The sequence below is a fragment of the Echeneis naucrates genome, chromosome 7 (assembly GCF_900963305.1).
Source record: "Echeneis naucrates chromosome 7, fEcheNa1.1, whole genome shotgun sequence".
In the NCBI taxonomy this organism is placed as follows: Eukaryota; Metazoa; Chordata; class Actinopteri; order Carangiformes; family Echeneidae; genus Echeneis; species Echeneis naucrates.
Window position 1 is genome coordinate 13,034,025 of NC_042517.1, and position 281,528 is coordinate 13,315,552.

The 281,528-nt window shown below is 41.5% G+C and overlaps 19 protein-coding genes and 1 long non-coding RNA gene across 34 annotated transcripts; 13 read left to right on the forward strand and 7 right to left on the reverse strand.

Moving 5' to 3' along the window:
- Window positions 1–10,567: 10,567 nt before the first annotated feature.
- Window positions 10,568–12,245, forward strand: tac3a (tachykinin precursor 3a). The gene is made up of 7 exons (XM_029507110.1): window positions 10,568–10,635; window positions 11,040–11,155; window positions 11,242–11,341; window positions 11,535–11,564; window positions 11,658–11,711; window positions 11,863–11,929; window positions 12,115–12,245. Exons 2-7 carry the CDS (start codon window positions 11,054–11,056, stop codon window positions 12,131–12,133), a joined length of 372 nt encoding a protein of 123 aa, XP_029362970.1. The 5' UTR covers window positions 10,568–10,635; window positions 11,040–11,053; the 3' UTR covers window positions 12,134–12,245.
- Window positions 12,246–12,768: 523 nt separating this feature from the next.
- Window positions 12,769–21,681, reverse strand: c1galt1la (core 1 synthase, glycoprotein-N-acetylgalactosamine 3-beta-galactosyltransferase 1, like a). Of its 4 annotated transcripts, none has more exons than XM_029506460.1 (5): window positions 17,463–17,609; window positions 17,051–17,153; window positions 16,349–16,603; window positions 15,126–15,790; window positions 12,769–13,546 (listed from the first exon to the last, which is right to left on the reverse strand). In XM_029506460.1, the coding sequence occupies exons 3-5, from the start codon at window positions 16,557–16,559 to the stop codon at window positions 13,202–13,204; spliced, it is 1,221 nt and encodes a 406-aa protein (XP_029362320.1). In that variant the 5' UTR covers window positions 16,560–16,603; window positions 17,051–17,153; window positions 17,463–17,609; the 3' UTR covers window positions 12,769–13,201. The 4 variants fall into 4 exon arrangements, with proteins under 4 accessions (XP_029362320.1, XP_029362322.1, XP_029362324.1 ...); XM_029506462.1 differs by having other exon boundaries at window positions 17,051–17,167; XM_029506464.1 differs by lacking the exons at window positions 17,051–17,153; window positions 17,463–17,609 and adding an exon at window positions 21,630–21,681.
- On the forward strand, window positions 21,024–29,656 carry b4galnt1a (beta-1,4-N-acetyl-galactosaminyl transferase 1a). The gene is made up of 11 exons (XM_029506459.1): window positions 21,024–21,128; window positions 22,851–23,065; window positions 23,175–23,357; window positions 24,229–24,335; window positions 24,439–24,476; window positions 24,550–24,730; window positions 25,351–25,443; window positions 25,551–25,738; window positions 25,946–26,086; window positions 28,529–28,766; window positions 28,883–29,656. Exons 1-11 carry the CDS (start codon window positions 21,060–21,062, stop codon window positions 29,092–29,094), a joined length of 1,665 nt encoding a protein of 554 aa, XP_029362319.1. The 5' UTR covers window positions 21,024–21,059; the 3' UTR covers window positions 29,095–29,656.
- A 4,956-nt stretch (window positions 29,657–34,612) lies between these two features.
- slc26a10 (solute carrier family 26 member 10) lies at window positions 34,613–40,616 on the reverse strand. Its single transcript, XM_029506695.1, has 18 exons — window positions 40,251–40,616; window positions 39,816–39,926; window positions 39,491–39,648; window positions 39,245–39,409; window positions 38,990–39,142; window positions 38,818–38,900; window positions 38,554–38,701; window positions 38,364–38,477; window positions 37,839–37,916; window positions 37,655–37,750; window positions 36,983–37,089; window positions 36,653–36,722; window positions 36,248–36,430; window positions 36,093–36,147; window positions 35,853–35,941; window positions 35,691–35,745; window positions 35,462–35,568; window positions 34,613–35,364 (listed from the first exon to the last, which is right to left on the reverse strand). Exons 1-18 carry the CDS (start codon window positions 40,513–40,515, stop codon window positions 35,326–35,328), a joined length of 2,076 nt encoding a protein of 691 aa, XP_029362555.1. The 5' UTR covers window positions 40,516–40,616; the 3' UTR covers window positions 34,613–35,325.
- A 20,059-nt stretch (window positions 40,617–60,675) lies between these two features.
- sp5l (Sp5 transcription factor-like) lies at window positions 60,676–62,108 on the forward strand. The gene is made up of 2 exons (XM_029507147.1): window positions 60,676–60,737; window positions 61,068–62,108. The coding sequence occupies exons 1-2, from the start codon at window positions 60,684–60,686 to the stop codon at window positions 62,106–62,108; spliced, it is 1,095 nt and encodes a 364-aa protein (XP_029363007.1). The 5' UTR covers window positions 60,676–60,683.
- A 1,586-nt stretch (window positions 62,109–63,694) lies between these two features.
- Window positions 63,695–109,410, reverse strand: arhgef25a (Rho guanine nucleotide exchange factor (GEF) 25a). 5 transcript variants are annotated; one of them, XM_029506949.1, is made up of 17 exons: window positions 108,636–109,410; window positions 107,407–107,545; window positions 79,012–79,334; window positions 78,441–78,551; window positions 75,086–75,210; window positions 74,261–74,327; window positions 73,747–73,850; window positions 73,494–73,563; window positions 70,579–70,668; window positions 69,892–69,984; window positions 69,421–69,471; window positions 69,225–69,302; window positions 68,904–69,095; window positions 68,455–68,635; window positions 67,518–67,747; window positions 67,201–67,335; window positions 63,695–65,976 (listed from the first exon to the last, which is right to left on the reverse strand). In XM_029506949.1, the coding sequence occupies exons 1-17, from the start codon at window positions 108,729–108,731 to the stop codon at window positions 65,857–65,859; spliced, it is 2,205 nt and encodes a 734-aa protein (XP_029362809.1). In that variant the 5' UTR covers window positions 108,732–109,410; the 3' UTR covers window positions 63,695–65,856. The 5 variants fall into 5 exon arrangements, with proteins under 5 accessions (XP_029362809.1, XP_029362808.1, XP_029362811.1 ...); XM_029506948.1 differs by having other exon boundaries at window positions 63,697–65,979; window positions 108,636–109,409; XM_029506951.1 differs by having other exon boundaries at window positions 63,698–65,979; window positions 79,027–79,334; window positions 108,636–108,731.
- An 8,386-nt stretch (window positions 109,411–117,796) lies between these two features.
- Window positions 117,797–119,767, forward strand: ankrd33aa (ankyrin repeat domain 33Aa). Its single transcript, XM_029505446.1, has 4 exons — window positions 117,797–118,054; window positions 118,141–118,270; window positions 118,370–118,510; window positions 118,950–119,767. Exons 1-4 carry the CDS (start codon window positions 117,797–117,799, stop codon window positions 119,765–119,767), a joined length of 1,347 nt encoding a protein of 448 aa, XP_029361306.1.
- Window positions 119,768–123,980: 4,213 nt separating this feature from the next.
- Window positions 123,981–133,614, forward strand: acvrl1 (activin A receptor like type 1). The gene is made up of 10 exons (XM_029506070.1): window positions 123,981–124,370; window positions 128,420–128,491; window positions 129,642–129,878; window positions 130,220–130,425; window positions 130,509–130,608; window positions 130,697–130,843; window positions 130,933–131,208; window positions 131,371–131,568; window positions 132,415–132,545; window positions 132,746–133,614. Exons 2-10 carry the CDS (start codon window positions 128,422–128,424, stop codon window positions 132,890–132,892), a joined length of 1,512 nt encoding a protein of 503 aa, XP_029361930.1. The 5' UTR covers window positions 123,981–124,370; window positions 128,420–128,421; the 3' UTR covers window positions 132,893–133,614.
- A 2,289-nt stretch (window positions 133,615–135,903) lies between these two features.
- On the forward strand, window positions 135,904–149,991 carry acvr1ba (activin A receptor type 1Ba). Its single transcript, XM_029506334.1, has 9 exons — window positions 135,904–136,081; window positions 144,806–145,042; window positions 145,147–145,407; window positions 145,687–145,917; window positions 146,095–146,262; window positions 146,398–146,554; window positions 147,029–147,153; window positions 147,235–147,365; window positions 147,723–149,991. Exons 1-9 carry the CDS (start codon window positions 136,018–136,020, stop codon window positions 147,846–147,848), a joined length of 1,500 nt encoding a protein of 499 aa, XP_029362194.1. The 5' UTR covers window positions 135,904–136,017; the 3' UTR covers window positions 147,849–149,991.
- Window positions 149,992–150,499: 508 nt separating this feature from the next.
- kmt2d (lysine (K)-specific methyltransferase 2D) lies at window positions 150,500–183,813 on the reverse strand. The gene is made up of 55 exons (XM_029505417.1): window positions 183,168–183,813; window positions 180,877–180,959; window positions 180,459–180,570; window positions 180,143–180,345; window positions 179,890–179,999; window positions 179,620–179,782; window positions 179,108–179,279; window positions 178,829–178,943; window positions 178,504–178,682; window positions 178,092–178,393; window positions 177,861–177,980; window positions 176,952–177,748; window positions 176,709–176,822; window positions 172,491–172,604; window positions 172,222–172,326; window positions 171,945–172,126; window positions 171,480–171,644; window positions 171,166–171,275; window positions 170,999–171,043; window positions 170,681–170,869; window positions 170,398–170,583; window positions 170,175–170,297; window positions 169,796–169,917; window positions 169,565–169,700; window positions 169,381–169,467; window positions 169,213–169,290; window positions 168,938–169,096; window positions 168,751–168,820; window positions 168,399–168,637; window positions 168,184–168,257; window positions 167,969–168,019; window positions 166,240–167,862; window positions 165,988–166,158; window positions 165,649–165,782; window positions 163,448–165,279; window positions 163,235–163,358; window positions 162,589–162,670; window positions 162,302–162,368; window positions 161,957–162,189; window positions 158,846–161,842; window positions 158,598–158,747; window positions 158,336–158,500; window positions 158,093–158,240; window positions 157,915–157,996; window positions 157,637–157,809; window positions 157,359–157,483; window positions 157,140–157,275; window positions 156,644–156,765; window positions 155,164–156,541; window positions 154,934–155,070; window positions 154,575–154,705; window positions 154,105–154,390; window positions 153,841–153,914; window positions 153,634–153,742; window positions 150,500–153,536 (listed from the first exon to the last, which is right to left on the reverse strand). Exons 2-55 carry the CDS (start codon window positions 180,923–180,925, stop codon window positions 153,444–153,446), a joined length of 15,243 nt encoding a protein of 5,080 aa, XP_029361277.1. The 5' UTR covers window positions 180,926–180,959; window positions 183,168–183,813; the 3' UTR covers window positions 150,500–153,443.
- Window positions 183,814–187,592: 3,779 nt separating this feature from the next.
- Window positions 187,593–192,208, reverse strand: dhh (desert hedgehog signaling molecule). Its single transcript, XM_029505877.1, has 3 exons — window positions 191,883–192,208; window positions 189,037–189,298; window positions 187,593–188,868 (listed from the first exon to the last, which is right to left on the reverse strand). Exons 1-3 carry the CDS (start codon window positions 192,189–192,191, stop codon window positions 188,057–188,059), a joined length of 1,383 nt encoding a protein of 460 aa, XP_029361737.1. The 5' UTR covers window positions 192,192–192,208; the 3' UTR covers window positions 187,593–188,056.
- Window positions 192,209–192,392: 184 nt separating this feature from the next.
- Window positions 192,393–209,928, reverse strand: lmbr1l (limb development membrane protein 1-like). 3 transcript variants are annotated; one of them, XM_029505874.1, is made up of 18 exons: window positions 209,783–209,928; window positions 206,207–206,291; window positions 204,641–204,674; window positions 204,150–204,289; window positions 203,543–203,646; window positions 203,292–203,415; window positions 203,127–203,195; window positions 202,947–203,011; window positions 201,365–201,437; window positions 201,184–201,270; window positions 200,964–201,040; window positions 200,786–200,863; window positions 200,595–200,668; window positions 200,016–200,106; window positions 199,854–199,920; window positions 199,267–199,428; window positions 198,696–198,720; window positions 192,393–192,610 (listed from the first exon to the last, which is right to left on the reverse strand). In XM_029505874.1, the coding sequence occupies exons 1-18, from the start codon at window positions 209,843–209,845 to the stop codon at window positions 192,418–192,420; spliced, it is 1,611 nt and encodes a 536-aa protein (XP_029361734.1). In that variant the 5' UTR covers window positions 209,846–209,928; the 3' UTR covers window positions 192,393–192,417. The 3 variants fall into 3 exon arrangements, with proteins under 3 accessions (XP_029361734.1, XP_029361735.1, XP_029361736.1); XM_029505875.1 differs by lacking the exon at window positions 192,393–192,610 and having other exon boundaries at window positions 196,931–198,720; XM_029505876.1 differs by lacking the exons at window positions 192,393–192,610; window positions 200,595–200,668 and having other exon boundaries at window positions 196,931–198,720; window positions 200,016–200,118; window positions 200,784–200,863.
- A 1,328-nt stretch (window positions 209,929–211,256) lies between these two features.
- On the forward strand, window positions 211,257–212,487 carry dnajc22 (DnaJ (Hsp40) homolog, subfamily C, member 22). Its single transcript, XM_029506333.1, has 3 exons — window positions 211,257–211,803; window positions 211,894–212,186; window positions 212,311–212,487. The coding sequence occupies exons 1-3, from the start codon at window positions 211,257–211,259 to the stop codon at window positions 212,485–212,487; spliced, it is 1,017 nt and encodes a 338-aa protein (XP_029362193.1).
- An 807-nt stretch (window positions 212,488–213,294) lies between these two features.
- On the forward strand, window positions 213,295–220,090 carry ikzf4 (IKAROS family zinc finger 4). Of its 3 annotated transcripts, none has more exons than XM_029506332.1 (8): window positions 213,295–213,372; window positions 214,997–215,051; window positions 215,150–215,257; window positions 215,356–215,658; window positions 215,768–215,935; window positions 216,668–216,820; window positions 216,974–217,105; window positions 217,335–220,090. In XM_029506332.1, the coding sequence occupies exons 2-8, from the start codon at window positions 215,012–215,014 to the stop codon at window positions 218,141–218,143; spliced, it is 1,713 nt and encodes a 570-aa protein (XP_029362192.1). In that variant the 5' UTR covers window positions 213,295–213,372; window positions 214,997–215,011; the 3' UTR covers window positions 218,144–220,090. The 3 variants fall into 3 exon arrangements, with proteins under 3 accessions (XP_029362192.1, XP_029362189.1, XP_029362190.1); XM_029506329.1 differs by lacking the exon at window positions 213,295–213,372 and adding an exon at window positions 214,731–214,876; XM_029506330.1 differs by lacking the exon at window positions 213,295–213,372 and adding an exon at window positions 214,731–214,876 and having other exon boundaries at window positions 215,768–215,851.
- Window positions 220,091–222,983: 2,893 nt separating this feature from the next.
- On the forward strand, window positions 222,984–242,162 carry wnt10b (wingless-type MMTV integration site family, member 10b). 4 transcript variants are annotated; one of them, XM_029506187.1, is made up of 8 exons: window positions 222,984–223,035; window positions 223,987–224,103; window positions 227,398–227,500; window positions 234,992–238,814; window positions 239,639–239,901; window positions 240,043–240,224; window positions 240,327–240,494; window positions 240,622–242,162. In XM_029506187.1, exons 4-8 carry the CDS (start codon window positions 238,741–238,743, stop codon window positions 241,120–241,122), a joined length of 1,188 nt encoding a protein of 395 aa, XP_029362047.1. In that variant the 5' UTR covers window positions 222,984–223,035; window positions 223,987–224,103; window positions 227,398–227,500; window positions 234,992–238,740; the 3' UTR covers window positions 241,123–242,162. The 4 variants fall into 4 exon arrangements, with proteins under 4 accessions (XP_029362047.1, XP_029362044.1, XP_029362046.1 ...); XM_029506184.1 differs by having other exon boundaries at window positions 240,043–240,494; XM_029506185.1 differs by having other exon boundaries at window positions 223,030–223,129; window positions 240,043–240,494.
- Window positions 230,783–235,863, reverse strand: wnt1 (wingless-type MMTV integration site family, member 1). Its single transcript, XM_029506188.1, has 5 exons — window positions 235,582–235,863; window positions 235,164–235,269; window positions 233,199–233,452; window positions 232,747–233,012; window positions 230,783–232,622 (listed from the first exon to the last, which is right to left on the reverse strand). Exons 2-5 carry the CDS (start codon window positions 235,262–235,264, stop codon window positions 232,131–232,133), a joined length of 1,113 nt encoding a protein of 370 aa, XP_029362048.1. The 5' UTR covers window positions 235,265–235,269; window positions 235,582–235,863; the 3' UTR covers window positions 230,783–232,130.
- Window positions 242,163–244,632: 2,470 nt separating the features above from the next.
- On the forward strand, window positions 244,633–249,061 carry arf3a (ADP-ribosylation factor 3a). Its single transcript, XM_029505776.1, has 5 exons — window positions 244,633–244,694; window positions 245,572–245,754; window positions 245,860–245,970; window positions 246,348–246,472; window positions 246,583–249,061. Exons 2-5 carry the CDS (start codon window positions 245,607–245,609, stop codon window positions 246,742–246,744), a joined length of 546 nt encoding a protein of 181 aa, XP_029361636.1. The 5' UTR covers window positions 244,633–244,694; window positions 245,572–245,606; the 3' UTR covers window positions 246,745–249,061.
- Window positions 249,062–251,636: 2,575 nt separating this feature from the next.
- On the forward strand, window positions 251,637–266,558 carry erbb3b (erb-b2 receptor tyrosine kinase 3b). Its single transcript, XM_029505845.1, has 28 exons — window positions 251,637–251,906; window positions 254,196–254,350; window positions 254,519–254,705; window positions 255,092–255,217; window positions 255,326–255,388; window positions 255,573–255,691; window positions 256,057–256,198; window positions 256,286–256,399; window positions 256,486–256,603; window positions 256,686–256,759; window positions 257,056–257,146; window positions 257,616–257,818; window positions 258,099–258,231; window positions 258,343–258,436; window positions 261,526–261,683; window positions 261,775–261,831; window positions 262,056–262,197; window positions 262,303–262,422; window positions 262,514–262,612; window positions 262,748–262,933; window positions 263,030–263,185; window positions 263,319–263,394; window positions 263,513–263,659; window positions 263,754–263,851; window positions 264,317–264,493; window positions 264,597–264,668; window positions 264,839–265,130; window positions 265,278–266,558. Exons 1-28 carry the CDS (start codon window positions 251,828–251,830, stop codon window positions 266,180–266,182), a joined length of 4,383 nt encoding a protein of 1,460 aa, XP_029361705.1. The 5' UTR covers window positions 251,637–251,827; the 3' UTR covers window positions 266,183–266,558.
- Window positions 266,559–267,269: 711 nt separating this feature from the next.
- pa2g4b (proliferation-associated 2G4, b) lies at window positions 267,270–274,117 on the forward strand. The gene is made up of 13 exons (XM_029506227.1): window positions 267,270–267,447; window positions 270,629–270,757; window positions 270,837–270,942; window positions 271,044–271,113; window positions 271,229–271,321; window positions 271,404–271,467; window positions 271,560–271,638; window positions 271,729–271,807; window positions 271,885–272,018; window positions 272,140–272,234; window positions 272,715–272,842; window positions 273,020–273,073; window positions 273,155–274,117. The coding sequence occupies exons 1-13, from the start codon at window positions 267,360–267,362 to the stop codon at window positions 273,212–273,214; spliced, it is 1,179 nt and encodes a 392-aa protein (XP_029362087.1). The 5' UTR covers window positions 267,270–267,359; the 3' UTR covers window positions 273,215–274,117.
- Window positions 274,118–275,101: 984 nt separating this feature from the next.
- On the forward strand, window positions 275,102–276,208 carry LOC115046582 (uncharacterized). The gene is made up of 4 exons (XR_003840937.1): window positions 275,102–275,138; window positions 275,231–275,258; window positions 275,488–275,510; window positions 275,894–276,208. It is a non-coding gene; the product is annotated as an uncharacterized LOC115046582 (long non-coding RNA).
- Window positions 276,209–281,528: the final 5,320 nt, after the last annotated feature.

The following is a 281,528-nucleotide window of genomic DNA, read 5'->3' on the forward strand; positions in this document are numbered from 1 at the left end:
CAAAGTGTACACACTGTACAGACAGAACAGCGGCAAGCATGTGATAACAATACAAGTTGTCAAATGCCTTTGGTAAATGCAGACTGGTGTGGAGAAGGATATCATCAGCATGAAGATATATCTGCCTAGGTGTAACAGTTGAGGCTAATCCAGGCGTGTGCCCTCCGGTCTGTCTTCACTAACAGAAGTTTGCAGGCTAAGGTATATGAATGAGAAGATAATTAGTCTTCACAGACACTCCAGGTGGAGAGAGATGATCCAGAAGTCTCTAATCTCATTTCTTCAACTGGTCACAAAATTGTGTTGAGACCAACAGTACCGCTTGATATTTTCATTTCAACGTGTTGTCCCTTTTCCGATGTTGCATGCCATTATCATTGAGTTTATTCGGGATATTATTGATCAATTACACGTCCTTGTCATCTCAAAAGAAAACTGTTTCCTTTCATTATATTTAAAGGGTTAGAATCTCCCTTTACTCAAATATGGATTTGTGTTTGTTTGTCTGTGTTGTCCACCAAAGTTACATTTGTGTTCTCTGCTCCCTACCACCTGACAAAAGGCAGCATCCAGCTGTGACAAACATTCATCAGCCCTCCCTTTCCTGTAGTATTTCTAAAAGAAGCATCAAGACACAGTGGAGGCATCTAAGGAAGGCATACGATAGCCGTCTCACTAATATCTTGTCCTCCTCAGGGAAATTAATTCACTTCTCAGCAATACATGTAATAACCAAACTCCCACTCAGGGTCACACAAAATAGCCAAAGTCCCTCAGGTAATATTTGAGAAACGCCTAACAACACTTTAGGCACAAAAGTGAAGATGGAGCCTCCTAATCTCATCATGAAGAGGTGTTGTTCTTACATCCTACAAACATCTCAGTAGGTGCGTGCCAGAGCTGAACAGCTGGATAGTTCAGTTGTGTGTACGTGACAGCTTGAGACAAAATCCACAATTGTGAGAGATCGGGCTGGAATACTTCATGCCTGAGTAGTAGATGGCCAAGGTAAATTACCCTTCTGCACTGATGCAGCAAAGGTTATGCAATGGGATCAAATTTAATCAACCATTCTATCATTGAGTGGAGATCAATATACTAAACATTACAGAGTAGTAAACATCACATAGATTTTTGTCCTTGCCCTTTTCTCCTTGTGTAAAGCACTACACCTGAATAAAGTTATTTATCAACTACTGCTTATTGTTTAACTAGCCTTAGCATTGAGTGCTTGTCTGAAATAATCACTGAAATCATTCTTTGCATTGTCTCCAGTGGAAAGAAAGTCAGAAAATATATGCTAACTAGTTCTGAATTTAAAAGTTCATATAAATTAAATTTGTGGAAAAAATTATATTGATTCAACGGCCTGCAAGATGTTTTACTCACAGAAGAAACTTTGACTAATAGCTAACCCAGACTCAATAATAGCATTTACAATACCCTGGGCATGCAACAACAGTGATATCCAGCCAGAATGTTCAATATTATCACCTGGATAATACTTGGACCTAAAGATAACCACACACACACACACACACACACACACACACACACACACACCTTTGACACCAAAGATAAACGTAAAACAGATACAGCACACTTTTTAAGACACATTCAGACTGCACAACCAGGAGTGAAAGGTTTTATACAAATGGCAACTGAAGACAACAGAGTACACAGAGGTACACAGCAGAGGAGCAGATGAATCCAGTCCTTCACATGGCCAACACAGAGACAGAGACGAACAACCACTCACACACAGACCTGCGGCCAATTTTGAGTTACCAATTAACTGAAACTTGAATGTCACTGGGAAACGTGCCAACTCCACACAGAAAGGCCCAAGGCCTGGGAACCAAACTCACAATCTTCTTCATATGAGGCAATAGCGCTAATCACTATGCCACCGAGCTGTCCGTCAGTACAGCAATATCGCATTTTATTGGGAAATATATTTTTTACCAATAAAGCATTGTAAAATGTATCGCTTTTACACACTGACCCTCTGCTAAGCTGTTGCCCAGCTGATAAACTACTACTACAGTAGAGCTCCTTGCTTATGTGATTACCCAAAAGGCACAGTGAGTCACAGATGTCCACCCATGAATGTTATATTTAAATCTCCCACAATACATCCAATGTAAACCCTGCAGCATAAAAAAAAAAAAACCTGGCAATAAAAATTATGGCAGTGTCAGTGTTAGACATGCAAAACAGTGATACTTAGTTTGATGGTGAGACCCTGAATGTAATGTGAAAGATAGTGTGTCACCTTTAATTACTTGACGAGTTACTGACGGAAGTCATTCAACAGTATCCTATTGTGACAATCACTCACTAATTACCTTTCTGTCCCCTGATGTCAATGTCTTGGTTTCATTAGTTCCAAAGGAATATCTCACTTTGACTCACTGTTATGAGATGTCACACTAAATATCATAATTGATTAACTGACAAGAACCTTTGAGATAAAGTATATAAAAATGGAAGAGAAAGAAAATGAAGGCGTGCAAGCCAGATTCAAATTTCCTGACGATATTTATTTGTATTTTTTAAATTTCCCAATAGGCTACTACAAATAAATTCCGCCAAATCAGTGTGCTGCATATCACCTTCTTTACATTGTATTCCTCTAACAGTTCCACTTGGGTGTTTTTAGTCTCTCTGGCTGATTGCAACACAGTTCAAGCTGAAGTTGGGCAGTAAGAAACTGGAAAAAATTTATATTCTCTTTTAGAAGAGGGCACCATGACACTTAATCATTGTTATTGATGCTCAATCTAAGGCCCCTGAAATTAACACTAACAGATCGTTGTTTTTCCCATGGAAAGTCACTATGTATGTTTTAAAAGCATTTGATCTTCTTATCTCCAGGAGGCAATGGGGAATAGAAGGAACAAATGAATAGCATTGAAATTGAATGGGTTTTTTTGTTTGTTGGCTTGTTGTTGTTTTTTTTTTTAGTTCAAAGATCCATGCAGAACTTGGCAAATAAAATAGCTGCAAAATGGTTCAAAGAACATTTTACTTTCCATTGGCTGTGCATGTCGTTGCAACGTGATGTTGACTGAGCTACTGCCCTTCCTGGCACAATGGTGAAAAAATATTATTTTATAGAGTGCAGTGTATAAGTGCAGGATTTACTGTCAATTATATTATGCACAACAGCATTGGTATCAAGTATGAAGCATATGAGTGCACAGCGAGGAGATAACCATGAACAGAGAAGAGGTCAAATCAAACACATTAGTGGGAAATTGGTGCAGGTATACCATAGGTATGTAAAGGGTTTAAATGTTAAAAAGCAGTTGATCTTTTCCGAGCAGACAACCTTGTATTTCCACGGACTGTGTTATCATGAGCAAATCCCAGTACAATTATTCGAATCAGGACATGGTGCTGTCAGATAAAAATCTCATTATATAGTTGTTGCAGATTTATAATGGATTATGAAGCATGTAATTACCAGATAGTGATGCATAATGAGTTTATAATATGCTCCCCATGCTTACAATAGATTTTAAGTCGCATCCCAGTATCTTATCAGTTTTTAACTATCTTGGTCATCCCTGATGTCCTCTGACTCAGTCAGTTGTTACAGTAAGTGAAGTGGAATAAAGGTGTATCCATCTGCTGTGTTGCTGACAACCCTCAATGAAGACAAACCTAAAATACAATCCATAATTTTACCCGGACTGAGCAATATGCCTTCATGTCTAGCATGACAGACATGGTGCCAGCTGTGTTTACCAGGACACTGTGCGTTATGAACGTAATCAGTTTACCAGCCTCTGCCAGCCTGTTATGGATGGCACTTGTCATTTACAGAGGAGAGCCTACGGCCATCAGTCATCTGTGTGCCAGAGTATGTGTCTGTGTGTTAAGGGGGTGAGGCTGGTGGGGCTTTTATTTTTCAATCTGTCGACCTGTGACTCTATCGAAGTCACCAAGGTCAAGTCTCATCACATATAACCACTGAATATAAATGTAATAAAAATCCTAATTCTGCTTTATACACTGATCTTCAGTTATTTATTTACTACAAAAAACACATGGTAGCGATAGCTACTCATACTGTACAGCATGGAAACTAAAGTGAAAACATGGCATTTCGTTGCTGTTAAAAGCTGCTTTAGCTTTAACTTTAAGGGAAACACAATGGTGCAGATGTGTCAGGTTTGATCAGTGGCTGACCCCTCATACCATGAAAACAATAACAGTTGTTTCTTGAAGGTGATGTAGCCAGAAAATTAGGTGAGAGCTCCATGAATAATGTGTTTCATTGACTTGGTCTCTTGTGAAAAAAGACAAAGTATACCACAAAAATACCAGCGGGCATCCATAACCAAGTTTTTTTATTGTTTCTGGAATTACTTCGTATGAAGGACTCACCTTTGATCCAGTCTTATCATTGTGGTGATCTAATATGTATCCTGCTTTGAAATTCAGGAATAATGAGCATACATTGAGTGTCAGCCAGTAATGATATATAACATGGCACAACCAGCCGTATTAGCAAAGGAAGAACCAAAACCAGATGAATCCAACACCCTCTGGAAATGACTGGGATAATTGCTATGGAGAAGATCTCAGATAAATGTTGCCAATTATATTTCCACCACTGTCATGGGATATTTTAAACATTGTCTCATTGGTATCACCACAGCTGATTAAAGCATGTGCAGTTTGCTTGGTATTTGAATGTTTTAATGTGTATTGGAGTTATTTACTTAAATGTTTACATCATCATTACTCCATCTATAAACACAGTATGACTGAAACATGAAACCATGTATGAGCAAAAAAAAAAAACTACTTATAACTCCGCTCCTAAAATCAAATGCTTAGTTTCAATCAGTGGAGGTATAATGTAACTGAACTATTTCATCGTTTCAAATTTCTGTCGCCGTGTCGCACTCTTTGATCTCATGATTCTGTAATTTCCCTTGACACAATTTTATGAGCAGGTGAAGCAAAAACGAATTAACCAGCAGAGTGGGGTCACTTCAGTCTAATATCAACCAGGAAGTAGCATTCAATGACGACTGCAGGCGCAATGACATTATTGAAGCTTTTGTTCTTGCCACAGTGATGCACTATAAACTATGTTGCATCTTCATAATCTACCCAGAAGTCGCAAACACCTCCACCATGGGTCCTACAAAAAATGTCAATAAGAGTTTGGTCTACTGCTCTCCAGATGGTTGTGACTGGGCCATAAGCACAAATATTTTGATGACTTATACTGCAAATTCCCAAGTATAATAACAAAGCTGGTTTGGCAGCTCAGAGGCCAGACTGACAAACAATACTGTAAACATATGCAGAGAGAAATGGTCAAGATGAAAGCCTCTACCAAAACACAAAAGCAAGGCTATAAAACCAAGGAGCAAATTACCAACAACTCATTCAAACTGAACAACAAAATAAGTATTTAAGACAAGGGACCTGGCTCCAATAAAAACCGTTTTTCTTGGGAGCCCTGCTTCGAATAATTGGTCATTATAGTTTATAAAGTTGAAAGCTCAGCAGTTTCATATTTCTTAAATAAACTTTAAACCAAGAAGTAACAGTCAACAGCAGTTCAGGACATACAGCTGGTTCTCCACTGATCGTATTGTTGGCAGCTCAATGCACAGATTAGTGTCCTTCACTAATAAGGATGCTAAAGCTAAACTGGGTCCCAATGATCAGACCAACACTTTGTAATATTGCTTGTTGTCACAAGTGTTTATGTGTGTGAATAAGAAGTATATCACCTTCCCTGCATCTGCCTTTCCTGACAACAGTCTCCATCAACTTCTCAACTAAACTACTTTTGAATTTTAGTTCAGGTTCAAATCAAACACCAGAATAAATGTAAAAGTAATCTAAGTGACTTTGACCTTGGTATGACTGTCGGTGTCAGAAGGGATGGGTTTTTGTTTTGTTTGTTTTTTTTTCATTGCCACCGCCAGCATTTTACGAACAACAAACAAAGAAAACTAAACTGTGTTAATAAGCATTGAATTGGTTAACTCCTCTCCAACACTTACCTGATTCAGTAGCCAGTGGTGCAACTGTCCTGTTGTCCTGTGGCCCAGCCTTCCTCCTGTCCTGTTGTCCTGTGGTCCAGGTGTCCTGTGGTTCTGTTGACCTGTGGTCTAGATGTCCAATTGTCTTGTGGTCCAGCCTTCCTCCTGTCCCGTTGTCCTCCTGTGTCTCCTCCTCAGTCCGTCTCTGGGTGTCCCTTCTCATTCACAGCTGCTGCTCAGAAACGAGTGACAAAGTTTGCTAACTTAGCTAACAGTTAGCTACCGGTGAGCTCACTTAACTAGCAGTTGGCCCACATGAGGTAAGGCTCCGTCAAACTTTAAAGTTAAAAGTTTCCAATTTTAGCAAACAGCTCACACACAGTAAAAATGTCTGGCGAGCTGATTTAACCAAAACATCCGCTGTCCTCACCAACAGCTCCTCAGACTCACAACCGGATTCACACAAAAAAAAAAAAACCGTCCCGGCGTCTCTTTTTTTTTTCGTAATTTATGCTAATTACTATAGCTTGTCAATAAACTGTTATTTCAGCTATCAAATATTGCAGAATTACTACATACCAAAAATCACATAATTCCTGTGCTTGGTAAATTTATATTTAATCAATTATATTAGTTGTTGTATCTCAGCTGTTTGTCCAATGGCTGGTTTTTGTGTGTCTCTGTTGCCTCTTGATCACAGAGTAGAATCCCACAACAGACCCATTTACAATAAACAGCATTCAAACTCAACCCAAAGACCGAACCATGAGTGTGAACAGAAGTAGTTGAAAAGGTAAGACAGGTTAGGCAGTAGGCAGGCCAATAAAGTGAACATGAAGTCATCATATTGTGCCATAGCAGAAAAATGTTAATATTCAACACCCCCCATCTAATATAAAACTCTGAATCTCTTAAGGAGATAAAAAAAAAAGCACATGAGCATCTGATTGCACCCATTTCAACAACTACAGTGCAAATTACACCCTGTGTATTGTGTCTGTGATAAATAAAATGCTAATGTTTTTTCTCGAGTATTCTTACTGCACAATGAGTAGAAAATAGGCAATACTGTTACCAGATGGACCATTGCAATCCCACAATCTAAAAAACCAGAGCTTCAAGAGCCTAAACAGTATTGGTGTCCTATTTTCTCGTGTAGGCGTAAGTGCAGCAAACTGTCCCCACCAAGAAAACCTTAAAGGGGACAAAAAACCTTTGACAAGGAGGAAACAAAAAAAATCTTATGAGAACTTTGTGGTAAATGAGTGCACAGTTTCGCATATCCACTGTGGTCTTGTGCAAATAGTCCTTCAAAGCATATCAACATCCGTGCCAGCCTTCAAATTAACATTTAGATAGAAGTGAGACTTTTGGACCTTCTGAGTCAGAGAAGAAGGAACAGTGGGAGGATGAACAAGAACTGCATCCATCAAAGTCATTTTGCATTCCTCAAAGGTGAAGTACAAGTAGTTTCTACGTTAACCCCCCTCACACACACGCACACACACGTTGGATGATTGCCCATTAATTCAATTATTGACAGGTGTGCCTCGTGATCTAACACTGAGAGGCCTGGAACCATCTTGATCTGCTTATTTTAGTCTTCAAGTCGCCACAAGCAAAAGCAAACAGCAGGGAAACAGTTTTCCTGTTGACTGTGTTCACACATACAGCATCCCCTTTGGCTTCATTGGCTACAGATTCCAAGCTGTCTAAACAAACATAACTGAGACCCTTCAATTTGTTGCACATCTCGGCAATCTCACTCTTGGCTTTCACTGCACGCCTTATTTCTCTGTCTCCCAATGTCATTACTTCTTTCAAATCATTTCTCCGGCGTAAAGGCTGCAGCATCACTGTCTTCTCCCAACTCCAGGGTGGAACTTCCATCTTCTCTCTCTTAGGCCAAGATAGCCTGCACCAATGGGTGACTGGCAGCTCATTTGGAGAGAAAGGAGAGGAATAATAGAGTGACTCTACTCTTGCCCATCCCTCACCAGATACACAATGATCAAGGAATAAGTTTGTATTTGTGTGTATTCATCTGGACCATCTAAAAAATTGAATTTGCAGATTGTTTTCATTTCACTTGGTCTCCTAGAGACTTTCATAACAGTTCCTCCTCTATATTTCTCAATTTATATAAGTTTATAAGTTCCACAGCAACATTATGTTGATCTATTGCACTTGTTGATCCATTAAGCCAAAACTAGTAAAACAGGATCAATGGGAAAAAATTACATAGTCAAACTGTTAGTAGCCTGTAGGTAGGAAGAATCAGGAGGCCAGTCAACATTTATGAGCTTTTTTTTTTTTTTTTTTCATGTATTCATTTCAAAAAGAATCTGAAAGTCGTAAACTGACTGATAGTCACATTGCTAAGTATTAAACCAAAATATGACAGAAACACGCTGCGTTGTACGCATTCATATCAAATTATTTCAGTGTGAGGCTGAGAGGTGTTTTTTTTTCTTTTGTCTTTTCCCATACTGGTCCATCTCCAGCCACTGTGGGATCCCTGCTGTTACTGAGCCAAGCATGAAGGTCCTGCTGACCTGTCAGGGCGATGCTGTCCAGTCATTTCCGCAACTGTCTGCAGCTCAGAGGGGAGCTCATACGTGGTCTCCATGCAATTGTTTTCATTGTGAGTCCAATGTCAAGAATGAATGATATCCAAATGCAATGCAGCAGACAGTGCATGTGAAATCATTCAGATGTCTACGGGGCATGTACCTGTGACTAGGAGGACTTCCATCTAGTCCCGCAGCGCATCAAAGCCAGTATCCATTTTCTTTCAGTTGGATAAGTCGCATCCATTGCTCTGGCATGTTGAGGATAAATAGCCCCTGGCTCTTTCCCTTTGTTCTCCATTAGTCCAAAAACAGGGCTCTTTGAATAACACACTCATCAATAATGTAAAAGTGCGATTAATGACAGCCCCTACTGTCAGATCACCCATCCAAAACACAATATACACCTCTCTTCACCCCCGCGCTGCAACATACGGGAGTAGGGCAAATATGGAAACGGGAAATCATTACTAAACACTGCACCATTAACCTTTGGTGAAATGCACCATTTGGATTTTTGCCTGGTGCTTTGTTGTTGGTGTCATTTGCTCTTTTATCAGGATGAAATCTCTTGAGGCCACTGCGAGCTGCAGCAGGTCCTCCTGCCTGCTTTACAGCTATGATCTCAAAGCTTGCTGGGCTGAAATATTCATGTTTATTCGCATTCGGCATGCGCGCCCAAACATCCACAACTTTATGACAATCTACACTTATGTGTAGATTACACATAAATGTAATTGCAAGTAATGATAGGTTTGATATGAGCACTAAATCTGAGTTATTTTCAACTGTTAGCACTGTAAGGGAAATATGATATGATACAAGTAGACATACAGGAAAAGGCTAACTAAATGTTATTTACCAGTCTATGTAGATTTTATTAGAAATGATATCTTTATTAAAATGTCAGAGCAATTAAATCTTACAATAGTGGTAGGAACTAAATGTATAAAATAGTATCACAGTAGTGGCTTATACATGTTGCAGGACAGACCCCACCTGTATGGCAGATTAACATACAGCAGCAGTCATGGCAACAAGTTCAAGTGACCAGATTCATGTGCTACTCATTGCGTCAGCACCCGTGTGAAAACGTGTCTGTCAAAGTGGCACCTCTGGATTTTAGCTATGACAACTCAGTGAGTCTGTCTGTTCACTAGCACTTAGAGCTTAACTTGTGGGCTGAAAAATAACAAAAAATAACAGTTTTTTGGGTTAAAAAAAAAACCCTCAGTGCTCCTGACTTTTGTCAAATGTTTTAAAATTTCCATTTAAATTATAGTATTTAATCCACACAGAATTGCCACACATTTTTTTGCTATTCCATTAACTAACCCAAACCTACTCAGATGCAGTTGGTAAAATGTTTATTGTTTCACATTTTGTGTATGAGTGAGAGCAGTCAATTGCCAACACAGACTGTCTAGCTGCATTCATCACCATCTTCTATAGTGACATACAGAGACAGCTGCTATCTACATAATGACTTCCTGAAAAGATTAGTATCTTGTCAGTGACCATGTCAACTGGTCAATGGAGTGGAAGGAACCTAAAAGAGGATGTGATCCTGATGGCAATGAGATGGGTGAATCAGAGCTTGAACCCAGAAGTTCAGGTTTTAATTGAAACTTTATGACAAATTACAGTTTAAATTAGTTACTTTGTCCCTTTATAGCTTAAGTTAAATTACATTGGCGCCTGCTCTTGAAGTAAAACCCAAATATGTCCAGGGATGTGTTTGAGTCCTCGTGACGTTGTCATTTTTTCGTTCTTTCTTTTATGATGTGTGTGCATGTGTGTGTGCATGTGTTTGGGGGGGGCTTTCAGCATCATGATTACCAATAAGTAGACTACGTGATATAAGACCTGGTAACCCACCTACGCTCCAGCTGCTGATTGGCGTTACGCAACTATTCAGTTATTATTTATTACCCCAACGGCTGGACTCCCCATTTATCCTCCCCGGATCTCACAGCAGGATCTACTCCGCACCAGGACGCACAGCTCAGCTCACTCTTCTACCAAATTACCTACTTCACAGAAATCAGGTAAATATAAATGTACTAAGTGCTTGCAAAGTGAAAAGTGTATTAATTTGATATATTTGGTATTCTCCAAAGCAGAAGCGTATTTAAGGTTTACCGAGACTTTTTTAGAGAAGGAGCACTTGCTTTGAGGATTGCAAGACATTAATGATGACACAGTAATGATTACTTGCAATTTCACGTTTCTTCTCTGGTTGTGTTCAAGGGCATTTAAACATGAGTTTACAGATTTTCTTAATCTTAATTAATTATATTGTAAAGCTTTAAATCTAAAATCGTGCGCTTTCCGCACCAATTACGCAGCGAGGTGAGCGCAACAGGTTCGAGACACGTCCTGATCAAAGTACCATTTATAAGCGATGCCCACAAAGAAGCAAGCTGATAAAAATGTGAACATCCTCGCACAGGTGGTGCTTCAAAGATGAGGAGAGGATTGCTCCTAGTGACTCTGTGCATCATCATGAAACTTCGGTGCAGCCTGTGCGGATGCGAGGAATCCGGATCGCGCAGATCAACTTCAGATGTAGGTTTCCTGCTGCGGAATGACAAAAACCAAATCCTGAAAATTATTTAAACGCGGTGTGATTTCTGTGCTTGTCTTAATTTCAGCAGACCGTAGGCTTGGATAACCTCAAACGGAACTTACTGAAGAGGTATAGCGATTTGGATTATGACAGCTTTGTTGGTCTGATGGGCAGAAGAGACGCCGGTGAGTCTCCCTTTCACATTCTCATTACATTGTTTGAATATGGAAGTGATTAAAAATATATCACATCTAAAAAGAATGGCATGATTTATTTTTTAAATGTCTCAGAATTATGACTTTGGTTCATGTTTGCTTGTGTTTTTTTTTACTGTATCTCCTGCAACCTCCTTTCCTCTTTTCTATTTTTTTTAATCAGATTCGAACCCTGTAGAGTCACCTCAAAAAAGTAAGAGCACTTTCTAATGATATTATGAATAGACTTCCTCCTTTGATATTGGTGGGAGAACAAAGCCTTTATTTTTCTCATTATTCTTATTAGGAGAAATGCATGACATTTTTGTTGGTCTTATGGGAAGGAGAAACTCAGAGCCTGGTAAGTGTGGAGATTTACAAGAGTCAGATATCCACAATACCCCCCTTGGTTCATATGGATGTCTAGTGGTTTGATTTGCACGTTCTCTCTAGTGCTCATCATTCAGACAATATATATTTCTGGGACTGTCTTGTATTGCCAGCTTTCACAGATAATGGTCCTTGGAAAAAGGAATATCCAGAGAGGAGAGGCATTTTTCTCAACAAGTGCCGACTGAGGTCAGTGTCTCTTATTATTCTTAGTAATAGAACATCACAAAATCTCTACCACATGAAAAATTAAAGTTAATGTGGCTACTAAAGGTTGAAACTACATTGAGCAAGAGATTTTCTTTAGATTTCTGCTGTTCAAGGTTTAATGTTTTGAAAACTGACTATGAATGTTTTTTATGTGTTTACTGCAGGTTTCTTCAGGGGCTGTAGAGTGAAATCTGCCTACATAGATGACAGAACACAAACAATGAAGAAAATTTCTGATGGATGTAATTAAATCATGATTCACACTGTAAAACTGCCTTCTGGCTTATGAAAGTGACCATAAACTATAGATTGTATTTGTTTTACCTTAAAACAAAACATCATTATAAGTAACAGATGATTATTTCTTTATTATGTTAATGTTTATTGAAAGTCCAAAATAAATGTAATTTTTATACATAATTAATTAATTTAAAACACTGGTGTATTTCCTCCCGCTATCAGTCAAGTCCAGACACACCTGCTAAAGTGTTGCGTTGTCATGTGTAATATAACTTGATGAGAAGAAGCCATTAGTTTTGTATAATATGGTGTTCATCAGAAGCTAGTGTATTCAAAAAGAGGTTTGAAGTGGGCATGTCTACATCAGAGCATCTCATATCTTTCAAAGGTAGCAAAAAAAGGAGAAAAAAAAAAAACATTCACATATCACAGCTCTTCTTACTGTTATTCACATACACAGCACTGACTGGACTCAAAGGGAAATTAAAGACAACATGCAAACAAGGACAAAGTTATTGGAAGAAAAAAAAAAAAAAAAAAGAAAACTGCCATTACATAAAAAAAAAAACAAAAAAAAAAAAACAAACCTATCATTATGATATCAAAAGCATGGAGCAAAAAAAAAAAAGTTCTCTCAGTTCTCCTTTGATGAAAATTAATGAAAATCAATAAAATGAAAAGATAAGCTTATTTCATCCACGTGCCACAGCACTTTTGGTCAGGTCAGGTGCTTGTGAGACAAATGAAAGTAATATTTTATGCGAATGCTCTTACAACAGCAAGTGCACATCTGTGAGAGCAACATGTTGAAGTTAAATACTCTTACACCACTGATGCTAAATCTAATAAGGCTCAATGAGCTGTTTATCTTGGTTGAAAATAGCTGAGCCATTCATAGTGCCCAATGAATCACACTGTTGTATTTTCAATCATCATCACTCATCACTGAGTGAAAGTAGCTGTCGTAGTGCTACCTAAGTACACGCATCCAGTTCCATCAGAAACACATAATCAACGCCTTCTGTCATGTGTGACTGCAGTCCTGTTGTCAGCGAGGTGTGAGCTTGGATTGTCTGTCTCTCCTTCTGCTTTCTCCTCTTTGGTTTGGTTGCTGCTGACTGAGAAGTTGGCCGTTGTGTGGTTCCTTCCATCAGTCACTTCTGGAGCTCCTTTAAACCCCACTGTCAGGGAGGTCTGCATGAGCGTGCCGGAGCTAGGACGCAGGTGTACGGATGGCTGGTAGCGTGGCCTGTAGCCATATGCTCTCAGGTGGTAAGCGTAATACTCCAGTATGTACATCAGTTCTGCATCCACATAATGGAATGAGACCGCCAGGTCCGAGCAGCACTGTGGACCCTGAGGAAGAATAATATGCAGACACATATGAGCAAACTTACAAATATGCACATGGTCTCACACACACAAAGTTACAAAATCTAAAAGAAAAATAAAAATAAAAAAACAGTAGCATACAAATAAAACATGACATTGTCCAAATGTGGTAAAATTTCAGCCCAAATAATTGTGAAGAAATTGAATTTGTCCAAATCAGGCAGCCTCCATGATTCAGCAAAAAAAAAAAAAAAAAAAAAAAAAAAAAAAAAAACGAGCAGCAGGCTCTGAATCCTACTGACATGAGACATGAGCAGCCTAAATGTTGGAGCTTAGTACTAATTTATTCTTAAAAAAATCTGAAAGCTATTCATTCTTTGATGTATCTGTTTAAGGATTGGGTTGGTATTAATCAACAAATCCCACTAAAAAAAACAAACAAACAAAAAAAAAAAAAAAACAACAACCCACAAATCTATGGTTTCATTTTTTAGACAGCTCAAAAAAAAAAAAAAGAAAGGAGAAAAAAAAAAAAAAAAAAAAAAAAACAGGAGTAAATGTTGATGTATCTGTTTAAAGGATTAGGTTTTTATTATTCAACAAATCCCACAAAAAAAAAAAAAAAAAAAAAAAAGGCAAGAGTGAATGCTGTATAACAAACTATTTTATGTGGTGTATACAATCTGCCTGCACCAACTACTACTTTCAACAGGACAGAGGGTTTTTTAGGTTTTTTTAAAAAGTTAAAAAAATAAAATACTGTGCGTGAGAGCAGCCCATAGTTGGCCTTGGTCTGTCTGTTTTTGTTCACAACAAGAAGAATGTAAAGTGTCACTCATTCAGCTCTGAAGCTCAGTAATGGGCCTGTGTCATTATAATTGCAGAGTACAATAAATATGTTGCATCCAGCAAACTGACCAATTTTCCTTTTGTTGACAGGATATTGTCTTCTCCATTCATCTTACTTTAAAATGAGCTAATTTTCTTTCAATTCACAATCTAGAGGTCAGATTCAAAATGCAAATGTGCCAGGTAATAAAATATTCATTTCTTTAGCTATTGTCCCTATGATGAGTGACTTACAGCAATGCCTACATGTTTACTTTATCAAAAGCAAAATAAAAAGCATGTTGCATTGCATGCATGTCCAACCGTGCACTTCAAAATGAAGGCATAATTTCCTCATCTTAAGTGTAGATGTACACTAATGACATTAAGGGATTTTCAACTCACAGGCTCACTCAACTGTGCTTTGTTCAGCCTAATTTGCACCTTTGTAATAATCCATGCCAAGAGTCTGTCTAATTGAAAAGTTATCCCAGAACAACCTTGTCTTTTTACTAAGAGTATGCTGTGAGGCACTTAAAGGCTTTTTGGCCACCTGTCTTTTCTTGCTAGCTCACAGTAGATAAAATATGACAAGGGAATTTGAAATGACAGTAAAAAAAAAGATCTGTCAAGAATAAATGGACTCTTAACTATTAGTCCAATACATTAGCCACTTTTAAGCATTTTTTGAGTACTAATATGATCTACTTGCTTTCAATTCCCCCCCGCCTCCCCAACTCAGATTGTTGTGCATTATGGAAATTAAAGTACTTGCCTCAACAATCGGGTAGTAACAATAGCTCCAGTACCAGAAACTTTTGGAGAACTTTCCAGTCAGATGGTGCTCTGGTACAAACGGATGGAAAGTTTCTCGATGCAAAGTATCTCTGGAGTCCCCAGCCAGAACACCCATCTTCTCCAAACACTGTCCCATGGCCAGGTCTTCTACTGGGGTGGTGTGTGTGCAAACTTTTGTACGAAAACCTTCCACAAATCTCTTCAGGGCCTCTTTACTAAGTACATATCCTGCCCCTCCACTCATGTACCCTTGCTTGGTGTAAGGTTTGAAACGTTTCCCAAAATATATGGGCTCCTCCGGAGTGTGGTTGGACAGAATCCATCGCAGGTTGTCCACCACTACATAAGTGTCATCATCCGCTTTTAGAAACCAGTCTGCATCATTTGCATGATGCTCGTATACATAATGGAAGGCTCGGATGGTCTTCCAATAGAGTTGGTCGCGGCCCTCCTTAGTGCCCAGTCCCACAGTTGGAAAATCTGGGTCCTCCACAGAGCTCATGAACACCACTATGTTGCAATGGCGAGTCCAGGTGGCCCTGACATGGCGGGCTTTATTCTGCAGGTTATACGGCCCCGTCATCACCCAACAGAGAACGCGTACCTTCTGATACAACACATTGGCCCCCAAGCTGTCTTCATCTAGAAGGACACGGCGAACAGTAGAACAAATTAAACTTCTTAAACTTAGCTTGTAGTGGAGCTCTTTAGAGCTAACATTTTACTGTCCTGAGTTGCATATGAGCAAGTGTGCAAATACATTTTTGGGACAGTTCCTTTTCTATTTGTTTGGATTACATTTTTGTCACAGCACCGCACATGTTCACACTACATATCGCTCAGATTTCAGATGTGAGTGGTTGGTTTCTCTGCAAGCCTCCGTCATCAACGGTTGGCCTCTATCCATTTGGCTGAAAGATTGATGCTTCTGGAAAGATGTGGTGCATCTGAGAGGCATTAAACCACAATGGCAGTCTTTAAGTATGATCCTGACTTTTCCTCATGCAATTGATGTCTACATTCTTGTGGAGTTTGAACTCTTGTACTACTTCTAGCTGATCCTCTTGTAGGTACTCTCAAATCTTTTATGCAAACAGAGCAAATGGGCAGTTTTAAATGTAAAATCAAGATATAAGTATATAAATGAAATATAAAATGCCATGCAAATATAATATAACATGCATATATTATCCAGAGCACCTGCATGGTGTGGGTGGCGCGAGCTGATGAGAGCAGCTCCCTCTTTCATCCATCCGATTGATCTCTCGTCCACTGTTGAGGCTTTTTCCTGGGCCTCTGACAACACAGGGTAGGTCCTCTCAAACCAAACCTGCTGCAGGAAGAAGTAGATGCTGCAGGCCCCCATTACGAAGCCCAGGGAGAAGGCCCATCTGGAGCTTGGGCTCTTCATTTTGACATCATCTCCAGCAATGTGTCCCAGTTACAGCACACCTACTGAGAGCCAGAACGCAATAGGACCAATTTGTTGTAGTGGAACCTAAAATATGCCTGTAAATTCCCTCGCTTACATTTCCATGTAAATTTTTTGTATTTAGTTTAAAAAAAAAAAAAAAAGTGCAAAATTGCAAAACGAACTGCTGTGTAGTGACTGATGCTCAACTCGGTATTATTTAGGTTTTCCAAGCCCTTTCATTGTTATTTCCACACCGTTGCTGCAGAAAAGTCCATAAATTTCTAATAATAGTTCTTGGTGTTCGCTTTCAATCATAAAAGGATATCATTATGAACATCGGCCGCCAACATTTGCTCCAAATATACACAGTTGCAAAAGCGATAATTGACTCACCCAGTAATTAAACGTCTAGACACGGCACAGTGGATGCTGCGACACAGAAACGAGCACCGAAACTGTGAGGAGAACTTCAAAGTGGGACGACTTACTGTCTGTGAAACAACGTGCTCCAGGAAAACGGTGCTGCTCGGCAGGTCACTGTTTGTGGGGAAGCTCCTCGGTTTGTCTTGATGACATCACCGGTCATGCCTCCTGGTTTCACACAGCTGACACGATGAATTAACCAAATACGCGCTATTCGATGCGAAGATGTCAGTTTTGAACACAGATGAGGTTAAAGAGCCCAAAGCCGGACAGAAATGTGAAAGATTAACCGAAAAAGCCACGCTGCTGTTACATTTACTCTCCGTGAGGATAAATGGAACCAGACGGCAAATCCAGTTACCCTGACGGAGGAATTAAATTCATTTAAGCCGAAAACACATGGCAGACTACTGTGGCGGCGATAAGGCCAAGCCGAATTAAATCTTTGCCAACACACCTTGTTGTATTTCTACACACCTGCGTCCTCCAGCAGCGGGGGGGGGGAGAAAAATCCAGTGACTGAGAACGGCTCAATTGTGTTTCACCTGCTGGTCATGTGGACCGATCGTTTCTTTTAAAGGTTTGTCGGCGGTCTGGTGTCCGAACCGGGTGATTGGTGAAATACTGCGCATTCTTCTGCAGCCAGGGGAAAGCTGCGAGCACGCGGCCTCTGATTGGCTGACGTGGTGGTGACGTCAACAGGAAGTCTTTTTTCACTTTGTTTGATATGGAAGAAGCCCAATCAGATAACAGTTTCATTAATACCGAACGAGTTCATTACGATTGTTGAAGTGTCATTTGAAAGATGAGCAGAAAGACTGTGTAGTGTTAGTCTGGCAAATACGACCACAACTTAAAAAAACAAACAAACAAAACAAAACAAAACAAAAAAAAAGCTCATGCTGTGCAGTGAAGTGTTGTTTCTTCAGGGCCTTAGACTGTCTGAGCAGCTGGAGCACAAACTCGTGATTAATTTTACCCACATTGTAACTGTATTACTTTGATATTAAATGGGTAGCATTTTCTACATTTCTATCCTCATTAAAACAAACAGATAAACAAACTATCTGCAAAAAACCTGGCACCTGTATGGTTTAAAGTAAATGACATTTGTACATTCATCATCAGCCATAATATCTGATATTTAAATCACATTTGTAATAAAATATTCTGCACAAGAATTTATTTCATATGTGGGAGACCTTTGAGAGGATGAAAAACATTTTGTGCTTTGTTCTACCTCCAGTATGCATTATCTCCAACACTAAGGTACTTGAGGGTTCTTCCCTCAAGCCACATGTGCATACTTACAGATTTAATATGTTCCTATCACACCTACTTTGTTAAGCTACTGTAGTTGGGAGACCTCACACTTACTTTGTCATGAAAATGCTAGTTTAAGGTCAGCTTGGACACAAATGATTGCAGCGCAGACGGATTTGAAAGCAATTTTTTTCTGCAAAATGAAGGGCAAGTAGAAGCAAGTAGAAGCCTGGACAGCAACAAAAGGTGCACTACTAAGTGAGGCTGCCCTTATTTGCTGTAGCCTAGTCAAACATGTAAATGATCTACATGTTTGCATGGGGATGGCCACTGGATGAGTCCAGGTTTAAGCCTTTAGTTTGACATATGTGTTTGGACTATCAGTATTATTCATAAAGCCCCAAGAGGGTGCAGTGGACTTTAAAATCTGGATAATACAGCAGCTTCTGTGTGATGTCCAAGCCCACAGTATGGCCTTAAGAGGAGTGGATGTGCTGCTCAGCTAACTTTGGACCTATGAGCAAAATGACACACCCTCAAGTTATTGCAGTCAAGTAGGCCCGCATCGGTGGAGTCAGTACAAGCCAGCCTCAGCTTGTAAAATTCCTTGCACCTCTATTGGAAAACAAACGATAGTGGTACAAATGCAGTGAAAATTAGATTAAAAGAATCAAAATCTTTCAATAGCATGCAAAGTGATTTTGTGTCATTTTAGGCATCGTGCTCAAATGATAGAATGGTCTAAATATTACATTTAGGATGAATTTGTAAACCTTCAAACTTTTGAATTATTTTGTACAGTGTATCCTATCGCTTTGTTATTTCCTAATTTCAAACCTTCATAAAACAATTTTCTGGGGTATTGTTCAGGCTAACTCTGACTGCAGTTTTGCAAGTCTCATTTGATTGTACTTAAAATCACCTCTAAAACCTCGAAGTGATTGTTCCATTTCCCCATTATAACATTATAATAAGCCCATATAATAATAAAAAAAACAAAAACAGAACAATCGCAACAAGAGCTGACTATGAAACAGGTTATGATAATGTGTTATTTAAGACCATTATTCTGAATAGTGTAAATTTGTTTACACTATCACTATCAACTACACTATCAAAAATAAGTCAAATTAATCAGATCCAGAATGAAGGGCTCAATTAAGTAGAAAATGTCTTTAAAGAGGCTAGTTGGTACTGGGTCTGATAGACAGGTTGATGGGTTAGATAATGAAACTATAGAAGTTAGTTCTGAGTAAAAATAAAAAGAAAAGAATAAAGAATAAGAAAAAAAAGAAGAATATACTTCTGCTTCAGTTGTATCTTACTGGTTGACCATTTGAAATATATCCAAGAGCACGGAGTGAAATGTGTTGTATAGGCCTCAATGGACTCACACAGACCTTTATGTTTATCTTTAGTTTTCACAGTGTCTTATGGTTCGTCACCTTGTCAGTGGAGGAAGAGAAATAAAGTTTGAAAACTAGACATCAGTACGAATCGTAGCCTTTTCTTGGACCAGTGCAATAACACCCTCCTTACCATCCCATCACAACTGCACCATATTTATTTTTACATCTGTATTCATTTTCTCTTGTATATATTATTTTTACCTAGTATATTGTTAGGTTTTTGTTATGCTTACGCTCTAATTACCTTTATTACACTTGCAATTGCAATTGTGCTCATAAAGAAATGTAAAGTCAGTGATTAAAGAGGGTTAAAAGAATAAGTTACACTGTGTGAAGACCAAACACAAAGAGGTAGGTCATGAATTAGAAAGGAAAAGTTCATCTGTTTTCCAGTGAGATACTCAATCCCAAAATGTTCTTCAAGTTGAGATTAGCGGTGCAAAACAGAAAACTGCAGATGGAGGAAAATATCACATAAAGGTTAAGAAAGTTCAGTGGTGTGAGACACAGGAGGAAGAATAGGGAGATAAGAAAGGATCTCATCTCACTGGATTGGACGTCGTCATGTGCCAAGAGGCTGGGACCAGCCTGTGCACCACCCGAGGGAAGGCCAACTTATCCTGTGTAACTTCTACTATGCATCTTTTTCTGGGAAGTTGGTCACAGACTAACAGCTAGGCTGAAAAGGTCCTTATACAAGCTTTTTAAAACTCTAATTACACATTTGAAAAATGTACATTTTTGCACAGCTGCTGACTTGTTTGTAATATTCTTCCATATACTACAAACAATAATAATAATAATAATAATAATAATAAATAAAAAATATATATATAAAATCCACCCCCCGTTTTTTTAGTAGTCTTCTTATGTGCCTTGAATCCACAGTATGTGCGTGTCTGTGTATGTGTGCTGCTGCTGCCAACGCTGTGAATTTCCCCATTGTGGCACAAATAAAGGCAACTCTAATCTAATCTAATGTGATCATATTGCTTAATGGCTTTTCAAAGGATTTTAAGAGGAAAAAAGTTCCAGTAAAACAAATTTTGAAAACTTCCGTCAGAGTCAGTCTGAACAATACCCCCATGAAAAATATCTTGGAAGGAAATCATTGGAACAGGCTTGAATATGAGGAAATAACAAAGCGATGGGATACACTGTACAGAATACATACATATTTTTATGTGCCTGGCTTTAACAAGTCATGACCATAAATCGCGTAATATTTAGACGATGTCATCATTTCAGTGTAATACTTGATGAAACCACGTCACTTGGCTTGTTGGAACGAGTTCTCTTCCTTTTATGTCGTTTTGACTGCCTTCAGCGCCACTACCGTGTGTTTTCCATTAGAGGCGCAAGAAATGTTATAACCTGAGACTGGCTTGGGGGGGCTTCACTAATGACGGCCAACTTGACTGCAGTTGAAGGTTCGAGAAATAAGAGGATTTCTTTCAAGGAGACAGCAGAAGTAAGGCAAGTCACCAGTCTTCTTCAGTCTATTTGTTAACTAGTAAGCAGAGTGCTTCCACCAAAGAGTTGTCTGTTTCCTCTGAGCTCCTCTGTGCGAACACCGCAGAGCTGTGTGCGTCATTTTGGAAGGCTGTAGGAATATGTGGGCGAAGAATTTTCTGGTTTAACAAGATCAACTTCGGTAGAAAGTTATGGACTTCTTTCAAAGTTTAATATCTGATTCCAATTCTCGACTTTTCTTTATGAATGAGTTGAATTAATATGTATATTGAAGCTGTCCGTTTCATGAATAGGCATTCAGCCATTAACGCAAGAAAAGAACCTCTAAATAACCTCTAAATAACAAATAATTAATGTTGTTTCTTGTAAAGTTTGTTTATCTTGACAGACAAACGTTAGGTCCAACAAATAGTTGAGCAAAGTAACAATGATCAAGTCTGGTTCTTACAATGAAATTACAAACATGACAACATTGAATGTAATATCACTTTGAAATTACCTTTGAGCTTGTAATTCAACTGAAAAGTGAAGCGTTCTTGCTTTTGGTCCAGTATCAGTAGCCACAATAAGTAACCTAGTAAGCAACAGTAAAGTTCCTTGAAGTTGAGATTAAGCTTTGCGGATTTCCATAGTAAGTCTACTCTCATTTAGGAAAAAGGACAAAACTGGAGGCTGAAATGAGTTTCATCTTGCTGGGCAATTTAAAAAAAAAAAGGAAGGAGCGTTGAGATGCATTTATCAGCTCAGGGACAGTGGCGCTCGTAGATATAAGATATAAGAGCAGAATTACTGAGGATTGTTGCAAGGTTTCGTTTAGCTGTGTGCTCCCCCACCTTCCTGTTCAGCCAAAGTAACTAAGAAATCTCAACTGTACCATGAAAACTAAGCAACCAGTATAGCAGAAAGCCCGTACACTGACAACTAACGTAGCTGCAGTTACATAGTACACTCTGTAGGATGAACATAACATTAAGTCAGTAGAATTTGAACATGGTAGCTCTTGTGAAGGGAAGATTTATAGCAGGACTGTGAACCTTCCTCAGATGAATGTAAATGGTTAAGTTGTGAATGTGGTCGCCATCTTGAGTCGATTAGCAGGATGTGGATGACAGAGAACGTCTCAATTGGTCCTTAAATTAGAAATAATCGAGAATGGAGAATAACCGCAAAATTTACAGACTGTTTGAGATGAAGGTCTATTCTTCACCTCCCCTCAACGTTTACAGTGACCAACATCTAATAAACATCTGAATTCAATGAAAGTTTTAGCTTGTTATAACAATCTTTATTCAAACACTCATAAATCAAAATTAAATTAGCAGTAGATGATCATTTATGAACAGATGTAGTGGTGTATTGCTGTTTCTCAAATTTCCAGTGTTTTAATTTGTGCACTGGCAGGATGATGTGACATACATTCTTGTTCTCATACCCCCAATTTGGTTAGTATTGACCTTTTCATGTTCTGAGGTCTAAGAATATCCTGTTATTTTAACATTTTAGTTTTTTAGCCTGCAGTGGAATGAGGCAGCTCCATTTGAATTTGAAGTCAGTGTTGACAAGCCGGAAAAGTCATGTAAATTTGTCCAGTCATATTTAGTTTTTAACATCCAAGTGAAGAACAATGCTTATGCCTTTGACATGTATAATTTATGTTTTTACTTATCCAGTGAGACCTAATTGTATGCCATTTTAACATTTGTATTGATCTTTATTATAGATGCGTAAAACTTCAAAGAAGTGTCTTGGACTGATTGTCGTCATCTTTGTTGGGCTGCTAGCCTTGTTTCATATTCAGTGCCCTTCGTTCAGCACTGAAGTTGATATACGGCCAAGACAGGAGGGGACGATGAAGAAAATCTTTGAAGGGAAAATTCGAGACATCGCAGGTGCCTACAGCGATGTACCCTATCATATAAAAGAGGAAGTAGCGAGGTGTGCTATCTATTTGTTTGGCCGTTATTTTGCCTAAATGCTGCTCTGAATATCTCTGTATTATCCTCATTAATTTGTTGCCTTTTTTTAAATGTTTTTGTCTTAACAGTCATTTGGCTCAAAATACGTGTGTATGTGTGGCTGATAAGGAGACTTTTAGACTTCCATTCGCCGATCTGATCAACCCACGTATTTGGGCCCACAATCTGGATAAAGCATTTTTAGAGTCCCATCCTGACCCCAAAGGTGTTAAACGTCACAGAGCTGAGGAGTACAGCAGCTTTCAGGGAAGGTACGGTTTTATTGGTGACAAATTCAAACTGTCAACATTGTTTCTTCATGATTTACGGGTTTAAGATCCCCATTGGTCATACTACACATCACTACACATTAACACAACACACCATACTGCATTACTGTGTACTACATTAGCTGCAAATTAAATTATACACCTAAGACAAACACACAGAAAATAGACACACGCCAACCAAAACTATAACTATACAAAATATCAGCGTCAGTGTCATCACAGAGCCAGTAATACTTGTGTAACACTTAACTGTCAGCTTGACCTTTGTAGGGAGTCTGTAGGAAATGAGGGTTGGTCATAAATGGAAGGTGTAGCCATAAAGGAGGAAGTATCAAGTGGGAATAGTTCTGTTTTTTTTTTTTTTTTTTTTACTGTTACTATGGATGTAATATTTCAACATACTGTGGTTGAGGTTTTTTTTAAAGGCCTTGCTCAAATGTTTTTTCTCTTACTAGTCTCCTTTACCAGTGTCTTGCTTCAGCTTTGATTGCCTGAATGCGTATTGCGTCGATAGTCACATGGAAGGATTCGCTATACTGCACTAAAACTGAGGGCAGAAAATCTTGGCTTACCATTTACCATGGCAGGGTGTTCCTCAAGTCACTATTACAACATATTTTCCTGATGGAAAATAGCTTTCTGGTCTCAAGCAACATTGGTGCTGAACAGGAAGAAGACAACTTTGTCAGACTCTTTAAGGAACTTGTATTTAGCTCTCTCACACACCCCTAATATTGAAATATATAATTGTATGATGCTAGTTTTGTTCTGTGAATATAAAAATTATGGTAAGGATAACACAGCGATGGAACAATACAGCAAGGCTTCTTGTCAATATGCTTTGTGTCTAAAGGTCCTTCAGTCCTGCCGATGTACTCATTGTAGCCGACGCCAACAGTCCTCTTCAGTATCCTACCCAGGGCGTGGAGGTTAGACCCCTCAAAACAATCATCATCCCTGGTAAAAGCATATTTAACATGAAATTACTTTAATTACTACCTCCTTTAATACTATTGGTTCATCTAATTTTAATATCCCTGATTATAATCCTCTTTGTTCACAGGTTTGGGTCTTAAAGAAGAAACAGGATCAAACCATACAGTAATTATTTCGTCTTTATTTTTTCACTGGGCTCGAAATGTACTCCTTTTAATACAAATGATTTTGCCTTCAGGTGTCTTTGACAGCAAAACTTGGGACTTTTGATGTTGCTGCCACAGTGGACCATGTCTCTGTCAAAGGAGAAGGAGAGAAGCACATAGTATTGTCAAGTCCACTTCTCTCTGCTCTGAACAGGCAACTGCAGTTTGTCACCTATAGTAACACGATTTTCCATCCAAAGACAGCAGATACAGGTAAAATTATTTTCTGGATACTCTCTTCAACCTAAAAAATTATCACGTTTACCTGTTCAGCTTCGACTCAAAATACCAAATATTACTACCTCATGGCTTCCTATTTGTTTAGCAAAGCTTACAGCACAATTTAATTGCTTCACTCAGCTTGGATGTGCAATACTTACAGAAAGTTCCAAAATGGTTACACTTTATGTAAATATAAAGTGCAGATAAGCATTACAGCGCCATGACAGACATGACTCGTGCCAAATAAATCTCCCACAAAAGACAGAAACCAAGTGAGAAAGTGTTCCAGTTCAGAACAACTCCTTCTGTAAAAATGAACATATTACCCTTTCAGTTATGTAAATACCTGTAACCATCAAAACAGGATCAACATGAATATGCAACCTTGAATAAGTGCAATAGTGCAGCCACTGTTCCCCTTCGTCACTTTTCTATTTATAGCCAGACATGTTATGCAAGCTAAGGGTGTTTGAGTTTTGATATCAGTGGCTCACAGCTCGCTCATATATTTTTGACAGGACGGATGCATGGTGTTAGTAAGGAAGGAATAGTGAGCAGTAGTTATGAACAGACACTTACTCTTTCTAACTGACGTTTATTTTGATCTGCAGTTGAGTTCTCGACAAAAAGTCACCAGTCATTTTTCACCATTAAAGTTGGACATGGAACAATCCCCACTCTTTACAACTCAGGAAATCAAAGAGGTTTGTGGTCAGCAGTCATAATAAGTTTAATTTGTTCACAGAGTCTAAATGCCTCATGAGAACACATTTGTTGTTTGTCTGTTTTTGTTTTTTTTTTCCCCATTTAGAGTACAATATTAGTGCTCTCGTTACCATCACCACCAAGACCTTTCTACGCTATGACAAACTCAAAGATCTCATTGACAGCATACGGCAGTATTATCCCACTGTCACCATCATGATAGCGGATGATAACGAACACCCTCAGCCAGTGACGGGGCCTAACATTGAGCATTACATCATGCCTTTTGGAAAGGTAAGGACTATGTCTCTATGGAGTTGTGATCAGTGTGTGCCACAGGGAGCTGTTCTGAAACATTATACAGTGAGATCATTTGTAGAGTATCAGCCATTTTGTCTTTGGATTTAAGAATTGTCTGTAAGACTTGGGTCCTACACATTCTTGTTCAAACAGGTGAATAATGGAAATAGCTTTTGACCTGTGTTGGCCGTCTGTATACAGGGTTGGTTTGCAGGAAGAAACCTGGTTGTGTCTCAAGTCACCACCAAGTATGTTCTCTGGGTGGATGATGACTTCATCTTCACTGCAAACACCAAATTGGAGAAGATGGTAGACATCTTAGAGAAGACTACTCTTGATCTGGTGAGATGCATGTACAGATACAATGCCATGTGTGTTACATACATCCAGGGTTTTAAATAAACACCCGACAACCCGCCAAATGTGGGTTAAAATTCATTTTGGCGAGTGTCGATAAAAACTTACTAGCCAGTTTGGCTGGGGATGCATGAGGCAGTCGTGTTGTCAGATATACTCCCCACCAGAGATACTCGTTGCGTGGCTGCGTGGCTTTAATTGGTGGGTTAGGGTGGTTTTTTTTTTTTTTTTTCAAATGTCCTACATAAATATTCAGTGAACACTGCACTACAAACATTTGCATCATACTTTTCCTTTCACTGACAAACCTGGCAACGCAGCATGCTAACGGCATTGTTTCCAACACCGTCACACTTGGTGACGTCACTGTAGCGCCGCTAGCCAGCGTGAGATGTGGGTGCAAAATTGATCGATTTCTAATTTTAAAAAGGGCACAAACCGGGTGGACAGACGCACAACCTTGTAACGAACAGTGAGGATATTAGAGTCTGAGGAAGCAGCAAACAAAGATCAACATGAAGATGCCGTAGAGGGGATGAGCAGTCAAACATCAGGTGTTCCGTGTAAAAGCCGTGTGGCTCTCCCCTTGACTTTGTGAGGATAGTGAGGATCACTGCTCTAGGCTGTTTTGTTCTCAGTCATTTGTACCTCTGGCAGTGATTCCTACATTTCCAATAAATACTGTGCCGTGATGCCACGTTATGACGTTTAATACGCCCATCAGCTGCGCAAATGCCGGTATTTCACGCTAACCAGCGCGAGAAACAGTGTTGTGCCACAGAGCCATCCCTTGTCCTGTTGTCAGTATTTGAAAAATGGTGGCAATGTATTTAATGCCTTTTAACTGCCCAAGCTTCACAAATTTGTCGTTGGCCAAGTACTTACGAACTTCCCTGTAATTGATCGACCAGGCCAATGCAGTGCAATGCATTTGTTTGTATAAGGCGCGTCTGTATTTCAGTCCACTTCCCTTTGCAGCTGCTGATAACAGCGGGGGTCCTTTGTTTGCAAAGTATCTGGAAAATGTGATTTTGTAGAGTATAGAAGGTTTGTGATCTAAAATGTGGTCAACATATTGTTATAGTGGTGAAAAGTGTTGCATGCTCTTGCTGTGCCTGTGTGGTTTTCCCCTGCCCACGCTAATTTCATTCATGCATGCAAAGACATCTCTTTAAGGTTGGTTGCTGACTGAATGTGAGCAGTTGTTTGTCTCTCTCTGTCTCTGTGTGTTGCCATGGACTGGAAAAGCAGTTTAAGATGAATGAATGAATGAATGCGATATAAAATTTACTGGTACATATGCATGTGTGGTAAGCACCAAAACAAGGAGGAAACTACAATAATGGAGGAAAGAGATTCAACCGGCCCTGTCCTTGCTTGTTTTAAAATTTTCCCATATTCGTTTTTCTTTTTTTTTTTTTTTTTTTTTTTTTGAGAATTCAGTTTTTAGCATTTTACGCAAATTTAACCATTAGACACTGTTTTATATAATGAAATATAGACAATTTCTTCAGTTATGCCTGAAAACTTTAATGCTTCCACACATTTAAGTAAAAACACAACAATAAAACAATGAAACATACGTTCCACAACTTTGGTGGAAATATCAAATTCACGATAAACTTTTGAATTTCTTCTCTCCCCATGCTCTTTGGTTTTCCACCAATTACTCGCATCTCCATTGAAGTACATGATAGTCAACCTCTTTGTGTTGATGTCAGTGAGTGATTTTTGTTTATCACTTAGCACTCAGACGGCTGCTTCACTGGTGGGGGGTGTGCATAATTAGTGATCCCCCCGGAGCGGATATGTTCCTTTTTATTCCGAACCCCCCCTCTCCCAAAAAACCTTTATGTAAAATGTCGGCCAGTTCTGTTATTCTGTGTTCATAATGAATTCTGTTTTTAATGTCTAATTCCGTGACTCCGTAATCGCGGATTTTATAGGGCCCTATTTACCGAATGCCCGGGAAGACCGAGCTTGACATGAGAAAGAAACACTTTTATTTTTGTAACTTAAGCAATATGTGATATTGCTTTTATGCAACAATTCCATCTAAGCATCTAATCTAAAAATGGTTAAAAGTTAATGAATGTGAAAAAGACACTTTAATGCCTCCATTTGTCACTCTGTTTTGCAAAGCTGGAGTAGATCCTGAGGATCCTTTGCACACCTATAGATTGAAGCAGAAATCATTATGAATCAAATCGTTTGGATGGAAAATCGATTTTGAATCGAATCATAGTCCCAAAAATCTGAATCAAATCGAATCATGATTGTAAAAGATTCCCACCCCTCCTGGTTAATACTGTTTATATTTAGAATTCAATATAATTTGAGTCAGCTTTTGTTGTCTTTTCCTCATTTGTATTACATTCTAAACACTCTTGTTTCTTGTGTATGTTTTTGCTGCCTTATTGGCCTCAGGTAGGTGGTGCGGTGAGAGAGGTGACAGGGTACACTGCAACTTATCGTCACACTATATCAGTGGAAGAGGGAGGGGAGCAGGGCGACTGTTTGCATATCAGGAAGGGCTCCTACCACGTGATTGAGGGATTTCCTAACTGCGTGGTAGCTGACGCTGTAATAAATTTCTTCATGGGGCGAACAGAGAAGGTGCGACATGTGGGCTTTAACCCCCGTCTGGCACGGAAAGGTCATCTGGGTGAGTCCAGTTTAAGCTGATATCTTTTGTTTTGACACTGCTGAGTTGTTTCTAATTGAAAAGGGAGAACAGATTCGGGGAAAATGTAGAAAAAACATTTTCTTTTCTTTCTGCAGAGTTTTTCATTGACGCATTGGGGTCCCTCCACATTGGCTCCTGTAGTGATGTCATTGTAAGCCATGCATCAAAGATAAAACTACCTTGGGGACAAACAGAAGACCAGAAGGCCTACAAGAAATTCCGTTACTCATCCTCCACTGCTGACAGTGCTGTTCACAATGAAGTCTTCTACTTCAAGAACAGGTTCAAGTGCATGACAAGTCAGTGAAACCAGTGTTCCCAACAATCTGTTTGTTGTCGTAATATCAGGAAAAAATGCAACATTAATTCCAAAACCAAGAATGTACTGTTCAGTATGATTTTTTTTTTTTTTTTTTTTGCTCGTTCGTTTGTTTGTTTGTTTGTTAACTGGCTGGACAATTATTTAAAAAAAAAAAAAAAAAACTGACCACAATTATTGCTATATAATGAAAATCCAAATGTGCTCATAGCCATTCAAACAGGAGATGTTTTAAGCTTACTTACAAATCAAATCAGATTTATTTGTCAAGTGCCAAATCATAACAAAGTTACATCAAGGCACTTTACATATAGAGCAGGTGTAGACTTGCTTATTAGGTGTAAAATATTTTAAGATGGTTGCAAACGACTCTGGTCTAAAGCTTTAGAACACCCCAATTTTTCCAGTTATTTATTGCAATTCAAGTTGTTCAAGTCCACTGATTAGCTTGAAATAGTACAAAGGTAAGAGCTGAAGTGCCAGAAGTTAAAAAAAAAAAAAAAAGTAAGGTTACCCAAAACTGCAAAAACATTTCAGAATTATACAAAAAGGCCTTTTTCAGGGAACATGAAATAGGTTAACAATTTAAAGCTGTTCAAGTCTGTTATACCCAAAGCCACAAATGAATCAGAGAATTAGTTTCTGAGAGCTAACAGCTTGCGTGACAGGTGGCTCACAGGAAAACAACTTCAAGCTGCAGCTAAATAGTGGCGGCAGTTAGCAAGTCTAAGTTTCAGTTTCTGAAGACTGGATGAAAGTATTATGGACTGATGAATCAAAATTTGAAATCTTCGGTTCATCACGCAGGATCTTTGTACGCTGTTGAGTACGTGAAAGAGATCCACAGTGTTTGGCATCAACTGTCAAACATGGAGTGAGACAGAGTGAGAGGCACCATGAAATACCCTCTGGCATGCGTTCAGCTGGTCAGGGTTTCATCCGACAGCAAGACAATGACCCGAACTACCTCAAGAAAAAAAGAACAAGATGGTAAACTTGAAAACATGGCGTGGCCAGCACAGTCTCCAGACTTAATATCTGATATTTGATTTCTGTTATAGAAAGAATTCCCAAAGTGTGTTCAGCTGTGTGTAAACTTGCCAAAGGTGGCTACTTTGAGTCAAAAGTTTGGAGTACGTTTTGGTCTACAAAATTGATTCCATGATTTCTTTTTTAACTCCCAATTTCTTATTTGTACTATGCTTCCGTTTCAGAGTGCAATGAGACATTAAACTAGGGCTGAAACGAGTCCTTTAATAATTCGAGTACCTCGATTACAAAAAAAATTATCGTGGAATTTTTTCTGCCTCGAGGAATCGTTAAATTTTTATAGAGCACAACGCGCTGACGTCACACACGCAAAGGAAGAAGGAGGAGGGGCCGGACGTGTTTGGTTTCAACAGCGGGAAATAGAGACAGTTGCGGGTCTGACGGACAGCGGGAGTCGCGAGGACTCTCGAGATCTCGCGAATTCATGCGTAATCGCACGACATAGCCGGATTTCATCCACTCCAATTACTCCTGCAATGGTGGAAATGGTGTTCTACCCCCCATCCTTTTTATGGGCGTTTTTATGAAAAGGATGTGACGTGTCATAGATTACTGTTACTGTGACTTTGGACCTATAGAATCAGCATCTCCTCTGACCTGTTGATTTCAGCTCTGTCCCCGCCCATTATGACGTCTTCAAGGTGTGATCCGCCGTGAACACGGAATATTTTATTCTGAAAATAAATTACTCCGTGTTTTATTTATGCCTGTGTCTATGAACAATCTTCTCTGTGCTAAATGGCCTTGAGTGTGCTCTGTCTCTATGGATCTCTATGTTTAACTTAACAAAATATGTTTTGGACTTTTTGGTAGAATACTCGATTACTAAAATATTCGTTAGCAGCTGCCATACATTAAACTGAATCATTTTCATTACAAAAACTGTAAAATTTGAGGTGTTCTAAAACTTTAAGCATTTGAACTTCAAGGAGCTGAAGTAACTGAATAAGCCTCCATTTTTTCAACACTGTATTTAAATTAAAAGTGACAACTCGTCAGTATAGGGCAGTGCAGTTTTGGTTCACAGGCCTGGGGCCTTTCTGTGTGTGTCTGCTTGAGTTTCCTCCCACCGTCCAAAGACATCATGTTGAGGTTAACTGGTGACTCTGGATTGTCTGTAGTTCTGAGTGTGAATGTGAGTGGTTGTTGGTCTCTGTCTGTGTCTGTGTGTTGGCCCTGTGATCGATTGACGAACTGTCCAGGGTGAACTGCGTCCAATATATAGAAGTGGTTGAAGATGAATTAACTCCACAATAGGTATATTTAAACAGCTGACACGCTTCAAGCTCATGTCATCCTTAGAATAAAAACTATTTGACTAATGCACTCATGGTTTGTTTTTCAGGGAGCATTTATCAATGTGTTGTGACATGCAGAAATTGTTTACATTGTGTGGTAAGCACATATTTTGTATACATACACTGGGAGGATTTTTAAGGTGGGAAAATCTAAACCATGCATATATATATATATATATATGCATGGTTATCAGCCTTTAGATTTTCCCACCTTAAAAATCTATCTATATATATATATATATATATATATATATATATATATATATATATTGCACAAGTAACACAATTTTACCATATATATATATATGGTAAAATTGTGTTACTTGTGCAATGTTGTAAGGTTAAACTTTGCTGTTCTGTTGTCCTATCTATGAATGTGAACCAGCTTATGGTCCTTGTGGTGCATAGTATTTGTTTTATGAATGCCATCCTGTGATCTCAGTAGTCCAGACCAAGAAATTCTAAGTGCTTTTTTAAAGATGAGATTATTGTATGAAAGCTTTATCATCATATGTCTTAAAACACACTAGTGCAATATATGCAAAATGGAAATTGGTGAGCTGCGAGGCAAGGACTGTTTTTTCTGTTCTTCTTTGGTCAGTGGGCACGAGACAATCACATAAATGATGACGATTGGCTGAGGTAGAGTAGCATTTCATGGTGAGCCAGTCAGAGGTTGAGGTGGGCGGGTGCTGTTTACAGAAACAGGAATGGCAAACCCAAATAATCCAAAAGTAGCCTTCTCTAAATGGAAGTATAGCCATTACTTTTTCCTCCAAGAGATTAAAGGAAATGCACATTATGTCCTGGACAAAAGTGCCTCTCCACGTCGATGTCAAGTCATTCAAACTCACTCAAACATCTTAGAATTGAACAGGCACATGTATTTTAAGTTCTGTTAAAGAGGGGGTGGAGGTGGGCTCCAAATTCAGACACATTTCAGCATTTAAACATTTACTTGAAAGTAATGTACTAGTTGCTTTCCGCAGCACCTAGTTGCTTTTATAATTTGTAACTGAGTAACTAGTAACTTTTTGGGAGTAGTAACTGTAACTGATGTTATTTTTAAAGTAACTTGCCCAACAGTTCTCTGACCTTTGCTTTTCTATGCTCAGTTTTTGCTCTGAAATGCTCACAGCACATAGCAATAGAAACTGTTATGTTCTGAGTAGTTAGTTTCATTGAATGTTCACATTTTTTGTAAATGTTTTATTAAAACTGCCTCATGCTGCTCTTATGGCAAGATTGTGTTTGTGTTGTTTGAAATATGCCCATAAATTGCTGTGAAGGCTGTTTGTGAATGACGCGTATGCCCAAAACAAAAGTTTCAGTGTCCTAGTTTGTATGCTGTATGTTTGTGAGTGTGATGACAGCCTCTCTCTTCTGATTTCTCCCTTCCATGCTACCTCCGTGAGAAGTGCAAATTGTTTCAGTTCATTATTAAGTTTCAGTTCGAGAGTTGTATCAATTTTTAGCAGTTCCAGTAAATAAAACCATTTGAAACCATTGAATAGTTGGATGTTTTTTCAGATTTTTCAGGTTTATCTGGTGCAGGTTAGTCAGCTTTATGCAGCTGGATAATTCTTCCTCCTGTCATCTCTCCCTATTTTCATCTCTGCTTCATGTTCTTGCTCAACACCTTGATAGGTGAATCACTTTTGGCAAAAACCTGCCATTCTACTAATCCTGTTTTGTCTCCTCCTGTACTCGCCCCCCACCCCTTCCTGGTTTTGCCCAAGGATTTTTCCTGTCATAGCAAATTTTATCTTGGCAGTGTTGCCCGTTTTTATTTAACTTGCAATGTTGCAATTAACTGCTAATCATCAACATTTGTCACTGCAAAGTCACACGACCCCAGAGTCACTAGAGACAGTTTCAACAGTATACCACACGATGGAGACAAATAACCAGATTACTATGTCATTGTCTCTTGAATTGTCTTCTCTTTTGTCATAATGTATAATTTTCATTACTAATGGAAATGATAGATTATTTTCCACCATATATAACCTCTTTCACCATCTCTACACAAAACTTAGTAACTATAGATAACATAAATTGCATGTTTTTTGGTTTTTTGTTTTTTTTTTTTTTGGCTCTTATGTCTCCATTCTTTAATTTTGGAAATAAGTCAGACAATAATTATAATCATATAAAACCCTTTTCTTCATTTGATCATATTTTAGTCAACCACTTCAGCTGTAACTGTAACTAGTGTACATGCTGTTAACACACTCTGTCGGCTTTGTTTGAAACCTCATCTATAACACATTTTTACAGGTTGATGAAAGCTTTGTCATGGGATTAGTGACCTTTCTTCAGTAAAATCTGTGTGTGTATGTGGATACATTTGTCGGTCTGCTGCTAAAATCTGGCTGTGTAAACATTTGGCCAGAGCCTTGTACCATGTTTTAATTGCAGTGGACTACTTCCTGCCAATTAGTGAAACACTCCTTTAGTTTTAAAGGGAAAACCCAAAGGGTACAGTGTCTTGAGGCCTCTTTGAAATATGCACTGGAAAAAAGATAATTTGGCTATCTAACATCAAGCAAGGAAATAATTAGTTTAGGGTTTTTTTTTCTTCTTCTTCTTCTTTTTTGTCCTGGTTTTGAACTCACACTTGATATAGTTTTATCAGGTCAAGGTAACATGTTCATCGTGAGGAGCAGTGTATGGGACATTTCTCACAGTGGGACTGCAGAGGGCAGCATGGTGATAAGGCAAGGCATTGCTTTTCATTAACGTGACTCAAAGCATCTGGTAAAACACATCTTAAAAACTTTTAAGATAAGATTTCCTTCCTCCGCTGTCTCTAGAGTGGCGATTTTAAAGTTGTATTTGATGTAATTGCAACGTAGCATTTTTTTTACGCCTGTCCAGCTTGCATGTTTCATGCAGAACATTTGACAAGTGGTCCGCCTCATTCCAGTTCTGCTCTTCGCTGTGGCAAAAAATGGTCTTTTGTAGACATTTGACTCAGGTCATCTTTTGTGTTTTTATCATATCTCAGAGCAGACTCAGGTCTGCAGCACCTCACCAGCTACAAAGATTGCTGTTCTTCTCTCTTCAAAATCTGACAAGGTAGCATACTTTACATTCCACACTTTCCACCTGAAGTATTCCTGTTTAATAACCACACTAATCCAAAAAACTGATGCTTCCTCATATGCAACAAGAATACATTTATTGTCACAACAGCCACGGATGTTACAGTTGTTGACGAAGACAAGAGTCATTCACAAAATATTTTGTGCGGTCTCTCTGCAGTTAAAAGAAAATTTTAAGGCGGTAGGAGACAGCATTTACAGTACTCAGTATCTCCACATTCAAGAACATATTTCAAAAGATATAAATATACAAAGCTTTTTTAACAAACTATTCAGTGCACCTTATCAGCATTCATCTGTATTGCAAACACAGAAACTAAATAAATATTACTATTGTAATGTTCCAGCATATATGACAGTAAGAACAATTGATATTTGTCATGTACAGCTTTATATTCAAAAGCCAAGAAATATATATTTGTTTCTTCTCATTTGCTTATGCTAAATATATAATTGGCTGTTGAATCTCAATTTGTGACTGTTGATGCTTTAAAGTGTGTTGGGAGTGAGTCCAGTATCTGTGAGAACACTGGTAACACTGTAATATAAGTATTTGAATTCATGACATAGTGCTACAACAGGCTGCTGTTTCTTTCAAACACAAGTATAAAAAAAAAATCAGCTCCAAATGTAGGACTGCAGCTTCACTGCTGAAAGACTTGGTCTCAGCTAATAATGCAAATGTAGAGTTCATAATGTCCTCAGCCCTTTTAGTTCCAGACACTTGGTTGAAAGGAAAATGATATCGCCACCGTCCTCATGCTTCATACCCAAACCATCATGGTGTTCTCTGGGGGTTTTTCCTATGACAGACAACCACGTGTGTCATCATTTGTTTGCAACAGTCTACATAATTAGACATCAAAGCACAATTCTAAAAATGTCTGCTTTTTAGCTTACCTTCTGCTGTTGAATATACATCACGGCGTCATGAACAGTAACGAAAATATGTTGTGGGTTCATGTAGTTCATCAGACCACTTGATGTTAGGATTTTTAAGACACTCTCTAAGGGGACAGAAGTCATTGATCAGTACTTGTTCCATGCACTCTACATAAAATAGTGTAAAAAAGAAAATAAAAATAGAAAAAAATAATACATAAGGGTCCTTTTGATATGTAGGTCTTACCATTGCAGTTTGCCAAATATACACACACTCCAACTTTCTGGCATTCCGTGCACATCTGTAAAAGACCCATAGCAACTGATTATGTTGAAGCAATAGACGAACAAAAATAAAGACGCCTACACAGCGAAGTGTACAGTGCCATGCTCGAGATGGCGGACTAACCTGTGTAAAGAGTCTTGCTCCAGCGACATCAACAAATATCACACTGCTGCAATCGATTAACACCGCCTGGACATCACTCACAGATGTTTCTGTGGAACAAAAGGAAATTTTAACTGTATTTTTATACAGTATATTTTACCTGAATATCTGTAAAAAAAAATTGAACTAATGTAAGCCAAGAAAAACACACAACTAAAAATGTTTGGATAATAATAGCAGTTTTTGGAAGTCATTACTTACCTGATTTAAAGAACTCATTTTCTGAGGAAAATGATGTGTTTGCTATGCCTCTTTCCTGAAAAAAGGGAAAAAATAAAATTAATGTTGAAATTAAATTGGATTTCATTTGAAATCTGTATATTTTTTGTCTCATTCAGTGATCGCAGTAATCTTACCACAGTGTTTATGGCAGCCTCCCTTTCCCGTTTCTCCAGGGCTTTCCTGGCCTTCTCCCAGCTGCGGATCTTCTCTGGTGTCAGGCCCAACAGCCTGCTCATCTCCTCTCTGAAGAAACCACGATTCCCGTAATAGATAGGCCCATTGTATGTCACTATCTTCACTCCAGGCACCTCATAGCACTGAGAAACAAACAAAACAAAACAGCATCTCTGAGCTTTATTCTGGGATATCTGAACGGCATTGCTGCTGAAATTATGATCATAGCTTGTTGGCTGAATAAGATATTAAGATTTCATGTGCCAGGAAAGTAAGTTAAAAGAGCTTGCTCTCAAAGTGCATTGTTTATATCCACATACTTCAATCACACCCAGAAAGATCAAGCAGCAGGAGTATCCTCTCACCTTGCTGTGGTTCTCCAGGGGTCTGTAAATTTCAGTGTTGCTCGCCCGGCCAAGTACCGAACAACCAGCCCTGTTAAATCATGGGGCATCAACTTTAAATCAAAGTGGCACATCATGATATATGATCTGCTGAGCCAGCAGACAGTAGGTGTAGGTGTAGAGCCTTTATAGTTCCTTTTACACACTTAAGCATCACAATTTTCTACAGATGAGCGTGATGCTACTTCATGTTTAACCTCGCTGAGCAGCACGGTATATTCTTACATTAGATTATCTAGCAAGAGTAGTTGATATATTGTCAATATTTTGCATAGGGAAGGAGAAATTGACCTTTGTGTGCGACAGATGACAGTCATCATCGAGAAAACCACTCCGATGGCGAGGCCGATGTCCACATTAAGGACCACGACAGAAAGCCAGGTCACCACCCAAACCATCTTCACAAAGACAAATTTTCACGTCAGAATACAGCAATTGAGGATACAAGCATGTCAACAAATACAGCCATGTATTATGTATTCCACCCAAACCGCAGGGAAATAGAATGGAGAATTTTCTGTTGTGCTAAGGTTGTGCTATAAATTCAGGGGCCTATCCCCATTGGCTTGTTTCTTTGAAATAATTTTCTAAGTGGACTTTGCAGGTAGGTATGTGTATCATCCATTTGTCATCAGGTAACTGATACAAACTATACGAAAACTATTTTTAATAAATTATTACAAGACTGAATTTGATCATTTTCCTGTTTATGTCATTTTAACCGCAATTTACAAACAGAAAATAATGTTGAAAACTCAGTATAACTCCAGAATTAAATAGGCTATAGGTTTTTATTTTTAAACCTAACTACAACCCAACCAGGATGGTATGAGCTAGTAGGTTACTGAAAAACACAATTAGCTAGGGAGCAAATTAGCCAACCTCCCCTAAATTATTCCAAATCATGGAGCTCAAAATGCACAGTATGCCCATAAGACTTATATTGCATATAAATGGTCTTACAAAATCAATCTTGCTGACTCGCCACAGCTCAGGTAAATCCTGGAACTGTAGAAACATCTGCCTGAGGCTGGTCACATTGATACACGCCAAGACTGCCTGAGGAGATCAACAGAGGTAGGTAGGTGAACTCTCCCCCTCTCTTTTTTCCCCCCATGTTTATAGAGATGTAAAAATGTAAACAAACCTTGGGCAGGAAGTAGAAGAGTGGTCCAATCAGCAGCAGGACAATCAGAACAACCAAACTGGTGAACAAGCCAGAGAGCTGCAGGGTTACACACAGGAACACACATCTCTTATAATGTGACCCATAGGTTTGCTCCTCATTTGGTACAGCTACATGGCATTAGCAAGTGAGAGCAGCACACACGCAAATCAACTGTTCAATATTCATTTCTTTTTGGTTTTATGTCATTTGAAATGATTTTTGCCAATTTTGGTGATATAAGTTACAGTCGCATGCTTAGTTGAATATTGGCATTAAAAGATAGATGTAGGAAGATGTAAATTTATGTGTGATGTTTGTGTTTATTTAAGATTTATTTAAATTTTTTTTTTTTTTTTTTTTTTCATTTGAGTCAGTCAGTTTGGAAGGTTCCAGTGATCAAAAGTATTTGATTTTGTTTCTTTGGATTATAGCCTTCCTGTTTCCAGTTGAACTTCTGCTTGGACCCTTTATACTCTCGCAGTAGCTTCATGTCATGCACATCACCTGTGTGTATCCTCCAGCACTCTCCAGTATATTAGTGGTGGCCAAAGTGGCTGAACTGGGGAAGCAGGTGAAGAAGGAGGACACCGTGTTGGAGATGCCATGAGCCAGCAGCTCCTGAAATCAAACGCAGATTTAATACGGTAAATTAACAGATTAGTGAGAAATGAACATGCTATAACTCACTTTTTACCTGATTGGGATGTATGGAATAGCCATGTTTATCTGCATAAATCATCGCCAGTGAGACCGACACAGCATAACCAACGAATGTTATGGCTACTGTGTCTCCTGCAATGTCAGGGAAAGTGTGAAAGGCCGGCATTCGTGGAATTGGAAATCTGAAAATGGGAAAATCAGAAGTCAAAGTGCTTGACGTGACTGAGCTTATTACTTTTTGGTTGTGAGAATGTTTGTTTTATTGTTTTGTTTTGTTTTTATTTCAAATCTATTTTACCCAGCTGGTATATGGCCAACTATTTCAATGTTGTAAGAAGAATCCAGCGAGGAGGCGTAAGCCACACCTGCAGCAACAATCACCTGAAGAATGAAGCATAAAACCATCATTCAGCTTCTGAATTGTGTTGTAATACGAAAGTATATTGCTTTCATAATTCTGCTTGACTAACTGTGAGGATCTCCACTGGGATGGGTGTTCTCAGGTGCTGCCGGTAGCGCATGTTAATCTCTTTAAATGGAACCAAGATAGCCAAACACACCAAGGAAATCAACAGCTCAGCCATGTTGGTGTGAGGGAGGTTCTCCATCACTGATGCTAAAGTCTAAAGACATGAGTCAGTGAGATGAGAGAAAACATAAGACTTCCCAAATAACAGAATACTGGATTCAAGCATCAGGCCTCATTGGGAAGCAGAGATGTTTACCTTGAAGAGGGAGAAGGTACCAGTGTGGCGAGGGAGCCGCAGCCCCAGCATGCTTTGCAGCTGTGAGATGGTAACATGGAGGGCAGCTGCGCTGGTGAAAGCCTTAACAATTGGCTCTGACAGATAAGTGGACAAGAAGCCCAGCTGAAGACCGCACATACAAAGCTGCGACGTAAGAAATTAACATAACATTATTATCAGCATCAGTATCTGTATCATTGTATCATTCTGTGTTTTCTGTCTCACCATAATGATTCCGGAAAGGAGTGCAATGGCTGAGGCCACTCCGATCCTCTGGGCCTCAAAATCAGCTGCTTCAGATGAACTAGAGTTCAGTTCAAGCGGAGTGGGAACCAGCTGCTCCACCACAGAGCCCGTCATCAGACTCACCACAGCAAAAGTACCTGATGACAGACCTACAGTCTCAATAACGTTGTACCTGAGGCTTGAACTTAAGTGAAAAAGTCCAAGCATGATATAATATAAGGCATCACCCAAGGCGTCACCGATCAACTCTCACTATGGTTTTCTTATGCAAACGACAGATGTTGTGTGCTTGCTGAAGTCTTACCTGTGGACACATGGCGACCTGTGCCAAAAAACATATAGAGGACCACAGGAAAGAAGGAGGTGTAAAGACCAAATATTGGTGCCACTGATGTGAGCAAAGCGAAAGCCATGCCTGTGTGAGGAGAGGCATCCAAAAGGAGATTTTCTCAGTAAATACGTGTTATTTGGGGGGTTTTCCATTAAAGATCATCAATCAACTTAAATGTTTTTTTGTATTTAACATTTATCTCTTTTGAACTTGCTGTAATATTTTATTACACACATTATTGTACTGATACTAATCAGTAGATTCTGAAACTGACGACAAACTATTCACGAATGAATAGAATTCTTCCTTAAATGATAAGGTTTTTTTTTCCTTTAAATCCACATAAGACTGCTCTCCTCTCTCTTTCTCTCGATGATGATGATGATGATGATGGTGGCATTAACTCACCTTGCGGAATGTGAAGAATACCGACCGTCAGTCCTGCGATTGTATCTCCTAAAAGCCATTTCTTGACCCTGTATCTGGGCAGCCAGCTTAAAATGGGGACTCTCTCCCTGAACAGGTGAAGGCAGGCTCGCTTTGAACACCTGAACCTCCCGGCCAGCTTTTCCCGGAGCCGCAGCCTCCCCTTGGCGCTGTCCCCGGAGCCGTAGGCCTGTTTGAATCTGTCCTCCGTGTAGATGTCCCTGTACACGGCCACCGAAGCGCTCATGTTGGCCCCGAGTCGGATGATGACAGTTCAGTCACTAAAGTTGTTGTCTATTGCAATACATATATAGCAGAGTCTGCCCTGACCTCAAGAGCCATTGCATTTTCCTGTCAGACCCTTAGCAGCCAATGACATGGCTTAAAACTCAGCCTTTTTTTTCTGGTTACAGTGTTTGACAACTTTTTTTTCCCCCCCACATCTTTGTCCTGCCTCAGAAATCATAAAGGTGTGCAGGGCCTCTGGGTCCTACTGCTAAAAGGGTTTTTTTTAGCAAGCAGAACATCAGATACACAATCTGCCTTTCCTTCACTCACTGCCCCTCCCTCCAAAAGCTCTCACACACATATACCATCTTTTGCACTAACAATGCCGGGTCCTCCCTTACACCCTGCCTCCTGAGAGCTATGCGGGAGGTAGAAGCTCAGAGGAGGCACAATTAAGTCATACAATGTATAGCACTGTGAAACGCCTACAGGGATCAAAGTCATATTGTCGGTGGGGATGAGGTGTAACCTCAAACCATGTCTGCTAGCGAAGAGTTCATTTCCGAGAAGGATGGATGTCTGTAATGGGTGGGAGTTTAAAGTGCGTCGCTATAAGAACCAGGGGTCTGCTACCCATGAGACCGCCTGTGAAACTCAATCACACATGGCAGCCTGGTTCATGGATCAAACTGCACCTTGACTCTGATCAGAGATTGTGTGAGATGAGTGAGATGTTGTCCTCTGTCAGACAGGAGTGAATACAAGGGGGCTTTGGATAAATACAAGATACGCCAGATAAAACTGGACCAACGTGTCTGCTGTTGATAGCATATTTAAAAAATACTGACCGGAACTCTGACCATCAGATCTGATCGCATTATAGATGGTCTTCTTGGAAGTGCGAGTGAACGTGAGGCAGAACGTAATCACGAGAGGCTGAGTCTGACTGTGGTGGAGCAGATGAAAAGGAATATTTATCTCTGGGTTCAGGCCAGATTTGGGTGCTGTGAATGAACCTCCCATTTTATGAATGCCCTCTCTCATCCCAATCGCCTACGTGAGGCAGTGCAGGCAATGCCACCATTTTCCATTGTTTTGCGGGACAACACCCAGGGATTGAATGGGCCTTTGGAATTTGGTTACAAGGGCAGAGCATTTAAAGGAGGAAATAAAAAAAAATATTAGTTTTATTAATTTATGAATTAAGATCAATGACGTGAAGCAGTGCTGCATTAGTGTAGATGTTCTACCTAAAAATGTCATCGACCATCCAGCTGGCTACGAAGAATACAAGCAGACAGTGAACAAGCTGCGCGAAGTTTAATTTGGCTACGTTTGAATTGTTTCTTTTGTATTTGTACATTTAAACTTGGTCTCTGCCTCTGCCTAAACCTGCAACCCTCTTTAATCAGCCAAGCAAACAATTTGGAAACCCACTGCCCAGCATACGTCACCTTAAGACGCTGTGATAGCGCAATCGTTCATTCATCTTCTACCGCTTTTCCGTTTCCGGGTGGTGGGGGGTGCTGGAGCCAGTCCCAACTCACGTCGGGCAAGGACGGGGGCCACCCTGGACAGGTGGCCAGTCCATCACAGGGCCAACACACAGAAACAGACAGAGACCAACAACCAGTCACACTCACACTCAGACCTACGGACAATTTAGAGTCACCAATGAAACCAAACATGATGTCTTTGGATGGTGGGAGACAACCGGAGTACCCGGAGGAAACCCATGCAGGCATGGCGCCTGGGAACCAAAGCCATGACCTTCTTGTTGTGAGGCAACAGCGCTGCCCTGCGATAGCTCTTATGTAACTATTGTGACAGTATTTACAGATCTAGCAGAGACAATGCTAACTCTCCTTAAGATGTGTTTTTGTGGTTGCCCAGTGAATTGAAATTCAATGTTCAGCCTCCATCTCTGTTTTGCTTTCCACCTATTTCTTGGAAAATGAAAAATGAATCTGATACATTTTTGCCAAAAGCAGAGGCGTCTTTTAAAAATTAGATTGATCCTGAAATTATGATGTAATTAAAGCACAACAAGCTAAAGGGGGCTAAAAGGTTTTGCAGCGTTTGACAATCACTGTTAAGTTCGTCACTATAATTACCTGTATTGTCATTATTAATATATTTTGGGTATGAAATCATTTGTATATTTATACAACATGAGGTCTCATCAGCCCAGATGAAGCCATAATTAGCAGAGGGGGATTTGGTAATCCCACATACGGCGACAATGCAGGAGACAGGTCAAGTGATTTAACCCTGATAAATGTCTCCAGTTCTTTCTAATGACTCTTGTTGATTCTAAATTTAACAAAAGAAAACTATTGCACATGTCGACCAAAATTAGGGCTGTGCTGTTGTTATTCCATACTTAGAGAAAAATGTGCACTAAATGTGTATCCCCAGTCAACAGGTGACAGGTTCAGTGTCGCCTTCAGAGATACAACGCTGGATGGACACTCTCCAAAGTGTGATGTGTTCTTGCTTCGATAATGCTTTTAACTAAATGAAATAAACAGACGTCCATGTACAGATTTGTTTTTGTTCCTGCGTCATATTCCTAGAATTTTTTGTGTCTCTGGTGGAGAAGAGGTACAGTGATATAAGGAACTTCCTCTAAATGGCAGGAATGTGGGCTATTGTGTTGATCAGCTCCAGAGGATTTATGAACATACCGACAGAGTGGTGTGTCTGCGGACTGTTTAAACAAGATATTAATCAGTGGTAAAAGGAACAATGTGTTGAATGGAAAAGGATATGGGGTGTTAAGCCCAAACTAGGCAAAAACTCTCCTGCTCCATCAAAACACAGACAGCTCTATGAATTCAAACAATGAAAATGTGAATACCTGAGTGGCACAACAAGCCACAAAGCCATCAATACAACCCATTCTGCACTCTATTAGACTGAGAGCAACAACAACACAGGCTGTCTGCCCTTTTTTACGGGCACAGAATGTGGTATGATCATTTTGTTCTGACAGACATGTATATTTAAAATGTGAACTCACATTATATAACGTCACATCTACTGTTTGAATGTGCAAAATGAGAGTATGATGAAAATTAAACTGTTCCCCTGCTCTGTTTTATGTGTTGCTGAAGAAAACGCTTGTAAAAACATACACTTCGTTGGCAACTGCAGTTACATTTGGCAGCATAACCTCATGATCCCACTTTGCTTGTTGCATTAGCATTAATCAAATTATAAAAATATCTCACCCCCCTGTCTCCTTCATGCTGAGTGTGTGTCCTGATCTTACAGGGTCTTTCTATTATTCTCAGCGAGGGAGAGGCTCCAGTCATTTTGTGGCCGATAGTTCCTGCCATTGTTCTTTATCTGCTTTATGGGATGCTTGTCCCGACCCCCCATGGCATGTCGCTTTGGAAATGACCTTGTCTATGAGATTTGAGTAGGCTGCCAAGCCTCTCGTTGTATCCCTGTCTCCTTACCTCTCCCATCCCTTTCCGTTTTCTGCTCCTCTTCATCCATTAGTGCCTGTCCAGGTATTTACAATGTTTGAACCCAAGAATCACGGCTCTCTGAAGATTTCTTCCTGTTAGTTCATACATTTTTTGTGACTGAACAAAGTTAAGAGCTGAGAAAAAGTGTATATTTTAGTTTTTATTTTGAGTCCAATGCTAATTCTTCTGTTCTTGGCTGCCTGTAATATGCAATGTCTTGATTTGTAATCTAATTATTTCTTGTCAAAGATCTGTGGAGAATTTCCTCCCCATGTTAATGCTTCTAATTCTCCTACGGCTAATGCCAAGCACAGTTGTAAAGCATCAAGTTTTTTTGGTTTCTTCCTCTTTTTTACCTTGCGTGAGTCCAATGTGCTTCGGAGTGAGTTCCTGATTTCCTGTTGATTCTTAATGAACGTCTCCTGACCTCCACCACACCTACGTTGGCCATGTCCATTCATCAGACATCTGGGTCATCCATCTCCTGGGCGGGTAAGGCAACACTCGCCTGCATTCAGGCTCCCCGAGGAACTGTATGTTTGCTCACAAAGCATCCTCCACAGTTAACTTCTTTTTTCTGAGGCTATAATTTAAAGGTGTAACCCATTTTAATCCAGATTAAGCACTGATGATGATCATGCAGCCTTTCCCCTCCGTTTTAACAGTGGGTGCAGTAGTTGCTTAGCTAGCTGCAGGTGAAGGGGGTGCAGTTTAAAGTGCATTATCTTTCCTGCTTTTCCATCTGGAGGACCAGTAACGCCAAAGCAGACAATAAAAGGTCAATTCTTGGCCTGAGCAGCCTCTCTGTCATCATGAGAGAACAAAAGGTGAGACCTGGACTCCCATCTCCTGTCCCCTTTCTAGATAATATGGTACCAAAGATGAACAAACAAAACGCTCCCTTTAATTTAGTGTCATCTGAGGCATTTCTGTCTGATTGGCCAAGTAACGTCCTTTGCTGCTTCACAATCTCATCTTTCCTCCAAAAAGAAAGAGAAAAAGAGAAAAATGGGGTGATAAAAGAGAAAAATGGGGTGATTGACGTAAAATGTGTGATTAGTTTTGTTCCTCTCAATTTTCGTCACTTACAGAATTGCAGTCAGATTTACTACACAGAGGAACACTTTTGACCCACTGAGGCCCTGGGTCGACTGGAGTCTGGTTATGGGATGTGTCACTTCCTAGCCCATGCCAAAGCATTGTGCAGCTCAAGTACACAACAGCGACACAGCCTTGAACCACATTGTAAGAGCCCCTGCTGCATTGTCTGCTTCATCTCAACACTTATGCCAACACTAGATTCACTTTCAGCTGTAAACAGTTATATCATTCAACACAATCAAGAGAGCGACAGCAAAAGCTGTACGCACACTGGAGAAGAATAGTTAGTCCCAGACGCCATGCATGCAAAATAGTGCTCTAGAAAACAGAAGAAAGCGCTCCATCTAAAAATCTCTGTATTGTGCTTAAAAAAGAGTCACAATTTTGGCCTGCCTTGAAAATGAAGCCAAATATAACTGATAATTTTACTTCCGACATGACTAATGCTAAATAAGAAAGTCTAAGTTAGACTCGAAGTTCTTTAACACAGATGCTAGTACTGCGGAAGATGGTGCTACATCATATTTGTTAGGTTTATGCACAAATAAATGAAAAACAGTTTTTATCCAAGGGCTGACCCTAACCCATCCATCACTGAGTCTATTGCTTTTGTACCCGTTTGCACCATGTGCAGGGCAAAACTTGTACTTGTCTACCTCTTTTTTTTAAGTTATTCTCATTTTACCTGTTATTCCTATTCCTCTTACATTTTATTCTGACAAGAAACCTCTAGACTCCTGAACTTTGAGCTAGTTCCTCAAGATTCAAGATTCCTTACTTGCTTAATTGTATACTCCTTACATATACAATAGAACTTACATGCTCTGAGCATTTTATTCAGCAAATTAAAGAAAGAAAGAGATGTCTTTAATGAGGAAGAAAAATCATTTCAGATGAGCAGAAATAATCCACAGATGGATAGAGCATAGAGCCGGATAATCGGACGGTGAAATCAGTTACATAGTGAGGGATTTGAGGGGAAAGGGATTTTGCTCTGATCTGCTGTAGTGACTCCTGTATTTTGTCTTGTGTGTTGAACTCTGATGGAGTGGGTCCTTGAGAGTCACCAGTGCAGCCAGGCTTACCTCACCGTGTTCAGTGCAGGTTTGCTGTGCTGATTGCTCAAAATGTTTACTCAATAGCCTTAAATACATAACCTCTATGTTTGATATATGCCTATATTCCAGCTGTGTTTATTTCTCATATCAGGCCATCTACTGCAGCCATCCAGGTTTGTTTTATTCAGCTTTTTAGCAAAATGAGAGTGTGGTATGATGAATAATAGTGAACATTTAAAAACAATAATCTCTTTGTAGGAGCAGTGTGCTGGTTATTCAGAATGATCCACAAACCTCCACATCATTTCTGACTCCAAAGTTTTTATGAGCCATACAAAGTGGTACCAAATGTTCACAGTTTTGAGAACTGAGCATTCAGCGAGTCTTCCACTCAACAGCGATCGTACAATCACAGCTCAGCAACGGCTGCCAGGCACAGCAGGTCTGTTGATGTGTTTTACAACAATATTAATACTTAAAATAGTGATGATATATTTCACCTCAGAGGCCAAGAAGCACCCAGCTACTCATAGTACATTTTGTGGGGTTATAAGCCCAGTTCATGTCAATTTGCAGCATTTAACAGCTGTTCCAGAAAGTCACAAGATTACTGTAGGCTTGGAAAGTAGCTCGTCCTCATTCAATTTTATCTCCTGGGAAAGGAGAAAGTTGAAGCACAGTAAACAAAATGTAAATCTTCTCAACTCTTTTTTTAGTCTTTTCCAAGCCTATGCATCTATGTCAGGATAAAATTTCTGATCGGTCCGACTGTAAAATTCACAAAATGCCAGGACTTGATGTTATTGGGAGATAAAAACTGATCCCAGAATTTGTCTCTGGTCAGGTGTGTTCCTGCTCCACACCCTTCATTTCAACAGATACAACATGGACCATGTGTCTGTGATTTATGCTGGAATCAGGTTACACATACAGATTATAATGATATTTCACATACCAAACTCATCTCCATGAGTGAATTGAAACACCTTAACACGGGCCATTTCAATTAAACTTAAAGAAGATATGACACTGGGGCATTTTCATAGTTTCATTAAACCTGAAAAATCTTCCAGAGGCCAAATGTTGGTCTAGATGAGTCATTGTTTTCTTTATTAAATTTAGAATCAGCAATAGTCATTATAAAGAGCAGTAAGATCCAGCTGCCATCTGTGGGTGCATTTCATTTTGACCTCCTTTATGAAGGACATATGATGCTGACACACTTGACTGCTGGGCTAAAGTCTTTTACTTCTCAGTGCACTTTGTGGACATGTGCCAAAGAAACTGATTACAGATTTCCTTCAAGAAATCATTTCACCATCTAATAAAGATTAAGACTAAAGAAGAAAAAGCGTTCCTCAAATAAAGTTTACCACAAAGAGGAAAAGGATGAAAAAATGAGCAAAACACATTTTTTTGCTGTTTTTATTTTTTTTTATCTTTCTCAAGTGTAAATTTCCTGACGTCAACCTGAGAGCTCTGTGAAGTGATTCACAGGGCTGCTGCATCATCTGACACCCTCTACTGCACGTATCACGCTGAGAGCGGCAGGGCGGAGGGTGGTCACTGCCTAATCACCTTCCTGCTACGGCATGCCATCACTCCAGCACACACATCTGAGCCCAGACAACAAAGGACGAACAAGAAAGACTTTATTACTGCACATTGTACTATAAATTACAACCGGTTTATACGAAGTTAATGTGCACACATTTTAAGGTGTAGTGTTCTTTTTAATTTGGGTCACATAAAAACATATGATTAATGAGCAGACAACTTTTATATGACAGTGCCACGTACGTGACAAAATGATAAGAAATCATACAATGTCAGATATTTTTCTTTTTTGAAAAACACAGAGACATGAGTTATGCCCCTGAGTTGCTGGGCTCTTCTGGTCCATTTTCACGCTTTTGTATACACAAAGAAATGTGCTTTGCTTTAATATTTTATGATGACACTATGAAAACATTGTTAGTCTCTAATGTTTCCTCTTCATTTTTCTCTCCTCTTCCATCATGTCCCCTCTGTATACCACCTTTCCTTTCCATTTTTCTGCTCTCCTCTCTCCTCCTTGTCTCTCCATCACCTTTCCCTTGCTCCCATCTATACTTACTCAGCATCAAAGGCCACCCAAGGCTCCGGCTGGGTGGCCACCAGCTTCTCATTTCCTCTCATGCTCTCCAGCCATTCAGCAGAGGCGTGCTCTGTCAGGGCTGAGCGGACCCCAGGGAGTCCACCAGAAGCCTCTGCTAGGCGCTCACCACCGCTTCCTGCTCATTTAAAAGAGCATTCAGAACGGAGCGCTATTGTCCTGGCTGTTATCTGATGGCCCCACTCCACCAGCAGACAAAGCCAAGAGACTGGGGGCTCCCCCCACCACACTGGTTGTGATGATGTTCTCTTGATTTTTTTTTTTTTTTCCTTTTTTTGTTAAACATGTCAATAACTTCAGGAAGAAATTTTAAAAGTAAAGCTAGATGCATATAAGCTGTGCACATTGTATGCACAATTATACTGAAATTGCTGACATCCACACCACAGAGACCTGCTGAGAACAGTTATTAGTCATCTAGGCTGGTCAGGGTAGGAAAGTTAACAGGCCAGTTTTATGGATTGATGGCCGAAGTGAGGAAATAACAGAAACAGAAGTTGAATGGTAACACATCACTGAGAGGGAGAAAGAAGGGATGTAGTGTTCAGACTTTGATCCTCCAGGAACTTAAGTACAAACAGGAGACAGATAAAAGTGAGATGTAATAAATAAAGTACATGCAAACAGCCAGACATGCAGCATTTTATGAAAATTAGCACAGGGAAAAACCATTTCATGGCAGAGTCTGATTGAAAGCTCACTCACTGATATATACTCCTGTTCTTCTCAACTTGCTGTTCATGTTAATTCTGTTTTATAAATTCTTTTTTCATCTCTAATGCCTTTTGGTGACGGACTTTGTTACTTGTGTTTTGAAAAGTAAGATATAAATATATCAGAACTGGCAGAATGGTTTTAAGGCTGTTTTCTGTATCCAAATCTGCATGAGCTCAGATTGAGTTGTCACAGTAACAATATGGAGATCATTTTCTTTACTGCAGTGAGGTCTGTTTGAAATGCTCCATAAGCATTGTCATCAAACTGCAGAGAGTTAAATGTGAGCATTTCTCTGGTACCAGTGTGGCTAAGTATCAGAGTGCCAGGACTTTATTAAAGCATCAACGCTTCAAATGCTTGTCTTAAAAATACAAAGAAAGTGAAATGTGCTCGTAAGATCTAAACAGTTTTCTCTCTGTTGGCAAAACAAGTCAGGTATTGTCAGTTTTATTTAAACACCAATCAGCCGTAACATTATGTTTGCCTATACCACTTGTTATCTTGTTTCCATGGCACCTCTGTGTGGTTTGAATATGTTTGGCATGGAGGGCCAAACTGTGATGGTTAACTGAGTCTGACAGAGCATCTCCAAAACTGCAGCTTTTGGGGAACGTTTCAATTCTCCAGTGGTCAGGAGCGACCCAACAAGACTAAGGAAGGAATACAGGTGACCTTACTATGACCCTCATTGGCCATTAGCACGGATCCTGGTCTAATTCAGCATCTGTGGCAAGTCCGATCCCACCTCACCTGGTGCGGGCCGCACACCGTCAGAGGTCAAGACGAGTCCGAGGATGTTTTGACCTGCACAATATTAACCAGGTAGTTATCTTGTTATGGCTGATTGTTGTATATCCCAAAATTATTAAACAAACCAAATGCGCCTCAAGAAACTTTGTAATCTATACAGCGCGTGACAGCCAAAGCTGAACACGAGGGCGAGCTGAAAGGTTTGTTCTCATGACCTTTTTGAATGTTTGTTTACCATCAAATAAATGCAGTTTTATAAAGTGGTATTTGGTAAAAGGAAATAGTCCTGACGTAAGAGAAGCAAATCTGCCGAATTATAATTCAGACTAAATAAAGGAAAGTGCTGATATTCCTCAACAACATGGAGGGAATGCAATATGGAGTGCGGTGTCCTCTTGTGGAGAGCTGTGGTAAAGCAAATGCACCAAAGTTTTTTCTCTTTATCCAGATTTGTTTCTTTTAACTTTTACTTTTTCTCCTGCCCCCTTTGTGCCATTTTGATTTTCTTACCAGGACACACACACAGAGGTAAGGGGGTTTCCCATAGAGACAACATTGTGTGCGCTGTATCAAAGGGAGACTTGTTAAAGGAGCTTTTGGTGTGCTGTGATATCGCCCACATCAGTCAGGAACCCATGCAGGTGCCTCCAACCAGGGGATGGGGGTGAGGGGCTGGGCTCCCTGGCTGATCCAGTTTCATAGGCTTCTGACCTGACAGGAAAGACTGTAACAGCAGAGGGGAGGGTATCAAAATGAGAGTGGAATCAGGTTTAAGTCAGCTTAAAGGGAATAATAAGTCCGATCACTTTTGAAAAAATTCTGTATATAAAAAGTGTAAATATTTGTTACATGATTTGTATTTTGGTGTTGGATATTTCAGTGGCTCTGCTCTCTCTGGTGGGGTGGTAATTAACAGTGGTACTTCACAGCGCGGGGTAAATGATAAAGGGCAGTTATGACACCCTCGGGGTAAAATAAGGTTAAAGGCTAAAGGCCAAATTTGTTAATGTAATTGTTTAAATGTAAATGCCTTTCTAATTCACACATGTGCAGATAGCAAAGCATTTTATAACACAGTTGAGGAGAGACGCCGCAAAAATATCCATTGCAAGGTGAAAATCTGAGTTAATACTCATGGCAGGGTAATAGTGTGACAGAATAATGCAGGGTAATTTCGATACTTCTGCATTAACTCAAGCACATTTTTTTGGCCATTTGTCAGCAGGTATTATGGGATGACGCAGGTATGACATGACTGCTGTACTGAAATATACATGCAGAAGATAAACAGGGTCCAATAATTCTGTATTTAATGTGCGTGTATTTGCTCATGCATTTCACCTGAGTATAAAAAGGACCACTGTTATTTTACTTATTTCATTTATTCATTTATCATTTATATCATTTATTTATTATATCATTTATTCAAACATTTTCAGAATAATACCACTGTAAAGGGAATTAAAGAGACTTGGTGAAATCAATTGAGAGAGCCTTTTTTTAATTTTAAAGGGTGCCTTGGAGTATGCTCTGAGCAATACTTGCATATGTCTGTGTTAACAGCACAGTGAAGCAGCCCGGAAAATCATGATCTACAAGTAAGTACAGCAGATAAGAAAAAAGAAAGCTCATAAAACAACTGAAGAACACTCTAACTCAAACTGATTCATTCATCTAGATCTCCCCTACTTTTTCTCTCTTCTTTTTTGAAGATCAAGCAATGGCAAAAAGTTGAGTAATTCTGCCTCTTTGATCTGTGCACACAAGTGAGAGTTCATTTCCATTTTTGATTTTTTTTTCCCCCTTCCTTTCTGTAAGAGTGCCAGCATCAAGATTTACCTTGGTGTGCAAATGTGCTGGAATAGGTTAAAAGAAAATCTCGCTGCTCTCTCAAAGCACAAGTGCAGATGTTATGAAGTTAATTAAAAATTTAGCAATTCGTTTCTCCCGTCCCAATTTAGGCTGCATCAAATAGAAGAAAACAGGAAAAGTGAGAGAAGTCCATGCAGTCTGTCTTTTTATATGTACGGCAATGTCAACAAGCAGGAACACTTCTGTAATATAAAATTCTGAATAATACACCAATCATAAACTATTCTTCATACATCTTTGGAAAATGTGTTGAATCCTGCATGTAATGTATATTTTAAAGAATTATGAAATGTAAAAACAATTGAATATAACCCATTAGTCTGAATTTCCTCATTTCTAATTCCTATCATTTGCAATCTCGGCCTGTTATGTTCTCAAAAGATCTGAGATTAATCCAGTCAGTTCATCATCTGTTTTCCCAAAGAAATTTCACATAGCCTGCCTCCTTCAGAAGACAGTGATAAACACATATTAAAGCCTCCCCCATTCCACCAATCCTCCCAACAAGTTTTCTTGTTTACTAAAATTGCATCAGTATGTTGACATAGGCCCAGTATCTTCTACCATCTTTTCCATCTCCTCCCAAATAATAGTGCCATCCACAGAAAGGATGTCAAGTCTCAAGGTGCTGCCCACCCCTCTCCACTCCCCCCTGTGTGGATGATGCTCCAGGAGTGGAGCAGTGGGAGGAGGAAGGGAGGGGCAGTGGGGGAGGTGGGGGGGGGTTGTATTTTATGCACAGGTGTTGCAGCTGCATTCGTACATAAATTCCTTTCTGTGCAAGCACTGCTCAGCGTTAGCCTCTCTGCGCTGCTTCCCTCCAGTGGGACCCCTCCTCCACTGAGTGATATTACAAGCGGCAGCCGAGCGCCTCTGATCTACAAGCACTGGGCTCCCTCCTGGTCCTGGGTGAATAGCGCTTGACTTGTTCAATTTGTTTAGAAGCCGCGTTCGATGCTTTGAAGCCACACATTTTAGCATAAATCATAACCTGTCTCCTTGCTCACAACTGCTTTGAAATGCAACATCTGCTTTTGAATCCCCTGCTTTACAATTAGTTAAGCAACATCAATAGATTGACTCCCTATAATTTTTCTTGATAATGAACTGCTCTGTACACGTGCAAGGGCATTAGTGGTGGGCCCATTTGATTTTTCAAGGCCAAGGTCCTGAGATGGATCAATCTTCATCAGCCTCACTGCACCAGGACGCCGTGAACTTCCTGAAGTTCTCAGAAGGATCTGAGCACAATCAGACGCACGTGTTAAATTGGGTTACCCACCATGGTAACCTACTTAGGAAGTGTCATGGTTATGGGGCATGTTACCGGGCCATGTTGTTTACTCTTTCATCACACTCTTCAGGTTCCCTGTTTGTTGGTTTGTTTTGCAAAGCACAACCTTCTGTTCAGCTGTGGGAAAAGTGCGGAATCAAAGTCCCGCAGAGCAGCCTGACGTTGACACTGATAAGCTCGGCCCGTCACTATCCGTTTGTCTGAATGACAGTGACGCTCAGTTTGGATCTCTGGAGGAAGTGTAACACACACACACATAGCCCAGGTGCATATGCTGCTGCCACTGTGACAATATTGAAAGAAAGAATAGTCCCTCAAAGTTTTGCTGAATGAAGTTTGTTTAGTTTTAAAGTTAATATAACAGGAAATGCACGCATTATTGGCAGGAGTTTTTTTTTTTTATTATTATTATTATTATTATTATTATTTGTGCATACCGAGGTTCAAACTCTCAAAACCTGATCCATCAGTTAAAAACCTCTCATCGAGTGCATTAAGAATTCTTTTTGCAGGTTGAAGGGGAAAAAAAACAATCCCAAAGATTTTATTTTCAAAGGCAAGCATTTGATCAGTAGTCATCAATTAAACTTACTGAGGTGCAAATTACACCACAAGGATTAGATGAAAGAACCTCTGTGTCATTTTCTCCCCTCCTCCTCAAAGCCTGGCTTGGTTTGCAGTACACACAAACAGCAGGCTGATCCCTGGCATGGTGGTGACAGGGTGACACTTCCCCTCACATTACGCAGGCTGAGCTGACTGAGGGGCTTAACAGATACTGGCATCACAGGCGTACATTTACAAATAAACCTACTGCTCTGGCTGTGCGGCACTCCTCTGCACATGTAGCCCTTGTATCTCTGCTCCTGCTTTGCATTTCTGAAATCAGCTTGAGCCCGTTAGCACGCCAGTCCCTTGTCCCTCATGGGACGTGTGGGCTTCCAAGGCAATATTTAGGAAACGGGCAGCCTAACATTTTATGTCTGATACCCTTTTTTTTTTTTTTTTTTTAGAAGGCATCCTAAAATATTCTTCCACATTAAATAAAAATTGCTATTATCAAAATAATAATATTCTGCAGAATCATTTTCTAATGTGAGGTCAGATAGGGTTAAACATGGAGGGGATGCATAAAATTTGCTCTGTTTTTTGACATTTCCTCTCGGAGCCAGCTGAGTACAACAGGTTAGATCAGACAGCGGTATCAGGTGACAGGTGTTCACATCTCCCACAGCCGTTGAACAAAGCTATAAGATCAATTGGCAGAAGTCCCTGCATGTAATACCCACATTAACTTGATGGCCCTGAACGATATTGTCAAGTGTAACAGCAAATTAATTACCATTGTTCATCTTTGTTTAAACGCGTTTGGAGACACTTTATGATTGATAATCCCATTGTATCTTTTTATCTTTTGTCTCTGCATTTGCTTTTTCATAATTCATTTTATGCGCCATTGTACAGACAGGCAATTGTAGGGAATTCATCTTTTTAGGGAATTTACGCAGCAAACCCTATGAATAAACAATTTATTTTTTTCTCAGCAAATTAGTTATCATTAATTTTGAATGCCGTGTTCTAGAAATGAGTTAACATAATGCTCAGAAAGGGCACAACGGTGGATACCTCAGGCACCGACAGGAATGTAACAGGATGGCACACAATTGACAGACACGTCAGTGTATCGTGTCAAGCAGAAGACGAAATCAATTTTATCTGACAAGCATTTTGACAGATATATTTGGCAAATTTCATTCATAAAGCTACAAATAAACAAACCAGCCAAACGCAGACCTATTGTACCGCAGAAAATTGTTTGGAAAAATACAAAAACTATGTACATGATGAGTCAGTGTTGAAAAATTCAGACTGTACGTACATGCTGTTTTTAAAACTGTAAGCCAGACCTGTAATCAAAATCTCTGCACATCTAAGTAACACACAACATACATGTCCCGTTTAATTTCATGGAGTTTTTTATGATATGTATCAACCCGTGACCCGGGCGGATGAAGGTGGATGGATGGATGAAATGTATTACTTTTGTTTCCATGTTTACAATCTCTATGCTAATCTATTCTGACCGACTATTCCGTCCAGCTTTATAGTGAAATCATATTTCTCCAGTGGTTTAAAGTTCTCCTCCAAATAGTTGTAAAGTGTAAATGACTCAATTTATTTCTCCTTTACGGTGCGCTGTGAAGCATACTTTGGGCTCCAGTAAAAGTGTCACTTATTATCTCTTGATTGACTACACGTCTTTTCATGCAACTTTGCCACAAGTCTCTTTTCAGATCAAACGCCATATTTTATAGGCCAAAACCTTCAAAGCATGTCATATCCTGTCGAGATGATGAAATGATTATGTAGTACCATGAAAGTGACATTTGGCAGATGGACTGTATTCATCTTTATCACTGCAGAGTTCCTGTACTAGTTTCCTTTGATAAAACATGAAACACATCCTCTGCTCAGATTTTCAGCCCTTGACAAGTGTTTTAGCTTCAGTGCTGAAATATAAGTGAAGTTAGAGTGTGTCTTGAGTCTATTGAATTAAAAGTTGATTTTTCATTTGTGGTTTCAGTTTAAATTTTGTGGCAACAAGTTGCCAGGAAACACAATATGTAATTGTTTGTTGACCATAATCTATTGCATGATGTAACTTACTTTCTTATCTTGGGTTGCAATACCTTATTTTAGTAGATAGCACTAGTAGTACAAAGGGCGACTCAGCTCATTTTATGTAACATGATCACAAAGGTGAAGAAAGCATGCGATTCCTTCCGTCTATTTCTTTTAGATATACTTCCCAAACCCTTTCCATCTTCCATGAATCTCTCTCTCTCTCTCTCTATCCCCTTTCGTCTTTCGTCTCTGGGAGTATGGGTGCATGTCAAGTGATTGTTGAATTGAAATATTGATGTGGAGTATCAAAGCGTGGTGTAGCACTCCTGTGTTTCCAGAACTAACCACGAAGCGCTTTGATCAGATACTCCTGTGATCTGACTTCTGAAGTTGTTAAGAGTGCTGGAAAACAAAATGCAAACAAACTTCAAGTGCTCTTGGTATTGATAAAAGTTTTCTTTGACAAGTGGAGATGCGTGCTGTCTGCCTGTGTCTGCCCAAGACTGGAGATTTTGGGGTTTTCATACATGCTAATGGACAAGAGAAGAGGGAATTATTATAGTTTCCTGCTTCCCTCATACCTAGTAATGTAAACTGGTACAGGGGTGGGAATCATCGCAGAATCCTGCTGCGATAGCAAGCTATTTCAGCAGCAACGCAAATACATTCAATTTGGAGATTTGCGATTTGACTGAATTCTCCATTTTAATTCTTTTTCACTAACACTTCAGGGATTAAACCTTGAATGAATGAGTCACTCTACACAACCAAAACAAACAAAGAAACAAAGAAACAAAAAAAATTATGAGAAGAAACAAAAGCACAAATTATTAATTTGGCTAAGTGAAGTGAAGAAGTGAAGTTTGAAAAAAAAAATCATACATTTCATATAATTATGAAATGACTCAATAACCCAATTCCTCCTGAATTTTTCCAAATTTGTGACACATTTTGGTCATAATTTCTAAAGTTGAATGCATCAAGATAACGAACCGAGAAGAAGAACAGAGATAACAGAGAGTTTTTCAAAAGACCAGTCTACGACACTCACTGGTGGAAAATGATACGTATCTAAAAAGATAAACCAGCAAAGCTGATAATTTTGCGAGCACTGAAGTGAAAGAACGGCATATTGTTTGATGTAAAAAATGTGCAAATCCTCCGGGCCACAGAGGTGAACCTTAAGTGTGCCAGAGTAATTTAAACATTAGTCCCAGTCTATTCATCGCTTCCCTCTCACAAACACTCCTCAAAAGGAAACAGGACAGAGACTCCCGAATGAGGTATCAAATTGTTGGACTGTAAAGTCCAGCTGTTGGTGTTGCTCCTCATCCCAATGAAACTGAGTGTCATGGTAATTATGTCCCATCTTGTCCTGTTTTGGATTGCTGAATGGTTAAGAGAGAGCGACTTACAGTTAGCAGCAGGCTTTTACATGCTGTCTGTCTCATCCATTAGGCCACATTTGTCACATGAGGGCCATTCACTCAGCACAGTGCTGTAAAATTGGCTTTTTGACATGGCCACCAGTACAAAGGCTGCTCTCCTCCATGGCTGGCCTTTTCGAGTGCAGATGGTCAAGACAGCTGGGACAATTTAGTGATCTGAGGACTTTAAACTGCCCCCCAGGCATGATAAAACCAGCTTGAGCAGCCACTTGCATATGTTCTGAGCTTAAGAGTAAGATGATGCGCACAGCAACCCTTATTTTCCATAATGAGCTTATGAACTAAAAAACTTTTCCTGTATTGTGCAAATTCAGAAGATCAAACTTTCACAAAATAGTTTTAAAATCTGCATTGGGACGTTGCAATCTGTTTTTTTTTTTCCTTTGAGTTAATTTTTGCTCTTCAGAAATAGGTACATGAGCACACCTTGCTGGGTCTGCGTCAGTTCTGAAGTTGAAGTTGCCGGTAGCCTCCCAGTCAGAGGAGCCTGCAATGTATGACGGAGCGGACTTGATTAGCAGCAATCTCACCAGCTGTTTAATGAACACAGGGACCTCTTTCTCTGGAAATGAGTTTTCCCTTGAAAACTGTGGAAGCTGTATCCAGGTCTATTTAAATGAGGTAACATGGGGAAGGTAAGCACCACCACATGAGCATTGTTTTCACAGTTCAAAGTGAGGAGAGAGTACTTTGCACTTCAAAGCCACTCATCTGGGAAGCAGTACAGTGGGGGTGGGGTGGCGTGGGGGAGAAGGGACAGGAAATAAGAATCAGGGTAATTAACAACTTCTGCTCCGTAATAAACCAGAGACATGGTGTACCTCTGCCTGTGAGATGCTCTCCTATTTTCATGTCCTCGCTCTTAGCCTTACTACTGTTTTCTTTCATCCCAAATGTTCACTGTAATTTGGAACCAGAGGCTTTCTCTCATAGCTGGTGGAGGTGCATTGTGTTTGTTCAGATTTTAATGGGAAATTTGTATCATAAAAACTTCGACATGTTTATCACAAACTGCAGTATACAAATAGTGTAAGAGCTGTGTTGCTCTCCACATGCTGGAAAATGCTTGAAATATTTTGTCAAAATTAATATTTTAAGCTTGATGTAAAAACAAAAGAATAGTAAAAAAAATTCTGTTTCTTTATTGGCAGTAATTAAAAGTAATATTAAATCAGTATAATATAATTTTTTTTTTAAATAAATTGTTTAAATTTTGCCACAAAATAGGAACACAGAAAAATACATTATCTCTTCTTTGTCTCAACCTAAAATAAACACAATCAGTGTGATTTATTAACAGGCTGTAAGACTCTGCAAGTCATTGTGAGTCTGGAGAGGTCTTTTGTTTCAAACTGATATGTTTCCTTGAGAAGGACATAATGTACTTTATCTGCTCAGCTTTGGCACCAGTAACTTCAAAAGCCCTAACCCAAATGGTTCAGTTCACCGAGTATCTTCACTCTCTTTCATTTATTTATCTGAGAGTTGTTAATTCTCGAGGAGCTACATGCAACATGAGAAACCCTACACTTCCATTAAAGTATGTTTATTTTGTATACGTTTTCTTGAATTATTTCTCATATTAGCTGGTTTCTCCTCGGGGGTATGTTTATTTAAGGATCACAGACTGTAAAACAGAGGGAAGTAAATAAGTGAGGAACTCGGAATTTACATGAGAAACGGCTTCCCAGCTTGGATTTAAACTCTTAAGATTGTAATGGTGAACAGATTTACAGAATGAGATTAAGCCTCAATCTGCATTTAATGGAGCACATCTGAGGTGGCCTCTACTTGAACCCTGAAATGTGAGAATGTCACACAGGGCAGCCTATTTGACGTGTCACCTACTGGTGAGAACTCTGCGGCTTTGATTGAGTTTTATCAATTAGCTTTGTGAGGGAAAATACTCTGCCTGTCTTTGGAGAGAGGCTGCATTAAGGCTCAGAGAGTTTGTCCTGTGTCATCTTGAGAAAACTAACAATGAAACAGTGAATGAAATAACCCCCAGTGTCTCCTCTATGAATTTATTCAACTCTGCTTAAAAACAGCTTGCGCAGCAGGTTATGATTTTAAAAGGCAGCGTTGTTTACTTCAGACTTTATTGCAGATAAAGTCATTTAACTCACAGTAGATCAAATTGTAGCTTCTCTGGAAAAATGTGACGCATTTCCCCCTGCTAATTTCAAACCACTGTGCCAATACAGTCAGCTAAACAACGGCTCCAACGTATACTTATCCCTTAACATAAACCTAAGAAGACTTTCTTGATTTTAAACGTTTTACAGCACTAAGGCAGGTGTGTTTGCTCATTTTTCAAGTCAAGTCAGTCATATCGTTGGTGAAGGAATAATGGGATCTGCCAAGTAACACTAAAAGAAGTGCGTTTTTCATACAGGTGCATTGTAGTTTTCACTAAGCATGCATACTGTTATGAAAGTTTGTTCTAGTAGACTCATTCACACACACACACACACACACACACTCGCCTAAGATGGTAGAGAGAGAGAGGGATAGACAGACATTATTCTGATTGTTCTTTTTTTTTTCCCCATTACAGCAGTTTTGAAGCATGTCGCATGGTGTGGTCTCTGTTTTTGCTTCTTTTGTCTAAGTGTTACAACCCACCTGGTGAGGTAGGCTGTCTCAAAGGAGCAGTATGTATTTGACATTAACACATGAGGCCTGTGGTATGCTTTTCCGGGGCTGTGAATAGGTGCCATTTGCGGGAAACAAATGTGGGCATTTTTTTTAGAAAGGTTTGAGAGCTGTGGCTCAAAAATTCAGTGAGTTACAGTGGTTGAAGCAAAAAGTGTTACAACCACCCGGCTTCCCTTATTATTGATGATTTTCTTGTTCTGCATCTGTTGACTTGAAATCATACTTTGCCCAAGTTTATATTTAAGATAGCATCACTTATTGTTGCCTCACATAAAAGTCTATTTATTTACTACGCCCCTCTGTGGAGTTGAATCGGTATGCAAATACTCCCAGAGTGAGGAATATTTTTGACTAAGCAGGCTATATTAAAATTAGATATTTTAACAGACTAAGCATTTTGTTCTTGTGCAAGTTGCTGAAACACAAAAAGTTGTATTTTTGTAATCATGGTGCGAGTATATTTTAAAATTCAGAGAAAGTGTCAAATTTCACAAAACGTCCAGAGAAGTTATATTGCTGAGGAAGAATTGTATCCCTATTTTTCCCCCCCAGAACAATTGGAGGAGGAGTCAGTTCTTGGGGTCAGCATTTGGTTGAAATTGAGTGAAATTATGAGCAGCCCACCCCTTCACCCCCCCCCCACAGATCTTCTCTCTATTGACTGGCTCCCCCACATCATACTGGAGACCCCGTTGAGAGGATCTTTCCTCCCTATAAAGAGAAGATGCGTCTGGGGCGCCTGTGAGATGATCGCAAGGATTTATTGCGCACTCGTCTGCCTCTCACTTCAGACGGCCGCCCTTTGCTGCTCCAACGCGCACTCATCTGGACTTCAGGCGTGCTAAAACACACCCAGGCTGTTTACCTGCCGGACTCAGAGGACATTTGCATGACGCGGAATCTCCCAAAGTGTCGGAGTCACTCCAGGCGAATGTGAGCATCCTTTTTTCTTTCTGCCTTCAGAGCTTCTGCTTGAGACTTTTGCGCGTCGCGGTTTGGGCTGCAGGTGCGTGCAGGAGCAGCGGGAGGACAGATGGCTGCGCTGACGATACAAAGGACTGACAACTTTTTGCACACCTTCTTGCAGGTTTGTGACCGTCCGTAGCGATGCGGTGGAAGCGGATTGACCCGTTTGACCCGCTTCTGAAGCGTCTCCACCACTTGTCAAGATGAGGTTATTAAACTTATGTTAGTGGTAAAAACGTTTAAATCCAATGGAATCATTTAAGTACAATGAAAAAAAAATAAATAAATACAAATAACAGAAAATGTTTAAATTGCATGTTTTCAATATAAAATTGGTCTGTCTGTTTTTGAGATCTCCATTTAAAGAAGATTAAAAGTCGCTTTGAAGCTTCAAGTTGTCCTGTATAAGAGGTCGGTGTAATCTGATGTATGTTTGTGAACTGCCATGCAGGACCGGACACCCAGCTCCTCTCCAGAGGGAGCACCTAACGCCCTCTCCTTCCTGGCCACCACTTGTAGCCAGGCCTGGCAGGTGGGGGGGGGTATGGGCTCAGAAGGGTCCCAGTTTCCCTACGAGGGCACCGTCAGCTCCACGTCTGGAATGTTTCAGCTCTGGAGCAACGACATGACACCCAGCACGGCTCTCAGTACGCACCAGATGACCTTCACAGTGCCCAAGGTGCAGTTCCCTGGGCACATGCAGTCCGGCCTGGGTCACCACCACCATCATCATCATCCCCATCACCACCACCACGAGCTGCCTCTCACCCCTCCGGCTGAACCTCCCTCGTCGTACTCCTTCGAACTGTCCCCCGTTAAAGTCTTGTCATCACAACCACAGGCCAACGGCCCCTATTATTCGCAGCACAACAGTGTGGGACAAAACTTCCCCAGCTTCCTCCAGAACTCCTCAGCGAGGCATCACCTGCCTGGAAGCCACATGGACGAAGGGCAGCAATGGTGGAGCCTACCACAGACCAACGCTAGCCCATCCAACCATCCCTTCTCCCTGGGCAGGCAGCTCGTCTTGGGCCACCAGCCCCAGATAGCTGCCCTGCTCCAGGGCACGTCCAAGGGGCTGCTGAGCTCCACGCGACGCTGCCGACGCTGCAAATGCCCCAACTGCCAGGCAAATGGCGGGGGGTTGGAGTTCGGAAAGAAGAGACTGCACATCTGTCACATCCCAGAGTGTGGCAAAGTGTACAAGAAGACCTCTCACCTGAAGGCTCATCTGCGCTGGCACGCTGGGGAAAGGCCCTTCATCTGTAACTGGCTCTTTTGCGGTAAAAGCTTCACCCGTTCAGACGAGCTGCAACGGCACCTCCGCACACACACAGGAGAGAAGCGCTTTGGCTGCCAGCAGTGCGGAAAGAGGTTCATGAGAAGTGACCACCTCTCCAAACACGTCAAAACCCACCAGACCAGGAAGAGCCGGTCTGGACAGCCTTCACAGAGCACGGACCCCCTGCTCACCAACATCAAGAGAGAGTAATATCCAAGGTCCATTGTTTAAAAAATGATCATCAACAATGAATAGACTGACTTACACTTGCCATAGGTTTGCACTAGCGGGTAAGCATCAAGCTACCCATCTTCTGTAGTCAAAATCTTATTTTTGACTTCAAGTAGTACCATCGAAATATATCTAGAGACCATTTTTAACAAAAGTAATTGCGTGCTGTTTGAAGCAAGCCACCTTTAAAGAAAACTTGAAACCTTTTTTGAATGACATTGTGGGTTTTTTTTTTTTTTTTTTGTTGTTGTTGTTGCTGCATCCGTTGTACTTTTCAAGATGCCACACAAATTTCAGTCGAAACAACACCGATTTTATGCCTTTAACGTTTTGTTTCAATTTGAATTCATTGGAAATTTTAATATTTTGACAAGATTCACAATGTAAATATTTTACTTCTGTGAAGAATGTGACATAAATGAGAAAAATTCCACAATGCATACCTTAATATTCCGTCCTAGCCATGTTTGAAGTAAATAAATGCCTTAGTACAGTAAGAAGGTTGATGGAATGATAATCTCTGCTTCATAATGGTTCATAATGGAAAACTGCCTGCGCTGCTGTTGATAATTAGGTTCTTATTCCGAAAGATGTTTTGTCTGCTGCGAGGGGGATCTTATTTGAAATGTAAACACAATCGTCTCAGATCTACAGATTTATCTCGTCTGCTCTAAAGCAGCTGTGTGAAGCTCCATGGCTCCAGATTAGCAAACATTTGAACATATGTTAAATTCTTTGTAAACAATGTACAAATATCATGAGCAGTTTTATTGGGGTTATGGCCGCATGTACATTTAATAAACACTGTCCTTGGTGAAATTTCACAGCTTGAATGTGCGTGGGTTTGTTTTTTTTTTTTTTTTCCATCTTCATGATTGACTGGCGGGAGGAGTTGACACTTTTAATCCCTTTTGCCAGCTCCTCCAGCGAATGTGTGAATTTTTGAGCGTTTCCTAGAGCTCCTAAAGATCTAACATTTTATTTAAATGATGATTCAATTGCTTTCAGAACACAAAGGCCACTCATTGTGCTATAGGTGTGAAGGAAGATCTCCTAAAGAAGACCTAACATGGCAGGCTGTTCAAAGTTTTTCACACCTCAGAGTAAATACTCATCCCATTGATGGGACTGTTTGTCTCCCCTGCTCCAATCAAGTTCACAGTCATGTGGTTTAAATTTGTGTTTTCTTTCTCTCAATGGAGAAGATTGAGTCAACAGATGCGACAGAGGGCTCTGGAGAGGAATTCCCTGTGAATGGAACCCCTGTTGCTGAGACCCCCTCGGTGGTGACAGGAACTCCCTTTGATTTTGCACCCTTGTGAAAGTTAATACCCCTTTGGCCCCCCTCCTTCCGCAGCCTCCATATATCACAGCCGTGTTACGGTCGGCCCTGCTTTACTGCCCAGAATAGGGCTTTATTCAGCGGCCAGCCAACCAGATGTCTGCTCATCCAGGGGTTTCTTCTCTTTGTTTTTAATCCTGTTTGAACTTTATCCAAGGGGTTGTTGGAGCAGTCAATATACTTTGCCTTTGTCTTTGTCAGATGTCCCGTTTGAGTCTGTTGAGCTCCACACCAAAATGAATACTTCAACTCCACTTTTAGTTCAACTAATGAGACAATGACACACTGTTAGAATAGATCATGTATCAATCAAATATTTAAGCGGTTACAAATCATTACATTATAAAATCCACAGAGATTTTATAGAGAAGCATAAAGACAGGAGTTAGATTCAAAAAGACACTGTTTATTTGATATGATACAACAGTTTCTACTCAGTTGAACATGGCATTAACCATCCCTCTCTTGGTTTTATGTCCGTGCTTTTGGTTCTCTGTAGTGGTATTCCTTTGTGTGACATGTAAAACTGCCTGATCAGTGCTTCCTGCGAAAACTCAGAGGTTCACATTAACTCCAGAGTCCAGATACAGATTCTGTGAGATGGTCCTGCTCAGCCCTTTCATTTTACCTTAAATTATAGTTTATCACTGTGGGGTTGTTGTTTGTTTGTTTGTTTTTTGAGAGAGAGAGAGAGAGATTGTCAACAGCTTCAACATGGGAAATGAAATATGAGGCCTTTTGATCTTTGGTGCATCTGAATAATCCAACTACTGTAACCTGAAAGTCAAAGCATTGTGGGGACCTCTACTGGCCACAAAAACAACTGACCTGATATTAACAGGATACACCCAGCTCTCATCCATTCATTCACCCATCTTCTACCGCTTATCCGTTTCCAGGTTGCGGGGGTTGCTGGAGCCAATCCCAGCTCACACTGGGCAAGGACGAGGTACACCCTGGACAGCTTGCCAGTCCATCGCAGGGCCACACTCAGCTCTCCTCTTTTTTAATGCTTTAACGTTACCTCCAGAGAGTAACAAAGGGAACTATGATTACTTCGTAACAGTGGCAATCTGAACTATGGAGTAAGAGCATGAAATGTCTGAATTGTGAGCTACAGTTGTTTTTGGCACTGTTCTTGAGAGAGAGGGTACGTGCACATTTACTGGCAACACTCTGTTAATCCAGCTGCCAACTGGAGCAGTAACATTGTTTCTTGGCATACCTCAGTCATCCTTCATATACGTGGAAATGTTTCATTGCCTTTCTGGTATGTACTGCACAGTATTTAACCGATGAGGGGAAAAAGCCAGCAAGGATTATAGAAACGGTGCACAGCCTTGACATGAAAACAGTGGACTAATAAAACAATCAAAACTAGTTTAAACCGATGCTTTTTTAAGGACACGTCCCCAAATCTACTCCAGCCCAGAAAGAAAGAGCTATGTAAAGTAGCACTGCGCCAGTCAATCACCAAGGAGAGTTTGCATGTTACACTTTGGGTCAGCACAGCAGTCCCTTTGAATGCACCCACAACTCCTCAGGAGCTGTCCAAGAGCAAAAAGTAATCTGAAGTGACGTCATACCCACAGAGCGCCTCCAGGGGGCTCCCTCATGCCTTTTTGGTCCAGATCAAAGCGAGCCAGTCAAACAGAATAAGAGAGCATGGACGCACTCAACACTGGCAAGAAGGAAAGTTCTTCACTTTCAGTTGAAATATGAGTGAAATTTGAGCGAGTCAAGTCCTTGAGGCTTATTCACATGAAGTGCCTTTTCCCATTTTTGTTAACATAAACAGCAAACTCAATTGTCAGCAGGGGAATGACAAAGTATACCTGTGTAGCTGTACTTCACAATGGGGGTATCAGGAAAAAAAAAAAAAAAAAAAAAAAACTTTTATCAAGGAAATTTACCAGCGAGTACAAGAATAGGTGCTCCTTGCACTCCTTGCACTCACTCTTGCACACAAACACATTCACTCATCATTGCAGAAACATACATTCAGGCACACACGTAACTCCAGTGACTGCCCCAATTAGGAATGGATAATTCTTCATCAAACTAATTCCCCTTGCCTTTTAAAATAGAGAAGAGTTTGGTGTATAAACTCTCGAAAAGGTAAAAAGCTGAAATTGTCATAACACTGAATGTTTGTTATTCTGAGCCCAGCACCCACTGGGTGCTGTTCATATTCCTTCAAGGCTGCCAAAACTAGTTGCCTCCCTTTAAATGGCTCTGTGGCAAACAGGAGCAAAGCCATTATATAGTTGCAGCCTATTACCTCTTCATATGTTCCTTCAGGTTTTTTGTAATTCATAAGTGAGCTGCTGCGGCTGTAGCATTAGCTGCTGTCCTCCTGACCCAGAAGACACATGGTGTGAGAGTTCATAGGTCATCCTCAGCAAGCTGAGCCAGATTGCTGGGGCGTCGTCCAGCCGAATGACCCGACAGTGGACCCTGTCTTACATCAGCCACTTGACCCCTCCGGCAGCCCTCTCCTGCTCTCTGCTGGGGGAAAGAGGGAATATTCATCACACAGCTGCAAATTATATCCATTTAACACACAAAATTCACCCTGAGATTTAAAGGTCCTCTCTAGATAGGTTTCAAACTATGTGGCAATAATCTACGCGTAACAGTTTGGCGGTGTAGTCTCTCCGTCTAAAAAGTGCATAGAAAGATTATTAGCAGAGGAAATGTGGAAGACTCAGCCACGTTTGAGCCTCACTTTGACACAGACCCGGCCTTTAAAGAGTTCATTGTTACAAAAACTGATAGTTAGAAAACAAATCACATATAGTTTTCAGGTCCATTTTGCCTGCTGGGCAATGCACTTTTAAATAGTCAGGGGAAACATCAGAAAGGCTCAGCAACAATTTCGTGCCTTAATCTTTATTAGAAAAAGTGAAAATAATAAATAAATAAAGATCGCCAACAAGTTTTCATTTGATGCCTCAATCTAAAAATAATGCATGGACCCAAATTCCAACTATTCACTCCAGAATAAGTTTGGGAAATGATTATCTTCCTTAGATAGTTATCTCTTTTAGACTTCCTCATCTGGCTTAGTCTGCTTCCTGTTTGTCCTGTGCCAAGTCTACTCAGCTTAAGTAAACAGAGGGAAAGAGGTGGAGAACAACAACTGCTGCCTATCAGCACAGTCCTACTGAAGATAAAAGCTCGGTGATCACAGTGACATGTCACTGATGGCGACAACAGGATGTGCCTATTGTCGGCTGCTCAGATAGTTTAAAGTAAAAAGCAGACAGAGATGACAGTTTTTGGTAAGTTCTGTACAACATTAGGAAGTTGTGATTTATTTTTGCCATTTTGAATTTAGTGCAGCAAATATTGTATTCCATGTTCCTCAGAAATACCCAGATTTGTATCACTTCCCTTTTTATCCAATAGGGGGAGAAATAACTCTTCTTATGAGCCCACAAATCCCTTACTTTATAAGTCTAAATAAATGGTGGCAGTTAACTAAAGTGTTTTATGGTTTAATTAATATTAATAAGCACATTGGAATTACTGTTAGAACTTGTACAATGGCCCATTATTTCCCCAGTGGTCGGCTCGCCGTCGTTTGTTTTGTCATTAATTTCCCCAGTTGTGCTGTCAACCCAGAAAGACAATATTCAACAATCTGCAAAAGTAATTACATTTTAAGTATGATGCTGAGGCCACCATATTGACAAAGCAGTGTCTAAATGCATGCACATACACTACCTGCGCACTTTGCATGGTGGGTGTGTACAGCCCGTTTGACACAGCTTCACAGTTCGGCTGATCAGCGAAGCCCAGTTGGATGTGTGATGGAGAAACAGTGTGGGAGTCAGCAGGGCACAGCTGGACCACAGGCGGCTGCAGATGCCAACAACAGGTAAATCACTCAACGATGCAGTGCAACAACCAGTTCCAAGATCGCAAAAAGCCTCAGATAAGCGGCAGTGTGTCGGGTGTCTCATAAACAGAAATGCTTTGTTGAAGAGATAATTGCAGTACAGGGTCACTCTATGCAGGGAAGGGAAAGAGACAAAACCTACATCCTGCAGTGAGCAGGTCTCGCCTGGTCCTTGGCCCTGGCCTTGGCTGGGCAGGTAGAGCGCAGGCAAGGAGGTGTTGTGAGAGTGAAGGGAGGGCAGCTTATGACGGTCAATAGAGGCAGAAGAGTGGGGCCGCAGAGCGCTGGCAGCAGACAAAGGGGGCCTCATGTTGCGGCCCAGGCTATTAGATTTGCTCTCTCTCCGCAGGTACTCAATAGGTGACTGTAAGGCTGAAAGACACAGAGAAAAGAGGCAGTCCTTATAAAGCTCCTCCACCGATCCTGAATGGTTTATACACATAGTTATATACACACATAATGTGTTAGTAACCCTTTATATGCTGCTCAAATGGTGGTAAATGTAAAGATTCAATAACTGGTCTTTAATTACACTGCAGTATGTTATAAATACCTAATGATTACAAATGAATTCAACATGTTACTGTTTTTGTGTGTGTGTGTGTGTTGCAGATTGAATTCAGCAGATGATACCTATCACCATGCTTAATAAGACTATTGAAGCTCATGAAAATTATAAAAACACTGATACAACTGATACAACAGTAAACATATCATAGACATTAACAGAATGTAGATTAAGCAAATTGATGAAATTCTAATATCAAGTTGAAACAATTTGAGTTTTCAAACCCTAACCCTAACCCTTCTGTTCAAAATGTAAATATTGAGTAAAATTTTGACCCAAAATCCAGAAATTTGCTCACTAGTATGATTATGAGCATAACTATTTGTGCTTCTGTGCTTCTTCTCTTTCTTTTTTTCACTTCTTTTTGGCAAAGATGGGTTTCCATACAACAAGACACTGATTCAGCTGCATTTAAAGAGGCAACCACGTCAACAAATGGAAAATAAACCAGGATGAAAAATCCTTTTTTGATTTGAATGTTATGGAGTACGGGGGGTCAGATGGGACTCACCATTGAGGAAATTGCGCTGGGTTTCCAGGATCTGAACCATGTCATTGACCCAGGCCCTGCAGATCTCGGGGGAAGAGGCTTGTAGCTGAAAGCGCACTACACTCCCATCAGGGTTACGTGATGTCAGCACGAAGCGCGCATCATCTCCATCCACGCTGGGCTCCACCCCGAGGCAGCTCACCTGGAACCCATCACATCTGCAGTGTTAGGAGTCTGTCCTGCTGAGAGTCTTGTTAAACACTTCACTAACACATGCACGCCTCTAAAATAAAATCCCTGCTGTGGCGTTATGTAACATGTGCTGATTTGGGCAAGAATTAGCTTGGTGTGAATCTGCTGTGCAACTTATAACTTGACAAGAAAAATGTTATTTTCAGTCATTTATGGGGTTAGGGTTAGGGTTAGGGTTAAACATACTTTGTGGCTGATCTGAGTTCACTGAGGATCACCTTTATGCTGTTCTTGAAGACATATCCAGGAACTGAGAAACCTTTCTTCCTATCAATTGGTTCACTGAAGATGACCAGCTGCTCAAACAGGAAGACCCGTCTTTCCTTGGCTCGAGACAGGAAGCCGCTGTCCTGCTCGGCCACAGTAAAGGTGTCCTGCTGGAGCAGTTTGCCCTGGGCTGTAATCTTCCCCTGGTACCGCAATGAACACAAGCACAACAAAAAGAGGAAGTGGTTGCAGCAAGGTTTTCATACACTGAACATTTGGCATGAGAGCCGTCTGGAAGACTTTGAAGGATGAACTAAATTCCTGAGACGTACCTCAAAGCCTTGTAGTCGGCCCACATTCATCATGTCATTGCAGCGTTTTGGCACAAAGCACATCACCTCTACTGCTTTCTGTTTAAAACATAAAAGTGAGCTCTTCATGAAGAATACTACTAGAAAGACTGAAGTTACTGCACACACAAAAATATCGGAGTGCACACAAAACATCCCTGCAAACCAGGGCTCCCACCTCCAACTCCTCCGTGTCCATTCCAGCTTTGGTGTAATACTTCAGGAAGTCCTGCTCAAATAAACACAGCATGGTTACTAGAGCATTCCAAGTAAGGTGACGACATCTGGAGGAGTATTTATGGGGTTTGAACCCACCTTTCATTTAACTGCCAAAGGGCAAAGTTTTATACAAGTTAAACATATTACACTCGAGATGCCATTTTATGATCATCTTTCACGTATGATTGTTTAAATCCTTGCTATTGAGAATGGAATCGTGAAGTAATTTACCTCTTTTACTCTGACCAGAAACTAACCAGAACAGACAATACTGTTTATACACCAAGGGGTGTATGTGTGTTTGTTTGTGCGCATGTTTGTTTACAACCTTGTGATTGACCCTACAGTCCGTCAGACAGCTGTTCGGTGAACACCAGCATGTGTGTGTTGGTGTGTGATCAAGAGCGCAGAGAGTGTCCTGCTTTTTTACCTTGAGCAGCAGCTGGTACTTCATGATCCTCTGGACAGGTTTGATGAGCAGGTCGTTGAGCTGCAGCCTGTGGCCCAGCTGCTGTCGCAACTCCTGACAGAGACAGACGCAACCACAACATACAAGTCAACATGACAGTCATAGCACAAAACATAGCAGCTAATGGCCAGAATAATTCACCTTAGGCATCATATCACCAGGATTTTACTGGCCCGTTTGTCTGCTTATCTTATCATTACTGTCAATTAAAAGGAACAGATAACAATCCAAATAATAACTGGCAGCTGAAAAGGCACCAGCAGGGCCAGGTATAATATATAGCATTTAAACGGTCAGACATTCATGCCTACCGAAAGTCTAAACTATCACACTGAGTGGCAGGTGACCAACATATCATACAAAGATCTTTGTCTTGATTCAATAGCTAAATTAAGGGAAAATTAATTAAATTAATTTCACTCATGGATTAAGTAAAAATCTCAGACTGGCTAAATTCATGGCCTGCTGCAAGTTCGTATATGTGGGAATTTACTGATTTTGATTCCCAGAAGTTGAATATTTTCTGGATAAAATTGTCAATTTGAAGATATCACCTTTGGCTCTAATATTCACTAAACAGATTACATATTGCACAAGTCACCAAAAACAGGTACAGGCTAAATTAAAACATTAATAAGAGGTGCTCACCTCAAAGTATGTCTCGATGTACTCAGACACAATGTGCTCCGATTTGGGCTTGTTCTGACAGTACACAACGTACATATGCAAACGCCTCTCCTGCATTAGAAGTCAAACAAAAATTCTGTTGCAAAATCATTAAGTTTAAACCTTTTAGATAAGTTACCCACAAAAAAGAGACTTTAAAACACAAACATGAGCCTGTTTGTGAAATGTATCTTCTGCTGCATTACAAACAAATGAAAATGCTGCTAAAAGAGAGCAAAAAGAACAAAGATGAATATGCGGTGTCTCTAGTTGCTGTTTGGGATGAAAGGGAGCAGAGCAATAATGATTTGTTTCAAACTGAGGGATCTTTGAAGTTGACTCTGTCTGGTTAGTTCTTACTCTTCTGTGACTAATTGGCATGAGGGTGCAGATGTGGCAGTTCTGAGCACCTTAATGGAGTTAGATGTAGATGAGCATCAGGTTATGTATAATTTACCTCGGTTACCTTCTGTGTAACCGGAGCCTTTTAGAGGCTGCCGATATAACAGTGTACCTAGCAACAAATGGCATGGCTCTGTAACCTGGAGACCGATGATCTGTTGCTTTTGAATATGGACATCATGTAACACAACAGACTGCATGTGAAATACAAGGTGCATCTGTGTGCGGTTTGTCTGCCTTTTTGTATGTTGTGTGAGCAAGCACACATGTTGGGTATTTGAGACGAAGCGCTCGTTAAAAACAGATTGGGTTTTCTCATTTTCATTAGGGACATGTTCCCACTTAGCTTGTCTCCACAGTTTGACACTGTGCTTAGATTTAGTTACAAGTGTCTTAATTCCCCCACAGGCTTTTTTAAGTTGATTACTCAGAAGGCTGAGTCTTATTGAATTGTTTAAAGAGAGAGTGAATATAGCAAAAGAGAGACATGGGCATTTAACTTCATCTTCCAATTTAAGTTGGTCAAATTACACATCACATCAGCCCCGTCTGCTTGTTCCATCATTTAACCAATGTACCAATTTGTGCTCATAAACTAAAGTACATCATATATACATACATCACACACGTCCCCAACAGAATTTGTGAAATAATGGCCATTTTTGAGAAAATAGGATTGACTGTGCAAAAAAAACCCATTTCTTTTATTTTTGGTTAGTGGTCAAAAGAATCCATTTAATGTCCCAGAATTGTGTTTGCTGTTTTTAAATAATAATAATATATAATAGACTAGTGGAACCATACAAACGGCCCTGATTACCCAAAAGTTTATATCAACTTTGAAGTTTTGGCCTGATGATATACACAGGTTGAAATATCACTTAGGGCTGTGGTTAGGTATGAGGCTGTAGGTAGCTGTGACACCTGCAACCTGCTTACTTGTAATTAACATTGGCATATAAAATGTCAGTGAGTGTGAGGACCCTTGATGGACTCCTGTACATCCAGCGCTGCTCTAGTTCTGAGCAATGGGAAAAGCATAGGAGCTATAAAAGTAGCTGTGAGAGAGGGCAGCTGCACTGAATAAAAGAGAAAAGGGATCTAAAAAGATATCCAAAGACTTAACAATACCAGTAGCATTCAAAATCCAATACAGAGGTAGAAAAAGGAGAGGATCTGTCGACACCAGGTCATGGCGACAAAACTTTCAACAAAAACTGCCAGAAAAACTGCAAAGGTGCAAAGAAAACCTTCAGGTGACATACAGAATTACTCAAAAAAATGGTGAGGCTTTTTCAAGATGTACTTTCAGGAGGAGCTGCATGGTCACCGGAAAAAGCCATCACTACAGCAATGCGACAAAACAGCCCCAGCAACTGGAAGAGAGAGGCCACAACCCTGAACGCTAAGTTCGGGAGATAAGTCAACAAGGCCGATGATGAAAAGTGCACCAGATGTGTTAGGGTTGTGTGAGCTGCAGTGGTACTGGGCATTTAGTCAAAATTCATGGCAAGGTGAACGCAGCACATTTATAAGAAAATACTGGCGGACGCTCTGCACTTATCAGCCTGGAAACCGCACATGCTGCACACAAGGCCAAGTCGACCCATCAAAGGCTGCAACAGAAAAAAGTGAAGGTTCTGGAGCGGCCATCACAGTCTCCTGACTTCAATATCAATGAGCCACTTTTGGGACATCGCAAACATGCAGTTCATGCAAGACAGCCAATGAATTTACAAGAGCTGGACTGCTGTCGATGCCAAAGGGGACAATACACAGTATTATAAACAAAGGAGTGCAAACTTCTGAACAAGTGATTTATTTTATTTTTTTTTTATGGTTGTACTATTTTGAGATGCCGAATAATTTTAGGTTGAATCCTATTTAAAAGAAATGAAAATTATTTTACCTGGTGACTCGTGTTTTTCACATTTTCCACATTGTGCCATTCCCCATTAAGCCCTTAGATCCAGAACCCAGTCAGGCTCTATTCTAATCTAGGAGCAATGTACTTTAAGGTGAATCTGTCTTGTGTGTATTATTTTGCGCCATCCTTGAGCCAAGACAGTAAAGAAGTATGCCTCCATTTTAGGTGTAAAAAAAGCCTTCAAATCAAAAGGCCTGAACTAAGCGTTTGTTTTTCCTTGTCCTATTCGTGTTGTCTTTTTTGCCTGTTTTTTCCCTGCTGTTTCCTGACCAGTCCAGTTCAGACTGGAAATTGGCCAGTGTGTCATTTAGGGGTATGTGTGTGTGTGTATGTGTGTTTGTGCGCTCTGCACTGTTGTAAAAACACAGCCTGAACCGAGAAGTATCACTAACAGGGAAGTGGAAGGAGAGACACTGGCAGCTGCGAGAGACGCACCGTATAGGATAAACAAGGGCTCTGCATGTTTTCTTAGCTCTATTTACCCTCATTCCAAACTGCACAAGGAAGCACACAGAGACACTTCACTGACGGCTGGGAGTGTGTGTGTTTCTGTAGTAGTTATGCTTACATGTTTAATGAAGAGCTGAGCCAGTCTCTCTGGCTCTGCCAAGCACTTCTCCAGCTCTCCCAGGAAGTAGCTGCACAGAAAACACACACACAATCATCCCAAAAATGGAAGGTCAGATTTGTCTCCTGACCTATTGTTCCTTTGTCCTGCAAACACAATACTCTGCAAACCAACTGTTTGTCTTTCATGCAGTCAGAGCAAACATACAGCTATGATTATGTGGGGATATATATTTTTAGGATCAGGGACTTACTCTTTATGCCAGTCAAATATTTGGTGAATGTTCCCAAACACAATCTTGTCTTTTCCCTTCATGTCCTCTGGTATACCCTTGGAGCTCATTGTGGCCATGTAGCCCTGAAAGGTAATGACAAAGCTGATGACATCCTCACATTTACATATGCACACACCTAGGTCTGAGTAATGCTGGTAAATATGACTAGATGGCCACAGCAATCACCGACCAGCTATTATCGAGTCTTAACCATTTTACGGATTTCAACTCCTCCTCTCTGAGCCAGAATTTCTCTAGCTGACACCAGGAAATAAATCACGTCACAACATAATTCTCTTGAAGCTAATAATTCACAAAATCTGCTTTAGATTGGAGAAGGTGGAATTGAAGAAGAATAAAGTGAAGTGAGGCAGCGAATTTCTGATGAGAAAGATTTAGAGAGCTCCCCCTGACATACTGTGTTGGTGCCTAAGCTCCTTTTCCACTGTCAGTGCTGATTGTGTGTTCTTAGCTGCCAGACTTGGAGATTTACCTCCACTATGAACGCCAGGTCTCCCACATAGTGCTTCTCTGTCTCAATAAGCTCCTTCAGAACATACCTATAAAAATATAAATGAGGGAGGATTAATGGTGGTTATACAATGAAAATGTATTCATCAAAGCTATCTAACACTTTATTGTCCAAGTTGCAGACAGTTATTTTGTTTTCAGGTACGCTGAAAATCAATCTTGGCATTGGAAATAATAGCTGCGACAGAAAAATCTTAACTCATCATGCATTGGCTGTGCACTGCACTGTGGCTCTGAGAGCTCGATGTATTCTCTTGGGAGTATTTGTGAGGCATTTTCTTTGGGAATAATTGCAGTATAAGTGTCAGACAGTTTTCTGAATTCACAGCAGTTTTGTGTATTTCGTATTAGTCATGTTGTAACTATTTGCTTTGTCAAGTTGCGTTCTCAGGGCCACCATAGACTCTTATAGATATTTCTGGGCTTTTAATTGCCTCTCACAGTTTCTCCACACGTATAAGTCAACTTATACATTAAACAACGAATGGAGTTTACTCTCAGTTGTGTTTATGCGACGTTGGGCTCTTAAGTCGCTTGATAACAGTTGATAGAGATGCTACTGAGAGAGAGCTAAAGTCGTAAAATGAGATACAGTTAAATTTGTCTCCCTGCTTTTATCACAGGGAACTGTGCAAAAAAATGTTGGATTAAAGATTGAAACACAAACAAAATCATATTTTCTTCAATTACGATGAAATTTATTTACAGGATGTGTCACTGCATCAGTGTAATGAGTGTTATTTGAGATAAATTTTCAGAGCCATGTTTGCACTGATAAAACACTGACATGCTTTTCTCCAAGGCACTTCTCCGCTCCTCCTCGGTGTCAGCCGCCGCTGACCATTGGCTTGACGTGTCGTCCATCAACACTGAGCCACTGTCATCTTGCAAAACACTGGTGGACTGAGTGTCCTAAGGAGGCAGAGACAGACAGACAAACAGTGAAAATGTTTAAGGTCCAATGCCAGCATTATGGATGATGTTAGGAATAAGTATGCAAGGCGAGGTAAAGTGCACAGGCGGGATGATAAGGATGCTGGTTGCCAAGGTGACCAGGGAGAACAGAGAGGCAGAAGGAACAGAGATTGAATGATAAGAAGATCAGATACAGCGTTAATGATCCTTCAGTACACCAAAGCTACAGATAGATGGAGAGAAAAAGATTAAAAGATAAAGACAAAGAGTTAGAGGTTAGACCAGCAGGTAGAACGCTGTGGAGGCCTTCAATGGAGTTTTGGCTTCAGAGGAAAAAGGATATACTGCGTGCCTAATGGCATTACGTTTCTGATTTATGTGTGAATTATCACATTACCTTTAATATTTTGCGACCTGGGGATTCAAATCTACTTGTGACTACACCACACAGTACCTTTTGCCCGTTATGCCACAACAGCCCCGCAATTTCTATCACTATTTCAAAGTAGGCTACTGTCTTATTGGCTGCAAATAGAAAAACTCACACCCAAGGTTACGCTGATCTAATCGATTGTTTTTCACGTTACATACATGACCTCCTTTTCATGCTTTTTCCTGGAATTGATATAATTTCCTGTGGAGATCTTGGCACAAATAGGGTCATTGTGCACACTGCAACAAAGCCTGCAAAGACTGCAATGATCACTAACTCAATGAATATATGTTTTGCAGCTGCACACAACCCTCTTGTTTGTCTAACCAATTTCTCTGTCACAATGAGCCGACTTATCTTTACATGCATGTAGACCTGATGTTGCAAGATTGTTTCTCCGTGCAGTTCAACATTCAAATCTTCCTCGATCTATTTTTAGTCATTGGCTTCAAGTTGTTTGTTTTTAGCCATTTCACTTGCCTAATCATGTAAACTTTTCAAGTCAAGCAGAACCTTTCCACCTTAAAAACATATACAAATCTGCACACTAACACACACACACACTAAAGTTTTACACCTAATCCTTCAGTCTAGCCAGGCAGGCGGCTGTCCAATGGAGAAATAAATACACAGAAAATGGATGGATGGATAGGCATTCAGGCAAATGGAAAAAGACAGATATTTTTCCTCTGGGCCATCTGTACTTGTTCATCATCTCCCTGATAAACCTTTTGGCGCCTACAAAGCTTATATTCTGTCAAAATGATGTGTCAGATAGGGAGACAAAGAACAAAACAGACAAACGAAGCGGAGCAACCAGAGTGAACAGAAGGACAGAGAGGCTCCATAAAGAGCTTCACTCCTCCCCTGCTTGTCTTGCCCCGCTAGGAGCGCTCCAGCCTGGCTGACAGGTCTCCCTGGCTCCCTGATCACTTCCAGATGTGTAGTGGCAATAGCCCATCGGAAAAATTCCCCTCTTCTCGCACTGTTTTGTTTTTCTATGCAGACCCCCCCAAAAAAATAAATAAATAAATAAATAAATAAAAATAAATACATAAATAAACCGAAAACAGTTATAGCAAAAGGTGAGATGAGCTGAGTTTGCCTTTTCTTTATTTAAAGAATCTATATCAAGTTCTTAAAAATGTATTTTACTTAATTTTTAGTGACCTTTTAGACTGTTCAGTTCAATGAGTTCAGTGCAATGGCAGAATATGTTTTTATATTGCTGTCCAAGAGGACAGCAATGTTATTATTTTGCACATATATAATTCTACATCATCAATTTAAATATATTATTAAAATGTGTTTACATTTCTAATGCAGACAGAGCAGCTCATTCAAAGGGCTCAGCCTGATGCATGTAGGTACAGATCAATAGAAAGGGGTTGGACAACAGTCTTGAAAACTGGTATTGCTGTCACAATACAACAGGCAGCTTTGAGATCTCACAAAAACAGCATCCGAGTCTTTCCCTTCTTCGCTGACAGAACTTATTATTCCTCTGTTATTTCTGTATGTGATGGTCAAGATGGCAGAGGGTACAAATTGTTCTACAGGGTGAGTAGTTCCATAAATGTTATGATCCATAGTTCAGGCTTCCTTTTTTGACCGCTAACATACACTCACAAAAACCTTTTATTAAATGAGATATAATAAATATTAAATTAAAAACTATATTCAACTGTGGTTGTAAAATGAGTAACAACTGTAACAAAAGATGGAAAAACAACAATATATATTACACTGGACGTGTTGCCATTGAAGCTGGGGTAGAGACAAAAACCTCAGCTAGAAAAACCTGACCTAAATAATTTAATCTCTCACCCCTACCCCACCCCGTCTCCTCCTGCAAAAGATTGGTAGTAAAAACACCGAAGCACTGACCTCATCCCCTGTGATGTAACTGCATTAATGGTTTTTAATGTGCTGTTGAGACTGAAATTAGGATTTAAGTGCCCTGTTGTCGATTCACCAACAAGGTAAACTCCTAAATACTCAGTCTCTATTGTTTTTTATTGATAGGCTAATGCTGATTCACATACTGTTACTGCCGCACAAGCGTAGCCCAGTCTCTGCCGGCAGAAAGAAATATTGTGACTTGCTCCCTTGCTATGACTGCAGGCATTTAAAGGAGAGATGGAAACATATTGGCACATATAGTATTCATGGTCACGACACAAAACCGGAGTCTGCCATTTCATGTTATCTCCTGTATATCTCCAGGCTTGTGCTGTGGCGACATGTTAAGTGTGAGTCATGCATCACACAGGTCGCTGTCAAATGGCCTCAGGTACATCGATCTGCACTTGGTCCGTTTTGTTTATGTGTGCATGTACTACACATTATATCCCCATGTATGAGCCCATTTGTTTGCATCCCTGGTCACGTATGTGTGTGTGTGTGTGTGTGTGTGTGTGTGTGTATGTGGTTACAGCAGTGTGCATCGGTGGGCTTGTTTTGCTCAATGGTTGAGCCAGCAGCAACACTAGAGTTAGTCATTTCCAGATCTGGCTGGGGGACCAAGGAGACAAAGAGCACATATGTCATTGCCCCCGCCAGGCAGGGTCCCCACTGAGATTATTACTACTACCCCTCTCACAGACTGTCTACAGTGAACTGGCAGCTAAAACATGATGATAATTGATTCCTCTTAGTTTGAATCTTCATATCTTGAGGTCAAGATATTTATTACTGCCAGGTCTTTTGGAATAAAATGAAAACATGAAGAGGTGACTGATACATTATGTTCACAGAGAGTGTTGGTTTGACAGTGATGATTATGCTGACAGACCTGGGCGTTTGGCAGTGACGTACAGCCAATCATGGAGTCCGTTATGTAGCTGGGGGACTGTAGTGTAGTCGGTGACAGATCCTCGGGGCTTGCCAGGCCATCTTTCCACTCCTGGAACACATCCCCACATGCAATATAAACTTCCAAAATCCAAAATCTCTGTAGCATATTCATGCCTTCTGGCACACATACACATACACAGACATGCGACAGACAGCTGTACAACAACAAAGGAGAGCAAATGAGTAACAGAACATGGCAGCGTGAGTTCCTACAGGCTGAGCCAGCAGTTGTGCTGTTATGTAATATCACCGTCACCTGCCATGATACTTAGCCCTCTGTGGATCAACCTTACATCAATCCTGTTTCTGTGTTCCAACAAACCACAGTCAGGCTGTTGCCACTTGTATTTATAAGACTGAAGCTAAGCATGTTTACCTTAGAACCAGTTTATGTTGTACGCAAATAATAGAATTTAATTATGAATGTATTCCCTGTGTAAAGGGAATCAACCTGCATTTAAAACCGTGTTGGCTACATTCATGTGGCCAAGAGAGAGAAAAATACTTGCATTTGAGCTGCTCACCAGTTCTCTGTGGGTGACAGGCAGGATGGTCAGATTCTCATCAGGTCTAAGGAGGCTGCCTTGATCCTGGCTGAGGCTGTGAGATGGAGGAGGTTGAGGTTTTCCCTCAAGTTTGCGGACCTGACGCTCTCCTTTGGCCGTGGCCCCAGCGCTCAGTTTGCGAACAGGGTTTGTGAGCCACTTCTTCAGGGTGCTCACAGAGCGTCTGGAGCCCGGGGAGCTGGGGGCTGAACTGCCTGATGCCTGCGGGGGCAGGGACGCCACGGAGGTGGAGATGCTGCCCTCACTGCCAGCTGCTGAGTATGAGTCTGACGAACAGAGAATGAGAGGGAAAATGGATTACTGATAAACACCAAGGAGATATCTGACAAATTACAGTCAAATAGCAGAGGACACTTGGACTCTCCACATTCAGACTTTCAAAGCTAATGAATCTATTAGTTAATGGACATTGACAACAGAGGAAAAAGGGAATCAGTCATCAGGGCTACAGTGTAAGTGAGTGAAAGGAAGCAGGGCTAGAGATGTGTCAACACACATATGGGACAGTGAAGATGTAAAGAGAGAAATAGTGGGGAACAGTGTGGATATATAAATAGCTTTTCTCTTCAAACACAGCTGTGCAGCTGTGAGCCATACTGTTCCATTTATGTCAAGCAGACCATAGCTGTTGGGTTTTTTTTTTATGTTTGACTTTGTGTCCAATCACATGACCAGCGCACGCTCTCTATTGCGAGGGAGACAGCTGAGGTCAGGACAGTCAGTGTTTGATGTGAAGAAAAACTCCAGCACAGATCGACTGCTGTACAGTGATGTCAGGAGGACATGGGAAGTAAGCTGAGGGGGCTGCTGGGACCGGACATCCACTTTAATCCTGTGTAGAAGGGAAGGTCCTCGCTCGGGACTGTTTGTGTTTTTCTGTCTTGTCTTGCATTCTCATCCTGCTGACCGCCCTTCCTCCTGCCTTCCTCGGTCCTGAGATAGCTCTTCCTCTGAGCTGCATGTCTGGAGTGTTTTATCTGTGGTTTGCAAACGCAGGTCAGGCATACCTCCCATCCATCTTCTTGTCCTAGACCCGACCTCTGCCCCCTTGATCACCACTCTCCTGCAGATGGGGGAAACACTCTCACTGCCATGCTTTGATATTTTTTGGGTTGCAGCAGCAATTTCACAGCAATTCTGCTGTGATTAACTCACTCCCCTTCAGCTTAAGAGAAAAGACACTTTCAAATGTCGCTCAGAATAAGTGAATTTAAGAAGTCAACACTGACCTCATTTCAGTGCTCATTATGTGAGGAAGATCTTATCACAGCATTCAACAGTGCAGACCCATACTGCAGGAGGCACATTGGCCCAGTGTAATCTGTTTTAGAGTCCCAAATTCAAAAGCCAAAGCCAGGATAAATTTTGCAATCCTCTTCAGTGTTCATACACTTAAACTTTCCACACTTCATTCATTCAATTACTTTCCCCTGGAAATACAACAACAGGCACTGTAACAATCAGTGAAAGGGAACTGTGTAAAAATGTCCACTACCATCAGTCACAGTGTTTTAGAAGTGGCTAACTTCAGAGGAAAATCACTTATGTTACTGATAATAAGTCCTCCAGTACACAAATGTTGATAAACACATTATTCGTAGCTTCTTGCTGCAAACACAAAATCACTTTAATTTCTCTGTCTGTGTATTTCTACCAAAGACAGCATTTTCTATTTCTTTGGCACAACTTGTTACACATCTTTCAGGCATCATGAATGCATGTGAGTGATCTCAGGTTTGCCAATTTCCTCTCCTATCCTCTGTCATTCCCAATACATCCACATGAAAGACTGAGAAGTCTGAGGGGGATATGAGCGTGGCAGCAAAAAGGGAGGGGGTAACCACGGGGGAAGAGACAAGGGGGAAAAAGAGTACAGAGACGGGAGGCAGCTACAGCATGAGACGACATTTAATTAAAAAAAAGAAAAAGCGCAGTCTCCCTTCAAACCTTTGGCCTTTGTGAAATGTAGCAGCACACACACAAGAACACAGCACAGCACAGCACACAAGAATAAAAAAAACAACTAATATCTGAAACCCATTATGTTTATGGTTGGTGCTGTAAAACATTTGAGGCAAAGCATCCCCCGTCTCTGAGATTGCCCAGCTTGTCCAAAGAGAGATGATGTAAAAACTGATGCTGAGCACATATGATATGGGTGAAATCCCCCCCAGGCCTCCTAAAAAGGGCCAGGCCCAAAGGTTTTGAATGACCTTCTGTTCCCTGCTCAGGTTCAGCCAGGCCAGGGTTCAAGGGTCACAGTGCCAAGACACCAGTAAATCCATTTCTAACCACCTCCAGATATCAGCTGATATAGTTTATCCAAAAAAATGAAAGAAGGGAAGAAACCAAAAGAGGGACTGACACCCTCTGTGGGCCTGGAACCAATTAAAAGTGAGTGGAGACAGCAGCATTTGAAACTCTTCATCAAAGGGACACGTTAGAGCTCTGTCAAATGTAGATTCATGACATGCAGGGTACATAGTACGAGCTTCATAATGAGGATCAGCATCTGTCACCATAGCAGAGGTTGACAGAGTACACAACTCAGTGCAGATACTCCTTGTCAAATACTATACCTGTCAAATACTTACCAATACAAGTAAAAGTAGCTTCGTCAAAATATTATTTCAGTAAAAGTACAAGTATTTGTTTCAAAAATTATGTAAGTAAAAGTAAAAAAAAAAAAAAAAAAAAGCCCTCAGGAAATACAGGAAAGGAAAGTAGCTTTATTGTCATTACACAATACACTGCTGTGATTCACTGTGAGACATGTCTATAGCTCAGAAATACATTCAGTTAAAGAGGCCCTACAAGGCTCTAGTCTCAGGAGGGGTTTGGTCCATACCAGAGGTCTCCAGCTCCGGTCCTGGAGGGACACTGTCCTGCAGGTTTTAGCTCGTCGTCAAGCTCTGCTGAAGTCTGATCAGGAGTCAGTGTGTTGGAGCAGGAACCATCCAGGACCGGATATGGAGACTTCTGGTCTACTCTCTACAATAAACACAGTCTCAGACTCCGGGGGTCCAGTCTGTGGAGGTCTGTGGGGGTCCAGTCTCTGCTGGTTGTGCTGTGTACTACTTCGTGTTGCTGTTTCTGCTATTCATCTTGATTAACAGACTGTCCTGTGTGCTCCATGTCTGGTTCCTCCTCTGCCTCCTTTTATGATAGTACTTCTTGTCATAGATTCAGGATGATGGCAAAAATGGAGGTGAGAATTAGTGAGTTAGAGTCGCGGCTCCGCACTTTAGCTAGCTCAGCATATGCTAGTGTAGCTAGCTATAAAGTCTCGTTTCACCTTAGCTTGGCTTGCTGGTAACCATGGTAACTGGCTGTCCGGGCTAAAAAGAGAGGCGGAGTAGATGAAAACATGGACTGACGTTATTCAGCTATTTTGCTGAGAGAGGCACAAACACACTTCTCTGCAAACGTACACACAACAGAGCATGGCTACGTGCTGACTACGTCACACATTACCCAGAAGCCCACCTGCTTAAAGGGGAATGCTCAGGCCGGTCATACTGCAGCGGCCACGGGACAAGTGAACGAGAGACTCAGGACAGAAGACTTGGAGTCGGTTCCCCTAAAGTGGAGCTGTGTGGACTTTACCCAGCTGTTTTAACACAATATCTCATGTGCCACAAGTATCAACATACATTTCTATATAGTTCCCGAATGCTGAGTCTATTTTGTGTTTGCAAACCTTTCACCATCTAATCTCTACAAAAGCGAGCTGTGTGTCTGTCATTTTGGGAAGTAAAGCACACTGCAGTGTAAAGGTGAGACAGCATGTCTCTGTATGTCTTCTTGTTTGTCTGATGTGTGAGTGATGCAAGTAAGTGAAAGGTTCCACAATTCCCTGTGTGGGCACCTGAACACGTCTAAGTTAATTGGTTAATTGGTTACGAGTAATGGACTGACCTAATCCAGATACAGCGCCCCCCCCCCCCCCCCCCCTCCAGGACCTAGGCCGACTAGATCGGAGACAGGACCCGTCCAGAGACCAGAGAAGCCAGTAAAAAAAAAAAAAAAAACAGTAAAAAACCAAACAATCACCCACTGAGATGATTTGTTTATGGAGGAAAAAGGGACAAGACGAACAGAGTTTTATGTACCAGTTCATTAAATGTAAAAATATATGTAATTGTTTCACTATTTAAGTGAAAGATTTTGTAATATTTGAGTTACATAAGCTTCTTATTTGTTTTCCCCAATAAATGGTTTAGCCACCGAGCCTTCACTAAGCCCCGCCCCCCTTGGTTACTGTTGCTATGCCAGGCTGTTTTCTGTTGTCTGAAGTTCGGTAGGAAAATGTCCAGTCAGCAGTCAGAAAGGAAAAGAAAAGAGAATAAGAAAATTTTTCTCAACAAATATTTTTAAAAAGGGGGGTGACAGTGAAGCTGGGAGAAACCTAGAGCAAGGTAAGAAACAGCACAGTTAGCTTGTAAGCTAACTAACTGACGTTATCTTTGACAGAAACAGCTGAGTTTGGTAGCTCCATCAGACTACAGCTGCAGTCAGGTCACAGAGAGAGTGCAGAGGAATTTATTTACATTTGTTGGTGTTATATCCGCACAAAGATATTGACGGCAAATTTAGAAGATGTACTTCACTGCTTCAGACGTAACAACACACACAAGGACCGGGACATTATTTGATCATGTTTTTGTGTGTGCGTGTGCAGAAAGGCAGACCTGTATTCAGCTGTGAGTGATGAGGAGTTGGACCATGTTGTCAGTGATGTCCACAGAAGACATCCAAACTCTGGATACAAGCTAATGATTGTTCCAGGTAATAATACGGCCACGATGTATGATGAAGAATGAGCTGATCGTTATGGAGAAATAATCCAGGTAGGATTAGGATTATACACCGTGGCCATATTCTTACCTGGGACATGCACAGAGGTGTGCGTGTTACAAAAACAATTAGAATTAAAAACAATAGCAGAGCAACCCTGCAATTCGCCAAATGATTGTTGACCCCAGAAAGTTTTGCAATATTTACAAGCCATTACAAGGAAGTTTATAATATCGAAGGATTTTTTGTCATAAGGAAATGTTTGAGCACAAAGTTGATGAATTCACCCTCAGAACAATAAGCCTCTGCACTCCCCATGCACTGCAAGATGAGAGAAAATGACTTCATTACAGACCTACACCAAGGAAATTGGGAGACATAAAAAAAAAAAAAAAAATCAAAATCTTCCCACTCTCCCTGTGCCCTACCATGTGCTGATGGCACCCAGTGACATTCATGTCCATAATTGCACTGCCAAGAAAAGATTAACCCGGGAGATTTTGATAATGTAGTTCGAAAATTATTTATGTGCTTGTGATAATTAACAGTTGCAAGTAGAGAACAAGTAGATTGCATTAAGTTGGCCCGATCTATTGAATTTAGTTAATGCTGGACTTTCACCAGTTGCCCACTCACTGTCTGAACACAAGAGCAGCTGCCAGGACGGACAGCTCTACTGAAAAGTTGCTTTAGTGTGTAACTTTAGAGCTGAGTGGTTTCTGCTGCAAAGTAGTTGCAGTTCTTCTACTTAAATTTTTGCCCCAGTATTGGACTTGGATTTTTCTTGAACTCTAGTCCACCTTGTTTCTCCTTGTGTGACAAAATCATTTTAGGGCTGCAACTGGCCATTCTTTTCTTAATTTAACAACTAAAAAAAGCAAAAAAAAAAATCACACAGATCATCATCACAGTAATCTAGATCTCAAGGTGAAGCAGCATCACCTTTGAGAAGCAGACACATCAAATGCATTTTTACTTGATGACAATTGATCAGTTATCCAAATAATGGTTATTTACACCTGATTGTAGCAGCTCTACATCATTGGATCTTTTTCATGTGATTTATAAGTAAACCACTTCTGCTCACCAAAGATTCAAATTTAATTGCAGCTGAATTTAGTTATCCGGGAACGTTCTTTGATAAAGCTTGCCCAGTCATGTGGAAAAGTAAGTCATCTGATGCAATGTTCTCGTGAAGGTCACAGACGTTTAATTTGGATTGTGATTGAATCAGAGGGGGCAGCATGACAGCGTAGCGGTTAGCGCTGTCGTCCCACAATAACAAGGTTGTGGCGTCGGATCCCAGCCTTTCTGTGCCAAGTTTGCATGTTCCCCGTGCCTGCATGGGGTTCCTCCAGGTGCTCCGGTATGATAGCACTGTGACGGACTGGCGACCTGCCCAGGGTGTACCTCACCCTCGCCCAGTGCGAGCTGGGATTGGCTCCAGCATGACCCGGAAATGGAAAAGCAGCATTTTTGGTACTGGAGTTGGTGGGGAGATGGTGTTGATGGATGTGCGATAAGTGTTGGTCCCTCTTGGGAAGTTTGGCCCAACTTCCCTTTATTGATCAGCTGATAAGTGAATGCTGCTGAGCCGACAGATCAGGCTGAAAGCGTCGGCTATAATGGAGCAAAACTGTTCACAACTGCTTCACTCAGGAGCTCTCTGTCAATCTCTTTGGACCTTATAGATATTTCAGCATTATTTGACTCTGCCAATTCACACGCATGTACATTTTCTCCAGGTTATTTGTCCAGATTGCTGCTGACTGTTTATCTGAGATCCAGGAGCCCTAAACAGCAGAGCAGAGGAAGGTGACCTGCTGTTTACCACAGTTGCAAAAATGTCAAATGTCCAGCTGAGTCTAAGAGACTCTAAGAGATGTCAGTCAATGTCAGCCCCCTGAAAGATAATCACCCCAGCGCAGCAGTGTGGCACTCAACACGTAGACACAGATGCCCACCTGCATCACTAAGAACTCTTATCTTTTCTATTCTTTCTGCCGTTCATTGCCCTCCCACCTTATTATCTGCAGCCCAGGCTCTATTTGTATATTACATTTCACCCACTCAGAGGAAATGGACACTCTTCCCATCAACTGGCAGGACCTGGGCTGCACTCAGGCACTCAGATAAGCAGACAGCCCTGGGAGACAATGAGGCACTTAGTACATGAAACATCTGACCGGAAACTCTTTTACTGTCCTCTGATGAACTTTTACATATTCTTTTACTGTATAGCAATTTTTTTTTACCTTTTGGGTCTCATAACTTTGTTTCCTACCTCTTGTACTTTTCTTTGATTATATTTAATCCAGTTGGTCAGAGGCTGCTGTTATAATGTTTCTTCTGCCTCAGATGAATAAACTCTGGCACATTTCTCTCTTTCTCCTGACCTCCTTCTTTCCTTAAAAGTCATCTTGATTTTCCCTCTTTCTGTTACGCTCTAGCTGTGCCTTCCCCTACTGCCTTTCACAGCACTGCATGGTTTTCTCAACTCTGGCTGGATCCTGCCCTGGGATTTGGACAGATAGCTCCCTCATCTGATGCAATGCCCTGCTCTTCTCCAAATCTGTTGAGATCGGCACAAACTCAAAATGCAAAACCAACTGACAGAGTAAACTGTTTCACACCACGGGGATTCAAAGTGGTCACTTTTAAGTAAAGAGCTGTCTTTTTTGATCCCAAATAATTCATATATGCAGTGAGTTTTTGAAATTGGGCAGGGTTGGAAGGTCTGGGTCTGCAGATACAAGGTCATGGGAAATTTAATGAACTGAATGAGACTTTCTGAGTCATCAAAAAAATCTCCTGGCTTCTCTGCTTGGACTGCACCACACACCTGAGAAGAGTGAGAAGACTAAGGAGGGCCCTCTCTGGGAGGCCAGTTTTCAACTTCTAAGAATCCCTCAACAATACAGTTGTGATAACACGAACTGGCTTGTTGATATGTCAAGCGTCACACTCCTCATTAGCCTGATGTCTTTGATCTCTTTTGATTTGTCAGCTAACGTTATCTATCCCAGTGTGTGATGTTAGCTTGTGTACTTCCAAATTCCAGTCAAATGTTAGAGTTAGCCATAGTGGTTCCTCTCTCTTTATTGTAAGAAGATTAATACTGCCGAAACAGCAATGCAACTAAACATTTTGTTTTGGATTTGTCTATAACACGGTAGAGTTGTACCTCATGCAACAGTTGTGTAGCGATTTAAGATAAAATATTACTGATGTTGTAGTGAATCAGAACACCTTTAGCCAGATGTTTGAGAAGCTCTGTGAAACCAGTGTTTCTTTTAGTTGTAGTGATTATCAAATCATTTTTATTGCTATATCAATGTGATAATGAAACCTGAATTGATGTTAAATAGCCGTAAGTTTACAGTGATTGTAATTTCATTTTCCTCATGTTTAATGCTGGGCTAAGTGCTAAAGTCAACAGTATATTCCTCCTGGAGGGGACAAGGGTGGTAGGAGGTTATACATTTTTGTCATCTTCTTCACACCTGAAGCTGCTCTCCTTATCTTTGTTTTGACAATTTGACTTAAGCAACTGAAATAATGAAGCTGAAACGTCTTTCAAGTAAATATGATTGTGAAGGTTAAGGAGCAGCAGAAAGAGTGAGATGCCTCAAAGATGGGCTGATGGGAAGAGCAGATTATTTGTGATTTAAGTAAGCAGTAAATGGAGGTTAAAGGCAGACAGATGCCATCCAGACTGAAGCGAAAGCCTTGAGTGAGAGTAGCAGAGGGGAGAGGGATGGAAAGAAAGGCGGTTAGGGAGCTGCCTTAAGCAGTAAGTATGTTTATTCCCAATGCCATGCACAACATTTCCCTGCATGCAACAGCACAACTGTTTTCATCCGCGTGTGCCATATGTGAGTGCATTAGCATGCAGCAACTTTTGGAGCAACACATTGCAGTCAGACAGGCGAGTGAAGCGAGATTTCCTGTCCTCCTACTGACCTAGTTTTTGCAGACACACAGTCACATGGCTGTGATTTCAGGAGCATTGAAGGGAATATGTGGTAGACAGTCGACTGACACATTAACAAGTTAACATCCGAGTCCATCTCCTACCTATTAGCACTCACAATCAGACTCTGGCGTATTTTTCATCAGTGTAAAGCACCAAAGCAATGTCAGGCATAGAAAGATTATGCTGGCATTAATCCTATTGTCCATGGAACAATATGAAAGAGTGGCTCAAATACTTCTCCTGATGAGTGCTTATGAAACTGCCCTGAGTGGCAGACACATCCAAATCACCAATGGTACAACTGTCAGAATCAGGTCAACGTGAGTCTATTGATAATTTTTGAGTGGTGAGGTTGTGTATTTACTTCCTGTGGAGCTACTGTTGAGGCAATGTTTCATTCACTCCTTCAGCAACTGCTCAGCATTTGAAGGTGCATCTGCATGAGTAAGCAATAGCGATCTCGCCACAGACATTGGCCATCCTTCAACTGCTGCCGCAGGTTTTTGGCACAGGAACAATGTATGTGGTTAGTGCGCCTAGAAACTCCAGACATTCCTTTAAAACTGCTCAGAGAGAAACTAGCCAAGTTCCTGCCACTAGCTGCCTTGCTTTCCTTTAATGTGAGCTCTGAGGAATACAAACATACAGACACATACACACAAACACACACTCAGCGGTAGATTCAAGGGATTAAAGTTCCAGTACAGTCCATTTCACATTCACAGTGAGATTTTAAAACCAGAGCGCTGATAATATATATCCTTGTGCTTCTACTTCTGTCATCAAGCCATGACAATCACCAAGTGCTTGCTCTTGGAGGCAATAGTTGGGTCTTTTTAACAACTCCATAAAGAGCTTGGTCTAGACCTGCTCTATGCAAAGTGACCTGGTGTAACTCTGTTATGATTTGGCGCTATATAAGAAAATTTGATATGATTTAGCCAGAAGCTTGTGTCATCCGATGGTTACCAGGCATCATAAAGTGTTACAGCCATTAACCACAACACTTTGCTGCTGTCAGGTCAGCAGTGGTGGCCAGCTACTGCTCACTCCCACTCCATATCCAGCAAGAGGATCTCTCTGCTTCGCACTGCCTTCGTTTTCTCATTACCTGTCAGTCCTATACCTGTCAAGAGCTTCCAAGCTGATTGGGTTGGGAAGCCTCTGCTTCGTACCTCAACTGGGTACCACCTGTCTCAGATTTTCTCCCAAATGCCTCTTCACATCCCTCTTCCCATGACACAATGAGCTCCACCAGGATGATCATCTTTCTTTCTGTACTGGACAGGACTTCATCAGGTCTTACGTTGGTGTGAACAGCATCTGGGAATTGGAGCCATCTCTCCAGGTCTACCCTAAGCTCCCATGCTTGGGCTGACTGCAGGAGACTTGCTCTGGTCTAATTAGGTTCCAGAAATTATTACAGGTGGCACCTTATTCTTGTATTGAAATTTCGTGGTCCCCTCTTGCTTTAAGATGTCAGCAAGCATGGCCAGTACTTTGCTGTGCAGCGTCTGTATCTGTCCTGGGTCTGGGTTGTCTTACATCCTGTTTGGATATGGGGTTAGGCTGTTGGTTGCAGAGCTTGCAAATTGGACCATCAAAAAACATCTGTGCAGGCTGACAGGGGTTTGATGGGTGTCATAAATGGCTCTCAACAGGAAGGCGATCCGTGCCTCCAAAGGTCAGCTCATGTAAGCTTCCTCTTGGGGAGGTCCCACCTTGTTCGCGCTCCCTGGGATCCCTTGCCTTCCTCCATTGGATTACCTTTTCCCCACATCTTTTTGTCTCTTGAGTTGCTGAAGGTTGTGTTAATCCTGCACTCTGCTACGCTGGGGAATTGTATGTACAGCCCAGTGGTTGCAAAGCTTGGAGGTGGGACTTCATACGTTGTCATCAGCCTCATCGGTTTTGGGATATGTGGGTTTGGATGTGTGTTTGTGTGCGTGCCCTCAGATAATCATAGTGATGATCAACACTACCCTTTCAGTCTGCTTGGCAGAAGGCAACATGCACACACTTGGTACTGTTAATCATCACTGATTATCAGGATGCGTACACACACACACATTCACTCTCTCACTAAAAAGTGAAAGTGAGAGAGAGAGGCACGCACTTCTCTTCTGAGGGCTAAACAAGGGTGCCATTAAGTCTGAGGTGGCTGAGAACACAGAGCAAATTAAAAGCGATTGTGATTCCATATGGCAGCTGAAACAGTGCCAGTCAGCAGAGGAGGAGGCTGAGCTGTGGTGCCTGCTGGGCCATGAGGAAGCAAATCTCTTCTCCTGGCCTTGGCTCTGGTCTCTTGCTGTTTTTCATGCTGGCTATGCACAAAGTCACTCCTCTAAACAACACGTAGCCAGGACTGCTGTACGTACCTAAACAAGTCAGATGTAAATTGTTGGTAGGATTTGTCTGAACCTTCAGGTGTGTAGCTCCACCAGAAGTGGCATGATACACACCTTCAGCAGTACTGTGTTGACCTGCAGATTTGAAGATGTGCTGATACAGAGGTTCGCGGTCAGACTCAATGGGCTTTCCAAGCACATATTGTCATTCCCTTCCCATCTCCACCTCTGTGCTCGCATTGCCATAGCAACTAAACCCAGAAGGAGAGAGTGAGGGACAGCGGCACAAAAGATTAGCAAGCGGCAAGGCATGAAATCAACCTACACGTGGGCGCACCCTAACTCATGTTGCACACAACACACACATGCCTGTCAGTGGCACACACACACACACACACACACACACAGTGTTATAATTTACATATATTTGCATTGATAAATACACAGTAACACACAACTGAATTTATTTGTGTGCTGTGGTTATTTGCAAAACAATACGGTGTACACACAAAGGATGCTTTCAAAAAACAAATTCCAAATTCAAGAAAGCCATCTGCACCTGTCAGCATTTGTCTTTTTCAAATCAAATTCAGCATCTAGATCTCTCCATATGGTGGTTAAGAGGGCGTTTTATGAGGCCCAGACTCACCTTTAGTCCGCAGTCTAAATCCATGGACTGAACAGTTTTGAAAACCTTATGAGCCATCAGTTTCAAGTAAAATGTATTTCATGCAAGTCCAGCAAGCCAATAAAAAATATACATTTTGTTGGCATTGCATACATTTCGCTGCAGTTAACTTGCTTCTTCCCACATTACCTGATCAGCTGCTCCATTGGAAAACCGCAAACTGTCCCTCTGTTTTCTTGTCAGTTGTCAACAGGTTTCAATTGATTGTTAGAACAGAAACCTACAAATTTTTAACTAATGACCTACATCGAAACAAATGTTTAAATTCCAGACAGATACCTATTTGGGGATGTTCAGTTAAATCTGCATCCTTAAAATCCTGTCCTGTTTTCCTGCTATGCTCAGTACATTTTTTTTAACTCGGGGTTTGGGGTGTGTGACATGCAGCACGAGTCCCCACACAGTATCAAGCAGCGAGTGATGTCTAAGTTGTACATGATCTTAACCACTGTGCTACTAGCAGGCTGTCTCAGCTGTGTGTGGTAACACTCAATAGTGCCTGCTGACAAAGGAGGGAAAACTCAGTTTTTGATTTGCTAACAGCAGGCAGAAACGAGGGAAATTGTTTACCATATTCTCAGTGAAACCTTTCTGTGTACTTTTATTCCACAACAAACATGTTTTCTGCTGGAGTGAACAGATTCAAGAAACGGGGCCAACTTTGTCCATTAGTGTCCAAAGAGTCCTAATTTTCTCAGGATTCACTATGATTGACTAATATTTAAAGGCACTTTCATGCAACTGATGACCCACATGAACTTGTACAACTACATTCTGCTCAAAGTATTGAACAAACTGGAGGATTTAGGTTAGAGGTCAATACAACACACATTGTCTATACTGATCTCTGCTGTTGTGCCCAAGGCTCTTGCTGCTTTTAAAACATCGTACTAACAAACCAGTAAGATCCTTATATTAACTGTTTGTGCGATAAATAACATTAGGGCAAGGTAACCAATTCCAGACGCAGCAGGCAGTGGTGTCAGGAAGCTGCGTTTCCCGCTCATCTACATTATCGTCAATGTCCAAGCTCACTTCTTCAACACAACTACCACATCACTTTCAATATTATCATTTCCCATTGTTTGCTTTGCTATGTGCTGTGTTTTGGAAAGTTTCTCAGCAAAGCCTCTTCACGTATACTCTGGGGAGACTCACAGAGGAGAGCAGCCAGAATCAGAGCGCCTCTCTAGTCTGAAGTAATCCACGTAGGAAACTTGCTGCTAAGGCTTAGTGACCATTCTTGCTGATTGAAAAGATGTTGTGAGTGGAAAGCCAACACCTTTTTTTCTACACTTGATCGCACTTCAATATATTTCCTAAAAATGTTTCGATTTTGATGGAACATAATCAGAGTTGAGTAATAAACTACTGTCATTATTCTAAAGCGTTGGTGTGACACGGGCAAATGTCACAGAAACCTCCGAAGACTGTGGAGATAAGAAGGCCCATATGGCCTGTGTGGGGGTAGAAACACAGGGGGAAGTGGCTCCTCTCATCCTCTGCGCCGTTGGAGGATTCTTTCTAAACAAGGTATGGAATGTACTCCTGTGTTTCATAATTTGTTCCCTCATTCTTCTCCTCTGCACGTTTACAAACAGGGCCATAAGGAAGAGGGAAAAAAGAAAGGGAAATGAATGGGAAATAGAGGAAGGGAAGTACACTGGAGCCCTAGTGATATGTCAGAGCAAGGCTGCGTAGTATAGCAAAAAGGAAAATTGTGAAAAGGCGAGCGGACATAATTAATAACTGGCTGACTGGCTTTGTGCCGTCCAGTCCAAAAGGAGAGAGAGAGACAGAGAGAGAAAGAAAACTGAGAATGCCCTGAAAATGATCTCAATGCTCCAGTTAGTGTTCACATTCCAGGTCGCCAAATAATACAACATTCAACCAAAATTTTGACCAGCCGATTTCTTCATCCAGCTGGGAGAATGAGAGCAATGGGTGGCTACTGTATACGCGTCCTCACCCCGTCTTCCACCATATGTCTGTCTACGCCGTTGTCCTTCACCTCTTGTGTGTCGCGAGAGAGAAACAATATGGAGGAGATCAGTTGCACAGCAGAGAGCAGACAGGGGGTAGGGTGGGAGGGCAGGAGGAGATGACGAGGCGGAGGGTGGGCTGGGATGCAAATATCTCTATTTAAAAATACCTCAGACTGCTGAACACAAAGCTTGGCCACAGCAGTCCAGCAGCATACCTTCAATTTCAGCTATTTTTGTTGCTTTTTCCATAATGTCTGAAGTATGCCTTATAAGCTGATGACAAGGAAGGTTCTCCAGTCGAGACATAAAAAGATGTACTCGCCGTGTCACAGCAATTTTTCCTCTGCATTTGCCAAGAAGGCTGTTTTCTGTCAAAAGGAAACTCCCTTAATCTAAATGTATTTATAGGTCTTGGTGTCGCAGGTTAGCTCAGGAAAGCCCCTGAGCAAGGCAGCAAGGCTTTTATATCAACTCATACACTAGTCTAGTAGGAGTACTAATCTGAAAAGGGCAATTTGACCAAAATTATTTTCACGAACATGATCCAGCATTTCATTTTACATTGGCTGGAGACTGCAGCAAATGAGTCAGATCATTAGCTGAATATCGTCAAATGACTGAAAAGTTATGCAAGTACAAATGGTGGATAAAACAACACAACACAACCTACTTCAGCAAAGGTACAAAACACGTAGCTTATTAGTTAATGAAATAATCCTTTCATCTGAATTTATCCGTGACAAGCTTGTATCATAGTTAACTGAAGTGTTGTCACGTCATGTTTTTGAAAAATTGTGATAAGGATTGTCTTTTATTTTTCACTTTTAACGAAGGATGGATTCAGTGAGATACTGAAAAAAGAAAGCTTTAATCAATGATGATGATAAGCGGAAGTACCATAAATTTAACATGTCAGCTGTTGTTATACAAGCCATAAACCAACTTCGTATTCTGTGTCATCTGGATATATTTTTTGTCATTTTGTCTGTGTCTTGTGTAAACAAAGTGATTATGCAAATAAAGTTAACTGCAGCATTTTCAGGTGATGCAGATGGTACAGATTACTTCAACGGGAACGCTGTGATTTTTAACCAATGTAAATAATAGGATGCATATTCCATAGAGTGTGTATTTTTGTGGGTGTGCCATGGCCCTTCACAGACAAGGACCGGAGAATTTCCCATTCTTTGAATTAGAAATGTCAGTTCTTTTTTCACCCTCCTCCATTTAACTCAATGTTCGCTCTGTCTTTGCCTTTCTGCCATGCAAAATATATGTGTATGTGGTTTGTGTGTGTGTCATTGCTGGGGGGGATCCTTGTCCTAACTCACTCTATGCATGAATCAACACCAGCCCCCAACACTGACAAATAAATACTCACACACATGCACACAGAGAGCTCATATGAATGCAAAAAGCATGTACATTGCATCTTTAGAAGAACAAAGGAAGAGAAAGCTAAAAAGAGACACAAGTGATGTGAATGGAAAAAGCAGAGGATGGATTCGATTATTGGTTCTGAAAAGTTGTTTTCGTTGCTATGCGGCTGTTACCAAGTTATCTTGGACCCAGATTGACCACACCAGTAGTGGAACAAAGTAGTTCAGGGATATGTTGAAAACATTTCATACCAAAAGGTATCTGTATATATTTGTGTAAGCAAAAAGTGACAGTGAACAGAGGGCTTCTTGCCAAGCTAAAACGAAAATCTCCTTGCACCAGCTACTGCAGAAAAGATCAAATACTTTCATTTATTAACAGTACAATTTATTTCCAACTATATATGCAATGTGTGGCACTTGAAATATGTTGATGAATAAATATTATTGTTGTGCATTTCCTGTCTTTTGGGAAGTCTGTTTGTGCATTCAAGTTCCACAATGTTTTTAGAATTTAATGAAAAAGGTCCAAAAAACATTGCAAATGAAATTGATTCTTAAAAACGGAGTGAGCAGACTTCAGTGTGTTGTTAACCCAAGTCCTTTAAAAAAAAAATCTCCCAAAATGCAACTCCCAGATCTGATTGATGAATCCATATGTCGTATTTCCTCCCTCCAGGTCATCAAGGCGAATGACTGTGGACAATAAAAAAAAAAAAAAAAAAAAATGGCGCAATGTCTATTTTTAAACGGTTTGTCAACAGTCCTTGCTGGGAAACGGTCCTCGGTAATAGCCCTCTGGCAGCTAACCTGCCAACGTGAGCAGCACTAACGTCAAACGATGCTATTCTTTTTCTCTGTCATCATACCTATCTCTCCACCTGCCCATCTTTCTGGCCTTCTCTTCCATGCTGAGTACTCAGATCAATATCTCCAGCCCCCCCCCCCTCCTATTTAATGCCTCCTGGCAATTGCCAGTCCTGTAATCAACATGAAATGCACACACTACAACAACAAAAGCACCCCCACACACATCAGACATTAATATGATTGTACAGTCTGTTTCACTGCACATTGATTAAGACGTGAAAAACATGGAAAAGATCTGTGTTGGCCACTGAAAACCAGCGATTCGTCTGTTTTTCTGATGCAGTGTTGTTCTTTTTCTGCGCAGCGAACCGGTTGGAGGGGGCAGTCATGACCATCTTGGGCAACTCATTTAGTCAGAGTGGCAGAAGCAGAAATGACATCAACTTCAGTCACTGAATGCGTGTGTTAATGTGGGCGTTCATGTGAATGACGGTAAACGTCAGGCACACTTATAGTGTGACATAATGGCATATTGTCCTGTGTGTCATCTTCCAGTATACAAGTATGCAAGTGCTGTTATTCATAAGTGCATGAATGAATCACACAGTGCACTATAATTTCCTCTTGTATAAACAGAGTGGATTTTTCTCATATCAATGAATGGTGTCAACTCTTTGTTATCGCCAGAATAATAAAGCAATACAGCTTGTCACTGCTATGAAAATTACAATAAAGAGAGAATTCTTTATTTGCTGGTGATATCAGTGGCATTTTGGAAATCTGGAAGCCCAAAGCGAGTCATTGCTTTATTTCATATTTTGGCCCTGATTGTCTCGGCACTTGCTCAGCTATTGTTTTATGTAAACGACTTCTATATACAAACACAGACATCATTCGCTGCTCTGACGGAGTTGGTTTGCAAGAACTGCGTCTTACTTCAGCTAGAGAAGTCAGGCCTCCTCTACTCAGTGTTCGTTAATTCATTCATCTTCTACCGTTTATCCATTTCCAAGTCACAGGGGGACACTGGACCCAGGGAGAACATGCAAACTCCGCACAGAAAAGCCCCAGGCAAGGGGAACCGAACCCGCAACCTTCTTGTTGTGAGGCAACAGCACTAACCACTATTCCACTGCTTAGTGTTTTCCTTATAAACACAACAACAGAAACAACAGGTTCAGCACAAGTTTAGTGCCCCACCACCACCCCACCCTGACATCAGTTTAATTATAGATATTGCTTTTCAGTAGATGATTCCTTACTTAGCATACTAGCAGGAGCAGATCAGTGGAAGCAACATAGAAATGTACTTTATGTGCTCTATGAGTTGGGTTTATAGAGCATGCAGATTCACATAAATAGTTAAGTTTGGTCCACTTTAAGAGACTACTGAAGTTTTAAAATGTGGCTCCTCCAGATGGGGTGGATCACTAATGTTTTCAACTCAGGTTGTAAATCAAGATCAAGAGCTTTCTGCTTTTAACTCTAAAATATAAAAACATCTAATCTTATAACGTTGGAGCAGAAATGGCCTCCTGCGTAGATTAAAGGGTTTGCTTGATTGTTTTTTGTTTTTGTTTTTTTCTTGGTGTGGGGCGTTTAAGGAATCCATATTGCAAACATTGTGCGTTCTTTGAGATTTCTTTATATAGCCTGAAATGTTTCAATTCTTCCAACCCCCTACATTTATATATCATGATCATGTGTTTTCTATGATAACATGGTGGAGGTGCAGTGGAAAGCCGCAGGCGATGGAAAAGGAGAATATCTATTGCATAAGAGATTTAAGTGAAGGAATTTGAGGTATGTATCCAACAACGCCGGCCAATGATATGAAAGATTAGTTGGTGAGCGCCCCTATGTACAGCACCACAGTGGGTACTTCCACTGTTTGATGTGAGCTTGTAAAAGGAGAACAAACAGAATGTATGGCCCCCCCAACATAAATGAAAATATTGTTTTAACTTTGACTGCGAGCCTCCGCGTCAGAGCTCATGTGTCTGCACAAGGCAGTGACAGCGATCTGACAGACATCTGATTTCTCTCCTTTCTGTCTGATGTCACGAGGAGTTTGGTGTAAACTCCAAACCAGTGGCACGCTCACAAGCCTTGTTGTTCTTGCATATCAGGCTACCCACTGTTTTTACTCAACCACACTATTTTAATGGACTGCTGTTATTCCTGCTGCACTCCATCACAACAAACTGGAGAGTCGGAGGGAGAGGATTACCGCTGTTTTGTTCAGCTCCGACTGTTTGGTGTAGAGGAATGTTTCACAGTTGCTCAGTCCCCCCCCCCTGGTGTTTCAACCATCCACGTGCTGAATATACCCAACTGACACACGCATCATGCGTGTGACTTTGCAAACCACACACGCAGACACATACACATACACGCGCACGCACGTGCTACCTCCCACTCTGTTTCTGTCTTTACTGGTAGAATTTGCACTGCACATTTGCGTCCCTGCCTCTTACATCGCTGTGCTCTGTAGGAAGGGATTTTTTTTTTTTCCCATCTGTTTTCTCAAATATGAATGTGACACACATCTGTTGCTTTAGCTGGAGGCAGAGAGAGCGGGTGAGAGGATTGAGGCTCACCCTTCAACCATTAGCATATGCTCAGAGGAATGGAAGGAGAGATAAGGGAGAGGTGGGTGGACATGTAAGACTATGTGGAGGAGAGGAAGAGCAATGTATTAAATGGAGAGGAGTTATTGCCTCAGTTCAGTCTTATCAACGGTGCACACGCATACAAGACAGCCCTCACACACATGAAAAAAAAAAAAAAAAAAAAGCATTTTTATTACCTAGAGGAAAAGAAGCTTCAGACTAATATCAAATTTGCTGCAGATCTGCACATTTTTTTCAGTTATTTTGTGTTTGTATGTCTGACACTGACCTCTGACTCGGGCATAGCAGCAGCCACACTTGGCCAGGACTTTACGAAACAAGTGTTGGCAGCCACAGCCTCGGTGGTGGTGGCGATGGTGATGGTGGGCCCCTTTCATGCTGTTTAACCATGAGCAGAGGTGGGCATGGCCCGACACTCTCTCTTTTTCCTACTTTCTCTCTCTCTCTCTCTCTCTCTCTCTCTCTCTCTCTGACACCGTCACTCAAAATAAAGATCCTTCTTCAAAGTGTAAATCCCCAAAAAAGGTGACAGCTGATCCTCACTTCCTCCTCAGTTGACTGCAGACAGAGTTAAAGCCCACATCCAGAGCGAGAAGAGGAGAAAGAGTCCACAAAAGCAGCAGCAAAAAAGAAATCCATACTCTGGGGTTTTCAGCTGGTGATAAACAGCCAGAGAAACATTCCAGCAAGATTATCGTTATATTGAATATGCACCCTTCTCTCTGTTTTCTTTACAGTGCTGAGCTCTCGCCTCTGTGAACTGCCTGGTCAAATGACAGACTGGGAGACTGCCTCAGAGATAGAGAGAGAGAGAGAGAGAGAGAGAGAGAGAGAGAGAGAGAGAGAGAGAGAGAGAAAGAAAGAGAGGGTGATAGGGAGGGAGAAGGAGAAAAAGAAAGAGTAAGGGGAGGGGTGAGAAGGGTGGAGTCAGCAGCTCTAGTTGCTGGCTATTCCAGGATAAGGTTCCCTCTCCCCTAATTTTCTCTCTTCCTGCCCCCCCCCCCCCCCCCCCCCCCTCCTCTCAGCTGTTTTTTCTCTCCTCCCTGCTTCCCTGTTTTCCTATTGCTCTTCTCCTGTCAACCTCTCAGCCCCTTATCCATATTTCTACAAGTCTCATTTTGGCATGGGTTATCCTTGCACCGGGCTCTCACATATTCAACTCCAAGTGCAGATTAAATGCCGTGCCCTCTCATGTGCACTCATAGCGGACCCCGGAAATAGTAACTCGCAGGTCTGTAATGATACATAATGCTATTTACAGAGGAGAGGCCATATTGGGTTAAAGGTGTCGAGTATTTTCTGTTAAGGTGGCCGCAGTGTCATCACCAAAGAGCATAACACAGTGTGTTACACACGTTCATTTGTTCATTTCATGAATTGCAGTTGGCTTTCCTGCCTGGGACGGCTCCAGCATTCACCTCTATGTTCATTTATAACCATGGTGTGAGCATAGCAGAGTTTTTTCTTTGTGTTTCTATGGAGCACGCAGGCAGTCTCAAATTTCACAATGTTAGCATTCTTAGTGTGTGTGCATGAGTGTGTATCTGCGTGTGTGTGTGTGTGTGTGCGTGCCAATAGTCATTTAGTCTGACATTTTGTTGTCAAACATAGTGCTGCAGTTTTCCCGAGACCATTATGAGCTAAAGTTGTATCTGCTGTTTGCGCAAAGATGGAACTAAAATTTTAATTCTGAATGCATTTTCAGAGAGAAATACAACAAATAAGAAATAAATTATTGGGGTTTTATATTGTGATATTTAAATGTAAATCGGATTCAAATTTATTTTCCGGCCAATCTGATTAACACATGAAAGAATCAAGTTCTCAGGTTAGTACTTAAACAATGATCAGTTGCATTAGCACCAATGGACACATTATTAACAAGGTAATTTCCAAACTCTGCAAACAAGTATGACCAGCTGTTTGTTGGAAAATTCTGGCATCTGATAATGCAGGTGTGCATGTGAGTGTTGGGTTTATCAGATGGTGCACGCAAACACATCTATCAGTCTGAATAAGGCTCAGCGTGATTGTGTAACTTTTCAGTTTTCTTTTCTTTTCCTTGTCAATTTGATAAATGTGGAAGCTGCAGAGTTTGTGCAGTTACCAATATAGTTATAAACACTGAGCATTACCATATTTAGATGTGTGCTTTGGCCCGCATCAGAGTGTATTAGACTCAATTAGCAGTAGATTATGACTCATCAGCTGATGAAATCAGAGTTGGTTGAAATGTCAGGAAGTAGTGTATACTTATTGCAGACAACAACAGAAGATATAAGAGGAGCAAAAAACAGCTGGTGACATTGCTTTTATGAGACATTGTGTGTCCTGAGACCCGGCCAATTATTTTCCAACAAACAAACTCCATTTCTTAGGCCTGAAGCTGCTGGACCTATGACTCAGTGGGTGAGCTCATCCCCTTTTTGCAGCACACATCGTGTAATACTCCTTCCAGACCAGCGACAGTCTGATTGTGTGGAAATTTACACCTGATTACTGCAACAAGGCTGAGCAGCATCACTCAGCCCCCACTCAGGTTCCTCTTTTGGGGCACTGACGGAAATGAGAGATCGCCCAAGTACTAGCTGGCATGGATGCCAACATGCACGCATTCACATGTGTACACGCATGCACATCCCTGCGTTGCACTGTCAAGTGCTTCAGCGGTTGTCCCTTCAGCAGCCATCTTTCCACAGAGACAGGGCGGTGGCAGACTGCTGTCAGGATGTTTCTGTTGTCTACAGGAGACAGTCAGAGCAAACAGAGGCTCGGCTACCTCACCCATTAGCCACGCAATTAGAACGCGGACACATGCTGTTGCGTTGGACCTTATTCTCTCAACATTTCTCTGTTTCTGTTTCCTCATTCACAAGCACACAAACAGAACAAAAGTATCTCGAACATGAAAAAGAAAAAAGTTCTGTACCAGTGAGAAAAACCCCACAGTGTCAGTGACAGCACACTGATTAGTCACATGCAACATCTACATACTCTACACTTATACAAACAGCTCATAATCATCACTCTCCTCTCTCCCTCTGGGCTTCCTTCCATCTCTCCATTTCTTTGCTTATAATGAATGCTTTAAAGTAACTGTGATTGAAGGGGCATTTCAGCCGAGGAGTATTGAACAGCGCTGTCGAATGTCTCCACTTGTCTGATGCAGCTGTCTCAGCACAGGAACGCAAGTCAGTGAATAGAGAAAATATGGATTTGATGACAGAAAAGAGGGCTTACAAGATATGAGAGAAAAGAAAGACACCAAGACAAGAATCCAGGGGGCAAAGCATTACAAATTAGGTGAACACAGCCGGCACCATCATTCTACACAAAAATCGATTTCACAAGGCCAATGTCGTGAAAACTATGCTCTATAGATCCATTCAAAATTCATGAATTGAATGCAGGGAAATCTTTTCATGTGCTCTTAGGTTAGAAGATGGCAGAGTGTATTTCTAGAAACAACCAAGTATGGGGAGACTTGAGTCTTCCAGTCAGTGGCATCGATTCAAACTCAATGCAAAACATGAGAGAAACTGTATTTTTCTACTTTTCGGTAACCTTCAGTAGATATAAAAACTATTGCAGATTTTTGTATATTCGTCAATTGTATCATGCTTCTCACTAGATTGAAGGCTTTGAGCAAATGAGCACTGGAAAAGGAGACGTGTACAAAGTCTTGAATGGTAACAGAAATACGGAAAAAAAAATTCCTGTCCTAGTCTACAGGGAGGAGCAGGGGATGTGAGGTCAGGCATGCATTAACACCCATTCATCTCTCTCCTTTTATCTCTCTCCTTCACGCATCCACTCCTGCTTTTCTCTCTCTCTCTCTCTCTCTCTCTCTCTCTCCCACTCTCCTGCACAGTCAAACCACACACACACACACACACACACACACACACAAACAGTAAAGATGATTAATCTATACACATATGCTTGTGCAGGTGTGGAAAAGAAACCTGAACGGCGGAGTAAAAGCTGTATGAGCACACCAAGACTTGGCTGGATTTAAAGGTTTGCGCACTTGCAGAAAAAATGGATGTGATTTTCATCCAAGAGTGTCGTCTTTCTACCCTGCGGGGGAGTCAATCCATCACGTTTTAGGAGGCGTATTCAGAGTGGAATCTCGAGAGTGATTTATGAATGTAATTCAGTTCATGCAAAATAGTGTAATTTCCTAATGTTCTTTTGTTTTGACAGTGACATCGTAACACGATGCAAGCATGCTACATGCTTCTTGCAGTTAAACTACAGAGGGAGCGAGCAAGTTCTCAGGATTTGGATGGCATAAGCATGCATACAAAAAAAGCAAGTCTTATACCGGCAGATACGCAACTGCCTATTCACAGTCCCTTCCCCAACCCCCAACAAACATTAGCCTCTCTTCACCCCATCAGCCAGCTGAAATCCTGCCAAAATATGTGCACTTAGATTTTAATTTCTTCTTTTACTTCCTCTCTTTTGTTTTTCTTCCTCCCTTCATCTCTTAAGCTGAGTGCCAATTAAGGCAAACTGGCATTCTGGAAAAGAAGATGTGAAGAGATTTTGTTTTTTTGGCACAGAGCTGCTGTTCTCCTCAAATTAGAACAAACTACGCTGGTGGTACAGACAGGCGTGCCGTTCTGTCTGTTTATGTGTGTATGTGCATGTATGTATACCACTTGTACAACTTGGCACCCCCCGACTCCTCTCCCGAGCCATGCAGTGTAACTATCAGGCAGCAGCAGACCTATTTTGCACAGAGGGGAAGTACACCACCTGTGGAGACTTCCATAATACTCACAAACCTCCCACAGTTACACTTTGTACATGCAAGCAACAACACAAGCACTCCTCCTCACCGAGAACATCCCATTCATCTCCTCTGTTTCAAATAAGCCTGGATTCTAGCAGAGTGTTCCTCCTCTGTCTGACCCACAGCCTCACCCTCTCTCTTCATCTCCTCAGAGCTGTTTTGTGAACCTTGCTCTGGAAGAGGTGTGCATGCACTGAGACTCTGGGACGGCTTACTGTGTGCAAGGTTTAAGTCAGAGCTAAAACGCCATCCAGCACAGCAACAAGAAGGTCGCGGGTTCGGTTCCCTGGCCTGGAGCCTTTCTGTGCGGAGTTTGTGTGCTCTTCTGTTGTTTGCGTGGATTTCCTCCCACTGTCCAAAGATATGTGTGTTTAGGTTATCTGGTGTGGCTGTTTCCATCTGCTGCAGCCTTCTGGATCAGTCTTTGGACTAAATGCAGTAACCATGCAGCGGTGACCTGTGAGACCTCTCAGTAACCCGGCTGATGTGTGTCTCAGCTCCTGACCTATTTCAATGCAACACAACATGAACTTTTAATTTCATGAAACTAAAAGATACTATTTAAAGCATAATTATTCATTATTATTCATAGGCTGTAAAGGGAGACAGGTGGCACTGTTTGGCTACACATTCATACTGGCTCCTTGTTAAAGTTGCTGTTGGTGTGGCTGTGATGTTGCTGGAAAAAGGAAACTTGTGTTTTGTTTTGTTTTTTAGCTGGGCAGTGTTTTGTGCGTTATATTTTGTCTTCATTTAAACACACATCTCTGCCTGATCAGTTGGGAACCTGTGTATTGCCCTTTTCATTATAAATACCAAGGGTTATTTCCCGGGGTGGAGTTGATGGCTCAAGGCCAGTTATTTACTACTACAGCAACCCATCTGTCACATTTATAGACCAAAACATACAACAACACACACTAAACTTGGAAGGAGAAGCCTTTTCCAATGACATACTGAAACCAACATGTGATTAAAAAAAAAAAAAAAAAAAAAAGTTTTTGTGATTTGGTCAAGTCCCCTATCTTGGATAAAATAAAATTTGGAGTTAAACATGCAAAACCTATCCAGCAAGGAGCAGCCACGTTTTTAAAACTTGTGTCACACATGCCCAGAAGCATCAAATCTGTCATCAGAATATTCAGCAAAAATAAACCAATAAAATTGTATTGCCTCAAAAACTATTTTTGGCAGCCATTAGATTAGATTATCAGATTACATCCTGATATTCAACAATATATCAAATGACAACGTGGAAGGGACATAAATGTGCGGTGCCTTGGTTAATGTTCAAGCTTATCATGCAGCTGTTTTCAACTAAAAAAAAGCTGTGAGAATCCATTGTGTACTGCCTGCTCCTGCACTAACCAGCACAGGCCCAGTCAGCAACTAGTTGACGAGTGAATGCGTCAAGTTGACAAACATAGTAGAGCATTTGACTGATAAAGAAGCAGATATTTCCTTCAGGAGATTGTTGAGACCGAAACCAGACTTCAAACTGGGTAAATATTGGACTTCCATTTGCCAAATGTGTTTGGCAAATCACTCCATAAGTGATGAGTAAAAAAAGCATCCTCGCTGAAGCGGATAGTTGCTCCCACCGTTTCTGTTGGTTTAACAACAAACTTATTAACTAATAACTCATCACTGCCAATTCCGCAAATACTAAATCCACATATACCAAAAATGAATGGTCACTACTTCAACAGAGGACTTTTCAGAAAGAGTCTGATCTGTTGGTCACAGGTGCTGATAACAGAATGAATACAGATATTGGTCTGTCGTTTAGAAAGGTCCACATACATTAAGAAAAAAAAAAAAACATATGTGATTTTCATTTTTGTTAAAAGCTAATTATATAATAGTTCAGGATGTATGAAGTCATCAGAGGTGCATTACAGTAGAAGACAGGGAAATTTTCTATTTGTGTTGATGCATATGCACACTGAGCGGTAACACTTTGTTATCACTAGTCCCTACAATACAATATGATGATGCAGCTTCAGGTTGACCTATGCCCACTTAAGGTCACACACACACACACACACACACAGTTTACTCCCCGGGGTCCTCAGAGATCAGTGCTTAGCACACTCCCTCTGTCTCCCAAAAACCCTAATAAGGACAAGGGCACGCAGTTCCTACATAGTTTAGCACAAAAGTCATGAAAATTCTCGTGCATATGGTCACTGTTGTTATTTTATTTGTGCTGACTGACAAACTGAACACCAAATACCTTCCAACCATTTCGTTCTGCAAGTTCTCTCTAGTCTCTCGTTTTGATCTTTGATCCCGTAATTGCTTTGGGAGTTGTTGCTGTTGATTTTGTAATATGTAAAAAAATGACTGTCACTAGTCTTCAGTGAGGTAACTGAAGAAAGTTACAAAGAATACGATGCAGGTGTTTTTCATATTATGTTCTCAGAAATGTTCGTTATTACTTCTGTAAGTCCAGCAGATGTTTCCGATAGATACATCAAAATTCAGTGGCATAACTGTTCCCTGCAATAATAATAAGCATGTGTCTTAAGTTGCATATGAGTACATTTAAAGTGCCAAATGTGTGTGTCTGTACACATGAGCTTTGTGTGCACGCAGCAACAGGCCAATTACGCCACTGTTATTGTTACTGCTTCAGTTTAGTTTCCTGTTTGTGTGGTTTCATGCATTGTACCTTTAGAAAGACAACATGAAAGGCGTCCATCACTGTTGGTCTGTGTTACAGAACAGAAATTGCAGACACATATATAATCTGAGGGGGGAGTGATGATATGAATTGTCTTCTATAGCTCGGACTCTAAAGAGCTAAGAGAAAAAAAAAAAAAATACAAATGAACTGTGATCAATAGCTGTGTGTTCGTGGGGGAGGCCAGGTTTAAAATTCCACTGCTGATGACATCTCTTTGAGGCAGATATATTCATGGAAAAGACTTTTATTTTTATTGAAAATAAAAGCTCAATCAATTTAAGATAAAAGGGAAAGATGGAACATAAACTGGAATTGAAGAAGAGTAAAAAGCAAAATAGAAAGATATTATCTGAATTTGTGGAGGCATTCACTGTCCTGTGATCCCTTGGAAGTCACTAGCAGGCATCTTGTTTCTAACCAACAACACATGTCCCTAGGAACTATGTTTTAAAAGAAAGATCTTTTCCACTGACACAGCAAGAAGTAGAAATAAGACCACGGCCTCTGCTAGTCACACCATGGCAACCATTTCAATCTGTTTCAGTGATTATATAAAGCAGCCCCATCTTTTGACACCTGAGGTTTAGTTTGCCAAGCTTGCTTGTGAGCACATTATCACTGGTTTTGGTTTTTACTGATGTATTTTAAGCGTATAAATATTATATTGTTGTAATTTTCTGTAAAAGTCAAGAAGAAATGAAGAGAGTTTTATGCTTTCTGCGCTGTCACGTCTGGGCTCAAGGCAGGCGCCACTCCTTCTGCAAAACTAACAAAGCAGTAACTACTGTACTAAAAGACAACATCCACTAAAATACATTTGTTTTCAGAAAGTACAAAGTCATGCACAATATACACAACAATATACAATATACCCTGAACTATTGATCAGTCTTTAACTATGGCAATATTGACATGCTCTTATGCAAAGGAGGGGCAACTTCTTCCATACCCAGCCCCACTCTGTGCAACACCATTGACCATATCTTGATTTCTGTGTTAGTTATGGTTCAGATGTTTTTCTGCCTTGTGTTTCATTAATTTTCCATCCTGAGGAAATTGGGCTACAAAAAAAAAAAACAATTGACCAGAGAAGCTTGTTTGGACCTTAATAAACAATCTCTGTTATGATCATCATCCTTGCACATGGCCCTGAATAATGTTTTGTTGGGTTTTTTTGTTTATTTTTTTCATTTGTTTTGTTTTGTTTTGTTTTGTTTTGTTCTTGTTTTTTTCTTGCTCTTCTGAGGTCTGAGCTGAGAGCTAAAATAATATTTGGCAGCATTAACCTCAGCAGTGCACCCCGTCCTACAGTAAGACCATTACAGATAAGCATTGCTGACAGCTTCCTCTGGCCCCATTTGCACCACTTCTGTGTGCCATGTACTGTTAGCGGTGCAGCCACATGGTACACAACACCAAACCTCCCATAGATACACACACTCTCTCTCTAACCCAAACCCAGAACCAGCCACAAAGCTCCTTTTGTTCTATTTCACTCAAGGAAAATGGCAACGCACGCAACCCCTTCACAGCAAAATCAGAATAAGTGCAACCAACACAGATGAGGCAGGAGGGGAAGGGAGGCAGCTGGACATGTTTTCTCACTCCATCTGGAAAGGGTTGCATGTGTATAAGCATGCACAGAGGAACTCTCTTTCTCACGTACTAATGCATGGTACATTACAGCGAAGCAATTTTGGACAATGAACGGTAATAGAGGACACAGAAGGTGCGGTCTAATGAGAGTACACCGCCAACAACTTCCAACACCAACTAATTTCCAACTGGTACTTTCCCTAAAGTGATTACTTTCTAATGACTACCATCATATATGGCAGACGGGACTCTGCTGATTTCCATATAAGAACAGGCTAACCTGAAGTGAAAGGCCTGGACTTATAATAGCTTATGTGGAACCTAAACACATGTAGGCTCAAGATTGTTTACCTATATCACGAATCGTGGCTGGAGACATCACTGTTTGGGCGTCAAGAGCAATAAGAGGGGTCTTTCATTAATGTGATTGAGTGGCTGAGCAGGCTGTTTTAGATGTCGCTACAGAGAAATCTGAGACGTCTCACACAAAGAATCAAAGCCACGTTTGGAAGTTTGTGTTTCGGTGAGTCTCTAAGCTTTGACTGGTTTGGTCGGGGGCCAGTGTTTGGACTAGCATTGTGGGTTTGAGGCCCCGAAATGGTCTGTCACACACAGTGCAGCCATTTCAGGTCCTACCTGTTCTTTCTGGTTGCTCTGGGTTTTCTGTAATTGTGGTCTGCTGCTCCCACTCCAGCCCCTCTGGATCCCACTGGCCCTGGACAGGCACCCTTTCATCTTCACTTGATGGGAGGTCCACCTCACCCTCTTCTGGGAGCTACACACAAAGATGCCTTTGTTAGCAGTGCAGCTCAGCTCGCAACGAGGAAACGATGGTAAGATTGTACTGAGTGCTTTTGGTCACACAACCACAAAACATTACACCAGTGGCTGCCCCCCCCCCCCCCCGATTCCCTGCATCTTCTTCACCCTTTTCTCCATTACACACTAAACAAGAATGCAATGGAAGTCATTGTGGTACATCTTTTGCCTCAGACCTTTAATAAGAAGATTAAAATCGATGTCTGCTGTATTCAAAGTCCAGGCGCACCACAGTGGCTGAAAAAGTGGCGTTATCGCTCCTCAGCAGGGATGGATGAAGATTAGAATCATTGTGATGGTTTTTACCAATATCTCCTGGGGAGGAGACAATTTATCAAGATATCATTTTTTAAGGAGAAAGCAGAGTTTCAAAAAGAAAGGCATCTGGACTTGCAACCCCTTTTTATTTTAATTTCCAGATGTGTTCAAACCTAAAAACTGATTCAGTTCAGCTCATTAAATGCAAAGCACATATAAGTTTTACAGTATGTTATGTTTATTTAGTAGTAAATGGTTTTCACAATTAAGTATGAATTTTGCACCAAACACATGATTTCAGTTTAGTTTAATTTCACTTCTGTTATGTTGGTGCAAAGTAGGAACTAAACAAGACAGAAATGTGTATAAGAAAGAAAAAAAAAAAAGAAAGATCGAAATAAAGGCGAGGCAGGAAGGTGGAGAATGAATTTTCAAGGTTGCAATGAGGAATTAGACGTGCATGACTTTGTTTATGGTCATATGGTTTAATCACCACTACTCTGCTTCCTCCTCGGAAACAGCCGAGATTCCACCCAAGCACTGAACAGAGACTCGCATCGTGTTTTCTCTCTCTCACTCCCCCCTTTGCTTCACCAGCTTAACCATTTTAGATTTACACAAATAACACAAAATAAACTTGGAATAAAAACACGTGAACCGGAGATAAGCTTGGCATCATGCTCTGAAGAAAAGCCCACGTATGCATCTGTTTCTTTCCTTTTGAATTTGGAGCGGTATTCTTTTACATAAACAGACAGCAAATACACAAACACAGCTACACAACTCACCCACTGTTGATTGGGCATCGCCACAGAAGTAAGCACATCAGCCATGGCTCCCAACATCTGGTCAGTGCGTCCCTGATTCTTCTGCAGCGCCTTCATTTTCTTCACCGCCAAGAGAAAATTCAAACTCAAATTACGCTCCTTTGTTGTTGTGGCCTTAGATCTCTGCCGATACCACAATCTGTGTCAATCAGTCTCCGTGTCTTCTGTCTTTCTTGTCCGCCGTTTTCCTCTCCTTCAGTTAAAACCACAGTCTGGACATGAGCCACCGCAGCCCGTCTTGTTCGACCCTGACACAGACGAAACTTCGTGCATATGAATAATTGATCTTGGAAGAGGAGGGCATTGGTCTGTCTGAGCCTGGGAACGCACGCTTTGGCAGGAAGCTCAGAGCTTTTCCTTCTCCGTGCTCACACAGGTGAGCTGGCCGCAAGTGTTTCCTGAGTGTCTTAGTTGAGTAAATGTTTCCAACTTGTTCTCAATGATAAGCTTCCCATACAAACATATTCAGAGGATTTTCTTAGGCCAGCTTCAGCAGTGTCCTCTTTCCTCTGCTCTGTCATCCTTCATCCTGCGTTTCTCTGTGTGGTCGCTCCTCTCCTGTCCTTCTCTTTCAACGCTGAAAGTGTGAAGTGTGACTTCAGGGCTTCACCCTCCCTGAAATCCTCCTTTCTTGTTCTTCATTGGCTATAGAGTATCACCACCCCCCCCAAATTTCTCCTCCTTCTGTCATTCCTTCTCTTCTTTCATTCTTGCACATTCTCTTCACTACCTGGGTTTGTTGAAACCCAAACTATTTCAGTCTTTCCCATATCTGAAGTCTTCCTCTGCGCTGTGCTGCCATCCTACACCCTCTCCTCATCTTTGCCTAAGTCTCAGGCAGTGACACGGCGATTGTGTGAACTCTCCAACAGCAGGGCAACCCCAAATAAGGTATGAACACACGGCCCATGAAGCTGAACTATTTAAGACACTGTCACTGATTGTACACACGTTACACAACTTCTTAACCACGCCATTTTTGTTTGTTTGTGGCTAAGACTGTTTGCTGCGAATAGTCAACAAGCTTGCCTAAGTGTTTACTGATAGATTGAGTCTCAAGGCCACATGGAGTATATGTGCGTGTGTGTGTGTGTGTGTGTGTGTGTATGTGAGAGAGAGAGAGAGACAGAAAAACAGATTTCTGCAATTTTTATGTATCAGATTTCTACTATTTCGATTTGTAACCATTTCTGTGACTACAGTATTTGAGTCATTTAAAAAGGGAAAGCTTGGATTTACTTCATAACTAGGAAAATAAATTGTGTAAATAAATTCAATTAAAGACACAAATGGATAAATGGAAATGTAATTGGCAGTATAGTTTTGTAGCAACAGCAAAAAAGCAACAAAAGAAGAAAGAAGAGGTGCCGCAATTAATCTACAAAAAAACAGAATAACAAAAATTAAAGGCATAATTTCCAGATTTAAGTTGTGTGAATGGTTTAAGATGGTATTTGGCCAGAAAATTATTTGTCATAAAATGGTTTTTGACTAATTGAAATATTTTGACCTGATGATGGCACTAAATTAAAAGCCAAAAGTTGCCAAAATGACAAATGCAATTCATCCTGATGCCGAGATGTAGCCAATGCCTCAAACAGTTTCCTTGGAAATGCAGCCAATAGCCGCTGAGAGTTCAGTCTGGATCAAACTCATGGACGACCAAGTCAAGCTGAAAGGACATATAAGGACATCGATGCGTTGAATTGAACTGGAGCTATACGTGTCGTGGAATCCAACGATACAAACCTATCCAGATGAAATGACTGGTCAGCATTGTGGTGGAGCTGAAATGAAAACATCCCGGTCTTTCCCAGATGCTTCTTCAGACTGAAGGCACCTTGCCCAGAAAAATATAACAATCCAGACTGTCCCTGACTGTGTTTTTGTCTTTGCTGTAAATTCACTTTATCATCATTAACGTCACCATTTTCCTTACAGTTAAATCATCAGTCACATTTTTATCTTTTAAAACATTTTCAAAGCCTCTTGTGCTGACATTTATGTTAGTTTGTATTTGTTCTACACTTCTGGGAGATTTAATATTATTCATTGACGCTACAAAGATAGAAACAACTTGTTTTGATTAAAAAAAGATGGTCAGCGATGGAACATAGCTTCTGTTCCTCATAGAAATTGAGCTCAACTTTGGCTCTGCTCTAAGCTTGCAGAAGAAGAAAGACATGTTTTCAGCAAGTCTGTGCTTTTACCTGGAAACAGTGATCCATCTGTACGTTATATAAGCCTGAGCCAGCAGAGTTGCACATTCTCTATATTTCACCAAATTTCAGGCAGATTTTGACCGACCTCCCAGTTATGTCCCAGAGTTTGAAACATCCACTGAGTCCTAAGTGAAGCCTGAGATCTGCATGTTGTCCTGTTTTGGTCATATTGAGTCTAGGTCAAGGGTGATTCAGTTCCTCGCATGAAAGTCCCCACAAAACCTGCCCTGCAGTAATGTTGCCTGACAAGTGTCTGCATTTAACTCACTTTCTGCACTTTTTCAGTCTATTTCAAGCTGTTTTTAAGTCATTAGTCAAATCACAGAAAGATATTTCTCTACAGAATGGATGAAAAACTGCATGATATTTTCCTCCTTTCACGCACCCAACTGAGCATTCAGAGTTAAAAAGAGACATGCTAAGCATACACAGCAGAAAGAACATCCCGCTGGTAGAGTAGGAGTCTGTTATCAGCAATCAGAAAACCAGACTTCTGATCTCATCTCTCAAATCACACAATTTATAATATCATTTTACAATAAAGGATATCAGGCAAAATAAATACAATAGTCATAAATTAAAGCAATGCCGATCGAGTAGTTCTGAGAGTTTGTCACACTTTTGCTGCACCACTGCATATTAAAACGTGAAAGTATAAATCTCACATATCGGGAAGCTTTAGATTATAGCAAAGAGTAAAGACGGTAAATGAACAAGGACAATTTGGAGTATTTGAAAAAATAACTACGAAATGTTCCAATCAGGTTTTTTAAAGCTCCTTGTAGCACAGAAACTGCTTTGTTAAAGGTTTTAATGACGTCTCACCGACCATTGACTCTGGACAGTCTGCTTTTCTCCTTCTTTTGGACCTGTCTGCTGCCTTTGGCACAGTGGGCTGCTCCATCCTTTGACTCGGAGAACTGTGTGGACATTAAAGGCCCTGCCCTGGAGCGGCTGAGGTCATATCTGTCAGACAGGAGTTTTTCTGTGAGCTTTGGGGACTTTAGTTCATCCTTTGCTCCTCTCACGTGTTGTGTGTCGCAAGGCTCCATCCTCGGGCCTGTCCTCTTGTTCTTCGATCTACCTCGACTGGGAACAGTCTTTAATAAACATGGAATCTCTCAACATTTTCACACAGACGATTTCCAAATCTACCTGCCTGCTGATGTCAAAGCACAGATGGCCTTAAATTTCTTATATTTCAAGGAAACGTTATTTTCTGTATTTATTTATTTTACCAGTTAAAACGTTTGAGAACTAATTCTCATTTACAAACATGACCTGGCATGAAATAAGATACAAGGTTATGGTTTTTGGACCCAGGGAGACCCTAGATCCTGCTTTTATGGACCTTGGTAGCCCTCAACCTTACATAAGGTCCTCTGTCACTAATCTGGGTGTTGGAATAGATTGTGATTTTAAGATGGATAAACAGATGTTTTTATCAACTCAGGAGGTTATCTAAGGTAAACGTCTGGTATATCTTTTCCAGATTTTGAATGCCTTAGTCATGCTTTTATCACCTCATGCTTAAGACTACTGCAATGATCTTTTTGCTGGCATCAGCGAGACCTCTTTTCTTTGAAGTTAGTCCAAATGCAGTTGCACATTTTAACCTTTAAGAGCCCCCAAACTCAAACACAATTCTTCAGTTTTGGCCTCACTACACTGGCTCTCGGTGGAGCAGAGAATTCATTTTAAGATGTTGCTTTTTGTTTTAAAATCTTTAAATGAAATTGTATACCGTCATATGTGTCAGAACTTTTAAACAACTATGCTCCTTTCGGGCCATTGACGTCTGCTGACCAGCTGCTGCGCACCATCCTGAAGAGAGGACCGAGCGTTCTCGTAGTCCTAAAGCTGTAGATCCCCTTTCACAATGTTTTTAAATCAAGCCTCAAAAAAGCTCGCTATTTTTTGTGTTCTTTGTATTCTGTATTGTTTGTGCTCATGTTTTTTCTTTGTGCAGCACTTTGGCATGCACTACTGTGTTTTTAAATGTGCTTTATAAATAAATCTTTTTGTTATAATTCTTATATAGCAGAGCAGACTTTCAAACCGGAGGAGGATTGGACAAGTGAATTTATTGTTACACTGAGTCTTTAGATTGTTACCCCATTAAAATTGGTTACAAATCAAAAGCTATCATAAATCACTTTCATCTATGGGACTCTTTCTGCTCCTTGTTTTTCCTCTTGCATTTTGAAATTTCATTGGCCCATCACCTTGATTCCTGGCCAGCTTAGAAAAAAAGGAAAATGGACCTTTAGCAGTGGTAAAATTCAAGTTAATTAGAGAAGAAAGAGGAAAATAGATAGAAGAGCACAAGGAAAAATTTTAGCTGAGTTGGAACAAGCAAAATCATCTAAAAATGACGCATGATGAGCACCATTACAAGGGCCAGACTGAACATATCAGAATGACTTTTTCGAAATCTAAACTGCACTGACTTTTTTTTATTACAGATTGTACAACAATTGACGCATTAACCACTTTGGCATTTTTTATGGCATTTTATGCTTTAATACAGTGGCTATACAGAGCGTATTAAAGGCATAAAAGCTAAAAAAAAAAAAAAAAAACTCTTCAAAAATAGAACGAAAGAACATTGGTATTCCACTCCGAAAATGAAATGGAAACTTAAGACCTGCAAACTACATCATCTTAGCCTCTCCACTGTCTGCCAAACATGCAGCCATGTTAGTCCTCTATTTCAAATCTGTGTCTACACTAATAGTTTGTCTATTCAGTGTTGTGACATTTTTCATGTCATTTAGTTCAATTTTAAAGCGAAGTTTTTATGTGAATAAAAATTTTACAAAATGCACAGTATCATCAGGTTTTCTTTTTGTGGACAAGATAATAAAGTTCATTTTCACTTATTTGAAAGTCAGCTACTCTATTCCACTCTGCAATATCAATCCTTTATGGGTGTATCAGTCTATTAGGGCTTCATCGTCTTTTACGATGAAGCAGAGAGTGTGAAAGATTTATGGAGCTGTGGTTCTCTCGTGTTCATAATTCTTTGACTTAAACTAACCCAAATTCTGCCCACAGCAAGTTAAATAGTAAAGAAGCTGCTCTCCCAAATTATTTTTTTTCACTTTGCATAATATGTAGCTCAGTTTCCTTCCTGATTCCTCCTAGTCCTAGAAGGTGATCGGTGCATTGGAGGAAGAAACAGGAATTTGTGCCTTTTAAGATCATAGCTGGAAATAATATGATTTATAACATTTCAAACACTCAGAGTCTATGCGGAGTAGCTGCTGGTAGACCAGCCTGGAGAGACTGCCAATAATCTAATATTAGCTGAGCACATGGCTGACTTCGGAGTCAGTCACTAAGATGGCTAAACTTAGCTCATTGCTTCCCAAGCCTCTTTCTACGTTCTTTTGCTCTACCACTGACCTCTGCTGGGTACTGTGGCATCTGGAGAGAAGCTGTACTGCCTTTCGCAGTGATGAGTGAATGACTCTGGGAGGAATTTGTAGAATCAGAGGAAAATAAATCTGACCCTAAAAGGAAAATGTGAGTATTATCAGGAGGTGGCATTCAGAACGAAATGTTCTCTCACTCACACAACATACTGATAACCATTGCAAAATGTATGAATGGATTTATTTCCTAAAAAAAAAAAAAAAAAAAATAACACACACACACACACACACACACACACACACACACACACACACACACACACACATCATTTTATGTTCTAAAATAAATACAAACCTAATGTTTAAATGTACACATTGTGTGCTATGCTGCCCTCACCTGGCACCAGAAAAGTAATTTTTGTGTATCAAAACGGATAAAGGAAAACAACACAAAAACACACTCGCACCACTGCCCTGCCTTGTTGTGCCAAGCAGACTTCCTCTTCCTATCTACCTCATTTCTGTTTTGGCTTCAGAAGCAATAAATCTTTGCCCTTAAGAATGTCCCCTCCCTACTCTTCCTGTGTTTCCTATCAACAAGGAGTCAAGACCCACCTTCTCAGGACTCCTGCATCTATACATAGCACCTTTTGATTAATGGATCAGGTTAGAGTGATGCTATAGGTGTGGTCAGATGCCTCACAGCCAAGGAGGCAGCATCTAAAAAGGAATACTTTTAGGCAGTTGATGGGATTTAGTGGCATTATGTGGTTGGAGTTGTTTCAACTTCAGATATAGGATCTGTGGGTCTCCAATTGAAAGTGCTTTTGAATGAGAGTCTCAGTAGCTGCACTCAAGCACGATGGGGGTCAATAGTGACACATGTGCATTGCAAGAATTTATTTTATTTATTTTTTTTGTTTTTACACATGTGTGAGACGGAGACATGAGTTCTCTGCAAAAAAGGTGTGCCTTGTACATTGTTCTGCTTGTTTGTAGATATGTTTGGCAGCAATGCAGACAGCAGCTGTAACCTACAGAGAGGATTAATGCTATGGCTATTTTAAACTGTCTGAATATCATGAGCCCTCACTTGCAAGCACTGCAGCTCTCAGTTTGATCAGAAGGGGGCAGTCCATGTTGCTCTAACAGAGAGGGGTTGTTGCATAACCCAGGCCACATGCACACGCACAGTCACCAGCTGTCTAAACTTAAATTCAATATGGGGTTTAATCTCTTTATGTGCACCTTTGATACCACGTGGGACCCTGAGGTCATGAATAAACCTATTAACACGATATTCCTGTTCACATGTGAGACTCAGGTCAAAAAATGAAATAGGTAAGTTAAAGAAAACATTGAAAATAGTAAAGATAACTAAGTTTCCTACGACTGGAAAATAAGATTAAATGACAGATTACTTGGAGCATCTTTAAGGGTTTACAGTGGTTTATATTTGTATGTGGATTGTGTTAAGTGTTTCATCACGTCTGTGTCATTCCTGCCATGGGAATAATTCCTACCAAGTCCCCTGTCGTATAGTATCATCAGGATTTTCCCAGCAAATGGATATCCATGGATAACATGCTTTCCATCACAAAGACATGCTGAAATTATTCAGGCAGGGGGTCCTCAGAGGCACAGCAGATTTGGGAGCCATAGCTTCTAGTCACAGTACTTATTTGGACAGTTAGAAATGTTTGCTGTGACACAACATATGGACAGCAGTGAGCTGTGGATGTACAGATTCTGAGACCAGAGAGACAAGTGAGAGAGGGGAGAGAAACAAAGCAGACTAACTTGACAGAGTGTAAGGGGAGCAAGGTTGACTCCTGTCTGTTTCTTTCTCTTAATCCTTAAATCTTCTGTAATCAGGATGAGAAAGAGCATGTTGCCTGACTTAGGACAGCAGAGTCTATGTTGGGACCTAGACAGATTGCTGGTTGATGAGGCAACCTTACTGGCCAGTGGGAGAGATAGATAGAGGGAGGGGGAAGGCCTGAGCAGTTTGGGAAACTTAAACTTAACCAGTTCCTATGAAGAGCCAACAGGAAGAGTGGAAGCCCAATACATGAGAGCAAGTTCAAAAAGAGAGGGGGAAAAAAGAGAAGAGGACCAGCTATCTATGGACTATCTCTGTAGGGTGAGACTCTGATGATCGTTATTTATTTTAATATATTTCTGCTTCAGCAAAAATTGTTGTTTTTTTTTTTTTTTACATTCTTCCACAGTTTAGGGAAGCAGGTATTTCAGATTCATAAAAAAGGTTAACTATAGTGCATTCTGTTGGAGGGAAGTGTAGGCTGCAAAGCCACAGTGCAGAAACAGGACATGTGACATAAGAGGAGGTCGGCAGTTCTATCTGAAATTTAACAAGAGAGCTTATTAAACTATTTGTTAACTCAGCATTAAATCCTCACAATAATCCTGTGAAACTGTTAGATTTTGTGCTTGGTGAGGATATGGTTTAATGACATACTCAAGGCTAAGGCCTTCACTCCCTCTATGGAGAGGACTAATCGTTTTTACTTTTCCACTAATGCACAGAGAAACAAAGCAACCCGGATCTGTCTCACTTTCATCTGAACCTTCTTCAAAACATTAATGGTAATTTAGCCTGTCGCATCCCATACTTGAGCTGATATGGCTGGTTTAAAAATACACTCCATAGAAATGTTCAGTATCTCAATTTAAACAGAGAAAAACTTAGATGAACCACTGCTTTCCTCAGTGCACCAGAAGTGCAGGGCAGTGTGACACAGTTAAGACACCGTGACAGCTGCGGTAACTAGCCTGGCCTCCCATTGCTTCAGGTGCCATATGGCCTTTCACAAAGCCACTCTGTCCTCACATTATGCCTTAATTTGCATTACTTTCACATAATGACCTTCCGCAGATCTACTGCTTATTGATGACTACTGTAGGTGTTATTTGTTTGTAAATATGTGTACCTTTCTTGATGTGGTTATCTTAAATATACACGTTTTGTTCATTCTTAGAGACACATTAGCTATTCATTCTTCTGTTTGAGTCCACAATGAGCTCAGCTAGTGAACCAAGACTGGAAAAGGGCATATTATACAGGGACCTTAACTATCTCGTAAATCAAAGACTTAGGGATGAGCGGCTCTGACAGGAGGGCTGAAGTGAAGTGAGGATCATCCTCTTTCAGCATCATGCGTTACGGAGAAGGTCGTGTCAGAACACCAGATCTGTTTCACATGCTAACTTTAAGAGCTGCAGTGTTTTACTATTAAAGAGTAAGTGGTAGCATAAGATGTCAGAAAAAAGGCTTTCACTTTCTTGACCTATTATCACTGAACATGCAAACGTTATTCTTCCGCCACTATGCTCTCACCTACAAACCCTTTGGCTGCTCAATGTGAACTCAGAAGAAAATAAGAATGCTTTCCTTTTGTGTCCATAATAACCATTCTTGTGGTTTTTTTCAAGATGTGAGTGTTACAGCAGACCTTGAGGCCAGAAAGGGTGACATCCCACACACGGGAGAGGGACTAGTCCAATGGCCACCGCAAATGATGACCCCCACCTGGGCATAGGTCCATCTGAGGATTCGGAGATCCTCCTTGAGGATTCTGACACAGGGAGTGTGTTTTCAGATGACTCCGTGCTTCCTGACTATGAGAAGGACGAGCAAGAGAAAGAGGCACCTAAAACACTGTATGAGGCCTGTGCCAGGAATGACCCCACATCCCTGCGCAGGATCATGGAGAGGGGAGTCACTAAAGAGGAGGCTATGGAGCTGGACATCAATGGCAAGGTTAGAGGGAATGAATTCTCCTTTTTGTCACTCCAGGAAAGTGACTATGACGCAAATTAATTTGTGGCTATCTTGTTTCCCATCAGAATGGACTGATGCTGGCTGTGAGTAAGGGCTTTGTAGACATTGTCACCATGCTGCATGTGTGTCCATTGATCGACATCAACCACCAAGACAATGATGGCAATACTGCCCTCATGATTGCTGCCCAGGCAGGTGTGTTGGAAGACATACTGTCAAGCCCATAAACTCAGATCTGATCTTACAATAAGTCATCGGCTATTAACAAAATGTTTAATGTTGTTATCAATACAGGCTTCATAAGCATTCTGAACTACATCCTTAATTACTACTCTGGTGTGGACACTGAGGTCAGGGATCCCCGTGGCTTCACTGCCCTCATCAAGGCAGGCCTGCAAGGCAGAGAAGAGTGTGTGTCTGCCCTCTTAATGCATGGTAAGTTTATGATGCATAACACAAAGACTTAGAAAGTAAATTCAGATTGGTGCAATAGCTTGGTTGTGCATGTCCCATGGAACATAGCAAATGGTTTTGGAAGAATGAAAGACCTGACCCCTAAACACTGCTTATGTTATATATATGTGATATATAAGGTAAACCAGGACATCTGATCTGTGAACTAATCTCTTTATTTTCTGTGCTGCTGCAATTAGTCCTGTGTACCTCCAACCATGCCCCATTTAAAGTTTAATTATAGCAGACACAGGTTGGCCACATAATCCATGATATAATTGTATTTATGGAAAAATCTGAGCCATTCTGGCAGCATAAATACATATTTGGTGTTAGCTCTCTCAATGTTTTCAGGCTCCTCATTGTAAAAATGTTGACTTCCCTGTTTTCAGTCCTCTCTTCTATTTTCCCACCTTTTCAGGTGCTGATATAAATGCAATGGACCTGGTCCAGGGGAGAGGGCTGAAGGATTGGGTCCTCAAGACAGGAAGGTTTGAGACCCTGGGGAGACTACGCCGCCTGCAGACTCGTCCTATCGCTGAGCAGTTTTGTGAAAACTACATTCCTGAGTGGCCTGAGCTTGCCCAACTGGTGGAAAAGGCTACCGCCACCAAAACAGCAAGTCAGAAACTAAGGCAGCGTTTAAAGGAGAGCCTTTCTTTCAGCTTCCCCCATGACCCCCAAGAGAATGGGGTCATGGACTATATGGTGCGAATGACCACAAGCATCCACAGTCCCCTGATAGCCACTGGCTGCCATCCACTTTGTCCCACCAGCCCCCCAGAGATTGGCAAGCGACGGTTTGCTGTTCCTGAACTGGTTGAAAAGCACAGCAGCAAGGAGTTGGAGGAGAGCACAGTCTCCCACTCTAATGGCTCTGTCACTTCAGCTTCTCCCAGTACTGTCTCAGCCAACTCCGTGTCTTTGACCTCCTGCTGCCAGGACTCAGCGCGCAGGGAAAGCATTCTATCAGGTGGTGCAAGAAGCTTCATTCCCCGCAGCATGGCACACAGGAACAGCATCTTCCCCTCTGGCTGTATCCCTAAAATTGAAGTGACAAAATCTGGGGAGCGCACTCCAAAGAAAGAGAAGAAGAAGAAGAAGCAGAAGGGCTACCTGGAGCCACCCGTCTGGAAGTACAAGGAAGCCAGGGAGGAGAAAAAGAGAGAGAAGAAGCAACAGGAAAAGGAAAAAGAGCAAGAGAAAAAGAAAGGTTCTAAAAAAGGTGCATCAAGATAAATATCAACTAGGAGTTTCTTTTCCGTGTAGTTGGATTGATTGTGTCATACATGAGATGAACATGTGATTACAGTGAGTCTGAGGCCAACAGACTGAACAGATCAACAGATCGTGTTGTAATTTTCAGCATCTTTAGAGGCTGAAATAATGTTGGTGATATTTGTTGAAATGTCTCAGATTTTTCTGAGACAATTTTGCATTTGTCCTCTAAGCAGTGGACTGGTATTAAGTCTTGTGGCCATGTGATGTAATATTTGTCACAGAAATTTGCAATGTCAATTTAATTTCAATTTATTTAGAAAACAATGCACACTCATGAGAATCTAATCAGTCTGTGTATTGTTAAGGCTTTCCAAGTGACATGCATCTATGCAAGATAACCCATGTAATAGCGAATTCATACTCTGTGTGTGCAATGGCCTTCAGATCAATAATTTATATTGTTAAGCAATGAGTGTGGTAAAGTTCACGCAAGGAAAAAAGCCAAACATCTTAAAACTGTTTTCTTCTCCTACAGCCAATGTGGGTGGAAAGTGGCTGTATTTTATATGGTTAGGTATGTTTAGTAGTGCCGTGACTCAGCTACTTGAAACTCAAAAGGGTTTCTTCATTGCAATGTGATTTAATGGCACTCAATCAAGCTGAACGACGTTTATCAAAATCAGCACATTAACAGAGTGGGTAAATGTATAAACCTGTCTTTTGTTGCCATCCTTTGATGGTAAACTCACCTCAGGGAAAAACATTCAAGCATCCCAGAACTCCTGCTTGAAATATGTTTCTAGAACCTAAACAGCAAAACTCACATCTATGGATTTACAAATGCACAAGAAAAAATATTTATTCATAATGTTACTCAGGAAATATTTAGTTAATAGTGCAAAAGGCATTACACATTTACCATCGAGCCAGGCAGGAAATCTTTGAGGCCCAGCTGACATTGGTATACTAAAACATTCTCTTTATATATCAACCGGTATGAGTTAACCTGTTGATATATATGTGTGTGTGTGTGTGTGTGTGTGTGTGTGTGTGTGTGTGTGTGTGTGTGTGTGTGTGTGTGTGTGTGTATATATATATATATATATATATGCAGCTGTAACTCAAATATTACAAGAAAATATGTTTTAATGTCTAATCTATTTTTTTAAGTAATGCAATTTAGATGCTGTTCTTGTGAAACAGAGTGTCAGAGTGTCACAGCAGGGTTTTTTTAAGCGAAAATGAGAGCCAAGATCCTCTACATCTTAGACGCTAGATGAAAATATGTTGCCTCAGAGCGTGAAATAAAACCATTAACCTTTGCAAGTGAGTTTGACTTTCCTTTTTATGCAGTAAATACAGAAGGCTGCATGTTAAACAGTAAGGTACGACAATAAAGTTATACAAGTTTCTTAAAGAAGCATTTAATCAAATCAAATGTATTTATATAGCGCCAAATCATAACAAAGTTGCATCAAGGCACTTTGCACATACAAAGAGTTGTTAATGCACTCTCTAGGGTGGGATGGGATGTCTTTGGAACCATCTTCTATAATTATTTAATCCAGTGTGCAGTATCAGAATAATTGGTTTTTACTGGTGGTGGCAGAAAATTTTTAATCTGTTCAAAATATTTCTTTGAATTATTTCTAGACCATTTAATTTCCACATTCCATCCATCTGTTCCTTTCAAACACTATAACATTGTAGCATTCTATCATATATATTGATATTATACGTCACCTCTTCACAGAAGGGCTAATGTGGTTACTTGAGGTTTCTAAAAACACCTCTCCATAGGCCAGTAAAGGAGCACATTATATATTTATATGACTAAGGTAAACATAACATTTGACTTTATGTTCTGTGTTTTGTTGTCTAAAGTACTGTCCATTTGACAGCATTAAAGTTAATTAGAAATAAAAGCGGTCCTTTATTTATCATGGATTTGCTTTTGATTTGCTACTTAAATAGATTAGACCGAAAACAAAGGCTTTGGTGAAAAGTCTTACAGGTACAGGACTCTCTGATTCATAGAGATTAAGAGAGAAGAGAAATAAGTGCTGATTACAAATGAACAACAATTTGCTCTTCTTCCCATGTGACGGCTAATGTGAGAGCTTCCAGCTGTGTCTACAGCCACAAGCCAAAAACAGAGATTAGAGAGCCTGAGAACAAGAAGAGGAATTTATATTACAGACATGAAGACATCTCTCTCAGGATTTGCTCAGTAAAGTGTTTTCACACATCAGAGTTTCTCTGGCATCTAAGGGATAATTTTGTACTTGCCAGTAAGACACATACAAAAGTAATGATACTGACTTAATCAATTAAAGATTTGTTTTTGGCTTATATTGCTTCACTTGAAGTCAACTTGAACTTTTGGCCTTTTTCTGTGCACAACAACTAACAGCATGTGCAGAGTTGGGCTGTCTCACATAAAACTGCTGAAGGTGGGAAATTTTCTCAAATACGAGTTGACCATCATGACAAAACATTTGCGTATGAGCATGATACCATGACATAGACAAATAACTTGGAAATCAACATAGTCCAGCATGCAACTTTCGTGCTTTGTGTATCAAATAACAATCCAAACACAAGGTAACTACAATCCTGCAGCGTTACCAGCTGAGTACACTGACCCCTTCAGCGAGTTTTATCTGGTGTTTCAGGTATGTTGTGGTTCACCTCTCCCATAAAGTGTTTTGTTGGGCGACAGCTCTAAATTCTGTTCACAATGTACTCAGTGACAGTAACCGAGACAGACACAGGTAACTTCTGTGTGGACCTTGAGAACGCAACTGCTGGTTGGTTGGTAGAGACCAAAAAGTTTAAAAAGTTAGTATTTGACTTCCATTCACCATGTGTAAAAAAAAACATGCCTTCAATTTAAAAGTTTTTTTTTTTTTTACTGCTGGAGATGTAAATATGTCACTGCCTTCTAATATTTTTGTCCAATCAATCAGAGTATCTGATATCTCAGCCACTTCATGTGCCGAGCGATTTGCTACATATCCAACTTTGACATCGAACTTCATTCCTTTACTCACCGGAAGCTGTCTGAGCCAATGGAAAGCCGCACCGATGTGACCACTGCTACTGCTAAAGTTAGCATGCTAACAGGCTAGCGTGTCTGTTTTACTCACGCCCGCTGGCTCGTCCGTTTCCGGGTCGCGTGGCTGCTGGAGCCAATCACAGCTCAGATTGGGTGAGGGCGGGGTTACCCTGGAAGGGTCTCCAGTCTATCACAGGGCCAACGCACGCACACACACACACACACACACAAACAGACGCTCACACTCAGACCGACGGACGGTTTAGAGTCCCCAGTCAACCTAAACATGCTTATCTCTGCACGGCGGGAGGAACCCCACACAAGTACAGGGAGAACAGGCAAACTCCGCAGAGAACGGCCCCGGGACAAGGAATCGAACCCACGATCTTCTTGTTGTGACGCAGCAGTGCTAACCACTGTGCGCTGCTGCCCACGTCAGTTTATTACTTTCCAACAGCGATTAACTGCATCCTGTGGATGTAGTACAGCTCAAACACATTTTAACCTCTTCTCCTTTAAAGGCACCAATGGCCACACAAATCACCGGCATCCACTCAGCTCATCCGGCAGCAGGGGAAACTCAAACAGCCCTTTTAAGAATTTCAGCCAACTGAAATTTTCCGTGGATTTATATTTTCACATTTCCGTTTTTTTCTTCCAAAAGAAAAAGCTCAGTGTTGTCACTAAACTGCACAATAAAGCCCACACTGGCAGAATTGTGATTTATTCGCACTTTTTTGTTAGTTTTTTATATGCTGTATTCCTCGTTGTTGTCCAGGGAACAGTGGTTGTATCCCAGAAGGGGCTTTGAAGAACACTGCTGTCAGCAGCGCAGACATCAGTCAACAAGGGAAAAGGAAAATGAGAGGTTTAGCAAGAAACAGGAAAACCGCAATGAGAACACATTCCAGACGGAGCAGACAGGACAATAAGGGGTGGGACAAAACTCTATACTTTTTTTTTCTTTTTTTAATCTTTAATCTCGACAGCAGATCTGGAGCCCAGACAGGCTCTTACTTAATGGGACAGGACTTTTGGGGGAGTCCTCAATCGGTTCCAAATCGATGTCGACATTTTTATCAGCGCGATTTTGACCGAGATAATCGGCCACTCCGCCGAGACACAGCTGCAGGCTGCTTCTGCCTTTTTTTTTTTTTTTTTTTTTGCTCCTCACCTCTTTCACTTTGTTCTCCACAAGTTAGTTGTTATTCAGCAAAAGAGGCGGAAACGTTTGAACTTGAATGTGTTTGGTGCAAAATAGAGGGAGAAAAACAACAACCCCCCCCCCCTCTCTCAAAAAAAGAAAAAGAAATAAATAACAGCGGACGACGTTTTCTCCCAGATGGGACGGGTTGGGTCGGAAAGGATGTGATGTCTCAGCAGATGAAACATCTGCAGCTGAGCAGATCGGGTCCAGTGTTGCCTGCATCCCCCAAATGGAGCCGTGAGTCTTTCAAAACTCATCCTTGAAACTGCTTTTGCTCGGCTACGGAGGGACACCTCATACCTGATATGGGAGACGTGAAGGGGATTCTACACGTGTGTAGTTGAAGAGGAAAACAGGTTAGTGCGACACGCTTTGTCTCTTTCTCTTTTTGTTGTGTTGGGTGTCAACAGGTACCGTGATGGTTTGATAGTCTAAGATGGAGCTGACGGTGAACTTATCACCGCCACGTGTTTCCAGATGTGATCAGACAGGTGTGAAGAGGTGGCCTGTCTGACCCAAACATTAAGGAGCATTAAACACAGTTTTATCATCTGTAAGCTTTACTGATGTTGTTTCTGGGCAGCCATGGTCAGTCACATACTGAGCTTACTGAAGCAAAAAAAAAAAAAAAAAAGCCCATTAGGCGTGATTCTTTCCATTTTCTGCTGCTTTGCACAACACTGCTACCACTCACCACTTTTAGATTTCACAAGGCACACTTTGAAGAAGCTTACTCAATCAGATTTTCTTACAGCTGTGGCTGCACCTAAAGCTGGACTGATAAACAGATGTTGTTATTCAATACAGTCAGACGGAAAGTAAACCTAAACATATTGGCTGCCGTTTATCTTCAGCAGCTGCTCATGTTTTGTTATCTTATTTCAAAATCAATATCAGTATGAACCTCAAAAAGCCAATATCGCATATTACATATTAAGATTTTAAATTTGTGCTTAAATTTGAATGCATTGATAGTAACAGTCAGCACTGACAGAGGACTCAAGGTGGCCTTTCTTCATGATCATGAAAAGTTCATACCTTTTGAAATGTACACAACTGAATGGTTGTCTTCTAAATATAAAACTTCCCCAAAGCTTCTTCCTGGACCACCACGCACACACAAACACGCACAACTGGGTGAGTCATTGACCTTTTTTGAGCATATTTAATGGTGAAATTTACACAGGAACTTTCAAGGTGAATGGTCACATTACTAATGTCCATCAACTTTTTGTAAGCATATGAGGGCGTCTCAACAGCAACTGAGTCTTGAAGCCAGGCGTACTTTTGTCTGCAGATAAAATCAGTGTGTGGGTGTAACAAGCAGAACGCCACATAGTCACTAAATTTGACGGTTTCAGGTTTATGATACCTGAAACACAGAGAGCAGTGGCTTTAAATTCCTAACTGGCTTTTAAGTCCTTTTTAAGTCCAAAACTTTTAAACCACATGGTAGAAACTTTGCAGTAACATTGCTTAAAGTTGCTTTCCAGGGCCGCAAGAGCTGTGCCATGCCCCCACCATCCACCGCTATAACCACACAGTCATGCAGATGGAATGAGAGATCTGCCCCTGTGAGTCGACGCTCTCTAGATGAGAGGAAGAGATGACAATGGATCTTTTTCCCTGGGGTCACACCGGTTTAGCATTGAACAGAATAGAGACAAACAGCAGAGAGCTTTGACAGGAAGTGTGCTGGAGTCTAAAGTCAAGCTGCCATGATGGAGAACGTGATAACTGACCCCTCCGATTTCAGGATTCTGTGGATGACAAACTGATTTCCAGAGAAATGAGGCACAGTTGTTCCCCACTGAGAATAATTTCAATCTGTGGGTGGAGTGGTGTTTATGTTCTTTTTTTTTTCCATTAGAACTAAAGATGAACTACATTTTACACAATACAGGAAGTGCTTGTTGCAGTTTGCTGAAATATGGCTTGTGGTTTTAGTGAGGAAGAATCAAGTATAGTGGGTTCTCAATGGTTAAGTCACGCCCACAGTTCAGCCGCATAGGAAGAAGGTCTAAAGAAAGCTTTCACTGAATGATTTTTTCATGTAAATCTAGTTTAGCAGAGGTTCCACCTTGATGTGACAGATTTTGTTCAGTACATGTTCCCATTGTCACGACAGCCAGAGATTGTGTAGTGGGATTGAAACTGGTAAAAAGGGCACAAATAGAATTTGTCAATATATATAAAATATATATTATATATTTATATATACACATATTAAACAGCACAACTCCTGCAGTTTTTCTTCTCTAACTTTTGATATTTAGTGAAATGAGATGGTTTCCTGTAGTTTGTACTGAAATATATTTAGCTAGATGCATCAGAACCAAAGGAGGAAATACATAGTCTTTGCTGACATCTTCAACTCAGACACGTGTGCAGTTTCAGAAACATTTGCTATGAGAGATTCAAGGTAGGACAAAGAAAACTACGTTAGAGAAAATTTTGAATTTTGAAACAGATCTAGAATAAAATAACTATATCAGAATTGTCCCAGTTGAATTCAATATAGTCAATGTTATTTTCAATAGACTAACTGGATTTTTTTCCTTATATGCTTGAGGTGTAAATCTTCATTTAGTGTAGTTTACAACTCCATCTGTGGAGTTGAATTTGGATTCAAAGATTTTCTTTTCATTCATTCTTTTTATTTGATTCACTAGAGTAACACAGTCAAAGGAAACTGAATGATAATATATTGATGAATGCATTGCCTTGAACTTTTTGTGGGGTATTCATCACATTGAGCTTTTAAGTTTGTTCACGGAAGTGTGTTTTCTGTAGTTACCTGTACCAGGTGGTTTACTTTAGAATGTGTTTTGTACAACCTTGATATTAGGCACTTTACCTTGTTTTGAGGTACAACTTGACTTGTAGCCCAGCATCTTTCTGCAGGCAGGGATGCGAAGAAAAGACTGTTGGTTGTTCTAAGATTCATGCCACATGCTTTGTTTTAGCCTCTGCAGCAACCGTCTCATTTATCAGAAACCACATTTGTCAACAGTACATTTGGCAGCCATCCCAGGCGCACAAGTTTGAGATTTAGTCCCTATCTACATTATAGTTTACCAGACAGACCTTAGGTGTTGTTTGAGCGGGAAGCAGTTGCCAGTCGGTTCTGGCCAATGCAGAATCTGATTACAGCAAAATGTGAATAACCACATTAGCCTCATCCCAAGTCTCACTAATAGCAACGTTTCCAAAAGATATGTTTGTCAGCTGATAAAAAATACTGCTGCTTTTGCTTTTCATGAAGGCGCCAGCTCTGGAACTGGTGTTGGCCTGCAGGCACTGTATTATGTCTGTCCACTCTTAAATAGGTCAATGTAGAGTAAGAGCTTCTATCCCAGGGTAATCTCTAAATGTAACAAAAAAACCAAAAAACTATTTTAAACCGAATGATGGTGAAGACATATGTTTAACCTTGTGGTTGATGGGGATGTTTATGTTATTGTGCACTTGATTGCTTTTTTAGACAGTCAGTTGTATAGTGAATAATTCATCAATTTTTAGTTTATGTAGTCTCATGATAAGAAGCAAAGATAAGGTTCCAAAAGCGACTGTAATGAAGACAGTCTACATTGTGCAATCCAAGAAGCAAAGCTTGTTTTCAAGCATGTTCTGTTTAGGCCCTTTTCATATCTAGCAAAGTAATAAGGCAACCATCTGAAGCTGTAAAGTGGATATTTTTCCGGTTTTGTTCTTTGTTTGGATTGTACTCATCTTTTTCTTTATCAAAAAGCGGAACTTCACTAAATTCAACTAAAATAATATTTGTCGATCAAACATAAGACATCTTAGTTCATCTAGATGTTAAGTTACAGACAGTGTATTTAAACAGCAAGAGAGGCTGAGTTGTCAGTGTTGGCCCTCTTGCTTGCGTGACCCTCAAAAGTGCGGCCCTAAACAATGAGCAGACCTGAGTCTCGCCAGTCAGCCGGGTGGGGCCACTGAATGGCAGGAAGCACAGCCATCAATATTTACTCTGCAAACAGGGTAGTGGAGAAGTCGACAGACCTGGAGCCTGGGCAGCACAGCGCCACACACTGTCTCGGCACAAACACTCTGGAGTGCTGTTATAGCCTCCTTCCTCCAAACCCCCTTTTTCCCACCCTTTGCAATTACAACACAGGCAGACAGACTGGGCCCTTGGACTGTTGTTTCTGACCTCATAGCTTCCTCTGCCAAAGAGCCCAGGCTTTGAGCACTGCTCAACTGCTCTAAATTTAAATCACATAGTGGTTAAAATGTGAGGGAAAATGCCTTACTTTTCCATCATATCCCAAATTAAGTCCCTGGTTTCTCATTATGACAATTCCATATAGAGAGGCAACACTAATTGTATTATCGTCATCTAATTAAATCAATTATTGATCATGTTGTTCATGTTTTACAGAGATGGGAGGCTCTGCTCTGCTCACAGTGTTGCTAGCTGAGGCTTTTCTGTGGATCTCTGCCATCCAGGCAGGTGAGTTACTGTTCAGATAAAGAACATTTTTGATCTCACAAAAAGTATTGCCTTTCTTCCACTCAACAAAGAAAACATTTGATGATGATGGGACAGTATCTGATAATGGAAATATGAAGCAATGCGGAATCCCACTCATTCACGTTTTGTTTTGGTTCTCCAGCTCTCACATAATGCATCAACTCTCACAAACACTCCGGCAGACAAAATATGTAGCTGCACTACTACTCTCGCAGGAAAAGGCAGAGTCAACATAAATGTGTGGCTGAATAGAGTCAAATATGGGGTCATAGATGAATGCTCAGGAATATTGGATTTATGTTTGTCTTTCTCTCTTCTTCTGGTCAGAAAGGAATCATAGTCTGTTTTAATATTTATGGTTGAGGGGTTGTTGTTTTTCACTCAATCGTGGGATAAACATTCTCTAAGTGGGACTCTTCTGGGTTTTTTTTATTGTTTGTTTGTTTGTTTGTTTTTTCAGATGGTATTTTATGTATAACAGTGCCCTTTTGCTGCTGGTATTTTTGCCCTCCATGCCCGCTCATTATTTGGTGACACTTTCATGCTCTTATAACCACCCCCTGAGTCCAGACTTTGCCAACTAACCTTACGATTACCTCCCAGCACACATGTGACATCAAATCACCACATTTATAACTCTCTAAAATCTTTAGAATCATAATGCTGAGCCTCCCAAATTGGTAGTATACTCTTCTTTTTCCTGTTGTTGTTGTTTCATGTTTCTGTTTCTTTCATTAAAACACCGTACAATTTTTAACAGAAAATACTTCTCCTGGTGACCCACATAGCCTTTTCAAATATTACCTTGGGGTTTCAAAGAAAAGTAGTTAACATATCACCTTCAATCTCCACAAGGCTTTCCCCTCAGTGAAGCCAAGGTCTCATTACAAGTACAGTTTATCACTTTACCACAGAGTTATAACCTCTGCTAAACCTCTGAAATGTTTTTAAGTGGAGTGTGTTTTACACTTTATTGTACATTTCCCAGATATATTATATTTATCATGTTTCTAAATGTATTCTATTAATACTGCATAACTGTGGGACTAGGAGTACATACAGCTTGTTCTTGCCTTTGTGTGCTTAACTTTGTGTTAAAGCTGTCTTTACGCTTTCTCTCGTGCTTCAGGCACTGCAGATGAGGGGAAGTTGCTGTGTGTGTGCGAAAATGAAAAAGGCACGTGCACCAATGGAACTTGCAGAGGAGACATCTGTTTCTACAGCTGGGTGAATGGCTATGAGGAGAGAGGCTGTTTCTCTCAAGTTTACTACAAGGAGCAGTGCCTCACCTCCTTCAAGGGCTTATATGTCCTGTGCTGCAATCAGAGCCAGTGCAACGCCGCCTCCACAGCACCACCAAACATTAGTCAGTCCCACAGGCATTGTTTAACAAAATTTTAACATAACATGCATGAAACTTGAAAAACAATTTAAACCTCCCGCTCAGTTAGTCCTTTTAGGTCCTTCTGTCTAGTTGGTAACTGGTTCCCCCTTGTGGTTGTTTACAACAAGTTGATAGTGTGAGGATTTTCTTGGGAGGACTTGAGAAGCATTGAATGTGATTTACTAGTTTGTTTATATCAAATCAAAAATAATGCTAAACTAAAAATGCACTCTCTTAAATTTGTTGAAATGTTTTTCATTATTTTACTAAAATAAGTGTTGTTTTTGTTGATGTTGTTTTTCATAATGCTTATGTGTATCCAGATGGAGAAATGACCACCGTGCCCCCTGAATCCCCTCGTCCAGAGTTGTGGATCACTCTTTCTTTGTTGCTGTTCATTGTGACCACCAGTGCATGTTGCCTGATACTGTACTTGCACTTCTATCGTGCACGCTGCCAGCTAAAAAACGTTGAAGACCATGATGTCACCATGCTCAAGGTCCCTAATGGAGATGATCCCACATATGGTGTAAGTTTGATGTTTCGTGCTTGACACAAATGAAAACGTTTTAGGTATTTGAGTTCTCACATGGTGTGTTTTGATTTCTACAGGATATATTTGATGAGTTTTGCACTTCAGGGAGTGGCACAGGGCTGCCCTATCTGGTCCAAAGGACCATGGCCAGACAAATCTCACTTGTCGAGTGTGTCGGTCAGTGTAATTTCTCACCACTGCTGCACTTTTTTCCCAGTTTCATTTATTGCTCTGCAGTTGTGTAATTATGTCACTCTTTTTCCAGGTAAAGGCAGGTATGGGGAGGTGTGGAGGGGAACTTGGATGGGGGAAAGTGTGGCGGTCAAAATCTTCTCCTCTAGAGATGAACAGTCCTGGTTCAGAGAGACAGAGATTTACAATACTGTCCAGTTACGACATGACAACATACTGGGTATGGCAAAAGATGCTTGCAATGCCTCTCCATTGTAGAGAAGTGTACAGTGTTGTTTCAGAAAGACAAATTTCTTCTCTGGCTTTTAGGTTTCATAGCCTCTGACATGACTTCCAAGAATTCCAGCACCCAGCTGTGGCTCGTCACTCATTTTCATGAGTTGGGTTCACTCTACGACTTCCTTCAGTACAGCAGCTTGGAGCCAGAGAGCTGCCTGAGGATGTGTTTGTCTGTAGCCTGTGGCTTGGTTCACCTTCACACTGAGATTGTCAGCTCCCAGGAGAAGCCAGCTATCGCTCACAGAGACTTGAAAAGCCGAAATATCTTGGTGAAGCGAAATGGACAGTGCTGCATTGCTGATCTGGGTGAGGGCTGTGCTGAAGCAAATCCAGAAAATTGCGTCTGCATCCAACTTTTAATACCTATGTGCTGACACAAAATAGCTCTGATATATTTTAAGGTGATAATGCGCTGTGAGTTAAACGGTTCTATCTGTGCTCTGTATCTACTACCTGCTGCCTCCTCAGGTTTGGCCGTGATACACTCTCAGTCACATGACTACCTCGATGTGGGCAACAACCCACGTGTGGGTACCAAACGCTACATGGCCCCTGAGGTTCTTGATGAGACTATTCGTATGGATGTCTTTGAGTCTTACAAGCAAACAGACATCTGGGCCCTGGGCCTGGTCTTCTGGGAAATTACCCGCAGAACCATTGTCAATGGTAAAAAGATAACAGGCTATTATGAGGTTGTTAGTGTTGCATTAATTTGCAGTTTGTCTGCGTGTGTGTGTGTGTGTGTGTGATGGTTTACAGTATATATATCAGTTGGCCTTTTATAAGTTAATGTATGATCTACCTCTGTGCCATCACTGTCTTTTTCGTGTGGCGCGCAAACGTATGAGGCTGTTAGTCCCATGTCTCTCAGCACTTCAATGTTTTCTTAGTCTGTGTCTCCTTTTACTATCTTTAACTCTCTCACGATTAGCACTGCAGTAATTATAAACAGTCTTATCTGGTGTCAGCACTCACTTGTACAAAGTCCAGATGCCACAAAATTTGTAGAAGCACACATTCACACACAAATGTGCACAAATGCACATAGTTCAGATAGAGAGATACACATAGATTTGTGAGTGTGAGTGAGCGTGTGTGTGCATTCGTGTACAGCCGTGTTTAGTACTATACACATATTGCCATCCTTAGGTTTTGTAGATGCCCCTCCCTGTGTCAACACTAGGAAACTGATGTCTCTCTAAATTAGTCAAACAAACTTCAAACTCTACAAAACTCCCACGACAGCCTTTCTCAATTTCCAAGTGTACATTGTCAGACTCTCTATGAAGAAAAATGAATGCTCTGAAAATGTATGAGAAGATAAAACCATTGTTTAATGGTTATCCCCTCATGAGGTTGACCGTGAGTTATCAGCGTTAGACTTACAGCCTGCTTGTTTCTCACATAACTGCTTAGTCCCTCATTTAAGATAGCTGTGGTAATTTCATTATCATAATCTTCTCAAGTGGAAAGTAAGCATCAGATGAAATCTTTTTCTTTTGTTTGTTTTAGGAATCGTGGAAGAGTATCGTCCTCCTTTCTTTGACCAGGTGCCGTCAGATCCCAGTTTTGAGGAGATGAAGAAGGTGGTGTGTGTAGACCAGCAGAGGCCCAGTCTGCATAACAGGCTTCATTCCCACCCAGTAAGATATTTGATGGCACAAAAACACTTTCGTACTCACAAACATATTTATATTTTTCCAGAAGTAAAATTCGTTAGTTCAAGCTATCACCTCTTCTCACCTTCAACAGCCATATATTCTGTTTAAACAGAAAGAGCATAGACAGAAGTTACACTCTACCAGATAGCAAGGTCATATTTTACAATTGTCTGTGTGTCCAGATCCTCTCAGCCATTGTGAAGATCATGAAAGAGTGTTGGTACCAGAGCCCACCAGCCCGCCTCACAGCCCTACGGGTGAGGAAGACACTCTCCAAACTGGACCATGACAGTGACTTCAGCATCGAGAAACTCAAGCAGGACATCTAGAAATCTGTTGAAAATGCTACAAGGGATTCAGCATCACATTCTGAGGAGCGCAAGGTGCATATCATTAGCATATTTTGAGCTAATGATTCAAACCGCCACTGAATTACATTAAAGCCATGACTTTGAACAGTGTTGTCTAGACTGTCTCATGCCCAAGGCTGTGTTTTTTATTTTGTCGTTCTTTTTTCTTTTTCCTTTTTTTTTTTCACGCCCTCAAAAAGAAATCCATTTCACCAAAGGTTTTTTTGTCTTCTTATATACAGTATTCTGACACAAAATGCTCCTCTCATCGAGAAAAGGAACTTTGATAGTCAGTGAAATTTTACCTTTTTGTTATTTGTTTTCCAAAGCAGGAAATAAAATATAGGAAACATTGATAGGATCACACCAAAGCACGTTATGCTCTGTAAGCATATTTAGCTAATATAAAATGAGCATTTATTAACTGCACATAGTCACATTGAACTATTTAGTTGTACATAATCTAACAGCATTGAACTGTTGTACCCCTGTTGGATTTATTGTAAATATATTTCAAAAGAGATATTATTTTCTATTATTCAACAAGGAGACACATTTTATATCCTTTTGTGCAACACATTCCAAATTATTTTTTTACATTTCTCTACATGTACCATCACAATCACTATGGTCGGTAAAGGTGTTCACAAACAGACATATTATATTGTATATGTTGAATAAAGGATTGTATTTTTCAAACATTTGGACTGCTCTTTCATACTTCTAATTTGTAATTATTGCATTGGCCAGTAGAGGTCATTAGATAATAGACTAAAAGTGATCTATGTTGCTTACCATAATGCGGCCTGCCTTAGGAAATGCATGGTGTCATCAGTTTGCCAATCCTGTTTTCTTTTGCATTGCATCATCTGATAGTTATTCGACAAGTTAAGACCAATATTTCATCATGACACTGAAGATTAGTCAACTGTCACCAGTGGCAAGGTAAGATAAATAACTGATTAACTTCCAGGTTGTACTTCCATGAAATCCAAAATGACATGAAATGGGATTGTAATTAATGCTCTTAATCACAAAATGAGACATCATTATTCTAAATAGTTATTTATGTAATACGCTGTAAACATTTAAAATACTAGGCCGATCATTTATTTGTTATATTTTACATTCTGTGAAAATTTGTAGGCCTATCAAATTCAATGAGTTTCATTTGAAACTAGAAAAACTGACATGTTTACTATATATACATAACCAACAACAGTATGTTATACTCCACTTTGTAAGAAAAGAAATGATTGCTATAACTTCACTTATGATAACGACCTGGATAGAAAATGAGGTCAAAGAATATATGTTTTGTTTCCATGTAATATCTGCATGGCAGTGTTTCCTTCTGCATCTGTCATGCTTGTGCTTTATATACACGTATGAACATACATACGGTTGTGCGTGTATGTGTGCTGTCTGTCTGCCTGCTTCTTGAACAAACTCCAGAGAGATAATACTCCCTCAAAGCCCCAATCTGTCTGGTCAGTCAGATGAAGAGCTGGTTATTTTTAACACTGCAGGAGGGGGGGGGGGGAGTTGTTCAAGTATCAGAGGCCAAAGCCCCTCTCTGTGAGCCCATCTCACTTCTCCCTCTGTTTCCCTCCTCTGTGTATTCTTTTTCACAGTGGGATCAGCCAAATGGTTCAGTAGAGACAGGGGCATTTATACAACAGACAACATTCACTCAGGAAATGTGGAGATAAATTGTACAAGGCTGATAAAGGACAGATATGAAGCCACAAGAGGAGAATATGCAGACACAATTAGTCTTGAGGAGAGATCAACGACAGTGCTAGAAAGACGACAGGTGATAAAAGCCGGCACAAATATAGCCCTAAATGTACCTGGTCAAAGTCTGACTCACGTCTTCCTGAGCTACATTCTTACTTACTGGCAGCTGGATGTGTTCTTGGAGTACAGGCAGGCTCAGTACCTGAGCTCTGAGAAAATCTTGAATGGACCTGAGCCAGAAAACCTTTTGCCAGCTATATATATATATATATGAGAGAGATTCAAGTAGAACTAAAACCCATATTGAAGTCACAGATTAACCTAAACCTGCATATCTTTGGACAGTGGGAGAAAAATGGAGAACCTGGAGGAAACACACATAAGCACAGGAAGACTTCGAATAGGATCGGACCTATGACCTTCTTGTTGTGAGTCAACAGTCACGATTCCACAATATATATATATCTATATATATATAGATATATAGATATGTTAAATAGCAAGATATATATATAGATATATATATCTTGTTATTTAACATATAGGGAATCCATTTTTTGTTGTTCTTTTTACATAATGAACAATGAGTTGATTATTCTAGTAAATGTCAGAGTGCAGCTGAGCTATACTGTCCCAAAGGAAAAAGCCGACTTTGCTCAAAAACGTTTTGTGTGTTTATAGTTTATAAATTACCGCTTTAAAATCCGATAAAAACTAAAATATACAACCTGGTCTTTAAATGAGATTTTGACACAACTCTTCATATAAGACACGCAACTTAATTATTAAGATATTCAAACAATTTTTTCATGATTTAAAAGATGTAGCTCCAAATTAAATGCTGATAACCTGAGACCTTCGACTGACTGAATGGTTATCGAGGCGAACTAGTTCTGTTTTAAAATATTAGTTTTAAATTTTTTACACTTTGTTTGAGATCAATTGATTAAAAAAAGTTGCATTTAGACTGGTCATTCTGATAATGTGTGGTTGGATGACTGAAATTCTTTCCCTAACTTGGTGTTTTTGCAAAGCCGGAGCTCAGTAGCGGCAGCAGTAGCGGCAGCAGTAGCGGCAGCGGCAGCGGCGGCGGTAGCTGTAGCGGCAGCGGTAGCAGTAGCGGCAGCGGCAGCTACCCTGTAGCTGTAGCGGCAACGGCAGCGGTAGCTGTAGCGGCAGCGGCAGCGGCCCTCCCCTTTAAACGCGCAGACACACACCCCTTTAAATACGTCACTGCCTGGCTGGTTGAGTATCAGGCGGTGTGGTGTGTGCGGTCCGACTGTGGTTGTGTTTCGGGTCTGGTCGTGTTGATAGCGACACACTAAGGGCGCATTTCGTCGCGGAGAGATGGGAATTCAAAAGAAATGGCTCTGAATCAAATCGCCCTATCGCTGCTGGCCCTGCTCGGGTCGGCGGCCGTCGGTGACGGTAAGTTTCAAGTGAGCGCCTCTCCGGCTTTTGTCTCGGTGTGTTTTCCTGGACTGGGCACTGCCTGTTGTCGCTCATCGCCATGGCGCTGTGTCAGGGATTTGGCTAACGCTGTGTAGCTAGCGTCGACCTCAAAAACCACAGCAGATCCGTACCCGAAACTGGGGCCGTGCTGCCCAGTGGTTTGTTTCTAATATAACGTGTTTGGGGTTTTTTTGTGAACATTTCGTGTAAAGCCCGGTGTGTTAATGGTCGGTATTGAACACGGAGCAAGAAGTAGCCAAACCACAACAACAACACGGTGGGACCGTTTGTTTGATGAGCCAGCTAACGCTTGTTAGCTAACTAGATATTCATCTGATTAAAGTTAAATGCTGTTATTAATTTAGCTTAACTTGTTGGGAACTAGACTGAAGTAAAATAATTCTCCCTGTGTCCTACAGGCGTGCCAAGTAATCCCCCAATCATGTGTTGACGTTAACTTATCTCTGGGTGGATGTTGTGCTCTGATATTTACCAAACAGCCTCCTGCCTGTGGCCGCTTATCGCTGCTCTGCTCGGCTTCAACACACTGCCATGATAGCTAGCTCCTTAAATCTGTGCAATGGGGTCAGTTACAGTTTGGGCTCCTGTTTTTGCCATTGGTTTCCACGGAGGAAAGGGCAGAAAAGAGTTTGTGAATGGAGGCCTAACCCACTTGGTGCATGAAATGTGTTTTTGAGAGTAAACACTGGGAGCTCCTTCATTGGTGTCCATTTGTAAGGAGAGAAAAGGCTCCTTAGTGGCCTCCAGCAGAAAGTGAATGCTGGCATAGGGTGACAACAGCCGTGCATTCAGCTATCCCAGACAGAAGTCAGAGTTGAAGTCTGGGTTCATTGTGATGGAAATGTGGCAAGTGGGGTCTTTTGAGGCGCCAGTCATGGGGCTGCTTCAGCCTGAATCCTGCTGGAGCAGCTGACACCCACCTCCACTCCACTGTCTCACATGAGCAGATGTTGGGCTAAACTTATGCATATTTGCTTTGCACGGCATGTCTACCCATCTTTGAGTTTGTGCTTTGTGTTTTAATAAACTTTCAGTGCAGCCATATGCATATCTTGTGTTGCCCAAACCCCTTTTTCCTTTTTTTCCCCTGCCCTTCCTACTGCCTCTGAATGTTGAGGCTGTTTCACCTTGTCGCAAATTTGCAGCCCAGCCAACAAACTGAATAATATAATTAAATAAATCAAATGCGAGTACCAGAATAAATATCTGGACCGAATTGTCATCTGTTGTAAGTGTATGTTTTGCCTAATTTCAGTATTTCCTTAAACAGTTGAGTCATCCTGCCAAGAATCATGAAAATATGCCACCCCCATTAGTTAGGATAAGGAAGCTGTACACCAAGACTGAGGGAAAAGTATCACACCTGGGTGGCTAGTTTGTTTGAATGGGTTGCCCTAACATTAACGGTGAACTGTGAGGTGAATGGGGGTGGGGTGGGTGTGTGGGCCTGAGCAGGCTGGGGGTGACGATTGGTTTGTCCAGCTGGCGGGGTCTATCATGTAAGGGGCCCACAAGTTTGTCTGGAGCCATGGTTTCACACCATATAATGGATTTCACCATGCAAGGACTGAAACCAGACCAACCTGAAAGGAGCTGTGCTAGAGCAGATTCCAGAGCTTTGGCAAGTGTTGTATGTATTTGTGAGAATGCACTGAACTCACAGGTTTGATGAATCCGTCACATGTTGTTTACGTCGTGTGGATTAGGAGTCAGTGGTACTATAAGCCCTACACGACGCAGTCTGCCTGGGCGCATTGAACATTGTGGCAATCTGATAGGGGCACTGTCAACCACACTGCCCTGAGGTAGGGCGCGTCCCTCTGTTTTTCTTCCCGCCCTCTCCAATCTTACTTCTTGCTCATAAAAAAAGGCCTGGTGCTTTATCAGTATTTAATCTGTACTTTATCTCCAATCCCACTTCTGCTTTCACTTATTCACATGCAGTGGAAAGAAACTTGAACACTGCCTGTGTGTGTGTTTTCTTTCTGTGTTAAAATAAGCCTTAAGAGGTGAACTCTTTCTTGACATCTGCCCCCACTTTTAGTCACCTTACCACATATTTCTAACAGCCTAGTCAGAATATGTGATTTAAACAAACAGACACCAGGGCCTGGTGCATATGTATGCCAAATGTATATCTGTGCAAATCAATGACAGGGCGACTGGAAACGTGGAGCTTGTTCATTCTTCTGCCTTAATACAGGTGCTGTTTAATGTGACAGCGTTCAAGTGGAGAAAGTGTGAGCCAGTAAAACAGGAACATGTGTACACCTGCCCATTGGATCAGAGCAAGGGGAATGTACAGAGAAAGGTTCAATTTATTGGGTTCAAAGGTGTGTCCATGTAAAGAGGTGATGGTTTACTCAGAAGAGGGGAGGGTTCGTAGTATCACTAGCTGTCTTGAGGGAGAAAGTTGTTTTGCTTTTTTCCCTAAAGGTGTAGAAGTTGTCAAAGCCTGTTCTTGACAGGTGAATGTTGACCTTGCCTGATCCCTGAAGCCAAATCCTGCTAAAATGACGATGCACATTCCTTGTTTAAACTGTAATGTTACTTTCTGGCCCAGAACATCTCTCTTTGCAATATGTGTTTACTAACAGTTTCTACAATGTGGCACTTGGCCAAAAAGGGTCGGGTCAGGTCTGGGGTGGTCTATTTTTCCCTCCATAATGACCAATGTTGTTAATGACCTCCGTTGGCCAAGAGGCACAGAGCCTTAATTGCTACAGCAGACAGCATAGCCCCTGACTGACCCAGCCTCCTCCACCATTACTGATGTTTGACCACATGGGATTACTAGCACTGCGGAGGCAGACCACTTCTCAGTTGCCCCCACTCTGCCACTCTTTGTCTTTATTTAATGGTATATGCTTGGGTGTTACGATGCTTGCCTGTTAAAACACAACTTGTATGTTCCTGGTGACAGAAAGCTGTTATTGTCATAGTACACCCAGATAGACCCAGCAGTTATGAGTCTATCTTTATGGGGCTGAACCTGACACCCATCTCTTTGTAGCAGTGTTTGGTTTGTTTTTTTGGCTGCTGTTGGAATGCAGATTAGGCTTACTTGGCCTCCCTTTTCTGCTCAAAGGTGTACAGTCTGCCTGTCAGGTTTTCTCCAGCACAATAATTTACTTTGGTTTTTAAAATTGTTAAGACTTTTGTTTGCCTTTGTAAATCTAGTTTGCGTCCATATTATCTAACTTGTCCTTAAAGTACGATTTATTTATTTTTTTAAACCTTCATGAAGACATTACATTAAAATCAGCCCAACTGTGATTCATTTGGCAGCCAAACAATCATTCCTGAAATAAACATACTATGATTTGGAAAGCTGCTCCATGTTTGAGTTGCATTTGTAGTTTTATTAGCATCATGTGTCTTCTGCATTATTATGGCAGAATTCTCTGTGAAAGTCCCTTCTTATTGCTGAGACAGCAGTGTTCAAAGTGCATTTAATGATAAACAGGGGAGGCTGTTTTGGTATCGTGGAATATCTGTCTTGAATGCTGTCTCCAGTGGAATTTTAGATAAATCATCTTTTATTTTCCACTTACCAACCACTTCAGTTGGTTTGCTTGTGTCTTTTTTGGGAGATATTTATTTTCTAGTTATTTATTTGTTCTATTTGATATTTTTTGGCAGGGGCATTTTTGTCTTTAAGTTTAGAGAAAGCCTTCATCATTATTTACCCTCCTAGAAAACAGTGGAAAAACACAGCAAACTAAGTCAAATTAAAGGATTTTTTTCAAAATAATGCTTTAATTGGGGGGAAGGGCGGCATAGTGTTGCTCCACAACAAGAAGGTTGTAGGTTCGATTCCTCGGCCTGGGGCTTTTCTGTGCAGAATTTCAATGTTCTCACCATGCCTGTGTGAGTTTCCTCCCACCGTTCAAAGACGACATGTTTGGGTTAATTGGTGACTCTAAATTGTCTGTAGGTCTGAGTGTGAGTGGTTGTTGGTCTGTCTGTCTCTGCTGGCCCTGTGATGGACTGGCAACCTGTCCAGGGTGACCCTGGCCAATGTGAGTTGTGATTGGCTCCAGCACCCCCTGTGATCTGGAAAAAGGACCAGCAATATAAAAGGAATGAATGCTTTGTTTTTCTTCTTAATGATTGATATTAAGTCTATGCCCTTGTTTTATTTCATGTTTTCATCGTGATAATGTGCAGTTTTATCTTATGAAAATCACTTTGTAATGCTGTACAAATTATAATTCTATGCAATATACCAAGTGAACCACTGCGATTCCCCTATTTTATTTACTTAATTTGTAATTGGCGATTTAAATTCTGACCAAGATATAAATGACATAAAATATTGTACAGTGCAAATCATGTAAAACACTGCAGTGGTCAATTTTGGAGTCACTTTAATTTTGTCTAAACCCAAAGAAACACGAGTAGCAATAACAGTGGAGAAAAAAGTAACCTTCGTTTATCAACAATAAAGGTGTTGGACTCCCATCCACGACTGAAACAAAACAAAAATAATAAAAGGTAGTAAAGAGAGAGGAAAAAAGAGTGTATGTATTTATTTTTATAGCTAAAGTCACATGGCTGATGCATTTGGCTCGCAGTAGTGCAATGTGCTTGGTCATTAAAGAGGCAGCATTGACCAGTTTGGGAATTTGAGCAGCAGCACATCTAAAGTGAGCACACTTGTGCCTTTTTTTTTTTTTTTTTTTTTGAACTCATCAGGAAAACAGACAGACAGGATGGGATATAGCCTAGAGGGTGGTGGTTGGTAGAGATAGCCGAAGCAGCCTCAGCCCCAGAGACCTCCCTTTAGAATCAGATCAGTAATCTGACCCTGAGATGCAGACAAAGGTAATGACTTTCCTCCTTCCCCTTGCATTGATTAGGGCACAGTTGTGGTGTGTGCGTCCGTATGTGTGTTGCACTTGCACTGTTTGGTGGCGTCTGCTTGTCTTGATCAGCTCTCAGTCTGGTATCTGTATGGATCTAATTTCAGCCAGTGCATTTTGGTAATGGCGCTCTGCTCCCCGTACACACGCACGTACCAACAGTCTCTGTCTGCGTCATTGAGCCCCCAGAAACCTACTGAGTTTGTGTAACCCCACAGTACTGCGCCAAACACACTTCCACCGCCTTTATCACCTGAACATACTTGAAAGTTCACCCTTTGTTTTGACAGGGTCGCTCCGCACGAGTACGTCTGAACAACACATGTGTACACCCACACGTACACAAAACACTATCATCAAGGTTAAATGTTTGGAATGGGACTATGCTGTGGTTTTTAGTAGGGTCCAAGTTAAGACGACACTGGTTATGGCAACAATGTTTTATTAATCTCTTCCTCACTATGTCTGCCATTTCCTGCCTCAACACGAACGGAATGATAGGAACTTCACACACTTACAGCTCAAAAGAGTAACTGTTGTAGCTGTGTTCTCCCATTTTCCCCCCACTGATCCCTTTTCCTATTATTTGCCCCCCTCCCTCAAGTCAAAGTCTAGACTGGGTTTTAATGATGGCTACAGCTGGTCACTTGGGTAGACCTCAATCTCAGCTGGGGGGCTCTCAAAGTCCCACTCGTTACCCCCATGCCCTCTCCTGTCTGTATTGTCCTGCCCAATTTGGGACCAGCCCCCATCCTGTCTGGCGCAGAACAGCCCCCAAACATCAGGGTTGTTAATGCAAACCTAGGCTGTCCCCTGCACGCCAACCATCCCCCCATCGCTCCCCGACACAGAAGTGCGCTCCCCCACTCCAGTCTGCTCTTTGTTCGTGCAGGGCCAGTCCAATCCCTCCTCATGTCGTCTTAATCTCCACACAAAGGACCAGTGTAAAGACCACCAATTATGTGGATACAAGAGCAGAGTTCACTCAAACCACACACTCAGTGACCACTCAGGTCCATGTATGTTTAGGCATGGTATTATTCCCAAACAGTTTTGTAACACTTATGTTCTGTATCAAGTGAGAGATGCAAAATGAACAACATGGCATTTGGATAAATACTATTGGGCCAAGAGATCTTAGTTGTACTGCTGGATTTAGTTATCATGTGGCTGTTATAGTTTCACATTGTGTTGGTATAGATTTTCATATTCATATCCCTTCTTAATTCTCTGGCTTTGTTGGGTTGGAATGGGAAATGTTGCAAATCAAATCAGTCAACATAGAATTTTTGACAGTATTGGCTTTGATTTTTGCCTCAATCTTTGCTGAATTACTTTAATTTCCTGTGCTTACGGAATTAAGTATGTTTTCTATTGCAGTCATTATATAAAATTGCATGTTCTGCCGTGAATTTGACCCAAATGGCTTACACATGGTTTCATTGCTCATTTTCGTGGAAGCATCCCACATATGGTCTCGTCACAAGGTAGCCTTTGAGGAAAGGAGGACTTGCCACAAAACAAACTCTTGGTAGACCACAACCCATTTGTGGTAGACCCGTGGAACAGAATGTGTGTTTTCAGCCATGTTTGGTTTCCTTCCTGAGCCTCTGTCTGTATGTCTGTGCACCATCTGTCCTACCACACACAGAGTCTCCAGGATGGATGCGACAGTTCAGATCATGTTTTTTTGATTATTATTTTTTTGTGACTCACTGTTGTTAATTTTATGTTGCAATTTGTTTATTCATTTAAGGACTCTTTCATGGTCTAAAGTTTTGTTTTTTGTGAGAGAAAATTGAAGGACATCGCATCAGGATTACAACAGGCATATAATGGCTGTAAGGGAAGAGCGCTGCAGAGAAATTCTTAAATGCCTGTTTTTCACAATGTCACTCTTGTTTTGGGGATGGATTACTCAAAATTGGCGGGGTTGATTTGTTTCAGTGAGAAGCGGTTAACAGCAGGCCCACAGAAGACGAGCCTGATGGACAGAGGCTTTCAAGTCCTCTGAATTTATTGGATATTGAGCTTTGTCAAGCTCTATAACCAATCGTTGTTTTTTGTGTCATCGCTTCTACTTGGCAAAAATATTTGCTCCATTAATGCTGCAGATTAGTGTGATGTGGCACAGCACTTGTTTTTCTTTCTTTATCAACCCCAGCCTGCTTCACCCCTGTGTAATCTACAGGAAATTCCATCTGCATGCGAACTTTGGTGGATTTGGACACAGTCCGCCAACAGTTCCTGCCACTTTCCCGCTCACCTCCTGGAGCACAAGACACACGCACACAACAAATGTATGAGAAATATTACTGAAAGGCTACTCCAAGTGTTTGAAATTTCCAGTTACTACTCAGTGAACAAGCATGAACACATCATCATACACGCTACATGCAAAAAATGTTCCCACACAGAATGCAACCTCCCAGAGTTCAGTTAAGTGGTAACCACTCCTATGACACCAAGGTTTGTGGTTTAGTCCTCTCAGATGTTATATGCTGATGGCGCAATTGGTGCATCAGTCATTTGTATAAAGTGAACCATACGAGCGAAAACCTCAACATTTGATGACTCGGTTCGTTCAGTAATGCCTTGAAATGTGGTGACATTGTTTGACAGAGCGTTAGTCCTCACTGGGAAGAACGGTGAGCTCATCTGGTCAGAGAAACCCTCCGGATAAGACACAGGGGATTAGTGGAAGCTTGCCATCCTAAAATCTTTTTTCTTCTGGGCCAGGCATTGTCAGCTATCCAACTGATGCTGAGCCTCTTTTTGTAGGAGAATAAGGATTGGAATTCCTCTCTGCTTTGTGTTATCCTCTTGTTGTAGATGCTGCGGTGGTCTTGTCTTCTCTAAGCACACAGCAATTAGTCTTGAGTGGTCTAGGCTTTGTTACGACCAAGCCTCAGCTCTTGGCCTGTTATGCCTCACTCACAGCTCTGTTGTCATTCAGAGAGCTTGCCATTTACCATTGACTTGGGTTTAGTGTAGCTGAGTTGCTTTCCTGTGTTTTTTCCCATGTGAAAAGTACTCCTGCAGCCATCTAACCTTCCACGCTCCTTCTTGGCACCCTGGGAGTAGAAAACCTTGGAAGAAACCTCCAGTGTGGACTGTACTCTAAAAAAGAAGCATGTGTGCTGTTACCGAAAATCACATTTAAGTCCAAATCTAATCAGTTGGCAGTTTCTTGTTCTCCAGTTTGTCTACCAAACGCTGGTTTGGTTGTAGATGTGGCTGATGTGTGTGGACTTTCTGGCACTGACCTCATTCGAGTGTGTAGGTGGACCATTGTAGTTTTATTACAGCAGGAGCAGCTCCATTCTGTCAGCTTTAATAGGTCCCTCTGCAGGAGTGTGCTGTGTTTAATAAAACTCCTGTCTCGTTAGCTTAAACAGTGGCAGCTTTCTGTGTCAGTGTGACAAAGACAGAAGAAAGGCATGGAGCAGAATGCTGCAATGGGGATGTGGCAGGAGCCGTCTCCCATTGTTGAGCTTCACTTTGTCTGTCCCACCGGGCAGGTCCCTCTACACCCTGTGTGTTTGGGTTCATCTGCAGTAAAGGATCTGATTTCAGGGCCATCGAGGCTGTCAAGCTGCTGCTGAACTCAAAGCTCTGTGTCCTTATGTCACAAAATGCCTAAAGCAGGATGAGATACTTCACTCTTTACATCTTGTGTTGATGTGGGGTCGGTTTGCCCCCTGCTGGTTAACATGGAGAAGTGATTAATTCTTTTTTTCTGTTTTACACAGTGCTCTCTGCCTCGATAAACTGATTATTTTTAGCCACTAAACTCTCTCTCTGTTTCTTACAGCTCTGCGTTGTAACTGCACAAGCTGTGAGAAGACAGGCTACGAGTGTGAGACAGATGGCGCCTGCATGGCCTCCACATACTATATCCAGGGGAAGGAGCAACATGTACGCATCTGTATCAGTCGGGACAAACTAGTACCCCCTGGACAGCCCTTCTACTGTCTGAGTGCTGAGGGCCTGCTCAACACACATTGCTGCTATGTAGATTACTGCAACAGTATTGACCTGAAAGTCCCAGGTGAGGCTTGCTCATAAATTTCAGCCTTTCAGTTAAACGCTGACGTTGGTTGATTTGGAAATGATCACATTTGCTTTTCTTTATCCTTCGTTTGCTTTCCTTAGTCCCAACGAAGGGAGGGAACTGGTCGGACACAGGAAGTCCCTGGGGTCCAGTGGAGCTGGTGGCGGTAATCGCCGGGCCAGTGTTCCTGCTGTGTGTGCTGCTGATGGTTGGTGTGTTCCTGTTCCAGTATCACCAGAGAGCCTACAGCCACAGGCAGAGGCTGGAGGTAGAAGACCCCTCCTGTGACCATCTGTACTTGGCCAAGGACAAAACCCTGCAAGACCTCATCTATGACATGTCCACCTCCGGATCAGGCTCTGGTCAGTACACTCCGAAATATGATAAATAAGAAATAAAACAACAAAAATACAACTTTTAAAATAGCCTTATGCCCTTTATTCTCGGCAAAAGCATTATTATTCAATGTAATCATATAAATGTATACAAATGAGTGATTACTCAACTGCAACACCAGTGAAAGTGATCCACACCTTGAATCTGCTGAGTATATTCCAACAACCTTACAGCTAAAAAAAATGCTTTTCTGTGAATGGCTATTTTTTTTTACATTTTTTTTCCTTCATTGCTGCCACCTGCAGGTTTGCCCCTGTTCGTGCAGCGGACAGTAGCCAGGACTATTGTGTTGCAGGAGATAATAGGGAAGGGTCGTTTTGGTGAAGTGTGGAGGGGAAAATGGAGAGGAGGAGATGTGGCTGTGAAGATCTTCTCATCCAGAGAGGAGCGCTCCTGGTTCAGAGAAGCTGAAATCTACCAGACAATCATGCTGCGACATGAAAACATCCTAGGGTTCATTGCAGCGGATAATAAAGGTGAGGAACGTTCTTTTCTACCAAAGAAAAGAGAATTCTTAAAGTTAACATCTCAAGCATTTATTTAAAGAAATACTAATGAGCAGCACTGTTGCGGGGAGTGCTTTCATGGCTCCATCGTGTAAATACTCTTCCATGTGAATGGCATGACTCTCTCCTTTCGTTTGCTCTCTGCAGACAACGGCACGTGGACTCAGCTCTGGCTGGTGTCAGACTATCATGAGCACGGCTCACTTTTTGACTACCTGAATCGCTATTCTGTCACCATTGAGGGCATGATCAAACTTGCACTGTCAGCTGCCAGCGGCCTGGCGCACCTACACATGGAGATCCTCGGCACTCAGGGTGAGACACACTTGTCTGTGAAAAGGCAGCAAACATGAAGGCGCAACCCTCAGTCACTGACATTCAGCTATAACGTTCTCTCTCTCTCTGAGCACCCGAGGCAAGTCAAACAATGTGCTCTCTGCCCTCCTGCAGGTAAGCCTGGCATCGCTCACCGTGACCTCAAGTCTAAAAATATCCTGGTTAAGAAGAACGGCATGTGTGCCATAGCTGACCTCGGCCTGGCAGTACGCCATGAGTCCATCACAGACACAATCGATATAGCACCGAATCAGCGTGTAGGCACTAAGAGGTAAATGTTTCCGTACTCATTCACTCAGGAGTAAACATGGAGTTAGACACCAGGGAGCTTGTAGGTCTTAAAAGGGAATGTTCTGGGTTTTTTTTCCCTTATTGTCAGCAAACAACATTAAAAGATCATTGGACAAATAATGTCTGTGTATCCAAAGTGTGATTATTACCGCATCATAAGCCTGCCAAACCATTAAGCTTTGACTGTCCGATAGTCGCCCTGAAGTCCCACATTCATCACTGTCCTTACCAGTGAAAACCTATTTGGATAAATTGTGTAGCTGGGAAAAATGTCTTGTCATTTCAGAACTCCCCCTCCTACAGTTTAATGACTTCATATTCACTCAGTATCATCACAAAATCTCATTTGTTACTCATTCCTTTTGGGAGCTTGGATGTTTTTTGCCAAGGTTCTCCATAAATGAAAGTCCTACTTATTTCTCTTTCTGATTCCTTCCATTTTGTCCCACCACAGATACATGGCTCCGGAAGTTCTGGATGAAACCATCAACATGAAACACTTTGATTCTTTCAAGTGTGCCGACATCTATGCACTGGGCCTGGTGTACTGGGAAATTGCGAGGCGCTGCAATGCAGGGGGTAAGATGTCAGCTGACTGGGGGAGAAAGTTCCTGGTGTGAATGGAACAGGAGCGTGACGCATCTTCTTTGTGTACCTCAGGTATCCACGAGGAGTACCAGCTGCCCTATTATGACCTGGTGCCCTCCGACCCTTCCATAGAAGAGATGAGGAAGGTGGTGTGTGACCAGAAACTGAGGCCCAACGTGCCCAACTGGTGGCAAAGCTACGAGGTATTTCAACACAAAGTGGCTCTGTCAGGGTGGGGGCACTCTGATGAATCAGTATTGTGGGATAGTAAATAAAAGTGTGGTCAAAAATATCTGTTTGTTAGAAGTAGTTGATTTTGATTGGTAGAGCATATATCATTCATGTCTTTTCATTAATGCACAAATCAGCATGGAAAATTGATGTAGTTTTCATTGGCCTGATTTTCCTGATCAGAGCTGCCCCCATTTTTTTTTTTTTTTTTTTTTTTAACAGTTTACATGTAATTTCATACAGAAATAATCATCATCCAGCAGCTTCACCGCTTCAAACATCACTCAGATTGCAAATGATTTTTTTTTTTTGTGCCTCTTCCTGTGCAGTCGCTGCGTGTAATGGGGAAGATCATGAGGGAGTGCTGGTACGCAAACGGAGCAGCCAGACTCACTGCTCTGCGCATCAAGAAGACTTTGTCTCAGCTCAGCGTGGAGGAGGACGTCAAAATGTGAGCAACTGGCAGCGAAGAGTCGCATTGGAGACGCACAACCAGACCACACTCCCACAGGAAACAAACACTAAGGACAAGACTGCAAATGAAAACCCTGCCAGTTTTAAAGCCACACTCCGCGTTGTGACAAGGCCTACCTCACCTTTTTAGCCAAAACTACTGAGAATCACTCTTCCTCCCCCCGACCTTCTCCCTCCTGCTTCCTTTGATGCCTCCCTGTTCACTTTGACAACTCCTCCATGGGCCACAACATTACAGCACTACCATTGTTAATATCATTACTCTACTTTTTTGGTTTTCATTTCCCATGGCAGGAATTCTTATTATTGTACAGTGACGCACACGTGTGTGAGAGAGTGTGTATGAGTAATCCTTTTTTGGTTTCATCTTTTTTTACCTCTAATATTGTCCCACAACGGACACGTCCAGAAGAGCTGAGTATGTTGTGGGTTTTAAGTTCAAGCGTAATGACACTAACCTTCATACTCTGTCGGCCATGCAGCGTGGCATTCTGTCGCAGTGAGGGGGAGGGGGAGGCTGAAGCACTGTTTCTAGTTGTGTGTGTATGTGTCTGTCTGTGTGTGTGTGTGTGTGTAAAAGGTGTCTGGGCTCCTAGCATGTTTCTGAGACACTTGGATGTCGTCTGGTTTAGGCTGCACTTCATTAGACAAAAGCAGCACTGGGACTCTTAGTTAATTAAGCATGAACAGCCAGAATGTGCTTTTGGATCGCTCACTTGAATATTCTACAAACAGAAATTAGTTGCACTCAAATGTAGCTTCCTCATCACGTGTGAGACCTGCAGGTTTTGCATTACTGATGTAGTCCAGTCCTGGTTTTTGTTTGAAATGTGGCAGGGATACTGTTTGGGACAGTTTTTATTTTTATTTATTTGTTAATATTTTAATTTCATTTTGATGAACACTGTGAGATGAGATGTGAGAAGCGAGAGATGAAAATTAACGCTGCAGTTCAGTCCAAGTCACTCGCCAACGTGGCCATAACTCCACCGCTGAGTAAATAACAGGCATATGAAATGGCAATCAGAAATTCAGTTTTGTTAAGTATATTGTATGTGTTTTTAAGACATCATGATGGGTGTTCTCTTTTTACTTTGATATTAGACACTACTGATGGGTACGTATGATTTTGTATATAAAAGATGGACTCCCCCCCCCCCCCCCTTCCTTTCATGCCACAAGCCCCAGTGTGACATTTGAACAGTGATTCTCTTTAATGGTACTTTCAGGAGTCAAAATGGTTTCAGCTGAAGCCAGGAAATGGACTGTCATCCACTGGAATTTGTTGTTTTTTTGTTTTTTCATTTGCTCCTGTCATGACAGTTTGGTACTACTGATCCCAGATACTTTTGCTGCAACTTCTATTTTTATGTTTTGGTGTATAATTTTTGGAGTTCTCTAATGGAGCTCAGTAATGCAGATCTGTTTCTACATACACCCTCTGGGATGACATCGCTTTCTCACTGACACTGGAATATTTAGGAGCATGATGGAAACCTTGACCTTATTCAAAAACAGACAACAGCTGACAGTTCACGCGCCGGGAACAGAGAGTAGGATGTGAAAAGCAGTTGAGGTGTAACTTCGGACTGACATGCTGTCAAGTGAAACTGCACATTTTTGATGTACTTTCTCGCCTGCAGGTTTTCTACAGACAAGACTGACAGTATTACACTGACATCTGTCATCATCGGGCTGTGCACTGTTATGTCCACATGGATTTCAGTTAGTGATGTCATCATTTGATCCAGAATCCCTGTGTCATGTCTATCCATTTTACATGCTGTCTCCAACACTGGTTCCTCTGCACTGAGGTAGATCTTTCCTCTTCCTATTTTCTTTTTCTGTCCCTCCCTTTATTGTTCGGGTTGTTGGCTGTGTACACCACAAATGTAGCTGCTACTGTTAACATGGGTAGAAGTTCAGCAGGCAAGGATGGGAGAGGAAATGGGAGACTGCTGTCAGTTGAACCATGTCCATGTTTGGTTTGTTGCCATGGGTATATGACCATTAAGCATCCTGTTCATAAGTAATACTTCAAAAGAGTCATGTTGTGAAAATCTTTTCAGAATTAGTTCAGAAGTGTGTATATACATGAAATACAATAAATTCCTCTTTTTCTTATCTGTGGCTTCTACTGTGCTGCTCATTCAATGCAGTGTTTTCTTTAACAAACACAAACCAGTGTTTGGAAAGAAAGGTTTGCATATGAAGTTTCTTTAAACGAGGTTTTAATTTTTGTAATGCTTCCAACTGTTAAGACTGAAGAGTGAAGGTCAAAGCTCCACTCCTGTATCAGTCAGATGACCTGCGCAGAAATCATCTGCTTCACTTTCATTTGAGTTCAGTCTCTTAAAAAGACAAAGACATGAAAAAAACTACGGAGCCTTTTTTTTACTGACTGGCTGTTGACTGAAAACCGATCAATTAAAATGGTGAGCTTATTTTGAAGCTCGTTTGTTGCAGCAAATTGGATTTAATTTTTTGTTGTCCTGAGTTCCCTTTCACACAACAATGCAACTGTCTTTGAGATAAAACCAGAAAATACTTCTTTTTTTTCTTTTTAGTTGCCAATAATTTCAAAAGATCAGAGCTTCTTCGCTTCAGAGTTTATAACAAAGAAAAATGAGCACATATTTAAAATGCATTTTATTTTCCTTTTACAAGAAACAAAAGCAGACAAAGAAATAAGATGAAGGGGAGAGGGAGTGGGAAAGCTGTATATAAAGAGATGCAATCTCTGGCGTCCTGAAAAAAATATGTACAATTCAAAATTATATCCATACAAAACATGCCACATACAATAAAAATGATCATTATATTTATTCATATTCCCTAAAAGTATCTCTGCTGTACAGATGCAACATCTCTTTAAAAAGTAGGTGAGGTTAAAAAAAACCTTCAATTTAGCAAACTTTATTAAATTATAAGATATGCAGAGAACTTAAATTAAGATTCAGAGAAGTTAAAAATTATTCAGGCTAAAATCCAGTGAGCGGCATAATGTCTCGTCATGGTCTTCCCTTGAAATAGAAACATACCTCTATACACACATATATATATTTATATTTATATATGTGTGTATACAAAGATAGATATATATTTATATATATCACGGCTTCAGATACTTGATCATTATCTACCACTTTAGAGAAGTTCTCGGTTTATACTATGAGTGCAATTCATTACCAGGTTAAGTATGGGATTAACTTTATGAGTATTACATCAGAACATACATTAGGCCAAGAAACCATTTCACAAGGTTTACCAACACATTCACTTCTATAGGGAAGATAGAAAAAAAATGCAAAAACACTAACAGTATTCTAGGGATTTCAAGATTTTCCATTCAAGAGTATATTAATCCAATTGTAACCGATTAAGGGACAGGTTGTTTTGGTAATCGACAAGCAGTAGCATAAATAAAGAAAAATAAACACGAACAATATTACATAAATACAAATGCTATGCACCATTGTACTGCTTTATGCAAGAAGTGATTTTCATGTCTTAATGACTCTCCACATGAATCCAAACAGTTCTGTAATCACATCAGCTTCTCACACATGATTGGAGAAGGCCAGACATTTTCTCATAGCTATTTTAACAAACTTTTCTCTGAGAGCTTATAGCAAAAACACTAATAGAAAAACAGGTAAATGCAAAACACTCTGGTTCATATACATAAAGATATTAGTTTGCCATTTTACATATATTTATATTTATTTACAGCTTTATCTTTGTTAAAATGATATCCAGTGGTTGATTTTTTTATTTCTTTTCCCAATTTTATTTCTCTACACTTTTGCCTTTATTGATTACAAAGGGGCTGGATAAAGAGTTGCTGTCCCCTAATGCATATACTATATATACAGTTTGTACAACTTTGCATTTTTAAAATCACGTGAGGTCTTAGGTTAGGGGAAGGAGGAAACAAAGTAGTATGGGAAGGTGGAGTTTCAGTAAAGCTCCCTTTAAAGACTTTTTTCATTCATCTTACATAGAAATGAAAACAAATGCCCTTTTTTCCAATAAGTCTTTCCCTGCCATCAGTTCAGCCTCGAGAGGACAGTACCAGCACTAGAAAATTACACTACAGGGGGAAGTAAAAACACTGCAGGCTGTACTCAGGCAGAGGAAGACTTACTACAGTAAAGTTTAACAACAGTCCACTAAATAATACAGGGAGGAAGAGGCATGATTCAAAGTTTAAGGTTTAGTTGTGAAAAGGTTGAGCTGCTGGGGAATAAAAAGCATCAAATGGGACAGTAGTCATGCATCCACTCACTGGGTCTCAACAAGTGGAACTTCAATGTAAGAAGCAACAAGCAAATGTGTACTTGGTTAGTTGTGGACTTTGTAGTCTTCTTCAAAGACTAAGTGTCCTGTGATCCTAGAGCCATTCACTCACACCATTACTGTTTTAAGCAATTTAAAGGGTGGATGTTATTGTGCTTTCACACAGCTAATAGCATGGTTTAAGCTGCATAAATAAAAAGTACAAAAAAAAAAAAAAAACTTAAGGAAAACGCTACATCAATATCCAGGATGATTTGGTGACAGGACACCCGCTAAGCTTCTGATTGTGATTTTAATGCAATATCTTATCAAAACTGTCATATATTTCCTCTGTATAAATAATTCATGAATAATAATTACGTTGGCTCATTTTTGTAAATCATCATCAGCATAGAGTAGATAGAGCAAACCTGCTGCTTAAGATTCCCTGCTTGTCCGAGAAGGCTAAGCCCATAAAAACATTCCCCCTTTCCCCCCAGTTCCACAGTAGCAGTTAACAGTTTTCATACAGAGCAGTCACTTCCCGCTTAATCAATGAGGTAGACTGAGTCCAACTAACCCACCTTGGGATTCCACACAGTCAGAACATCTGGTGTGTCTGGAGACACAGATCAATAACATCTGAAATTTTATATTAATTTACATCTTTTTTTTTTCCTCCATCGATCATATGTAGTTCTTACGCAGAGCCACATCAAGATTGTCTAGCTAGCCAATATCCGTGTTGTCTTCATTGATGACTTGATGGGAAAGTGCCTTTTCTGGGAGGTAAGGGGGAGGTGTGGTTAGGTGGGACAGAAAATAGGTCCGACTTGGAACATAAAAATGTATCATTAGTTCTGTCTTAGTATTTTAAAATGGCTTTTTGTTGAAGCTCGAGGGGAGCTCTGCACTACGAGTATTGTTATCAGAGGGTCAGAATCATTTGGTAGATGTTGAGGATTGTTTTCCAGCCACTGTCAGCTTATTGAGAACAGTCGAAAGGGGGGAAAAGGGTTTTGGCTGAGGAAAGGGTGATTCACTAGTCCAAACATGAGAGTCAGTCCCACCATCAAGCTGCTGCTAATGGAGGTGGTTGGTTGCTTTTATTAATTAATGCTTTTCAAACCTTTGGCTACAGGTGTCACCACGTTAGTCTTTCAATGGTGGAGGCCAGCCTTCCTCCAACCATGTCTTTCAGAACAGCTTATGAACTGGCTATGTAGGAGTCAAAGGCTTTGGCGCAGGTGTGTTCTGGCACCAGTGGGAGGGAAGTTCTCCATTTTTCTTTCTTCTTCTTAGTTCATCCACTTGCGGCAATTCCAAGCTCCACAATGGCAAGGGATCTTGTGCTGATCATCCTCAAAATCAAACTGGTAGTCATACGTCAGCTGGAAAGACAAAAACCAAGCGAAAAAAAATTTAACTTCAAACGCATAACGAGATAGTATATTTATCAATAGTGGAAAGTTCCCTAAAGCACTGCACCTCCTCTCCTTTAGGGATTCTGCGGCTGGAAATGATGATGATCTTGTCTTCCTTATCAAATGTTACAACCTCTGCGACACAGTTGGGAGCACAGGAGTGGTTGACATAGCTGGAATGGAAAGAAAGAAGTGGGTTGAAAACACATAATAGACTCAAGGGTTGTCAGTGATTTGCCCCGAGGGAGCCAGTGACAAAATGAACACTTACCGAGCTGGGCCACCAGTCAGAGTGGCATCAATCACCTGTTCATTGTTGATGCGAAACATGTAGATCCCTCGGTTCTATATTCACACACAGGAAACAGATAAAGATTGAGTCACACTCTATTTTCCATTTTCATATGCAGAATAAAATGTGGTCATCACATCCCTCGCTTCACTTATTCAATTAATATTGCATTCTGTGAATTTTAACCCCAAAGAAATCCTGCTCAGTATTTCATATCCAAGTGCCATTGTTTTATTGATGTACCTGTGCCTCGTAGATCTTCTCACGGCGATTGGCGACCTCATTGCGTATGACGGTACCAATGTACTCAATGACCATAGTGTGCTTCTCCAGGTCCTTGGCAGCATACAGACCCAGGCCCTGAATGCGGGATCTTGCCAGATAGACATTGTTCTTCCACTCAGTCTTCAGGCGCCGATACTGGGAGGACTTGGAGTGGACAAACTGTTTGCTGTATGGCGTGTTGAGCTCACCAGTGAAGGTGCTCTGGTATGCCTTCGACACACTGGTGCTATTTAGAGTGTGGGGCCTGTGGAGTCATTTAAATACAACATAAATATGGGACTGGGCTTTGTACTGAGGAACAACACACTTAGAATGACTACAGCAACAAGCCACAAGAAGTTGGGCTCTACAGTATTAACATGTGGTGGAGACATCATCAATGAGAGTAAACCATGTGTGGCTGATCTTTAGTAGTGTGCTGTGTTTACCTTTTGCACTGTGTGGGAACTTTGGGTTCAGAGCGAGCACAGCCAGTGGGATTGATCATGAGAGGGAGCTCCATCAGAGGGTGACGACCATATCGGAACTGATAGTTCTGGCAGTTCTCCACTCCAGGCAACTAAAGCAAAACAAACAAACACAAATTGCGTTAATCACGCAGTTTTTATATGAATTCATGCCACGGCATGACTGTAGCTTAGGGGCTCTAGTTACAGGGCCGAACTTTCCATTCGCCATGGCTGTTTGCTCAGACCATGAATGCTGCCACATAAACAGCTTCAACAAAAGCAGGAAAGATTATGAACAATGTACAGAGAATGATTTTTCTTCTTTCTACAGTTCTTACCGACTCAGTGATTCGCATGACAGCGTGTACTGTGAGACCATACATTTCCTCTCCCTTGACATGTTCAGTGAACAACTTCAACATGGATGATTCATCTCTGAGTTTAGCCACCTGTTGAACTACCCGCTCCCAGATTCCTACAGACAAGGACAGTGAATAAGAATCAGTTTAGCATTTATTTTAACTCGGATACCATGCCAACAAAGGTGGAGCAGTGTGTGTGTTGTTACCTTCTGGAGTTGTATCGCGATAGTGCAAATCCTCCATGCCATGCTCCAGAACACGCACCTCAAACAAGGGGTAACCGTCATCCTCACTGATGCGGCAGCGGTAGCGGCAGCGCTTGTTGGGCACACGGGTGCTCCAGTAGATGCGTGTGGCCTCATAGCCAACTGGGAAGATGGCAGTGGGCGAGTGGAAGTTGGTCATTTGGGAGGGTAGCAACTGGCCAACAGCATGAAAGATGAGACCGCCAACACGAAACAGGTGGATACGGTCTCCTCGCTGCAAGATGCTGGCAATCTGCTTCACCTCATCACGCTCAATGTAGACACGACGTAAAACGGCAAACGTGCTCAGTTCATCCTCACTGGGGCCCTTCAGCTTATGCTGAGTACACAACATGGTCTTGTCCTTGAAGAACATGCAGCGTGCACGGATGGCACAGGCAAAGTGATAGACATTCGGGCATCGTAGTCTGTTGCAGCTGTTGGTGGCACCCGTTTTCTGGCAGTACGCGCAAAGAGTCCGTAATCCACGACGTAGCGCTACCTCCACATTGATGAGGGCACCCCCCTGGGTCTCATACACCTCTGTGGACCACAGGGCACAATTAAGGTGCACCCACAGGTCCACATCAATGTTAAGCAAGCGGGCAGGTCCATCTGTAGCCCCATCCCCTTCTTCGTGACAGAAACAGCATTTACGTTTATCCCGAGGAAGCTTCTCTGGTCGCAGAGTAATGCGTAAGCGTTCCATGAGCTCAGACACCTCACGGCTGCTCTCTTTCTTAGACCCACCCTTTCGTATTGAGATGACAATCTGAAGACGCTTCCAGCGAATTCCCTTCCATTTTTTCACTTTAGGATGTACCACCTCTTCATCAGGAGACAGAGGCCTGCGCTGCTTGATAGGCTTAGGGGAGGACTCCATGGTGCTGGGAGAATCTTTAGGAGGCTGTGCTGGGTCAGCAGCTGAATCCTCCTCCTTAGCAGCAGGACTCAGATCCTTCTTATCTTCAGGAGGAGAAGTAGGATCAGAAATTGCAGCAGCAGCTGGTGGATCAGTGACAGATTCTGGAGCAGCAACCTCAGACCCTGTAACTTCAGTTGGTTGTGTGACATCAGCAGGAGGACCAACATCCAGTTCAGGTTCAGTCTTGATCTGGATATTGGTGGGCCTGGAAGGAGAGGGGGGTGGAGAAGTGGATTTTTTGGAAGGCTCCGCTTCACTGATTGGAGCTTGAACAGATTGGGGAGGTTCTGGAGGAGATGGTGATGGAGGTGGAGACTCCTCCACTGGTATAATAGGAAGGTGGCGCACATCCAAGTCATTTACGTTGGTTGTGTAACAGTGCTGGACTGGTTTGTCCTCATTTTCTGGGAATTCCTGGGGGAAATTGTACATGGGAAATAAATAATTTTCAAGATAGTACAAGGAATTGAATCAAAAACTAGTAAGTAATACAACAAGAATCCTGTAATGACCAACCTGTTTAATAAGTGCCAGAATGTCAACTTGTTTCTTCAATGTACAGCCTGGTAACGACACATCAAACTGTCTTAGCCAATCATCCTGACTGGGAGAAGCAGCATCTTTTGTAGATAGAGCCCCTGGAAAACATTAAAATTTCAAGATTAGTCTTGCATTTTTAGTTGAGAGGAATCTACGTATATTACTGTTTCCGTTCCAGAGTAGTAATTTCACTACAGTGATGAAAAACAGCAACTCTGATGCTTGTATCTTGAGAAATGCGAGTTGATCAGACTGGCCATGTGAGACAAAAGCAGTCAAGGTTGTTGCATTGTGTTACCTTCATTAAATATTTGAATTTAGAAGCAAATGGCTCAGGATGGTTATTGTATGACTGAGTGTAACAGGCAGGCATGAGAAATTTCTTGACACAGATTTACACAAAGATGCTGTGACCTGTAACCATGAGACAATTCCTAACCCTATGTTTTGACAATAGGTTAAAAAGAAATACCGGACTGGCTGGGTCCTTTCCCTGACCCATCCGCTGCAGGCATGTCAGGGTTTTGGGAAGGGAAAGCCACCTCATAAGAACCTGGCATGCTAATGTTAAGCAACTGGGCCATGGCCATCATCACATGGTTCAGTTTCTGAAAACAAGGTATATACAGTTTTTGTTAATAATACATACAGATCAAAAGATTGAACTGGTTGCAATAATAATGATGAGTACCTTGGCTGCAGCGGAGGACAGTGTGAATGTAACAGACACCTCGTTGTTTTTGGCCTTGTCCCAGTGGTTGGAAGTGGATACTACTTTGCTCTCAGCTGCTTCAAATGGTTTGTTTTCTGGAAATGCTACAAAAGAGGCGAAAGCGTTAATCAGTTTGCATTTTTGCTAGCAAAATGTTGGACAACATTTTAAGAATTGTCTCTCTAAAACCCTGCTATATGTGATCAATGTTGCTGTGTTAGGGGAATAAATTTAGCATACACATTGTTTTAGATCACCTGGAATGGCAGTGCGAGGTATGAGGGGGATGATGGGAGAAATTGCCCTCTCTGTCTCTTCCTCTTTAGGTTCCCGTAGGTGAGGAAAACGCGGCGTTTCATCACCGACATTACTTTCAGGAGATGAAGCTGGGATTATACTTTCAGGAGCATCCTCGTCATCACTCTCCATCCTTTAAAAAAAAAAAAAAAAAAAAAAAGGAGAGAAATTCCAACGTTTAAAATAAATAAATAAAATCAAGGTTTTCACAAAGGCTAAAACAATCGCCTTGTTGTACCTGATGTCCTCATTCTGGTTATGTGGTGGAGTGGGCAGAGCTGCCAGAATGTCTACACTCTTCACCTCCTCTGTAACAGATTCTGTAGGGAAAATTATAGCGAACCCAGTTGTTGTAAGACTGCACATTAGTTATTTATGAAAAACAATAAATTCATGCCCAATCCCTAATTGCATACCCATTGGCTCCTCCGCTGCCTCTGGGTCTTTCTGACCCTCAGATAGCTCCTCCCCAGGTGTCACTCCATTCAGCAGCTTGTGCTGTACTGAAGGTGGAGGAGTAGGTGGCAGGGAGGATGGAGGTGTTGGTGGGTTACTGAGGTTACTCTGTAAAGGCACAAAAAAATATGCTTATAAAACAACATTAATCAACAGCCAACTTGTGTCATAACATGTTACAGTTTACTGTTGGTACATGTTACCTTGGTGAGTAACTGTGAATAATAGTCTGGGATATTTTCCAGCACTGCATTTCCAAAGGATCCTTTGAGTTGGGCTTTGCCATTGGCTGGGCTACTACCAAAAGGGGCAAACAGATCCAAGCTGGCGGTGATTGAAGGCTCCATCAGGGGCAGCAGAGAGAGACCCTTAAGAGTACATAGCCATTAGTCAATCTGTTGAAGAACCTTTTGAAACAATAACAGCAAATTTCATTAAGAAAATTAATGTTTGCCATCCATTTACCTGTTTGAGTTGCTTTATTAAGGCTTCAGCACTTTTTCCAACTTCCTCCTTCTTATTTTTCTTCCGTGCATTAGGCCCTCGATCTCCAGGTGCCTTAGTAGTGCGCTTTGGCTTTTGTAGAGGACCCCTTTTTGTTAGAGACTGCAGGTCCTATAAAGGATTGAGAAACATCAACAACAGTGGTTGTTTCCCTACATACAGTACAATTGGTTTAAAAACAACAAATGGACTAAAGAGAAAATACATACCTCCATATTGCGTGGAGTTCCTTGAAGTTTTTGCTCCAGCATTGCTAATTTACTGTTGATATGGCCATTGATCTCATTGTGGATACCTTCGGAAGGTCTCTGAGCACTAAGCTGAAGGTTCTTAGTGCGCAGGAGTTTCTGTAGTAGTTGCTGTCCAGTCTCAGATCTTGGGCCTTGAGTTCTAGGGTCTCCAGCATTCATAAAGCTAGCATTATTCCCAGACATAACCATTTCACCAGGTGCTTCTCGCTTTATAGCACCACGATGAGCCTCTGCTGCACCATCACACTGAACCTCCTTTGGCTCCTGTTTAATGTTCTGTATGGTCATCTTGCATACGTCCCCTTCTCTAGACCCATGCTGTGCACGAGCAAGATGGCTCTCTGTAACCTGCTGCAACTGTTGCTGAATATTCATGCCTTTTTGAGGGCCATTGGACATAACTGAAGCTGCCTGAGATGTTTCACTGGCTGATGTTTGAATTTCTACTTTCAGTCCCGGACAATCAAGTGGACTTTTTGCTCCAGGTGACCTGAGTGGAGATGCTTTGACTTGGCTGTATGGGCTTCCCCTTCCAGCCCTGTTGTCAACTACAGAAGGTGAGGAGACATGGGATGAATGGGGTGAGGCTGGGTGGACTGGGCTCATTCCAAAGGGTGCTCTAGGAGAATATGCATGGGATGGAGAGCCCTGGATGCGGCCTCCAGCAGCAGTCATTAGTGCTTGTTGGTTCTGGTTAGGAGTGGGTGGGCGCATACCTATGGCTTGATTCAACACATGCCGTTGCGGATCTGCAGGAGAGTTAGCCAATGGCTGACGTGGAGATGTTGGCCTTATCATACGCCCTTGGTCCATGGGAGAATGTGGCACTGGTATCTGGCCTCTCATTATGTGTTGCTGCATCATTTCCCCCACTTGTGGCTGCTGTTGCCCAGTGACCATCATTCCATGCTGTATCTGAGGAACACCACCAGGTTGTTGGCCCAACTGTGGTTGATTTCCCACTGGACCTTGCTTCCCTATGGCTCCATATGGCATCTGTTGGACTTCCATTCCTTGCATCTGCTGCCCAACTTGTGACATCTGACCTGGCGGCATGTGAGACCTCAACTGACTTTGTTGTTCCTGACCCATTGATGTCCGCAGCATCTGGCCCTGTTGGAGCTGCCTTTGTGCAATCATGGCCTGTATGTGCTGTATCTGCTGGTTTGGGGGAAGATTTCGGAGCTGAGGATTCTGAGCAATTGCAGCTTGGATGTTGATAGGGTTGCGTATTTGCCCAAGTTGAATGCCAGGCCTCTGTGCCATCATTCCTTGCTGCTGGGCTCTCATCATGCCCATCATGGCCTGTTGTTTTTGCTGCTGGGCAATGAGAGCTTGCTGTTGCGGACTATGGCCCATCACAACAGGCTGTGGTTGGCCGGGATGATTCTGGATTATGACCTGCTGCTGTATGCTTGGATCTGACTGTTTCATGGCATTTTGAGTTGATTGCTGTTTCTGAGCCAAGAAATCAACTGGTTTGCCTTCTTCTTTAACAGTAATCAAAGTGGGTTTGTCTGCACCAAGGGAATCTTGCCTCTGGATATCGAGTGGAATTTGTTGCTGCTGTTGTTGGAACAAACTGGATTGTTGAGTTCCAACTAAACTTGTTTTTTGCTCAGGAACAGACTGGGGATTTGATTGTTGCTGCTGTGAAATATAAACTTGATTTTGATGCTGTTGCTGCTGCTGCTGCTGCTGTTGTTGTTGCTGTTGTTGTTGTAACTGCTGTCTTCCAAAATCAGTCTGATGATCATTTCCTGGGCCTAAGTGAGTCATCTGATTGGGAGTAGAGGGTCCACTCTGCTGTGGTGGGGTTCTTGGAACAGGGCTCAGAATCCCTCCCTCTTTGGGGCCTGAGTTTTGGTTGTCTGAAGCACCCTGCGGTTTGGGTGTGATACTTCCTGCTGAAGGAGAAGAGCCCATTCGTGGGGTTGAGGGTTGGGAGATGACTCCTTGCTCTTGAGTAGACTGGCCAATCAGTTGGGTAGGTTGTCTTTGCTGTACCATCTGTTGTTGCTGGAGGTGTGTCAAATTCTTTGCAAGATTCTGATTCTGCTGCTGTTGCTGTTGTTGTTGCTGCTGCTGCGATGCAATCATCCGTTGGGTCAAAATGTTCTGTTGTTGTGGAGTCATCTGGGCCTGGGGACCCCGGAGTCCAGGATGCCCTGGAGATCCAACCAGTCCTGGCTGGCCCATCATTAGCTGAGGCCTCTGCTGCTGTGAATGTACAACTGGCTGGTTCCCCATAATTCCTGGTTGAGCTGCCATCATGGCTTGAGCATGGTTAATTGGCTGGCCACCTACAAGGTTCTGTGGTGGTGGAGCCACAGTCTGGCCTCCAACCATTCTTTGTGGAACCTGCACCATATTCTGCTGACTGACCTGGTTGCCAAGAATTCCCTGTTGAGAGTTTCCTTGTTGCTGGGCCATAAGTGGGTTCCCTATCATACCGGACTGTGGCTGAGCAATTAAGCCGGGCTGTTGATTTGGGTGTGGCATTGATTGCTGGCCCATTACCTGTTGCTGTTGTTGGAGCTTTGCCATATGCATTCGATGTTGAAGCTGTCTTTCTTGGAGAAGCCTGGGGTCTGCACCTTGCATTCCAGGTCCCTGTGGAAAGAATCCTGTTGGAGCTCCAGAAGGACCTGGGGCCCTTACACCACCTGCTCCAAGAGCTGCAGGAAGCTGAGGTTGAGTTCCTCCAATAAAAGGCTGCCCTTGAGGCATCCTGACTGGCATTCCTCCTTGTGGCATCATACCAGGGTGCTGGCCCATTACTGTCGTGCCTTGTTGGCCCATTATCATCTGGCCAGGCATCTTTGGAAACATGTGAGGGGGGCCCCCCTGTCCAGAATGACCTGGGGTAAGAAGACCTGAGCCTTGCTGATGCTGCTGCTGCTTGCTTCTGTACTCTGCAATAAGATTGGTATGCTCCTTCTGCTGCTTGCGAACCTGGAACAAAATAATTATAAATCAGGTATGAAATTCAAAATCAATATGTCAAGTGCCTTAGTGCAATGAAGAATGTGAACAAAAGATTTTTTCAGATTCTCAAAATGTACACACCTGGTCAAGCTGTTTTTGAATTTTGCTTTGCTCTTCTGTAACCAACTTCAGTTTCTCTGCATCTGCTTCAGCAAACTCCCTGCCAGCTTTTTTAGCAGTGCGTTGCTTAGCACACAGTGCCTTGCGTGATTTACGGTGAACTCCAATTTGTTCCTCCAAAAATTTCAACTGCATTTGGAGTAACTGCTGGGTATGAAGAAGCCATTCTTCATATTGGTGTTGTTCTGCATCATCTGGGACAAAACATATTGGTTTTATGTCCATATAAGAATATGACACCAACAATACAGTACCTTTCCAAATGGTTAAATGGTTCTGCCAAAAATGAGTATCAGTTCAACATACTGATGATTCCTTGCACAAACTGTGGAGGGTTTGGTCTTGACTGGGTGGGATCACTGGTTTCTCCCTCCTAAAAATAAGAAGCAGGAAAACATCTAGATAAGTAAAAATTGTGCTCCAAAAAAAAAAAAGAAAGAAAGCACACACATACATATTTATTAAGTGTTTAACAGTACAGGGCGTTCGGTACGAATACATGCGTGCACTGAACATGCCGTAAATATTACCACACTAAAGCATAGCAGAATTACTTATATATATATATATAAATATATAATAAAAAAGTATACCTTTGGAGGTACAGAGGTGAGCTGAGCTGGGTCTGTGCCCGGGGCAGAGGCTAGCCTCTGAGCAAGAAGGGAAACTTGTTGCCTGAAACAAAACACAAATGTATAATGTATAAACTGCAGATCTGGATTGTAATCTGCAAATCCACACACACACACAAATATATAAAAGTACACTAGAATTAGGCTCTACATAGTCTCCAACATATTCTGTATTTTCTTAAAGGAGGCATGAAATCTGAGCAAAGCAGACACTCTCAAACGAAGAAAAGTTTCTTTGGGCCACTTGGGGGCAGTAGAAAAAAAGAAACATATTTGTAGCCACCAACTCCTACGGGAATGTTCTCATTAGCTGGTGAATGCTTCACTGATTTCACCACATGGTACCCACTGACTGCATATACCAGGCATAGATGTCTGGTAGATGTTGATATTTAACTGCTACCTCAAAATTGATTGTGTGATATTTTCCTTAAAAGCTTATTTAATGTCTGAACACCGTCACTATCCATAACAGCTTCTCAATGTTTTTGCCATTTCTTGTGGGACATACATATCTACTGATGAAGAAGCAAAATCGTTTTCACTCATTTCTGTTTTATCACATTTAGTGTTTGCTTTAATGATTTTTTTACTGCTAAAAAAGTACCTGTTAATGCCAGGAGGACCAACCATTGGATCTTGGGCTAACACTCTCTTAATACCCTTAAGTGCCACCATCTTTGCTTTTGCAATCGGGTCCATGATGTCATCAGTAGCAAATTTGTCTAAATCTGCAATGAAAGAATAACAAAATACATTGACATTATGAAAACAGCATTAATGCACAGACTAATGACAAAAGACAAGCAAGCTTCGTTACCTTTATCTGGGAAGAAATTGTTGGCCAGCGGTGACTGTTTAACTACTGGCTGTTGCTGTGGTTGATGACCAAGACCTGTATGGATCCCTGGCTGCACCATCCTCATCATAGGCTGCGGCTGCTGAGGCTGCTGAGGCGGCGGCGGCGGCTGCTGCTGCTGCTGCTGCTGCTGAGCAATGGGCATCTGAGGTGGAGGTGCCATTCCAGGTACGATGATCCTTTGCTGCTGTTGCTGCAACAAGTGTGGAGCACGAGGTACCATCCCTGGTTGACCCATCATTCCTTGGGGTGGTGGACGATGGTGGTGCTGCAGCATTATCTGCCCAGGTGCCTGTGGGCTTGGCTGTTGATTTGGGAGGCCAGAAAAATGAGAGGCCATGCCTCCCTGGTGGAGGGAGCTGAGTTGCTGCTGCTTCTGTAATTCCTTCTTCTCATGCTCTAGCAGATCTTGTATTAGAAGAGGCAGTTCGCCATCTAGAGAGCTTTCTACTTTTGCCAAGTCTACAGCAGGAGAATGGTGTCCCCCTACATCAGGTAGTCCCAGTGGATCATCACCAATGTCTGTATGTGGAGCAGATGGAGAAAAAGGTATTGAGTCAGTCTGTCCTGGCAGGGGGTATGGTAGACCGCCCAGTCGAACAGAACTGAGTGAAGCTGACTGGTTTTCTGCTTGTGCAGTCTTGACTGATGTTGTGGTCCCACCAAGAAGCATTGACACAGCTTCACCCATTTCATCTTTCACTACTGCCTGCCCAGTCTGAAGCTGGGGGGTGACACCCCTGTCTTCTACTTTGACTGTGGAGGCATCAGCAGTTTCTGCAGAATGTGGCAGTTGGGTAGCAGAACTGCCTGCAGTGGCACTGTTAGGGGCTGTTGTGAAAGAAGTCTGCCCTTTCTGCACTTTCTCTTTCTCTTCAACTTTAACAAGTTTAGAGCCAGAGGAAGATGGAGGTACTTCACTCTCTGCTTCTACCAACCTCAATTGGTCTGAGAAGACATCCTTAGGGTCTCCTTGGTCCAGTTCAGGGTCTGTATAAGCTAGCAGGTCAAACTCATCACTATTCAGCAAGTCATCTAGATGTGGATCATTGGTTTCAAGGTTATCCAAATTGCCCAAGTCATCATCTCCTTTGTCAGGGTCCAGGTCTAGAGCCAAATCATCCTCATCCTCTACACCTCCATCCCCTGGCCCCCCTGCAAGTCCCTCAAGATCAGGCACTGGCAGGTCCTCATTGTTTTCTCCTTGGGCAGCCTGGGGTTCGGAGACTAGGCTTGACGGCGGAAGCTGATGCTCCGTGCTTGGAGTGTTGCCATGAGCAGTAGCCTGGGACTGCAGGTGGGGCTGTTGTGGCACTGGACCTGAAGACTGCTGAGGCAATAAAACTGATAGCCCACCCTGCTGTAACCCAAGATGTGACTCACTGCCCCCCTCTGTTTGAATGCCAGCAGCTTGAGCAATGGGATGTTGCTGAACATAAGGTGCTGCTAGCTCTTGCTGTGGAAAGAGACGCGGTCTGGGCTGGGGTCCACGAGGCATAAGTTGGGGTCGTAAGGATAGCCTCTGTGAGTTGTGTCTCAATTCAATGAACTGGGGTGGGGGTCCCTGACCCATTGGCTGCATGGTCTCTCCTCCATGTCCTGGTATCATGCTGTGAGGGTTCCCCATGGTCTCCATACCCTGGATGTTAACAGCAGGGTTAATATTGTGCCTTATGCCAATAGCCTCTAATCCAGGCTGGGGAAACCTTCTTGGGCCTGTTGCCTGGCCCTGCCACTGTGGCGGGAATGGTGGACGAGCAAACATGGTCTGAGATCTGATGGGTCCTGGTGACCTGAAGTAGAGATGCACAAAAGAAGATATATTATCAAATTTAATTAATAATGCTTGCTGAATTATAACAATCACAATTCGTGCCCTAAATAAGAAATTTAGGGCACAAATTAATTCAGTAGTATCAGTGTGTACTATGTAATCCTGGCCCAACTTTGTCACCAAATCATTTCCTTGAATAGTACTACATAATGTTTTATATGGTTACCTATGACATGCTCTAATTTTAACAAACCAAAATGACCAGATGCTTACATTTCTTGGTTACTAGCATAACATAATAACAGTAGATGAAATTCTTTAATTGTGGAAGTGAGTCATGTGTTATTGTTTCACACCAATTATGAGTCTTTTTCAATTTTATTCTTACCTTAGTGCACTAGGATCTATGATGGCAGGGGTTCCTGTAGGTGGTGGGCGAATGAGCTTGTCCTCTATACCTCCAACAGGCATGGGCACCTTCCCAGCCAAAGAAGCCTGAGCTCCAGCTGTAGCAGCACGATCCTGAAGCAAGTAATAAAAAAGGCAAAAATAAATGAATGTAGCATTACAATTTACCATCTCTAACTTCTGAACAGATAGTCACATTATAGTATCATACAATTGAGTTTATATAATATGAACTTGTAGACAAGAGACTGGGACTTTGATCAAGATAGTATCTCACAGTACTGGCAAGCTGTTGCAACTATTTGTTGCTTATTGTTACCTGTGGATAAGGTGGTGGTGCTCTATGAGCCTTGCTGTCCTGCTGAAAGGCCCCCATCTCACCTCCAGACCAGCCAGGGGATACACTACCAGCAGCAGCAGCCTCCTTCTCTTGTCTCATGGAATTTCTTTGCATTTGTTGTCTGATTAAGAATTCTCTCAGTCTCTGGCGCTAAAATACACACAAACTCCTGATTAGCAAAACATCCAAAAGCTACATACAGTGATAGCTTACTTGCTAATATGATGGTACCTGTCTATGCTTCTCCACGTCAGAGGGGCTGAGGCCTACTAATGCAGGGTCCTGTACTACAGACATTTCAGGCATTTCTTGAGTCCCTGGCAATGAGGGCTGATGAGGTGTATCTGGAGGGCGGACAGCTTGAAGTTCTTGAGATCCAGAAGGAGGTGGTACACGAGAGTTAAAGCTCTCAGGCCCCATTGTCTGTGGAGTTTGTGTCTGTGGTTGCTGTAGCTGATCCTGTACTATCTGACTCTGCTGTTGGGGTATCCGAATTTCAACTGCGCTGGGGCTGCGGTTGAAATTAGGAGCCACTGATGGTTTACCAGAAAGCGGATCTCCTAAAGAACTGTTGGTAGGGTGGGAAGGAGCCTGATTCGAATGAGGAGAGTTTTTGTAGCATGTGCTTCCCTCTGGGGCAACAGAGGAGGGACGGGGAGGTTTGTGGATGGTAGCAAAATGGTCTCTAGATTGTGGCCTTGAAGGTGGCTGAGAACAAGGGTCTGGGGATTGGAAACGTGGGGTAGCAGGAGACTGGACACTGTAACCATCGTTGGAGAGACCACCAGGAGTGTGGGGAGACTGAGAGCTACCCTGGGACTGTGGGCTGGAAGGCACTCTAGGGCATAGTTCCTGTTGTACTACAGGATGTCTCTGGGGCCCAAGAGAACAGCCGTCGCCCGACTGTGGTCTCGGAGCTTGTGGCGGGTGAGTGTGGGAATCAGAGAAATTATGTGAGGGAGACTGTCTGTAGCCTTCAGACGGATGGCTAGGGGAAGCACCAGGATGAAGTGCACCGCCTTCCCCTTGGTGCATCCTTGGTGTCAAAGGTGCCTTGAATAACCCATCACCAGAGTCTAGCATCCCTGCAGGGGAGCCAGTCGATAGATCAGGTCTTCCAACTACAGAGCGTGGAGAAGGTGCACTCATATCAGTCCTGTACTGCCCTGTGCTTGCAGGGGAGGAAGCAACAGCTGACGGTGATGGAGAGGAACCATACTCTGGTCGTCCCATCCCTTGCTGGGCTCTAAATTGATCTCCGAAGTGAGTATTGTGGGGTGGTGAGAAGATGGGTGAATCCCCAAGCCCAGCACCTCTTGAATGAGGACTTTCTGGAGGTCCTAGGGACTCCTGAGAGCCTTGTTGTGATTGCGGTAGATGACCCTGTTGCTGCTGCAGTTGTGATCTGAAGTAGGGGTCAACCTGCTGAGCCCGTCTGGGGGTTCCAGGAGTTCCTGGTTGCATGTCAAAAGGGCCAAGACTGGCTGGCCGTCCCTGAGGAAGACCCTGTGGGCCGGAAGTTGAAAAACCTGAGGAAGAGGCCTGTAAGGGGGTGGCCCCAGCATGGGAGAAAGGTGTGGTTGGGTGAGAATGGGGTGACTGAGAAGGAAGCTTAGCCAAAGGATCTGTTCGGATTTCAGCTGACCCTGGGGTCTTAACAGGTCCATCTGAGAAAAATACAGAGGATGATCCTGAATCTGGAGGGAAGGGAAATGGGCTTTCAGCAGAGCTGGGCTGAGAAGAGATTGATGTAGAGCCTGAAGGCGGAGGGATCTGGAGGTGTAAACTGGGCCGTTCTCCCTTCACACGTCCTGGCTCTGGTTTAACTGGCCTGCACACCTGGCTCTCTGCCTGCTGTATGAAAAAAGGTACAGAGGAAACTTGAATGTCCTGCACGACTCTAATAATAGACATATTCATTCATCTTGACAATAAAAAGGATCTAAATATTTTAACTCACCTTCTGTGCCTTGTTGATCCTCTGAGCAGCTCGGTTATCTTTGGCCTTTTGCTAAAGAAAATAAAAGGAAAATGTTAATGTTATTACTGTATATTATACATCTACAATAAGCTCTTATTCCTGCAAGGGAACAATTGTTAAGTTCATATTAACCATTTTAAACAAACGGGAAGGGGAGAAAAAAGAAAAAAAAAAACAACCACCAAAAAACCCACCAGATATGGAGCCTTGTCAGCAGCTGACACCTTCCTCCAAATCTTCATGATTTGCTTACAGCGACTGGCCCAGTCTGTAACAGAAACATTATATTTTCTTTAATTAATTTCATTTTCAACAGTTGCTCCCCATCCAATTGCGATATATATCTTGTAAGACAGTTTGATCTAATTTTAGGTTTTTCATGGACATGCAGAATTTCTTCCAAACCCACCTGGGTAGTCCTGTTTGAGACTGGGAAAGTTGGTGTTGGCATAAAGCACAGGGGAAATGGTTGATAGTTCTCCCAGCTCTTCATCTTTCTCCCATCGCTGGAGACTTCGCTGATTGTAGGACAGCCCATCACCCTCTGCCTCAGTGGGGGTTGGTGGGGAAGATGGGGTTGCTGGGGTAGAGGGAGTAGCCCAGGGGCTCTCCTCACCCCCATCTGGACTGAACAGTCCTCCTCGGTCCCTGTACAAAACACAAGAGAATATTATCTTCTACAAAATACTGACCAGGGCTTACATGTGTTAACATAAGACTGGAAAATGAAAAGCACTAGGCAATTCAAAAGAATGTCATACCGCATGTCAAAGAACGGTGACTGAGAGAGGCTAGGAAAGGCATCCATCATTCCAGCTGAGGGCAGGGACCCTGCAAGAAATTTGCTCTTTCAATCTCAAGCTGTGCTTTACTTAAAGACTGTACACAAATAAATTTAAATGTAATGGTGTATTGATATGATCATCTGAAGATATCTCTTGTACATACCTGAGAGGAGAGCTCTCTGTGGCAGAGTGCTACGACTGAGTTCTCCCTTACTGCCCTCCAAGATGGGCTTCATTCCCCCCAAAGAGGAACCGTCTGAAACTCCCAGAACCTTCCTGAAGAACTGCTCTGAGTCCTGACTTTCAACCCCTTGCGGAAGATCTGTGACACATGAACAGCAACATGTAGGATATGCAGATAACAACAGATATTAAATCTTAACATTTAAATTTTTGTAGATTACATATCAAAACATCTAATTCCTTGGGGGAATATACCTTCACTTTTTTCTGCATCAGAATCATGAGGTTCAGTTGAAGCCTGGTCCTTCAGCGATGAGGATGGTGCAGATACTCCTAAAAAATGTGCAATTTTAAAACCAACTTGGAATTACTTCATGAGTTTGACAATAAACGAGCAATATCTGTTTCCAAATAGGTCCTTACCTGCACCTTCTCCCTGAGCTTGGGGGGCTTCACCCCCCTCTAGCTTGACAGGAAAATTATCTTCCACCGCACGATCCTTGGCCTCAGCTAATGAGGGAAGCACAAAGGTCACATCTTCTGTATTACAGAATCACAAAAAAATTTGCTACTTTTCATGTGTCACGGGTCAAGTTAGCGTTCTTACTCTCTGGGGCAGGAGTTCTGATCACTGATGGAGCTGGTAATGAAGGTCGGAGCAGGCATGAGCCTGGCCTCTGCCCTGGGGGTATCATCACAGCTTTCTTACTTAGGTCTATCAGCGTCTTCCCAAAGAAAGCCTCCTGTAGTGAATTACAAACATTTAACAAATGTATATCATTATTTATGAACAGAATACTGTACACTTAATTGTTAGAAACAAATGACAGAAAACAACCTGAAGATAAGCTGGAAACATGTCCTCAAGTTTGCTCTTCTTTCTGCCTCGACGTTTCTTGGCCTGTTCCTCGCCCTCCACTGGTTTAGGATCCATTATGTTATCTGTGTCAGGGTGGGGTCCTATACATACAAAACCATTCAATTTTCCAAAATTTACAACATTCACATAAGACTAATAGTCTGTTAGCACACATGCTGCATGAACAGAGGGGCCTTATTCAAATCAATAAGGGGGAACCATTACACACAGGGGTAGGGGTGTCTGAACACACCTGTATGATGACCCCATTGTGTGTAAGAAAAATTTAATTTCTTTCATAAAAAAAAAAAATTCTAAAGTGGAAGAAATTAAACTTCAGTCTACTGTTGTCACTAACCTTCCTCAATGGTTCTTTCTATTGGCTGTCCATCTAAAGTAGTCTCTCCAGCTAGCTGGGCAAAAAATTCTTTCTTCATCCGTGTGTGACACTTCCTTTGTCGGACCATGAAGCCTCCAATTCCTGGTACACATTTATTAATAAAATAATCCAAAATATTTCATAATGTTCAAACTTTTATGTGAATGTTATAAGCTGTTTTGTTAAATTCAAGATAGCTTACCAGGCCTGTAAGGTTTTCGTTTCCTTTTTTTGCTGTCTTCTGTCTCTTCTGCCCCCCCCTTGAGACCGTCACAGTCAGCCATGCCTTCAGTGCCTCCCTCAGCACCTCCCTCCCTCTCGACACCATCTCTGTCAGGGCTCCCATGGTTCTCCATCTTGGATTCACATTCCATGGGCTCCCCACAGCCTTGATACACACAAGTGTGTTATTTTAAATAGAGCAAGACATTAACGATTATTAACCATTATTGACACACAAATGGTTTAACAGAGAGTACACACACCTTTTCCATCCTCCCCTTCTCCTTCGACCTCTCTCAGATCTACACCATCAGGACCTCCTTCACAACACAAAGTGCCAAGACGGGAGCGACGTTGACGTCTCTTGTGCAGGGGAGACATGGAGATTGTGCGAAGTAGGGACATGCCCGACTCTGTGAGCCACACGCCCTCCAACCAGTAAAACTGGGGTTCTGTAAAATGACAATTGGTAATCTGAATGACTTATAATAAAACAAAGAAAAGACAACTGCACAGATTCTGCATAATATATAGTAGATGTACACAATTATTTAATGTAAAAAGAAAAAGAATCCACTGACCTGGCTCTTTGATCTTTATTGAAGCCATTATAGCTGACTCTACTACTATGACCAAACAGAAAAAGCAAAAGAAAATCATGTCATCAGTACAGAAGGGAAAACTCTGTACATATTTTTTTAAACATCTTCAATACATCTTCATGTTTAAAGTAGCATCTGAGACTTACCCACAGGTTTTGGAACATACGGGGTGCAGGATGTACAGGCAAAGCCCTCATCAGAGGCTTGTTCCACCTCATCCTCTGTGTACAGACTCTCACAGACAGCATGGACCCATCTGCACAGGCACACACAAATACATTGATACACATGCTTTTCATCACCAATCACACCGCATATTAAAGATGATATGGAATAATTCATGATATGAAAAATACATGAATAATACATTCCCCACTTGTCTTCATTAGCTGTGGTCTCATGAATACCTCAGGTTATGTGTCTTGTGTGTGCATGTGTAGTTCTAATGAGCAGCACCCACCGATCACAGTACTGACACTGCAGCAACAGCTCTTCCTCCATGAAGTTCTCTCTGCATACTGGACAAGAGACGAGGCTGGCACATGGGCCACAGTGGGTGTAGTTGTTCTGCCACTCACAGTGGAAACCTGGCGAGTTGGAACCACACTGCATACAGCACACACACCTGCACAGACGCAGTGAAGCACACTGTAACGACTATACAGCGAACATGGAAAATTTTAAAACAAATATAGTTGCCAACGTGAGACATATAGCAATTTCTCTGTTGCAGGTTTATTTTGTTCATGCAGCAGAAGCAAGAGGCAGAGGGATGGGTGTCTGAATTGCAATTGCAGGGCGAAAGCCTGGGTGTTTTACATAATATGGAAATTTAAATGAAATCATTTCCATTTGACCCCATTCAAAGTTGCAGCGCTGAAGGGAACTTTGTGGTCTAAAGAATTTTTTTTTTTTTTTTTTTTACCATTTGCACTTCCAACCACCCTTAGGAACAGTATGCAAGGGTGGGTCCAAGCAGTAGGTGTGATAGCTGACATCACAGTCGTCACACAGCAGCAGACGGGAAGGGTCTGAAGCCTTTCCACACATCTCACACACAATGCATTCCAAACAGCGCCAGCCCTTACGGAGCATCGTCTTGGTGATCTACAGAAGATACAAGGCTTAATCAGGTCTGACTTTAACAAAATACAATGATGAAAAACTAAAATAAAACAAATACAGGATAAAATTGTGCTTACTTTGCTGTTCACACAGTAAGGATGGTAACACTGAGCACACTGAGCACAAGCCAGCAACTGCCCCTCCACACCTTTTCCAAAACTGCCACACACAACACACATATCCTAAAGCAGGAGATAAAGTAATAAGGGAAAAATGTAAAAATAAATAAATAAATTAAAAAAGTTAATTTGCATTGAATTTAAAATTGACAGCAGTTCTGGGCATCGCAAACGCCACAGAGAAAATGAAAATGTAATGAAAATGAAAACTACAAGAAAAGCTGCACCTGGAGCAGGACAAATTTATCAGTGTTTGAGAAAAGAACAACAGTGTTCTGCATTGTGTCATCTTCCTCATCATCTTCATCCTTGTTTACTCCAGTGTCCGAGGTCATGCTTAGCTGTGGATAAAGTAATAAACAAAGTCAGTGTTCCCACTCTTTTCTTGAAATTATTTTCCAGGACTATTTTAGCTGCTATAGTATGAATCAAATTATCACAACATACACCAATAAATTCCACCCCCAAGCTTTGGAGAAGTATTATTTTCTACAATTGTACCTTATATATTTTGTACATTTAACCAGATTGCTTCAATGTTTATTCCTCTCCCTCTTTCTTTCTTGTACTTTCTCCACACAATATTTAACCCTAACCCTAACCCAACCCTAACCCTAACCCTTATGCTCAATAAATCACCAACAATTTCCTTTAGTTCATCTGTTTACACTTTACTTACAATTTACTTTGTGTATCTGACAACTGCATTCTTCAAGTAAAAATCAAAATCACTACAAAAGTAAATCAAAAAATATAAATATCAAAATCAAATCCTATCCTGCGGTGCAAAAAGGCCAATATAAAACAAAGCAATGTCATTTAAATTAAAATGTGTTTTTGAGAGCTTGTAGCTCTTCCTTTTTCTCAGCCACCTTTGCGATAAGCATTGGATTTGGACAGTAATGTGAAGTTTTTTTCTGCATTTCATATGCCTATTACTGCATCATCTCACTGCTTTTCATTATTCTTCTGTTTTGCTTTGACATTTTCCATGTCTTGGTGGAGCTCCGTTCTTTTCTCCGTTCTTTTTTTCCATCCTCGAGGTACTACATATACCTATTTTTTGTTCCTTTGCAGTGTTGGATTAAGTCTTTGGGCAGGGCTTCATCAACTGCATGCTCAGCCATTGCATCCTGGACCATGCGCAATGCTATCAGACTCTTCTCCTTTGAGTTTTCTACTAGCATGTCCTTGTTGACGGAGTACCCTTGTTCTTCAAGCCTGCAACTGTATGAAAAAATCTTGGAATTCTGCCTTGAGGTTTGCACTTGGGTGCACTGATAATGTTTTATACTGAGCAAGGATTTTGTCACACTCTTGAGGCAGTGCACCATCCTGCATTGAGGAGAACCTGTAGGAGTTTCTCAAACATTGCTATTGCATGCTCAGTCTCTGTCACCATGATCACAGGGTCGAGGGAGCTCATGTCCCGCACTGCTGGGTACACAAGAGGACTTCTCTCTATAATTTTCAGATGCCTTCTCTAAAGCTTGTGTTGTGGCAAATCCCGTGTCCAGTTGTTTGAGTGGCACATGGATTTATTTGTTTTGGAGGTCAAGTTTCAGCAGCTGGACAGGTGTTTTCATCTTCTCCAATTCTTCCCTTTTAATAAAGCATGACAGCAGGCATCTCAGGATGGACTGGAGCTCTTTTTCTAAGACAGGCACCATTGGTACATCTGTCTGGAATTTCTCCAAAAAAGGCTTCAGCTATCTAGCAACAAATGCAAAAAAATTGGAGCTTAGCCTGAAAAGGAGGGTCAGCTGTGGCCCCTTTTACTGTACAGTAGGATGCGGATGATGGTACTTTGCTTTTCGGGGGTTTCTGGTGACTGCTGATGTACTGCCGCACAGCTGGCCACCCTTCTATTGCCCGCACAGCAACTGCTAAGTCTTCAACCCATCGATGGGCACAGAACTTTAGAGGAAATTTTCTCAGTGAAGACAGCTCGTCTTGCTGGTGAGTCATGGGACATCTGTCAAAGTGCTCTGAGCACATCTCCCACATTCTAACCTGTTTCTCTCACAATCTTGAAAACTTCCATGAACAACATGCAAACCACAACTTCCCAAATTGATCATCTTTGGTGCATCTGGGTCCTCTCGGCTTTTGTCCTACTGGAATATCCTCAGGAGCTACCAGTTGACGGCAGGGCCAACCATTGAAATCTGTAAGAGCTTATTGGGATTAAGTGGTGATAGGGCTCTCTTGATTTTTTCCAGAAGCTTCTCTGCTTAAGTGTGTCCCATAAACTCTGAATCAAAATACTGCACCACAACCTTCCCTTCACGTTCACTCCAGTGCCTCACCACAAGATCCAACTGTTCTGTCTGTGTCACTTTATTCAGGCATTCATCAAAAGATACATAGCACAGTGCTTTTCTTATATCTTTGATCCGTTCCTCTGTGAAATAAGGACCCAAGCCAAATAATACAAGGCAAAGTGCTTTTGTTGCACCACATGAAAACTTTTTGGCAATCTTACTGTCTGGGAACATCTGACCAAAAATGGCTGAGATATCAGAGCTGGAGTTGAATGAGTAGTGTGACCTCACCATTTTAATTACCTAGCGAATCTCTGCTTCAAACGCAGCTTGGCTTGAAAAAAAAAATTCTGAGCTTCCTTGTGTTCCTGAGCTTTTTCTCTGTCCACCTGTAATGCTGTACTTTAACTAGTGACACTTTCTTTATGTACACTGGCTGTTTGTAGCGCTCTGTTGGACAGCTACTTCCCTCTCCTGTGTCTGTTGAAGGAGTCTTCCTCATTAAACCTGTCATTCTTCTCTCACTGTTTAATTGTCCAGAAATCTTGACATGGCCTTGTTCCCGTGCATGACTCCTGAGTGCTGAGACACCCATGTTACCAATATCAAAAGACTTCCTGCAGAGCTTGCAATATGCCCTATGCACATCTCCAGATACTTCTCCTAGCCAGCCCCTGAACTGGTGTTCTTTCCACTCAATTTTGAATTTGCACTGTCTTCCTGATATCGTCACTCACTCCTGTAATTAGAGGACAACAACACACATTTGAAAGTCTATTACTGCTCATACTGACTGTTTACACAGTAAATTGCTTTTCATATCTTTCATATTCAATGTATTATACATACTGCACAAACCACATGGCACTTTACTGCTTATTTCACATATAGTTAGATGCTTTTGTTTTTGTTTTCCAGTTTTGGTCATTTTAGGTTACTCTAGTCATATAAGAAACAAGATTCAGGATTGATGACTAATATCTCTAGCTAGCACCACAGTATCATATTGAACCTGAAATATATTTATTTCTAACTCTCAGACATAAATATTGTTTGCTAGATATTTTCTTAGTCTGGCTTTTATGTAGCGTCTTACTATTATAAATTTATGGCTATCACTTTATACTTATTCTACTTATTAATTTAGCCATGTTGAATCCCATTCATTTATGCTAACATTGTTCAAATGAACATGCAAGTCTTCAGTTTTCACTGCGCACTTTCCTCATTTAGACTAAGGGGTGTGCATCTCACTCATGGATATATAAGATCTCACATGGATGTTGACATCTAAATTACTTTCATTGCAACGTAGCTAGCTAAAAACAGCATGAAAAGTCGGAGCTCTGCTCTCTGTGCACATACAAAGTATTTTAATAGAGCTGAATTCCTAATTAAGTTTTTCTCATTCACATATTTTCTGTTTCTGCTGTCGGACAGTGGAGCAAGTATGAAATACTGAGTGAAGCGTGGCCCAGTAAGACTACCTGTTACCCGTCGTTATTTCAAAGCTGTCATCATGGTCGCTGCAGCTCTACTGAAATCAGAGATGTATTTCATCTCAGAGCGTACGGAACGCCCACTACAGCTCGCCCGTGCTCCTCTGTCACTCGACAGAGGAGAGAGAGAGAGGGAGAAAGACCTCACACTCAATATACAGCAACACTCTTGAAATGAAAGTCACTTGTTTTGGTGCTTCTTTGGAGAAAATAAATCCTTACTTGGGTCTGAAAAGTCAGTAAATCTAGCAACAAAGTCACACGGAAACACTGGGTAGCAGAACTGCTCTAAAGGAATATGTAATTTGATTGGTTGGTAGTGTCACGTGGGGCGCTGTGCCGGCTAGCAGAGATGAAGCTGAGAAGCAACACCGCTCAATGTTGCCCTTTAAGGCAGCTGAAAACAGACATACATGCGTATAATGTTTAACCCGTTTGTGTTCACCCACAAGGCAGAGAGAAGCAGAGGGAGGAAAAATTATTTTCCAGGACAACTCAAGCTTTTCCAGGACATTTTACTTTTTTCCTCATTTTCCATGTGTTTTCCATGACTGGAAAATTGGTCAATCATTTTCAAGGTTTTCCAGAACTCATGAGAACCCTGAAAGTGTTCTGAGTGACTACAATATAAAAGTGACAGAATGTAAAAGAACATGCAAATGGTGTGTAAAGATCAGCTTACCAAGAAGGCGTCAATGCAAGAGGCCATGGCTTTAAGTCGTGACCTTCCACCACGCCCTCTCCCTCCACCACCCCCTCTGGGCCTTCGCTTGCCTGGGAAACTATTGCTTCGTCCCTTAAAAAAAAAAAAGTTTCAATGTCAAGTTACGCTGTGACATTGGAACTCTATCAAAAACACAAGCTACAGCTAAATGTTAGCAGTTCAAGCCAACACAATGAACCAGCCTTTTCATGATGATCTCACCTGTTTGACCCTTGAGCGGCCTGGGGAACCTCTGCGCTTCACCTTCTCCCTGTCACTTCTAAGAGGTTCAAAAGGAAGCGAATCATCAGTCTCAGTGAGCAGGCTGTCTGCATGTGAGCGGCTAGCAGATATAAGGCCAAGTTCCATTGAGAGCTGAGGATCGGGTTCTCCAGGAGAGCCCAGAAAGCCACTGCTGCTCTCATCTCCGTGGCTCATGTTAGACATCTCATCAAGCAGCAATTCTGGCTTAACCTCTTGCTCATGCATTTCCTGTTTTATGTCATCATTATGTCCTTCTTTCATTTGCTCCTCATCTTCCTCTTCATCTTCATCCTCCTCTTCAGAGTGAGGTAGTAACCTCCCCTCCATGTCCATGTCCATGGCAGAGGGAGCCTCTTGTGTGTCCCCTGCTAAAGGAGGAGGATAACAGGGATCCGGGCATGGACTTCTTACCTGCTGATCAACCATGGGCTCCGTTTTCACCCCAGTAGAAGGGGAAGCTGGTAACTTTGGTGGATCCTTACTGAAGGGTTCTGTGATAGAATGGTCAGAGTCACTCCTTAATAACTCTGATGATACTTCTTGTTCCACTGAGGGAGTGACCTCCTGCTCTTCCACCTCCATATTTTCAGGGCCCTGCTGTGACACCGGGGCTGGCTCTACTTTAGGGCTGTTAGACTGTGCCTCTTCTGTGGAATCCTGGGAGGGAGTGACTTCATTCGCCTGGATGCCTCCCTCTTCGGCTCTCTCTTCATCAGGGGATGGACAAGAGGACTCTTGTTCTGTTGTTGCGCCTTCTACATTTAGAGAAAGGAATGCAAGATTATTATTGTTATCATTTATAAATCTATCATTAGTTACAGCACATCATCATACAAATAATTAAGCACTGCTTTGTGTTGAGTTTACCTGTCGACTCAAGTGGAGCAGCAGGTATGACACAAGTTAACTCCTTGGTTGTTTTCAGTGGCTCCTCCTCCATGGTGGTCTCCTCAACATCTGTTGCATCAACAATGGCAGCCTCAAGCCCTAGAATCAAACGTTGTGAACAGACACATTGCAGACCTAAATAAGACAAATTAGTCCAGTAAAGCTCACTTCTGGCATGTCTTCTAGGCACTGTCATTAGTTGTCTCTTACCCAAGTGTATTGGTGTCCCTTTGTCAGTTGGAGCTTCAGTCTGTCCCATCTTAGACACACCCATCTGTCCTGTTACCACCACTGATAAGGTTGCCTGCTCCCCTTTCACCATGCCTGCATCCTTTTGGCTTGTCATCTCTTCTGAATCCACATGTCCTTCAGTCCCCTCAGATGTCTCTCTGGTTTCTACCTCCGCTGTCTGTGGCTGAGTGGCAGATTGCTGATGATCGGCCTTGCAAAGCATGCATATGCACTTGGCTTCTGGAAACTCCCCTTGTAAAACACATTCACTGTGCACCAACCTAACACAATAAAGAGACATCAAGATTAATTCTTGGAGGACAGTTCAGGGAAAAAAAGCACATATAATAACCACATCCAGTGAAGAATATTGTGTGTGCATTGAACTAACCTGTGGCACATGCTGCAGCACTGAAGAGTAACAGATGGGTTGGCAGCTTTGCTGCACACCCCACATATAGAACTGCGGTGACGCTGGCAGTCTTCACATACAGTATAATTGTCAAACCACTGGGCTGAACCTGGCAGCACCAGTCCACGGACACCACACTCTGTGCATACACGACACCTCTGAGAATATACAGATCAAGAGAGGAAAATGTAAACTAAACGCTTGAAGAGGCACAACCAAAGTTTAAAATATTTACTTTCACAAAAGAAAACAATTTAATTGTTGCAGTGTCCATGTGAAGAGTGTGTAGATGAATGTAACTTACTCTGCATTTCCATGGGTCGGTTGGAAGAGAATCCATGACTGGCTGGAGACAGAAGGTGTGGTAGCCCTTATCACAGGCATCACATACCAACATTTTAGAGTCTTCTCCTGGTTGTCTAAAGGATGAAGACATCACTCTTAGAAATTAATAATAAAGCTTAATTGAAACTGACTTAAAAAAAAAAAACAAACAAACAACACAATATAGATATGCAAAATATTAAGCACAACATTGATTCTAGTCACTAGGGTATAGTTTGGCTCACAAGGTTGGACTCACCTGCAAGTCTGACACACTTTACACTCTGGGCACTGCCATCCTGCCCGCTGGATCGGCGTGGCACCAATCTCAAGACAAGCTGCATGGTAATGTTGGCCACAACCCGTACAGAATAGCAAGTCCATTAGCTCTCCTGCAGAATCACACACTGCACACCAGGCCTCTTCACCTGCTGTGAAAAGCAGCCCATCAACTTTGTACAAAGACTTCAATCATGGCTTTCATTTTAGTTCAACGTGTTACCTGCTCAGTTACTTAATTAAGGGAGATTGTTAGATTTTTCTGATATAGATAAAAACATTTCATAAGCCTTCAGACAAGATGGTTAAAAAAAAAAAAAAAAAAAATCAATATAGAGCACACTTCTGAAAAAAGGTATTAAAACTTGGGATTTTAGTGTTGTGTGGCAGTAATTGCAAGTGGCCATGTTGGTGATATATGCAGGCTTTATACTAGGAGCATATCTAAGGGATCAGTATCACAGTTTTTACACAGGTGCCTGGTTCTATTACCCAATTCTTCAGCCTTGTCGATATGATCTGGACAGAGGAGGACCAACTGCTTCATGGACTGGAAGGATCCACTAGCTGCTGAGCAGGGGAAGTGGTAGAACCGTGAGCAGCCCTCAGCATGGCATCGAATGGTTGCACCTAGCCTTTTGCAGTATTCGCAAAGCTGAAACCAATCAATGGTAATAAGTAAGATTTTGCAAAGAAAGTATCCATTAATCAGCATACTCTGACCTGATGGTATCTAATCTAGTTCACAAACAGAACACTTACCCGCTGTGTCCCTGAGATAACGGCCTTATCCACGTTCTCCAGCTCCTCATTCTCCATCCGCTTTACTCCCTCTGACCACACCGCACACCAATGATGAACCCAACAACCCCCTGTTCATTATAAAGTTCAACATAAGTAAAATCTTTTGTTTTAATTCTATTTATGCAAGTTGGATTTCTAGTAAATGTAATGATTAACATGCAAATGAATTGTACAGCATCAAAAAGTAATACTGTAATGCTTGAAGTTCAACCTGAGTCATCAAAGAGTGCTGCCAGACCAGGGGAGTCAGCAAATCCAATGGAAGACAGGTCATCGTTCCCGGGTTGTGGCAGTGAGGAAGCTGATGGCTTGAGGGTCGGCTGCTCAGAAGATGGCCCAAAGTGTCTCAGTTCCCGCTGTCCATGCAGGCTCCGCTCCACACAGTTACAAAGCACACAGGCTCGGACATTCTCTCTACAGTCGCAAAGTTATTCCAAAGAAATTAGTTTTAATCAAATCTTTACCAACAGTTAGTAAAAATGCTACAGTACAAACAGCACCCTTTAAGTGCTGAATGAAGAACTTACACAAGTGTACTGGAAGAGGACGCAGGAGCAGCAGACATGTCTTCATGCCCAGAGAGGGCTTTGGACTCCTCATCAGAGGAGACAGGCTGCTTTGAAGGGGCATTATCATCAGCTGGGGGGGGGGAGAAAAAGAAAAAGGTAAAGCTGAAGATGCACAATGTCACTTTAAAGAAAATAATGCATGTATATTTCCCCAAACCCATTTTAATCTGTATACAATAAAGAAATAAAGATAGTCAAATTTACTCTGCGCTACTGTCATTTTTTTAATAGTAAAATATATGCACAGAGATCTGGTGGGGAATTATAATTTTCAACTATGTATATTTCTCCTTAAGAGAAACTGCAGCAATATTCATTGTCATGGAGAACAGCGTGTATAACAATGATGGGCCAGAATAAAGAAAGAACACAATACCTGTTGGTTCAGAGTCATTCTCTTCGCAGTTTGATTTCTGCTCATCCATTCCCCGTGCTGATTTTGACCTCCTTGACAGAGATCTGCAATATAGATAGATATAAGTAGAATCGACTTGGGACCATTAGTCAAAAGGAACAAATTTAGAAAAAATAAAATTTTGATGCAAGTTTACTTCCATAAAAACCAACAACAAAACTGCCAGTGAGCAAAATAAAAAGCTACTGGGTTCATTAGTCAACACATGTTATTCATCATTATAAAGGAGTCCCTAAATTGCGTCCTTCGTGGCTTCACATTAGCTTGTCTCCCCGTCCAAAAGCAGGTTTCATACCAGCACCTACTAACGACAATGCTGGCTGCTGATTCGTGGTGTTAATCTGACTAACGCTGGCACTAATGCAATCGACATCTCTCGCAAACTCTTGAAAACAGCACCAAAGATACAGTAGACAGATGAATCGGAAACCGATTTAGCGTATTAAGTAATCATTTACCAAGCGATGCATAATCCAAATTGCTGAAACTGTTCCGAGAAAAAGCGCAAAATGTTAGTACTGAAATGGTGATTTCCTAAATAAAACAACCATAAATCGGGATACACAAAGAAACACAACTTCCGTGTGTAGAGCTTCCTGTTGCAGCGGAGCTCTTTTCGTGCTGAACCTTTGTCGCTCGCATCTTAGTTCCGCTGTGAATTTCACACCATAAACAAAAATACCAGAAACAACGCAGGACAATGTAGCCTCGCCATTTTTCATTTGTATTTCCGATAATAGGGAGTCAGGTCAGATTTTAAATGTTTGAAGTCAATTAATGGTACGGATACTCTGAAACCCGCCAATCGGCTTACATTCAAAGGTATATTTCGCATGCACATGTGCACCATAGCCTTACCGAGATTCATTAAGATCATGAAATGTTAGAAAATATATAAGCAAGGGAAAGTGTAACCCTGAGCCAATGGACTCAAAAGACAATACATTTCAAAGGTGGACTTACAGAGCCAGTACAGCCTTGCAGTATTACGTTTGTTACACAACAGATAGTGTGTCATCATAGTTAGAAATCGTTGTGTGAGCTAAAGCTTAGACACACAAATTTCGAAATATTTCAGATCCATTGTCAGTACTGCAGCTGGAAACGTGTTAGCTACAATCCGTAGATGGTTGTATTGATTATTTGTTGCAAGAGGGTTTATCAAAAGTTAACATCAGCACTAAGCCACAGAACCAGTGTAGATGAAGCTTTAGTCAAAATGATGTACTGGCTGCTTTTCGTGGCTTTCCAGTTGGAGTCGAGTTTTGGCTTTAAAGCCCAAAGTCTCAAAATAACATGCAAAATATACCCGCAATGCCAACTTCACCCAGAAAATACTTGGCGCTACATGAAACGGCGTTGTGCACATTCCACAAAATGCTATTAACAGCTAGATGTAATGGCGATGGACAAATTAAATTTATCTATGCAAAGTTACATTCCCGTAATAAACACATCGGGTGGCATCAAGATGGAAACGAGCTCACAACAGAAAAGTCACGGGAAATCAAAACCCTACAGATACTGCGTGGAGCTATATTACAGCTAATGGCCTTGCCAAGTGAGCTTTTTAACTAAAATGAAGCCGGCAGCGTGCAGAGCAAAGTGATGACATGTTGGCCAAGTTCACGTCAGATCACCGCGGCTAGCTGAGTTACCTTAAAAGTGTTAACGTTTACAAATCAACTTTCACGGTGAGCGTGTAGTTATTTCGTATTTTATGCCAATAGCTACCGCACATTGTTTGTGACAGTACGATAAGACATACACAGGTTTTTGTAGTTGAATAATTGCATCGCTAAGCACTATTTCTCAATGTAAACAGCGACTTTAAAGCCTTGTTTTTGTCCAGCAAATAGCCCGCTCCCCCTATCCAGCGACAAGCAGATACGGAAAAGCTAACAACTGCCAACGGTGACGTAGCAGCAAAGTGTGCTGAAGAGGTAAAACAATCAGAAATACGTTCAATGTAATTCACAGACACTCAAACAACTTAAAATATGAACCTGCTACTCGGCGGACTCCAACTTGGACACAGGTAATGTAAAGCATATCCCAATCTGAAGTTAGCATCCAGGTGCCACAGCTAGTTCTCCAGCAAGTAGACAATCCCATCTGGTCGTGGCTACCAGCTAACCAGCTCCGATAGCCGGGCTAACATTACCCGGTCTAAGGTCAGGGTTGATGTGTCTTTAGGTATGCCTGGTGCAGTAAGTTAAGGGAAAAAAATGGACCGAAACAAAAGCACTCACCTTACAAAAACAATATCGTCGCCTCATACATCAGCAAAATCCAAACAGCCACGCAGCTTCCCAGAATGCTGATGGTCGCTTCATTTTATGTACCGGACTAACGTTGCGGCTAGCCGGCTGGAGGGAGAGTGGGGGAAGTGCACGTCGGCGGAAGACAGGCTGAGCGGCGCTGCTAGTTAGCTAGCTAGCTCCTCAACTAAAAGGATAATGCTAGGCTTAGCTAGCTAACCAGCAACTTCAGCTCTGGGACGGGTGGTCGCACACTGCAGGAGAACTACCGGGCATCGAGGCAAGTCTTCTGCGAGTTCCCAAAAAAAGGCTTCCAGGCGCCACGCAGTGAATCCCAACACCCTCAGCCAGCCCAGCTCCCCGCTTGTGGATGTAGCTTGAAGGCTAACAGGCTAATATCAGCTAGCTTTGGCTCTGCTCAGGAATCTCGCTCGCGAGGTCATAAAAGCTGCTGCAAGTTTGCACAAAATGGATCGTCCGCAAAAATAAAGCCCCAAACTTTGTTGACACGTCGGCAACTGTGTTTTTCTTTAAGTTTCAGCCGACTGCAGACACTCATCTACCTAAATTTGCACCTCAACTTTGCATAGGTACCCTTGTATGGGTCACTAGCATCTCTTCACTTCGCTGAACTGCGTTGCGTCCGCACACGGTTGTTCCGCCAAGGGACTAGCCGGTGCTAGCTATGCTAGCTAATAATAACTACGTCAAAAATTAATTCGTGCAAACCAACAGACAACAGTGGTGTTTTATTACTAAACCCTGGTAAAGTGCCTTAACAGCGAGAGTGCAGCAAACAATAACTTTGTGCGAGGTCGATCATTTATCACATCGTATTTGATTTTAATCTGGAGAGCGCGGGCCATTGAAATATGGTGGATATTAAGATATTAGGTCATTAGATTTTCGGATCCAGGGAAGCCATTTTTCACTAGATTGTTACGATTGTAAGACCAAAGCAGCTATGGCATGCCTGCGGATGAGTGCACCGTGATAGATGATTTGATTACTGATCATGCGAGGTCTAATACGACTACACAGGCTCAAATCCCGTGTTGTGAATACATTTCTTCGTTAACATAACAAACAAGAGTCTTGCTGCTAATCACGATTTCTGATTCCTTATTCTGCCTCTGATTGCGTCCTGCTATAAATTGTGCATTTGGCTGGGCAGGTTGAGGAAGATATGCGATCGTCGATTAATTTTGCGTATTTTCAACCAAACCTCGTACAGCAGGTTTACTGATGAAGAGGGAAAATAAGATTTAGCCGTAATATTGCTTGTTCTTACACGTTTCAAGGCTTTTTTTTATCTGTGGCCACGTTGTTTTTCGTGTTTCCCCAGCGTATAATAACATGGGGATGGGGGATGAAATTAAAATAAATCTAAAGACCTTAATAACTATATTGTTTATAGAGCACATTTTGCCATCCAGCAGTGGGTTCCACTTTACAACCCTGACGTTTGATTATTTGATATAAAATGATTATCCGTTTTTATTTATTTATTATTGATTCATTGTTTGTTCATGTAAAGATAGCCCAAATGTGATGCTCATGTAAGGTAAGAAGAAACCACAATGTAACTGGGTAAACATAACATGGACTGTGGGACTGGGTTGTTGGCCTTCACACTGTTTCATTATGGTAGAGTCATGAGTGAACCAGGGAGGACAGATTCAAGAAAGCTGCTCTGACCTATTCATTGTCGATGTAGAGTTAGACATGTACTGAGTGACATCATGCAATATCATGAAGAAGAAAATTGTGAACCCATCAACACAGTGGGCTTGGAGGTAAAGGCACTGTACATCTTGGGCCATCAATGTAACGAGCCTATGAATTTACAGAAAATTAGGTTGGACAACAAACTGTTCCATTGTGAGACAGTCGCAGGTTTAATCCCCATCAGCTTCTGTATATCTCTGTCATGCCCCAGAGAAAAACACTCAACTGCTACAGGTAAGTAGCTTACTTCGACTGCAACTTAACTCTTATAAGTAACTGTAGAGGAGAGCATCTGCTTAATGTCTAAAGGTGAAGATAATGTTGGTGATTTCAAACACACCTGGCAGCTCATGTGAAATATATTGAGTGCTGTTTTGTAGGCAGTACGGAAGCATCTGCTGTTGATGCTGCTCTGTGAAATTTCTCTTTTACACCATATATGTAGAGACATCTGAGTACAGAGTGCATCTGTCGGGGCTCTGATGTGTGCTGAAAAGAAATATTTTTCTTATCAACTCATCATGGGAATGCAGTTGGTAAAGATCTACGCAACTAAATAAGGAATGTTCTTACACATGGGACCTAAAATTATTAATGTTTTGGTTGTGATAACACTTAAGAGATTTGATACCGCTGATATACACCAAAAGAATCAGATTCAAAACTTTAGTTTCTTTTCCTAATTACATGCTATTTTTTAACTCAAAACCTCACGGAACTGTATTTCCTGGTGAAACCAGATGTGAAAAACATACTTTTTCAAAGGCTATACTTTTTGACCTCATAGTACCATTTCAAATGTTTCCACAATGTTTAAAAAAAAAAAAAATCAAGTGAGGTTATATCGACTTTTTTGTATTATTGGTCATGATAATATATACAGATAGTCTATTTCAGAGGATTTAATAATTGAAAAATATGATTATAAGAAGAAAACAAAAGATTAAATTACACATGACTTTAATGTCCGAAAATACTGACCCAAATCTTCAGGCATGGCATGTAAAGCAAATTTATTTTCATTTCATGAAAAGGCAATGGAAATGATACATGGTCCCTGTAAGTGTTTTGTTGTTATTGTTCAAACCCAAACAAACGAACACATTTATTTATTTATATATTTTTAGTTAATGTGTGAGTTTCCTCTGTGCATAGTGTGCAGGTTTTCATTTTGAAAAGGGGTTATTACTGGTACCCCTGACAGGATTAGTTAACTCCCCATTCAGCTTTAGCAAGATTGGATTAGATTTTGGGAGGCTGAGACTGGTTGGAAGACAGTGACTGATTGGCCAATGGATGTAAACCAAGGGTGGTATTAGGACACCAGGCCTCTCCTATTGGCCAGTCACTAGAGCATGTGCTTTCCCATCTGCCTCCTGCATCTCAAGGATAATCCTCTAGAATACCTCCACAGATGTTGACAACAGAACATAAACTGCAGAAAGAGCCTCTGTGTGATTTTTATTACAGTTAAAAAAAATTAAATTGAAAAAACAAAAACAAAGCACTGACAACACTTTGGAGTTTGTTCTCAGTCCACAATTTAAATAAATTAAAATGTTCTCCAATCCAATATCTGCTGCGTTGTCAGAGCTGTACATATAAAATAATTATAATCCAAATTAAAAATGTATGATTGTCAATTGCGATTAACTACAAGTATTATAAATAAAGTCAAGTCTATATTTGTTCAAATAGAGTTTGAAGTAGCCATTATGCATATGGATTCATTTATTCATCTTCTGTCGCTTATCCGTTTCCGGGTGGCGGAAATGGGATTGAGCCAATCCCAGCTCACTCTGGGCGAGAGCGGTGTCACCCTGGACAGGTTGCCAGTTCATCACCAACAAACAGAGACAGACAGAGACCAACAACCACTCACACTCAGACCTGCGGACAATTTAGAGTCACCAGTGAACCCAAACATGATGTCTTTGGATGGTGGGAGGAAACTCACGCAGGCACAGAGAGAACATGCAGACACCTCACAGAAAGGCCCCAGGCCTGGGAACCCAACCGAAACCGTCTTGTTTTGGGGCTAACCACTATGCCGCTGTGCTGCACTATGCATATGGATAAGTACAGGAAATAGTACACAAAACTCAAAGGGGTTATCAGTTCCTCCACAAGGGGGTGCATAACCCAGGACTTTTTGGGTGTATCCCTGTAGTTTATTACCCTGTTTGACAAGTCAATTTAGCATAAAGCAAATTAAAGTGAGTTTTTAATAACCAGAAATGATTTTCACGTCAAAATTAATAGCAAAAACTGGATTAAGATGGATGCAACATGGGCTGTAAGGAATTAGAAAGTTGTAAACACAATATCCAGTTCTACACTGCAAATATTCAATGCCTGTGATTCTATTTGATCAGTAGATACAAATGAAACTGTCTCTTGTAAAATTTTGTCAAAACCTGGCAACTCATTTGAAGTAGCTGTGTGATTAAAATCTCTACCTTGATGAAGTCAAGGTGGTGACACATTGCACGATATTAAGCATGTCTGAGCTTTTTCTTTACCGATTTATACTTTAGACTAAATTTCCAGAGAGACCAAACACTGAAACAAGCATAACACTCAATTAAGGATCCCTGAAATAAACATCAAAATTAGGAAAAGGTAAACCAGTTTAGTAAACAAAATTTTGCCCAGATCTGAAAAAAAGAACAGCATGAAACTTAATAAAATGACATTTTAATTTGTTTTATGACATGAAAACTTGTGATGACATATAGTGCACATAGTGGGATTATAATAAAATGAAATATTTATATATTATCATTCAGAAAGTACAAAAATAAAGATTTGTATTGTGGGAAAATTCATTACAATCCCATTAGAATAACACACTCACACACACAATCACACATGAATATATATTACATATAGATGGAAATAATTAAAAGAAATAACTTGATGTACAAATACACTATGATACAGTTGTTTCTGGAATGACCATTTTTACATCAACCTGCTCAGATAATGTATGTATGTGATATGATTTAAAGTATTAGCATATCATTATGACAGAGTATAGTACATATAGCAAGGCGTTCCAACGCTTTTATTTCATTGAAGAAAAGAACAGGAAGTGTTAGTGTGGATGTGTCAATTTGCAGTACATGAATGAAATCTGTAGTTTCAGGGTTTTAAGGATGAAAAAGGTTGGAGTCTAAAATGATGGAACCAAAACTGTACAGTAATCTAGCATACCAGTGCACATCAGATGTCTGTCTTTTCAAGGAATGCTTCTTTTTAATTTCCATCAACAGAGGTTGACTCAGATTATCTTGTTTGTTGAAAATACCAGTATACACAAATGGACCTGCTTTGTCTTTTGTGGCCAAAGTGCTACAATGAAAAGTAGAGAAAGCTTTTTCATCAGCGCTCTGCTGTTCTTTTGTTGTCTCCCACCACAGTAGCTGGATGAATGAGGAGAGGAGTCGCAGCGGCCCAAACGCCCAGTGTGCGAGTTTATGGTGCTCCACCAGCGCATAGCTGGATGCCAGCACTCCATCGACAAACAAAGTTCCGGCGTCTGTCAAAGGCGCGTACACCCCCATGCCCTCCTCTACTGAAACAGAGATGATTCGAGACGGACGCACGTCACCCTCTTCTGTGTGGATGAGAACACAGTCTCCTGCTTTGGCTCGGCTAGCGAACTGAGCCTGGTACTCACTGCTGTGGAGTCTGCAGTGGGAGGCTAAAAAAACCAGGTGATGCGGAGTGAGGGCCAGTCTGTGGCCATCTTCTGTCTCCAGTGCCAGAAAAGTAGACCAGTTTTCTTGGTCCCGGTGCAGAAACAATATGACTTTGCTGAACACAATTTCACCTGTCCCACTCAGGGCCATGACTCTGTCCCCAGGAGCCAGCGATGACAGGCTCTTCTGCCCCCCTCCAGCTACAGTCACACGGGCCCAGCCAGGGAAACAGCCACCTTTTTCCACTGCAACAGAGTGATCTGCAGGAAGGTCAGCAGAAAAAAAACAAAACAAAAAAAGAACAAGATGACTTAACACAAATTAAGTTCCCTTTTTCTTAAATGTCCCGATACACCATGTAACAATGTGATGGCATCTGACACATTTAACAGCACAACTGTCAACGAAGGTTTCCACTTTTAACCTACCAGCTTTCACTGAGCAGTGGATATGATATTTGGACTCATAGTGGACCCAGTCAAAGCCTGCCTCTACAGCCAGCTGGGCTAGGAGACCATACTTTTCTGTTTCCCTGTCGTCAGTGGTTATATCCACAGCCCTGCCCTCATAGTGCAGAGACCCAGGAGGGTGGTGGCCGTCTTCGTCCCAGGCCTCTGTCACACGCAAGTGAACCCCTGGCCATTGGTTCATCACAGCAATAGCCAATCTGTTCAGGCAGTCCTTGCATCGCTAGAAAAAAATTAGATCGAGGTTAGAAATTAATGGATAACCACAGAGTTTTAACTTGAAACAATTGTAAAATAAACAAATAAATAAATAAATAAAACGTAAAAAAAAAAAAAAAAAATATATATATATATATATATATATAAATCACATTAATGACAGTTTTAAGGAAATTGAAGGGTCATCAAAATACATTCCTGCTATACATTTACATTTGAAATTAAAAGAAGAAAAAAGTGGCCAATAAATTGGTATGTGATTGATTAAAAAAAAAAAAAAAAATCAGCATAGCTCAAGGATGATATTATCATAAAGAAAGCAATTGTGTTCATATTTGGACTCTGACAGTTTTTACAATTTGGGAAAATACCAAGAGTTATCACCCCAAGAGTCAAAACATCTTTTTACATACATTACATTCAGTTTTTTTTTTACATCTACTTCTGATTCTATCTCTAAATTAAGAGTCATATTTTTGGTGATTATTTGGCCTTGCAAATGATCGGTTTAACCTAAGGGTTAGAACAGTGTGACATTAAATCTCAGAAGTAAAACTCCATTATGCTGTCAGTTTTTCTCTTGATTCTTTGGATACTTTTGCTTCAGGACTCGAAAAAATTAAGAGAGAATGAGGAAAGGGGAATTTCAAATCAATATTAAGATAATTATTAAACTTCAGTTAGTCTACAGCTACAGTGTGCAAATAGAGTAAAATGCTTTTCTCAGTTACTTCAAGGAAAAGTGACAGACACTTTTGATGAATGATTTACGGGTGGACCAGCACCTGAGAAGTCAAGAGGCAGTTAAGTGTGCTGTCACTTACTGTGACAGCACTCCGCACATCAGTCTAAAGACAGACATGTACTTCAGAACTGCCTGTAGCTGCCAGGTTAGGATTGTTTCTGTCTCTGCTCTGCTGAAGTCCACCTCAACCTTGCCCAAACAATCAGGGACCAAAAACAAAGCTACTGTAGCCAGTTTGGCACATTCCTTGCCCTTTTCGACAGGGTGACAGAATAATCAAGGCCATTCTCTGCCTTTCCAGATCGTTCCAGGCTTGAGTTTCTCCCTTTCACCTCTGAGACATTTGATCAGAAATGTGCACAGTGACTGTTAACAACCCCGTGGGCCGTAACATCACAGACTGTGTCAGCATTGTCACAAAATAGCAGGCTGGAAATGATGACGTCAGCAGCTGAGGTGATCTACTCATCAGCATCTCCTGAGCGCGTACCCACTTGCCACTTACCCGATGTGGCAAGTTTTGTAGCCTGTCATAGATTGAATGAAACTTCTATTGCAGCTAAAGTGAAAAAAAAAAAAAAAAAGGAGGGTCAGGAGGGAAAGTGATGTGAGTGTGAGAAGGAACGATGGGGAAAAAGTTGGGTGAGAAGAAAGCAGTGTAGCGGAGAGTTGAGGTTGGGACTAAAGAGAGAGGGCAGAGGGGAAGAATGTATGGGCATGGACTTGGGAATGTGACACCAAGAGTGAGAAAGCGAGAGAGATAGAAAACAAACTGGGTACATTTTCCTCGCAATGCCATTGAAGAGAGGCGTTTCATTGTCAGAACTACAATAGTCGCTTTTCCAACGGTGCCATTACTTCAGCAGGCGGGAATTTTGTATAGGCGACCCCTCCGAGTCTCCAAATGACACACAAAGAGTGTCTTTCACATCTTGGCAAAAGAAGGGCACATGCACGCACACACACACTCACACTGGGCATCAGAGGGGCACACATATACAACCAGAGATTTCCATCACAAAAAAACAAAATCACTTGTGGAAGATTCACATCCTAAACAATCACAGAAAGCCGCAGCATCCAAAACAGAATGACATCAAGGAACCCTGTGGCTCTCAAAAAGCTGTTCATCCCCCTGCCCGGATCTGAAATCCTCATGGCCGCCAGTTGCCATTTCTAGGCATAATCTTCAAATTTAATACCCCAAGTAAACAGAAAGGAATTCAAGTTTAATTGCCTGTACATTTCTCCTGGCAGCCACATTGAGAACCTGCCATAGGAATAGCTTTATTCCAATAACAAGAGTTTGGTTAAAGATTAAAAAGAAGTGTTCCTGAAAGAGAACTCAGTCTCTTAAGGGGTAGTGTTGAATTACATCCTGATCTTCTTATCACAAGAAAAGGGAGGGAGAGTTTGGTTAAAACTTACACACTGTGTTGATTGTGTGTTAACTGCCTGGCGAAGGCCGACTGTGACGAGTAGGCTACAGCAAACAATGGACAAAGTTAGAAGTATTGTTTTTAAGGTGCAATGCTGATTTTTTTTATTTCTTTATTTCTTTTTTAAACATATCTGTCTCTTCATCTAAGTGTGGTTAGTCAACCACCTAGAGGAGTTATTGTGTGGAAGAGGATCAAAAGACAGTGAAACCATGTGAGGAGAGCATCCTTAAGCCAACCTGCAGGCATCTTTACTCTCGACCTACTTGTTGAACTTACTATAAAAACAGTCACCAGGTATCATTGGCTTTCATGAAATCCTGTTATGAAGTTATTCACCCCATTCAACAAAATCCTCGATATGTGAGATAACTGAACCTGAATGACAATGGCACCAGTCTCACCTTGGTCATGAAGCGGTCTGCATTGGTGTTCTCCTCGTCTTTGAAGACAATGTCTGGGTTGTAGTTGCACACAAGCTCGTTGAAACGCTCGGAGTTGCGTGTGATCTTGCCCTCTGCTCTCCCGCTGGCCCCAAGGTTATTCTCTGAGAAGTTGGGGAAAAATTGCTTGTAGTGCATGGCTCTGAGTTTCCTGTGCCTGGGGGGGATGTTGTACCCAGGGCCCGGTCCACATCCCTGCACCAGCCATATACAGGTCCAGGCCGCAAGCAGGCTGGGCTGTGCCAGGTGGACCCACCAGGACTGCTTCATTGGGCAGGGTCGGGGCTCCCAGGAGTCAGTGGCTCAGAATGCCTACAGCAATAGTCCAGGTCCAAGTGTGTGACAATGTGAGTGTGGATCAAATCTCGGTCCATTCCAAATCATGGAGTGTTAGTGCTATTGTTTTCATGACAAACACTGAGGTACTGGGGTGTTTTGGTATTTCTTTCAGTTGTACTCTGATTAGAGGAAGAAGTGACCGATCTGATTGGCCTGGTTATTCAGAATAAGAGGCTCTCTGTGGTTTCTGTCCAAGTTGGCTGTCTGCTTCTTCTAAGGTTCTTGTGATCTGAAAGTCATCTTCGGGTGTCCTTCGGAGGTACTTGTCAGGACGCAGGTGGGTTTGTTTTTTGTTTTTGTTTTTTTTTTTGTCTTTCTTTCCTTCTTTGTTTGATGTTTTAATTTTTTTTCTGCTCACTTACCGCTTTCCTCTCCACGCAGTTCCCCTCACGGTAACACGGCTAAAGCCCAGCGGCTCCCTGCAGTTCCTACGGACGCTGCTGCGGCGCTCTCATCCTCTTTGTGTGTCCACAAATGTCTCTGTTGACTCGGGTTTTTTTTTTTTTTTCCTCCTCTCTTTCGTCCACCGTCTTGTGTCGCAGAAACGCGCTCCGAGCCACCTTGCACCAGCCATTGGGTCTTATGAGCGTCCGGACAAGATTGCCCTCCCTTCCTCTGTGCGCTCCTGCTGCGACAGCACACGCCTCCCATTCAACTTTACAAAGGACATATGATTAGCCTACTTAGTGTAACACAATGAGCCACCCCCCAAACACACACACACACACACACACACACGCGCGCACATACACTAACTATATTCAAAAATTTCCAAGGCTCAGTTAAATCCTCTTAATTCATATCAATTCCACTCAACAGCTCATTTTATATTTACTTAACAATCACATATTGTGGCATATTTATAGAAAGTCAAAGTTTTCAAACTATCTTAACTCTCTGGACCAACATGCCCTTACTGCTGTTTGCTCTTCCCACCCATCAGGTCAACTGTTGGTGACTGTGTGTGTGTGTGTGTTATTAATAGACAGAGTTGAAGGCGAGGGTCTAAGACATAGTAGGGGTGTCCAGCCTTGACACCTCTGACTGTGACTTACAGTGCTGCCTTCCTGTGTTCGGGGAGCCAGCCTGACCCCCTGACCCGAGTGCACCCAAGACCTCTCTGCTGGAAACACCCGCCGGCCACATCAACATATTATTTTTATCCATCTCAGAACAATAGCCGCGAGAGTAATAAAATGTGTCCCGTAATGCCAAAGACGTAGCAGAGAAGGAAAAAAAAAAAAATCTTTGTGTCTCAGGGGTCTGACGTGTAATCACATAAGGAAGCTTAAATTAATGGCAGATTAAAGGTCGTAATGTGTCACCATCATATCTCTAGCTTCCTGGAACACTACAGGGCTCAATGCATCACAGACAATTCCTCCACAGTGACTTTGTTTCAACACTCACAACAGAGCTGCTCAGTGGGGCCTGCAGGGTTTTTTTTTTTCCTATTATTTATTTATTTTTTCATCAGTGCATATCTTGATGGTCTGCTACGATGGCAAACATCCAGATTGAAAATGCTGTTAACACAAATATCACAATAAAAAAAAAAAAAATACTCATCTAAACTCAAATTCGAAAAATTCCTACCGTGTGCCTAATCTTACCAGTACTTTATTTTACATCAGGCTATGGGGATAGGTCACTGAGCTCCACAGTGACCCTTTTCGGGGAAGTTTCCACAAGATCCCAGGATGTTGTCGGGAGGGGTGGCAAGGCGAAGCTGCATCTTCCTGTCCTCATGATAAACATGGAAGACGGATCAAGTCTAGCCCAAGCAACACAGATGAGAGATTTCAGCCTTCATGTCATATACAGTAACTGACATAATTAATGAAAAGCAACAAACACTTTTGTATCTGCGATTGCCCACACCAATGTTTCTTTTCAAAGCCGCACAGGAGAGGAAATTTTCATCTGACATGAAAGGGAAAGGAAGGAAGCAAACATCTGCGGGTTGGAGATGGAAATAAAGTAATTATTATTAGTTTTTATTTTGGTGCCCCTATCCCCCTGCCTTCCCAAGCCTCCCTCTGGCTCTTAGCATTTTACTCCCCCATTTCAGGATGGGAGTACATGGCTAAATGAATGGTTTGGTTTCCTGCAAAGCCACAGCAAAGAAAATTAGATCTTTCCTGCCTTGGTTAAACTACTCTGTGTTTTGGGGTTATTTTGTTTGTTTGTTTTCATGTGCTAATACTTGAGCTAACAGTATGTCCAGTATGAACACAGTATATACCTGCAATCCAGGTTTTCTTTTTTTTGTGGCGCTTTTGATGAAACACAAGACGCTAAAAACTGCTAAAATGACAAAAACTGGTCTTATGGTGAAGCCATGGAGCAAATTTGGATTGCAAGTACTTTTTTTTAAAAAAACTGTACAATATACTAGAAATTAGATTTTCAAACAATGCTGGCTTCAACATCTCAAGTGTTTGTCTTGTCTCTTAGAGCTGAATAGACACTCTGCAGGATCCACTTCCTCAGATGGAGGCCATCAGAGGGGTTGAGGGGGAAAAGGAAAGTCAAGGAACTGACACCTAACCACCTCCCTCCCCGCTCCCAAACACACACGTCCTCTCTTTGCCCACTGTTGCACCGCCCATTCCACCGTCTCTCATCACGTTATCAGCTCAGGAGGAAGCAGGGTGGTGCGTTCTGATGTGGCTGCACACACTGGATGATTCTTGGCCTATGTATTTTAGCTGTGTGCGTTGCACGTCACACATTGTCCTTCACACGCATCTAAAACTCCAAGTACTGTGGTGATTTCAGGTGTGCCTCATGGAGTGTACACATGGTGAGAATAGGTTTAAGCTGCTCTGCTCACTCTTCACACGACCTTTGTCATAAAGCTCCAGTCAGCTGAAGTCGAGGCGATGCTGCACTGAGGTGGACAATAGACTAAGAAGGGTGGAACTTCCTGGCCGCAGACAAGCAGGTCAAAGGTCAGACACGATGCTATACCTTTTTTTGTGGTGACATCGTAAAGATCACACTCCAGTACTCTATGCGCTTTGAGTCCTGTTAAACAGTGGCATGACAGGTTTCTCCCTAAAAATCCATGTCGCACTAATCACTTAGACCCAGACAACAGCAACGGCCTGTGCCAATCAAGTGTGTGAAGCAAGTGTGCCATGAGTGTGCAGGCAGGATGGCGGGCTGCTATGGCAAACCGACAGTATGACCCATTATCAGTTGATTAGTGAGCAAGTCTCGCCTTTTCCTGTGAGTGGCTCTGTATTTGCAAGCATACAAACGCGGGAATAACAGCGACTAATGCACTTTGGCATGAACTTCAAACAGCCTACTGTCAGGAAAGCTAATCTGTATCTTTTTCCCCCCTTCACCCTTATCTTTAGACAATAAAGATAGCCTATCTCATCCCATTACAAGCTGCCTGCCTCCTGCCTTGCCAACGATATGCCTGACAACCAGCCCAATAGTGTGTGTACCGAAGGGACTACTGGGACACTTTGATTGCACTATCGACCGTTAATATTGTGCTGCAGGGAAAAGTGTTATACCAAGTTTCTCGACCAAAATACAAGTTTGGCCTGCTTCATTGTGTTTGTCCGTAAACATGTCTTCGTAGAGTAAAACTATTAAATTCAGTTTTCTGGAAATGCTCCATTATGCCAAAAGGTTTAACACTTCATTGGCAGTGTAACATAGTGTGAAACCCAGAGGGGCTCTCAGTAGCACAGTTGTGGCATTGTCTCCTTCAAGTCAAGGAGAATTTTAGTTCAGGAAGTGGACAATAGTACTGTGCAGTGGCACAGATTTAGTCTTTATATCTGACTTAAGGAAGAGTTTATATTCACTTGCCTCATTTTGGAAATGAAAGCACTTGTATATTTAAAAAGAAAAAAAAAAAAGTGAAAGATGGGTTGACAGTTTTTGCGAGTCAGCTTTTAACCCCACAACTAATAGAGGCAGCCTGGGTTTGTTCAGACAAACATTACACTGAACCAACTCTTTTCTTTCAAGACACACTCTTACACACCTTGTATGTGGCTTATGTGTCACTTCCTCAGAAAGTAACTAGCCTCCAGCTGTGCAACTGATGTTGCAGCGACATTTGAGTTCATTTCCTTTTAGCAAAGGAAACAAAGTGCAAAACAAAACCTAAACCAAATAAGCTCAATTAAAACATCCAACAAAGTAAAACAAGAAATACAAACAAAAATCAAGAGGGAGAAATTAATCAGAGCCAGGGTTTTCTTGAACCAACTTCAGAAAAATGAGATGAGGAAATGAACAATAGGCAAGGAAAAGGGATGGAAGAAAGGAGGTGGGTGGGTGGTTCTGAGGCAAACGAGTGAATGTCTCTTCTCCTCTTGATTTGCAGGGTTTTTATCTGGCAGTTGCATCAGAGTAGGGAAAGCGTGGACAATGACTGTAGTGGCGTCGCGGCTGGACAGTACTGACAGACAGGTTTTCTTCTGCTGCTGATTAAAAGAAGTGCAACAATAGGGTGGAGGGATGTAGTGGACAGATGTCCTCACTACACAGACAGACAGGGAGACACACACGCACACACTTACACACCAAAGGTCACATCAGATCACTCATTATGTAGTTACTTTTCATAAAAATGTAACAAAATCCAAGAAACCATTTACATTAGAAGACCTTTTGATGTGTCCAAAACAACAAAGAAGTTACAAATACAAAGACATTTTTTATTGCTTTCTGCTCATAAAAACAATGTTGGTTTAAAAATTCAGTTGTCAGGAAATTTGAAACATCAGAGCATTTCAAAAGTAAACATGTTTCCATCTTTGAGAACAACTCTAAAGATTTGATTTGTCTAAAATGTATCACATTTTGCATTTAACGCTTGTTGAAAGTCCCGAGACTTAACATGTGACATATAGATCCAAACATTTGCATAATTAATAAAATAAAAACTGCACATCATCAGCTTAGTGTTAAAAAATATATATGTAAAGAATATTCCCACATAGAAGTGAAACAAGTCAACCTCAGAGTGCTCCGTATCCATGATACCAGGACCAAAAAAAAAAAAAAAAAAAAAAAAAAAAAAGTGAGAGCACCTCACATAACACTGAGGTTGATATTGGGTTTAAGAGATACTGTCCCCTGCTGGTTGAACCAACAGCCATTGATCTGCAGACAGCAGCAGCAACAGCAAATGATGACACAAGATCACCAACACAGTTAGGATGAGAGGATACAGCTCATAAAAACGAGAATTTTAGGTCATCAAAATAGAAAAGCTGACAGCCCCAAGGGCCTCATGGATCATTTTAGTTATGTTAACATAACCTGAAACTATTCCCAGCTTTCACCCAATGTCCAACAAAGATGAACAAGATGAAAAAAAATATATATATTTCACAGAAAACAAGATACATACAGAACATTTCTAAATTTGTTTTGGTAAAAAGATGGTTAAAAAGTGTGCTTTTGAAATATAAAATATTGCACTGCCCCACAAATTCTTAACTCACAGTTTGATTGGTCTAAGGCAAGTTTATCCTAGTGTGTGCCAAATGGCATTCAAAAGTCTTGCATAAGACAAAGTAAAGCCTTTAAGGATTTTAGTAAATTGTAGATTATTCAACAGGCATGCCATCTTCAAAATACCTAACCCTATACCCTGTTAAATAATAAACCACCACAGAAAATGCCCCAATTCTGGACAACTGGCTTTGTATAAGAGCGCTGACACTGACACTATTATCTCGCTTTCATATTTTCCCTGTGTAACATTAACATCAACCAATAGACGAGATACTCTGCACCTTCTTTGTGCCAAGTGACAACTTCTGCTCATTTATTGGCAACACTGTTCAGAGTGGGCCATTGAACGCATGGAAGTAAGACTCAATTTTAAAATAGTGGTGCAACCTAGGAGAGGAAAGCATGAGGAAACTACGAAGAAAAAGAGAGCACTCAATCAACCTGAAGCAGGAAGAGGAAATTATGTCACAGCAACAATGTAATATTTCACAACAACTGCTGATTTTCACATGTCAACAGAGTGATGGTTATCCAACGAATTATCTTTTCATAAAGCAACAGGTTTGCAGATGATTGTTCTTTAGCTCTCCACTATAGCAGGACCACCAATATGGCAGTAATGCCCCCCCCCGCATCTTCCAGTCATAACCATGATGGAGCTAACTGTCCTTGCAGTCAACTATCTTCACAAATGTGCACATTTACTTCACTGGACAGACGCAGGCAGACTCGCCATATCCTCCAGTCTCCTCCCACTGAGCAACCTGACCTATGTTCCAACTAGCAAAGGAACTGAATTCAAGGGCACTGAATCCAGGAGGTGCATATTTGAAGTGGCTCATTCAAAAAAGGTTGGCAAAGGCAGTAGTGAGGACATTTCACTGGATTTTAGAGAGTCCACTGGCCAGAAGGAGCCTGAAGGGGACAGTGGAGCGTGACACGGTTAAAGGCAGTCTGTGGAGACCTGCAAAAACAGAAGAAGAAGAGAAAAAAAAAAAAAAAAAAAAAAAGGACCACAAGGTCACACACAATGACAAGGTGGAGTACAAACTTACAAAGCTAAGAAAAATAGTGATTTAGGTTAAATGAAAGTCTATTAATCACAGAACAAAAGTAAGTTAGGAAACTATGGGAAAGCACAACAGAGTTGCCACAGTGCAGAGATCCTATCTTTACTGTGAGGAAAGGGATTGCGTGTTTGTGTGTGCGCAGTTGGCGAGTCACTGCTTTGAAAGCTTGTTTGTGTTGGGTGGAGGGTTAGAGGGCGTGTGTACTGCGAGGGGTCTTGGGTGGTGTGCCTGAAGGTCCCCAAGGGGGCCCACTCTCCTCTTGTCCCTTTCCACTTTCCTGAAATAATTGTATTCATTCTATCTGAGGAAAAGAGACCAGCCCATTGGGAAATGACACAGCTATCCAAGTCCAACAAATTTCAGTGCAACGCAGTTTCACTGGCATAGAAATATGTGGATACGTTTCACTGCTATGAACTCAAAAATCAAAGTAGACTGACCAAAGGCACGGATGAGCTCCCTCTGAACTGCCCAGGTGACTGTCTTGATCAAGGAGGCAGAAGTGAGACCAGCAAACAGCATGTTATAAAGGAAGACAATGTAGAAGTTCCCAAGCCAGTTATATCGACCAAAGTCTCCCAGCAGATCAAAGCGGGTGATTCCTATTGTAATGGAGAGCAGAGAAAATATGGAAAATGTGAACCATTTCATCAAACAGAGCTTCACCTGCAGATTTAGGATTCATGGTATACAAATGCCCTCTTGTGGAATATACTACAACTGCAAGAAAACATTTGAATCACTCCTAAGCATTACATTCTAGATCCTGTCTCCCAATGCTTGAGATAATTGTTACATACAATGAGTGTTAAAATTTTACACTAACTGTATCATTCTTATACAAGTATTGCAGACAATATAAAAAAAGAGAGCAATTTTTTTAAACAATCTCTCTCACAAACTGACCTCACCAGCATCCATTATTTGGTCTGGCCTTTTTGCAATGCATTGCAGGGAGACAGTGCACATCAACATCAAACTCAAAATTCAATTGAATAATCCATTTGTCATTATGTTTCGTTCTCACCAAGTGTGCGTGAAAAGACTGGCAATGCAGAGCTCAGGATTAGTAGTGAAACACAGTTTGCAATTATCTGGAAAAAACATTTAAATTTAGTGGTTACTATAAACATATCAATAGTACATCAATAGTCAGTTCTTATGTCACCACAAGTTTATATTTAGATACCTGTGTGAGGTTAGTGTCCTGTGCACGAGGCAGGAGACTGGTGAAGAAAGGAGAGCTGTAAAAGCCTACCACTGAGGACACCATTAGGTAGCTGAGAGTTATTTTAAGGACAACACTGGAATGCAGAGTAATGCACTCATTCATTCATGTTCTACCAAGTATCTGTTTCTGGGTTGCGAGGGGTGCTGGAGCCAATCCCAGCTCACACTGGGTGAGGGTGAGGGTGGGGTACACCCTGGACAGGTCATCAGCCCATCACAGGGCCAACACACAGAGAACAGCAACCACTAACACCTACGGACAATTCAGTGTCACCAATTAACCAAAACATGATGTCTTTGGACAGTGGGAGGAAACACACACAGGGAGAACTCCACACAGAAAGGCTCTAGGTCCAGGAACCGAACACGATTCTTCTTGAGAGGCAACAACGCTAACCACTACTCCACTGTGCTGCGTTATGCACTCATATGGCTAATAAATAACATGCAGTAGGCACATTTATATGTTATTGTATAAGAATGCAAGTAGTTAATGTCTGTGTGCACAGACTCATAGGCAAATGGGATGAAAGGATACAGAATAAGGACAACTTGAACTGCAGCGCCTAGTGAGCCAAACATTGAGAAAGAGGCCATTCCTAGGTGAGGGTCCTATTTAAAAACAAACAAACAACAAAAATTCATAATCACGAGCTTCTACCAGCTAGCTGCACACCTTTGTTCACAATACTCAAAATCTCGACCATTTCCTTCTTTCAAAATCCTCACCTCCATTCCTCTGGGCATAGCTGTCTCATCAAGCAGCAACTCCAGCACATTGAAACACACCATTAATACACACATCACCTGAAGAAATATAGGTTAGCAATTAAACAATAAAATAGTCCATCATCTATGTTAAGAAATGAAAGCTAAAGCAAGCTAAACTAAATAAATAAGAGTGTACCGTCAGTGCGAGGAGCATTAGCATGGCCAGTGGATAGCCCAGATTTCGCTGCCATGGTGATGCCTTCCTACGTGTTTCTTTGGGGATAGTCAAATGGAGGAAAGAAAAAACAAAAACAGACAAAGCAACAACAAATGAATTTATAGCAAATAACGATTGGTAACTGTTTAAAGGTAACTATACGGGCAAATACAGCAGAGGCCTGTTCAGTCAGTCTCACCTAGAGCAATTCGCTTGCTCTGGACTGTTTCATACTGTTTTTTCATAGCTTCCATGTTCAGCCTAACCCAGCATGACGTATTCTCACCTTCAATCAGAGAACAACACACAATAGACACAAATAAGTCAATCTGTTAGCTTTTAACTGACTGGCAGAGGTTTGTTCATTGTGGCTCTCTTACAGTTCAGTTTTCTGGAGAGGGAGTCTTCCTCAAATGTGGTGCAACTCAGTGCGTCTTCTACATCTTCCAAAAGCTGAAGGTGATAGGATTGACAAATCAATTAGGAAATTACAGTCACAAAACAACTTGACATGTAAATGCTAGTTTATATGAAATGGGCATTTTTAGCCATGCAAGCTACGTCAGTTAGGTAATTCCTGACTGGGGGGGGGGGGTTACTGTGGATCTAGGCAGGTTAGAAGGTGACAGATAGAGGCTGTTCGTCGAGGCAAATGAATTCCATAATTCTAAACATGATGTCTTTCCACTTCTTACTATCCCTGCTGTATGGTTCACGTCATTTAAATGTCTCAATCACAGTCGGCTGATTGAGGGATGGGATGAGCTCAATGCTGGCTTTGGCTGGTTTTGATTCTCATATTCGGCATATTCAATTGGATAATGCCATGTTCTAAGATGCCTAATGAGGCTAGCGGTGCTGAAATGCTGTTGGTTGTTTCCACCTCAAGGGATGTCATCGTGACATACATTGCAGATAACAAATTTTACATCTTTGTCAGATACTACTTCCAGACGGGAGAACTCATGCTGCCACTGGCACGCTCTGCTTTGCTGTGCAGTAATTTGTGTCACGTGATAGGCTTTTTTGATCTGCGCTTTTGGGCTTCTCCGATCAAGCTATTTTTAGCCAATATCACCGATCAATAACCGATCAAGCGAACTCTACAGTAAATAAAGTGGGTTTATCCTCTGTGACATCACCAAGTTTCAAAACAGTTAGGAAGCTCAGAGTAGAACGCTCCATAGCTGCCATCTTTCTAATGCCTGGCTCAGCCAAATTACTGGCCATCCCAGTAATGAGCAAAGAAAAGGGTTTGTATGGAGCCGTGCCTTTGGTGCATCATGTTTTGAGGTTAATTTAAAAAAAAAAAAAAAAAAAAAAAAAAAGCTCAGTCACTCATCCATTTATTCTGACCTTTAGACCTTCCGACCTTATATTTCAACATGGGAGTCTGGGATTGACTTGCTTTGGAGGAATGCTAAAATGCCTAACAAAGTACTGCAATTTTTTGGCAATTACACTTCTGCCTTTAAGTGTCACTTAGGTCCAGAATTAAATATCTGAACAATGACATAAATATAATAACCCTGATTATCCTACAATTAATATCCGCTCAAATATTTTAACTGTCAAACAAGTTGTTTTGACTACATATTTGTTAAATCAATGACAAGTATTCTCACCAAAGTGCAAATTAGCTACCTTTCATGTATTCAAATGCAAAAATACAGCTGTACCATATATCAGTTCTATACAGCAAGTACTACACACTATTTACAATACTATAATAATTTTAGCACACATTATGCGTTACTTCTGGATAAAAAGACAATGAAATGATAGTTTTCCAAGATTTTTTGGAGATTATTTTTATTTTGTTTTTATTTGTGAATGTCTGACACATTTCTTTTGTGGGACTGGGGAGAAATGGTTTGCAGTAGCTGCAAACAAGTAGCCCCCCCCACCCCCCCAATGTATTTTATTCTTGCTCTTATGCTAGACATTAGATTGGTAACTCACCCGTGGTTTGACTAGTAGGCTGCCAGTAACACTAAACATTCTGGATAATCCAAAAGGAGTACACACTGAGGAGAGAAACACACAGATGGTGATAAGCATGTCATATGCGACAGTTTCTGCTCATACACACACACAGAGAGAGAGAGAGAGAGAGAGAGAGAGAGAGAGAGGTGTACTTACACAAAAGCAGCAACACTCCAAACAGAGAGATGCCTGAGTACAGGTAGGGAAGATAATACTCCCAAAGGTCTGAAATTCAGAGAAGCCACTATATCAACAAGCAGATCAAACAAACGCCTGTGTCACTGAGAGATCTTCAAGTATAATATGACACAGCTGGCTTACCATAAAGACTCTTTCTAGCTATGTTGTCATGGAGGAGGGCTGAAGCCACCCACACAATGCCCAGCACAAGCAGAGCCAGCAGCAACAGCAGCACAACTGCTTCATACACTCGTGCCATCACTCCCTATATACAGCAAAAAAAATAAAATAAATAAAAGATCCTTTGTTACAAACAGTTTCAAATATAAGTCATTATTGGCAAGCATTTCTTAATTGGTTTGCAGGTGTAGAATGCTGCTGGAGAATGCTACCTTTTTGGACCCTACAAATCCCTCAGACTCTGTAAAGAAGTAGGCAAATGGCATGAGGAAGACCAGGGACAAATTGGAGAAAAGGAAAACTAGGTTCCACAATCCTGGAAAGAAAGAATTTTTGTTAAATATATATTTTTCAAATATTAGTTTTTGGTACAAACATTGGTACAAACTGCACTGAAAACATTACAAATGAAAGCCACTAACAGCATAGCATAAGCTAGCATTCACCTGTACCAATAAAGACTGTGTTAACTATAACTATTAACTAGAGGAATTGAATAATGACGATGATAATGATAATAATAATAATAATAATAATAATAATAATAATAATAATAATAATAATAATAATAATAATAAGTAATGTATAAATACATCTTAAGTACTTGATTGAACTAGCTGGATCCCTTATTTCCAAATGGAAACAATGCACACAGCAAGCAGCCTCTCTATCAATAATAATTATCTGCTTCTGTTTGTACACATGCCTGTGTTGTATTGATTTGGAGGCGTTTACCACTGATCCCCATTCAGTTTCAAACAGCAATGATGTCCAAAATGATCAACCTTTCCTTTTGTGTAAATAAGGAATAGGAAATACCGTGAATAAGAGATCCATTGAGCCATTGCATGTAATAGCTCTGAGGGAATGTGAGCAACACCTCATTGGATAAAATGGAGATGGGGAGAAGAAGTACAGCACACACTGCAACAGACAGGGTGAATGTACACAACCACAGCCTGGAGGAGGAGGGGGGGGGAAAAAAAGACAAGCCATCAGGGGAGTCACCCGTTTGTGTTTTGACTCAGTCTAACGACACTGCCCTAGTGACATAGGTGGGTGCCCTGGGTAAAGCTAATACACTGACAGCGTGTAGGGACAAAGGGCAGAGTGACATCACAATGCCCTAGACCCAACCGCCAAATAAACACACAAGTGCACACAAGAGGGGTAATAATTCTACCTATAAATGGGCTACTGCATTCGTATGTAGTTACATTGACTAAGGGCACTCATTCACACTGACACTAATCAAAGTGAGTGAGAACAGATTGCGATGGGTCCGTTAATCATTAGAGGGTTTCACTTACGCAATTTTATTGACTGTGGCATCTTCAACATCCTCTGTAAGAAAATGGAGAAAAAAGTAAGATTACTCCTATTATGATATATTCCTATACTTGTTGATTAAAAATAATTACACAGTTAAGTGCAATCAGGTAAAATGTTGAAATATGAACATATGTTGTGTATGGAGTCCATATAGGACAGATGTGCTCAGCCATGTCCATATAAGTATAGAAAAATGTTTTCACCGGCCTTAGAAAGGGGGCATGTTTGGAACATTTTGTTCAAGGAAAACCCAGAGTCTGTAGTTAAAACTGTACCACATGCCAGACGAAGGACAAGAAGTGGAGTATACAGAATAGCAAACACTTTTGCATCAAAACAAATTCTTGTAAGTTGAAATCTGCACTGACCAATAATTCAGATTTTGACGTTTACAGAAATAACATTGTAACCTCTTCCCATGCAAATGCTGGCACAGCTGTTTACCAAGGTAAAGCCCGAGGAGCAAAAACCAGTTCTTCTATCCTTAATGCCAAAGCAGCTCTGTAAAGTGATATTGTGTAATCTTCATTTTGCTGCAAGGCACAACTGTTGTGCTGCTGCAACAATATTTACAACAAAGGGTGAGCAAGATATGGAGCAAAAGAAAGAAAGACAGAAAGAAAAAAAAAAAGAGGTGGCCGTGTGCAATGCTCCAAACCACCCCACAGCAAAGCAGAGACTTGGCTAGTTGGACATCCTACATCTGCTTCCAATAGGGAAGTTATTGGATTTATTATGTAACTGTCAGCCCAGTCACACTATTAAAAGTTACACTTAAAAACATCTATACATAAGGAAAAAAAAGAAAAGAAAAGAAAAACCCCTCAGATCCAACTGTATGAGGTATGCCTCATTTATACAAATGGTTGTTTGAAATTTGCAATGGTAAAGATCAATGTGGCATTAGCCAAAACCTTTTTTTTTTTACCCTTAAGACGTTACTGGCAGTAACGTCTTAAGGCTTCAGGTCCTAGGATCCTTAAAAATGGTTTAGTAGTGGACATTTGCTTTTACAACTGTGTTTTTCTTGTAGCTACATTCTCATCCACCCCTTAACTGCCTGATGAGGTAGTTGCATGTTACAAAACACCCTTCTTTGCCTTGGTCTGCTTTTGCCAGTGTCCAGGGTCTTGGGATGAAATGGACAATTCTGCTAAATTGTAAACTATATTTATCGTAAGCTAAATATACACTTGTATTTAAACATGGGAAAAGGCTAACATTCACATCTAGACGTACATTTCTTGAAACAAAAATGTTTTTAAACAGCTGTGTGAATAGAAAATGTTGATTACTTGTTTAAACTCAATCATACATTCCGTTTCTGAACACGCATTTCCCATGTGTGGCCTAAATACTCCTCTTCATTTAAAAAAAATAAATAAATAAAAAAAATCCTAAAGAACATGCTTGTCAACAATATCAATTCCCTGCCAGGCAATTGTGTACAAGGTTTTGATGGATTTTTGTTCCCCCCACAGTACTATTTATGTTCTATGCTTATTAAAATTGGGGAAGAGAGGCACTTAGAAAAAACAACTCACCTGTGACAAACTCTGCAGTCTTCTTGAAGTGGGTAAGTATGAGGTAGGAGACCATGTATAGGCATGTAAACAGGAGCACACAGATCTAAATAAGAGACAGAAAGGAATTTTAGTCGGATCATGTTTGCTATCCAGTTGTAGAATGTGGCAAAACAGGACATCTTGTTATTTTTTTTAAAGCAGGCAGTTACTTGCATCAGTAACGCACAACTTCGAAAATTATCACAGTCCTTTCAACGATACTAACATATAGGCTGGCCATATGTTTTTTTAATTAGTTTGTCTTAAAAGTGAGGATGGATGATTGGCACGTGGGCCAAAGAGAGAAAAATTCAGTGAGTAATGGCACACATTGGATAACAGCTACAAGAGAGTAGGCTTGGTTCTGATAAAAAGCAACAAGAAAGTAATTAAGTAAGTAAGTAAATAAACAAACAAATAAAAAAAACAGTCATGTGTTCTGGTTAATGAGCAAACAGACAAAATCATTCCCCATTTTTTCAAGTGAGACAGATGGAGTCTAGGGATTACCACTATAATCAAAAAAGAGAATGAGTGACAGTGATAAATTAAGGATTAAGGGGGATGAAAGAAGGGTTAATACCAGTGGATAACAACAACACTGTCTATATCACTGTCTGACATCACACACACACACACACACACACACACAAATCTATCAACAAATGCAGGTTAAACCTATATTCATTCAGTGAACAGTATGTTGTCTGGTACAGAACAGACAATGACATCTAACACTTGTATGACAAAGAAAACTATCAAAGAATAGCTACTCAAAGAATTCTAAATAAAAAACATATATACCCACATCTTTCAAATGAACTTCATACACGCAAATGTATATCTAATAAATGTGTCTCAACTGCATGAAGCTGTCTGGAGAAAAAAAAAAATGTAACAGAAAAAAAAACTAAACAAAAAAAAAAAAAAAAAAAAAAAAACCCCAACTACATTTTCACACCTCAGGTTGACAGACACATCTAAAACGCAATCCATGTTAATAAGTGAGAGAGGCTGTATGCAAAGTGTAAGTGGTAGAACATAAAGGCTGTTGGTAATAGGAAGTCACTATCTGAGCATTAAGGCCTGACATTTCTTGCACACCCAAATTACTTTCTCGCAAAGCTATGTCTAGAAAACCTATTAACATTTTGAACGACAAGCAAACCAAAACTACAGGTCTGAAGTTGCACTTCATGCCCATTTCACACTTGACCATTGATAAACATTGAAGAAGCAGGTTTACTCTTCTATGATTTTCCTCCTGCTTTCTTGAAAGACATAACCATGGGGGTGATCTAGTACCTTCCACTCAACATGATGTACATGCACTACTGACAGTTAATGTGCCTGCATGATTAACAGGAATTTTTGTTCCAGTGTTAAAACAATGTCATGAGCCCTTCCCTGCTGGTGAAGCTGGATAAAGACTCATAATATCATATAATCACTTTCCAGAGAACAAGGTATGTTTCATGTTACATTTCATTTGTAGAGCAATACACACTGTTAATTGTGATGTTCATTAGCAGCATACTAGCAACATCATGCAAACAATGGAGTGTGCACAACACCTAATCAGCTCAGTGGGCAAAATTGTTCAATAATGCTGCATACTTGGCAGGTAGTTTGCTGTTGTTAATCTTACCAAAGCAACAGTAGGGAACAAAGGATGGATGGTGTGAGCAATTGACCAAGGGCAAAATAATACCTTGTTAGTTTACCATGTTTGAGAGGACACATTCTGATTGGCATTCTCAAGAGCTGGCAGCACAAAGTGAGCCAGGGCTAAGAGTTTAAATGTGTTCAGCATGAAAAGGGGATATCTTTGTATTGAACACAAAGTCCCAGGGCTCCAAGTTCTTGCCGACCATTTTAAAATGATCAAAAGGTCACAGTGTAGCCTAAACCTCTTTTTGCTACTTCAAACAAAGAAACAACAATGCTCAAATGCTATCACGTCTTGCCTAACCTTTTAGTTCCTTTGAGAATTCAAAATGAGCATACAGGAGATTGGCAATGGCAGATGGGCTCCTTATGAGTGTGCCGCCTCAGGGGCACTTCTTGACCAGAAAAACACATTCAGGGAAAGAATCTTTTTTCACGAGGATAGATTGGGTAAGAGCTATACATGATTTGTTCAACAGCCATAAATAACTTTGGCATTGCAAGACTTAGCCAGAAGACAGTGGGCAGCTACTTGCTTTCATCAATTGCTATGTGTCAGCCAATATTTAATAGTTTTGGCATGTAGAACAGACAGCAATTTAAATTATGGTTAGGTACTTAGGTCTGAGAATACTTCGAAATATTTTAATCCTTTGTAAATAACATGACACTCTACTGTCATGCTGGATTAATATTATACAGTATGCGCAGATGCTAGAGCATACATTGATCCTTGTAGATGACTCTTGGCTGAGGGTGCAGCCTGTGGGTGTGTACTCATGGCTCTACTATTTACACCATCTCATATGGTATTTTTTTAAGAAACTACACGTTGCATTTATTTCTTATCTGAGATGTTATGCATTGCTGCATCAGCTTAAAAATATGTCTGACTGCAATCAAATTTTACCTTTGATAAACTTAGTAGAGAGGGATGAATAGCTTTTCCTTTAAGCTTCTAACATTGAGCGATGCAGTAGCAGCTGAGTAGCCTGAAGCAGCACTGGGGAGAGGCAGTAAGCTTAAGACTTGAGGCTTAAGAAGGGGGTGTCGACTAGTCTTTAGGTCTTTAGGTGAAAGGGACAATGACAAAACAAGGACATTAAAATGAATATAGGAACTTGATTTGTTGTCCTTTTAACTTTAATTCTTCTCTACAGTTTAAAAGATAAACTTGCTAGAAAAAGTGATCTAGATTGAAAGTTGAAGTCAGCCACCTCTTCGAAACATGCAGTTGCAAAATTATTTTCATTGCATGTTTTATCAGAAATATCTCTGCTGAGCACTGCCCATAGAATCTGACTGTACTTTTAAAGATTAAAGGTCGGTATCCGTGTGCCTTGCTGTAACTGTACTGATATTTCTTGCCTTTCTAAGTCTGAAGTTCACCAGAGACTGCTGTTGTCACACTAAACAGAGTCCATTACTGAGAGAGTGGAAACAGCAAGAACAAAAAAAAAAAAAGAAGAAGGTTAAATGCATTATTAACTGCGTTGTAAATCAGAAAATGTAAAAGTAGGGTTGCAACCCATTAAAACCAGTTGGAGGAAGATTTGGGAGTGACCAAACAGCAGAGGAGTCCAGATGACTGGGACCAGCTGCACAAACCCGTTTGGACTCAAGTCCGGTTCACTGCCGGATTTATAGCGATAAGGTCACAGAAAAGTTAGATTAAACTCATTGTTGCACAAACGGTCGGAGGGGCTGACGCCTTTGCGGCCCTTTCTGACGGTTTAGTGATCACAGATCATTGTCAAACAAGCATAACAACGGGCAAAGCAGCGGGGCCGGGCTGCGCTGATGAGGTGGCTGATAGCGTTTTGTTTCTGCGGAGACCTCATATGCATATTAACCGCCGTTTAACTCCGTTAGCCCGGTTCTACTCACGATGGTCTCCCGGACCCGGTTGTGGAAAAGTTGCTCCCTAACCGACACGTCGTCCGTTTCCATTCTCCGAAACCATTCCAGTGTCCTCTGTGGTAGTTTACAAGGTCTAAGGACGCGGCATCTTCTCAGAAATGCTGTTGGTGACAGCTGAGCTAGCCTGCTGCTAACCGAGCTCTGATAAGACCACAGGGAAGGGGGGCTGGGGGGCGGGGCCACGGCGAGGGGCGGGGCCAAGACAGGTAGCTGTCAATCATCGTTATCATTGAGCGATAGATGGGTTTACTTTACTCATCCCAAGTTGGAAAATTGTGCATATGGTGCAGCAAAAATAACAAATAAAACGGAGAGCAGCAATTTCTCCTCAGTAGATGTATACAAATGGCTGTAAAAAATGATGTAATGTGGACAGAATAGAGAAAAAAAATACACCCCCCCCCAAAAGAAATCCCAAAGAAATACTATAACAGGTTACATATGGGAATTGGATGTTAGATTAGATTAGAATCATAAAAACGTATGCAGTGCATGCTTCCTAGCAGGGTTTGCATATTAAATTATGACGCTTATTGAAATGTTTACTTTGCTTCTTTTCATTTTTACACACCTTATCTTTAGACCGTTTCCTTGCCTTATCAGCTGAACGATCAAGGGACCTAAATGTTGAGGGCACATCATGTGTTAAGGCCACAGCCTACTTCATTGTCATGAGCCAAAGTCCATCTGTTGCAACAACATGCATCAACTTCAACTAGGGTAAGGACTGACAAGGATTTATCGGCATAAGGATTTCGAATTATGAGCTATGTAAGTAATGTAGTCTTTATTACACAAAACCAAATATATCTTGAATGAATTGTATGTAAATCATTGAACGATCAATGTAATGTTGCCTTTTAAAATAAGGATTAGCCTACAGAGGAAATTTGGGGCCTGGTGTCTAATATTTTGACTCTGTAGCCATTTGTGCTAATCTGATTTACACAACATTGAAAGGAGTTCTCTGTTTCAATGTTGGGACTGACTGTTGTGTGTGCTTTGTCAAAATAAAAAGAATAAAAAAAAAAAAAACCCAACAACACATGTAATAACATTGTCAGTTCCAGCCTACCATGTTTTGAGTTGTGCTAACATGGCAATGCCCATCACGAGCCAAGATGGACCCCTCTTATATATTATTTAACTAAGTAAGTAAATTGGAGTGAAAATCCCTTCGACAATCCTGGCCAAGATACCAGTAGCACACAGATTATAGCAGTAACATAAAGCCTTGTTCTAAATCAAAAAGATATTCAGAAAATGATGTGAACTCATGGGATGGAAAACTATACATATCCATTTGTAATTTGATATATGTAACTGTAGATATTCATATAGTTTAAATCCTTATGAAACTAAAGCACTGAATTACTCCATTGCAGGTGCTCAACAAGAGTGATTGACAGCCACCTGAACAGAGACCTGCTGTGGCCATAGAATGGTAAAGAGTGTCATGGTAACCTATGCCCTGTGGGCAATAGGTGGACCCTGGGGCCTTCACCACTTTTATTTGGGAAGAGACAGTCATGCTCTGCTATGGATGCTGACCCTGGGTGGGTTCGGCTTTGGCTGGGTCAGAGAGTTCATACGTATCCCTGCTTATGTTGGGGAAGCCAATCGATATGCAGACAATGAGAGAAAAAGACCCCCCAGGGTCCCACCACCTCTAAGCCCAGTCAGATTTGCTGGGCAGGTGTGTGTTGGGATCTACTTTGGCACTGTGGCTCTTATTGGCCTGAAGTCTCTCAGCTTCTTCTACTTGATTGTCCTGCCTTTATGTGTGGGTGCAGGGGTACATCTGGTGTCAAGTGTTGGTCAACAGACCTCTGACCTCCAGAAAACCTTAGCTACTTGTCTGATAACATCCCCAATATTCTACGGCAGCACTTTGTCACTTCTCCCAATTAGCCTGGCTGCCAGTGTCACTGCTGTCCAGCACCGCAGGTTCAAAACAGAACAAACAAGAGCGCACATGCAGGAACTCGGTGATGTGATTTTCTTTTACACATTGATAACCTTGAGTTTCTCTTAATTTTTAAGGCCCGCTAAAATAAATTTCTTTGTCTTTTGCCCAGGTCCACGCCTTTACAGGCTTGGTCTGGCTTGGCTGGCCTTCTCTGCTCCGCTAGGTTACTGTGTTTTCCATAACACAACAGCCACACTGTACTACCTGTCTGACTGTGTTGCTGCACTGCTAGATGTTTTCTGGTTTCTTCCATGGCTCCGAAGTGTGCTGGAGTACATTCTTTTAATGCCATATCGGATATTGTGTGCTCTTACTGGAGGTGGGTACTATGAAGAGACATGGAGGCGGGTGTTTGAAATACTGCTCAGAGAGTACACTGATGGAGAAAAAGAGGCACTGCGGGTAAGCATTTGCATATAAGATAGTTACAATGTGAGGTGCACATTTGTCTGTACAACTTCAGTAAGTAAATTTATTGCTCTTACATAGTCATGATTTAGAACTTGTGCATTTATTTATGTTGCAGATATTGTCATTGGGAACTGAGGCCACTCTTGAAGAAATAACCCGAAGCTATAGGGAGCTGGCGAAGACATGGCATCCAGACCACAACCCAGGGAAAGAAGCTGAGACAATGTTTGTCAAGATCCAAGAGGCTTACGAGGTCTTAATGCGACGGCACAGGCCCCATCGGTTCAAGTAGTTGCCCTTTACGCAATGCTAGGGCCTAAATAGTTGCAAGGGCCATGACGCTCTTGCAATGCTTTTCCAATTGTGCATGAGACAAAAATCACCTTGAGACTTGTCTGTGATGATATTATTATTTGTTAAAACCATGCTTCCTCTGTCTCGAAAAGCACCAGCTTGCTCGGTTACATGGCATCTTGCTGTCACCTTGTGGTACTGGAAGTGTCATAACACCTTAAAATGCACAACAATTTCACTTATGTTTTAAAGTCTGCACTCTTTGCTATTAAAGCTGAGATGCCAGTGACACGCACAATGACATATTCATGCATAATCAGTGCATAAATATTAAGGGTTATATGTATAAAAATATGTATGTATATAAAAAAAAAATTGCTCAGCAGTAAACGGTGTTATCATTATGTAACAAAGACAAAGACGGCAAAAAGAAAGAGGAATTATGAAATAACCCTCCCTCTCCGTTTTCTATTAGCATTTCCGGAAGAAGCCCTGTTCAGTTAGTGTCTGAATTTTCAAAGACTAATTTGATTAATTTAGTAGTTTACTGGCCAGCTCGTCTGTGCCAGCGTTTTTCCCAAACAGATATTCACAGCCACACAGCAGCCCGGAGTCTCCTGGTTTGCCCTTTACACCGTCCACAGACGTATCAGCACATTTTCTGCCACCTGCTCCCGGAGCTGACATGCATCGATGCATTCGGCGCTCAGTAAATCAGGAGCTCTGTTGTACAGTTATTAGGTCTGTATCCCAGCATGGGCCCGGAAGTTGACTGGGATTCCCAGGTAAAGAAAAAAATCCCGGAGATGCTGTCGTCGCCTGGGAAAACAAACCGCTATCCAGACAATTAAAAAAAGAGAGGAAAACAGCGATCGGTCGCCAGGTAAGGAAGAGGCTTGTGGACTCCCCCCGCGGCACTCGGTAAGACGATCGATCGGTGTTTTAATGTGGAGGTACGGCATGTTTTTGGTAGTTGGAAGGGTGAATGCCATTTGTCGTGTGGTCGGGTGCCATAGCAACGGCTCATGGAGAAAACACCGAGCAGCCCAGGCCAGTTTGGTGTGCTCGGTGTTGGATGACAGCTGCGTTCATTTTTTTTTTTTTTTTTTTTTTTTTTGGACAGTGGCAACTCCTGCAACAACATTTTGCCGCCGTGTGTCGCTCCGTTCGAGAGCCTATTGGTGTCAAAACAGACCGGGCAGCCAAAACAAGTAGCCAACATCTGATTGTTGCGCGAAATTACATGTGTTTGTTTTACTGATCGGGCGCCCATTTCTGGCTGGAAAGGAGTGCACCCGCCGTCTCTCTCTCTTTAAATCGCCATGCCCTGGCGAGACTGGCGCGTCTCCCAGCTGCACCAAAGCCTGTTGCTCCCCTGCGCGGCCAATTCAAGGATATTAATTTTCCCTGCGATGTGCTGGTTGTCTCCGCCCCCCCCCCCCCCTTCGCTCCACAGTCTCCTCTGTCCACTGTTGTCATCCATTTCACCAAGAAGGTGCAGCACTGTACAGCTGGATCTTCTCACGTCTTTTTATGTTTATCTTTCCAACATCATGTGCAACAGGAAGTTAAATAAAGCATCACCTGTTCTGATCGCATATTATTATGTTTGGAAATGTTCAAAGTCAGCTCCTTCAATCTGCTCTGCATACATCACTTTGTTTTCTTCCATAAAATAATAATGCTCTATCTGCCTTACACCTAATTTTGTCTAATGCTCGGGGGAAATTTAATAAAATGAAGCACGTAAATGTAGAGTGTAAGGTTATTCTTATCAAATCCAACACTACACAACCTTTTGTGTTGATAATATTGCATAACAATATATGTCAGTAAATTATAATAATACAGATTATTGGAGTAATAGTAAGCGCCTCCCGTGATTTTTACACACACACACACACAGATATATATATATATATATATATATATATATATATATATCTTTATTTGGACCATAGCTTATATAGCTTTCTAGCTTGCATTTTTAAAAATCTGTAAATCTGTAAATCAATGTACTTCAAGATTTTTGTCATGCCGCTTGAACCACCAAAATTATGTCTTAACAATACTTCTGTTGACATTTCATCAGTGCTTGAAACCAAAAGATGTAGTTTATGGTGGTGTTGCACCCCCTGAAGATTTAACTCCTCCTTTGACATATTTGGCCATCAGCTCTCTATATATGTGGAGCTTCTCGAATTCATTTCTTGGCCACAGTGCAGAAGAGTCTACATGACACAGAAATAGCAGGGCAGAATGCAACTTTACTAAATTGGTTTATTACAGTGAATTTATTCTTAGACAGTTTAAACTGAAAGCATAAAGCTATCTGTGTCCGAGCTTATTACTCTGCTAACAAACAGCCATTAAATATATTTCATACGGTGAGTATCAACGGCAGTACAGGCTATAACTCCAATTTGGAAAATTGTATTGTTTTAACTGAGCAATCATTAGAAATATGGAAGATTTACATGATCTGTATTTAATTCATATTTTCGTAGGAATCTGGTGAGAGAATGAATGCTGATGACTACAATGGGCGCCCATACACACAAGGTAAGTTTACATGTGGAGGAAATACTGCAATCGATTTGTGTGTACAGTCTGTAGACTTCAGTGTTTCCTTTAATATTATGGGCATATTTGTGTTTCAGGTAATGGAGGAGAGTCATCAATGGAGCAGGATTTTTATGGCACACTACAGGGCCCTTCAGCCAGATCTCCAAACAGTCAGCAGTCCTCACCACACCGCTCCCTTAGTGGTCAGTTATCACTCCTTTCTCACTCTGTGAACACACAACATGTGTAGAATTCTTTGTTAAAAGTAAATGTGTTTTCTCCTCATCTTTGCCCTACATAGCAAACTCCATTAAAGTGGAGATGTGCAGTGATGATGAGTCACCAGGTGCTCCACAGTCAGAGAACAGAGAGGTTGTAAGGGATGAGAGCAGGAAGGATGACAGAGGGGAGCACATGGAAGAAGGAAACACAGAGTTCACTGGAACTGGAAGAGAGAGGCCGAGCATTTACAGTGAGATGGCCAGTCCGAACGCTTCTTCCCCAGGACCAATCCGGCTCCCCAATGGAAAGCTCCAGTGTGAGGTTTGTGGGATGATCTGCATTGGGCCCAACGTACTGATGGTGCACAAGCGTAGCCACACAGGTAAGAGAATAAAGCTGGGGTACTTGTTCCAAACCTAAATATCAATAAACACAAGAAGTACTTAAAATAATTCATCTCTAAAATCATCAGTCCATTCATGTGTTCATAGGTGAGAGACCATTCCAGTGTAACCAGTGTGGGGCTTCCTTCACTCAGAAGGGGAACTTGCTACGCCACATTAAGCTGCACTCTGGTGAGAAACCTTTCAAATGCCCCACTTGCAACTATGCTTGTCGCCGCAGAGATGCTTTGGCAGGACATCTGCGCACACATGCAGGTAAATGAGATATATTTAATTGCAATGACACAGAATTAACACTCACAGACATATTCTATGAAGAAATTATTCATCAGTGTAATTACTTGATCAGCACACTAGGGAATGTAGTTCCATATTATTCCTTAGTTTGACAAGGTATACTATGTGGAGTTCAGGTATGTGATAGAGGTAGTAATTTATTAGAACTGTCCATCTCCCCCTTCTGTGAAAGTAAGAGGAAATATGTCTTCTTTACAAAACTGTTAGACACAGCATAAAAATGACATTTGAAATGTTTGAAAACAGGAAATCCTGCCTTCAATTTATGAACCCGCATTCAATAGGTGTTCACATACAATCTAGGTATTTGGTCTTGGTGGATCACTGCACGTCAGAGGTTCATTTTCGAAGAAAAGATTCTTTCAAATTGGATTACAGCGAAATGACGTCAGTCCTTCCGACAGTTTACCAAGATGGTGCATTGCGGTTAAGAGTTGGGAGTTTTTCTGTCGTCACTAACGAGCAACACAGAATAGTTTCAGGAATTTAAAATCAATGGGGAAATCCAATCTTACAAACACAGCCAATTAAAGATTGTGCTTATTATTTATTTATTAACTCCCACAAATGATAAACAACTAAATAAATAACAATATCACAATGTCGACTATCTGGGGCGAAAGATTGGCCCTTTTGTCTCTGTGGGAAGCAATAACTACAGAAAAATCTAAATTTTTCCTTGAATTTCAGTCTCTTCTCCAACGGTTGGAAAACCATTCAAGTGCAGCTACTGTAGTCGGAGCTACAAACAACAAAGCACACTGGAGGAACATCTAGAACGCTGCCATAGTTATCTGAAGAGTCTGGACCACCAAACAACAGTCAACACCCAGACACCGCAGGGTAATGCAGCACACAAACATTAAATTCATCAACTTTATAGACTTATTAGCCTACAAGTTCTGATGCAAATATTCGGAATAAAGCAGTTTTGGCATATTTATATAGATATATATTATACTGTATATTTATTACTTGGGGCTTTTTTTTTTGCAGGAGAAGAGTTAGTAAATATGGAGATAAAACCTAAACCTGTGCTCCAGCCATCCAATGAAAAACTTCAGTTTGGAGACAGACTGGCTATTAGTATCACCAAACGCAAGAGGTCAACACCACAGAAGTTTTTGGGTATGTATTTCTTTTAATAATGTGCATTTAAAGAGAGAGGAGGTTTTATTCCCTTTCATTAGGATTGTTATAATGATTATTGATTATTGATAATGATAATGATATTTCAGTTCAGAGAGCCTAGGTTAACTTTGCAGCATAAAAATTAGCAAAATGGTTCAGACAAAGTCAGTTCTGAACATCCAGAATATTTGATTCATTGTTCGTCACTGATATGTAATTTTCATAGGTGAAAAGCACATGCACCTTTACCTACCTGAAGCACCTTATGAATTGTCTTCTGGCTCCGAGAAGGAGGGGGACCTCATGAGCTCTCAGCCTTCTGGGGACTCTGCTGGGCTGGCTGGTTCACGCCTCCAGGGTGCTAGGGGTAAAAATGAGAACCATGGATCGCCTACCCTGTCTCAGCTCCATCCTGCCTTCCTGTCAGTCATGGGCTCCATCAACAGCAACATGACTCCTCAGGCTCCCCGAGCCCATGGTGGTGGAGGGCTGGCAGCAATGTCTGTTGGGTTGGCTGGACGGGAGGCAGGCGAGGGCCGTGTTGACCAACCTTCAGTCCATAGCCATACCACCTCGCCCAATGGCTGCCCCGACTCTACAGACACCGAGAGCACAGCAGAGGAGCATAGCACAAGGGCTACAGCCCCAACAAGTACCTCCAACAATCATCACCTCCACTATCAAATCCCAGCACTGACCCGCAGCCATCCCACTTCCAGCCCCAGCCAGGCCAAAGACTTGGACCCAGAGTGGGAGAGAGCATGTCCTGTGCCCCCCACCACGGTAAAGAGGAGTTCTAGCTCGCCTCTTACATCCAGGGAGACTATGCAGGTACTCGACAGGGATGGTAGGCCTGTGCGCTCCTTTTACTGTCGGCACTGCCGCATCCTCTTCCTGGACCATGTCATGTTCACTATCCACATGGGTTGTCATGGCTTCCGACAACCCTTTGAGTGCAACATCTGTGGCCACCTCAGCCAGGACCGCTATGAGTTCTCTTCTCACATCAGCCGTGGAGAGCACCAGGTGGGCTGAGGAGAGCGGCTTGTGGCTGGATGAGGAGAGGTATCTGCTCTCTAAAGTTGTGGGCTCACGTTTGTTCTGCACCAGATCAGTTGCTTTAAGTCCCTAGTGTAAGTTAAAAGATATGTGGTTTTATTGTGAGAATATTTATGAATCTAAAGTAGTTGCAAGTGAAAAATGTTTTGACCTCACCATTTAAAATTTAGTGGAGGCAAATTACATTCTGTGATTGATTGCACTCCCATGATAAATCACCTGGTGAAACCCAGTTTTCAAAACTGGTTTTGCCTCAAAAGTGCCTTCTTGGGGGATTTCCTCATAAGACAAAGAAAAAAGAAAAAAAAAAATGGAGGGCAGGGGGGGGCGGGATGGGATGGGACAGGACTGGTGCTCATAAATTTTGACTAGCCATCTTTTCCTAAGTGATTTAGTTAGCACTTTTGAGAGGCCACGCACCCATGCACACAGGCATTTAAGAAAAGCATGGCATGTACATTTAAAAAATGACATTTGGTATGCTTAGTATGCACTATGATCTTTGCTTATCTGGTTTAGGGGTGTATTCTGTGTACGGTGTCAGGTACGCTTAATATGCACTGAGAGCTTTGTGCCTCTGGGTTTGGGAGGAGCTTTTGTTACAAACAAAGCACAGACATGGATTGCCTTAACTCCTACAGTAGTATGTTGCTTTAGGAATACATATTGTTTACAGCATGGTTAAACAGTGCGTGAAGTCACCTCAGAAGAGAGAATAATTACATCTGCACAGTGAAAAGACTATCAGGACAAAGAAAAATTGTGAAGAAAGTGAACTTTAAAACATTTACTTGAGTGTGAGAGAGGCATTCAGGTCTTAGATGTAAAAAAGGTCTTTGGATGTTAAAGTGAGCCTTAGAAAACTGGTGCAGATCAGACCATGAGCCAAGTCGTGTACAGCTAGAGCCTGACTGAGATGGCCCAGGGTGCTACGCCTATACAGGATTGCACTTTTAGGTTCCCTGCTTATATATGAACATCTTTGCTGAGGCACTTGACGGCTTTACAAAAATTTTCCTGTGATTGTTCTGCTGCACTGATGAATCGCATAATACTCACTGATCCTCTAATTTGCAACACCAGTGAATTTTTAACATAGCTGGCCTTCCACAGAATCCCACAGCATCGCACTGGTTCTGTGACCTACAGTCAACTTTGCTAAATTTATTATCAGTTGAAAAAAATTATTATTTTGTGATTTTGCTGTCAGCAGTTGCGAATGAGATTTTAAACAATTTCCATAAGGTAAGTGAATTAACAATTTAATTATTTAAGAAATCAGTTTGGATCTGTTCGGTTAAAACTTGTGATTATCTATTTAGTGTTGTTTGTTTCAGCCTTGGTGTATTTAATCAGCTATATTCCAAATCTTATCCAGCATATTCCTCAAGTCCATGAAATGTTACCTCCTGCTTCTTTATAGCACCCAAATACCTTATTGCTACAGTATGGTGAGTTATCTGATAATGTTAATATTGGGAACCTGAATGAGACCAAACTCAGTATTCTTACTTGTTATTGTGGGTTTGCTGCTTCATAGTTTAACTTGATTTCCTTTAATCGCAGACAAAAATGTACTTGAAAATGTTTGAGAAAAAAAGAGTGATCTAAAAATGCACTTGGTTTGATATGTAGAGAAATGTGTGTGAATGGAATATAGCATGTGTACCTGTCATTTTCTGCTTTTACCTGAATTGTGAATTATTTTTAAAATGTGAAGTAATTTGAAGAAGTGAAAATGAGGCATGAGTTTTTGTCTCCTTGTGTGGACCTTTAAATGTTATAAAATATTTTGTGAATGATGTAACATGACAAAACACTTTACCTCAAAGTTAAAGATGTACAACTGCCTCATAATTTCAAAAAGTCATGTTGCTTTCCGAGATGTTATTGCAGTTACAAATGCGTGCCCCTCGATATTCTCAAAACTTTTTACTGTCAATAAAGTTACGTTTATTGTAAAAGAGATTTCATTTCTGCTTTAAAGTCACTAAAAACTGTCTCTCGATTTCTCTTTTGTAACAATATATGGAAAAAGTACAGTAGAAAGAAAGAAAATTTCTTAAATTCTACATCAAGTTTAGCAACTCAGGCTAAATGCTATAGATATGATGTTCAGAGCATATTCTGAAATTATTTATATATATACTTGAGACTAGTGTCATCCATAAATGACCATCTCATTCGGCATGACTACCTTTAATTAATAAGAAAAGCAATGCTGTAAAAGAGAAAATCTTGAAATTTGTCACAGAAATAACATATAGTGAATTAAAATTAAATATAAAAAGTACATACACAAACATATATGTGTACTGTAAATGGAGACAGAATACAAAAAGAATCTGTGTAATCTTAAATGTCAATTTGTTTATTTGTTAATGTTCGTGAACTGCAAAAAATGGTAGGACTTGGGTGAAGTGTGCATTCCCATTTCATGTGAAAAACATGAAACGGGTTTGTGGCGCTCGTCTGAAAGTTAGACTGTTTTATTTTTACGTGACCTTTGGGGCTGTATCACATACCTTTGTTTTGATTGTTTGAGGTTAGTTTGACCTTTTTTCCTCTGCAGTGCACTATTTTGGCTACTCCTACATACAAATTCCAAATTAAATTTAAAAAAAAAAAAGTACATATATAAACCTGGGTCCTACAATGAATGACTAATGTTAGTCATCCACAGTGAGTAAATCAACAGCAAAAACAGCCTAACAGCCAAAATTGTTTTCGAAGTTAAGGGTTACTTTTCTTTGATTATTGGGTAAACAAAAGATGTAATACTAAAAAAAGTTGCACAGTGTGTTTTTTAATTTTGACAGACCAGGTAAGTTCTTTTTAAAATTTCACCCAAGCTAATGGACATCTTAATGGGAAATATGCATACTTGTATGTACACAAAATACCCATGTGAGTTGCAAAGGATGAATACACAAAGAATTGTCTACCATCTGGGATCAGCAGGAAGTTTTCAGAAGACATGTTTCCTGAAATGATTGTGTGATTAATTTTTTTTTGTTCCCTTATCCGCATGTAGAACATGATGACATGACATAAATTCTAATCTCAAGTAATCATTTCTCCAAAAACACCAAAACAGAGCCTCAAATAAAGTACCTGAATCTGTCAGTTCAGCTTCGCCCAGTGTGGGCTGAGATTGGCTGCAGCGCCCTCCGTGACCCAGAGCTGGATGGGCGGTTGAGGATGAATGAATGTCAATTCAGCAAATAAATCTATCAATTAATTATGAGTGATGAGGAGTTGATGGAAACTAATGCTGATTGTATAGCTGAAATTTAAATCTCAAAACAAGTCCAAAAACAGTCCATAAAACTACATCGACTGAAACATTTGCATAATTTTGGATATCTTACTAAGTCAGCACTTAGTCACCACCAGATATGGCAGATAAGGTAGTTTCTGGATGCTTCTTGCAAAAGTTAGCAGTCTTTCTGTTGTTTATTTAGGGATTTTCACCTACTCCTCTCTTCCTGTAGATCACCTTCTGTTATATTTTTAGGTTGTCTTGCACACAGCACGTTTAAGATCTACCCACAGATTTAAATTGAAGTTCAAGTTAGGGAACTGTAACGCCTTTCCAGCATCTTCAGCTTGCTTTTGTTTCTTTAATATTTCAGTGTGGTTTTGAGGTCTGCTTTGGAAAATTGTCCTGTTGTATTTTCAGTTTCATGTTCTTAAAAGGCTATAGGACATTGAAAGGCAGGGGACTGCTGATATTTGGTGCAACTCATGCTAGTGTGGGTGGTAACACGACCTTAAAGCAGAATATTCACAGGTTACATTTGATTTACCGAGCACTGTCTGTGTAGGGTGCTTTGAATATCAGTTTGATGGAGGTGCTGTGTACATCTTTCCGCTGAAAAAGGTCGACCATATGTGGAATTCGCCCAAACTACCTGGGCACAGCTCTCTGTGGGCAGCCATGGCTGCTTCCGGGACTCCTTCCTTCATTGTGAACTAGTGGAAACTTTTACTCAACACTAAACACCAGCCATCTCTAGTTCCTTTAGTTGAAGTTATTCACCAAATTTCTCTCCTTTATTTTGGTAGCAACAAATGGAATTACAATAGTGATGTGTCATTCGTGAATGATTAGTTCATTTTGAATTAATCTTTTGTATGACTAGGGAGTAACAAGTCTCAGTGGGTGATTTGTTCTTTGGTCCATGCATGTGTGCTACAGGCTTGGATTTGTTCACGAACAGGTTTTTCTGCCGCATATTCACTGCGTAGGATTGGCTGATTCGTTCACGACTCATAAAATTGGATCTTCTGGTCTTTTGTTAATTATTCACGTGGTTAAAGCAGCAACATGACCAATATTGTCATTACTGGTGAGGAGAACTAGTTGACGTTAGCATGAAAGTTAACATTACCTTTGTAGCTATGGGATGGGTGTTTAATTTCCTGTTTGTTCTGTTTGAATGGAAATCATAAACTACGGCTCTTCAGTGACCGGGCAGGCTAGAATGAGAATTTTTTTAATGGTAGGCGGAGCGCTCACCTACCGGCAAATGAAGTAATCAGTCATTTTAACTTCAGTAGGCTTTGGCCCAAAAGGGTGCTCAATAGTTTAACAACAACAAATGTGTGTATTATATGCCAAGTGAAGCAAACCACGCGGGTCTTCAGTGTTTGAAAGCCGTGCTATTTCAGGCATTACTCAAATGACAGCTGCAGCACCACACTGGTCCCAATGAACGAAATGAACGAATGACTTGAAAAAATTCGCTCATTTTACTGAACGAGATTAAAAGACCTCAGTCAGCAAACAGATCCGAACTTCTCATCACTAAATCACAACCAGCGGCTACGGGGGGCACCACCTGCTATTAGCCGGCTAACTTCCTGTAAGTTATTTCAAATAAGGAACCTGTCAGTCGAGAAAATGTCTTAGAAATCCTTATTTTACTTACTGTTCACCGACCCTGCAGATATTATGAAGTGAGTTTGTATTACCTGTTTAACCTTGAACATGTCAGCAGTATTAGCCTAATTTAGTTAGCATACAAACAGCTAACAGCTGACAAAATGGAGTCAACCGAAAGCTTCAGGTGTCCCGATAACTGCTCTGTTATCGATTATGAGACATTCACATTGATTTTATTATTACCAAGTAAATGTTTAAGCTCTCTGACTTGTATTTCCGCTTGATTAATGGTAACTTTAAACGCCTGTCATGGATATTTTGACCGAACACTGTTTAACTTTGTTAGATAACTCGTTATTATTGTCCAGAACGTACCTTTCTGGTTAAAATGGGTTGGTACTGTAATTATTTGTCGGCGTTATCTTTAAGTTTGTAGTTTGACTGTGAGGGCACTAGATGGCAGCTGTGTAGTTTCTAAGTCAGTCCTGCTGTATGATGGTGGAGTATTAGTGTCCTCAGTACTGTCTGCACACTGCAACACAATGTCAGCGATGGCCTACACAGTAACACAAAAGGGCAGATGCGATCCTGACAAGGATACTTTCAAATAATGGTGACACTTATTCTAAAAGCAGTTTGATTCGATGATCCTGATATCAAGGCCCTGTTCAGGTTTAAATGTGCACTCAATTGTTCCATTTGATATTTGTTTTCAAAACGGGACATTTATCCAAGTTAAATGAGTTGACTGAAGGGTGGCTCGTAGTCAGCATGAACGTCTCAGGAAAGTTCGGGAGGTCTTGAACTCCCACTGAGGTGTATTTGGGTCAAGCGCCTTTTCTTCAGAACTAATTCGGTCAGAGGAGGTCAAAAACAGAAGTTGAATTTCCATACAAAGATGAATATTCACTTGCCATAATTTATTTTCTAGGTTCCCAGAAGAGCATGCTAAATGCTGGGCAGTCTTGAAGATGAAGAAGGAAGGGTCTCAGGGAACCAAAGTGCATCACCAAAAACCTGGCGGGTGGAGACAGTTGTGCCAACACAAGTGAGTACCTACACACATTTACACTTCGACTAATGTCTGGACAAAACTGTCTACAACTCACCTGTCATTAATCCACACCCCAGTTTTTCATAAGCCATATCAGTTTTTTAGAAAGTGAATTAATCTATAATGAAACAGGCTTGTTTATATCTGAAAGAAAGACTCTGGCTTCTAGAAAAATGTTAAGCTGGTAGCCCATCAAAATCAGAACAATTATGCTATCAAGATAACACACCCATTTGTCTCTTCAGTGATCCAGATGCCAGAAAACATTGTGATTGGCAGCTAAGCAAAACAAATATGTCTCCCCACATGTTTGTTGCTCAGAGAAGCTGCTCACTGCAGCTGTTCCCTGAATGAGATATAATATGCATGTGAAACTAGTTATTGCACCTATTATGTCTTTCAGTCATACAAAGAGTGTTTATTTTACGCCACCAGTGTCATCTAAGGACACCTTAAGGTGCATTCAGAGTGCAAATTAATCTTTCGATATTCTTCTCTGCAAGACAACTTTGTGCCTTCACTGCCCTTAAAGCATTTTTGATAGTTGTAGCATCCCAGATGATGATGATGTCTAGAGAGGAATTTTCTCTACTTAACTTTGCACTTTAGGCATGCCCATGTCAACAACACAGCAGTGTATAATGTCACTAAATTAAGCACATTATAAAGCCTCTGCAATGCAGCTCTATATAGCCTGTGTACCACACTCACACAGTATTCATTTAGGGCCCAGAAGGAACTTTTTAGGGCGCAAAATGTATTGAAAGGCTGCTGGCACAGTTTTTAGGATAGCTCTGACTCTGGAAGTGATTAGCCCTCAAAGCTTGGGTGAGTATATTACAGAGAGACAAGGGTGGGTGGGAGCAGTATCACATGTGTGTGCTAGTATGAGTGGGACACAGAGAAAGAAATTGTGTGTTTTTTGAGAGAGGGGAGAGAAGGAGACTAGGGCAGCTCTTTTATGCAAGCTGTTCTCTGTATGCATGTAGATTGGATGATGTGTGGCTCCTGTGGTTGGCTGTCCCCTGTGTCACTGCCTTTAAAAAACTGTTGCCAAGAGAAACGTCTTCTTTACAGGGTTTGGCTGCCAAATGCTGTGGATAATGGATAGAACTGCAGAGGGGAAGATGGAGAGGGGTGCACAGCCTGTCACATAGACATGGGTGCGCATGAAAGAAAACGCACACACGCGTAGTGGCGCGCACACATTAGCACACTTTGTGGGCAGGGATTCCCATAATGCTCAAGTAAGGTGTGAAAATTTAATATTCAAGCCACTGCTGTAAAACTGCCATGAAAACATACACCCTCACAGTGACACACAGGCAGTATTAGGTCTAGTAAGATGTGTCACACTAAGTTGGCATGTATGAGCACATGGCAGAACCAGCACACAGTCACAGATTCCAAATGTGCCACATTTTGAGGATGTGTGCAGGACAAGATAGTGGGGAATAGTTGTAGACACCTGTAAAGTTGTGAGCCAACACATGGGGCGCCACTGGGTTAATGCAGTAGTGTGTATGTGTGCGGGACATCTAGTGACACAGGAATGTGTCATAGCCACTTGGTTCCTAAACTGCAGCAAATAAACATTCCTCTACTGCTGTGTCAGTGCTGAGCCTTCGCCCACTGTCGCTGTAAAACACAGCTTGTAATTAAAACCAAAAACTGAGCAGTTCTCTTTTTGTCTCCAATAGTATTAGCAGATTAGAGATAATGGCCTGCATTCCTCAATAAATTTTTCTATGCTGTTTTTTGATTTAAGATAATGGGAAGGTGGACCTACTGCACGGAAAATATTCACACTAGCGGTGATGAAAAACACCGACACAGTCATTTTGACTGGCTGCTCATACTTCACAGCATAGCAAAAATTCAAAAACATACATTTGGATGAATTGAGATCCTACAATTTAATATCACCAGACAGATATTGCTGCAATTCATCACTGACCAGTCTGTTAGATTTAAATAAATCCGGTTTTCATCCCTGCTGACAGGTGAAATTACGCACAGGCTTATGTTGTGTCACACAGATTCCACTGGTTTATGCTCATATTTCATGTGGATCTTAGAACTGAAATGTTGCTATGCTGTACCCATACATTGTCAGATGTCTGTAAACATATTTCAGTGTTGGTTAAAGTCTGTCCCTGTCATTACAGCTCTGTTTACAGGAGGACTTACAGTGTTTGCTAGCATAAGAACTTTCCAAGAATATACAGCGGTTGAAAGTCGCACTCTGACACATAGTTTTCCAACTAAAACACTTAGTCCCAGTGGAACCAATTTTGACATGTCACTTTATCTGTTTGTTGTCACTTGTCTGGTTCTGCCAGGTTAATCATTCACAGATGTGTGATTGTGGACTTGTTGGATAAGTGTTCTCACCAAATTACTGCTTGAGCCTTCCAAAGACTTTGTCAAATGGTACTTAAAGTTGACCATCTAGTGTTTGCAATGAACTGATGATTACTTATGTATTTAGTTGGATGTGATGCTAAATGGTGAAAAGGTGTTTATCTAAGTGAGCCAACGAAGTGGAACCCATCATTCTATAACAACCAAGAGGTCACTCTGTGTAAAGGCTGGGGTGGGGGGTTGATGACTGAATTACATGAATATTTCCTGTGTTCATATGCAGGGGGTTACAATTCAGAACATCTCTATGCATGTGTGAAGTGTGCTGACATATCACAAACCTACACATGCATGCACGCACAAACGCCACAAAGTTATATCCCTCCCACCTTAACTACAGGGCTCACTCTAAATCTCACTCCACAGGGGCACAGAGTCTGACCACAGACATCATACTGATTGCTCACCGTGGTCGAGTGGTCTGTCCACATTCCCACCCTGATTCACTATGTGCAGAAAACCCAACAACGGAAAACGGTGGTTTCAGAGTGTCTGGAGGTTTGCGGACAGCAGTGAGCATCCGCTCTCTCCTAAATCTATCCTCCTCTCATCTCTTCAGCTGCCCTGTTGCATACCCCCGAAGCATGAGAAGAGTCAAACTCAGACGTGTGTGTGTGTGTGTGTGTGTGTGTGTGTGTGTGTGTGTGTGTGTGTGTGTGTGTGTGTGTGTGTGTGTGTGTGTGTGTGTGTGTGTGTGTGTGTGTGTGTGTGTGTGTGTGTGTGTGTGTGTGTGTGTGTGTGTGTGTGTGTGTGTGTGTGTGTGTGTGTTGGATGAAGTAAAATGATGAGAAAGGAGTGTCTTCTTCAGTGTGTCTACATGTAATCAGTTGGATAAATACGATCTTCCTCTCTCCTGTGTGACAGGTTGTGGCAGGCCAGTCGATGATGAAGTGATGGAGATGTTAGGAGGCCACGGCCATTGTGATGCTGGGTGGCTGTTACTTTGGAACTGCCATCTGCTGAAAAGGTCAGTTGCTAGGGGATGATTCTCCTGGACCGTGTCTGCCTCCCAGCTGCCATCCACACACCCACACACTCCGGCCTGAGTATACGGACAAACTCACACTTGTGCACACGCACATTTATGCAATTTTCATTGTTTCATAGAAATCTGAATTTGACCCGTTGGATTGACCACTATTTAATCCACTCAGTAGTGTTCTGTAACTTGAGGTTTAAGTGATTACAATTCTTCATGCAATATATATCCAATAAGGCTGCAAATGTACATCATATTACATAATAGTCCAGTGGTCACTTAATGGCACCAAAATAAATTCTTCTCTTTATTACATGGACAGCATGAAGGTGTTTCTGTCATAACAATGTTACTAATTACTAGGAACTTGGCCCCTAATTGACTGCTAGGATTACAATAAAATGGTGGGGCAGCATGGAAATTAAGTCAGTATTGTGTCCATCAAAACCGCCGTGAGCAGCCTATCATTCAGTGTGGTGACCCAAACCCAGTTCTAAATTCTTTATCATGCACCCTTCAAATTAAAGCCAGCTCCACCCAATGGGCAAACATTTTTCCACAATTTAGCAGGAATTTTAATATGTAGCTGCTGTGCTTTCATTATGCCATATTATCTTCTCTGCATGTTCTCTTGTGATTGAGCAGATTGCTACATTATTGTGAGAAGAAAAATTTGGGCAAGTGAAAACTGTTTCCTTTCTTAATCTTCAATCCTTAACACCCATGCTAAATTGTTCTATTAATGTTGGCCATTAACTCTTGCGCCAGAAATTATGAGCTATGGTTTCACTAAGCTGTGTTGCTGATAAAACTAAAAAGTAGTTTTATCCTAGCAGGAAATTGATTGTATTTATATATATATATATATATATATATAGTGTGCATAAATCTTATTTTTTCACATATTGAGATGTTGGCAATGCAGAAGCTGGCTAGTTCTAAGCCCATAATGAGACAACTGTACAACTTTGTGCCATCCTCCCTGTCATACTTGCTGCTTTCCTTCCTTTTTTTTTTCCTCACTCTCACTCTCGCCCTCTCACCTACAGCCTGCGCTTCTCCACTGGCCTTCCACAGACAGTGACTTTTGTGTAGTGACGCTGTTGTTTTTGTTTGTGCCCTTCTTACCATGGCTGCCTGCTTGCCGCCTGGCAGCCCCGTGTGTCAAAGGTGGCTGCAGCAGAACAGACTGTGGGAACAGCCGGTTAGCCTCCTCTGGTCCCCTGCTCCCCAACCAGAGGGGCAGCCATCAATCCAGCACTCCCCCTGCCCGTTCACACACATTGAAGCACAAACACACAAATGTCCAACCAAACACACACTCACACAAAAAGCCTACAACGCTCACATCGTCTCCCAATAATCCTCGGAAGCAATTTCATCTCGACTCGGGTGGCGGCCCATTGTCGCCAGCCCCTTCAATCTTTCCTTATTAACTCTCGCTTTGTCCCACATCCGAGCTTCTGGACTCATCTCTCCTACATTCCGATCGGAGCTGCTCACAGCACTCCCAGGCAACCTCCATTCGCTAATCCCACTGCCTCCCCCACTAGTCACCCCACCCCAAGGAGCTCTTACTGCTTTTTTTTCCCAACCTGCCGATCACCTACTTACAGAGTAAGGTAGGGGCATTAACTCCATGGCTTCTCTGAAGGCAAAGTGTAAAGGCGGGGTGGGTGAAGGAGGAGGCGGCCACAAAGTGACTCCAGCCCAGACAATTAGAACAATGAGCTGGGCCTGTAGGGGGCTAACTCGCTGCGTCACGCCTGGACGGTGGGGTATTTTGTCAGTTTAATGAATTGTCCGTCAGGCCAGGGCCACATCGCAGGCTGCGCAGAGAGAGGCCAGCAGGAACCCAGACACTAAGTCGGTATTTATTACACTGCCTTTGTCACTAATTGAGCTAATTATCACTGACTCCTCAGCACTCCCACAGGCAGCACCCCCTCCGCTCACACTCTCCACCAACTCTCCCACCTCACTCTCACGCCTGGGATTTGAACCCTGCCTTCCCTCTCCCTTTTTTTTTGGTCTGCCACTTTCTCCTCCTTTTGTTTCTTTTGATGATCCATGTTTCCCCATCATTTTTGTATAAATCCAAGTTGTGCTCTCACTGTCCCCACTCCTGACTCTTCTCTCCATTTGTCACATTGTACTATATTGTGATTTAGAGGGCGCTTGTCCATCTTCTCCTGTGATAAGAGACAGGCCATTAGTCTTGCATAGATATATTATTCTATGATTGATATCAGTTTTCTTTCTCTCATCTTTCTTTTTTTTAATATGCCATCTACCTCATTACACCCCCTAATTTAGAGCATTTGATCAATTCTTCTCTAATTTTCTTGTTCAGTTAACTCCACCTAGTCTAGTAATGAAAACTGTCAGCGTTGAGATGCTGAATCTCTACCAAATTTATTACTTAGCCCATTGCTCTTAGTTTCATGCTACATTAAGATCAGCCCCTTATCATAATAATTCAAAAAATTCTCATCCCTCACCCTGTCAACCTGTCTTCCATTACAGCTACAGCTTTGATGTTCTGTTATTGGGACCTTTGGATTTTTTTTGTGTGCGTTGGTGGCCTTTTTGTGTCTCCACTGTGGTCTGTCTGGATGACCCTGGCTGCTCCTGTGCTGTGGCAGGCTGAAGTGAAAGTGCAAAGCCTTCCAGACTCCCGTGGTTAGTCAGGTTGCCAGGGGTTGAAGGGGGGAGACGCTTAAGTTTTCATTATTTTTAATATTATTTCTTTATTTCTTTCCAACATAAAAAAAAAAATTAAGCAAAACATGCAATGCAGTAAAATCCTGTATAAAATAAGGTATGTGGCTGGATAAGCTTGGGCTGTCTCTGTGGTTGGGTGCACAGATGCAGGGATGTTTTGTGAGCTGAGGAAAGAGGCTGCTTTTGCGATGGTAATAGGATTAAGCAAAGGACACCCATGGACAGGCTTATATGTTCACTTGGTCAGTTGTCAAAACTATCTCAAGCACAGAAAGTACAACAGGCATAATAGTATCTTTTGATAGATTCAGGAGGGCACCTTAATTGAAAATATAGACTTTATTGTTCTATCATATAATACAAAACCAACTTACACCTAAATCTTTTGATTAAAATCTAAAAACATCTCTCTATAACAGTATAAAAAAAATCCCAAGAAATAAATATTTCATATTTACAGTAATTAAAAGAAAGGTAAATATTCAGTGCATGACCAAACATAAGTGTTTTTATGGAAAACAAGCAAAGAAGTGATGGTGATCTGTTTCTAGTGAGAGTCGGTTTTCTGTCAGCTACATCACACTGAAATAGAAAAGGGCATTAGATCAAAGCATGTCTTGACTTGACACTAATGATAGCATGTTCTCCAGCCACTGACATGTGCATATATCATTCAGCAAACTTACAAGAGATGTTATTATAAATATATTCATATATTTTAATATTTACAGTATTTTGGTTTTCTTAGCTCATGTACAGTATAATTTCCTTTTCAGAGGCTTCTTAAAAATAAAATTTCTGTTTGACTTTGCTGCTTTTTACAGCCGAGCCCAACATTTGCCTTTTTTGAATTTGGACTACTTAAATGCTGCTTGAGTTTATTAATAAAGAATTGTATTTTTTGTTACTTTTTGTTACATTGTGCATATAAGAAGCGTTTCAGTTTTAAGAAAGAGTTTTGAGAATATGGTGAGATTCAGCTGGTCACATTCAATTTTTTTTTTGTTTAAAATTCACCACAGCCAACTGCACTGGGTCATGTCATAATATTCAGTGTATTGATAATACATTTAAATTACTTTGCTTCAGTAACATTTGTTCTGTCAGGATTTATTTCCCCTTGGCAAGCACTGTTCCCAGTCATCAAGACCATCTTGTGGGTGACTTGAGAGTGGCAAATCAGGGTTGAGGTGTATCTGACTCCAGAGAAATCTAAATAAAAAGGGCAAATGTGGTGAGGAAAATATAAGTGGTTGGGCTGTGTTCAGGGACTAAGTACACAAGTTGGGAACATATAGCCCATCCCTGGAGATAAACTTCACACAGTTTTATGTGAAAGAAGCCAAAGAAAACGAAACAGATGTTTAAAAAAACAAAAAGCAAAAAACAATAACTTCCCTCTTGTCGGTTGTCTTCACCAGTTTGAGAGAACATGCTTGTGGCTCTCTGGCCACAGAAACATCTGCGAAACATTGTGTCCACTTTCTGCCCTCAACAGGGGAAGAGGTTTCTTGTATGACCTGGTTACAGCAACCAATTCTCCACATCATTTTGTCCCCCTTTTTTTCTACACTGTGTAAACACCTGAAGGATGTGGATGATTTCTATTCTACATGGATGGTTGTAGTGTTTCAGTACCCTCTTAATACTGTGAAGCACCAAAGGACCTGTTTGTGTGTTTGTGCTTTTATTCTTCCTCCATTTTAACCCCCTCCCGCTGAGTGAATTTTTGTGCCAATGTGTTCCCTGTATCAGTTTACCCGCGTTGGAGCTTCTCCGGCCCCTTCCTAACATCTCTAACCACCTACCTGCTTGATTCTTTCTCAGCCAACTATATGTCTTTGTTTGTTTTTGCCTTATATGCCTACATCTTCACTTGATTTTTCACCTGTAATCATAGACACTGATGTAACGTTCGTGTACTGGTGCAGTTTAAGCAGCTGACATGGCAGCACCAGTGGAAGGTGCAGTGGCAACGTTCAGTCACAGTTTCGGTCCGGGTCTTAAACCCACGTCCACAGCATAGTAGCTCACATCCATCTAATCCAGGAGAAGAACTGTTGCATGTTCTCCCAGAGGTTCCCAAAGTGCCAGTTTTGCCGTTGTAGGAGCAGAAGTTTGGCGATTTCTCAAAATAGACCAGGTCCATGGCGGAAGGGGGTTTGTGAGCTGGGTTTTCAGGTTCCAGATGGCGCGGGTCAGCTCGGTGAGAGGCACGGTTGCTTCCCTTGTTGGCATAAACAACTCTGGATGCTCCATCAAATCGGTCCTTAAGGAAGTCTCCCACTGTGCGGAAGCTAGGCAGGCGCATCCAACAGGTGCGTACGGTGCAGGAGCCTGACATGCCATGGCACTTACATTCCTGACGCATCTCTGTTGACACAGTCTGCACAGAAGAAGACCAAAGGCTACTGATGAAATCTTATTATAGGTGCATTCATAGACTCAGGGATTTATGACAACAGCATCAACAAAAAAACTACTATAGCATGGTTGAGTCAAATCCTTACCATTCTGCCAGCTTCATTATTGTGTAGGTTGGTGAGGTAGCGCAGATCTCTGCCCCTCTCACTGGAGTCAACAAACTCCTGGCTGAACATTCGGCCAAAGTCCACATTGTCACTGCAGCCCCCCCAGTGCCAGTCTGGCCCTCCAGGACCTCGGCGGCGGTAATCACATGTGCAAGATTCAATGGCCCCTTCTGAGCATGAGCGAGCCACAGCATGGGTCACCCCTGCGCTGGTAATGGCAAATACAAATGCTGTCTCTCTGCAACCTGAAGAAACAACAACTTCCCATCAGAGCTTGATCCTCCCATTTAGACTTTGATTTGCCAATATTTTGCCGAAATTTCACAAAAATATTTAGAGGCAAAGCTATTAAAATGTGTACAAGAGATTCCATTACATCCTGCCCAAAATTGTCCAAATATTGCCTGATGGGAGAGACAAGAGAGGCTCACCACGATTGACAATTTTGCCAAAAATTGCTGGGCTGTGGGTGGTCGGGCAGTTCCAGCGGCGGTTGCGGAACTGCCACTTGCACTCTTTTATGGCTGTATGCAGCCCAGCAGCAATGGCATGCAAGATGCCAGGATTCTGCCGAATCAGCCGACGCTGGCGACGACTCAGTAGGGCAAGGCTGGGGTCCAGGACCAACTGCACGTTCTTGGAATTGGTGAGGAGATTGGACGAGGAGGCCACATTGACAATACCCCTGGTGCAACAAAAGGACAAGGGAAGTCAGAGTGGAGGAGCTGGCAGTTTCTGCATTTAACTGTAAATTCTCAAACTGATGTGTCTTGGCACGTCAGGGTTGTGCATTTAAAATTACAGCTTTTGTTATGTCTTACAATAACAAACAGTGACACATGCAATTCCAAGACAGTGAGGAGACAGTAAGTCTCAGATGCAAGTTTCTGGGTTGGCAAATAAGAAGTTGTAGTATTTTCACCTCTGGATATGTTAAAAATTGTGTCACCCTGGAATTGCCTGTAAATTTAATTATCTAAATTCAGATATTCATCAGGATAAAAACTGAGCTTTCTTGCAGATTCCTTCATAGGTACATATTAAATATCACTTCTCATTGTTGCTTTGGCTTTTTGCTTGGAGAAGCAATGAATCTCATTTTGTCTGTTCTCACAAAATGTCCCAAGACATCAAGCAGAAGGCCTTCTCAGTTTAAAATATGAAAAACTATTCTGGCTATGGGCGACTTCACATATTCATATCAGTATATTAAATATATTATTAAATATATTATTGATATATAAGCCTATGCTTGATAAGCATATGCTTCTTTTTAAATATTTAATGTTGCCCCTCTGCCACATGAAATCAGACAGCATTTTCATACTAGCCTTCGTAAACTGCTCATGTTTGTGTCCAAACGTGGCACCTGTGCAGCCTCTCTGGTGTCTCTGCACAGGACAGGATGTCATTTCCCTCTCTATCTACTGGCGATTTCTGTGAGGCTGACCCAGACAGTCGTGTAGCGAGTCCTACGAACTGAAGTAACAATGTCGTCTTTTGAATGTCTTCTTCATTCCGAAGCTTTACCGTGTCTATTTTTCTAGTTTTCTTGGGTTTCAGCTGACATTTAAATATTTGAAAACGCGCGGACGCATGTGCGCAAATATGTCTATCTGGATACACCGCAAAAATAAAATAAAATAAGAAAACCCAGACTAAAAATTTGGTGAAATCATTCCCTCAACAAACCCAACCCACAGTTTGTGAATTTTTAAACAAGCAAGACAATAATCCCACAGATGCAAAAACTACACAGATGCAATTTTAGTTTTGTTTTCTTTAACAAAATATTGTGCAATTTGCTGTTTTAGTTTCAGGTTGCCGTATGGACAGAGGAATGTACAGTGTTAGAGCAACAGGACCGTGGGTAAAAACTCGTGCAGGATTCCTCTCAGCTTTGGTATAAATCCATATTTAATTTATTCCACATTGGCCTGAAAAATGTTGTCTGGTGTTCAAACCACACTGCCCAAATGACAGGGAGGCAGAGAGAGGGAGCCATTTAAATCTACCGCAAATAAAAGGTAAAACTGTAATTATTACAAATGTAATTCGTTTATTGTTAAATAGATAGTCCGCCTTAGCTAATTTCATTCAATAAAAAAAGCGAAATTGTTTATAGCAAAGCTCCATGGAGTAATTTGGAAACGACAGCAAAAAAAAAAAAAGCCACAAACTTTAATATCATGCGGTTGTTCTTTTCCTTTTTTTTTTTTTTTAGGCTGAACAGAAGTTGTGGTCTGTGCCAAAACTAACACAGGACTCCGTGCACACATGCACGGCCTGTGGCCGCCCAATAACACGCTGAGTTCATGCGGTGGTGGACGGTCCTTCCCGGTCAAACCAGCGTTACATGAAGGCATCACATCACACGGAGCGTCTGGTCCACTCACCACCACCGGCCGCTGTTGTTGACGGCCCCCGTCCCTGAGAGCGAAGATACCAGCAGGATGCAGGCGGCTTTCACCCCCAACAGCAGCACCAGGCTCCTCATCGTGTCTTCAAGTCAGATGTCACAAGAAAAATGTCACAGTTCAACTTTTTTTTTTTTTTTTTGTAGTTCCCCCTTTGGTGTTGTGCATGCTCGGCAGTCATATCCAGATCAACGTCCCACCACAAATTTTATTTAAGAAAATGGCACATTTAAAGAAAATGAAATTTGACCGTAGATAATGATGCAACAGCAAGTCTTGGCGGTGCTGTCGGTCTTACATTGCGCTGGCGTGCATTATCATTTTCATAATAATTAAAAAAAAATCGATGAGAAGATTCATTTCTAATGAAAACGAGCCTCGAGGTGGATATACTCACCCGGCCAGAGTGCGCAGTGCAGCCGGAGGGCTTTGAAGGTGAAGGAAGCGAGCAGCCCTTAATTGACTTAAATGGATGTTGAGTGGAGACAGGTTGCTAAATGATGTGAAGTGTCCAGGCAGGATGCTACTGCTGCAGTCCTCTTCACTCTGTCTCTCTCAGTGATGCTCTGCACGGCGCATTGAACGCGTGGGACAGTCCCGAAGACTTGATCCCCTCGGTGACTGATAGGCAACACATTCTTCTCTTATTGAGCGCTACGAGGGGAATAAAAAAGGGATTTGCTGCTCTCATCTCCCTCTGTTTTTTTTCCCCTTCGCAGCCTTTTCAATAGGATTGGAGGGAGGGATAGTTAATGCTCTTCATAGGGCGCACAATGAATAAGGAAACAACTGGGCAGAAAGGAAGAGAGAAAAAAACGGCAATCCACAGTGTTGCGCATATTACTAGTGGAATCTCGCTGTCATCACAGAATCGATCCCCTGTATTAAAAAAAAAGTGCAGCTGAATGTCCCCCCCACACACATACACACACACTGGCAGCGCGCTTGCTTCCACATCCAGTGTTGCAGAGAGCCGAAGTGACCCTGGGACGGGGATGTGTGCGGACAGATGCTGTGGGTGCGCCCGGTTTGGTGCTCCGCCGCTGCTCAGAGCTGGTGTCACGCTGCAATACAGTTAGAGCGGAATATGAGCCATCTAAAACTGCCCTTTTTTACTCGGTGGTTGGATTAGCCTACTCCCTAACCGCATCTCCTCCTCCTCTCTGCAGACACGCTCCAAATGTGCAGTGACTAAAGACATTTCTGTAGATTTCCTTCCCTGTTTTGGTCCTAATGCTTTGAGTGAACACTCATTTTTACATTAATATACTAGTGGCATTAAGCATAACTTGGTTTTTAAAAAAAAGTACCTTCCATGATAATCACTCAGTGTATTCAGATCGCCTTCTTCAATGAGATTTAGCCCAATAAATAAAACCATTATCACCAGGCTTTACAGCCCGAGACACACGCAGCAACACAACTTGAATAGAGTAAGAAGCAACACTAAGCTACTACTTGTCCTATAACTCAAACTACCTGCTGGGCTACTTAAGGCTTTTCCAAACGCTGGAAACATGAATTACTCCAATCAGAAGTTTGATGTATGATGAACCGGGAAAAGAGGGGGACGAGTAAGAAAAATGGCTTCCAAACATCTGGCCTGCAGACCTCCCTCGACGCACATGTAGCCCAGTGTAATCACAGCTTGAGCCACTTTGCGGCATCTCCATCTAACCCCAGACTAGGAGCAAACTGAAATGTCCCCAAAACTTCTCCGTATCTCCATCTAACCCCAGACTAGGAGCAAACTGAAAATCTCCATCTAACCCCAGACTAGGAGCAAACTGAAAATCTTCATCTAACCCCAGACTAGGAGCAAACTGAAATGTCCCCAAAACCTCTCCGTATAGCTTCTCGGCTGAAAGTTTCATTATGTGACATTTATCTGCTAATTTGAATCTTCCACTTTAGTCACTGCAGCGGCTGTAGGTTGAATAATCTCTCTCCCTTCCTCTGTCTTTCCTCTCTCTCCCTTAGATGACAGTAAAAGGAAGTGGGCTTTTGTTAAAAAAAAAAAAAAAAAAAAGAAGAAGAAATAAATAAAAAAGCTTTAATGACAGCCATCCTACGTTCATACTCCAGCCTTATATGAAGGTGCTCAAACGGGTTTCCTGGAGCAGTCATGCGACACCGAGCAGATTAGAGCTTCAATCCGGATAAAGGGGGCCTTTTATATACAAATCAACTTCAAATCACTTTTTAAGCCACTTAGATATACACGCCAAGCCAGAATGCTAATGCACTTTTCATTGCTGCAGCTTAGGGAATAGAAGGAGATTAGATGAATTGGTGTCACTATGCGAGCCGTGTTTGAGGGGGGGTTTTAACTTAATTTTATGAAAGTATCCCATATGCACCTTCTTGTTTCAAGCCGCAAACCGTTATTTTTGGAGATCCGGTGAAGAAAGTATTTTAAACTCACTGGATCATTAACAGTATCACCGACTGTGTGGCTGACCTGTTGAGATAAGAGGGTTGTTGTTTTTATTTTTCCACTCCTAATTTGAATGATCGAGATCAATTACGTGATAGATTTGAAATCCGAGCTGAGTCTGTGCTGGAGGCCTGACATCCTGGTTTTGTAGGCCTGGTTTAAAAAAAAAAAAAAACTGAACGAGTTGAGATACCGGTCTTCAATATGCATACTATGAAAAGTGAAACAGAGAAGCCCATAAATGTAAATTGCCATTAGACTTGTGTGTGGGCTTATGGTGTCACAGTGTGAAAAATAAGCACAGAAAAACCGCCAATTCCCTCTTTATGCATATAATTTTATAGCCTGAAATAAAGACTTTGGAGTGACAAAGTGAAGTTGTTTCTAACAACAACGAGGAACAGCCGCTCTGGTGGTGGTGGTGGTGGTGGGGGGGGCACATGACTAAAAACAGTATTGTTGGAGGGTCTGTTAGCAGAGCCGCCTGCCTGCTGCTGCCTCCCTGTCGTACAGTGGAAGCAGCAGCTCTACCCTCCCCCCATCCATCATTTAACTCACCCCTTTATGAACAAAAAATCTTCTTTTGACTTTGTATATTTCATTTTACTGATCGTTTCTTTGTCCTTAGTCTCCTAAACTGGACACCCCTGCCACACAACCCACCGACCTGCCATCAAAAAAATAAAAAACTACATTCATTTTCATAATCTGTGTGCTATTAGATATGTTTTATTGCATTCATTATTTTAGGTCACCCGCTGACCACAGTGCACGCATCATTGTGCCGGTGCCAATGCGTAAAAGTTTGGAGACGTCCTTTTCCTCTTGGACGCATGGCCACACTGTCAAATAACAAAACGATCAACTGTTGATCTGACTTTTATTCTAGCCAATATTTTGCAAACAGTCTCCTGTAGAGGCATCTCCTCCCCTCCCCTTCCCTCTTTCTCTCCCCCCTCCCGTTCACTCTCGCCCCCGAGCTCCTCTGTTCTCCGTCTTCACTCTTCGGTCGTTTGGCGGTGCATCGATTATACTCCCCCCTTCTTTTCCATATTCTTATTCACTCCGGGACTTTATCACCAGTGTTTTAATGTCACGTCGCGAAAGACGCTTATCAAAATGGAGCTATCAAACAAACTCCGTTGGGACCAGTTCCTGATTTTGGCAGCAGCACTTATGTCACCTGCATTAACGTAAGTGCACTTGAGAGCGCCAGGAGAGTTGGTGGTACATGCTCGATCTGGCTACATGAAATGCGGGCAGATTTAAGGGAAGCCACTGTGATGTCAGATTAGATACCAGATCTTGGACATATTCAGGCAAAGAATGAAACAGTTGCAATTGGTTTCATATTCAATGTCATACTGAAACATTAGAAGTAATTTTTACTAATTTTGTCGCCTTTGACATGTCAGAACTTTGCCATACAGCATTCAGTGTTAATCCCGCAATTGTTATTTCTCCGTAATGCGTGTTTGGGGATGTACTTTTGGGCTGCTCAGCTGTATGATCTGTTAAGAATTATATTTTAATCCCGTTTAAAGAAACATCTGTAGAAACACTAGTAAATACTTGTGCTATTGATTAACACATTTTATTGCAAAGTGTATCCAGAAAATCCTTGGAAATCAGATGCAGTTTGTAGCAAATCTTTCATAATATTTTATTGGATTTGTGTTTTTCAAAATTTCAAAACTTTCCAAAACACTTCCCCTCTATTGGCTAATGAACTCCTGACCAGCTATGATGACGACCCCCCCAACACACACGCACACACGCACACTAACTCCTTCACTCTCCCCCCCCCCCCCCCCTCTCTCCCTCTCTCTCTCCCCCTCTCTCTCCCTCTCCCCCCCCCCCCTCTCTCTCTCTCTCTCTCTCCCTCTCCCCCCCCCCCCTCTCTCCCTCTCCCTCTCTCTCTCCCCCCCCCCCCTCTCTCTCTCTCTCTCTCTCTCTCTCTCTCTCTCTCTCTCTCTCTCTCTCTCTCTCTCCTCTCTCTCTCTCTCTCTCTCTGCAGGGTCCTGTGTAATGATATCCTCAGCCTGAAGGTGGCAGGAGATCCAGTGCTAACCCCTAACTCAGTGTGCCTGAGGCTGGCAGGCCTCAGTAAGCGACAGATGCGGATGTGTGTGCGGAGCCCTGATGTCACAGCCTCTGCTCTGCAGGGCATCCAGGTGGCCATCCACGAATGCCAGCACCAGTTCCGAGACCAGCGCTGGAACTGCTCCTCACTGGAGGGCCTTGGGAAACTGCCCCATCACAACACCATCCTGAACAGGGGTGAGGGTTGAGGCAAGCTAGTGATGTTCAAAATTTGACCTGGGGTTTATGAGGAAAAGGGGAAGGTATAAGACCAGACACAGCACATTTTAAGGACTTAAGCGTTTATCATTGTCAACACTTTGTATCTCCTGCTCCCAGGTTTCCGGGAGAGTGCCTTTTCTCTGGCCTTATTGGCAGCGGGTGTGGCTCACTCTGTGGCCTCGGCCTGCAGCATGGGTAAACTGCGGGGTTGTGGCTGTGAGGCTAAGCGCCGCCAGGACGATGACAAGATCCGACTGAAACTTACACAGCTGCAGCTGCAGACCCTGCAGAAGGGTGGGGTAGGCATCGACATGACACGGTCATTATCCCTGGAGTTTAACGCTCGCCATGGTGACCTGCCCACTAACCTGCGCTCCACCCACCCCTCTGCTCTGCTCAAGCCTTTACCAGATGAGCTGAGCTCCATGCAAGACACCTGGGAGTGGGGGGGCTGCAGTCATGACGTCCGCTTTGGGGAGCGTTTCTCCAGGGACTGGCTTGACTCCAGCGGGTCTCCCAGAGATATTCACGCTCGCATGAGGATACATAACAACCGTGTGGGCCGACAGGTGAATAATGTGCTTACATACTGCTCTTAGTGTCCTTCAGATCCCGGCAGACTAGCATTGCATATATGCTCATCAGGGTTGCTACTGCTTTTCTTTTTTTGCTTACAGAATACATTTTTCTTTACAGACAGTGACGGACAACATGAAGAGGAAGTGCAAATGTCATGGCACTTCTGGGAGCTGTCAGTTCAAGACCTGCTGGCATGTGTCGCCAGAGTTCAGACTTGTGGGTACTGTACTGAAGGAAAAGTTCTTGTCAGCCATCTTTGTAAACTCCCAGAACAAGAACAATGGAGTTTTTAACCCTCGAACAGTAAACGGCGCCAGTGGGAGTACAGCAGGACTGAACGGAGGTCGTCGTCGCAGCATGTCCAGAGAACTGGTGTACTTTGAGAAGTCTCCCGATTTCTGTGAGCATGATGCCTCTTTAGACTCTCCAGGTACACAAGGACGCATCTGCAACAAAACCAGCCAGAGCACAGACAGCTGCGGCTCTCTGTGCTGCGGCCGTGGACACAACATCCTTAAACAGACCCGCAGTGAGCGCTGCAATTGCCGATTTCATTGGTGTTGTTACGTGCTTTGCGAAGAGTGCCGTTTGACAGAGTGGGTCAATGTTTGCAAGTAGAATCCAGCTCTCCCAGTCCCAGCAGCCATCCAGGACTCAAGATGGCAAGCCTGTCGCTCGGCCCACTTGTGTTCTATGAGTGTTTGTTTTGCTCTTTGTGTAACTCTCCCAGAGAATCTGTTTACCCCCCAACCCCACCCCCTTCCTCTTTTTGGTCCATCATCTGGGATCCATTTTCTCTTTGTAGCTGCTGTTATTCTAAAATGCCAAGTCAGAGATTGAAGAGGTGACTCATGTCATTTTTCTTGCCACGGCCTGTTTAGAAACTGCCCTCTCAGCCACAAAAACGGCCCATATTCTATCTTCTCTATCCCAAAACAAAACAAAACAAAAGACGAGGAGCAGCGAAAAAGTATCACTATTTCAGTGTCTACATGGTGACTCATCTCATTGTACAGTAGCTGTGTATTTTAATGTTACATGTATATTTGTAAATGTATTATTATTAATATTATTATTTGGCACTTGCCATTTTGTTCTAGGTAATGACAGACTGATGCTGGCTGAGTGCCTCAGAATAGTGAGTCAGTGCTGCCAGACAGCAACATCTCATTGCAGTTTATCTTACATTTCACTGGAGAGCATTTTGCACCTGTGATTCAGAAAGAGCAACAATATTTATGTGCAAGTCTGATTCTAAATCTTTCTGAACATGGGTTTTTAAGAATACAAGATGACAAGATAGAGGATGTTTTTTTTTTTTTTACCTTGAAGGACCAATTTGATAGAAATCTTTCTCAGAAAAGCAAAAACAGAAAGCACACAAAGGACTTATCAAACTTATATACTTTTAAAAGCAAAGATTGGAAAGTTGATGTGACATAAGAGCGGGAGAAAAATATTCTGTACTTCAATCCCTTCCGGTGAATAACTAATCTTTTAAATTTATTTATGCCATTGTAACAATAGTAGCTACTTCATGAGAATGATCACTAGTGGTCCTGTTTTTCATGAATTCGTGTCAATATTATGACAGAAATATGCTTCCTCTAGGTATAACTGTGATGTGATGTGTGTCATTTTCCTATGAAATCATGACTGAGACCTTGTTATTCTGTGCTTGCTTTTGTCCATTTCATCAGTCTGAGCACTTCTTAGATTCTTCCCACATGTAGTACATGTCAAAGTGAGAGATGGACCTGCTTTAGTCCTGAACTGATACTGAAGGGTGTGTGTACGTTTGAACGTGTGTGTCTGTTGCTGTGTAAATGGGGGGTAAGCTCTAGGTACTACAGATTTGGGAGGTGAGAGCCTTTTTTATGGCCACTTCATGCTGAGAGAAGGACTTTTTATGGCCGCAGGATATTGTTTCCTTAAAGTATGACTTTTATTACTGGAGAGAAGCATCAAGAGAGCGGAGAGTAGGGGTGATTATACCAGTCTTTGCTGTGTGAGCATCTGAGGGGATCATCTGTCCAGAGTTCATAGCCAAGGAGGGGACTTGCTGAACCACGTGCTGCCGGGACGCTGTGTCCTTGTTACCTGGGAGACAGACTACACAAACATAAACACATTCACGCTTTTACACTTGCATGTAAAAATGCTGCACTGATGCACAATCAAAAACATACATGCTGGTGTGCACACATGAGCTGTCAGAACTCTTGGTGACCCAAGTGATTTGCACTCTCATTGTAGTTACACTGCAGATTTAGCAAAGTGCTAATGTCAGCACCTGACTGAATTTATGATAGCAGCATTCCTAGATATGATCCAATCTGTCTCCAGTTTGGATCCACTGGGAGAACCTCTCCTGCTACATAGGATTTAATACCAATTAAGTTTTGTTGGTATGGATATAGGTAAATATCCCTTGACTCCCAAAGAATGGTAGCGCCGGTGGCTGAATTAACTGTTCTGTCTGTTTGGTATTTAGTGCTGGCATAAAGAGGAGACAGTGACTGGTAGGGAATGATAAGGGACTGGATTTCTGGTTTTGGATTTCTTTATTCCTTTATCATTTCACCCTGGAGCTGCTGCAAAAGGGAATTTCCTGTCACTGTTTCTCCCATGTGTGAGACAGAGGTTGGTGGACAGCCTGGGATTGCTTTCTCTCTCCCTCTTTCCCATTCTCCCCCTCATAGCTGCAGACACAGACACATGCATAGCAACACATTGACCTCCCCCCCTCTCGAGTAATGACAACCAGACAGGGCTGAAATTAAAGAGAGGGGGGCAGAGAGAGGAAGTTAGGAGAGATAAAAGTTACCCACTTTGATTGAAAGGATGATTATATGTATAAAGTAAGGCGATTTAGTGCATTTAGTTGGATATAGAGAGATAGATACTTGCTGTATGTTTTGCAGGGATGCAGAAGAAAATGACAAAATGGGGTGTGGAGAAGGGGGTGAATAAAGTGTACACTGTATAAATACATGCCTCAAAACATCTGCTTCTCAACTCCCCTTTCATTTTTGATGTGGGACAGGCAGAAAAGGAGAGCGGGAGAGAAAACACAAGGAGCCAGCTACCCAGAACATCAAAGCCCCTGCCTGTGACGCGCAGGCCCTCATTAGTTCAGCTAGCAGAACCAACCAGACTTGTGATTGTGTTTGCTGGGGTGCAGGCTGGCAGACACTTCAGAGGAAAGGCTCCTTTAAGTCATAACTCCCCACCCCACCTCTGCTGCCACCACCCGAGCCCGCTGTAACCCTCTCAAAACTCCCAGCGCACACAAACTCGGCAGGCTCCCCCACCATGCACTCCACCCCGTAATCTGGTCTGCAGCTGCAAACATCTGCTTCCCTCCTTATTCCTCTGCCTTCACCACTGAATTGATAAACACATCTATTACGGGACCACTGACTGACACGCGATAGAGGAGAAGAGAGAGACACATGCTGGATTCACCTACAGCTGTGGGGCTGTTCATGGGCTTGTCACGGGTTGTTTTATTGGAGGGTTGGTTGCGAGAAACACACACCTTAGAGGGAGGTGAAGTTCCTTTACAATTCCAATGTATGATCACCTGTAAAGCTGCATAAATGTACAGGTTCACCTTTTGAAAGGCATGAAATCTGTACCCAAGGTTAGTAACCTGCTAGAATATTGATTCCTTCAATGTTTTCTTGCCTCCTGTCACCTCATTATCTGTGACACACAGAGATGCTGCTGCCAGGAAGTATCACTTGGCATCCTATTACAGCCAGCCATTTACTAATTCATTAAGATGATTCCGGTTTCAATTATTCAAGCGTGTTTGCCTGCAGAGTTTCTGCTACATTTCATAATAGGGCCCTGTGAAGAGCACACAAATAACACTTTAACACATACAATATGTGTTTGGTTAAAGGGATATTGTGTGGGAATCACGCCTTAAATGATTTCGACCGCATCTGAACATCATTTAGGCTTAAAGCAGTTCGCTTTTGATCAATTTCAGCTTGTCTAAATACAACATCTCAGACCTGCCCGCTGGCTCCTGACCAGTCATCCGGCAGGACAAACGTGAGAGCTGGTCCCGACGCGCCAACTCCCGCGAGAACACGCGCTGTCACAGACCGCGTTCATCGCGAGACTGTCATCCGGTCCCTTCGCCTGAATCCAGCTGGTGTCCTACCTGCCGTGGACGGGTAAGTGTGAATGAGATGCAAACGTAGAAAATGCAGAAAGATGTGCAGGAGAGTTAGATGGCGACAGGGTCGCTGTTTGAACGGATCCCGGCTCCTGTCGGTGAATCGACGTCAGCGGGCCGACTGGTGCGCTTGTCGTGACTGTGCGAGGGGATCACAGCGCACAAATTGACCCGGAGGATCCCCTCCCCTCCCCTCCCTCACTGCTGAAGACACCAGCTAAAACTGCCGCTGGCTAACCTTTATTTCAGCAGGCTGTGGGCACGTTAATGTGGCTCATTCATGGCGGGCAGCAGCGTCTTCACACGATGACAGCTGCTCGCGAAGCGGCCACTGCAGCTGTAACAGGCTAAGCTAGCAGCAGCAGCAGTGTTGGGAATAAATGGAGGGACACGAAGCTGAATGATCCATCAGAGGTATTCAGAGAAAGATGGATGCTTCATCAGCCCCGGCACAGGCAGTTATTTCTTTCTCTCCTTATGCACTTGCTGATATCCTTAATATGAAATACATCTCAGCACCAGTTCACTGCAGAGTTGGCTCACACCGTAAACCTGCAGCTTTGTGACATGTAATGTCAGAGCAGTTTATTTTCCACTGGGCTTCAGTCTGCTGCAGGCAAAGAGCAGAAAAGGTGGTTACTCTGCACCACATGAAAGCTGATCTACATCCCTGAGACCCAGAATGGCGGCTGGTTTCCCCACTGAGCTGTCAAAGTGTAAAGCGACAGATCTTTACCTAGGTCAGGTGCCTGCCGAGGTGTGAAGTACCCCTCTCTAATGAAGTAGTAATGTTGAAAGGCTTCTGTGTCTCACTGTGCACATAAAAAAAAAGTCTTTCAATTGTGATGTGGTCTTTTCAACTCTTTGTGTGACAGTTCTGTTGCAGCTCAGTTGAGAGCGGCCGGTCATCATGGGGAACATTTTTGGGAACCTGCTGAAGAGCCTGATAGGCAAGAAGGAGATGAGGATTCTCATGGTGGGGCTCGATGCTGCTGGGAAAACCACCATCCTCTACAAGCTGAAACTGGGGGAGATTGTCACCACCATCCCGACAATCGGTGTGTGATGAAAGAATTTATTGATGATAGTTTTATAGTAAATGACTGCCTCTGAGTTCATCCGGGTAATGTAACAATTTGGATTTTAATATGCTTTTTATTCAGGTTTCAATGTAGAGACAGTGGAGTACAAGAACATCAGCTTCACCGTGTGGGACGTGGGTGGTCAGGATAAGATCCGTCCCCTGTGGAGGCACTACTTTCAGAACACACAGGGTGAGCTGTCCCAGCAGCCTTTCAGGTGATGCAGTAGTCGGCCATGTTGGCATAAACAAAACCTCTCCGGTCCTGTGGCAGATCCTGCAGCACACACTCCCCCCCAGCACCTGAGGGCACATTTGACTAACACTGCAGATGATGTAATTTGCATACAACCTTCAACTGTTTCAAATTATTATTGTCTTAGTCATGCTGAAAGCCCTCAACGGTGACAAGGCTCGACGGAGCAATATGTTTTTTGTTTTGTTTTGTTTTTTTTTTACAACGTGATATCAGCATATTGTTAGTGAGATGGAACTGATTCTGGCATAGAGGAGCTGATGGTTTTATTTTATTATCCTTAACAAGACTAGAGCTCTCGTCTGTCCTCACAGGCTTGATTTTTGTGGTGGATAGCAACGACAGAGAGCGAGTGAATGAAGCTCGGGAAGAACTAATGAGGATGCTGGCTGAGGACGAGCTGCGGGACGCCGTTCTTCTTGTCTTCGCCAACAAACAGGTAGGGACCTATTTGTATCTCAGCCTGCGCATTTTCTACTTTCTCACCTGTTCCTTACCAACTGTAGACCAAACACCAACCAACATTCTTTGACATGCATTTGTGTCCAGGACCTGCCCAACGCCATGAATGCTGCAGAGATCACAGACAAGCTGGGCCTTCACTCCCTACGCCACCGTAACTGGTACATTCAGGCCACCTGTGCCACCAGTGGTGACGGTCTCTATGAGGGCCTCGACTGGCTGGCCAACCAACTGAAGAACAAAAAGTGAAAGGTTGAGTCGGTAGAGCGGGGAAGAGCCTGGGTGCCAGCTCCAGGTAGTGGATCCATGGTGTTTACACAGAGAGGCGGTGCTGAAAAGCTCCCAGGGGGTGACTCTCAATGGCTTTCTCCGCCCGAATACCTTTATTTTGTTTTATTTACATTTATTCATTTAATTTGTTTGGAACTGCTGTGAGCGTCTTTAATCATTAAGAAACCCGTGATGTCGAAGGTGACCAAAATGACTTACATTCTCTAAGCTGAATACTTAAATATTGGATTGTAATTGTATAATGTTACTGTGAAGGCATATCTATTTTCCCCTACTTCGCAATACATGACCTTTAACCTCCATCACCTTTTATGAATCTAGACTCATAAAGACGAAGTAACCTTTTCTCAGCTACTTGATGTAAATTATAAGGAATGTCATAATAGTATAGTGGGAATACTATTATTATCTCAGAGTATTATTCATTGTTTGAAAATAATACAGACTCGGATAAACATAAAGTTTCCTGTCCAAGCAGATGTCTTATTATGCATCTTAGAACTTAATTGATAATTTAATTTATTTATTTAAAGAATAAGTTCAGTTATTCTGTAAATTATTTTTTTCTATATAATTTATGTTCTCAAATATAAAATCTGCTGACAAACTGGTTATTCTATCACTTATTCTAGTTTGTTTATTTATTTAGTTCTCTAAGGGCATCATATCTTTTCTCTCTCTTATTGCAATGTGCATTTACTGCTAAGGAAGCTGGTGAAAAGCAAAGCCTCCAAGTCACTATATTACTGTTTCCCAGTCTACATGGAGATATCCCAGTCCTGGCACGTGGACTTGTAAGAGCTGTGAACTACTGCAGGCTGCTGCTGTAAATAAAGATCTGTTTTTAGTTGACTTTTCTGGCTTTGGTAAGGTTTAAAACAGTTTGTCTGGCATTAGCGAGGCGTGATAGCTGAGAGAACCAGCATAGTGGCAACTCCATGGCGTGGAGAGAAAAGCAGCTATTGGCCTGTAACTGGTTGGCAGAGTGATGCAGCAGAGCATGTGATTGGCAATATTAGAGAGTTTACATCATTTTGAACGTTTATTACTTTGAAGTCAGTTTGTCCAAGCAGCTGTTCCTTCAGTTGATGTATTCGTTCGTATTAGATTGATTTATTCATCCATCCCTGATTAGTGAGACATATGTGTTTCTTGTGTTGACCGTATCTCTGTGTACCATGTTGCACAAAATAATTAGATGCATCATTGTTGTACAAAATGTAATGTCTGTTTTTCTTTCTTGTATTTTTGGATGAAGTATTTCTTTATTTTGGAACAAAGGGAAAATGGTGAATTTAGTGTTGTTTTTTTCTTAATTTGCTAACTAGATCAGTTGTGTCTTTATGAGTGTTCCCAAATCAGATAATTTGAAAACAATAAGAGGGAGGATGATAGCATTATAAGGCATGTTAATATTGTACAAGATATGTAATAAAAGTGAATTATAATAGGCCGTTTCCTCAGACTATCTTTGTTAGTCTAAAATACTGCTGCTGGTTGGAACAATGCTGTACTTATAAATGTTATGGATTTATTGTAAAGTTTACCAAACAACCTTCTAATATGCAAAAGCATGCTTTTCTATGTCAGCGCTACTGTATATATGTTTATGTAACAAGAAAAGTATATCATGATATTTGCGGTCAAATTGAAAGTGTTGTTGATACACCTGTAGATATTGGGTCCCGTGTGTTGGCAGACGTGTGTAACTGACAGCAGCTTGTGTGTGTGACGTGCCCTCTATTACATTCAATTCGGTGTAAACATTGTTTTTGTGGCCTTACATTGCCATTGGTTCATTTCTCTTTGATAACAGGTTTGTATGTCAGAATGTCCCAACATTCAAGTATCTCACCTGTGATCTGTAACACTGATGCACGTGCAGTACTGTTGTGGCTAAACATCCCTCTTTCAGTGACGGTTGGCAGAATTTAACCAGAAAAATGAAAGAAAGCAAGACTGCACAACATTCCAGCTTTTAACACGTTTTCAAAAGGAGGAGATAGAAACGACGCAAACTGGTGCAAAGGTGTTGAATGACTTGATGATTCCTGGCACTATATCGATCGGTCAATAAAGGGGGAAAAAAAGAAAAAAACAACTTCCTTTGGATATGATTTGATTCAATTACAAAATTATAGTTTATGTTTGTGCTAAATTATCTGTATACTTGTTTAGATGCCAGCCATTCTGAGAATCCTGTACATTTTATGGAAGATAGAAAAGTTACTCTACTTTAAGTTAGAATTTGTCTAATACAGTTTTTCAACAAAAAAGCGAAATAGAATAGTTAGAAATTAGGGTGTACATCTACCGCTTTCCCTTCATTCAATATTCTGAATTAAATTATAAACATGTATGATTGTAATAAATAAGAATAGACACAAGGTGTTTACTTGCAATGGAGGTTTCAGATTTCTTTGTCATGTTTGTTTACAACAGTTAGAGCACAAGTTACTTTCACTGTCACTCAATCCATTAACCGATTTTAAGGTAAACTTTCCACAAATGCGAAAAGATGAAAACAACCGTTCGTTGTCAAACACACTTACGTGATGCTACACAGCAAAGGTCAAACATTCAAAACTAACACTGAGCGACTTTTCTGAGGGAACTGGGACTTAAAATTTGGACAGCTGCAGGATCAGGACACAGTTCATCGTGAGTTTCCATCCCAGAGTAAACCGGGTTAATTAACAGCACACATAACAAGCTTGATTGTCGAAAGACGTAGTCATGGACATGGGCAGGGAAAGAGCAGGTCAAATAGGTGGGAACAATGCGGATGTATGTATCCTTTCTCTTTTGGCCTTTCCTGTCATCAAAAGAAGTCTGGCACAATCAGGTAGTTTCCCCAGAGGAATAGCTGCACTTCACAGAGGGTCATTTCATCTGAGCCAATCAGAGGTCCATGTAGTGGAGAGTGCTGCTGTGTCTCCAGGGGTGTGACAGCAGTATGTGGGTCAGAGCTGCTCCCGGGGCCACCAGCCCCCAGGGCCCCCTGCAGGACGGCTACAATAGTAACCCCAGGGCAGATGCCATAGCTGGGATTCCCACCCGTAACCGGGACGCCTTCGCCCAGGGCACAGACACACTGGCAGCAGCCCCACAATCAATTCATCAATCTCTGAAGGGAGTGGCAACTGCAAAAGGCCACAGCAGTCACCCCCACAGCTTGTCTTGGAAGGGACAGGGCCACCAGGGCTGATGCCGAGGCTAAAGCCATGGTGGCGTCGTGAAAGTGCCAAGCTCCGCAGAAACCATGGAAGCGTCAGGCCTCTATGGAAATCACTTTTCATGACCTGACAGTCAAACTCTTTTGGAAATGTGAAAATCAACCACAAAAAAACATTTGCTTAAAATCTCCCTTGTTTCACTCCCACTGTGACATTTTCTCTTTATCTGGGATATTATGAGCAAGAGGAAAAGACGCTGTAGAAATTTCTTCCAACTTATTGAGGAATGATTATCTCGTGCAAAGTTTTCTACTATTTAACAGGAGAGTGGTTTAGTGGCAGCTAATTGTTTTATGCATACACATTGCACCAAAGGTTTAGGGTCAAAGAATATTAGTAATGCTATTTAGGTGCAAATGCTGGCTGAGGTCCTGCAGAAACTCTGTTATCAGAGCACCAACGCTCAGACTCTGTCTCCTCCTGCTGGACAGAGAACTGATCAGTGAGGACCATAATTCATTCACCCTGAACGAGCTAATGTACAAAATACATATTTAGGTAAATGCCATGTTACAAATAACACAGCTTCATATTTCACATTGTGCCTTCTTATATTGAATGAAAAAAAAAAGAGAAATTTGAGATGATGGCGTTTGAGTGGTCTCATTATTATTCCTATTATTACCGTCACTATTATAATTATAGACCACTGCTAAATAAAATGGCAACAAGCCAACTGTGCAGCTCTCTCTCTCACTCCGTCTCTCTACACCTCCCTCTATCTTTCTCTAAAAATCTCATTAGCAGGGTGTGAAGGAGTCATGGATATTCATCCATTAGAGGGTCGTCTGCTTTTCACTCACAGCCTCGTTTTCAGGAATCTTGACCGCTCCAAAGCCATTTTCTCAAAATTAAACATGTTCTTGTTTTGGGTTCAGAAGTCACTTGACCATCTGACAATGTGGCCATTGTGACAGGCTGCTACATACGCATCAAAGAGGTGATTAACCAGTTGACAGGCCTGGAGGGGGAGGGGGGGGGGGGACAATACTGCTCTTTACAGGGAAAACAGTGCAGCCACTCAGCCGCTGCTTCCACACGCAGCAGCTGACAACACCAAACCAAAATAACTGCACGTAAAGGAAGACATAGGCAGCATGGAGTTCGCTTATAAGTTGCACATACACAGTTCTGTTTACTACTATCAGCTACCAATAATACGGTCAAACATCCGCAATTCATTTGGCATTAAAGCACCAGTGTGATGATCCATTCATAAAAAATGCATGGACCTAATCTGTTCATTTGTGAGAAATAATACATTTAATTCTCATCCCTCACTCTTTATTTAACGTAAATCTGCTAGACCTAGCTTCTGTTTTGTTTTTGTTTTTTTATTCTTACAAGCAGTAGGCTCCGTTGTTGACACTGAGCCTGCAGCTTGTGGAAAAAAAAAAAATGACGGACCAACCTGTGATTGGTGGATGAATCGGGCTCCTGACCAATCAGAGGTCTCCCTATATACAAGGGGGAAACCCAGAATCAAAATAACGTGCCGCTTGTTTTCGCCTTTTCTAGTGTTGCAAGTGGCGCAAAATCTTATCAACCCATGTGTGGTGCGAGCTCATAAAGGAGAATTTTCTTTTCTCTCTCATTTTTTACTGCAGATTAATTTTTTTCCACTGGGGTGGGCAGGGGGAGCGTTGAACCTGAATACGTTTTGGCTAGAAATATATGTTTTCCTTGTATAGATTTTTGAATTGAAATAAATCTACACTTCCAGTGGAGGACTTTCTGTGCTGTTTGGAGGACTACCCAGACCTTAATAATATGACATTATCTCACTAAATAGATTCAACATCAACATGAACCAGTGTCCAGCGATTCTGCTGTGTGTGACCTTAACATGGACTCTACAAACAGCACGGACCCAAACTCATGAAGGTAGGATCACTTCATATCACACACCAAGGAAAATGTGTTATTATAGCGAAGTGGTTCGTTTCCCCATGTTACCTTCGCTCAGTATTTCAATTGTTTATTTTTCTTGTTTGACTTTGACTTGTTGGCGGTTGCCACTAAGCACCACACAGCTGCTGGTATGAATGCACTGAAACTGGTCAACCCTGGTTTCTCATTCCCTTTGTGTCAGATCACACAAATTTCACTCTGTTGTTTTCCTTGAGTGCCATTTTTCCGCTCTGTGTACTGGGCTGTAATCAAGACCATTAACAAAGCCATCTATCTCCTCTTTCTATGCTGCTAGTGATGAATGATAGCAGCATTAAACCCCTGGTGGAGAGTGAATTGCCTGCACGGCAATGTGCACATTTGTAAAGAGTCACTGAGCAGAGTAACTCCATAAAACTGTGGTATAAACCACTTATTTGTGACCCTGCTGAAACATGGGGACCAAAAACTGGTCAGGTTTTTTATCAGTAATGACAGCGAACCATTCACCCCATTTTTATTTTATTTTTTTTGTCTTTTGTTCTGGATTGAAAACGAGCACACATGTTTTGCCCCATGCAGGTAGAATGTGAGTGTGTTTTTAGTTCCTTTCATAGTTAGATCTGTCTTGCAGCTCTTCCAGATTAGTTTCATGCTACCTCAACATGACCAGGTTTAGATGAAAGCGTGCATGGGGATAGTCGCTATGCTTTAACTATCCCTCAGCATGAAACTCTCCAATACCCCCCATAAAAACACGTGCAGCAAGTCAAATATTGTTTGTGGAGGTAGCCAACTTCGGGTTAGTGAAGCAGCGAGATTCTGGTTGATACCGTTGAACATCCCCAGTGTGGACAGGACATATGATGTGTTTACTGCTGCAGGTGCCTAACTGGTGCACACAGAGGGCCAACACCACGGTTTTTTTGTTGGTCAGAAGGAGATGGTGTGTATGTCTCCTTCCGTTCACGATATTTCCCTTCTTTTTGCCACAGTGTCCAACTCACACATGGCCCATTGTCTTTCGGCATGATCTCAGCAATGCAGACCCCTCAGACGCACACATACGCACATGCACACACACAGAAGTACTGTCTGTCACTACATCACTCTTCACTCACTGGGACACACTGACCACATTTATAGCTTGATCACAATGAGCCACTTTGTCTGCGTAAAGCCCCGTTCCCTGGACCCTCAGCCTCCTCTCCATCGGCCTCAGGCCTTTACTGCTTCATGTAGTTAGAGTCGGCTTGCTTTACTCTGCCTCTCATCAAACACACATCAGCAGGAAGATACCAGAGCATGGACACTGCAGAAACAACGCAACCCTGCCTGTCAGACATTCTTTATTTCTCCATCCTAAATGGATCCTACGAGTATACTAACACAATTATCGTGATTCAATTATTTCCCAGTTATTCAAATATATGGTAATCAGTTCAATATTTTTGGATGCGTTTTTTTGTAACCTTCATCTCCCTCCTTGGTTGTCATTCATTTCTTCACAGTAAGATAACATTGTAGCGGAAGGGAAGGTTCATTTGAAAAGCCTCTGCATAATGTTATATATGTTAATGAATATAGACAGCGAATAATATGAGGAATGAAACAAGCTTAAAGAGTCTACTTTGTTAATTTTTATTCCAATGAATGGAAATCAGTGGATGTCTGAAAGGTAGTAGTCAACATGAGGAAGGTTTGTGGGATTAGATAGATGGATTGCTTTTCCTTCTCAGCAGCCATCAGAGGATTCAGACTCACATTTTCTTAAGTCTGTCTTAAAACAATACCAGCATGCCCAAGGTTGGGTTTTTATTTGTTGCAGGTTTTCCATCCATAAAGAGACCATCAGTGTGAATCCCTTTCCTGCTTTAAAAAAATGACCAAGTTGCCCTGAAGGTATCATGAGGCTTAAGCAAGCTGAGTTAGTACAAAAATCCTGTTTTGTGTTACTGTTGCTCTGGAAGGAATATACTTGATTTGATTAACTGGGACTTCAGAAAACTTATATCAGCTTCTGCCATATGTTAACAATCATTTTTACACAAAATAAGGCATGTGCATTTTGTCCCCCTTTACTTACTTGACATTACTTTAAGAACGGATTTCTTTTTGGCCAATACGGACAGATGGAATAATTACGGTGGCCAAAACCCTCTCAGAGTCCACACTTTATGGACATATGGAAATAATTTGAGACAGACTTCAAGAAAATGTGAACCCACCCTTCACTTCAGTTTCCTCAAACATAGTTAAGTGTCTTTCTTCCTTGTGTTTCAGTGGTGTGTCCTGGTACACAGAATGACCTGAGCTCCACGGGCTCTCAAGAACACCAGTACAACCTGATTAGGGACCGCTATGATGGCTGTGAGATCATCATGGGAAACCTGGAGATCACTCAGATTGAGAGCAACTGGGACTTCTCCTTCCTCAAGGTAAACACTGACCTTCCTCATCTTTCATTTGCTTTGATTGTACAAGGTATTTAAATGTAATGCTTGTCAAATCCCGCCTTGAAGGACTTAAAAAAAAAAAGAAATAATGCACTTGTTTGCTACATGCTATTATTAATATCAAGTTGTTGCTCTTCTCCTTCTTTCCAGAGAATCCGTGAGGTGACTGGCTACGTCCTCATTGTTATGAATCACTTTCAGGAGATTCCTTTAGGGCAACTGCGGATCATCAGAGGAAACAGTCTGTATGAAAGACGTTTTGCCCTCTCTGTGTTCTTCAACTACCCTAAAGACGGCTCCAACGGCCTGCGGCAACTGGGCCTCGCAAATCTCACAGGTGAGTATATACTATGTTCGTATTGCTGGGGAACAAAGCATTAGCATGCAAAATGAGGATGCTACGGCTATAGCTCTAACATAGCTATGTTTATAATGTGATGTAATAATGGGAAGTTGTTCAGTTTTGTTGGATAATATAGTACCTATCTGAAAGCCAAACATGCTGTCAGAGAGAAACTGTCCCTGTCTGTATCTCATTTAAGACCTATGTTATATAATCACAATATGTTCATTTAAATTACTATTTAATTCAATAGCAATTTAATCCCAAGAATGCGGTAAATATTTAGCCTGTAACCTGTGGACTGTAATCTAAAGTGTTGGGAACCTTCTGTCTGTTTTCTGTTTCTAACTTGGATCATGCTACACCCATTTTTTTCACAGAGATTCTTGAGGGAGGTGTGCAGATTATCAACAACAAGTACCTGAGTTATGGACCTTGGATATACTGGCAAGATATTGTCAGAGACAACAGTGCTCCTATTGACATCCATAACAATGGAGAGAGAGGTGTTTGTTGGGAATAGCCCAATTTCATATATCCCAAATTGCCTTTGGATTGTATCTGACTTATGAGTCATCTCTTCCTCTCTGTTTCCCCGCTGCTCTCTCTCTCAGGCCCATGCCACAAATCTTGTAGAGATTACTGCTGGGGGCCAAATGAGGACCAATGTCAGATCTGTGAGTGTCCAATTGTTCTGTTACCATTTAACCACTCCTCTCTGTTTCTCTATCTCTCTCTTTGAAAGCCTTTCTTCATAGACAGAAATACGTAGCGACAAAAGAAGATGCACACGCAAAGACACAACACACACACACGCACATTGGTGACCTCTGTTCAGCCCGTCTCTCCTGTGTGTCTCAGTGACTAAGACGGTGTGCGCTCCACAGTGTAATGGCCGCTGTTTTGGGACGAGCCCCAGGGACTGCTGTCACATAGAGTGTGCAGCCGGATGTAAAGGCCCTCTGGACGTAGACTGCTTTGTAAGTGCTCTGTCTCTGCCCCAATGAGGGAGAAGAAAAAACATTTGAAGTTATCAAGGATTTGATCCCAACAGATTTGTCACCAGATTTTTAAATCCTATTTGATGTTTCTATCAAAACTGATTCTATAGTACTGATACTTAACTGGTGGATTGCATTCTTATTTTATCAGTTACAAAATGCACACTTACCGTCTGACTGTCTCTCCTCTCAGGCAGCTGTTGGTTTGTGATACGGTACTGCATTATACTGTGATATGGAAGTTTTTGCTATTTTAGCAACCTGTAGTGGATTTGTGCCTTTGAACTTTTCCATCTTTGTTGTTTGGTAAAGACATTTTTGTGCGTGTGTGTGTATGACCGCAGGCATGTCGTCATTTTAACGACTCCGGAGCTTGTGTACCTCAGTGTCCCCAGACTCTGATCTATAACAAGCAGACTTTTCAAATGGAGACAAACCCCAATGCGAAATATCAGTACGGATCCATCTGTGTCTCTCAGTGCCCCAGTGAGTAGCCGCTGTGTCTCACTAACTTAGTATTCTATGAAAATACGGGGTCAGATTTTTCAGTGTTTCTCATCTCTCTCCTTGCAGCCCATTTTGTGGTGGATGGAAGCTCCTGTGTGAGCGCATGCCCTCCAGACAAGATGGAGGTGGAGAGAGAAGGCCAGAGACAGTGTGAGCTCTGCAGTGGACTCTGCCCAAAAGGTGGTCGCTAACACAGACTTTGTGTGACCTCACACTGGCTCTATCAATCATCAGAATCAGTTATATTTTTGGATTCATCCCCGTAGTGTGCGAAGGAACGGGCGCTGAACACAGACAGACAGTGGACTCCAGCAACATTGACAGTTTCATCAACTGCACCAAAATTCAGGGCAGCCTTCATTTTCTGGTCACGGGGATTCTTGGGTAATTGTCTGGTCTGCTTGATGAATCAGGGTCTACAGCGACATATGCCGTCAAGTTAATATTGTGCTTTTACTTTTTACAGAGATGCCTTTAAAAAGATCCCACCTCTGGACGCCAAAAAGCTGGAGGTGTTCCGCACTGTCCGAGAAATTACAGGTTTGTGTGCAATAAGGATTTTTGGTATGGATTTTGTTCCTTTTTCGTGCATTTTAGCAGACTTAAATACAAAATAGTCTCTTATAATTTTAGCATTCAAATAGTTCATTCAGTATACATTTAGATTTCAGACAGATTTTTAGAAATATGATTTAAGTCTTTAATACATTGCTATTCCTTTCTCCTGCAAAACACTGGATTCATGCCATATTATGTTACCACATATATATATATTTATATATATATATACACTCCTTAAATTGTGCTTTATTATTATTGATGTGTTTTATATTCAGATATTCTAAACATCCAGTCGTGGCCCAAAGAACTGAATGATCTGTCTGTTTTTTCAAGTCTCACTACTATCCAGGGGAGGTCGCTCTACAAGTAAGGCTTGTGCACACAACATGTCTATGTTAGAGTGAAAATGATAAGCATGTTGCCTGTGTGTGGCAGTCAGACATTGCTGAGGGGAAGCAAAATTCAGAGAAATGCAATAAAGTTACTAGAAATAAGAAATTAGTCAACCCATCTTATCTTCGCACAGAAAGAGCAAAGGTTTAAACAGCACTGAAACTATTCATGGTTTAAATTATAGCACAATGAACAGAATCGTGTTTGAAGCACGGACTTTATGCCTCAGGCTATCTCCAAGAGGTTAGGGTTAGGGTGTGTGTGTGGGGGGGGGGGGGGGGGGGGGGGGGGAGAGGAAGAGATCACCACAGCACTAAAGCCAACATCCAAACGCCAGCTTGTCATTTCAGATAAAACAGAATTTTCAGAAAGTGCAATTGAAAAAAGCTTCTCCAGCTAACTTGCACATTGTTTTCTCTTCTTTTATCTCCAACCATCGAAGGCGCTTTTCTCTGATGGTGATGCGCATCTCCACTATTACCTCACTGGGTCTGCGCTCCCTCCGGGAGATCAGTGATGGCAGCGTGTACATCAGTCAGAACGCCAACCTTTGTTACCACCACACTGTAAACTGGACGCAGCTGTTCAGAGGCCGTAGAGTTCGAGTCAACATCCTCAACAACAATAGGCCGCTGGCAGATTGTGGTGAGGCTGGCTCGGGATGTGGCAGATAAAAAACTCTCCAATCTTCCAACTGAATTTTTCATGTTTTCAAAGTGAACAATTTTGGTACACATGTCTGCCATTAACCAATCAATGGCTTTCATTAGGTTCTCTATATTACTCATAATGTGGTCGAAAATACAATTACTAATTATCTCCTTGTATTTTTCCATTCAGTTTGTTTGAGTAAACAGGAAAAATCATGGAAAGTCATTGTTGCATTGAGCACTTGATGATGTTTCTCATATTGTTGTTTGTGCAGTTGCAGCGGGCAATGTGTGTGACCCATTGTGCTCAGACTCAGGCTGCTGGGGCCCAGGGCCCGACCAGTGTCTCTCCTGTAGGGACTACAGCCGAGATGGCACATGTGTGGGCAGCTGCAGTTTTTACACAGGGTGAGTAGAAATGGGCTGACGTTCTTGTGTTTGCTTATATTTGTGTTGTGGATATATCCCTGTAGCTTAACAGTATTTTTTTTTTTTTTTTTTTTTTACCTGTGCCCTCAGATACCCAAGGGAGTTTGCAGGCCCTGATGGCAAATGTGTTGCCTGTCATCCAGAGTGTAAACTTCAGCAAGGGAAAGTCAGCTGCACTGGACAGGTAATAATTTCAATTAATAAAAACACAGAAGTTCAGGGCCTTCATATTAATGTATTTGAGTATTTGGCCACTCATTACTTTGTGGAGGGTGCAACTCACCGTTTAAAAAATATCTGCACTCGTATGTTGCTTTAATGTGAGCTGAGATTTGTTTTTATTAAAATGGTCCAAAGGAAACGATTTTGTTATTGCTTTGATATTGTATATGATTTGAATACTGGTTGAGGATTTGATTAGTATATTCTTTATATTGTTAATTCATTTGGGGAGCTGCTTTTTAGTATGCCGTTTGTCTCATGCTTTCAGTAGTTCATATTTGGGCGGAGTGATATACCGCATTGTCAAGTTAGACACGAATTATATTAATATATGAATTTAGGTGAAATATTTTCGCCGCTGGATGTGTGGATGAAAAGTTTTGCTGGAGATGAACAAAGGGCCACAGCGACAGGACTTTTCCTGCTCCAACTACGAGCTAATGCTGAGCCAGGCACCCGCCTGGTGTGTTGGGGCTCCAAAAATCTACAGAAACAACAAACTATTGCACATATTTGTGTTTAATCTCCAAGAAGTCAGACAGGCAGACTGCATCCTACTGGGTTTACGCTGCTTGCTAACTTGTCCTTTGCAGGGGACAGTGAGGTAAAGGTGCTGCTGCTCCGGATGCTGTGACATTAAAGCGGGCCTGCCAGGTTCAAAGAGGACAGTGATTTAATTTATTTTTTCATCTGGAGGATGAACTATGGGGAGTAACTGAAATAAACCGCCTTTCCATCCACCGTCAACCAATGGTAATACATGGTAGGGGATTTTTCCTCATGTGCTCATTGGGGACGGAAAGGATTTAACCACACGGTGCAGATGCAAGTGGCTGTGAAGGCGCTGCAGATTGTGATGGAGTCAGTTTGGATATGTTGGTGCCACCTTGGCGCTGCTGCCTGATGCGACTAAAGATCCCTACACGGCTGTAAAGGATACATTTAAAGAGTGCAGTTGGACAAACTGCTTATTTGTCGTCAGTCCGGAGTTATGCGAACACATTCACTCACCTGTCTGATGAGGCGCTTCCTGTGTTTGCTGCAGTACAGACTGAAGATGCTCAGCATGCAGCAGGATGTTTTGAAACCCAAACACCCTGCAATGTTTTTCACAGACACAGACTGCTGTCTCACCTCCATGCCTTCTCCGCGTCTCTGGGGGTTAACTCTGCCTCTTCAGACGAGCTACGAAAAATGCAGACAATGGCAGAGACACTTTCTGAAAAAGTTCAGCAATGAAATTTAGAGGTCCAACGACAGTAGAGGCACGTACTAGGAGAGTTGAGACGCTGACGTCATTCGTTCATCGCATACATCGTTACTGATCTACGTACCGATCCAGATTCAGTGTCTGCCTTTCACCAGCCATTCATTCTTAGTACAGAGGCAATGTCACTGGCTTTGAAACAACAGTTAGCTAAACTCATTTATCAGAATGGTTGCAAATAAAATCACTGTCTGCCAGGAGGAGTTCTCTCACTTAACTCCACCACACAGTCCAGCACTGGACACTCAACTTATTTTCCTGCTCATGGCAGAGGGCCTGGTCTCCCTGCTAATGTGACTCTGTTGGCACTGATCAGGTGAAACAGCTTGACACAGTGTTCATAGCTGTTGCTATCACCATAAGAAACAGAGACTTAAAGGTGAATACAAACCATATGAATGTGGAGATCTTGTGTGGATAGATGAGCTCACCACACAGAGAAAGACACTTGATCCAAACTGGACCGGGCCTTTCAAAGTTATCTCTTCATATAGCCAGGGACTCTCATGCAAGTTGCTGGATTTGAGATATTCCCTGGCTGGACCAAAGGTAGTTCACTATGATCGCCTAGTCACCTGTGGTATCGGCAACCACCTGTCCCTGGACAGGCTGCCCCTGCTTGCCCCTCAATTCCGCTGCTACGGAGAGCGTCAGGACAGGTTTATCAAGTGCTGCCTCAACGCAACCAAAGGCTGGATGCTGCTCGTGCAGTAGCTGCTGGGACATGTGACTCATTTCCCGCTCATTAAGGACGCTTTGTTTGTCGACCTGCGCAGCTGTGAAATACCCCTCCCACACACACACACAACAGATATGGACTGTTTTGTTCCTGTAAGAGACTGTTATGCATATTTGTATGGGCACTGTTCAAAAAGAAAAAAAACAAAACAGAAAATACTTGATGTGTTTAATCTCACAAGTTTACAGTACTACTTATGAAGGTTGTTATGTTTATGTAGTTTCATGTGATAAAGGGTTTTCAGTGATTTTAGGCCACATAAGCTTATTTGTGTTACTTGTGTGACCAATATACTGCTTTCCCTATTAATGTTGACTTTTTCTTTTACTTTGGAGATGAGATCTATCTTTCATATGTTTGAAATGAGGACATTTCATTTGAAAGGAAAGAATGTAAAATGAGATTTATTTTATGAAACCTGGTTTGAAGGACCTTTGGTTTTATATTTTTATATTTTTATATGATTCAAATAATGGTCAATATTTTTACAGGCATATTCTCCATGTGGCTCTGAAGAAATCTCCCCCATGCTGTTCTTACTCACAACCTGAAATATATTCAGTCAGGTGACATGAATTAATACCCAGTGTTAGCTTTGTCTGATAATGTTTAGGCGTCATTGCTAATCACCTGGTGTTAAAAGTAAACTGAAAATTACTCCCATATATTTCTTTATTTCTTTATTTTGCCCTTTGTGGCTTGATTAGCACAGCTTGAAGAGAGATGGGAAATGGGGGAGAGGGAGTAGAGAATCAGAACTGAACCAGTGTTACAAACGAGGACCAAGTGGCATCCAATTTATAGGGTAGTTTAGGGTTTTGCCACTATACCCACTATATAAGTGAATAAAGTTGAAAACGTTTGATGCCCTTGTGACAGTTTCCATCCAAAAACTCTGTTGCTGTTGTTTTCTTGATTGAGAAATCTGACTTTTGGACATGCAACATTGGATTATATTACAAAAAAGGTTATACATAGATATTCTCAGTCTGTTCTAAAACTTTCAGTATTTGTCTTTCTTTCTTCCGCTCTCTGTCTCTGTTAGGGGGCAGATGAGTGTGTGGCATGTGCCAACCTCCGTGATGGTCCTTACTGCATGTCCTCCTGTCCCACTGGAGTTAATGATGGACAGAAGGGGTTGATCTTCAAATACCCCAACAGGGAGAGTCACTGTGAACCGTGTCACCACACCTGCACACAGGGGTGAGACCAGGCTCAAAGTGTAGCCATGTATTTCCATAAGCTTCGGTCCATGTGTCACAGTTATTCAGATAATGATGTCTGCCTGTTTCAGATGCCTGGGCCCAGGAATTAATGACTGTTTAGGGACCGCCAGACTGGCAGTTAGCAGGTGAGTATTGCCCTCTGCTGGCAAATATAAAACACAATGTTTCAATGCGTGTGACCTTCATAACTCACTGTGGGATGCTGATGCCATCTCACCACTTGATGCATTATAGAAACAATGTTCAGACATTTAATTAATGAAGTTTAAGTGAAAATACAAGGGTATAAAATAACATGTGTCATAATTGTAATAAATCCGTTTTTGACACTTTCTCTTTCATTCTGCAGCGGTCAGATCACAGGTATAGCTTTAGGTGTGCCAGCTGGATTGATCTTCTGCCTGGTGTTGTTTTTCCTGGGTGTGCTCTACCACCGAGGCCTCGCCATCCGTCGTAAGAGAGCCATGCGGCGATACCTGGAGAGTGGGGAGGTGAGACTTTAGAGCTTATACCACCCCCCCCCCGGATTGATTTTTATTTTCTTTTTATTTCTTAGATTGCTTAATCATATGTGAATAACTGTTGTTCTTTGGCAGTGCTTTGAACCACTTGGTCCTGGAGAGAAAGGTACCAAGGTTCATGCCCGAATCCTGAGACCCTTGGAGCTGAAAAAGATCAAATCCCTAGGCTCAGGTGTTTTTGCCACAGTGCACAAGGTGGTTAATAAACTCATAGCTCTGGTTTCATAAGTTTAGTCGGAAAACTAAACTGGTGTGACTCCAGCAACACGTTTAATTTGTCTTTTAGGGATTCTGGACACCGGAGGGAGAGACAGTGAAGATCCCTGTGGCCATTAAAACCATCCAGGATAGTTCAGGTCGACAGACCTTCACTGAGATCACTGACGTGAGTATCAGGCCTTCACGCACTCCTGAAAAAATATCTCTCCAAAAGTAGTTATAGAGATAGAAGGTGAATACCACAAAATATCACAATATCACAAAAAGAACATGTTGGTATGTCATCTTGCTTGCTGTGTAGCATATGCTGTCTATGGGCAGCCTGGACCATCCCTACATTGTGAGACTGCTGGGCATATGTCCAGGCGCCAGTCTGCAACTGGTGACCCAGCTCAGTTCACAGGGGTCCTTACTGGAGCACATCAGGCAGCACAAGAACAGCCTGGACCCTCAGCGCCTGCTCAACTGGTGCGTGCAGATTGCCAAAGTGAGTGCAGCTCTAATTACAGATTTATTTTTGCAGTAAATTGTCATGCATACGCTATCAGAGTTTCTCTGAAGGGTAAACATTTTTGTGTGTCAGGGTATGTACTACCTGGAGGAACACTGCATGGTTCACAGGAACCTGGCTGCTCGTAACATCCTGCTGAAGAATGACTACCAGGTCCAGATCTCTGATTATGGTGTGGCTGACCTCCTTTATCCTGATGACAAGAAATATGTCTACACTGACACCAAGGTCGTTTTGACACATTTGTTTTGAGATGCACTTTGAATTGTTGAAAATACAGTTTTAAGAGTTTTCAGTGTGTCTTCCACATGTTCAAACTGGAACTCCTCTTGAATTGTCTAAAACCTATCTCCTAATACAGACACCCATAAAATGGATGGCACTTGAAAGTATCTTGTTTCGAAGATATACTCATCAAAGTGATGTCTGGAGTTATGGTAAGCGGTGTGTGAGTGTGTGTAGCGTTAGACAGTTAGTACTAATAAATTCAACATACTTCTTGCAATGTGTAATCAGTGAAAATGATGATAATGTGCCATCCTTTTTCCTGGACAGGGGTGACAGTGTGGGAGATGATGTCATTCGGGGCAGAGCCATACGCATCTGTGCAGCCTCAGGAAGTACCGAGTCTGCTGGAGAAGGGCGAACGTTTGTCACAGCCCCACATCTGTACCATAGACGTCTACATGGTCATGGTCAAATGTAAATGTGACAAAGCACTGCACCCCTTGCACTATTATGCACAAAGGCATATATATGATCATTTGACCAGGATAATTTAACTTCTTCTCTTCAGGTTGGATGATTGATGAAAACATCAGGCCGACCTTCAAAGAGCTGGCCAGTGATTTTACTCGTATGGCAAGAGACCCACCTAGATACCTTGTCATTAAGGTGAGGGAAAATGCATTGTCACACCTTTAAAAAGCTGCCTCTGACTGACCAATGGTCAAACTAAAAAAAAAATATCCAGCAATCTAGAATTGAAGATTCATATCCTAACCAAAATCCCCACATCCGAGAAGCTGAACCCAGGATGTTTGGTATTTTTGAATTAAAAATGAATCAAGCTATTACTTATTGAAATACTTGGAAATTTCTGCTGATTGACCAATGGTCCAAGAAATGAATCATCTTTAAAAACATGTACTGTTTGATAGTTTAATCTATAACAAAGAGTCATACTTAATAAATGCTTCATATGTTGGGCATGGAAAATACAAATAATAACTAAAATAAATGTATCGCAGTAATGAAATTTTAAGAAATACAGCTGTGACTTGTGAGTCCAAAATTATGTGGGATCATAATACTGAAGTAATTTGGAAGCAAACCCTGGACTACAATCTCATTCTGTAGTTGGAAGGAGAAGAAGCAGCTTCAGTGGAAATCCATCGAAGAGAATCGGAGCGAGGACTTCTGGATGCTGACTTAGAAGACCAAGATGAGGTGGGACTGGAGGACGGATTCGCTACTCCTCCTCTTCAACACTCTCCATCTTGGAGTTTGTCACGTTCAAGGATTAATTCTTGCAGGGTAATGGAAAAAAAAAGCTCAATTTAGTCTACTTTAGCAGCATCCTAAAAAAATCTGAGATGACTAAACTGCACATGGCACATTTTTTTTTCCTGATTTGTAGAGTGGAACCTCCCACGCTGGACCTATTGGATATCAGCCAATGACTCCCAGCCCTGTGGACAGCATCCGCCAGGTGGGACAGACTCAAACATGCAAACAAACACATTCCCACTCAGTAAAACGACTGGTGATAAAGCGGCTGTAACTCTCAACAGCTTCTCTCCAATCATAGTTCTCATTTAACTTTTGCCAACAGCAAACAGAATTGCTGCATCATTCTAAGTCTTTGCTCTTCTGTCTCAGCTGTGGTTTCAGAGGTCTCGTCTGAGCTCGGTGCGGACATTGCCAGAGAGGTCAGAGGTCGGGGAGAGTGGCGTAGAGGCCGAGCTCTGTGAGGAAGGTTTGCAGACTGGGGGTCTTCACAGGCCCAGGTTTGGCTCAGAGAGGGGTAATCCTCATTTATCCATCAGCCAACACAGGAAGCTGTCAACTGCATCAAGTCCATCATCTTACAAGGTGTGGATGGCAGACGAGGAGGAAGAGGTGGACCATTATGGCTATGTCCTACCTGGGTTGCCTGGCACTCCAGAGAGAGGTACATTTTCATCCCTGAAATGGGAGTATGCTCAATTGTCCCATTATTTGACGTGTTTTGAAACTATCCGATCAATTATGCCGTAAGCAAAATATACTTAAGGTTTCTTCTCTTACCTTCTTTCTACTTATTCTTCATCCCTTGTAGTCTCTAGAGTTTCTCATTCTGGCCGAAGAAACTCAAGACTGAAGAGTAATCTGTCTCTTGGGATAAATCCTTCCCTGGAGTATGAAATCATGAGCAAAGAATCTTCCCCATGCTCCGCCAGAAGTGTCACATCAAAGGCAGTGGTGCCTTCAGGGGCATTGTACAGTAAAACCTCACCTTTACCCAGTCGGACCTTAATGGCTTCATTACCTTTTGAAGCTGCAGCAGAAATGGAAACACCTCCACCAATCTTAGCTGTAAGGAGTAAACAAGTCAGTGTGAATTGTGAGAGAACAGAGGAGAGCGACGCCTCAGAGAATTATCAACTCCATGGAGACTCTGAGACAGTGAGTGAAGCTGCAGAAGATGCAGAAAAGGCAGTCCAAGGGCAAGGCAGGTATGAATACATGGATATCAGGCGTTCTGACTCAAAGGAGGGAGAGCATCCGACATGGGAGAGACGTGGGAGTCAAACATCTGCAAAGAATGAAGCAAATACAGATGACACAGACCAAATAGTGGAGGTGTTGAAAAAAGAGCATTCAGGGGAAGAGGAAGATCAGAAGTACCACAACACAAATAAACAACCCACACATTGGGGGAATTTGAGTGTTACGGTCATGCCCAGGCCAGATGTGCCCAAGGTTGTCGGAGAAAAGGTGGAGTATGAGGAGATGACCAGACTTGGAGAGGTGCTGAGTGGTTTGGAGCAGGCTGACTACCAGAACGTCCCATCAAAGGGGAGAGCTGTTTCTGAGGAGCTGGGCAGCGGCAGAGATGGGGGGATCGGGGGATACATCAAGGTGTGTGCTGGCATGGGGGAACCTGGCAGCAACACATCATTTGACAACCCAGACTACTGGTACAGCAGACTGCTCGTCAAGCCGGATGCTGTACGCACCTAATAATGTGAACAGGGACAGAGACTCAGTAAAAACCAACGCTTTTGGTTTTTACCATCTTTTTTTCCCCATGTTGTTCCAGCATCCAACAAAAGCTCAAAGATAAAAGTAGTAAAATGAGTGCACCTTTAGGTCACACAGTAAATGAATGTTAACGGACAAACACTATAGAGGCAAAATATGGAGTGAACCTGGACTATACATTCATTTACATCCCATGCCACACTGTTACAGTAATTACTGCAATTTGATAAAATCCCATTTCTGATATGCAGTCTTTTTGTACATAAATTATGACATAAATATTTTTTTTTGTTTGTTTCTTTCTTTCTTTTTGCAATGGGCCAGTCATTTGTGATTTATATACATTGTCTTGTGTGAGCATAAAATCAAAAATTAAAATTTGAATGAAAATTAAGTCACGAATTTTTCTCATGTGTTTATTTGTCTAATAAAAGCAAACATGAAGCGCCCACCTGCTTTAGCACAGTCATAATGACGCTGAATAGCGGAGAATGAGATGGAGGCACGTAAACGCAACACTAACGCACTCGCGCGCGATTTGGTGAGGAAACAGATCAAAGATGATCAGAGGAGTGAGAGTTTTACTTCCTCGTTTTTCCGTTTTTGTTTGGTAAAACGAGGAAAGCGCGAGTAACCTAATGCTAGTAACGTATAGAAAATAAAATATGGAAATGCTAGAAGTCGATATATTTGTAAAAATTCTGTCCGCTTTATTGCATTAATTTATTATATTTTGGATACTTTCTAACTTTCCACCATTGAAAGTTTCTAGTTTATTTGTGATTTGCATTTGTATGATTTGTAGATGTCAGTAATATTTATTAGGTAAAGGTATTAGGATAAACAGTCAGAGAGAGCTTAATCGATCACTTAATTAACATAAGATTAAACAATTATTTGTGTCCTTTTTTAAAAGTAAAATCGACAAATATTTTTACGTTCCCGGTCGGTTTACTGTCAGCCTTTGGCGGATTTTTCTGTACTGTCAGCGCCTGGCCGTGAACTATCTTGGCAGCAGGCGGGCTCTATCTGTCGGGCTCCGCCGTAAGTCGTCGGGCGGGCCGGTGGAGGGAGCAGCGTGGTCCATCCGAAGAGTGACTGTCACCCACCGGGAGAGCAAAAAAAGTTACTCTGAGTGAGCAGACACACTGCCAGCATGTCCGGAGACGACGAGGCACAGGAGCAGACCATCGCCGATGACTTGGTGGTCACCAAGTACAAGATGGGAGCCGAGATCGCGAATCGTAAGTGAAACATTAACGACCCGTTCGGTCTCCAACGTCCACAAGTGTGAGGATCCGGCTCATGTTAGCTAGCAGAGCCGGCTAGTCCGATCAGCAGCAGCTGTGCCATGTGCTGCTGCTGTAGTAGTAGTATCGGCCACAGGCAACCCCAGAGAGCGGGCCTCTGTTTCTCACAAGTTAAACACGACCTCGGTGAATGATGAGCAGGAGCTTTCACTCACAGACGGCTGGATTCGTTTAACGTCGCTGGAGCTGTCACGTTAGCGCCGTTAGCTTGGCGCCCGACAGCTAGCCAGCATTAGCTAGCTGACTGCTAATGTAACAGATAACAATGACAAGTACGAACCGGAATGAGCATGTGTGGTCTGTCTGAGCAGTCTGTCCGAAGTGTGGACTAAAACCGACACGAAAGTCAGATGCAATCTGATATAAGTTCCCTGACGGTTGTTATTTAACGTCTTAAATAAAGTAAGTACAAAACCAGTCAACACACCCAGCACTCTGTTAAATTATATCCGAAACAAGTAAATATTCATTACAAAAAATTGATATAAACAAATCAGTCAAAACGAATCCGTCACCTTCAGGAATCATAAACTGAACATGCTGTTAGTGCAGCTGGCTGAGGCCAGTATATTGAACAAGATATCATTTCTAAGGCCACATGCTTCATGTGTAGCGTCACAAGTTGGAGCTGTTATAACGTTTGTCGAAAAAACAAAAAAACAACAAAAAAAAAAAAAACAATGGAGCCAAGACAGTTTACTAACCCCTGTACTAAATATATCGTATGCACAGTTTCTTCTCTCGAAAACACTAATTTCATTTTCATTTAATTTAACTAGCACAGCATTCTCCATCAGTGCCAACAGTCACACCCGCCACTCGCTCAGATCAGCGCAGGCTTTGGATTTCCGTTAATTTATCTGCAAGTCTGGAGATGAGAAGTTGATCGTCCTGCCATGTTAAAACAGCCTTTAGTAAAATCCTAATAAAATGAAAACTTGTCCAATAAATCTATGTCAGGTAGATGTGTAAGAACAGTTCCATCATCTAATAAAATCCTGTCTTTTATATAATTTTTAATTGATTAACTGGAATTCGCCAACATCCAAAACTGAAATGAAAAAACAAAAAAGAAACAACCCTAAATTGTGCTCTAAGAGTTACCTAATCTGAACAGGGTTTGTCTTTAAAAAGTACCTGATTCAGTTCGTGTGTTGTGATAGTAATTGGTTGTTTCACTCTTTTATATTGTTAGTTCTCCTATTTTATGAAGATGCTTAACACAGACAGCGTCAACGATCGTGTTTAAGATAAATGACAAATTTTCTGCTTGCTTTGTACTGTAGTGAAATAAGACATTGAATTCACTGTTACGATGGTGCTTTTCAAGCTTTCCAGGCACTTAGTGAAATATTTAACATATAGTCAATGAAGTCAAATGAAATGCTCAGTGTCATTTTCTGTCAGTACCCACAAGTGACTAACTCTTTGTCAGTGAGCATTCTGAAAGTCTGCAGTGGGGGCAGCGTGACATCCTGTTCTTTTAAATTGGAAAGGTAGCCCACTATATTACAGTACTGCTGAAATGATAATATGATTAATGAAGCATTGGATCAAGAGAAAACTGTTGATTTTTGGCAAGACAGACAACATTTTTGATGTCCTAATGGGTATTTTCACTCTTTTCTGACCAAGCCAGATGATTTTTCAGGGTTTAGTAAGAAAAAATCCTGAGCCTGAATTTTTTTCCTCAGTGACTTCGATTAAAAAAAAAAAGAAAAAAAAAAAAAGCCATCTTGGATGCTGTGTTTACAAAAACTCAGAACTCTATATCACAACTCGGAAATTTCCGACTTCCAATATCATAGCGTTGACGCAACAGGCCAACTTGGAGGAGAAAAAAATAAGTGCAGCAGCCATTTTGTTTATTTTGGAAGCTGTAATTCCCCGAGTTTGACAACTTAGAGCTATTTTTTCCTAAGTTCGATTGCAACGTCACCTGCTGCGGATCTTAGCCAAGTTCTCCCAGACCACACCCCCTACTTCTGATTGGCTGAGGTGGACAGAGTACACAACTTCACTAATTTTATAAAAGTACAGATACTCCTTGTAACATATTACTCCAATACAAGTAAAAGTAGCTTTGTCAAAATATAAAGTATTTGCTTAAAAAATTACTTAAATAAAAGTATAAAAAAATACCTCAGGAAATACAGGAAAGTAGCTTAATTGTCATTACACAATACACTGAGGGGATTCTGCTACAGACATGTTTATAGCTCAAAAATACCTTCAGTTAAAGAGGCCCTAGAAGCACCGGTCTCTGGAGGGATCCGGTCTAGTCTCTGGAGTTTGGTCCAGTCCAGAGGTGTCCAGCTCCAGTCCTAGAGGGCCACTGTCCTGCAGGTTTTAGATGTTCCCTGCTCCAACACATCTGATTCAAATGATCAGCTCGTCATCAAGCTCTGCTGAAGTCTTCCTCCTCTGCTTCCTTTTATGATAGTACTTCTTGTCATTGATGCGGGATGTCGGCCAAAATGGAGGCGAGAATTAGTGAATTAGAGTCGTGGCTCCGCACTTTAGCTAGCTCAGCTTATACTAGTGTTGCTAGCTAATGTAGAATGATCCGATGGTTATAGAGAAATAATCCCAGGTAGGATGAGTATTATACATTGTGACCATATTCTTAACTGGAACACGCACAGAGGTGTGTTACAAAAACAATTAAAAACAATGAGTGAGTAATGTTAGACAAGCACAAAAGTAGCAAGTAAGGAGAGCATTAATAGAAATTTAGTGGAGTAAAAAGTACAATATTTGTCCTTCAAATGTAGTGAAGTAAAAGTACCCCCAAAAATAATATTCAAGTAAAGTACAGATACTCAAAAACTGTACTTAAGTACAGTACTCAAGTAAATTTACTTCATTACTGTCCACAGCTGCTGATTGGCTGGTGATGTTAGTTTGGTTCAAAGGGAAAGCTGCGTTACTCTCATTCTGTTGATAGGTGAACTCAACTGACTGCTCAAACCTGACAATATCCCACATCAACAGATTTGTTTTTTTTAATGCTGATCTCTTTTTAATCGCAGTCCAACAACACTCGCCAGCAATCCGGCACGGTGCCAGAGTACTTTAAGCCCTGATTATTTAACCTAACCCTCTTCTCCTGCAGAGGCTCTGAAGACGGTAGTAGTGGCAGCCACTGCCGGAGTCTCTGTTCTCAGCCTTTGCGAAAAAGGCGATGCCTTCATCATGGCCGAGACTGGGAAGATCTTCAAGAAGGAAAAAGACATGAAGAAAGGTGAGTCTTGTTGAGTTTCACTGGCCACCTTCACTGTCTGTGACTCAGCACTCCCTGACTTGCTCTCTTTCTTTCTCAGGTATTGCTTTTCCTACTTGTGTGTCGGTTAACAACTGTGTATGCCATTGCTCCCCTCTGAAGAGTGACCCCGATGTCATACTGAAGGATGGGGACCTTGTCAAAGTGTAAGTTGCTAAATGCACAGTCCATTCTTAATACACTATGGTTCTTTATTATGAGCAATGAGCAGTTTTTAGCTCACGTTTTTCTGTGCTGTTCTGTGCAGCGACCTGGGTGTACATGTTGATGGATTCATCTCAAATGTGGCTCACAGCTTTGTTGTTGGAGTGACCAAGGTATGTTAAACTACTTCAACAAATGAATAATAGTCATGACGTTGTGCTGACTCTAGCTGATTGTCACAGCATCAACAGCTTTAACTTTTTTTTTTAATTCTTGGGCTTATTTCAGGACAACCCACTGACAGGGAGGAAGGCTGACGTTATCAAAGCAGCCCACCTCTGTGCTGAAGCTGCCCTGCGTCTTGTCAAGCCAGGAAACCAGGTAAAACTCTACTGCCATGACCACTGAAGAATCGCATTACTGTATACTTTGTTTAATAATAATTTGATGTTTCTTCCTTTAGAACACACAGGTCACAGAAGCCTGGAATAAGATTGCAAAGTCATACAAGTGCTCTCCTATTGAGGGTGGGTCACAGTAAGCATTTGGCACCTTCAAACTCTGTGATCCGAAAATTATTTGACATGCCTGACTCAGTTTATTACATCAATATGTACAGGTATGCTGTCCCATCAGCTCAAACAACATGTAATTGATGGGGAGAAAACTATCATCCAAAATCCAACGGACCAGCAAAAGTGGGTTTGCAGACACATTATTATTATTATTATTATTAGCTTATTTTATTTATCATGTTCTCTAACCAATGGGTGATCTTTGTTTTATAGAAAGGACCATGAGAAGGCTGAGTTTGAGGTGCATGAGGTATATGCCGTAGATGTGCTTATCAGCACTGGAGAGGGAAAGGTGAGATTAAGTTTAATAGAGATTTTATTATTTTCATACAAGGTTGGATTTAATCTATGTTCTGTTTCGCAATTCAGGCAAAGGATGGAGGTCAGAGGACCACTGTTTACAAGCGAGACCCCAACAAGGTCTATGGCTTGAAGATGAAGACATCTCGAACATTCTTCAGTGAGACGGAGAGACGCTTTGATACAATGCCATTTACTCTGAGGTATTATCTTCTGACCTAAGGTCAGATATTTTAAATCTATCAAGTTATTCTTTTATTTGATTAAATTGTATTTAATTTTTCATGCAATCATTTCTTGTGTATGTTTTGCTTGTCTCCTCAGGGCATTTGAGGATGAAGGCAAGGCCAGGTTGGGCGTGGTGGAGTGTGCCAAACATGAGCTGCTGCAGCCATTCAATGTGCTGCATGAGAAAGAGGGTGAGTGGAACAATGAAGGGGTGAATTTTATTGCTTTTGGGATCGCTTAAATTCTTGAAAGCTTTAATATGAACACAAATGTATTGATTGGTTTTTCAGGAATACGGCATTTTTAATTTCTACACAGTCTTTTGGCTGAATCCAGTTCAAACATGCCATACATGTGAGGAATGCCTTAGGTGTTAATGAATAGGAAAAAGAACAAGCAAATGTCTAAAATGTTTTGCTTAAAAATAAAACAAGCGATTAGTTGACAAGGACAGCTTCAACATGAATGAAGCGCCATTACTATGTAGTAATGGTGTACACTGAGCATTTATGCCAGGCTCTCTGCTTTGTTTAACCTGGACTTCCTGGAGTGTAATTCATCTCAATGCTACTATGAATGTCAGTTGCTTAATTACAGGTATTCATCCCATTAACTGAGACATTTGAGGTTCAAATAATTATATGTGACTTTCAATCGACTCTGTATTGAAGGTGAGTTTGTGGCCCAGTTCAAGTTCACCGTGCTGCTTATGGCCAATGGACCACTGCGAATCACCAACAGCCTCTTTGAGCCGGAACTCTATAAGTCTGAGCATGAGGTAGAGGATCCAGAACTGAAGGTATGTGTTTCTGATGCTTCCAGAAGGGTTGTAAATGTTGTTTGTGAGCTTTGCATTTTCATAGCCATGATCTCTGGTTATATTGTGTGATGTACCTCATGAGAGCATAGCATTTCATTTTATTTATTTATATTTTTTGCCCCTCATTCTCATTACTTTTCTTTCCCCTCTATAAAGGCTTTGCTCCAGAGTTCAGCCAGTCGTAAGACTCAGAAGAAAAAGAAAAAGAAGGTGAGATGGCATGTTTTATGAACTAAACCAAAGTACAAGATCCAAATATTTCCACTAACCTGAATCTTTTATCTTATTAAGGCCTCAAAGACTGTTGAGAGTGCAACAGGACAGGCGATGGAGACTGAAGCTGCAGAATAGATTCTCTGTTCAAGAAATTCTGACAGACCTCTGATGACCCAAAGAACAGACGTCATGAATCCTTCTGTCCCAGCTGTCTGAGGCAATTGCGGATGTAGCCGCTGTGAATACCTCCGAATATAACTGATGTCAGCCTGGGATGATGCTGCTCCTAAATTCTGTCATTTCATCTAAAACACACACACATGCATCCCTCGTAAAACTCGCTGTCACCGAGACAGCCGACTTCTCTCAATAGTGATCACTGTCCTGCTGCAAGAGACAATATTTTGTGCAAGGACATAAAGTCACTGGAATATTTTAGCCGTTTGACTGATCTCGAGCCTTTCTCCCTTTCCCCACAATAGTTGTAGTGATAGATGTGGAAAATAAAATGAATTTGATGGAGCGGCCAAGGATGATGAATGCACAATATTGTGTCACTGTAATAGCGTGGTATTTAGATAACTTGAAGTCACAAGCTTGAAGCCTTGCCTTTTTAAAATGAGCATTAACTTGAGGGCAGAACCCTGGTATTGTATGACTTTCAAACAATTTATGACATCATTAGTCATGTTTACTGTGGAGTTCAACATAAATTTTGCTTTTGTATTGCTCTTGCTTAAGCATACTAGTCATGTGTATTTCTAGGCATCTAGGTTACTCGGCTAACAATTTTTAAAACTGACGCCAGTTGAGAAGTTTAACTGATTAAAAAGAGAAAAAAAGAAAATTCCTTCCTCACTTATGGATGGTCTAACTTCTGCCAAGGGTTCAGCATTCAGTCTTCTGGTGCCACCACTGAGTTTGACAGTCTGTGTTTACATAAGAATTCCATACCTGGTAAATATATGGATACTTTTGTAAAACAAATCCTGCTTTCAGAGACTATTTTTGGAAACATTAAAAAGCCACCTGACATCATGTGTGTGGTTTTGTTTTTGTTTTTGTTTTTTTGTTTTAACTTTAACCAACCCTAATTCTTGAGTCATTTTAGCCTGAAGAGGTTTCTAAAAACTAGAAACCAAGCCTGTGACTTAAAACCCCCAATGACAGCAATGTATTTCTAAGAGAGAAGTTGAAGCACTAACATTAAGTTTCTTACTGACCTAAAAGTGGTACACTACAAGCATACCCAAGAGTCTACCATTGCTGGGGTTGAACTTGCATATATAAATGTCATTGCTATTTGGATTATCCAAAAGACCCAAAAACTGCCATGAGGTGAGTTAATGTCTGAAAGTCAAGAGTTTGGTCTAATGCACAAAACAACTTCATTGAAATGCATTGCATAAAGCCTTGGGTCTTTCAGTATAAATTTCAGTGCCTTTTTGTTTGTTGGTTTCAAGGTCCAATTTCTCATAATCCAGCCGTGGTAACTGTTTTTTATAAAAAACCAAAAAACTGGTTAAGAGCCTACAATTCACACAAAGAACACTGAGATAAGACCATATGACAACAGTCTTAGCCTCTTTACACTGGCACCCAGTTGTGTTAAGATCCTCAAACAGCGGTCTTTACTAGTGTGAAAGCTACAGATGAACTGAATTTGGCTTTATCTTTTATTCGAATTCGTTTTCATGCCCTGTTGCGGTCAAAAAAATGCGCTACCAATGATGATTATTATTATTAAGCGCAGTTATGGCGGGCCTTAGCATAAAACTATGTACCTACCAGCATGTATCACAATCCCATATGTATAGTCTATGTGTAAAATATCTCCGTTTATAATATGATCGGTGTGTTCATGGAGCAGAGATGCTGCTGTACTTTAAGCCGGCTGCAGCAAAAACCTCAGGCATTTTCTGTAAACGAATTATTTGGTGAAAAAACAACTCAATTTCCCGAATGTCACAGCGGCCTAATCAGGATGACGTAACATCTGTATAAATATAAAGTCGCACAATTGTGACGTCCTTCGTGGAGACGGTTTCTTTGGCTATCGGTAAGTGTGAACTGTGGTGCCACAATCCAAGTCAATCTTCATATTTTGGAGTCAGTTGAGCTAATTTACAACATCTCTCCATCCGTTTACAGCCTCCCCCTCTTCGACATGAGAGCTAAGGTATGTGTTCACCGTCTCTCTAGTCTGATAACTAGTTTTAACAGGAGCTAACTGTTTGCTAGCTAGTTAGCAGTTCCCGGTTTGAACCACCATGCATCTGATCTTTGTCCTCCGCCAATAAGACTGGTTTTTAAAGTTGATCTTATTTCAGCAGAGTTTTAACTGTATTTGGGTGTGTTCAGGGATTAATTATAGTAAATCATAACGTTTTGTTTTTTTTCTTTCACAGTGGAGAAAGAAGCGCATGCGCAGGTAAGCTCGCGTGTAACGCGTGTTTTTGGTGCGTGTCTGCCTAACAAGTGACGTTTCTTCAATTTGAATTGAATCATGAAAAATAGCATTAATTGTGTAATCTGTCAATTTGATAAGTCATTCTGTCAACTACAGGTGACTTATTGACAAACTTTGAGCTCTGAAATTTATTGTTATGAGGGTCTGTCTTATTTAACATATGTAAGCTGGCCATGTCTATTTGGCTTAATGTGTGAATGAAATGTATAGTTGTAATTGAAATGATATTAAACTAGTTTTTTTGCATTCTATCTTTTGCCTGATTTAACCTGGTAAACATTCTAGAACCTCTGCAGTCACACGGGAATTAAGACAACTACTTGTTGTTGTGGTTACTTCTTTAGGCTGAAGCGTAAAAGGAGAAAGATGAGGCAGAGGTCCAAGTAAACTGGTCTCTCCTGAGGCTGTGACGTCAACTGATGCACGCAAGACCAATGTGTTCAGCTGGAGACCCAGGATCACTTCCTGTGTCAAGTCTGCGGCCAGTGGCATCTGTATCACTCTGAGGCAGGAGCTGATTGCTGGAGAGCTGATTCATGACCTGCTGGATGTCTGACTTTACTTCTGGAGCATTCTGGACTCACCACTTTCAATTCCTCAACTTTGGTCATTTGTTTTTGTTTATACTGTGATTAAAGGTTTTGGTTTTAAAAAAAAGACTTTGTCTTCATAACATGAATGTGATGTGAACAGGAAGTACAATGCAAGTATTTTTGTGCATGTACATTGACCACTGTCTCAAATGCCAAAGGGTGCACAATACACACAGGAACACTACTTGTTCTCTGCACTATTATAAATATGATAGATATCTACTTTATTTATCCAGAGGGAAATTCACTTACATGCATCACTCACACAACAAACAATTAGACATAGAGACATTCCCCTCTAAGGAGGTGGCCTTGTGGGTAATGTGTGTCGTAGTCATGTTGTGGTGTGTGCGTGCGCGCGCTTACAGAGAAGTGTGTTTGTACCTCTCCGGTGAATGGTGTGAGAAGTAATTCCAGCTGTAATCTCTTTAAGTCTGTGTGATGACACTCATAAAAGTCCTGTGTTGTGATGTTGAAGGAAGTAAAGAGCTGAATAAAGTCAGTCCACGTGTTCAACTACTCCTCTCCTCTTAGCCCGGACAGCCAGTTACCATGGTTACCAGCATCAACGAGTCAAGCGAAGGTGAAACGAGACTTAGCTTTATAGCTAGCTACAGTGCGGAGCCACGACTCTAACTCACTAATTCTCTCCTCCATTTTTGCCGTCATCCTGTAACTATGACAAGAAGTACTATCATTAAAGGAGGCAGAGGAGGAACCAGACATGGAGCACACAGGACAGTCCGTTAATCAAGGTGAATAGCAGAGACAGAAACACAAGGTAACACACAGCACAACCAGCAGAGACTGGACCCCCGGAGTCTGAGACTGTGTTTATTGTGTCCATATCAAATATGTTATGTACAGACGAGAGAGTAGACCAGAAGTCTCCAAATCCGGTCCTGGATGGTTCCTGATTCAAATGAGTGACTCCTGATCAGACTTCAGCAGAGTTGATGATTATTTGGTCAGAGCCTCTTTAAAGGTATTCATGGTAGCATTGAGAAGGTGTTTTTGAGCTATAAACATGTCTGTATCCCCTCAGTGTATTGTATAATAACAATAAAGCTACTTTTCTTTTCTGTATTTTTTTATACTTTTACAGAAGTAATTTTTTTCAGCGAATACTTTTATTTGACTTTTTTACCTTTATTTAAGTAATATTTTGACGAAGCTACTTTCACTTGGAGTAATATTTGACAAGGAGTATCTGTACTTTTACACAAGTAGTGAAGTTGTGTACTCTGTCCAGCTCTGCCTGTTACCATGGTGAATTACAGTGACGTTAGTGTAGTCGGAACACTGTTCAGGTTGTGTGGAACGTGTATGTCTCTGAACACACCCCCACAGGACTAGCTAAGCTCCGCCCCGGCCCCGCCCCCTCATCAGCTGGGGGTTATATAAAACACCTGTGGCATCATGGCTTCCTGTATGCGTCCTCTGCCTTCTGGCAGCTACACGGTCCCCTTGTTCTCTGACTCTGAGGTAGGTGCAGCTTTTAAAAGCTTGTTTAAAGTAGCGATGGAGAAACCGAAGCTTTCTGATTCAATATGAAGGATTTTTGTTGCCACGGTCCCGTGTTTTGAAGCATTTTTTTTTCCATATTTTTACATTTTTCTCGTGAAATACTCCTGTGCAATATCAGCCGATGACACATTCTACAGTTCTGAATATAATGCTGGCTTATATCTTTGTACTTCTTAAAAATATATTTTTGCACATTTTATTTTCTTCCTATTTAGATGTGTATATGTTCTGATCATTTATCAAACCAAAATCTCCATCTAGAGTGAACGCCCAAGAACCCCGACCACACCGATGAGTGGAGGGCCCCACCAGTCACAGCACTAGAATAAAAGGAAACAGAGGGTTAAGACTCTGAAACTAAACACATTCAACCACTAAACAGTAAAAAAAAAAAAAAAACAATACGACTACAACACTAAACTAAAACCAACGGCAGTCACTGCTATGCCTAAAAACAAAGCACCGTTACTGAATTGTAAGGGGCATTACAATGTTTATGTATTTTGCTATTATCTGTCTCTTCTCTCTTCAAGAGACCCATTATTAAAATCATAAAAATACATGTACCTCAGGGTGCATGCTCCCCTACATTACCCTAACAGTTAAAATACTAATAAAACAATGTTTATATAAATAAGTAAATAAATAAAACACCCAGACAGCCACATGGTGTCCACACAAAGGGTTTTGAGGAGGGTGAAGGCTGCCTCTCACCTGCTGCTAATCAGGTGCCTTCAATTCCTGTCTCTCCTGATTGTCCTGAGTGACCTACTGCTACATGTTTTTTAAAAATTTGACTTTCTTCTTTAACATTAACAATATTGTACCACCATGAAATGTTAGTCTACGTAGTAAAGAGATGCTTTTTTGCAATGTTGGTAAACACTTTTGTAATGATGGTAAAAAATGCTAGTGACGCTGGCAAGGGGGCAAGAGTTTGCTTTAAAAACAAGATTGTTTCAGTTGAATTTGGCTTGAGTGACTTTTTTTGAAAAAAAAAAAAAAATTTAATCATGGTCAATCAAGCCATCAAAAGCTCTTGCTTTGAGCACAAAATCGCTAGTTTAAAGATACCTTTTTTTTTTTTTTTTTTTTTTTTTTTTGTAATTATGAAGGACTTTTGCTGCTGACTGTTCGCTGTATTTGTCTGCCTTGGTCTGCTGTCTGTTTGCTGATCTTACTGGTGTCTGAGGGTTTCTCTAACTCCTGTTGTCTGGGTGTTTATTCCTGAAGTTTCATTAGCCCCAATGCATCTACAGTACATGGGATGGTTTGGGTTATTTTCACTTGTCAGTAGCCAATGATATCCAAAAGGTTATTTAATATTTCTTGTATTTTAGATTTTAATCAGCTGCTGTTGTCATGTGTTGTTTTACTTTAAACATTTATAGCACTGAACTGTTTTAGATCAAACTGCTTTGTTTTCTTTAGATTTTATTGTCTTTTGGTTTCTGTTATTTGATGTTCTCGCCTGCTTCAGTGGAGCTGTTTGCTGGCCTCGGTGAAGGATAGACATTTTGGTGTACTTCCCTTCACTAGCCGTTTTGGTAAGAGCACTGGGTTGCAGTACTTTACATCTGTTTGCTGTGATTACCAGTTGTCATGAGCATATAATTGTGGATGAATATCTAGCCTCCCCACTGCTTACTTCAGCCCCCTTTCCCTTCTCTGTTGTTGTTGTGTTTTGTTTTGTTTTTTTTTATGGAAGCTGTCTCTTAAAGAAGCAAATAAATTTGAAGTTGTATACATTTTCAGCAATAAATCCTCTTGGTATGTTTTTGTAAAGGCCTGAATTCTTCTTCCCCCCCCCACAATCAATTCCCTCTTGGTGTAAAACAGAAAACTGAATTTCTTTTACTTCTGGCACTGTATGTCTACTTTTAGTACAGTTTTTGTTTATCTGTACTTAGGTTTTTTTTTTTTTTTTTTTTTTTTTACTTTAACACCTACATTTGAAGGACAAATATTGTATTTTCTACTCCACTACATTTCTGTTGATGCTCTTGTTACTTGCTACTTTTGCACTTACATCAGCTGTTTTTGTTTATTTTTTTCCTTCTCCTGTGAAATTCTGAGAGCATGAACTTCTGATTTGTGTATGGTTTGTTTTTTGCCATATTGCCATACCTGTACTGTTATGCCATACGTCATGTTCCAAGATGAAACATAACTTTGATGTGGATGAAATGGGAAATGGAGGAAGAAACGATTATCTCAAGCCCATGTTTGAGATTGTAACACCAAAACAGATTTGTTTCAATTCAAATGTTTGTGCTTACTGCGATCAAGTTATTTCATGGCCTACAATAACTTGTCTTCCAGCCTGAGAAAGCATGCCGTGGGATGTAAAGTAGAGCTAGCTAGGATATTCTAGTCTTTTGTAGGAGTCGTGAGGGGGACTCTTCCATGCTGTAGCCCGTCATTCACTTTATGGACAACTTAGTCACCAGTTAACATAGACATACTTTGGACCCCCAACCTAATTGTGGGGCAACAACGCTAACCACTACACCACCATGTTGCTCAAGGCAAACGGCTTTACTTCCCAACATGAGAAACAGCGATGCCACGTTTCTCAAAACGTGCATGTTGCCATAACGGCTACCAAAGTTTGAAGTGTGGTGAAATGTAAGGGGCCATATGATTGGCAGAGTCTGTCAACTAGAAACATAATTTTGAGTGACAGCTTTGCCAGTCAATTGTGACGTCAGGGCACAATGACGGTGGCGTACGGGTTAGCGCTGTTGCCCCACAATAAGTTCACGGGTTCGGTTCCCGGCCCAAACATGTCTCGGTTAAATGGTGACTTGATATAAATGTATGGGGTGACTTGAGCACCAAGGTGGCATAGTGGTTGTTGCTGTTGCCCCATAATGAGGTTGCGGGTTCAATTATTTTCTAGTTTAAGTGGTGACTCTAAATTGTCCGTAGAGTGAGTGGATGGACTGGGCTACAGCACGGAGAAGCAGACCAAGACAGCCCACGTGTTATAAAATAATTTTACTGAGTCCATACAGACTAGAATGGACCCCTCCACCGGTTCTTGTAGGGTCTCTTTAACTGAAGACTTTTTTTTTTTTTTTTTTTTTTTTTTTAATAAACATGTCTGTAGTAGAATCCCATCAGTGCATTGTAAGATAATAAAGCTACTTTCCTGTTTCTAACAAAGAGCAAATGTGGTGGCAGGAGGAAGCTGGAATCCAGTGAACACTGCGAATGGAAACACAAACAAGATCCAAGCCAGCTCACTCCATTTACCTTCTGAGTTTGCAACTGCAGCCAATAAAAATTAGCAGTAGATGGTGGCGTTCACACAAGAAAGAACTAGCAGAAAACGGAGGCATGCACTCCAACCCACAATATCCTAAACACTACCCCAGGTCGTTCATGTAGGTACCAGTGAAAGTAGAATGGGCAGACCTTCAACAAATAAAATGGAATATGGAAGTTTATTGATTTTACAGGAAAAGGTCAGTGGATACTTTGCTAAACCATCATTGTTACATTCACAAAAGCAACAATTCTTCTAGCAAACACTATTAACGTTACTTTAAAATGTGGTGCCTTTAAGAAATTACATTTGGCTATAAATCCACATGAATAAATATCAACAAAGCACAACTGACATCCATTTTGAACTTTGATCATTCTTTCCTCATCACTTTGCGTGTGCTTTATCATTTGTCACACACCCGCATTATCTTGTGACTACTTCTGCTTCTCCAAATTACATTTCTCATTTTTCTAGCGGCTGTGATGAGGCTATTGAAATTAATTGGTTACACTTCCCTGAAAATACAGGGTACCATGTGAATCAACGTCGCTTCGGGATACACTGAGTGGCAGTTTGATGATTGGC

Excerpts from the sequence above, each read along its gene's own strand:
- lmbr1l (XM_029505874.1), bottom strand. The coding sequence starts at position 209,845 with ATGGAAACGGACGACGTGTCGGTTAGGGAGCAACTTTTCCACAACCGG. Across the intron at positions 203,647-204,149 it reads CAATGGATCTCTTATTCACG|GATTGTGGAACCTAGTTTTC; the intron begins GTATTTCCTATT and ends CTTTCTTTCCAG. Across the intron at positions 201,438-202,946 it reads GCCTACTAGTCAAACCACGG|CTTTTGGAAGATGTAGAAGA; the intron begins GTGAGTTACCAA and ends TATCACCTTCAG.
- acvrl1 (XM_029506070.1), top strand. The coding sequence starts at position 128,422 with ATGGGAGGCTCTGCTCTGCTCACAGTGTTGCTAGCTGAGGCTTTTCTG. Across the intron at positions 128,492-129,641 it reads GATCTCTGCCATCCAGGCAG|GCACTGCAGATGAGGGGAAG; the intron begins GTGAGTTACTGT and ends CTCGTGCTTCAG. Across the intron at positions 129,879-130,219 it reads CACAGCACCACCAAACATTA|ATGGAGAAATGACCACCGTG; the intron begins GTCAGTCCCACA and ends ATGTGTATCCAG.
- c1galt1la (XM_029506464.1), bottom strand. The coding sequence starts at position 16,559 with ATGAAGAGCCCAAGCTCCAGATGGGCCTTCTCCCTGGGCTTCGTAATG. Across the intron at positions 15,791-16,348 it reads GCGCCACCCACACCATGCAG|ATGAAGACAGCTTGGGGGCC; the intron begins GTGCTCTGGATA and ends GTGTCCTTCTAG. Across the intron at positions 13,547-15,125 it reads GTTACTACCCGATTGTTGAG|GGTCCACAGTGCTGCTCGGA; the intron begins GCAAGTACTTTA and ends ATTCTTCCTCAG.
- ikzf4 (XM_029506332.1), top strand. The coding sequence starts at position 215,012 with ATGAATGCTGATGACTACAATGGGCGCCCATACACACAAG. Across the intron at positions 215,258-215,355 it reads ACCACACCGCTCCCTTAGTG|CAAACTCCATTAAAGTGGAG; the intron begins GTCAGTTATCAC and ends TGCCCTACATAG. Across the intron at positions 217,106-217,334 it reads AACACCACAGAAGTTTTTGG|GTGAAAAGCACATGCACCTT; the intron begins GTATGTATTTCT and ends TAATTTTCATAG.
- b4galnt1a (XM_029506459.1), top strand. The coding sequence starts at position 21,060 with ATGACGGCCAACTTGACTGCAGTTGAAGGTTCGAGAAATAAGAGGATT. Across the intron at positions 24,336-24,438 it reads CAAAACAATCATCATCCCTG|GTTTGGGTCTTAAAGAAGAA; the intron begins GTAAAAGCATAT and ends CTTTGTTCACAG. Across the intron at positions 25,444-25,550 it reads CAACTCAGGAAATCAAAGAG|AGTACAATATTAGTGCTCTC; the intron begins GTTTGTGGTCAG and ends TTCCCCATTTAG.
- acvr1ba (XM_029506334.1), top strand. The coding sequence starts at position 136,018 with ATGGCTCTGAATCAAATCGCCCTATCGCTGCTGGCCCTGCTCGGGTCG. Across the intron at positions 147,154-147,234 it reads GAGGCGCTGCAATGCAGGGG|GTATCCACGAGGAGTACCAG; the intron begins GTAAGATGTCAG and ends TGTGTACCTCAG. Across the intron at positions 147,366-147,722 it reads ACTGGTGGCAAAGCTACGAG|TCGCTGCGTGTAATGGGGAA; the intron begins GTATTTCAACAC and ends CTTCCTGTGCAG.
- dhh (XM_029505877.1), bottom strand. The coding sequence starts at position 192,191 with ATGAAGCAGTCCTGGTGGGTCCACCTGGCACAGCCCAGCCTGCTTGCG. Across the intron at positions 189,299-191,882 it reads CAGACCGCTTCATGACCAAG|CGATGCAAGGACTGCCTGAA; the intron begins GTGAGACTGGTG and ends ATTTTTTTCTAG. Across the intron at positions 188,869-189,036 it reads CCACTGCTCAGTGAAAGCTG|ATCACTCTGTTGCAGTGGAA; the intron begins GTAGGTTAAAAG and ends ACCTTCCTGCAG.
- slc26a10 (XM_029506695.1), bottom strand. The coding sequence starts at position 40,515 with ATGAGCGCTTCGGTGGCCGTGTACAGGGACATCTACACGGAGGACAGA. Across the intron at positions 38,901-38,989 it reads TCCCAGTGGAGATCCTCACA|GTGATTGTTGCTGCAGGTGT; the intron begins GTTAGTCAAGCA and ends TTCATTCTTCAG. Across the intron at positions 37,090-37,654 it reads GAGTCAGCAAGATTGATTTT|ATGGTTTGGGTGGTGACCTG; the intron begins GTAAGACCATTT and ends GTCTTTGTGAAG.
- kmt2d (XM_029505417.1), bottom strand. The coding sequence starts at position 180,925 with ATGGATGAGCAGAAATCAAACTGCGAAGAGAATGACTCTGAACCAACA. Across the intron at positions 162,190-162,301 it reads GTTTGTGCAAGGAATCATCA|ATGATGCAGAACAACACCAA; the intron begins GTATGTTGAACT and ends GTTTTGTCCCAG. Across the intron at positions 158,241-158,335 it reads ATTCACAGTTACTCACCAAG|AGTAACCTCAGTAACCCACC; the intron begins GTAACATGTACC and ends GTGCCTTTACAG.
- dnajc22 (XM_029506333.1), top strand. The coding sequence starts at position 211,257 with ATGGTAAAGAGTGTCATGGTAACCTATGCCCTGTGGGCAATAGGTGGA. Across the intron at positions 211,804-211,893 it reads AGCGCACATGCAGGAACTCG|GTCCACGCCTTTACAGGCTT; the intron begins GTGATGTGATTT and ends TCTTTTGCCCAG. Across the intron at positions 212,187-212,310 it reads GAGAAAAAGAGGCACTGCGG|ATATTGTCATTGGGAACTGA; the intron begins GTAAGCATTTGC and ends TTTATGTTGCAG.
- sp5l (XM_029507147.1), top strand. The coding sequence starts at position 60,684 with ATGGCTGCGCTGACGATACAAAGGACTGACAACTTTTTGCACACCTTC. Across the intron at positions 60,738-61,067 it reads TTTTGCACACCTTCTTGCAG|GACCGGACACCCAGCTCCTC; the intron begins GTTTGTGACCGT and ends ACTGCCATGCAG.
- erbb3b (XM_029505845.1), top strand. The coding sequence starts at position 251,828 with ATGAACCAGTGTCCAGCGATTCTGCTGTGTGTGACCTTAACATGGACT. Across the intron at positions 251,907-254,195 it reads ACGGACCCAAACTCATGAAG|TGGTGTGTCCTGGTACACAG; the intron begins GTAGGATCACTT and ends CTTGTGTTTCAG. Across the intron at positions 264,669-264,838 it reads CTGTGGACAGCATCCGCCAG|CTGTGGTTTCAGAGGTCTCG; the intron begins GTGGGACAGACT and ends CTTCTGTCTCAG.
- arhgef25a (XM_029506948.1), bottom strand. The coding sequence starts at position 108,731 with ATGAAGGCGCTGCAGAAGAATCAGGGACGCACTGACCAGATGTTGGGA. Across the intron at positions 70,669-73,493 it reads CTCAGCTCTTCATTAAACAT|GAGAGGCGTTTGCATATGTA; the intron begins GTAAGCATAACT and ends CTTCTAATGCAG. Across the intron at positions 68,636-68,903 it reads TCTTCAAGAACAGCATAAAG|GTGAGCTGCCTCGGGGTGGA; the intron begins GTGATCCTCAGT and ends GATGGGTTCCAG.
- arf3a (XM_029505776.1), top strand. The coding sequence starts at position 245,607 with ATGGGGAACATTTTTGGGAACCTGCTGAAGAGCCTGATAGGCAAGAAG. Across the intron at positions 245,755-245,859 it reads CACCACCATCCCGACAATCG|GTTTCAATGTAGAGACAGTG; the intron begins GTGTGTGATGAA and ends CTTTTTATTCAG. Across the intron at positions 245,971-246,347 it reads CTACTTTCAGAACACACAGG|GCTTGATTTTTGTGGTGGAT; the intron begins GTGAGCTGTCCC and ends CTGTCCTCACAG.
- wnt10b (XM_029506184.1), top strand. The coding sequence starts at position 238,741 with ATGGAGCTATCAAACAAACTCCGTTGGGACCAGTTCCTGATTTTGGCA. Across the intron at positions 238,815-239,638 it reads CTTATGTCACCTGCATTAAC|GGTCCTGTGTAATGATATCC; the intron begins GTAAGTGCACTT and ends CTCTCTCTGCAG. Across the intron at positions 239,902-240,042 it reads CAACACCATCCTGAACAGGG|GTTTCCGGGAGAGTGCCTTT; the intron begins GTGAGGGTTGAG and ends TCCTGCTCCCAG.
- wnt1 (XM_029506188.1), bottom strand. The coding sequence starts at position 235,264 with ATGAGGAGCCTGGTGCTGCTGTTGGGGGTGAAAGCCGCCTGCATCCTG. Across the intron at positions 233,453-235,163 it reads AACAACAGCGGCCGGTGGTG|GGGTATTGTCAATGTGGCCT; the intron begins GTGAGTGGACCA and ends TTGTTGCACCAG. Across the intron at positions 232,623-232,746 it reads ATAATGAAGCTGGCAGAATG|ACTGTGTCAACAGAGATGCG; the intron begins GTAAGGATTTGA and ends TCTTCTGTGCAG.
- tac3a (XM_029507110.1), top strand. The coding sequence starts at position 11,054 with ATGAGGAGAGGATTGCTCCTAGTGACTCTGTGCATCATCATGAAACTT. Across the intron at positions 11,342-11,534 it reads GATGGGCAGAAGAGACGCCG|ATTCGAACCCTGTAGAGTCA; the intron begins GTGAGTCTCCCT and ends TTTTTTAATCAG. Across the intron at positions 11,565-11,657 it reads TGTAGAGTCACCTCAAAAAA|GAGAAATGCATGACATTTTT; the intron begins GTAAGAGCACTT and ends TATTCTTATTAG.
- pa2g4b (XM_029506227.1), top strand. The coding sequence starts at position 267,360 with ATGTCCGGAGACGACGAGGCACAGGAGCAGACCATCGCCGATGACTTG. Across the intron at positions 267,448-270,628 it reads GGGAGCCGAGATCGCGAATC|AGGCTCTGAAGACGGTAGTA; the intron begins GTAAGTGAAACA and ends CTTCTCCTGCAG. Across the intron at positions 272,235-272,714 it reads TGTGCTGCATGAGAAAGAGG|GTGAGTTTGTGGCCCAGTTC; the intron begins GTGAGTGGAACA and ends TCTGTATTGAAG.
- ankrd33aa (XM_029505446.1), top strand. The coding sequence starts at position 117,797 with ATGGCCACCGCAAATGATGACCCCCACCTGGGCATAGGTCCATCTGAG. Across the intron at positions 118,271-118,369 it reads CATGATTGCTGCCCAGGCAG|GCTTCATAAGCATTCTGAAC; the intron begins GTGTGTTGGAAG and ends TTATCAATACAG. Across the intron at positions 118,511-118,949 it reads GTCTGCCCTCTTAATGCATG|GTGCTGATATAAATGCAATG; the intron begins GTAAGTTTATGA and ends CCACCTTTTCAG.